The sequence below is a fragment of the Pezoporus flaviventris genome, unplaced genomic scaffold, assembly GCF_033815535.1.
Source record: "Pezoporus flaviventris isolate CSIRO_AGI_PZ_B2104156 unplaced genomic scaffold, CSIRO_AGI_Pfla_v1 ptg000025l, whole genome shotgun sequence".
NCBI lineage: Eukaryota > Metazoa > Chordata > Aves > Psittaciformes > Psittacidae > Pezoporus > Pezoporus flaviventris.
In genome coordinates, this window is record NW_026892573.1 from 20,951,791 (window position 1) to 21,240,148 (window position 288,358).

At 39.6% G+C, this 288,358-nt stretch overlaps 1 protein-coding gene across 5 annotated transcripts; it reads left to right on the top strand.

The window, feature by feature from the left end:
- Positions 1–104,712: 104,712 nt before the first annotated feature.
- Positions 104,713–242,944, top strand: PDGFD (platelet derived growth factor D). 5 transcript variants are annotated; one of them, XM_061457803.1, is made up of 8 exons: positions 104,713–104,928; positions 184,849–185,035; positions 188,913–189,093; positions 189,765–189,806; positions 211,528–211,587; positions 216,305–216,506; positions 228,521–228,735; positions 239,433–242,944. In XM_061457803.1, the coding sequence occupies exons 1-8, from the start codon at positions 104,799–104,801 to the stop codon at positions 239,565–239,567; spliced, it is 1,152 nt and encodes a 383-aa protein (XP_061313787.1). In that variant the 5' UTR covers positions 104,713–104,798; the 3' UTR covers positions 239,568–242,944. The 5 variants fall into 5 exon arrangements, with proteins under 5 accessions (XP_061313787.1, XP_061313786.1, XP_061313789.1 ...); XM_061457802.1 differs by having other exon boundaries at positions 104,721–104,928; positions 184,831–185,035; XM_061457805.1 differs by lacking the exon at positions 189,765–189,806 and having other exon boundaries at positions 104,721–104,928; positions 184,831–185,035.
- The last annotated feature ends 45,414 nt before the right edge of the window (positions 242,945–288,358 follow it).

The following is a 288,358-nucleotide window of genomic DNA, read 5'->3' on the forward strand; positions in this document are numbered from 1 at the left end:
AATCTTGCAATTTAGTCCGAAAAAAAAAATAGCGCTGTGAAAAACTGATGCAAAGTGCCAAATAAAATGTTGCATTTCTGTAGCATTTTTCATCCTTGAAAGGATGCATAGAACTTGGCTATCCTAAACCAGTCAGAAGCAGGACTATCATTTTGCCATAAAGTACATTAACGTAAATTGCACCACATCCTCTGAGTCAGGGTCTTTATTGATCTTGGTTCAGAACATGCTTGTACCTTTGTGTTCAAGAGAGAATAATCCTAGTGCTTTTACAGCTGTTTTAATTTAAACTCCACTGATAAAACACATCTATAATAAGGTCTGTTGGAAGAGTTCCCAGCCCTGACAGTTATCTATAAATTAATGGGAGTCATATACTTGTGCTTGTTTGGAAAACATGTACAATAGCCTAAAGCAGATAGCAGAAGTCACATCTGCTGGAGGATGCTTGTAGAATGTGTAGACAAAGGTAAGCCTTTGTCATGAGTTCCTTATTCTGGTGACACAGTCATGGTGCTACTAACACAGGCAAGAATAAGATATAGAGTTTAGTTAGAAAAATAAAGTTAGTGTGTTTCTGGGAAACAACCTTAATGAGACTAATTGTCTATGGCTCAGTCCCTAAGTTGCTCTTTCTAGAACTGTGAATATTAACTTCTTTTTGGCAAAGGCCCAGCCTTGCATTCCTTGCACCCACAAAACATCCACTAAAGGTCTGCATGATTCACATTCTCTTGGCATTGTTTTAGCATAGAATCATAGAATCATAGAATAGTTAGGGTTGGAAAGGACCTTAAGATCATCAGGTTCCAACCCCCCTGCCATGGGCAGGAACACCTCACACTAGACCATGTCACCCAAGGCTCTGTCCAACCTGGCTTTGAACACCGCCAGGGATGGAGCATCATTCAAAAAGAACATAGATGAGCATCATTCAAATAGAACAGATTGCCCTGGTGAGACTAAACCTTATACATCAAAGGCTTTTTTCTTCCATTTTCAAAGGTGGGGAGGGCATCACAGCAGCTACATTTACCACCTGTGCTCGGAATCTGCTCACTTCTTAGAACTGACAAAGGCAATACAAGCACGAAACGGTTCAGCTGTGCTTGTAAAACAAGATATTGGTCCAGTGCAAAACAAGTGCAAGATGACTCTGCCTGCAAGTGTTTACGTATCTGGACAGAAGACAAAACAAAAGCACCAAGTAAAAATGGAGTACGGAGTAACAGTAGGATAGTCCATGTGCATGGTGGGGCTTAAACCATGACAAGTCATAAAGTGGTTGCAATGTAGTTAGTCAAAGATGTGGGTTTTGAAAGGATCTCTACAGGATTTGAAGGAAGACTGGAAGAAGGACAATCATAAAATCATGATAGAATGTTTTGGGTTGGAAGGGACCTTAAGGATGATCTAATTCTAACCCCTTGGCCATGGGCAGGGAAACCTTCCACTAGACCAGGTTGCTCAATGCCCCGTCCAACCTGGTCTTGAACACTTCCAATGATGGGCCATCCACAGCTTCTCTGAGCAACCTGTGCCAGTGCCTCACCACCCACATAATGAAGAATTTCTTCCTGATATCTAATCTATATCTACCCTCTTCCATTTTAAATCCATTCCCCCTTGTACTATCACTACACTATCAACAGTTAAATTTAATTATTTTTTCTGTAACTCATGGAGGATCTATTTCCAATCCTGGTTTGTCTAATAGTTCACTGGATAATTCGAAGTACAATAATCATGTGCATTTTGCCTCAATTTGCCTTACTCTGTACAAAAAGAATAATAGTACTGACTCCACTTTAAGAACATTCTGAGAATAGATGAAAAGCACTATGCATGATGTAGGCTCATCATTAGCAGCTTTTTCCACATATCACAATTGTATCTGCACATAAGGGGAATGTCAGAGAAGATGAGTTTGTTTCTCATCTATTTAAAAATCTCAAAATGCAGTACAGAGAGGAGAGCTTATCTTACAGTTTTGCCACCAAAAAAAAAGAAGAAAATAAAAACAAACAAACAAACAAACAAACAGCTTATTCTGACTCATGTACTTATTTTCTGAAATATAGCCAGTCCTCACTAAAGTATCTGGTTTACCAAATCCAAGACTCTGTCATTCAGAAAATCTTCAGTGGTCAATTTTCTCATAAAGACTTCACTTAAATTCTGAAATGCTGGCATTTTTTCTTTGTCATTCACCCTAATTTCTCACCACCTGAAGACCAGACTCTGCATTGCATTTGAGGTTGTCTAGGTAGTACGATTGAGGCCTTATGGGATAAACATTTATCCCTCCAAAATCTAAACAAATTAGTTCCTTTGACAAACAGATTACTTGAAATCGTATGCCAAATAATGTATAATAGTGGATGATATATTCATTCTCTTTCAGTCTACCTGCGTGAGCGAGCACTGGCAATGGAACCAGCAGAGTCATGTGTGTAGGTGGTAATGACAGAAGGAAGCCATCTCAAGAAAAAAAAAACAACTAAATAAAATAAAGGCAAGAGAGACTTCAAGTTCTGTGCAGGAGGTAAAGAAAGTAACACCATCAAACCCCTAAAATAGCTCCTCTGGTTACATGAAATAAAAAGTAATTTTCATTACATTTGTACAAAAACTTGTCAATACCAATTATACAACCATCAAATCCTAACTAGTATTCCCACATTACCTGCCACTTGTGCATGCATCAACTCCCTCAACACTAGTACAGTCTCCTTCACAATACATACATCCTCGTTACTCACCAAACCTATTCTTCTGCAGGAACATGACAAAACAAGAACTTTTAGTCCTTAAGAAAGCATTAGTTATAAAAGCCCACTACATCTCTAGTGTATGGAAGTGTACTCACAGCTTTATCATCCTATCACCAAAGTTTACACCTACAAACACTTCCTACTTAAAAGCAACAGCAACAGTGATCCCTAGGACAATTTTGACTGTTCTCTTTGTATACAGATATGTGTTATTGGGAGACCTTCTTTAGAAAGAGAGGCCAGCGATGCCTGCTTTTTGATTGCCAACTGGGATAAGAATTCCTTCATTCCTTATGAAATGCAAAAGGATTAATTTTGGACCCTTCTTCTCTTCCACTGTGGCATACAAAATGCTGGAAGCACAATTCACTGGAGCACAGAATGGAGGCAAGTTTGGGACTCTGTTAAGGAAAACCATCACAGTTTTGGGAGCATGGGCTGTGTAGCAATCTTCCAGTGTTCATCATGTTATTAAATGCTAATCAGGGTTTTTTTCTTTACAGGATTAGAAATTATGAATATAATGTTTTCCATTTTATGTTGTATTTGTAATAATTCCCTGCATCATTCATCAGCCAGCACAGGACTTAAGTTCATCAAAGAAAGATGTAAATAATAACAATTAATCTGTCCAATGTTACTTAATAGTAGCATGAACTACTTCATGGAGCCAGAAGTAATCGCCACTAAGTGTATTATATAGCTGCTGAGAAAAACTGATTTATAAACCCAGCTGTCAGGCTGCAATCTAATGATGGCTGCATCATGTTGTGGGAAGCTGTAGTAATTTTGGAAATTACCCCACTGAATATTCTGGAAAAGAACCTGCTATTTTCAGTAGCTACATCTACACTCCAATCCAGGTCACCCTCAAGAGCTGCCCCCCAGCACTGGCTGAGGCTCTTCATTTCTGCTTCACACATGCACTCCAAATGAAATGTCCTTGGGGATGTCAGCTCTTCTGCAAGGTTCTGCCTGCTACCATTTTGCTGCATAGGAACTATATCTGCCATAGACTTTCTGATAACAATCACTTTCATTCGTCCAGACCTATAAAAAAAGGCACCTTTTGGCATCCCAAACTTAGCATAACAATAATCACACTGGCCTTTGTCCAGGTTGTTCAAACCAGTTTTGGATTCTTAAGTAGAAATGCCACTCTGTCCCTGGTCTGCCACAGGAGGAAACTCTTCTTCTATATCAAGACTGTCATTCAAAGTCCAGCAGAGAGTAAATAGTTTTACTTGGAAATCATCCATGTTACACTATTAGCTGAGATAACATTACCTTTGGAGGTCACTCCTCTGCCTTTTCCTGCCCTCACAGGTTTTACCTCCAGGCCCTCTTCTCCCCACAACTTCCTTTGTGGACAATAGCCTGAAGATGTAGTCACCTCTGTGCTTGGTGACAGTTTGGGTTCTTTAACCAACTGGCTAGCCCCATGTATTCCCTTTTACCTCCTGTTGTCATGGGTAGCAGCACTTCTTTGACATCACATCATCTTTGCTTTTTACTCTCTTCAACTCTCCTTAGACCAGGTGGGTATTCTCCTGTCTGGAGTGTCCCTCTGCCCCACACAGGGCAAGGTGTGCAGTTGCATAAGCATGATCACCTGCATTTTCTTTAACATCTTTTGGCACACTTCCAGATCAAAATGCATTTTCTTTGGAGAGAGCCTATAGATCTGCCAGCAGATGTATGTCTGTGTGTCTACCCAAACAGAGCCTTCCCAGCCAGAACACTCTGAGCACATATATATGTATATTGCTCCTGGAGGCCAGCAGGGGTTAGAGATAGCTCTTGGCATAGCTATACAGAAACATGCTATCCTGTGCACCTTATCTATTGACAAAGACTTATATTGACAAAGACTTATTGACAAAGTCTTATAGCTGAGCCTGGGCTAGAAGAGGTCTTTTGCACAGCAGCAATCTCCCACCAGCTTTGAGGCAGAGGAACCACTTCACTCTCCTCAAACAGCAATCTGCTGGCTGTCCTAGGCCATCTGTGCTTCCATTTGACCCAATTTTCACAGTAAGTAGTGTCCTGACAGTGTGTGGCTTAGCCTTCTCATAAGAAGAGGTCATGCCTAGCTATTGACCCAGTCGTAGTCTCCCTGTAGAGGGTCTTCAGAAGATGGGTGTTCAAATACAATTGGCTGGCCATAAGAGGCATTTGGGCAGTTTTTAAAGTATGATTTTAATTTTGTAAGCTCATCAAGGTGCAAATCTGAATCATTTTTACAGTCATGGATGCACAGGCTACAACCAGTATATCATCCTTGAGAGTGGTCAGGTCTGCAGTGGCACAGCTAGAATCTTTCCTACTTGTTGGGAGTCAGTATATGACAGTATACGAATGGTAGAAAACCTGCAGCTTCTAAAGAGTCACAAAACACAATTTGGCATCATATCCTGGTTAGGTGGAATGCAAGATCCATGAGCATCTGTCTGGGAGCTCCTTGTCAGAAAGTCAGGCCAAGCATACTCAGGGTGAACATGACACCTGAGCTTTGTTTTGGAGTTTGGAGGGTACTCCTGTGGCTAACCAGCATGAGCAGCTGGCAAATTTGAGGTTGCTCCTATGAAATAATGGGAACGCTTTTGTTTTGAAGGTGGTAATGCAAAGAAATAATGAAGGACTAGAGTGCCATTTTTAAACTAAAAATAGGTATGCGTAGATCTCTTAGCTTACGGAGAGAGAATATACAGAAAGAATGCAGTCATTGCAATGTGACTCATCTGTGGCAATAAGGAAAAGAATAACATTCTTTTCAGTCAATCCATCGTAATTGCTGTTATTCCCAAACAAAAGCTTTTATAAGTTTAATTCGGGAAAGAGGAAGTTTCTTGGTTTCTGCTGCATCATCCGGAAAAGATTTTGGGTGTTTTTTGAGATCTTCAGACTGAATGGATAATGTGATATCTTTCACTGTGGCTGTTTTGTAAACCTCTTATTGGCTATTTAACCTAAGTACCTTTTGAGTCTTTCTTTCTGGTTTAATAGTGCCTTTTGATCCAGTTCAAATCCTTTTTTCCTCCACTGGAATATCTGTTTTTGCTGAAGTCCATGTTGTCCAAAACAGCAGCATATGGTATATCAACAGGAAGTCCGGAGACCTCATTTACATTCCTACTTCTGCCAATAACACTTATATGTCCCAAAACACCAGCTTCCAAATTTCCTCCCACATTCAGTCTTTAATGGAACGTTGGCAATGTTAGACAGTGTTTCTTCTCTCTAGTATATGCAGGTATTTTACATATTACTAACATAACACAATTTGGGTTAAAGGTTGCCTGTCCTCAGCATCCTCCTTTTTTCCATGTCAGCCAAGAGACATCACATACATCCAAATCTCCAGTTTTCTACTTCTTTTATCAGCATATTAGTTGTATATACCTACTAAAGTTACCTATCTTTTATCAATTGCTCCCTCATGTGGGGATCTGCTAATATTATGAACAGTTAATATAAACCTTATTTTACATAATGCACACAAAATCACGAGTCTGGTGGCTGAGGATCCATTTTGCATACAAATACGTGAATAATCGGGTCTCACTTACGTAACTATTCATTCCCCTCAAGTGAGTCGCCCTGTTTCACAGCAGAAGAAATGCTTTGCAACACTTGTCTGTCCAGGAAGTCAGCAAACCAAGCAGCAACCGGAGTGTTAATGTCACCACGTACTCTATTTGCTGCTGTGTTTATAAACGGATGTTTCCTGTAGATGTGGCACCAAATTCTGGGTCCTGCAGTGAAAGTTCCTGGCCTTGTCATTCCCATCATGTGCACATATCCGATAATGAACAATAGCTGCTACGACTTTTTTGTATTCCAGGCTTGTTATCTCAGTATGTACGAGAGAGCTTGTCAGATTTCAAAGGAAAAAAAAATGCCACAACTGTAATGCTGCAAGCTATAGCAGCGTGCCTCATGAGCATGTAGGGTGAACTAGACAGCTGGAATGAGAGTCCAGGAGACCAGTATAACTTTGTCATTATTTCTGATCAACATTGCTCTGTGCTTGCCAGATCAATTCCTCCCAGGGTCAACTCCATTTGCTAACACAGGCCAACCCTGAATCATACCCGTTATTCTAAGCAAGCAAAGATGGACTAATCTTGCTAATGCTGATGTCTCAGGAGGTTTATTACTTCCTCTTCTGCAGCCATAAGACTCTAACTTCAAAAGATTCAGCTTTAGTCTCACCTAATTGATCAAAACATCAGGCATATACCTTCTTTGAACCAAAATAGGTGATATGAGTGATTTAAACTGTACTGAGAAAAGTCAATTGACATGCTTATTTTTTTATCCTTTCAAAATATTTATAGATTTAGATGATTTTTTTTTTTTTATTTTTTTTTCCTATCACTAGGTAACCTGTAATTTGTAGATTTAGTCCCTTTGGGATTTTACTTTTGCATAAGTGATATTTATTTACAGAAGATTTGGCAGAAATTAACAAAGAAATTTTCTGTGCAGCTTCATTCCATTGCATGCAATGTCAGCTTTAATAAATAAGAAAAACTTGAGTATTGAGGTGAATTCCCATGAGTATAGAAATCATACAAAATTTTGGCTTATAGTCAAGGTTACTGAGGACAAACTGTCCTATAACAAGAACATATTGGGTAAGGCAGTATTTTTATACATCTCTGTTTCTCATAAACACTGACATACAATCAGTAACATATACTGCTAATTCATATCTATTACTTTATATATGAAGACATAAACTAGAGTTTCTAATTATTTTAAATAACCTTGATTCTGCTTTTTGTGTATCTTCTCAAAAAAAATAGATCTATATTTTTTTTTCCACCTGGTAAGATGCTGACACACTGCATGGGACATTTCAGGTTTATTTATGTGATGGACAGCTTGCATGAAAATTTTTCTGTTGACCCAGTCTGTACAGTATGAAGGAGAAAACTCCAAATGACCTTTGAGTATCATATCTTCTTTTAAAGTCAGATTGATGGCTTTTCTTTTCACTCTCCTGTGCCTTTTTCTCAGGAAAGCATAAAAGCCTTGAATAAAATCTCCAGTGTGTAATGCACAGCTAATTTTATTTTTTTACTCCAAACCCGAGCAATTCAAAGCCAAGTAAACACCAGCAGGCTGCATTCACTTACACTATACATGTTGATGCTAATTGCAGTTCCCTAAGCATTTTACATTGTTTGCACAAAATAGCATTGCTCTTCCTTCAAACAGTCAGTTCAGTGACAGCTGGAATGAGTTTATCTCACACTGCTTAGTGTCAGGTGCATTCTTGTAGTTTTCCTGTCTCCTTTTGAGGGCTAATTAAGGCATTCTTCTCTCTTGTTTAATATTTACATTTAAACAGCTGCATCTCATTTGGATATAATGCAAAGATGACACCTGGATTTCTTTCTCTGAGTTAATTCTGGGAGGTTTTTTCCTCCCCCTCCCTTCACTAAAGATCCAAAGTGGTTATTTTTGTGCTTATGTAGGGAAATGAACTGAAGCAGCTGTAAATGGAAAGAGCTGCTATTCATTCACAAGCATGGTGCATCTTCCCAGGATCCTTCACAGCTAGTCTCCTTAGGATACCTGGATGGGAGCAGAATGCAAAGCAGCGTCCTCCAGGCTTTCATCCAGCTGCTGCCTTTGTCAGGCGCTGGTCTCCTAAGGGGCTTGTTCATTCTTCCAGTCCTTGCATTTTGGGTTGTTTGGTTGTTTTTATCCCACATGAACAGAGTTTACAGGAAGAAAAAAAAAAACAACCAAACCTAAACATTATGGCATTAGGAGCATATGGCAAATGTACACATAGCAATTCTATAAAATCTCTTACATGCTAGCAGGAAGGGGTGCAGGGGTGCAGAGCTACAGCCCCCACTGCCTTCAGAGATCACAGACGCCCAGCTTCTCCAAGAAGAACATCTATGTACAGCTATGTGGTCAGGATTGCAGCCCACCCTTAAGGCACTAAGCATTTTGGCAGGTTCAGCAGCACTGTTCACAATTATCTTGGTGAAAGATCCTGTCAGATGTACCACATTTTGTGGTTCTTTCCACATTTGCATATCTCTATCTTCAACTGAGTGATTTCTTAACATTATGAAAACCAAGGAAATAATTTCTGTAAGAAGCTCTGGATGACTCAAGGGCAAAGATCTAGCTCCGTATACCTCTGTGTTGCAAGCATGATCATCTTCACTTGATTTTTTACAGGTTTTTTGTCAGTAAAGAACTACTAGGGACAATAGATGTTAACTCCATGCTTTAAAGCAATAGTGCACTAAGCTGTGATATGCCAGATAGTAAAAAATAATGGCATAAATACATACGAGAGAATGAATTAAATAGGAAAACTATACTGTGATCAAGTTTAAAGGCCATATTTTTAGTGATACAAGGTAATGATGTCATTTTCTTACCTCTGTGTAATTGATTTTTATTTCTTAAAAGGGAGAAAAAAGGAAAAGCCTTTTCTCCTCAGAAAACACTCTAATGGGAAGCAAATGAATTTAGGAGGCATGCCCCATCTGTCCTGTCAGGGGCCAGCAGGACTGCAGTGCTGCCCCTGCAACCTTCCCCACTTCAGGACCCAGAGTAACTGAGGGCAGCAACAGAACGTAGCTCCATCTGTGAATTGCTGGAGGGTAATGAGGTACTTTGCTAAGGAGCTTCAGATACTTGATGACAGAAGAGGAGGTTTGGGAGCTCAGTGCTATTCCTGGGAATTATTACTTTCCCTGCTAGGAAGGGGTCAGAATGCAGCTCGGTCCCTCTTTCCTTTTTTTTTTTTTTTTTTATCCCAGGCCTATCTTTGCCCTTCATCCTTGCCCTGAAGGAACCAGGATTGAAGCCCCTTTCCATCCTCTTCCCATTCCCACACTTCTCATCCTGATCCCCACTCCTGCCTTGTTGACTCTAATTCGCACCACATATGATGGCTCCTTGGAAAGCCTCTTTTCCCAGCCTATCACCCACCTTCTGCTCAGCGGCCAGTCCAGACCTTCCTCCCTTTCTTCATGCTTTTGCCAGACTCCAGGCAGCTTGCACTGGTATGCACTGGTATGAACTAGGGGAAGCCCTGCTTGAATAACCTTCAGTATAGGACTGTAAACAGGACAGGACTTTTCAGAAGTCTTAATTGTGAAGCTATATCAAGTCTCAGCGTGTGTAAATTGCATTTTTTCCCGAAAGGCCTATATCTGGGCAGGTTTTCAAAAAGGACAAATGGCACATTTGGTTTGGAGGCCAGACCTTTCCAAATTGCAAGTCTATGTATGAAATTATGGGATACTAGAGACTCTGAAGAGGAAAAGCACCAAGGGGGCATTCATCTGACTACCTGTGAATGTCTTTATCTGTGCTTGCAGTCACTGAACATCAAAAGTGCTATAAAGAGAAATAGGCACTTCTAAGACAGGCTACTAAAATAACCCAAATACTCATAAAAAGTTGCTGTAGGAGATCTCTAGAGTATAGGTATCTAAAATTAGTTGAAATTGGTATCAACATTCAACCTGAGCAACCTTTTTTCCAACATCTATTCAAATCCACACAATAGATATTTACTGAACCATCCTATGCAGGACAATGTGAGCGCTGGATATAAATGATCACCAAAGCATTGTATTTAGAAAATGCCAGTCAATCCTAAGAATACAAGCTGTTTCTTACTACACATAATTTTATTATTCTTCCCTTGACCTGAAAAACATCAAACTTTTATGTTACAGAAGAAGTGTAGTGTCTTTGAGGAACAGGACTGTACTCCAAAGAGTATACTTGTTTTCATAACCCATTCTGCAAACTGAAGTTTGCTGTTTCCTCTAATATATTACTGATATACCCAAAGGGGAACTATCTATAATATTCATTATGTAAAAACTGAAGCTTTTTAAACAGCCTATTGTTGCACTAAAGCTTATGACCAATTTGGACAGTACAACAAAGTCTGGAACAAGGAGTTGATGTCATTATCAACTTTTATCATGACAAAAAATTAAGAATAAATGGTTGTTATTTTGTTCTGGTTTTAATGGATTTTTTTCCCAACTGGAAGAGCTGGCTCCTTCAGAATCTAAACTTGCCTCAGGAACATATTGATTTTAACAAACAAGTATCAAAAGGCAGTCTTTAAATCTCTCAGTTTAATTCAAGCGATGTTAAAGTGTTTCATGGAGAGTAACTGAATAATATCATTGAAGCTGAGTAATTGCATTCAATAAATGTTTTTTCTGGGAATGTAAAAGCATTTTACTTGGGTTTGTAAATTTTGTTCCACTTCAACTTCTGAATTACAGTTTTCATACTGTGGCTGTGCTTTACATTTTCCTCTATACAGGTTGGCTGATATCTTTCACTGTATGTCCCTCTTTTTATTAATAATAGATCTTGACCTGTTCTCTCTTTCAGAAACAGTTCTGCCTGCACCAAGGCTAAAACTGGGAGAAATAATACATTATTTGATCTGTGTTAAAAAATCATGGTGACATTTTCTTTGAGCTGCAGTAAAGGTATTTTGTGGAGCAAGAGCTTACATCCCAATGAAAATTTAGCCAAAAAAGAACTTTTGAAAATTGTTTTGCACACACACAAAAAGGCATATTCTTGAGTCTTTTTCAGCTCCTAATGGTTTCTGAGCCCTATATCCTTTCCCCACACAGCAAAGTTCATTTCTGTCTCTCATCAGCCGTAGGGCACAAGGGATGTCAGTTTCATAAGCACAGAGGAGCTGAGCTGAAAGAGTGCCAGAAAGGGATGGGCACTGAGCTTGAGAGGTATCCTCTCCTGTCTGTGGCTGTCTTTCAGGCACCCAGGTTATACAAAGGAAAAAGCAGGTTTTCTGAATACAGAACAGCAAAAGCAAGATGGGGAAAAAGAAACAAGCAGAAAGGTATTCAAGTGTGAAGAGAAGCAGTGACTTTGACTTGGCTAGGAAAGAAGCTACTATTAAGAGTTATACAGGAGGAAATTAGGAGAAAAGGGAGGAATAGTAAGTATTAGATATGAAAACTGGGACTAAAAGTAGTGGAGTGATTCTAACAGTTGATGAAGGTAACAGTATAGACGTGTAGTAATGGGGAGATGGGTAAAATCTGTGGCTCATCATTTTTTTCTGATAAAATATGTCAGGCATAAAATGGTGAAAGAACACCAAGGAGGTTAATTAAAGCCATAGGGGAAACAAGGGAGCAGGTGAAGAGCGTATGGTGGAAGAAGACAGTTATAGGCCTGGATCTGTGTGAAGAGAAGAAGATACTGAAGTCAGTGATAATACTGACAGAACATCCTAACAGGAAGATGAAGGTTGCTTGAGCCAGGAGATCAAAGCTGAGATTAGGAGTTTCTGTGGTGTTATATCACGGTGGCCTGTAAGTATGATAGATTGAATGAAGGCAAGTCCCTCACCTGAAGTCATGTTCTGAATTCTGGTTGTCCTGCAGCAAAAATGACACAACAGAGAAAAGACTGTTCAGAAAATGGCTTTCAGGAACAGAAAAAAATGAAAAAAAAAAAAAAAAGGGAAAATGAATGTGACTATTTCACTGTAAAATAAAGAGAAGATAAATAAGAAGGTGCAAAGCAGAGACATGCAAACTAACAAGGAGCAGTCAGGTGGTAAATTGAACATTCATGTGTACTTTCTCCATTACTTTGTCATAACAGGGGGACATCTGGGGAAACAGAAAGCAGCAGATGTAAAACCAGTAAAAGGAAATGTGTTTTTCCTACTTGGCCTATAGAACAACTCCTCATGAGGCAGCAACACAGCCAGGAGCTCAGCGTGACTCAAAAAGGGATTGAACATTTGTATGGATGTGACCACACAAAGTTACAGGCTTATAAACTGTGAACAAATCTAAAACTTTGGAAAGGATGGAAACCCCCTGCCTCAGGATATTTACCAACTTTTAAACAAAACAATGAGAAATGGACAGCTTGTGAGATTTCCAGCCTCCTATAATTCAAGGCAACTTTATCATGCATTAACATTGAATTACTCTTTTTATGGTGGCTGCCTATATTTATTGTCAGCAATTATACATTCTTTTTGCCGGTTGTCCCACAAATGCATATTTCTGGCTATGTTTAGAGAATTCTCAAGATGTGTCACTGACTGACAACTCTTCTCTAGATGGATGTCTAAGATTTCAATGACCCCTGGTGACTCCTGCTAGAGATGGGCCTTAAACCCACTACTGAAATCTGGCTTGTACACGAAGTTAGAGCTGCTATTGCTAGCACTCCGGAATAGGGGTTAATCATGTTTTAGTGCAAGATCGGCTCTCTTTCTCACTTAAATTAGGACTAGAGACCTCATGCTGGAGGCAAACTCTTAGACAACGGTGGGTGCCTCCGCCTTACTCTGTGGAAAGCTTTACACTGCTGCAGACAGCACACTGGTCTAACAGGCTCCATGTTGGTGTCCATATGGTGACATATTTTGAAATTCACAGTAGGAATCAATATTTGAGGGCTACCACAGGAAAATATTCTTGTAGATACCCCAGTCTTTTCAAACATGAACTTTCAGGGGCTCAGATTCTGCAAAGAACTAAATGATGTGAGGTCTAGGAACTGTACATGTTTAAACACTTTATTAAATCAATGTCTTTCGTTCCAGCTCTCTCACCTCTATTTCTAGCTGCCGCTTACAAACCCTAATGAAAGATGAATATTCCTTTCTACTGGAAACAATCCAAACAGTGCTTCAAAATGATATACAGGTTCCTCAGTGTGTGCCAGTACAGGATCTTCTGTTGAGTTAGAAACAGTACATTCCACTCAAGTTCCAGAGGGGTGCCTATGTTAGCGTTTCAGTTTAGAAGAAGAGTGAGATTTTGAAGCAAATTTTTTGTTATCTCCGGTTGCTGTGCTTTGATCTGTACCACAGAGTGGTCTCAGAGTGCATGGCCTGGATTCTTTCTGGATGAAACTAAACTGGAAGATGTACTCCTGGGAGTGTACCTAACACACTCCAGCTGTAAAGGGCACTTGGGTCATGGGACCAGTTAAGTCCTAATATAAAACCTCTGAAATGTGCATATTACAGATGTTAGGCCCTAAACATCAACTGTTACTTCTATTGATCTTCTTCGTCCACATTACTTAAGATAGAGGTAGCAGAAGTCACCAAACAACCCAGATAAGCAAAAGAGAAATAACTAAATAAAAACTATTGCCCTTTTAATAACTAAATAAAAAATATTGTTACTTTTTCAGATGCAATATTCCTAGGAGCTCACACTAAAATACCGCATACTGATGGTCTATTTTTCTTCAGAAGTACCAAGGCATTTATCAACATGATATCTAATCACTGTAAAAGAAAAAAATAAGAGACCTCTATAACTGTGGGCTCAACTTTAAGCATCTAGTTTTTCCTCTTCTTTCCTTCTTTCCTTTTTTAACTTAGAAACACTTGTTCTTATGATTGCTATCAGCACTCCCTGCTTAGCAGGTCTGAACTACTAAACATGCTGAACTACTAAATATGATACTTAATTTTGGCAGAGTGCTTGGGTGATGCAAAACATTATGTGACTGCTGAGTACTATTAAGCTGAAGAGAAGGCTGATGATTGAGGACAGAAGGGCTGTATTACCTTTTCATGTAAAAATCTTCTAGGGAAATCCTGTTTCTGTGAATGCCATAAGTTTTTTTTTGGTTTGTTTGTTTTTTTTGTGCAATGCCATTGGAACCAAAACACCTTCGCAGTGCATCTCTAAGTGATTACACAGGTTACAATAAGGTGCTGAAGTAGACGGATTGCATAGTACTTCATAAGAGAAACGGAACAGAAACTACTGATTCCCTGGAAAATAGAGAGTCTTGACTTGACCTTAAGTTTTTCTTAAATTCCCCATTCTTTTATGTTGTACTTTTTTAAGAACAAATTCTAATGTTCATGGTTGCAAATACAATTATTCCAAAAGGCTTAAAATGTAAGGAGCAAATAAGAAAAAAAAATCCTTTCAATCTTTGTGATTTTTATGACAAAAAGATGTTCTTCATGTGTCACCCCATGTGCAAACATGCTCATTCAACATGGAATATGTTGCACAGAGATTTTATTCCTAAATAACTTTACGTTGGTAATCTTTTTGTGAAAACAAGATGAAAGTCCCAGTATCCAAATAGCAGAAATTACCAGTGTATAAATTTAACAATGACTCAATTTCAACTCAGTGCTACTGGGGTTGAAAAACATAAACCAAAGAAATCTTTAGAAAGAGCAACAGCAAAACTGTTAATAGAAATGGGCTGAAGTGGGGGGAGGAGGCTATATTCTCATATTGCAAGGCCAGAAAAGGCTTGCAAAGTCTTTGCAAAGACTTTTTGACAGTCTTGGAATAATACAGATCTCAGGATTTTCCAAAGATATCCTTCCATTACCCCATCCAACTTCCAATATTCTCTTATCCTCACTGCTAAGAATGGATTGAGTATTCTCACTCTGAACTGATCTGACTTCCCCTCAATAAGAATTCTTAAAGTCTCTTATGAAGTTGTACTTAAAACTTCTCTTGTATAGGCTAATCTAGGTGAGTTTATTATGGTTCTCACTGAAAATGAATAAAAAAATCCAACCCTCACTGGAATTACACTCCATGTAATTCGTGGAGTCCTTAACAGAGTGCATCCCCTTGGAATTCTTGGCCACAAAATGGACCCTGGCTCCCCGTGCCTCCTTGGTTCCCTACAGGGTAGCAATACCAGACTTTTATTCGCCTTCAGTCAGACTTTCCCTGTACATGTTACCCCCCTCAGCCATAACATCACACTCGCTGCTCTTTAATCAGCTGAGCCTGTTTCCATGCTGCTGCCTTCCACAACACAGTCTCCCATACTGCAAGTATAATCTGTGCTGTTTACAGATGTGTTATAGAAATAAATTGTTACAAGGTTTCTAAACTAGTAAAAGTTTCCTAGCAAGGGCTTTTCTATCTTATTCTAGAAATATAACTCTGAATATTTAATAGATATTAATTTAAAAATTGAATTTCATTTGCTTTTCCTTAAAATAAGTTCTGTATGATCTCTGACCTAAAGCTTTTTATTGTTGCTGTAGAAAGTAGTTTGAAACCAGAGAATTTGTGGTAATGTATCTCTAATGCTGCCAAGAAATATATCCTTAAATAAATACAGGTTTCATTCCAAAATTTGCTTTGGGAACTCAGGCAATCATGACTCAGATTTTCCATATTACTAACACTCAGGCTTTTCCAGGGGTGCAAAGCTTGTATGCTGCTATGCAGCCCAAGGGCTAAGTTGTAAAGTTTACATTTTTCAATTGGACCATTGCTATATCATTTCCTACAATCACTGTCCGTCAGACAAGCTCCCTACCTGCCATAACCCTGATATGGATTTTGTATCACTGCTGATATACTTTTTCAAGAGCCTAGTTACATAGCATAGCTACTGATGTTGCAGGCTTGGTAAAACTTGCTATTGTATCCTACAAAAGTTTTTTTTCTGGCAGCTGCTGCCATCAGTTCTTAATAGACATTCAATTAGACAAAGGGGAAAAAAACCATCTTCCATCACCCATATTAACACGTGAAGGTAATATAGCATTATGAAGTTCTTTTTGGCTGTGCAAGGGATAATATAGAAGAAATATCAGCAGTTTTCTTTGGGCATTAACTGAACTGATCTAGTACTGATTACCAGGATCTGCAAAAAGCTTCTCCAATGTGTGGAGGTTCAAATTATTCCCAGAAGAAACAGTTCTGTAAATTTAAGATACAGTAAGTTTGTGTATAGACTAAATATTTTTGCAGCTTACAACCCTGTAGGTCTCTCTCTTCTAATATTGCAGAAAAGCAAACAGAAACATCAGAGGCATGAGCAGGAAGAACACCAAGAAACAGGGCCATACCTGGCAGACAAATGTACACCGTGTAGCCCCATGTGCTTCTCTTTGTAGCCTAAAGATGTGGGAGGAGTTCAGAGCATTGTAAGGAGAGCCAGAATAGGACACTGGGACACCTCAAATGGCTTCAGCAAAGAACAAATGGTTAAAAAAAAAGAGGTTCTGGATTACCTCCTGCTTGACAAAGACAAGACTGTTTTGTAAAGGCAGCATGTAATGCTGTGTGGCTAAGGATAAAAGAACAGCGTGTATCATTACCAGAGAGTAGCAACTCACTGTCTTTCACATATGCATGCCCAATCTTTTAATCATTATGCAGATACCACATACACATGTCTTAATGGAATTCCAGCAAGGTAAAAGCTGTTAGATTAACAGCTATGAAATCTTAAAAAATTAGAGAAAATGGCCTGTGTAGAAATAGCAATGCACAAACAATATCAATAACATTTGCTTTGTTAGCTGAGCCAGAAAAGCCATGAGCAAGAAAAAAAATCCAGAAGCCCCTTGATCATGGCATTTATTTCCTTAATACACTTACTGTTGCATGGAATATTTTAAGATGCTCCTGCTGTGCTACCTGCTAAAAGGAACCTACACTAAAAGTCCTCAGCACAGTATCAGGACTGAAAAGGAACAGGTTCTTGAACTTGTCAGGATTTGATTAGGCAGCCAAAATTATTTCTGTTTCATGGCTTGATAGCATGTTACTGCTATTGTTTCAATGGTAGAGCTTATATAAACCAACATGTCGTTTCTGATTTGTTAGCACACTCTGTAGTGCAGGATTTACCACAACTGCTGACTCACAAACCTCATATCAAAACCTTAGGTGTGCGAGATAAGCACCTCTCCAAGGCTTGAGAGGAACAGACATCTGGTAGTGCTTTACAAGTGGACGATGACAGTTGCTTCCCAAACTTCTAACTTTCTGTTGCAGATTAAAAACAGGCTGAACATTCATCTGAGATCCCATCAGCATCCATCTCACCACATCTTCTAGCCTGCTGCTTCCTACATTTGGAGGTTCAGATTTGCTCTGATGTCAACAGAGCCCCAACCTCCTCTTTAGCTATCCATGACTCAAGAGCCTAACTTAGTGAGTCTACAAAAAGACAAAGACAAAATCCTCTTTTAGGATCTTTCCTGCTAAGATTAAAACAAATAATAAAAATATCAATACTGCTATTACTAAGAAATAATTACCAAAGGGACCAGGATCTCCCAGCAGCTATAAAATGCTAATAATTGAAGCTGCTGTGAACCCACTTTTGTCTGTGCTCTCGTATACTAGATTATTGTGATAAAGAGCAAAGAGAACATTGGTTTCCTGAAACATGTGTAGGGAGGATCTACCCAGGTCAGGCTAAATCTAGGTATCTGTCATCCCTTTATAATCAGTGAAAGCAAGTAAACATTTCTGTGAGTAATGGGTAGAATTTAGACAACTAATCAGACTTGGTGAATTGTACTCTAGAGCTGACTATTTCTATCTACTGACTTGAGCCTAGAATAGTGCCCCAGAGCAGCACCTTACCTTCCTTCCTTTATGCAACTATAGGCTGTTTTCAAAACATCAAAGTCTCATTCTCACTTCCAGCAGAGTTAGAAGAGGACATTTGACAATGTGCCTACTGGTATATATCTTGGTAAGCTTGAAAAACAGTTAGAGGCCAGTTCAGAGAACCTTTGCTCACAGCTATAACTCCTTACAGCCTGCTGTCTCATATTCCAAAAATAACAGTCAAGTGTTTGTTTAGAGTTTAATAACTAATCTTAAAATAAGCTATAGAAAAGATCATTGGGTGAAGAAGGGGTATTAAATTGTTTCACTCCTGTAATTTTAGGAGATCATTATTCAGTATGAAAGCAAATTTTATAATAAATGTAATTCATAATGAATAGTTTGATATGTTCTATTCATAACAGTGACTGGTGTGCTTTTAGTTCGATTTATATACATCATAGCAGTCTCAATAAACACACAAATTATAAAGAATTTCCTGTGCTGTAGTGAAGCATATAGTTCTGTAAATAAGGTCTCATGGTAGTGATCACAGTGATTTCAACAGGATTTCATGAAACATTGAGATCTTGCAGAATCATCTTTTCAGGGTAAACCCATGACTACCAATGACTCCTTCCTACCCAATATTTCATAACCTGTATGACAGGGAGATTCAAGCAACTTTTTTCCTTGCCTCCCCAGAGGCCAAAGCATGATTATGTAAGCTATTTTTACAGCTTTTTAAATGAATAGTTTGATATATGCACATACTTCTCCTCTGGGCAGTAACACAGTAGTATGGTTGGTGCATATTGTTCTGTTTCTAAAACTTTGTTTTGCTTTTCATTCACCTCTCTGCAATATAGTCCAAGCCCTTCACAGGCTTCCCATAGGTAAACATAAATGTCAACATTACATATCTGATAGATGCAAAACCAACTCAGGATCATTATCTCTCAAAACACTTGTTCCTAGACAAAGGCAATCAACTTCAAAAGAAACCAAATAATCTCTTCCTTTAAAAGCATTTGTCCCATGTATTGCATAGTCAAGGTCCCATCAATTATTTCTTACAACATAACCCTAAACTTGGTAAAGGAAGTTGTCCTACATTATTGCTTGTATTTTTTCCTCAAACAGGAGAGCTGGAATGAAAATCCAAGTCCAAACAGGACAAAATCAGGGTACTAAGGTAGCATAGATTTCATGCTTTCTGCATTGAAAAGGCAAAACCTACTCATCCAGAATACACAGGACAGGAAGAGATCAGAGGGCCAGATACTTGTGATTTGTGCCATTGTGAAAGCTACTGAACTGTCTGATTCACTTTCAGCACTGTGACATTAAACTCAAAGAGGCAAAGAAACTCTTCTGACATTTCCTCTCACCTCTCTGGAAAGTGGGGAGAAAGCCTTTTGCAGCAAAATCTTACACTGGGTCCTGGCCATTAGGAAGCATTCAGGGCTAGATTTGCTCACATCCTTGCTGGAATCAGACTGTTAGACTGGAGGGCCAGAACCGCTGCCACTTTTGTTGACCCAGGGACACCAGTTTGTTCCCCAGGCTTCTCATCCTCTCCTTGGATACATGTCTTTGGTCTACCTCCTATCCTCAGCTACACCTCATGTGTTCAGGCAGAGTATCTTCTTACCACGTCACTTCATTCTTCCCTCCATGTTACTTTATTCTGCCCTGCTTTCCCATCTGCAAGCTTTACCGTGCAGGCTTGGAGGGCAACATGGCCTCTGTCAGCAGCATCAAGGCTGAGCAGTCCTGAAACCTTCCCAATAGGAAGTCAAACATACTATCAAGGCCTTCTTCACACCAGAAGACCCTTTCACCCTAGAAAAGCACACAGATATGATTAGTTATACATACATGCAACTCCTGAATAGGTTTCGTTTGTCTTCCTTTGCATCACTGAAAAGATTTTTTACTTTTTCTGTCATCGGGCGCAGTCAGTACTTACCTTTTGGTGTCCAGACAGATGTAGTCTCTCTAATTTGTAATGTTCTCAGCCTTTTTCTTTCTGCAGTGATGATATGTAAGATCAGAAGATTAGCTCAAATTCTACATAAAGACCAGCTGAATGCCCAAAGGTGCAAGGAGAGGCAGAGGGGAAAAGAAAGAAGGAATACCTGGGTTCACAGCAGCATGCTTTTATTTGCTGAAGAAGTGTTTGTCTTTAAGGTGTTCCAAAGCTTTTAATAGTGGTCTAATGGAATTTCAGTCTTACCTCTGAAGCCCTCAAATATAATCTGAAGCAGAGTCAACTTTCTTTACATTAAAAGTATCAAAATAAATGTTGCATTGTTTGGCTTTGCGGTTTTGTGTTGGGTTATTTTCAAACATGAACACAAATTGTCAATGTACAAAGAATTTTTAGACAAGGCCTCACAACAGTGCTGCTCTCTACCACTGGAAATTTTATTTAGAGCTATGCTTTCCAGATTAATCTTCCAAAATTAAAGTGATGTTCAAAAGACTCTGTTAACTGTGGTGTTTTTTTTCTTTTTTTTTTTTTATTTATTTTGTGTCATCTGACCAAAGAGGCTTTTCCTCTGTCTGGACAAGCAGAAATTCCACAAGTGTTCTTTTCCCATGATAGGTTTTTCAGGTGTCTTTTCTGACTCATTCCACCTTAAATTTTGATTTCTTGCTTTCATAGGCAAAACCTGATGTCTGGATTCTAACTGCTGACACCAGCCTTCACATCCTTCCTGAAATTTATCCAGCTCATTGTGCTTTTTCAGTTAATACACTTACATGGAACTAATAACATAATCAAATTAAAACACTAAGAGGTTCCATGTAATAAAATATGCCCTGCCTCACTGTGTTTTTAGACTGACCTTGACAGTGATTATTTTCCTTAAAGCAATTAGTTAGATGGCTGCTGTTCCCTCCAGAAATTCAGTTCTCTTTTGTGATCTAAGAGGTGTGTGAAATACTGCTTCAGTGTTTTGTCAGTGTTTTTCTTCTTCATTTTCACACTCTGCTTTTTCTTTATGGATATTACTATAAGGACAAATACCTAATACAGATGAGAGCTGCAAGGTGAGATGAGCAGGATCCATGTCAGTGGTCACCAGGAAGCTAAGGTCATAAAAAAACAGAACATCTGAATCCCAGAAATAGTACAGATGCGTCCAAATGAAAACAAGAACCTGAGACATGACTATGAGGGTAAAAATAGAACTTTTCCCATGGAAGCTTTCTTTTAGCCAAATGTCCAAAATTATTATGCTGTCAAAAAAGACCCCAAACAATATATGTTAACCTATGAAGGCTCTTACAGCTGTTGAAAGCCATTACAGGGAAATGAGTCACAGTACCAATTTATTTTACAGTCTGGACCTCCAAACTGGACCATGCTTTCCATGAAGACAGTCCCTCACAGCTATCATACTGTGCCTGAGAGTCACTGATTGTGCTTCAGAGTCACTGAACTGATGCTGTCAGGGAATGCAGGCAGAGATAATCAAACTTCTACCTTCAGGTTCTGATGCCATGAACTATTTCAATTGATCTATGCTTCTCTATCAAGGCTTTTTTTTTTTTTTTTTCCCTAATGGAAAACAATGACATTTTCCATGGCAAAACCTATTATTTTGTGATTTAAACAGCTTCATCATACTTTTGCCTCCCTACCCTACTCCTCCTGTGCCTTCTCAAAATCCTCAGGGAAAAAGGCCTTAAGAAGAGAGATTAACAAGACTCCTGGCAGCCTTATGCATTTATGGTACTCTACTACTACTACTACAGTACTACAGCTGCTACTACTTCCAGCTGAGGGTCTTTTGGACATGTGTTAGGCCTCAAAGAAGCTATGTGTCCACATGTAACTCAAACTCAGTATTTCACACTCTTGAAGAAAAATTTGCAAAACGGTCATTGTCAAAAAAGACATCTTCTAGAAAAACAGATTTATGCAGCATTTAGCTTTAAGCTAAAGCATCAAAACGTGATATTTTAGAAAATTCTAGCAGGCTGTACTTACAAAAGAAGCAGTATCTTTAGTCTTCAAAACCTAGGGCTAGGAAAGTACATCTAATTCTTCCCACTTTATAAACCCTTTTATTTTTAGAATGGCTCCTAATGTGTGACCCCATCATCAAATATTACATAACCTGAAGCTATTGATAATCTCTAGCTAAAGACTTGAGGAGTGCTTTCTGCTGTTGGATCCACAAGGTAAATGACCTTTTTTCTTTTCCTGTGCTGAATTTCTGATACAGCTGGTGCAAATTCAGTGCATACAGGAGAACAGCAATCTGTTCTTACAGAAAAGAGGAAAAAAAGCCTGAGAAATAAAAAATGTTTTCCTTATAATTGTTTTACTTTAAAATGCTATAATATTAACAATAGGATATGCTAACATGCATAAAGACTCAGACCCTCTTAGAATATTCCCTTTACAAAAACATTTTTTGAAAGATGCTTTCCACCAGTGACTCTTTTTGGAAGGAACTTTAGAAAGGAAATCTAAAAGAGAGTTTGATCATGCATTTCAGAAAGTGTAAGGCTGAACAAAATTCCATATGCTGCTATTTTAAAAAGCAATAAAATCCAGTTCATATTCTATTTTTCATTAAAAATATAAAGAAACAAGTGACACTAGAGGGTTTCTATAAAGGTTGTGCTAGTAAAGCTTTCTTTCTGCCTTGTTCTATCACTTGTTCTATATAGGTCATATATTAAAAATAATAATAATAATTTGGAAATGTGTCAGTTCTTAATACATTTATCAAGTCTTTTCATATCCTTCTTCATATCCAGAAATCTCTAGTACCCTAGGTCTGCCTAGATACACTTCTAAGAGAGAGAGAGAACACAAAAGTATAATTAATGTGCTTTAAAAATTGTGAACATCTATCAACGTTACTTGGTTTTCCAAGTAACATATGCATTTAACTTTATTACAGGCTTTCATGAAATAATTGTAGCATCGGGAAGTTTTTGAGATGCTTCAGTACACAGAAAACAATTACAGCTTTAAAATCTCTGATAGAGGCAAATGTTGGCTATTGTTACGGTGCCCACAATATTCAGCAATGCTCATGCTTTACATTGCTGTGGTTAATGCTGGAGCACAGTGACTGAACAAAACAGCCTAAAACTAAAGCTAAGGATAATGACAAAACCCTTTTCATGAGAGCCTGAGATCTCTGGAGCTGCCACCGCGGCAAAATTTTATGAAAGATGGGATACTCCAAACTGTTGCTCTCCAAAAGGATTTCAGCTTGCTTCAGAATTTCCAGAATTTCGTAAATATCTATTATAGAGCTTGTGTGATTGATAGCTTTATTGCAGTTTTATACACAGACTTGCTTTTCAGCCTGCTAATCTACGGTTATCACATAAAATGTTGAACAACTGCTTGGATTTTAGTGTATTTACTAGCTAAGGACTTCTTATTGAAAATAGTCCTGCTGTCTTATTTGGTGTACAAAGAGTAACTTAGTTCCATGGACAACTGACAATTTCACAATAGCATACACAGGGAGTGTATCTCACAGGTCTTATAAATGATTTGAACTCCAAAAAATAAAAAATTTAAAAAAATATAATTGTCCATATGTCTTAGAAGAAACTCTGAAGAGAAGCTGATGCTCACTTTATTTTACAGATGATGTTGTCTCTGCACCAGCTGCAAGTCATCCATTTTCTTGTGTTGTATGTGATGTGTAATTATTTATATTACAGAAATATATAGTCCCAAAATTAATTCCAGATTGGGCTAAGTATTTATCTATTTCAAAAGGTAACCCTGCTTCTCCTCTCTCTCTCCCCTCCCCCTGCCCCCAAATTTTAAATTTTAATAATTAGCACAGACAGATTGGTCAACAAGAAATACTATTCCCATGAGAATTGAAGCAGAATTGACTGAACAAAGCTAGGATTTAATAAAACCAGCTGTCCCCCAACACAGGCTTAATCCTGCATGACAAAATTATCTTCCCTCTCTGACACTGGATGCGGGGTGAAGTGGCCTCTGCTGTGTGTCAAGCTCTGATTAATTATCTTGTGAATTTTGTAATTCCAGGAGCTTGAGCAAGTTTGTATAATTTGTACATAGTGTACCTAGTAAATAGAGTACACTGAGCTCATGAACAGGCTCCTATTATTGTTGCATAAAGCTATCTGAATAGAGGGTTTATTTTTCAGTGCAGTATTATTAATGCTTTCCCTATTACTGCATGACATGAGGAACAGAATGACTTTATCTCCCTTGCTGGCTGCAGGCTTTCAGAAGAGTTCAAACACATACCCTGCTCTGCAAGTACAATCTGGTTCAAAAGTAAATGATAACAAATGCAGGTTGAAAAATGTTTTTAAATAGAAACTTTCTGTATCAACCATCCTGCTCCCAAACAAATCAGTTCCCAGTTAGAACTGACTGGTCTTCACTTTTCTTCAAGGATGTTAAGTCTGATCTTCCTCTGCCTCAGTGTTTTCTGAGGTTTCCTTTTCAGACACATCTTAGTGTTCCTCTCTTCTCACCAAATCTGGTGAAAGGCAACCAGAAACCCCATGTCCCCAGCCCTTCCCACTATCCTAGGCAGCCCCGGCTCCAGTGCCTCTGTCCCTCAGCAGGTTGTCTCCTTCACAAATATCACCCTGCATCATGCTAAGGGGGGGCTTTGCATTGCTCTGATGGGTAAGTAAAAGTAAGTGGTGTGGGCATGAACCTGGAGTGACTACAGATACCAGGAGTATATGTGATAATATGCATTAAGCTAATTTCAGCCTGTGACTGTGCTTTTCTCAATGGAAACTCTCACTCTGCTTAATGAGGTATGTGTATGGAGAAATCTGCAACAAACCACATATGTGCTTAACCAGACAAAAGGTATGGGAATTAAATACCAATACACATTTTTCCTCAGGCCACAAGCATAAATATCCCACTCTTACGCTGAAATATATGCTTTAATTCTGTATTTGGTGAGAACAGACGACAGTCTCTGCTCCAAGTACTGGAAATCATCTTGATAGCATAATGCTACCTAATAGCCAGGAAGCTGCCTTCTGTTCTGGGCTGGTAAGTGAAGGGCTCAGAGGGCTGAGATAGATTTCACAGCTTTGTGCATTATAACTTCAGATTTTATTTATCACTTCAGGTACACATGAGTGAGAACAGAGGGCAGAATTGTAGTGAAAAGCACTTGCAGGCATATCTTGTGCTTCTTAACATGCCTTATTGTGAAAGAAAAATGTAAATGATGTGTACAATATCTTTTAACAAATAAGAAGCTAAAAAGTAGGTGTCCGTTAGCTCCTGGTCCTTTAGCAATAATATACAACAATACAGTAAGGGACTCCCTAACACCGTCAGTCTGATTCAGGTAACTATAAACTTGCACTAGCCCTGTGTCATGAGTAACTACTAGCTTTGACTTTGGTGATCATCAGTATCAGTGGTCAGCATCTTGTGAAAGCCAGGTGGAGTGAATACAGAATCAGTCCCAATCTGAAGCATTACTTCCTTTAAATTTATAATGCTCAGATCCATAGATGCCCTGTAATTATTGATTGAACAGCTTTCCAAACTCCACATTTGAGATCAGGGATATAGGGTTTCAGGGGAACTTTCTCACTCAAAAAGTTTCATGGGTAAGATGCATAACTAGAGGTGTATTACAAAGGGAAAGTCTGAACATATTTTTGAAAATTAGAATTTTGCTTTATTTTTTTTCCCCATGTGATGAGATTAAAAGTATTTGTTTCCATGTGACTTCTGGCATACCATGATACAAGACTTCTGGACTAATACTCTGGTGTTTGTAACAAAAGTTAAATATGACTGTATAAAAATTGATTTCTCTTTTCCCTTTTTTTATACTTCACCCTACAAACAATTTGAACTGAAATCCTTAAATATACAGCTGTTGAGCAATTTGATCTTACAATATAGGCTGCCAGAACAAATAAGCAAATCAAATGAGAGAAAAAAATAGTACAAATCCCTACTGTTCAAAATCGTTGGTATACCCAATTGTTTTTCATCAGTTTGATATGATTTTGTTAGTGTTATACATCTTTATTTCTCACCTGAACAACAGTTACACAACTGGCTCCCCATCGTTTAGAAAGGGCACTGATATCAGCTGTGATTTGCCTGACTCACTCTGGATGTCCACAGTGCTGGCATGCACATCTGAACTAGTCATTAGAGATCTACTGTCAATAGACATCCAGTTAATGCAGTCAGTGGAGTTTAGATGCAATTCATCTGCAGAGGTAGTCAATGAAGTTTCTTTCATTAGAGCAGGATGAGTACTTCAGATACAGATCCCAAGTGTACAACTACAGTTGCCTAAGTATGTCTAGTGTCATTTTAGGTGCTATGGTATATCCCCTGGAGCCTCTAACAGCCATTTCAGAAGGCATGAATCTTTTGTACTTGTCTCAAACATACCAGCATGATGGAGAATTTCATAACAGTGTACAACAGCTCCAAACAGACCCAGGTACTTCTGGTCATGCAACTGCATCTAGACCCTAAAGTCAGGTGAGATGAATCCCACCTGTTAAGACAGGAGAATAAGTGAAAACACACGGGGTTTCAGCTTATCTGCCAACCCCAGGACAGATTCTTCATGTGTCTGAAAATGGTAGTTGGACTGAGCCTCTTTCATACTACTGGCCTTTAGAAATTTTCCTACAAACTGTAGGGAAAAACTTTCTGAACATGTTTCTGTGTTGGGTTCTTTTGCTGTTGTTATCAGCCAAATGCCTACTGACTGCAAGGCAGAGTCATGACAGGGGTTTTGCTATCTTTGGCTGTGTACAAATAAACAGCCCCTGGGGACTGCCACAGGTTTTAATACTGCCTAATCAGACAAGGCAGGGAATAGAGGAGAAACAGAGGCATCAAGACATAATGAATCCAACAGCCAAGTAGTAAATCAACAGAAAGCACAAAAGCATAATTTGTCTTTCTTAATTCTAATCTAAAGCCCAGGTTCTTGGCCTTGTAGCTTCTGTTCCTACCTCTTTTCCACCAATTTTCTGTCCTTGCCTTTTCCTGCCCACCCCACAAGTGAAATGGCAACAGAGATTTAAGCCCATTCTTCCAACTTTCCTAGCTTTTCTTCCTGGCACTAGCTGTGTTTGTACACCTACTTCTTCTTTCCAGGTTCTGACACATCTTCTTGTGAAGTCATCCAGCTCTACTGCTGTGCTGAGCCCTTTCTGCTGCTCTGTTTGCCTGTAAAGCACGCTCTTCCCTGCTGTGAGTCCCAGATTTTCACCCTGTCTGGATAATTAGATGGAAGGAATCCACACAGCTAAAATCATGCATCTGAAAGATCCTGTGTTACCTGGGTTGCTGAAGCTGGACTTCCAGCCATGATCCCAAAGACCAAACACTGGGCTCTTTTCCAGTTCCTGCCCTTCTGCAACCCAGGCTCCTCTGCCTCCATGCTAGGTAGGCTCTTGCTGTTCTAGGTCATGCCCTAGTACACTTGACAAAGGCACCCTCAGCTGAGAATATCATCAGAATTGAGATGATAGAAAATGGAAAAAAATTGAAGGACTGATACTAAGGGACCTCAATTGTTTATAGATTCCTAGACTTACCCATGTCCCCTAATCTGCCCAGCCACTGTGATGCACGGAGATTTGTGGAAAATAAGGGCAAATGAATGTTAGTTATTCTGGAGAATTCCCCATCCTAGGAAGGAAGCTAAAGCACTTAAGATACTAATGACCAGGGTATAGAGAAGAACAAAAATAAATAGAGCAGAGATCTTTTTATGAACTATGCCTCTGCAAAAGTATGGAGCACACACTAGAGCAGTAAAACGACATAATAGCAAATAAAGTTTTTAGAAGAGGTTATCTTATACTACGATTTGGATAAACTGAAGACTTTAAAAAAAGGTTTCACTGTGGAATTTCTTGGTAGCTAAATATGTTTTCCTCAGTCAACTATGACAGTGTCACAAAGTTTCATCCTTAGATTATGAACACTTTTAAGAAAGGAATCTAAGAGTGGCTTTTGGGAGACTTCGAAGTGTTCAAGGCCATGTTGGATGGGGCTTTTGGCAACCTGGTCTAGTAGAAGATGTTCCTGTTCATGGCAGGAACTAGATAACCTTTAAGGTTTGGACTAGATGACTTTTAAAGCCCCTTCAGACCCAAACCATCTATGATTCTAAGAGAGACTATCCTATTTGCCTTTAGTGATAACTTCTGCTTCTGAGTGCACTTTGGTAGTGCAAGGAGCAGCAGAGGACAATAAAAAACTGTACCTGGGAGAACAGGAATAAGAGACTGGAAGATGTTGAAATATTCTGTGACCACTGCCATTTCACATCTCACCCGAAACATGACCTCTGTATGTGCACAACTTCCCCAGTAATGCACTAAATGAATCTGAGCCAAAAACTTTCAGTCCTAGAGACAGAAGGCTATCTACCAAGTCACAGTGACACTAAAGCCCTTTATTAAGACCCAGGATTTTAAAGGCAGAGACTGTTCCCTTCCAAAGTACACTGCATTCAATTTTTAAATGCTTCTCAGTATCTCAGTGTACTGTTTCCTAATCTTTATTGCTATTTCAAAGACCTTTTCTCAGGCACTTCTGTGGATTTCTGAAACAGAGAATTTTGTTTGTTACAACAGAATACATGCACAACGTAAGTTTTTTTCAGTGTTGCATAATTAATGCCAACAGGTCACTTGACCGATATTTTTCTTTATATTTTTTTACATTCTGTTGTTAAATAATCTTCTCTTGTGTTATCCTCAATAGAGCAGATTTAGATTTATATGTGGAAAAGTGATACTAAAAAGGTGACCAGATAAGAAAGTGTCAGGAATAGTCTCATATTTTGTACAACAAACAAACAGACAAAAAAAAATCTATCCCCTTAACCTTCTTTCATGATGCCCCAGGTAGCTACCTTCAATATGTATCAGTTGTGAAAACAAGCCGTGTGACCATGACTGATAATAAGCCAAGCATCTCACGGTTTCCTTCCACCCTTTTTGCCTGCTTTTTGCTGCACTGTTTGGTCCTCCCTGGCTGTTAGATCATGTGGATCTTGTGGTCAGGGGCCTAAGCTAAACCTGCTAAAGAGCGGAGTTCTTGGCTAGGGCTCCTCTACTTCAGCATTTCTTCCTGTACACGTGATATAGGCATAAGACAAAAGGTAATACACAGTATCAGAGTAATAACAACTCCAATATAATCTGACATTAATACGTTCTATATCATGATATGGTGCCTGTTCTCACTGTATTGCTTATTGCCATAGGTAGCTTTTACTCTACAGTTTACAGCAATCCAAATATTTACCAAGAAACATCCCTGTTAGCTCCAAAGGCTCTGCAGACTCCAAATAGGTAATAGGATCCTGATTGGACTTCATGTTGAGATGGGCCTGGCTATGCTAGCCAGTCTGCATCCAACAGCCATTATGCAAACAGATGATGTCACCACCAGCGTCTCAGTCTTGTGAACATTTCATTTCCATATCTGTTTTGTTTGGGTTGTTTTTCTTAGTTGTTGTTTTTTTTTTTCCCCAGGAGGTATCTCAAGTAAGCTTCGTTGATCAACTTGTTTAGCAAAACCTGATTTTTCAGGTTACTTTTTTGTTTGCAGTAAGGGAGGAAACCAGGATTTGTTCAGTCCAAACTGCTTCCCATCCCCCAATTCATTTATGTTACTCTGCTTTTTATGTTCTGCATCAAAACAGAAAAAGGAGGGAGTTTGCAGAAGTCTAGTCGTTAGTTAATGAGCGAAACATATGAATTAATGAACTTAATATGCAGCACAGAAGACTTCAGGTGTGGGTGGGAAATCAGACCAGGAGAACAGAGAGTCAAGCTAAGATGACATTCTATAAAGCACCAGTAGGATACAGATTCATGTTGGTAGGTGAATCTCCTCCAGCTACACTTTTCTTTACCCACCTGGACTTAATTTCTGTACACAGTTTATGTTCATGGCAAAACAAATTTCAATTTCATGCATCTAAATTTTCTTCTGTAGCTGTTTATTTGATAAGTGCTCACATACTTACCCAATCGTAGAACAAATACAGCCTTATAGCATTTCCTTTCGGTCTTTTAAATTAAATGATATGGCCTAAAAAACCAAGATGAACTAGTTTCTGATCGCTGGTCCCGATATATTTGGCTTAGATACATTAAAGTGAAAAACAAACAGAGTGAAATAAGATGTCCAGAAACATGAAAATAAAAATAAGGTTAGCTAACATCGCACAAATTAAGTGCAGATGACTCTGTCCTTTTCAATAAAAACTACAGTTCAGCTATTCTTAGACACCACTGAATCACTGATACCATAAAGGCAAGGCTGAACTACCTAGCAACCCCTTATGGCTGTTTCAGCCAATAGAGATGATAGTACAGATGTCCTGAAAAAAAAACAAAACAAAACAACCACCCCTTTCAATACCAGTTCTTGACTAAAAAAAAAAAAAAGCCAACCAAAAAAAACCACATAAAAAGAGACTTGTGCCAGCATGTGAAAATACTTTAAGGGATTAAAATAATGTCATGGTTTTTTGCTTTACCTTTTTGGTCATGCATTAAAAATGTGGCTAGAGATGGAATAATGAAATCTATATAACGTCTACTTCTGCAATGGAAAACACAATGATCTTCTAATTTAGACTGAAAATACAGTGTACATGGAGAAGATTACAAAGAGATGGAGTAAAGCATATTGAATCTTCATCAGTTTCTTAGACAACAGAAAAGGAGTATTAGCTGGTCACAAGGAAACTATTGTTTTCCAGACTAGTAACGTTAGTAGTAATGACTAACGATTTCCACAGGAGTAAATTGTCTTTTTTTCATAGCTGTTCCAAAATTTTAAAAGGTCAAGCATCCTCCTGACTGCCTTATTATTAAAAGAAGGTTTATTCAATGCTTTAGAATTTATTAAAGTGCATATAAATTCTCCTGCAGTGTTATAGATTTCAGAGTATATGTGGATCCAAATTCACAAGGAACATATAGAACAACAATAGGACAAAAAAAATCAAAGGGAAACACTGGAATTTCATATACAGCACATGAGGAAAACCAGACACCAAAGGGACTGCTAGTGCCAACTTTTGTGCACGAGAAAGAAAGGAGTTATTTTCTTTATTATTTTCAGGGTCTATGAGAGAGAACTACAGCAGGAAAATCCCTCCTGAATTTACACTCCATATTAGCTCACCTTTCTCTAACAGCGTACTACCCACAGAGATAGCAGGAGCAAGCAATTCATGCCACAGCTCAAGCTCGCAGCTCCTGTGCCTTGCATCAGCACTCTTGTAGAAAGGCTATTGGAAAAGACTAAACTGGTCTGTTCCCCATTCAGAAATGAGGATAGAGACCAAAACACAAGGAATCTGCTTCTGTAACTTTGTAAGGCTGACACCACCTTCCTACAAAAAGGAACTGTCTCAAGACCTACGCTACTTCAGGATGCAAAGCTTTAACCCCATCAGCCTAACAAATGCAGCAGCCCCTTGGCTGCCACCAGCAGCTTCAACCTTCCTTCTACCTTCAAGAGACTTGGAAGGACACTCAGTGCAATGTCAGATTCTAGGTGGAAAAAAGGAAAGGTGGTGCACTGAAGTACCTCATCTGTAAACTTTTTCCATAGAGGATGCAAATCTTCTACCCTGAAAAAAATGATGAAACATACAAAGCTGGAAGTCATGCAAGGGAAACATAAAATGGGGAATGTTTTTGCATATTTCCAGGGCTGTAAGCTAATTTTTTAAATTAAGAAAAGTTCAGAATAATTACCAGTGAATTGAGACCAAGTTTGCCATCTATTCCAGCTGTACTCAATAGCAAACTTGTCTTTTCCAAGAGATTTAAATTATTTTTGGGACTACCGGAGGTTCGGCTTTTATTCTTTTCCAGAACAACTTCCTTCAACTGTTCAGATTCTGCAGTGTGAGTAGCTAGGGGTGGATGGCCATGGCATTTCTCAGAGACCTTGAAATCTGTGAAGTTCAGCCTTTCTATCACTGATTTCATAGATGAGTAAAGGCTGTATCCAGCCTTATCTGTTTTGGTCAACATTTGCAGTTTCACTTGATACACTTCTTTCACTTGGCACTTCTAAAACAACACTATTTTCTGCAGCAGTTGTTCCTCAGCTTATTTCAAGCATTTACAATGTACTGGTATGATGAATGACTAATCTGAAATTGTTACATCTTTTGGAACGAGAGTGTTCAACTGGAACCAACTGGAATTAGGTACTTTCAGCAAATCTTGACTAGATTAGCAAGGAAAGTTAGCTCATGATCTGGTGTCATGGTCAGGAAACAGAAGGCAGGCTGTCTTAGGCTTTGATTGATTTTGGTGTATCATCATTCTCTGTCACAGGCTTCTGCCAATAAAACGGATAGTAATCACTGCCTTCAGAGGAAAAACAACATTGTAGAGTGCAAGGTATTCAAGCTCCACCTGAGACGCATGAAAGCACCTAGTGTAGGTTGCTAAGAAAACTTCCCTATAGGGAAAAGGCAGCTGTTACTCGTTCTTTCCTAATTTCCTAGTCAACTTGGAGATTATATAAGCATAAGGGAAAACTGGACAATTAGCAGTGTAAAATATCTGGACACGTCATCTGAAAAACATGCTACAGAAAGAATCTAGACTCTTATTTGTTACTGGAAGCCAAGCAAGATCTGGAGAAGTGATAACTTTCATTAGACTAATTCATATAGTCATAAAAAAGTGAAGATACTTGATTTTGGCCATTGCATTGTTGTTCACAGCTAGGAAAAAAATAAAAAAATAAAAAAATAGCAGCATGGAAATTCATGGGTCTGGAATGGCTGAGAATAACTGCTCTGAACCAAATCAGGTATGTCAATGAATCAGGCAGAGCAACTGAGGGAAAGAGGGACTGATACTTGCTCAACAAGTAACAAGAAGGTGAATGTAATTATGGCCACTTCCATAAAAAGCTGCTGATAAAAGTCCCCTAGACTCTTGAAAGGAGTGTTCAAATATGGGAAAACAAGGTTCTCTTCTGTACAAGTGTATTTTTCAAACACAATAGCAAGGCAAGCTTTTCTACACTGACCAACAATGGGTGCAGCCTTAATGAAAAGGAATTTCAATATCCTTGTCTCTATTTTGTTCCTGAACATGGCTCTCATTGCATGTAACAGCACTAGTCATTGAGTGTGATCTGGAAACTAGGCCATAATTTGTGAATTCAGGATTAGATGTCAAAACCATTTTTCTCCATCTCTTTCTCAGTGCAATCACACTGGAAATGTAAAAAAAGAAAATACCCAAAACATAATTGTCCAGTTACATCCTTATTAACTAATAAGGATAATTAAGCCAAGAGTCTGCTTTACAATTAACATGCTAGTTTCTTTTCTCCTGGAAAAAACACAAAAGCTTAAAATTACATTTTGGATTATAAATACTGAATGCAGATAATACACGATCCCTAGTAGTATTCTACATCATTTACACTGGTTAAAGAGAGGCAAAATGAGAAGTGTTCATACTTGTAGAAAACATTGTTTAGAGTCATCTGGACTTGATTTTCTTGTTCAGAAGCTTCTGTTTTTCCCTTATGCCTCCATGAGCTTAGACAAACAGAATGTAATTAAATGGTGTTATCGGGTCAAAGAGCCTAAATATGATTAATCATGGACCAGACGACTGTTTTGAGAAAATTTCATAGATGGCTGTGCCTAGGTGCATTTACCTTCCACTTTATGTATTTCTCCTCTGCATTGAAGGGAATGAATGCTACATATTGGCAGAAAGAACAATTAAAACACTGGAATAGCACTCTTTCACAGAAATACTATCAGAAAAGACACAAGGTGAGTAATAACCCTACATGCAAGTCAAAGTTGCAGGTCGAAGAAGGTAATCCTGCCCATCTACTCTGCTCTCATGAGACCTCACCTGGAGTATTGTGTGCAGTTCTGGTGTCCTCAACATAAAAAGGACATGGAACTCTTGGAACAAGTCCAGAGGAGGGCCACGAGGATGATCAGGGGACTGGAGCACCTCCTGTATGAAGACAGGCTGAGAAAGTTGGGGCTGTTCAGGCTGGAGAAGAGAAGGCTGCGTGGAGACCTCATAGCAGCCTTCCAGTATCTGAAGGGGACCTTAAAAGGGTGCTGGGGAGGGACTCTTCATTAGGGACCGTAGTGATAGGACAAGGGGTAACGGGTTAAAACTTAAACAGAGGAAGTTTAGATTGGATATAAAGCAGAAGTTCTTTCCTGTTAGGGTGGTGAGGGACTGGAATGGGTTGCCCAGGGAAATTGTGAATGCTCCATCCCTGGCAGTGTTCAAGACCAGGTTGGAGGAGGCCTTGGGTGATATGGTTTAGTGTGAGGTGTCCCTGCCCATGGCAGGGGGGTTGGAACTAGACAATCTTAAGGTTCTTTCCAACCCTACCTATTCTATGATTCTATACCTGAGGCACCACCTCCATGACACCAGCAGGTTACAAGTCAGGATGCAGTACAACCTGGATAGGCAGAAATGAACTAGAACTGTCTTGCCCAACTTTGGCAGTTACCACAGCAGAATGCAGAGCAGAAGGCTGAATAACACACTCCACTGTAAGCTTCACTTATAACAAGCTTCACTGTAAGTCCATGCCTAGTTTAGCATCTGTGAAGAGGGGGAAAGAGCATGACCTCAGGTCTGCATAAGAGAAGGAAGATCCCACACACATTTCCACTCTGCTTTCTTCTGTTCTCAGAATTAGAAGCATTACTTGCTCATGCAAAGCCACAGTTCTTTGTATGCAGACCCCTCCCACAGGCCACTACTGTTCGTAAGGTAGAATGTATTGTGTGGACATCAGAAATTGTGTTATCCTGAAATACAGTTACACTTCTCCTCGTCCTCTTCTCTCCCTTTTTGTGTCTGCCTTCATTGATTCAGTCAAAACTGCTCTTAGGAGGAAGCAGCAGCTTGACATAAGGTACTTTACAAGATTTAGGTCTTTCTGTTCCTTCCCACACAATGTAAGTGGAGGGAATTAGATGGCCTTCTATGAACAGATCATCTGTGTATTACCTGACATTGTATTCTACGTCGTGACCAAAACATTGCTATTTCAGGGTTGGTTTATTTTATTCGCAAGATTTTAAGAAATTATTCTTTTTTCTTTAATTTTACATTGTAAAAGTGAGCTACGATTCCCTTAGGTCAGGAAAAGGAAGCTTTGATAACCAAAGACTGCTGCAACATAGCTGATATAGTACAGTCATTATGAGTTTGTTTTAACCATGCATTAAAATTCTGTAGATTTAAGTATCCGTGTGTGTCTAATTCTGCTGCATGAGCCAGAGAGTTTTCAGGCATCTGTGTGCAATATCAATATAGCTTTCTATTTACTTTCCATGTGAAAATGAGAGAACAGTTTGCCAGTCTTGATGTTGTTTTTTTCCCTCTGTAGTATTCTGGTTTGCCTTTTGCCATGTGCTCGTGCCTACATCCCACTTTTCAATGTCACTTTATTTTGGCAAGAAAATCACCTCGACTGTCATTTACAGAAGCTAAGATGCCCATAGGCACTGAAAGATTTCAATTCACATCACATAGGACTCCTGGAAGTTTTATAATTCCAACTTAATTTGAATCACATTTCCTAGCTAGTGAGTAAAATTACATTCTAATTAAGGGGTGTTCCTAGCTCCTGTTAAGCCTATGCAACTCTGATAAAGTCAAAGAACCTGCCCTAAATTTAAATCAGTTGAAACCTTGGTCCTGACTTTTTCTTTTACAAAGAGCTAAGAAATGGGATAGAAGACACGTAAGAAGAGATTTCTTGCACAAACATGAAATTTTTAACCTTTAATCTGTCCAAGCATTGAGTAAATCCTCCTTAACTCATATGATGTTCCTATTTAAGTAGGAGCAGTGTCTGGAAGTAACAGCACTGGTATTGCAAAGTACATTACAGGATTCACCACATCACTCAGCTGTATCTTGGACCACTGCCACTTGAGAAAAGATTAACTTACCCACATACCTAAGATTTCATGCTAAATTTCTTTATATTCCCCATGAAATCAGTGCAATTATTGGCTTTGATAACTGCACAATGGGCTTTTACAGAAACAATAGTTGTAACTCAGTGCTATGCAGCATAGACACATATAGCAGATACCCTGCTAAATAATACAATAATACAGGCCTGTATTCACATGATGCAAATGTCTGCAGCAGTTTCATGCTATACCATCATTTCCTGAAACTTATGAATACCACAGTCCATGGGTCTATTTTGTACATGAATTTTGAGAGTCTGAAAAAATTTTCTGTGTTAAGGGCTGCATTTTGATTTCTATGCATAAACGATAGCAGGGGTAAAACCCCCCAAATTGTACCAGTACTAGAAATGCACATTAAGCCCTGAAAAAAAAAAAGAGAAGTTTCTTTTAAAATTACCATAGGAAGTATCTTCCCTTATTCAAGAGAAAGTCACATGAGCATAGCTGTGAGTGAAAGGGATTGCACATAGGTCAATTCTGTCAGCACGATAACATAAAAGGGTTGTTTTCCACATGCCATTTGGAAAGGGAATTATAGCCTCTGCCTTCATATTCTCTCAAGAATTGCTGCAACAGAAGATAAAACCTTAGAAGGTCAGTCTGGTCCCAGGAATAGATCTCCATGCCTTGACTGAATAAATGACTTCGATGAATCAAGCTCTTCAGAGGAAATTTCAAAACAACATGAGACTTTCACTCGTTTCTTAAAAACCTTGCTCATTTTCTGGCTGCTTGATTTCCTGCATGAAAAACGGCACAGATATATATGCTATCTGGTAACATGTTACAGTGCATTTACTTTATATATTGTTCTCTAAGAGGTGTTCAAATTATGGCCTACATCCAAATCATAAGGTCAATGTCATAGAATAAATGTATTCTTTTTTAATAATTTTTTTATAAGCTTTAAAGTTAACATATATTTTAGTATGCAGAGCTATTTGGTGTGGCCAGTAGAATTTTGTTCATCCATCCACAAGCGTTAGACTTAAACTCCAGAGGTTGCTCAGTAACTGTAAACTATTACAGAAAGTTAATTTCCATTATATTCCCAAGGATCTCAGTAAAGAAGAAATTTGGGTTTGGCATCTTCTTGCCCTACACTTTTGCTAAGCATTCTGTGACTTTTCTATCATGCTTGTAAGTATGTAAATAATATGCACACTAAATTAGAATTTTTGTGCATACACGTAAGAGCAACTCTGTGTGTGAAGTTAGAAATTACTGTCTCCAAAGATATGTTTACCTATTAAACTTTAATGAGTTACATATGGATCACAGAACTGGGCTTATAATTCTGTGTGAAACCTGGCTCAGTGTTTTGCATTCCCTGCACCTAGGTGACATAGTTAACTTGTACCTTTGTCAATTTTTTTGTCTTATCTATCATGGTCAATTTGTATCTTCCTTTTTCAGTTCTCTTTGCTTAAATGTACTACAGTCAAAACAGCATCAGATGGACTCTATCAGTCTTCCTTACAGCACCTCAGACAAACACACAGACTCCCTTACACTAACAAACAAAACTAATGCAACATAATCAAACTTTTCAGATGAGAAAGCAGCAAAGATTGTAATCGCAAAGGTATTATTAAAGCATTTCAAAGGCACGGGGACAGTGTGGTAAGTGAAGCCAAGCTATTGTCTTTTAAGACATAGGGTGCACAGATACCAAAGCAATCCTGAATGAAGGATTGCAATCCTGAATCCTGTATCCTGTAAACAAACAAATCATTGCAGCACAGTTCCATATGTAATGTTTTTCACCTGCATTAATCAGTCTGATATAGCCTAACACTGCCTCAGCTAGACTGCTTTCAGCTAGCCAGGCTAGTTTAATCTGATGCTCAGGCATCTCTAGCCTGTGCAGCAATGTGTGGTACTGTCTGCCTTTAGAGGAACCAGACAGAATGAAAATTAATGGAGTCATGAGATGAATTTATTTAGGTGATTTTTTAAAATCTCACACAACTAAATTACTGTATATTTTTTCCAACATATATTTGAAACGCAACTGTACAACTGAACATACTACACCTTGTAATGATCATTTTTGTCATTCATATCACTGCAAGGTAAAATCTATAAATTTTCTCTCCCCTTCCCACTTTTACACATAATTATTCTGTCAAGATGGCTTTCCTTAAAGCCTGAAATACATCTTACGTTTTCATTTGCAAAAGTAAAACAAATTTGCCTCCATGCTCAGGAAAATTGCCTTCATAACATAGGTTCTCAGGTAATAAAACTTTCTATATATGATTTGCTTTCATATTAATCAGTATTTCCTATTTGTTTCATCCTCTTGCTTTTAATGTAATTTTGTTATTGCTACAAAATGGTTTAAAATACTGTTCTTCATGCAGGCTTGTCTGTTTAAAGCATCGATTCTGCAGCTGATAGCAAATAATTCACGTAAGTGTGTACTGCCAAAGTCCTGAGCAATTTGTATGCAAAGTAAATCAATACAATCACTTGCAAGAGTCTGTCATGGGAAAAAAAAATAGTGCTATTCAGAAGCCTTTTTATCTATCCATCTACCTATCTATATCTACATAATAATTTTCATTTACAGCAGCACTCGCTAGGATTGTAATAGTTAAGCCTGTATTTTAAATCCCAGTCTTAAAGAGAGGAGAAATCAGATACAAAAATTCCCTCCAGGCTGGTCTGGCGTATAATTTCTGGCAATATTGCAAAGGAAGCATGGAGAAAGAAAGAACACTTAAAATAACTTCCAGGCTGAATCTTGTACACACCTAATCCCATCTAGGACTCCAAGTCCCTACTGCTAATGGCTGAAGCAATGTCTTGCACTGTTTACATTACAGTGGATGGGAGTCTCAGACCTAGGCCACGATTTCACAGTGGTGAAAACAGTGCAAACCCAGGAGGAAGTGATAAAGAAAAGTCTAGAAGTCTTAACACCCCTCAGGATATGCAGCTCAGTCTCTCAGAATCTGCCACTGTAAAGAGTTGAAGACTTCTTCCCAAATATGTAAAAAGACCCTTTTTTTTTGGTAGGAAAAAAAAAAAACGTAAGAGAAAGAGGAGAGGGTAGAAAGAGAACAGCATCACAGAAAATAAAGAAAGAAGTTAATTTTATGCGGTTGTTGTATCTTGGCAGGACTGGTTTTCAAGAGTATATTGGTGCTCACACACAAAACCTGGGCTAGCACGTAGCTAGCCATGGGTAGGCTGCTAGCCATGAACCCTGTGTCATTTCTGGGACAGTCCCTCCCCACCTACAGTTTTTTGCCTAAAACATACGAAGATCTCAATTCTCAGGGCCAGCAGTATATGTTCCTTTGTATAAATCCTGCTTGTTCGTGTTCCTTCATATGGCTGGTCTTTGTAACCTTCTCTCTCTTTCTTGCATCAGACTACTTCTCACTACATTTTCATGCCTTCTCCAGGATTGCCATTCCTTTTAGAAAGAGTTTTTTGTGGTCATAGAACCTATTTCTTTATTCTTCAAAGTTTCAAAATCATGCCTGAAAATACTTGACACTGACAAGATATCTGACAACTCTATCACTGTAAAATTTCACTGCTTCCTTGCAGTCTTGCTCTTTGACTGTGTATTGCAATAGTATGAGACCACAGAATCACAGAAGAGAGAGAGCACTTAGGAGCAGGACTCCTCTGCTGTAACAGCACAGCAGTTGGGATCTGGAGTCATCAGCAGGTGCTTAAGTAACAGCAAAAACATTATCTTCTGTGCTGAAGCATTGTAGTGTAGTTTCTAAGGATTCTAGTAAATAGTGTGAGGTCCTCTAAGCCTTCACAGGCATGGAAATGCCACTAAAATCTTACTAACTGCCAATCCTACTCAGAGGGCACATGCACTGCTCTCCCTGTTGAGTTTAGCTTACCCTGAGCACATGACCTACTCTGTGTACTTAATGAATTAGGAAAAGAAGCCTGGGTCATCCAGAAGAAACCATTGGAGGTTGAAATGCAATAGAAAAATCATCAGTAATTACAGCTTCATATCTCTTTTCCCCTGGAATAATACAAATGACTCCTTAGTCTCATGCAGCCTAACAAGCCTTCAAGTTGACTCCTGATGAGCCAAACCATAGCTTTTGTTTCCAATACAATTATTAAGTGAATCCTTTGTATTGTATCGTACCTGGAACATCAACAGAAATGGTTATTGTTTTAGAAATCATAGTACTGTAGCCATCAGTATTTATTTACTATATCATCTTAAAATCCCACTGAAATACAGAGTTCTCACTGTATTCAAAAAATAATGAGATCACCTCCCTGGCCTAAACAGCTTTCAAGGCAAGGGTCAAAAAGCAGATACCAGCCATAGGAGGACAAAGCAAACAAGTAAACATTAGGAGTAGCACCTTTATCCAGTCTTTTGAACAGGTTTCATGAAGTTGATGAAACTGTACAGAGACCAATGAGGTTGGCAACCAAATAATGTACTGTAGTGGGTATTTTTTTACTTTTTTAAGCTGTCACGCTCAGTACCACAACACTTTCTCTCCTGCATCCCACTGGGGGGGAGTGAGCATCAGAGAAGTAAAAGTGAGAAAGAAAACTCGTGGGTTGAGATAAAGACAGTTTAATGGGTAAAGCAAAAACCACACAAGCAAAACAAGGAATTAATTCACTACTTCCCACCAGCAGGCAGGTATTCAGCCATTTCCAGGAAAACAGGTCTCCGTCATGTGTAATGGTTACTTTGGAAGACAAAATGCCATCTTTACAAACATTCCCCCCTCCTTCTTCTTCCCCCAGCTTTGTATGCTGAGCATGACACCATATGGTCTGGAATGTCCCTTTGGTCAGTTGGGGTCAGCTGTCCTGGCTGTGTAACCTCCCAACTGCTTGTGCACCACTCACTCAGAAAACACAAAAAAGCAAAAAAGGCCTTGACTCTATGGCAGCACTGCTCTGCAATAACTAAATCATCCCTGTGTCATCAACACTGTTTTCAGCACAAATCCAAATCACAGCTCCATACTAGCTACTGTGAAGAAAACTATGTGATTCTGTGATTAACCAAATGAAATAGTTTCCCTTCTTTCCCCAAAACTCTTTCAGTTAAGAACCAGGGAGGAAAACTAGACAAAATTACAATTTACCCCCCCCCCCCCCCATTTTCTTTATTGAGCCATGCAAAAATTAATGAAGTTGTAGTGATGAGAAGCCATTCCATACAGCATAATTCTACTAAGATGTTCTCCACACATCAGAAACCAGTTCAAAACCACATGGGTCTGATTACCATTTGCACAAAAGCCACTAATTGCCACTTTGGCAGTATAAAAGAGCTTTGAAGTGGGTATAAATTCTTATTCTGCATTCTTATTAAGGCTCCTTTCACCTGTCAGAAACATTTAAAAAAAAATAAAAATGACAATGGTTATGTCTCTACCAGCTTTGCATCTTACTCAAAACCACACTCAAACTCATATTAGCTACCTATTGCATTGTAAAATTCAGGGCACTTAGAATCATAGAATCATAGAATAGTATTGTTAGAAAGGACTTTAAGTTCATCTAGTTCCAATCCCCCTGCCATGGGCACAGACACCTCACACTAAACCATGTCAGCCAAGGCTCTGTCCAGCCTGGCCTTGAGCACTGCCAGGGATGGAGCATTCACAGCCTCCCTGGGCAGCTCATTCCAGTGCCTCACCACCCTTACAGTAAAGAATGTCCTCCTTATATCCAATCTAAACTTCCCCTGTTTAAGTTTTAACCCATTAGTCCTTGTCCTGTCACTACAGTCCCTAATGAAGAGTCCCTCCCCAGCATCCCTATAGGCCCCCTTCAGATACTGGAAGGCTGCTATGAGGTCTCTACACAGCCTTCTCCAGTCTGAAGAGCAATCAGTAATCAGTAAACAGAATTCAAGAAACTGCTTCAAAGCAACTGTGCCTTGTTTCCTCCAGCATTTTACACTGAAGTATCCTTCTATAAAAAAAGAAAAAACAAACAAACAAAAAAACCTTATTAACAGTGAAAATCTAGTTTTCACATAAGGATACAATATCTTGGATCTTACTAGCTCAAATTAGATTTGAATAAGGTTCCAGGTTATTGTCCCTGGCAGTAATGGTCACTTCACTATAGAATGGCAGAGGTTATAATAAGAAAGTGTTCTGGTAACTCACCCTCATTTTAGTCCTTCCGACCCATTTCAGAAAAGCAGTTACATGTCTTAAAGAGGAAAGAGCGATTAAACCTTTCTGAAGCAGTACTGAATCAGAAATATTAGTAAAAGAATTCTTGTTCAATAACATACATCATCGGTGAGGTACATGTGTGTGTGTATATATATATATATAGATAAATAGATATGAAACACTCACTATATATGTCAAAACACTTTTAAATGAGGTGGAGCATACAGATGAATAAAAGCAGCCTGTCATTAGTAACAGCCTGAATGCCCAAGGACAAGTGAATGCTCTTGCAAGAATCACAAGGTTGACTGTGCTCCTACTCTTCTCTTTTTACCTTCATGATATCCTCTCCTTGGCCAATCTCCTCCTCTAATCACCCTGGGAAGTCCATTGGACACAAAGCTCAGCGCTGCTTCCAAATGTGTATTACACCAAGAGGAATCTTTCCTACTTGTACTGCAACCCTCCACCTCTACCACCTTTATTCATTCACAGCTGAGACACCACTAAAAAAGAATAAAAAGAGTGAGGGAATTATTTTATTTTTCCTGTACTTCAACAGTAAAATGGTTTGAAAAAAGTAAATCTACAATGCTTTGGCCTAAGACTCTACCAGGAGAGTAGCAATTCCTACCTACTCAAAATGGCTTGCATTCCCTAGTATTGTTTACCAAAAGCATATTGATCCATTCACTAAAAAAAAAAAACAAACAAAAAAAAGAAAACAAAAAAATCCCGCAACAGACAAAAACCCCACAGACAAAAACACCCTAAACCCCAATAACCAACACAAACAAACAAAACAAAACTTAAAGAAACAACAGGTACATTTGAGCAGCACTCATATCTGACTGAATCTTGACAGATGTTTTCAGTGGATATGTTTGTCCATGGTTGCAGTGTTTGACAAAGCACTTTGTACAGTTGCATGATGAATGTTTTTAACAAGCCTGTTTCAGACAGTAGGGTTGGTGTTCATAAGTCTAACTCTAGCCTGGGAGAATATCGCTGGCCAGCAGTCTAGGAAGAAACAAAGCAAGTTATTCAATCGAGAGCAATTCAGAGAATGATAGTTTCTTCCTCCTGGACTAGTCTGTGTTTCTTCCCATTCTTAGTTGGGGAGCTTCTGTAGGAGATTCCTTAGGCTAATATTAGGATTTGCTGATGACCATTCCCTAAGTGCCAGTTGATTACTTCTTTAAAAATCATCTCCTCGTAGCTGGCTGCTTTCTATGTCTGACTAGCCTGTTGCTAACTGCTTCTTTCTCTGTATGGTTTTAAATAATTCTATGATTCTATGAATTCAAAGGTGGTTTTAGGCTGATTTTTAGCTGTTGTCAATACAAGGAGAGTATAGAATCATAGAATAGAATCATAGAATAGTTAGGGTTGGAAAGGACCTTAAGATCATCTAGTTCCAGCCCCCCTGCCATGGGCAGGGACACTTCACACTAAACCATATCACCCAAGGCTTTGTCCAAACTGGTCTTGAACACCGCCAGGGATGGAGCATTCACAACTTCCCTGGACAACCCATTCCAGTGCCTCACCACCCTAACAGGAAAGAATTTCCTTCTTATATCCAATCTAAACTTCCTCTGTTTAAATTTTAACCCGTTACCCCTTGCCCTATCACTACAGTCCCTAATGAAGAGTCCCTCCCCAGCATCCCTATAGGCCCCCTTCAGATACTGGAAGGCTGCTATGAGGTTCTCCACGCATCCTTCTTGTCTCCAGGCTGAACAGCCCCAACTTTCTCAGCCTGTCTTCATACAGGAGATGCTCCAGTCCCCTGATCATCCTCGTGGCCTCCTCTGGACTTGTTCCAAGAGTTCCATGTCCTTTTTATGTTGAGGACACCAGAACTGCACACAATACTCCAGGTGAGGTCTCACAAGAGCAGAGTAAAGGGGCAGGATCACCTCCTTCGACCTGCTGGTCACGCTCCTTCTGATGCAGCCCAGGATACGGTTGGCTTTCTGGGCTGCAAGCGCACACTGCCTGCTCATGTTCATTTTCTCATCAACCAACACCCCCAAGTCCTTCTCCACAGGGCTGCTCTGAATCTCTTCTCTGCCCAACCTGGAGCTGTGCCTGGGATTCCTCCAACCCAGATGTAGGACCTTGCACTTGGCATGGTTAAACTCCGTAAGGTTGGCATCAGCCCGCCTCACAAGCGTGTGGAGGCCCCTCTGGATGGCATTCCTTCCCTCCAGCGTATCAACCTAAACACACAGCTTGGTGTCATCAGCAAACTTGCTGAGGGCGCACTCAATCCCACTGTCCATGTCACCAACAAAGATGTTAAACAAGACCGGTCCCAACACCGATCCCTGAGGGAAACCACTCGTTACTGGTCTCCAGCTGGACATTGAGCCATTGACCACAACTCTTTGTGTGCAGCCATCCAGCCAGTTCTTTATCCACTGAGTGGTCCACCTATCAAATTGATGTCTCTCCAATTTAGAGACAAGGATGTCGTGTGGGACAGTGTCAAACACTTTGCACAAGTCCAGGTAGATGACATCAACTGCTCTACCCCTGTCCATCAGTTCTGTAACCCCATCACAGAAGGCCACCAAATTGGTCAGGCAGGATTTCCCCTTAGTGAAGCCATGCTGGCTGTCACCAAGCACCTTGTTGATTTTCATGTGCCTTAGCATGCCTTCCAGGAGAATCTGCTCCAAGATTTTGCCAGGCACAGAGGTGAGACTGACTGGTCCGTAATTCCCCAGGTCATCCATTTTCCCCTTCTTGAAAATGGGGGTTATATTCCCCTTTTTCCCATCTTGAGAACTTCACCTGACTGCCATGATTTTTCGAATATCACGGACAGTGGCTTAGCAACTTCATTCGCCAGCTATATGTATCTAAGCTCACGAATGGTACGCTCTCTGTATAGGAATACTCTGATGTGAATATTCTATGAACTTGCTCGTCAAAGAAATTGACTTTGCATGAATCTTAAGTGACTAAAGGGATCACAAATACCATCTCAGTGATTGGTTTTGGATCATTCTTGCAGCTGTATTTCTAGTTATATGTCCCCAGATAATAGTGAAGAATTCATCTCCTTCTTAGGAACATATGCTCCTCAAATAATACCTGTAGATAGTTATTAAAGGCAGAGTAATTGTAATTTAACCAAGCAATATGTACAAAGTTATTTTAATCTTTTCTCATAAATCATTTATCCTAGCTATTTAATCAATTAGGTAGAACTTCACTGTAGACCTGCTAATTTGAAAAAACTGCTGGTACAGAGACATTTAGTGCTTCCAACTAGACATCTCAGCAGAGGCAGATTAAAAAAAAAAGGCTCTCCCCCAAGCAAGAATGTTTCTCTGAACTACTTCTAGACAATTTGGTTGAATAGCTCACAGCTATATTACAGCAAAAGAAAGTGAGGGGAACTAGAACAGCACTGGCAAACTAGGAATTGTGTCTTTGAATGCAAGCCATTAACACAGGCATTATATCTCAACAGGATCTACCTAGCCATAAGCACTGTGAATTTCAGTTCCTGATCCCGTATGTGTTAAATGAACTAATACTGTACCTACATGTTCTTCTACTGATTAGCAAGAATATAACCTCATTCTTGGAAAATAGTTTGCCAAGATACATTGAACAAAATTAAGTTATTTAAACTATTCAGCTGTCTTTTCTAAGTTTTGACAGACTATTCTGTATGCATGGATTTATGAACACAACATGACAACTCTCATCATGCTGAAGGTAAGGTGCTTTTAACAGCAGTGTTGAGTTACTCAGGAGAGAAAACTTGAGTCCATAATTAGGGAAATAGAATTCTTTGCTGTCATAGAAGCCCTGGAACCTCTTACATCTTCAGTTTAAACAAAGGCGCGCCACTTATGTCATAGGAAACTTATCTCAGTTTGATCCCTCTGGATGCTTGCCAGCATGGAACTTGAGGGCTTAAAAAGCAGATCTTTCAGTGGTACATAATCCTGGCACCTGGTGTCTTTAAAACCATTGCCTGTCAAAACAGCACAAACAGATGCTCCTGCCTGTTTGGCAGTGCTGTTGTAGCAGGTTAAACTGTCTGCATCTGTCTTTATAGGAAAGAAAATCTTTATCATTTTTCTGATCATTATTTTTCCAAGAATCGTTAATCTGCTTCGCAGTTTATGTAATAGAGAGCAGTACATGATCTCTTCTCCTTGGCCACCCATGTCTTATAATGTAGATAAATGTGCTGCACATCACTTTCATTAATTATCCTGGCTCCTTGTAAGGAAAAGAGACTTCATAGGATATTCCACTCTCTCCCTAATTCTCTCTCTCTCTCTCTTTAAAATGAGGTGAGGATGGACCTTCTACAACTTGGTTCAGCCAGGGTTGTCAGTTGAGGGTCTTCTGAAATTTGGGGTCAATTAAGATGGCAAAATCCATAAGTTTCCACCTCTGGCTAATCAAAAGAAGTTGTCCTAACAGAAGTATTAGCTATAACCATGGTTACCCATGAATGCAAAACTTCTGTACTGTCCTAAAACTGCCTTAATTATTACAGTTATCTATAATATCAACAGTAACCTGTCCTGCTGCTTTTATTTTGCTAGAGAAAAGAAGCTACAGTCGTAAAGTCCTGTTAGGCAGATGTTCCATTCCCCTGACCGGTAACCTTGCATTGCATTGCCCTACAAATAAAGAGAATTGCACAGGAGGCTTTGAGAGCAGCCACAGCTTAAACACTTCCTATCTCTGCAAAAACAACAGAACCAAACCTTGTCTACTGTGTTCCAGATGCATAGTTACATTTTTGCATTGCTTAGAGTACAGACACATGCTGGTAACACCTTCTGAGATCCACTGTCCCCAACAGCTTCTACTAAAATTTTGTATTAAATCCAAATTAATTGGATCTGTTAAAATTAATTCCAGAACACCTGAAGAAGTGGCTGAAGCAAGCTCAGAGCTGTTAATGATTATATGTGAGGACTGACAAAGGGAAAACGCAGTGAAGTACTACCGATGTGGAAGAAAGACTGAATATAATGCTGATTTTAAAGTAAAGAACAAAATAGGAGACAATGAACAATACACTAATCATAATAACTTAAATTCCCAACAAATTATGTGATAAATAGTTATTCTAGATACCAGCAAACAACTAGAAAAAGAGATGAAACATGGCCATCATATATTTGTCAAGAACAGCTTGTGTTAAATCAGTCTAAATGTCTTCTACTAACAAGAATATAGAAACAGTGGATATTCAAGTCTAGACATGAGCTATCTGTTATTTAAGAATTTTGACTCCAGGTAGCTCACAATTAAGTTATGCACATATGATCTATATTAAAATACCATAGTGTGGGGTTATTTTAACTATATCTTGAAAACAGTTATCAGTAATGAAATGGATAAGTTTCACCTGGCTCTGTTTTAGGCTTTTCATTACGACATAAATTATGGAATAGAATTTATGCTTATAAAATTTGCAAGAAATACAAAAGTGGGAGTGATTACAAATGTACTGGAGGACAGGATAAGAATTCAAATCGGTCTGACAAGCTGGACACATGGAGGAATAATAAATTAAATTCAAAGGTGGATAAAGGTCAAGTTCTACACTTGTGCAGGAGTAATCCACTTACATACAGAATAGAGAACAACTGGTTAGAAAACACATCATCAGAGACAGGTCTGAAGTTACAGTAGATGGCAGCTGGACACGAGCCAATAGTGCCACGCTTGTGAAAAAAGTACCATCCTCCCCCAGGACACACAGAAAGGACAGCAATACATATAAAGTGAAGCAATCCTTTTATGCCAAGGCAGCTGCAGTTCTCGGACCATTTTTGAGCAAAAATTTTCAAATTAAGAAAGTCCAAGGGAGAATAGCATGAATGAAGAGGACAGGAAAACTCCATTAAAACAGGAAGACTGGAAAAAAATATTTTTTCATCTAGATAGGAAAAAATTGAGGAGGTATCTGATAACAAAGGATTACTTTTAAAAGGAGAAGGGAATAATACATCTTTCATGCTAATGACAGCTAGTACAACAGATATCGGGTTGAAATTGTATCAATAAAAATTCAAGAAGGACTTGAAAGACAGTTTTTCTTTGGCAAAAATGATGAAGTGCTGAAATAAACTGCAACAAGGAAAGGGAAAAGTTGTTTAAGAAGGAGACAAATGAGTGTGTGTCAAAGTCCATCTTTCCTGAAGAAAGCACCAGATTATATCTCCTGCCTCGCCACCAAAAAAGCTTTCTAGTCCTGTATTTTCCTCTTGTCCTATTACATTTCTTCCCATTTTCATTACTCCATTCTTCCAAGAAATCCATTCATAAATATATTGTATTCACTATGATTGTCACCTTTATGCAATCAGCAGAAACTTTCTCCATTTTTCTGTATCAATTTTGTTAACAGCAAAATTATTTAGAAAGATTAATCAAGATCAGTTGCAAGACCAAACACCCTCTGTCATCCACAGACATGAACTATAGGAAGAATTGAATGACACCTTGCTGATATACAAACTGTTTCTGGAAGGATATATTTATTTTCCATGTATTACCTAGGCCAGTGCCTGCCAACAAAGTCTGTTTGTGTGAGTCAGCACCAGATAAAGGTATAGTAACAGAGGCAGCATGAGCTAAACATCTCAGCTCCCACTATACCCAGCTGAGATCTATGGTATAAATCAGTGACCCACAGGAGGCAGCTACAGTCATCTAAGACACCCTAAGGTAACAGAGCCATTTGCATAGGGCTTGCAGATAAGCCAGCAAAGCTACAGGAGACCTGCACCCTCAGCTGGCATCCAAGGCTGCTTGATGTACTAAGACACCCTAAAAACCACAGTGTATATGAACTGAGAGGCTTCTAGTAGAATCTGTAGTGAATGAACAGGATAAGAGAGCAGAAAGCACATTCTGAGGGTCATTTGGTATTGGAAACATTGACTGTGGAGTAAATTGTATTCTGGAGACATCTGCCCTCTGCCCAGAGAGGGGGCCTACAGAACTAGGTTACCCTGAAACAAATAGTTTTCAGATACCTAAAGACAGAAGAAATGATGCAAGGTAAGAAGCTTTGATTTAGTAGAGCTGGCCAGGGTTTTAAAAATAAGAATGGCAAACTTGAACTTTATATGAAAAATCAAGTCATAGCAGATTTTAAATCTCTGTTCTTTGGGCTCAAGGTCTTTGAACAAAACAAGTTTTATGACCCTTGAATTGATACTGTCAACAATTGTCTCAGTCAGAATGGAATAACTATGAAATAAAAGGAAACCAGACACTTCTATTCCTAGATATTAAAGAGAAAGAAGCTATCAAAAAAGAAGGCTGATACAAGAAATACAAAATGTGTCTTGGTTTTACTGTTTTCCTTCTCACTGGCTTTTCTTTGGTCTGGATATGGATTAGACTGTTTTTTCATGTGCTATAGAAATGCTTTATGATATTAGCTAAATCCCATTAAATCATCCTTCAGGATGGGTTATCAATAATAGCACCAGTTCCTGCGAAGTTAATAAAATTCCGATTTTCTCTCTGAGACGTCATTCCAGCTTTGCAGTTAACTATCCTACTTTTGAGCACTGGTAAGCTATTTACTGTGGCATCTTTAGGATCTAATAGGCTTTATTTGATAGATGGTAATTTATTCTTCCAGCATCTCAATGTTATTCATTTAACTGGAATAATACTATCAATGTGCATTAAAATATCAGTGCCTTACACTGCTGCTTGGATGAACTAACATTTTCTAGCAAACCACATTCTTGATGGAGATAGAGTAAATTATTAGTATCAGTTCTAAGTTTCCTAATAATTTACAGGATGCGTTCTGTGTCATGATTTATAGAATGTAGCTCTAACAAGTTTTCAGTATCTTACAATCATTTATAAGCAAACAATAAACCACTAAATGTAGTTCATATTGTGTGATAGAAATACCAAGCTGCAAAAATACCCAGTCAGTTACCTGACTGGGTTTAAACCACGACACCATCTTAAACAAGAATTTTAAGACCAGGTCTCCCATTTGTGCAAGAGTTTGTGATTTAGACTCATTGCAGATGCAGTTTTCCTTCATGTGCATATCATGCATTTCAATATCAGTTATCTATTTTATTGGTATAATCACACATAAATGCAGAAAGGCAATGCTGCCATGAGTTGCTTATGTCTATAAACACATCACTGCAATGTCTTTATAAAGGCTTAAATGTTGGTCTCTAGGGAAAGCAGCAAAATATGTAGCTCAGCATGTAGAACGCAGGCACGAGTGGATTGTAGGTGTCTTACCTCAAGAAAAGGTGTCCAAAAAGCCTACCTGTTGGCAGTTGCATCATTTATCACATACACCATTAAACTCCCTTCTAAAGGCTCTTTGCAGATGGAATGATTGTGCATTTGCAATATTACTCCCCAGAAGGGGGTGGCCACAGCCAATCTGCTTATTGCAGGTGATCCCTGTCCCTTGTTTACTCAAAGACCATGCCTGGCCTCTGTCTGGAAGAGTTCTAGTACACAAGTCCATACTGTAGTAGGGCCCATGCAAAATTGCACAGATTGACAGCCTTGGTATAGTGCTTAAATCAAGACCTTGCTACTGGCAGCAGCACAGCTTGCCTGTTGAAGTTTAGTTTAAAGTAGGCATGCACTGAAACACGGAAAATGGACAGAGATGCCTTATGTATAGCCATATGTGGCCAACATACACTCCAGAACAGTAAAGTCCAGACACTCTATTACTCACTACTCTACTACCATCATTTCCTTCTACTTATCTGAAGAAAGCCCCCAGACACACAGGGGCTCCTCTGAAACCCTCAAGTGCTCATCACTGTCTGCAAAGGATGTTAAGATTGCATTATTGATCTATACCATCTTGCTATACAGCAGCTGAATTTGAGGCACTTATGAAAACAATTTAGGTCTCACTTTAGACAAATTGTAGAAGAACAGTTATTTAACAGGTCTGAAGCAGCAGGGGAGAATTTCAGGATTACTCTCTGGAGTCAGGAAGCCATGGCAGTGTTGTTTACCGCAGCTGAAAATTATAGTGAAACACTGCTTGCAGGCCAAATCACATAGTCCTTCCTCACTTCAATAATCACAGGCGTAACCATTTGGCAGATAAAAGCTTAAAAAGGTGCTTAATACTTTCTAAACACGGATACTTTCTCAAATACGGATCATACATCACAGTTTTGATATCACACATCCAGTCTTGTGATGCCTACATGCACCTACATAATAATTTTTAGATGGTTAAAGTGAAGCAAGATTAATGTTTCCCATCTGCATAAAGTCAAGCACTTCAGCGAACTACTCATGAACACGCTGTTGACCATCACTACTGGGGAAGTAGGTTTCACTTGTACTAAACTGTTGTTGAGTGACCTAGTAGCTCACTGCCTTGTCCTGGTATTCTAGTGTGATAAACTACATCAAGACATGAGGTGAGCTGCAGTTCCTGGATCATTCATCATGGACCTGGAACACAGAGCAAAGCCTGCATATATTTCTCATCTCATACAGTGCTAGTGGACAGCCAGAGCAAGCATGAGGCCTGAGAAACTGGGAACACTTCAAGTATGCAATACAGTCCCAGAAACTCGTTGGAGTTGGCTTATGCCATTTGAGCAGAAAGTATCTGAGGAAATGAAACACTTGTCTCCTGGATATCCTTCCCTGTTTATAATAACCACAGAAGAGCACAAAACTTCAGATCACACAGCTTTTAAATCACTATGTCAGGTTAATTCTGTCCAGTTTCAAGGAAAAAAATAAATAATAAGTTTAATCACTACTATAAGGCCTTGGTCCCCCTACTGTCTCTGTCCAAACCTCATCTGACATCCCTGACAGATCTCTTAGGAACTCAAAGGAATATGAATAACAGATATAACCTGTTCTGAATTAGCGTGAAGCCCCTACATTAGTGCCGTAGTTCCAATTTTCCCCTAAAATACTCTGACTTTGCTCAGGTTATTTTAGTGAAGTCATATCTGATTTACTTCAGCCCTTGAGAGATGAAGTGCTGTTTCTGAGCACTTTGTAATACAGTTTCAGTACTGCAAATCTCACTTTTCAATCTAGTGTTATTTTACATAGTGCTGAATATCATACTTCATCACACAACTACTAATAACCACAAAGAATTGTCTGCTATCACTTTGTTTTCAAAATGGAAAAGAAATCATTTTACATCTGGCTTTTCTTTTTATGTCTCTCCTTTTACCAAAGCTCATATATGGATGATATTAAAGCTCACCACACTGTCCTTCTGGACTGCATTACCCGAGAGTAAGCACAAAAGGAAAGTACTTCAGTATGAAAAATGAGTATAATATACAGTAGAGAGCACTTGAGAATTTCAATTAACTTGGCTTCTGAAGGATTACAGAGCAAAAAACAAATTTTCTTTTATTTACTTATTTATTGCCTACAGTTAGCATGTGCTGTTCTGAGATGCCCTGGAACTGCTGTCCGTAAGAAATGGAAAAATTATCTGTACAAGGCTCTATTAGGCTGCAGCATGCATGCTGGGCAGACTTTTTTACCAAAAAGATTGTCACACTGGCAAATTCATCTTTTAGTTTTATGAATGATCAGTCACCCTATAAAAGTATTTAAGAGAAACTGATAACCTGATTATATCCAGTCATACCCATCCATGACACTATGATAAGCCTGGTTCCCACTTGTCCAAACAGACCGTGTATCAGAGTGACTCATGATCATATTTGCAGAAATCACACAATTACTTAGGTGCAGATTTATTCAATGAATGAACCCTTATTAAAAATGCATAAGGCTGTAAAAATACAACAGATAACATCACCAACAATTTTATATACGATGTCAATTTGATATGGCACAAAATATCCTTGTAGAGTAAATTTACTGCTGATTAGTTTTAGACTACACTTTACCACCAGGTTTGCAAATAGGCCTGGATGCAATACCAGCACACATGACAATGCCAGCAGCTTTTTGTTTTCATTCTTTACTTCATGAAGTTTAAAGATGACAGCAGTAACTCTAAAAATACAAAGTGATAACAGCCACATGGAAACAATCTAAATTGAATCCATTATGTGTTAAAGAGAACTGAACTCACTTGAATACTCTACCAAACTTCTGAAAGAAGACTGGGAGTGGGAAGACCACATGATAAACAATGTGTGTTCAGTTGTGATCGTGTTGATCTGCCTTCATCCTCGCTATTAAGTCTCAGTTCTTCAGTTGTCTCTGCTAAATCCCTGTATGCCTTTTATAAAGTTGAAAGTAGGAATTTTTCAGGCTAAATTTATCACACAGTAGAGTGAGGCATCATATCTTTCCTAGGAATTTATAGCTGAGTGACTAACAAATATTTGGTTTTGAATGACCAGTTCAGCCAAGATAGGAATATCAGTAAGTTATAAACACTTGAAAGCTGGATAAAAAGCTTCAAAAATGAGTTAATGGTTTCAGTCCAATTTTTAGTAGATCACTGTTCTCAGTAAACCCCATCACAATAGACACTAATAACTGAAAGATTAGACTGGTCTAGCAAAAATATTTCCCTTTAAATAGTCTTCTTAAGCTCCCACATCAAAGACATACTACTCTAGTTCTCTAGTTTTGACAGAATAAATGGTTTTGGTTCCATTGAAGTCCCATGAAGATGCTATCTTTCATCATCTTATAAACACTGGATTTTTACAGGAGCAATACTTTCCAAAGCTAAGAAACTAAAGTAAATGTTGTCTTCATGTTTCTAATACTGATGTTATTTTTTTGTCTGAAGGCAGAATTATGAAAAGATTACCATGGCCATACTATTAGTCAGGTATTATTTCCTCGACTAGTTAGGTATGTGTATACTGTCTGTGCCTAACATTCACAATATTGAATGTATTCTTAGGGGTGGTTAAACATATGTTGTGCAATATTCAATGTTTGTACAGTCCTTTACAGAGTTCTGCCAAAAATATTTCATGTTAACTCCCCTATGTTTAACCACAACTACCAACTATGTTAACTAAACCTGATATATAATATTGAATTTTAGCTCACATTACAGTTAGTGAATGGTACTTAGATCTAGGAGACAAAGTTAGTATTCCTGACTCTGCTTTTGATTCTATGACTTTGGACAATATTTCCCAATACTTAGTCTTCAAGAGTGACAAAACTACAGGTATCTAGCTGTATGTAGGCCTTAACCTGAAGGGGCAGTGTGCTCGTCTGACTGCAAGTTCTTGTGATTATAGATGCTCTTTGCAGTAGAAACATGTAGCCCCAGAAATTCTATCACTGAATCCCATTAGAACTAAAGTAGTCAGTAAGAATAATAAAATGGCCTGAAGCATCAAAGAGAAATAGTATAAGCAAAGGGGTGTAGTAAACACACAAGCAAGACACGTTAAAAGTTTAGATTTTTATCAGCAATTGCATCCTTTAAAGATGCACAATTTCAGCTAATTTAATAACTTCAGTGCATTTTCTAATATCTTTAGCTTTTTGAAATCTGAATTTGTGCAGTTTTACAGATGAAGAACTAGAGTTTCTTTTTTTTTCTTCTTACACATGAAGCTTACCTGGTATATTTTTTGTTCTTCAAAGAGGCTAATAATAGTCATTTTTCTTCCTTCAGTCTCATTCACCAGATAAAATGTTTTGCAGAAAACTAGCATGAAATCTAAAGTAGCACTAAGTTGTCCAGAGTATAGGCATTAAGGGTTTATGCAGGAAAGAGCTTGACAACTTTTCCCATGTCTCCTACATATACTGCTTATTTCTATATGTCTTATCAGGAAACTAAGCTTTCTGAAGGTGAAGTTCTGCTATTGAAGACAGGCAAGAGCTGACAGCAATCAAGCTGACAGATGCTTTTCTTACAGTGGGAACAACAGCTTCCCAGCTGAATGATGTAGGTATCTGTTTCCAAAGTTAACTTAGGACTCTCTCCACCTCAGCACAATGTTTTGCTTGACCCCCTACTGTAAAGTAAGAGATTTGGTTCAATCCAAGAACTGCATCCTGTGTATCAATCATACATATTTATTGTCAGAGAATGTTCTAACTACAAAGCTCTTCTGCAAAAAGAAGGCAGTAACTTGTTTTCTCCTACTGTGCGCCAAGGATTTCACGCTCATGCTCCTGGCACAGAAATCCAGGAGAAAGGTGGTTTATTGGATAAAGTCTTCTCTTTGGCACTACTTATTTGCTGGGTTAGCCATTCCCTGCTTAGTCTATCCACTCTTGCAAGCCTCATTCCTCTCATCCACCTGTCCTCATTCTCTGTCCTTCAGCTTTGTGTGAATTGTACTCATGAAGCTGGGCCACTAAATCCTCAGTGCTGTAACACTGACTGCCACAGCAGGTAAGACCCTCTAGGGCAGTTACATTGTTTGTATTTGTGTGCTTCTGCCTTTTCACTCCAATAGTTTTTCAGATGACCAATTTCAACCATGTTCATAACCTGAAAGATTCTGTGCATACAACACTTGTAGCATTGATCAAGCAGAGAATATCAAGCAGATGATGAAGCCAAGGAGAAAGCACCTCTGCCTTCTTTCTAAACATACTAAGTAAACACTATGGTGCCACATGAGCTAATGGTGTCATAGATGCTGAAGAACATAAAGGCAACGAATTTCCTCCTCTCTCCCTTTTCTCCCAACATATTAACTGTGGGAAAATCTTGGGTCTCAGATTTTCTTGGACGCTAAATGCAATGGGATACAAATCTACACGAAGCCAAGTTTCCTTATTCTCTCTTACTCAGAATATTATTTGTAACATCCTATTACTGATAATATTTCACAGCAGGACATCAGAAGTAGCTATCATGTAGGTAGGAGAAATAATAATCAACGTGGGAAGTATTTTGATTCTCTCTGTTTCAGACACTGTTAATCCACAGCCAGATTCCTACTAATGAAGTTATTAACCAGGTATTTCTCACTCTAAGAGTGTACAGGACACTCACACATCCCGCTTTAAAAGATTAAAGGGTTGTACCTGTTATCCCACAGTTAACTGTAGTGGCTTCTTTGGATAGAATAGAATTGATTCTGATGCAACATGTTTTCACAGTGGGTAATAAAGGTTTCCAGACTTGTAGTGAATGGCTTGAAAATGCCTCACTGAGGCAAATCTTCTCTTTTTTCTATCTTAGGGCAAGTAAAGCAGGATGTTGTGGCATACAGCTGGAAGGATGATGACCAACACTTGTACCTTTGTGTTCTAGACCCTTAAAAACAGGTGTTGTAAAAAGAAATGTTTAGTTTATAATCCCAGAGATTATCAGAGTGATCAGAAAGCAACAAACGTTGAGCAAAGATGTAGCATATATAACAACAGCTTCTGTTTCATCTGTAGAAAGATTGACCTGTTTCTGAATTCAAGAATAAGATCAGAATGGGATTTTTGACAGCAAAGAGTGAAAAAAGTTACCTAGTTCCCACAGGGGAAAAAAAAAAAAAAAAATTAAAAAATAATAAAATGAAGAAAATGAAGCCCTAAGAAACCAGGGTAAGAAATAGTGGAGAAAAAAAAAAAAAAAAAAAAAAGCAACATTTAGTTTTGTTGCAAGCATCTTTTGATTTATTGGTTTTTGAGGCTAATGTATGGTACAGGACAAACAGAGAGGACACTGAAGAACCAATAAGTTACCCAGAAGTCATACAACTATCCTTCAAAGTCCAGGGGCTTGACTAGAGCTCTTCTTTTTAGGTTGGCCAGATGGATAAAACTAATGAAAGGGAAAAATGAAGCCACAGATGTACTTAATCTAAACCTTAACAAACTGGTTTACAAATAAACTGAAAATTTACTTTCAGCTTTGAGTGATGGAAAGCACAAATTTAGTAAAAAATAGTGCTTCACCATTGTATTTTTTTTCTTAGGAATTACATACTCTTCCTCAGATTCATATGAAATATCTTTGCTTGATTTTCTCAGTCATGAAAACAAGTACATATTGAAAAGAAATATAAGGTTCATTTTCACTACTTGGGATATTTTTATCTTTATGCAATAGTTGTTAACCAAGTGGGAACTCATAACTGTAACTGTGTAAAGATAGGAAACCAGGCCTTAAAATGCCTCATTTCAACCACTGTCCTTGCCACTATACCAAATTTTCTACAAAACCACTGGTAGCACAAGCTGATTTTTCATTAAAGTAGTATAAAATAACCTAAGGAACTACTCAACAAACTAAGGTACTGTCCATGCAGAGTACCAGTTGCCTGTAATATTTTCTGTAAAGATGCATCTTTGCAAAGGCTTCCAAACATTGAAAACATAACCTTTTTTTATTATTAAATTGCAGTAGGAGGTGCAATGCCATGTTTTCTTCCGAAGTCAGAGGAAAGCATGATTCAACAAGATAATGTTCATCTGACACTGAATTACATTGCACTGCTGTTATTACTGCTGTTCCTATGAATGGCTAAACAGACCCACAACAATGCACAATGTGATGAACATGCATGATGCTCATGCAGAGGGTAGAGGAAAAACAGTAGGCTGCTAGTTGGTGTGCTTCTCTCAGAGATCAGAAGCCAGCATTCAGCTCTGCTCTGGCATAGATTCACATAAGGTAAATAACTTATTCTTTCTGTCTGTATCTAGTGCCCAGCTGAAAAAGTCCAGACACTGGTTCAGACCCTGAGGCAATGGCTCTACCTAGTTCATCTGAACATTTTCAAGGGCCAGTCTTCTCTATTTATCTAGGAGCAAAGTCATTGAAATACTACAAAACTGACCAATGGAAAGAACAGAAAATTAAGCAATACAGCTGATCAGGGTCTCAGAAAATGCTTTCTCCAAATTCTTAGGGAAACAAAAAGGAAATGGAGACAGACTTCCCAATACCACAACTACACAAGCTTAAACTTGGTTAAAATGTCAGCCTATGTAAAAATCAATTGTGTCTTTTCTCTATTAACAGTTTCATAGTGAAGCAAATCATGTGAGCAATGACCTCACAGAGAAACATATTTTTTTTGACAGTTGAATATGTAGCCTTTGAGATTTCAGGTTTAAACAGCTTGTGACTACTGTGCCATGTTTTTCATCTTTTGTGGGGAAACAGGCACATATTTCCAGAAAAAGTATGGCTGCAGATGACAGAAGTACAAGAGGCAAGAGTCAGCTCAGCTAAACTTGTGGAGAAACCATCCCTTTGTGGGTGTCACAGCATGACTGAAAACTACCACTGGTCTTTTATATATATATATATATATACACACACACACACACACATACAAACACACACACATATAACTTTACTGAATTCTAATGAAACCAGATGTTTAGCCCATTTCTACAGTTCTTGTGATTCTCTTAGGAAACTCTTCAATGTTTTCAGAAGGTTTGATACCCCGGTTTCTTTTGTTATTCAATACAGATTGACCTTGGTTATCAGATAACAGGGGACCTTATCTACTTAAAAGAGCTGACAAATGAACATAAAGAAACTGGAATATATTTAACACTAACTATGAGTAAATCACACATGACACAACTATGAAAGACTACTTGTGTTCTGTAATCTTTCATATGACTGGGATTTTACTTCTATGGGATCAGCAAAATGTGCATAAAAAGATCTCTCTCTATGAGCTGTGTAAATCTAAATGAAATTTCCCTGAAGCACTAAGATCACAGGCCAGGCAACTAATGTAATGGGAAAGTAAAACCTAGACCTACAAAGAAAATGGAGAGTGTCTCCATTAGTGGTATTTGTCTCTTAGCGGTATTTGAGAGAAGTCACCTAGAAAAATGGTGTAGAACTTAGACTAGCAAAAGACACCTGGCTGAACCACCAGTTCTGGCCTTGCAAATGCACATAATACTCAGTTCCATTATAATGGGTGCAACAGTACACAACTGAATAAATATGACCTATACATATGAGAAGAAAATTCAACAAAAGAGTAAACAATCCACTTTGTGAAGTGAAGGGTTAAAACATTTCTCTTCCATTACTCTTCTCCACATTATGTATCCTCTCAGACTGCTACCTGAATAAGCACACTCGAGTATCCCATTTCAGATGTCATCCCAAATACAGGGGAAAACGGGTACAGAAAGCAGTATGTGACCCTGATTCTGAATGTAGAATGGGAGATAATAAAATGGAGACACCACAGTCTTCACAACCCACACTGATATAGCTAAATAAATGATTTCTGATCATTCAACATTTGATACAGCTTCTCTGGGCCCAGCGAGATTCAAAGGAGTCCCAGTATGACCTTGTATGAGCCAAAAGCCTAAGTACATGTCCCAGAGGTGCTGACTATATTATCTGACAGAGCTACAGAAGCTTAATTTCAGATAACTGGGCATAGTGTAACTGTTTTCCTGATCTTTATTTTCTAGATGGAAAGATTTTGCAAGCTTCAAACTAAAAAGAAAAGAAGGTGTTAATTACTTCTGAGAGAGAAAAATCCCTTTTCTATTAGATGTTCTTTATACTTGTTTGAACATATTGCTCAAAATTTAAAACAATTATGTTGAGAAAATAAAAATTCTTTAAGACACAATATAGCCAATATAATTTGTTTCTCTTCCCTAAGATTTATTGCTAATACTGGAGAAACTTGAAGCAGGTACAAAATTCAAATTAATTTTAATAATGCTGTATTTAACATGAAGCTGCTCTAGCCACTGGTAACATAACAGTATCCCCACACACAAGCTGAATTTGTGGGGTATAACTCCACTGATTCTAGTGAATGAGTTACCACATTCTTTAGGCCAAAACTCTTCTCTTTATAATGTGAATATTTTCCAAATGCTAGTTCAAATCCTATGAAGGCTGATGCATACATAAAGACTATGCATATGCAAACCTGAAGCTTTTTTTTTCAGCTTGCTCTTCAGGAGTGATGTAGCTACGTTTAACTTCCACTCTTAGATCAACACAAACTGCTTTATCATTACCATTTTGTTTTTATAACCATTCCAACCTAAAATTTCCTTTCAGCAGTGTGGCTTTTTATTAGCCTTTTGAAAACAACAGGCCAGAAAAGCTATAAAGCAGCCATCATTTGGTTATTGATGCTAACCTTTTGATAGGTCTGGGGAAGTCAGGTGCATTACGTCTGGACCTTAAAACATTTTTTCCTTTTCATTTCAGCAAGCAATAACATTAGAGACATCAAGCTAACCCTTTCAGTTTCTAATCAGTATTGCAGACACATTTATTTCAGTGACTGAGCCTCTCTGCAGCTATTAAGAATTTCAAGTTGAAACGTTAATGATTATAAAAATGTCACCGAGATGACACAGTGCCCCTTTCTGCTGCCTGCAGTTTTGCAGGAAAACAAAGTTACTGGAAGTAGCTTTGTTACTTGGTCATCCTGGTGAAGTACAACATTACTGCAATCACTTTATATGAATAAATTGATGTTTTATTTAAGAAACTATCCTCAAGTACTATTTATTAGTCATAGCCATAATCTGCTGTTCCGGTCAGTGCCCTCTTTCCTCAGCCTACAGAAAGTGGGAGACAGCATTTCTGGTGTTGGAGGATCTCACGTTACCCATTTCCTTCCAGGCTGAGCTTCCCTGATGCAAGTGACAACCTCAGGCTTCCAGGCCATACTTTTTCTGTGGTGTTATATTTACCTCCTTTGGAAGATATCTGCTATTCACCAGACAGATCTCGCAGAGAAGGGGCAGAGAGTAGAAAGAACAGTTATTTTCTGACTGAACATGTTGAAAGTCAGAATTTATTCTTAAGTGTTCAAGCTTGACTCTGCTTCCTGTTCCTCCTCTCTTGTGACAGAACATCATGAAATAACAGTGAAGATGCTTTAAATTGTTTTTTGAACTCCATGGAGCTGCTAAGGATCACACTTTCACACACCCTTCCCCTCCCCCCCAACACCTCCTTGGTACAAGCTATGATTTTCATACAAGGCCCTGACTCCCAGAGCTCAGACTCCAAAGAGAATATTAAAACTTGTGGTAATAATACTGAAAAATATATATATAGACTTCATAAGACTTCACAATACTGGAAATTTTAAAATTGCTGTCCACTACAGTGAAGTGCTTAAAAGCTTTTCTTCTTTTAGCAGAGAACAAAACCCCTCTCTTCTATATCCAAGACAACCTTGATGCAGAGTGAGGGGAAAAACAGCTACTGATGCTTGAGATATTTAAATGGGGCAGAGCAATTATTCAATGTCCCTTCTCCTAAAGGCACAATCACTACTAGAAAGGAAATCAAAATAATAATTGGTCAAGATTTCCAAAACCTGTGACCAACTTCAATGTACTGCTATATTCAAACACTGGTCAAATATGTTTTGCTTAGTAGCTCCTTTCTCATATTAACTCTAGACTACGTCAGTATCAGTGGAATTTTTGACCAACTTGTCTGACAGAATATACCTAAACCAAAAGGATTTTCAAAGTTAATGCAGAATTATAGAAATGTAGATCCCAAAACTGCTATAAAATTGTTTTCATCTGTAATCTGTGCTGCTAAAAATACTTTTTAAAGTTTTATTCATCACCTCTGTAGTCAAAATCAGCAGCAAAACTTCTCTTTACAATTCTAACATAAATTGAGCTAACATCTGCAGAGACTTGTTGATTTATGCCCATTCTGAGTACTGATAAGCAAAACCAATATCCCTCCATCACACTTGTACAAAAAAAAATTGCCATGAACCAGTATACAAAGAGTATAAAAGTATCAAAGAATGTCCAGCAAAAGCTGAAATAATAGTGAGGGTTATCTCTTAAACTAGACCTCATGCTTCATAGTTTAGAAACTTTTGAAGTTTCTGACAGCTTTAATTGATATACTTCTAAATATCCAAGTCCTCTCTATATCACTCATTTTATTGTATTTGTAAAAAAATGGGGTTGAAACTTATTTCTGGAAGTGCAAGTCAGATACAATTATATTAAAATGAATGGGCATTGGTGTTTCATTCCCTCCCACTCTATAATAGATATGCTGTACAGCAGCGTATATAGTTTGTTTCTCTTACTATATGGGTGGTGTGATTTTTTTAGTCACCAAATTTGGACTTTATCACCATCTCTGTAAAGATGATTTCAGACATCTCAACAGAAAACTCATTTTTTTATTTCCCAGCTTTTCTTGCAGTAATTCCAAAGGAATATGGGTGCATAAATCTGACAATTGTATTGAGTTTGCCTGGTGACATTTGTCATTGGCACGAGCCTGCTGTGGATCTAATCACAAATTCTCCTTCTCTAAACACAAGTAGGGCTGGTTTCCCAAATCTCTTTAGCAAAGCACAAGACATACCAACTGGATCTTTACAGATTCATATTTGGTTCTGTTACTTTTCTGACTTAAAGACAAACCTTGTATTTTTCCCAAAATGGTTACAGTTTGATAGCTTTTTATACCAGCATCTTGTCCTTGTGTTCTTTAAACAGGATAATTCAGTTAGGTAAATATATGCATACAGTGACCAACTTTGTCCCCAAACCATTTTGAGGATATTGTTTACAGACTTTCATTGTTCCAGCTTATGAATTCCAGCCTTTTAAAGCATTAGCCTTTTTTTGAGGACTATTCCAGTGTTAACACTTGGTTTATTTTCTTCTAAATAAGGAAAATCTTCCTCAACAATCTCTACTGACTAAAGTTTCCAAAATAATATTTACTTTCTCATCTTTGCAGTGAAATTTAAAGTCAGTACTAACACAAGCGTAACTTGCCAGTAAATGCAAACTACTTTGGCCTTTCCTGGTCCTTCTAAGACAGCTGTCTCCTAGAATAAATGGCAGTAGCATTTTCAAAGCTTCTAAATTATTCTGATCCTACTGAAGCAGATACTGTCTGGCATGAAGTATCCTAGAACCGGTGAATCTGAACAGGCAGAAATAACTGAGAGCAGAATTCACTGTTAAAACTGTGATAAAGAGCTTAAGATAAAAGGAGATATTGATATTGAAAAAGAAGCTTACAGTAGCAGATCAGTTTAATTTACTTGGCCATATAGTAAGCAAAAAGGCATGCAATATGTGGGTAGACATATTTGACTTATAGATCAATATTTTGTTAATCTCTGGCCACAAAACAATTTATCTCTGCAGTGCAGGGCAAAAGTAAAGGGGAATTTAATGTCAAATCAGTTAACCACAATCTGAAATTGAAAAATCATGCAGTATTGATAAAGATGGTTAACAAAAGTTCCTCCTATTAAGTAATATCATCCAGTGCATTCATTGCAATGTATTAATTACATAGTACAGTCAGCTCTATCTCCTAAGCTAACACTATAACAATCAATTACAACAGTATTTCCATCATTCTGTTTACAACTACATTTTCTTAGCTGAGTTTGAACTTCTTAGAGAAAATTTAATTTCAGCTATCTACTATAAGCTCTCTTTATCTACACAACTCACATTTTAGAGGGAACACAACTGCTGGGGAAATAAATGTAGGCACAATACTATCATTATGTTAATGCACTTGGTAACTTCATTTGGAAACCATCTTTATTTGTCATGTCTCCAGACAACAATCAGAAGACTTTAAAACACATATGCATTCAGTGGTTTTAAACAAACAAATGAAAAAGTGTGCAAAAGTGATAGCAAAGGTGAGAATAGTAGGAAGGAAAGGAAACAATAAGCAAGCTCTTTGAGAAACAAGGTATTTTTTCAGGAACAGATACAGACACAGCATGAGTATTAAATTGATAATGGCAACTTATTAAAAACCCACTATACAATGGCACTAGAGGAATTACTCGGAAATCATAGGACTATTCCAATAGACTAACATTATTCTTACTTCCAGGTATCCCCTCAAGTAGTTGAAAACAGTTTCTGGCTGAACCACTGCACTAGAAACCATGAAAGAGCTATTTAAGCAAGGTCACTGGCCCAAATAAAGGTAAACCTCCAAATTAGTAATTTCTAAACCTAAGCATAGCAATTAGCAAAAAAATGAAGGTAATTTGTTCTGAACGAACTACTACTGAAATTAAATTAATGCTACTGAGTACCTGCAAGACAGAAATATTCTTAAGTACATCTTGCTAGCATAGTGATAACACAGACCTCTTCCTATTTCAGAGGCACTTAGTGCTCAGCCCTGGAGGGCAGCTTTTTTTTCCCAGTTGCCTCAACATCAAAGGAGGTGCTGAATATATGAAAACCTCCTCCAAAGTACCAGAGCAAACATTAGTAGGCAGGTTTTGGAGTCAAACAATGACAGAATTAATAAAAGAGATAGACAAATGCATTAGGCAAGTAATCAGGTTACTCAGCCACCTCTCAGCAGACAGCAATGCAAACAAACTGTTTTACACCAACTCTGGATGGATAGTCAGTGATTAGCTCATCAGTGGTTAGAGGCAATGTTGTCTTCAAAGCAGCTACACGATACTTCTGCCAAAGGGACTTTTGAGTCAGATATACTCAGGGATGACATGGTCACAGAAGAAACAAACAGAGCAAACAAACAGGTCAAATTAAAACCCATCTCCAATATCTCATTTTTAAAACTTGATCTAATTGGTTTTGGTACTTCCACATTTTTTCCTTTGGAGTTGCAGTGTGAGCTGGACACATCAGGAAACACATGGCTGGTTCAAATGTTCAAAGAAACTAAATGATGGACAGTAGTTTTCTGTTTTCCCAACTGTATACCAAACTACCAAAACATTTGGGGTTAGATTCTTGGCAGCTGTAAATCAGAGTAGCTCTACATAATCCCATAGAAATGCATCCACTTACACCTGTAAAACAATCTGATCTCCTTCAGTGATTACAGTTTGCCTGCGTATCACTCAGGTCAGAAGCCCTTGCCCATGTTTTCTTGGTTTCTGCCTTTTAATGGCTGCACTTTGCCTTTTTAGCCAGAGGGAGTTAACAACTAGACTCAGAGGAATATATTATTTTTGAATATGAATCATGTTTATGTCCCATCAGTCTAGCAACACTTCCTTTTACACTAATGAGACATTAAAATTTGTGCTAGAGGATCACTAATCTTTCAAGAGGTTAACACGGATATCATTCAATTCTAACACTTCCATAACAGAAGTGGGAATTTGGGAACAAAGCACATTTCATTAAAAAGAAAAGGAAATGCACATGCAAACAGAAAAGCTTTGTCAAGACTTGGTAGTGCCTATGTTATTTCAGATATTTATACTGGAATAAAAGCTTTCACCCTGACCCAAATCTTTCCACTGTTTTGTCAGTCTTTTGACATGATTACAGTCTTAAAAAATGCACACTATCATAAGGTCAAAGATGGGGCAGAGAAGCATATGTTAAGAGCAATGACCCATCACAAGAGCACCTCGTAAGAGGCATCTGCTGTGTATCTGCCAGACAATAGGCACAGACAGAGGGAAGCCCCACTTCGCAGAATCAGAAAAAGCCCATGTCATCAAGTGGTACCTGGTAGACTTCGGTGGTCAACCTGGTGCTCAAACTCGGTAACCAGAGGGTTAACCACTGTCCTGGGTTCAGCAGTAGCAGTCATTTTTCTCCTCCTTAGTAGCTGGTGCAGTGCTGTGTTTTTGACTTTCGGCCTGGGAACAGCCAGTTCACCAATGGTTTTAGTTGCTGCTCAGTAATGTTTACTCTGACCAAGGACTTTCTGAGTCTCATGCTCTGCCAGGGAGGAGGGGATGCTGGGAAGAAGCAGAGACAGGACTCCTGACCCAAACTGACCAAAGAGGTATTCCATACCACAGCACGTCATGCCCAGTATATAAACTGGGGGCAGACGTGCCCCAGAAGGGTTAGATCATTGCTAGGGTCGGGCTGGGTATCAGTCAGTGGGTGGTGAATGGCTGTACTCTCTCCCCTTGTTATTTCCCTTATCATTATTATTATTGGTGGTAGCAGCAGTGGTTTGTGTTATACCTTAGTTACTGGACTGTTCTTATCTCAGCCTGTGGGAGTTACATTCTTTCAATTCTCCTCCCCATCCCTCCAGGAGCAGGGGGAGGAAGAAAGGGGGTAGTGAGCGAGCAGTGTGTGCTTCTGGGTTACCAGCTGGGCTTAAACTATGACAGCCACCAGGAAGAAAAATGTCTCTAGTGTAGACAAAGCTCAGAGAAGTTACACAGTTCAAGCGTGCAGCAACGGGAATGCCTGTGCCCCTAGCAATTGCATCAATGTGCAGTGAGGAAATGGAATCCTCTGCAGAGGTAACAGTGGAATGCACCCTTGCTTTCAGCAGAGGAAAGGGAGTTCTGGTCTCCTGCCCTCTCTTTCTGTTAATACTCATTTGTGCCCTCAGTGACCTCAGCAGGCATATTTATCAACAGCCAGTAAAACCCAGCCTCCAGGTCACAACATCCCGATCAAGTCATATACATTGAAACCTCCTTTTTCAATTGCAATCATTCCTGCTTCAACTACATCTTGTCCTTTGAGATGGACCTTTACATTCTAGCCCATCTGGGAGACTGGCTGGAATTATTCACAATGTACAAAAGGGCTCAGAACACTCAGCCATGCTGCACCTAGTATAAGCAAATCAAACAGGCTTACCAACAACTCTGCTCTCTGTAGTAGCCTGTCAACACTGCCACACTGCTGCAAGTGACAGCAACAGGAAATAATAGGATTCTGTCGGCTCTGTGCACTGCTGGGATCCAATAACACAGTAACTTCCTTTGTGGCACCAGAGGAGCTACGTAGACCACGCAGATGAATTCTCCAAAAGGCTGCTAATGTTTTATTGGCCCTTTTCTGAGACATTTGGAAAAACACTGGAAAATTAATTTGGTGATCTCCTGCTGCCACAGAATTTGGTGAGCTCTTCAGACATAAACAGAAGCATCTGAACATTTCCAGCAACTGCCATTCTAACCTTGCTGTATCACCGTAGCAAGGTATCAAAACATACTGAACAGGACAACTGACTGCAGCTGTTAAAGATTAATATATTCTATGTGTTATTCCTCCATAGACTTTCAGCTCAGACATTATCGCTTAGTAGATCATGGGTTTAACAGCGGTCCCACCATTATTCTCTGTAAAGTGCTTGGTAAAATCATATCCAATAATCTAGTCTGAATGGCAAGTTAAATGCACTTAAAAAAAGAATGAGTTTTGACTGGATAGTGAGCACATAATATCAGTTCGCAGACTACCTTAGTGCAAGTCATTGCAGGCACTCTTCAGAAGTAACTGGATGTCTAACTTATCAAACCTCTGTAATTTTATGGCACAGCAGAAGCCAAATAAATCTCTTCATGTTGTAGAATAAAGGCAAAAGAACATCAGTTCAAAAGCACCTGCCTGCCGTTTTCAAAGCATCTACATCATATTGTAAGCTTCAGTGAAAAAAGTATTAAAAAAAATCAGTTATATGTGGATGACTAAGATATGAAGCTAAGGAAAACAACAGGATGTGATTTAATACTTCAGCTAATTTTGCCAAACCAATTGGCCACTTTGACACACATTCTACTAGATACTGAGGCACAACCTTTCCAGTATTTAGAAGCCGAACATAGCTTTGGTAAGTATCAAAGGATTATTTAAGTGTATTTCACTTTAGTTGGCATTACTGTTGGAAGACTTTACCTTCAGTGTGATTGCAACAGTAATAAATCATTTGACTATTGGCTCCTCATTAAGCAATGGTTCAGATGCTATACTTGCTCCTAGACTTTGAACATTACCAGCAATTTTAGGAAGAGAAATGCCAAAGAAACTTGAAAATGGGATGCAAGGGATTGAAAGGGGGAAGCAACCTAAGTATAATCTGAGTAGAATAAAGACAAATGTGGTGAGCTAGTAACAGTTCAAATTGCAGCTCCATTAACTGATGGCATAAAGAAGCATACCACCAATTGTTTGTCAAGTGTAAATCTATACACACTATGTTCAGACTGCTGTTAAGAAAATTTAACTGTTTGGAAAACATTTGTAACTGCAGGGGTAGCTTTTACTGAAATGTAAGCATTCAGATACACACTCCCCCAAGAAAGAAATTCTGACCCTTATATTATATTTGAGATAGTTTGGAATTCCCAAAGCAGTTTTTAGTGTGTTTCCAGCAAAAGGAGCTGTACAGGTGAGATACAGCTGCTTCAATTCCAGATGCCTCAATTTACTCACCCACCTCATCTACAGGGAATTTTTCAAGAGAAAGTGGGTCTGCATTTGATGCATTGGTAAAATGTAGAAAATATTCCAATTTACAAAAAGTTATTGGATATTTATCAGAAGCATTGACAAGCAGACTTCAGAGACATTCAGTAAATAAGCACGCATTACATGAATGGAGTTAAAACCAAAACAAACCATAACTACCTAATCCAACCTCCTCTATAATGCTTCCCATTATTCTTCTAACTACTTATCCTCAAGAAACACATCCAGCAAGACAGAACCTGAATTGGGGAGAAAAAAAAAAAAAAAGTAGAAGAACACATCACCTCTCACAGAAATTCATCCCAGACACTCACCACTTTTGTGACCAAAACCACAAATCTGTCACTCATTGCCTTATTTTTGCTTCTTTCCTCTACCACTGGTACACACTGAAAGTATTGCCTTATCAATGTTTGTTTTGAAATCATGAGTAACATCCTGTCATCACCTGCTTAAAACTCCTGCAACCTCCTTGAAATTGGAATTTAACAGTAAGCACAGGTGTCCAGGTTTACTCAAGAGCAAGCGCCAGGAAGGCAGACAATCAGAGCTCCGGCCACACTTATAATCAGGGCTCACTGAAGGAAGGAGCTCTTAAACCCTCAAGCTATGATCACCAGTGTTAAAGGCTGTGCCCTCAGGAACTAATAGGCAGTTTTCACCCTGGGATTTACTCCCTGCAGACACCCTTGGATTTTGCTGAAAAACAACCTGCCAAGTTTCAAAGCATCACTCTGCTTGCTCACTATCACAGCCAGGATGTGTGAGACAAATGCAGCTTTGGGCAAGAATGCTAATTGAAAATATAAAATTTTGCCAAATTTTCCTGCTTTTCTCAGAAAAGATACCGACAAAGAACCTAAAGAGGTAATAGCGATTGGACTGCAGAGGAGTATCGAAAGTGATAAATAGAGTGTGAAAACATCTACCTTCAAATTCATGTTTATATGTTCTGCAACAATAATTATTCTCATAGTTCTCCAATACTCCTGCCAAAGCACTGTTGAGTTACACTGGTATTCTGTCTTAATGTAATTCTTACTTCTTATGGTTTTTTTTTTGATAATTCAGATAGAGCAGATGTTCCTACTTTATGAAGCTCAGCAGTATAACTCCAAATAACTGCATTTGGAGGAGGGGGTGAGGGGAGAAATGCAGAAAGGGCTACATAACTGGGAGTTATGGGGAAGAGAGGGATAAAGAATGAGAGAATAAATGTTCATTTGAGTAGCAATCTCAAAAAAAAGAAAAAGTTTTTGAAAAGCACTTACATGTTTGCAAACTCCTGATCTTAGGGTCTCAGTGTAACAGATGTTGATAGGTTCAACAGCAGTCAAGTTTGTAAAATCCTTTTTGTGCTTTTTAAGAGGTCTACATCAGACAGAGTCAGGTGTACTCTAAAATATGTCTTGGAAAAATATCATCATTACTTCAGTCTGACATGCATTTAAATAAATAAAATAAAGGTTTTCAATGGTTTTATGTATAGTTAACAGTCTTTTGATAACAGAGCTTGTCTTTTCATAAGCTGTATGATGATCTCTTAACAGGCATAAATAATCAGTCTCTTGCAGACAGATCTCACTCCATAGATATATCACAGATTTTCTAAGCACAGCCCATGTGCTGAACATGGTGTCAGATAGAAGCACCTGACTGTGGAATTGGAAAACACTTCCTTTGACCAAGGTAAAAGTAGTATTTGTCATGCTGTGTGTATATTCCTAGTAAGCACATAGGAGTCACTCTATGAACAGCACATAAAAAGCCTGGCATAAAGCCTATTAAGAATAGAAAAATTTCTACTGTCATCAACAAGTTTCAGATCACACATGAAGTGCTTTTGAAGTGCTTGATGATCCTCATCACTGAAATCCTTACAGATAGAGAGAGAATGAATACAGCTTTTATAAATATATACAAAAGAGCATAAGCTCTTCAGATGTTTTTTGGCCAAAATGTTCTGATAAGTTTCTTTTGCAAATTGTAGCTCTTCATTTCCAAAGTGTTTATGAAATACCAGAAATTCTGTCAGACACTTTGGTAGAGATCTTCTAAAGGCACCATTAATACAAACTGCAACTACACTGACAAAGACTGTCACTAGGAACAATCATTCTCTACACTCACACAATGTCTGGCCCTCAATAAAGAGACATATAACGGCATAAATTCCAAAAGAAAGTAATATAGACCATCCTCCTGTTCCTGGATACAACCACGTCTGCCTGTATCACTCCTGACCAATATTTATTTACTTTTTAAAAAAAAAAAACAAATAGTGCTGGAGATTTTATGGCTTCCCCAAGCAATCTATTTCAGTGTTCATCTTCCCTCACCATTACAAACATTTCTGTTTCCTAAACCAAATCTCTCATTGCTGTTTCTGCCCATTCATTTTCTTCTGCCCAAGTTCACTGTGATCAACTTATTTACAGCCTCTTTGCTGCAATATTTTTGATATTTAAAACTATCATATTTACCCTCTATTTTAACTTCCCTAGACTAAAAGAACACAACTGATGGCTATTTCTTGGGATTTTTACTTTTTTTTTTTAATTTCAATGTCCATATCTAGATAATATACTAGTTTTAGCTGCTGGATAGTAATTACCATACTTGGTTGTATGGGATTGATTAGTATAATATTCATATCATGTGTTTCTTATCAATAAATTTTGGAGGCACCCAGCATCCAAAAATATTTGGAGAGATTAATTTGTATTTTTGTACTGATAAATAATAATTTATAAACCCCAGCTGCCAGCAACAAACAGAAACATACTTTGCTGTTGTTAATGCTCTCAAACAGCTGTTTTAAAATTCTTTACAAGTTTTTTCCTGATGAGGAATTATGAGTCATTGTTTTAGAGCAAGAGAGAAACAAGGATGCCATGTCACCACAATATATAATCAATCTACCACTACATCAGCTCTGCATCAAATTAAGTCATAACAAACTAGGCAGCGGCACCCCAAAACCCACACATATTTGGGGTGTTAAAGCAAAAAGTAGATTACAGACAAAGTCTGAGCCCATAATGAAATTCAGTTGTACAATGAAGCTCAAGCAATAAGATATCAAAAAAATATTCTATGATTCCAATGCAGAACCATAGAATACTTAGGGTTGGAAAGGACCTTATGATCATCTAGTTCCAAACTCCCCTGCCATGGGCACAGACACCTCACACTAAACCATGCCACCCAAGGCTCTGTCCAACCTGGTCTTGAACACTGCCAGGGATGGAGCATTCACAGTTTCCCTGGGCAACCCATTCCAGTGCCTCACCACCCTTACAGTAAAGAACTTTTTCCTCATATCAAATCTAAACTTCCCCTGTTTAAGTTTTAACCTGTTACCCTTTGTCCTTTCACTACAGTCTCTAATGAATAGTCCATCCCCAGCATCCGTACAGGCCCTCTTCAAATACTGGATGGCTGCTATGAGGTCTCCACAGCAGCCTTCTTTTCTCCAAGCTGAACAGCCCCAACTTTCTCAGCCTATCTTCATATGGGAGGTAGGGTAGGACTTTGTTCCCTTAGTCTTCTAAGAGGGATATCTACTATAGAAATGTCGGTGGCAAGACCTGGGGGTCTCTAAACCAACCTTCCACCAACATGGGACAAGCTCATCGCTAAGCCAGGTCAGCCAGGGCTCTGTCTAACCAAGTCTTGAACACCTCAAGAATAGAATTTTTCTTATTCAAAGCTTATTCTGTGATCAACTTACATATAGTAGTCAATCTCCTCATTTGCTTGTGAAGAATACATCAAAAGGATATGATATTCTACAGTTCCAAAACAACAAAAAAATAATACACCCTACCCTTAAGCACCATGAAATGTCATCTGGAGAGATAATAAAAACAAATGGAACCTATGTTCTCCACAAAACAAGAGGCTCATTTTAAAATTAATGTGTGATTAATTTCATTCATGTCAACTGAAGCACACCCACACTTCCTGTTTTGACCTCACCAGCTAGCTTTCCTACTGATTCTCTACATGCTGGGTCACTGTTAAGACTAAAGTCATCTTGTCTTCATAGATGCACACACAGATGGAGCATGTAGGGGCACGTTGACCATGGTGAGGGATGTTAATAATAGTATGTATTCATAATGAGAACACAAATCATTGTGGTTGTCTAGCCTAAACTATCAAAAGTGACAACTAATAACAAAAACATCCAGAGCTAAAAATTTCTTGTAGATCTCCTAAGAACTGGCATCCTTCTCTATCTTTCCTCTACCTTGAATGACAGGAATAAGGTAATTGCATGACAGTAAATTGTGAAGAAACAAAAAGCTGCATAAGCGAGTTTCCAAAAGAAGCCAAGGTGCCTAAATTTTACATAATTTCAATTGAAACTATCTTCTTAGAATCACAGGATCATAGAATAGTTAGGGTTGGAAAAGACATTAAGATCATCTAGTTCCAACTTCACCTGCCATGGGCAAGGATGGCTCTCACTAAACCATGTCACCCAAGGCTCTGTCCAACCTGGCCTTGAACAGCGCCAGAGATGGAGCATTCATAACTTCCTTGGGCCACCCATTCCAGTGCCTCACCACCCTTACAGTAAAGAACTTCTTCCTTATATCCAATCTAAACTTCCCCTGTTTAAGTTTTAACCCATTACCCCTTGTCCTATCACTACAGTCCCTAATGAAGAGTCCCTCCCCAGTATCCTTGTAGGCCCCCTTATTATATTTTGAAACCTCTTACCCAGTATCAGTTCTCCAAAGCTGTACAGCACAGAAATCTGTGAACTATTCATAGAATCATAGAACCACAAAATGGTTTGGGTTGGAAGGGACCCTAAAGATCATCCAGTTCCAATCCTTCTGCCATGGGCAGAGACACCTTTCACTAGACTTAGTTGCTCCAAGCCCAGTCCAACCTGGCCTTGAACACTGCCAGTAATGGGGCAGCTTCTCTCTGTGCCACTGTCTCATCACCCTCATTGTAAAGAATTTCTTCCTAATGTCTAATCTAAATCTGCTTTTTTCAGTTTAAAACCATTCCCACTTGTCCTGTCACTACATGTCTTTGCAAAGAAGTCCCTCTACAGGTTTCTTGTATTACCCTTTAGGTATTGGAAGACTGTTATAAGGTCTTCCCAGGTCCTTCTCTTCTCCAAGCTGAACAACCCAGATCTCTCAGTCTGTCTCCATAGGAGAGGTGCTCCACCTCTCTGAGCATCTTTCTGGCCCTCCTATGGGCTCACTCAAGCAGGTACATGTCTGTTTTGTGTCATGTGCCCCAGAGCTGAACACAGGAGTGCAGCTGCAGTCTCACCAGAGTGGAGTAAAGGGGGAGAACCACCTCCCTCAACCTGCTGGTCACGCTCTTTTTGAGGCATTTTCACTTTTTAAAGAAAAATGCATGGCTCTTTAGATCAGCCAGGAGCAATACACGAGGGCATCTCACATCACACTAAATGCTGTAACACGTAGAAATCTGCTGTCTCCATGCATCGGCAGTTCGCTCACACCTGGCTGCACAGAGAAGATTTCAGGGGTCTGAAAACAAACTCCACTGTGTAACTTCAGGAACTGTGAGGAGCCTCATGTGGGCTGTAGCCACTACACCAGGACAGGGCAGGGCTGGTGGGAATGTGGCACTGCGCTAGTCTGCTCTGCCTTGGGGTCTCAGGCACTGCAAAGACCTCCCAAATGGCACTCAGGATTTATCTGTTAGGAACTGAACACACTCTGTATGTATTAATTCACAAGCATGAAGTGAGGTCTGCAGCACACGTCAGATATCCCTAGGTATCTGTCATGATCCCCAGAAGCCATTTCAGATGCCTCCTGTAGATCCTGTGTCATACACAGCAGCTCTATGTCACTGCCTCTGGAAGTCCAAGATATGATTCTACATGGATGTTTAGACTTCTGAAATGCTTTCCTACATTTAGACTTCTAAATTTAGTTGGAAATTGCTGACAGTTACCATGAGAGACTTGACTCTGTGCTCTGGTGGTTGTGATCATCTAAATTGTTTTGGAACTGTGTCATAATGGGATGAACTCACCCCTAGACATGTTGATTTTCTTTTGTACTTTAGCACTAATGACAATCCACTATTCTGCTAAGCAGAGAATTTGATCTCAAAATTTGTAATTATATTGAACATTATATATGTATTTTGAATTATATTAATCTTCTTTCAGTAAATCCTGAAAACAGAATGACTACCATATTAGCTGTCACTGAACAATGTGGATTGTATTACATTAAAGAACAATAACAGAATGTTGCTCAGTGCACAGCCTTACTAATAGTTGGGTTTTTTTCGTGGTACTTTTCTGATCCAAAGCTAGTGCACATATTTTCCTCCCTGGTCATTCTGTGATGATTGCCAAAATTATACAACTTCATAGACTTTATAGCCACTTTGCAGCCTTTATAGCCATTTTTCAAAGTAAGCCAGTACCACAGGTATAGATGGGATCTCTAGGCACAGGAAGTTAAAACTGCAAATTCTTGGTGCCCCGTCTTAGAATCTTAAGGCCTGGTTTTGCAGGTCTCCTAATATGATATTCATCACTCATACTGACTTTGTAACATTTGTATACCAACAAAACCATCAGGCACTGGTATTTGTCTCCTTTTACCACAATACAGATACATTTATAGGCAAATCATAGGCAGACAATTGAGTCAGTGGTGAGTGATCAGTACTTCTGTGGCAGATGACCCCTTTGATTAAGATGAATAAGAACATTAGATATTCCTGTTCCTCTCCACTAACTGTAGCAGGAGTAATGTAACCAGTTCTAAGGAGAAGCAATGCCTCTTTAGCATCACAGCCTGGTGGCTGAGGAGCAAGTTTTGTTCCCACTCTGCATGAAGTTTTCAACTTTCCAAAACTTGAACCTGAACACTGATGTTTCACATGCTCACGTAAGAGGAGGAACTTCTGGGTGTCACCAGGTTATTTGTGGAGTCTGTGAGATATATTTATTGCATAATAAATATAAACAGTAGCCTCCAAAGCATTTCTGTCTTTTTTTCTGTGTTCTGCCCTAACATGACTCTGAGTCCTAAAGAGCAAAAATACATCAGTTTCATCTTTATAGCTCCCCTGGGTTCTCGTGCCAAGATGCAACACCCTTTGTTAGGATAAAAGTCTGAGCAGGAAGGGAACATGTTAGGACTTTAATATGAACAGATTTCCTCTCTGCTTTATTCTGAAAAAATGTGCTTTCACACAGCAGTGAGGTGAATGCAAAGGTCAACAAAAATAAGCAATAGATTGCTTGTCAGACTTGCCAAATCTACTGTTCTCCCCTTATCATGCCCTTGCCTTAAGAGAACTTTCCAGGAATCTATTCCAGGTTTTTGAAGCCAGATTCCACATACAGAGATCTACAGAAAATGTAAGAAATACGTGTCAATGGTTTTCAGCTAGTACCTTCAGTCCCAGAAAATGTGCCTTTTTTTTCTCTGATCTCTTTTCAAACATTTCCATTTAGATTGCCCAGATCAAAGTTTCTTCGATTATCTTGCGTATGTCAAACAAACATTTCCCCCAGCTTGTATAATATGTTACTCCTAAGGCGCCAAGCAAGTCCAAAATCATTCTTCCCTTTACATGGCACAAAGTAGACTATTGTGCATGGTGAAGGTCTTATCTGTTCCCACCTTTCCCATGTATCTTGGCAGAGAGGACCCTGCACAGCCTGCTGCCTGGCATCTGTTCCCTTGCACAGGAGCATCAGGCTAGTAGTCATGGTCTATAGCCTCTAGCAAAACAAAGTCTTATCCCAAACAGCTTTTGAGATAAATACAAAAGATGTGAAGAGGTGGCGCACTGGAAATAATATCACTCTCATTTTACAGAAGTCCACCCTTTTACTACACCTTTCTTGGATGCAACTTAACATGGGTCACAAAAACTTCTTGTCCTTTCCCCATAGTTTTTCCTTCCCTTCTGTGGTAGGAAGTAGAAAATGTACTGAAACCCACAAGGTGATAAAGCCACCTATCCCTGGAGAAGCCATTTCCCAACATTTCCAGTTAAGAGCTTACAATTCAATTAATATACAAAGTCAATAGCACAAAATAATCCTCTTCACCATCATCTCAGTTTGTGACCCATTGCTTGCAATTCGTTACATGCAGGCTTATGAGAGAATGTTGGCAGATATATTTGGTGGTAGACCTTGATATGGAGGCTGAATGAGAACCAAAAATGATGGGAAGGAACAGAGGAAAGGAGAAAAGATTGATAAGCAGAAAATGAAAAAGAAAGGTGTGAAGACAGGTAACATGTAAACTAAGGAAGAAATTAGATTGCCTTTCTCATACCCTTGCCCTCAGATGCATTTCCTTCTTTGCAGGATGATGTAAGACAGTCCATTAGAAGCTTCTAGCCATAGAAATAATCTATAGTTTCCACTTTCCTAATATCTATTTACCTATTATTAATTATTTTTCCCTTTTCCCTAGTGAGCTGGTACATCACCGCAGGCCATATGTATATAGGCAATCAGAAAGACTGTTCTTTCTCTATTCATTAAACTCTTTGGGGGTATTTAAATTATCTTTCATTCAGTTCCTCACTCTATCCTGCCAGAAATTTCTGACTTACTAAGGGAATAAACAAGACAGCACAATGCTATTTCATTGCATTAGTGTCATTCTCTTTTCTTCTTCTCTAGCAATTAATCTGTGCCACTCTTCTGGAAGCTTTTGACATTTTTAATATAAATAGTGTCCTGAAAAGACACCACTCTGTACCAAAAGAAATATCTGATTAACACCCAGTCGTGTATTCCAGGGTTCCAGTTAGGAATTAATCCTGTTGCTACTGCTTCTGTGTTATCTGGCAGCATGATTAACTATGCTTCTGTAAAGTGACTGCAACGTTCTGACTAGTAAGAATTCTGCAGTCAATAATTTTGGTTAAGTAACTAAATTTATAGATATTGTGACCTCTTCTTTATATGTTCACTAATTTTAACGGTATTTGCAGATTCATGTGTTATGTAGAAATCAGCTTCCTGGTTATAAATACTAGAAAAGGAAGGCAGACTTCCCTGTGATGTTCATTTCCATTCCTCAAGAGCAACCATTTACTACAAAGGTGTATTAAATTTTGTTTTCTGTTTTGTTCTCAAATAATTTCATAATAAGTCCCAGGATTTGATCTGTTGGGTCTTTTTGTTTGGCTAGATGTTGGTTTTGCCATCTGGCAGGTACTGACCACATTGTCTCATAACGTCAAGTATCACTTATGTAGCATTATTGGTCACCTCAGAGCCTGTCATTTTATACAGGAAGCTAAGTATCTTTCTTTTCACATGCATCACTTCACATTTCTCTACACTGAATTTCATTTTTCATTTTATTGCACAGCTACTCAGTCTCATAAGTTCCCTATGTAGTTCTTCATAGTGTCTTTTATTTTGAATAACTTCATACCATCAGCAGACTTCATCACCTACCTCAGAGATTACTCTCTTTTCCAGCTCATTTATGAATATGCTGTCTGGAGAACAAATGTGTGCTGTATAACGAAGAACTTTTAATGGAAGCACAGTGAACCCTTCAACATTTTAACTTTAGTACAAAAGCATCCACCAGAGAATTTTGTAGTAGAAGGGCCTGTCAAATGCTAATAGATGGAGGACTTTGCAAGCCTTCATTCATACGTTCCCTATGGAGGCATGTGCAATGGGCTGCAATGATCCAGGCAAGAGAAACGTTTTCCACCTAGACACATCAGAGGAGATACAGAAATAATAATCCTCAAATAACGTGGGAAGGATTGCTCAATACTATGGCTGCATACAGCTTTCTTTGGATGCTTTGCCTGTAATTTGTCAGGGTAAAGAAAATGGTCTGGCCACTACTCCAAGGTCATATGCATTGCCATCTCATTCCAGATGTCTGTTTGAAAGTAGATTTCTTTACCTTTAAACTGTTTTCATTGGGGATTTATTTGGATTTGGTGTTATTATCCTGCTATTGGTTTCTTTAAATCAAATAGTTCAAATCTGGAAGCAAAGAGCATATATCATACTGAAACAGAGTTGTTATTGCAAGGAATTATTATAAATTATTGTTATATGATTACCTTCCTTATCATCAGGGAGATGAAATAACTGTTAAAAATATAAGTCATCAACTAAATTTGTATTCCCAAAACAGAGCTGCAGCAAACTGGGCAAATCCAAACTTTGCCTCTTTAAGCAAGATAGAAGCAAATAGGAAGATCATTTTCCATCTCTGCCTAGAGATGACAGGACTGTTTATGAAAGGCCACTAATGACTTCATTTAAAAACATGCCAGAAAATTGAAAGGCATAAGAGGCCACAAGAATGTTAAGAAAACCTGCAATACAGGAAGAGAGTCTATTTATGTAAAAAAAAAATACGCATATACATATATAATATATATATTATATATATATAAAGAGTAAGTACTTTGAAAATTACAATATGTAGGATCTGGAAAAAAAATTGTAAAGAATCCCAGTGACCGGAAGCTCAAGCAAGACAAAGTTAAATCAAAACTAGAACTAATGCTTGAAGTGAAGTAATTGTTGGGTCAAATGGATGTGAGGATATGATTACTTCATATCAGTTGTGCTTAATGCTTCAGGACAACCAAGGCCTTTCACTGTTACACATATTACAGTATTACATTTCAATGATTCCATTTAGTAGCAGGATTAGATGTTGCCAAATCACAGACTTTTTTTCCTATATGCAGTACTGGCTTCCTAGAGTCAGAACAGTTGATGTAAACTAGCATAGCTCCACTTATTTCAGTGCAAAACTTATCTTTTACATGTAACTGATTTTTATTACCTGAGCCACTCTTTCTTACTGTTAAGGCTTAGAAAGGTCGTACAGTTAAAAAAAAAAAATAAATCCATTTTCCAGTACAGTTACCAAAAACTAGGGAAAAAATCCCAACCATGTCAAAGAACACTGGTAGACTCCAGCTGTTCAGAAAACTATTTGTTATTTGATTATGTGTCATTCCCAGGCTTCATTTAAGAGCATAACGTTCCTCTTTAATGTCTGTAAGAGTCAAAAAAAAGTGCACTCTACCAAATTCCTTACCACATTTAGGATGATGCTGCTTTCCTGAAAAAATTGTACTGCTCCATGTTTTTCCTCATAGCTTGAGAATATTTTTGTGACGTCTGACTTTTCCATTTTCTAACTCTAAGCTGATATCTGAGAACTTTGTGTCTTTTTCCACCCTGTACATCTTTTATTTACCTCTTTGGTGCACTGGATCACAAAACCAATGGTACAAAGACAACAGTTGCATCTTTAATTATGCTCTGGGAAAGGCTGCTAGCTCTCAGAGGCAACGATCAAACGATTACTTTTCAAATATCATTTTTCCACCCACTCTTTGGAATCCAGTTTAGCCAGGGTATGATTCAGTATTGGGTGGTGTTACAGTCAAAGAAAGTTTTTTTTCCCCCTTCTTCTTTGGATGTGAATTTAAATCTCCTGTAATATGCCTGTTTTCCAGTGAATCCAAGAGTTTAAACAGACTTCCTTAAGGGCAGATAAAACCATGCCTTGCTCCTCTAAAGACAATGCAGTTTTGTAGTAAAAGAGAAGAAAGGGAATGTTTGCTAAGAAACATGTATTACACTAATCAAAAGAACCAATCAGTTCAGTGGATATAAGAGGATTTATTTATTTATCCTTTTTTTTTCAGGATTGTGTACCCAAAATACCCTAAATGAGTGCCTTTTAAATACTGAGATCCTCTGTCAATTATTCCCAACAAGCTATGCAGCTAGTAATGAGAAAAATAAGATAAAAAAAATCCATATAGCAATATGATTCCATGGGAAAATATAGGTGTTTATAAAGCTCTCTCAAGCTCAGTGTGCATCAATAAAAAGAATAAAATTCCCATGTGATTTGCTAGGAAATAATTTAAGTGGATATTGTGGCAACTAAGAAATGTCAGGGATTTCTATTTTTATTATGATGGTAAACCAGATATGAGAGAATAAGTTGGTGTTTTAAAACTGCTTAAAAATGACTGATTGGATGATTCTCTGCTGTGGAGTGCTGCCTTAGTGAAGCACTAGGCATGGATACTGTTTTCTAGAGGTAGGTATCTGGTGCCATTTGAAATGCCTTTGGTATCTGCCAGCCTTCAGATGCTACTGCAGAAGGGCACAATGCTATTACAAGTCCTAAGTGGTACAAGTCAGCACCAATGAATTCTCTAGAACATCTCTAATCTTACACACATTTCTATATCTGAATCATACCACACAAACTCCAACTAAAAAAAAAAAAGGTATGACATCCAGAGCAGCTTCTGCACCACTGCCATTTCTGTGCTGCTGAGCTGTTAAGAGTATGTGATCAGCTGAGTGTTAAGAGGAGCCTCATACCTCTTCAGCAAACTCCTCTAGACTCCATAGCCCTGTCTACCCCCAAGCGTATAGAAGAGATGCTCCAATGATTACTCTGTCAGCGGGGTAGATTGTAGATTTGGGAACTAAAGAATAGCACAGAATAATCCATCCTATAGAATCATAGAATGGGTTGGAAGGGACATTCATAGATCATCTAGTCCAACTCTGCTGCCATAGGCAGGGACAGTTTTCACTAGTTCACGTTGCTCAAAACCCCATCCAACCTGATTTTCAACATTTCTACTGATGGGGCATCTGCAATTTTTCTTACTTTTTTCTTTTGTAATAGATATCAGTTAAGTATAAGGATTTTGTATCTGTAAATACCATGCATCACCTGATTACCTGTTCATGAACCTGGAAAAGGTTTTGGGTTGTTTTTTTAGCTCCACACAGGAAGTTTTTTTGATTTGAAGAAAATATAGTTAAAACTCTGTACATGTTCTGTCTTCTCTTTCTGCAGCAGTGGCAATAAAAAAATTGTTCTGTAAAACACTTTCCACTATCTAAAAAAAACCATTATCTTTTACACTTTAACTTTTCCTTTCCTATGAAATCCTTGGTTTTTTGCTTGTTGTTGTGGTTTAACCTCAGCTGGGAACTAAGTACCACACAGCCACTTGCCCACTTTCCCTCTCATTCCCCTTTCATTTCCCACTTCCCCTCTCATCCCCTGAGTGAGATGTGGAAGACAATCAGAAGAACGTAAACCCCGCAGGTTGAGATAAGAACAGTTTAATAATTGAAATTAAGTAAAATATAGAGACAATAGAAATAACACAAACAATAGCAATACTGATAATAATAGGGAACAACAAAAAAAGGAGAAATGAAAACTCATAAAATACAAAGTGATGCATAATACAGTTGCTTACCGCCTGCTGACCAATGCCCAGCCTATCCCCAGATAGTGATCGGTCCATTCCAGCCAACTCTCCCCAGTATATATATTGGGCATGGCATGCTGTAGTATGGAATATCCCTTTGGCTAGTTCAGATCAGTTGTCCTCCCTGTGCTCTCTCCCAGCCTCTCACAGGCAGATCATGAGAGACTGAAAAGTCCTTGATCAGGGTAAGCACTTCTGAGCAACAGCTAAAACATCATCGTGTTATCAGCATTATTCTCAAACTGATGCCAAAACACAACTACTAGGAAGAAAATAACTCTATCCCAGCTGAAACCAGGCCACTTCTAAAATATGATAATGCAAAATTATTCAAGTAATTACAAAAAATCTTTACTTATGTTGTGTCTTATTTGTGTATTTTACAGGGAATGGAGTACATTTGTAAATATAGCTAATTCAGCGGATAAAATCTGCTATCACCTACGTTATGACTTGCATTCGATATGTTTCTGGGAAATGCTTTAACCACCATTCTGCTATACAAAATGAAAGCTAGTACATCCTCTTCTCATGTTCTGTTGTATGAATACAGTGATCACTGGGTTTCACGCTGTGCATGATTCTGTAGATCCTCTCAAGATAAGCTAAAGGCACCCTTACTGGGCTGGGCCACTGGGCCAGTTATGAGTACAGACTGTAGGAATGCCTGCCCTCTGGGAAAGGTTTCTTAACAAGTCAGAAGCCAAACTTTTCAGCCCCCATAAAAGACTGACATGTACCTGATCTTGCCCAGGACAAGAACATGAGGCATCTGCCAAACCATACTGTTAAGAGGCATGGGATTAGGGTCTGCATTTCTGCACTTGAAATCTAAATTCCACCCAGCCCTGGGGAAGTGTCTGAATATTTCATAGATTTGAGAATTAATATTCCCATATATCAGTTCCACCTGAAATATAATCAGGTTCTTCCCTCAGAACTTCCGTATTCCATTAGAACCCCTTGAAACCAGTGGCTAAAAACTGTGCATGAGGTACAATACTGACCTGATACAATTCATAAAAAATGACAACAGAGATGGATTTCTAATGGTGAGACAGCCCAAAAGCTTGGATCTTGACAGGGGCATCAATCAAGCATAAAAAAAAACTCTGAAGTTAATGTTTTATAATATATAGCAAATTTTGTAAAAAATCTATAGAAAGAGTAAATGGAAAAAGAGCAGAGATGTGCTTGGCACATCTAAAAGAGCACCTGGTAGATTTTCAGAGGAATCTGGAGCTGGCTTAGCTTTTTGCAACTAATCCATTTTTAGTCACAACAACTGGTTTTGGTTTTTGTTTGTTTTTGTTTTTTTTTATGTAGTACTTTAAAAGCATTTTTATCAGTAAAGATTGCTCAAAGTGATTTTTTTTCTCCATTTAATTTTGCCCTCAGTTGTTCTCTGGGATTTGGTTGTTTTTCTTTTTTTGATTTTTTTATGTTGGTTTACACTATTGGTGTTGCAGTATCCTGAGAATTTGGGACACAGAGAAAGCACCATTAAAACTTTTCAGCAAAATTTCCTTCTCTTATTTCACTGTGGCTCATCAGCATTCCCATACAACAAAATAATTAAGTGGGTGCCTAAACTTGGACTTGTAAGGGGGTTCAATTGGAAGGTAGATGCTGCAGGGTTTAAAAATAAGGCTCAATAGATTATTCAGATTTAGGGCCTAATTATTTTCTCCCTACTCGCAGTGTGCTGTATCGTGTCACAGAAAAGCATGCAAGAGTAATGTAATCACAGCCTGAGAATATGGGCATGCAAAAGTCTGTGAATAATTGCAATGCTTTAAGTAAAAAACTAATAAACTAATAAATAAATAGACTAATAAAGTCCAAACAGTAGAGCTGGAAAAGTAGAAAAGATGAAGGACCTTTACATACAATGTACAATTGTGTAGCTTGCCAGGGTTACAGAATTTGTTCCTCCCTTGAGCGGATATGTAGCGAGAAAACTAAGGTTACATCTTATCAAGTGAAGCAAGCTACTACAGACCTGGAGCTAATCATACAGTCATGGAATCATAGAATCATAGAATAGTTAGGGTTGGAAAGGACCTTAAGATCATCTAGTTCCAACCCCCCTGCCATGGGCAGGGACACCTCACACAAAACCAGGTCACCAAAGGCTTTGTCCATCCTGGCCTTGAACACTGCCAGGGATGGAGCATTCACAACTTCCTTGGGCAACCCATTCCAGTGCCTCACCACCCTCACAGTAACGTATTTCTTCCTTATATCCAATCTAAACTTCCCCTGTTTAAGTTTTAACCCGTTACCCCTCATCATCACTACAGTCCCTAATGTTAGCTGAGAAATCTGTATGAATTGCTTTTACAAACTACATTTGGCTTTTCTTTGAACATGCAGAAAGTTTCAAAATTTGTACAATAAAAGTGTTTCATGCATCCTGTAGAATTATACTACTATGAATGCCATTTGCAACTGAAGTAATTTTTACAAAACAACAAGTAGGAATAGATTTTAATATTCAGTAAGTTTCAACCTCTACGTTTGTCATCCTGTTTCAGGGTAGGAGTTCAGTCTAGCTAATCTTCTACAGTCCTTTTGCCCTATCTTCAAAGAATTTTTACTTCAGCTTTGCACACTTATATCAGATGAATAGATTCATTAATTAAATCAGCTGGTTTGACTCAAAAGACAACCAAATTCATCACTGTTTAAAATCCTGAATAGAAAACTAAATGCACAGCAAATTTCTTTAGAAGCTATGTTGTGAGAAAGAAATAACATTTATGCTCAGTGGGTCTCACAGAGCTAGCAGCGACAGGCTCTTTCTGTGCTAGGTTGATATCATACCATACATTAAACTTTGAAGACTTCCTGGTGGATCATGCTAGAGCTTTGTGACTTAGCACTCAAGAATCATAGAATCACAGAAACATTTAGGTTAGAAAAGAGCTCTGAGATCATCATATTCAACCATTAAGCTAATAGTGTCAAGTCCACCACTAAACCATGTCCCTAAGCATTACATGGACACCTACTTTAAATCTCTTCAGGGATGGTGACTCCATTTCTTCCCTGGGCAGCCTGTTCCAAGGTTTGACAGCCCTTTTGGGGAAGAAATTTTCCGGAATATCCAATCTAAGCCTCCCCTGGCACAACATGAGCACACCAACTCATGCTATCACTTGTTACCTGGGAGAAGAGACCGACCCTCACCTCACTACAACCTCCTTTCAGCTAGTTGTAGACAGCAATAAGGCCCTCCCTGAGCCTCCTTTACTCCAGGCCAAACAACTCCAGTTCCGTCAGCCATTCCTCATCAACTTGTTCTCCAGACCCTTCACCAGCTCTGATGCCCTTCTTTGGACCTGCTCCAGCACCTCAATGTCTTTCTTGTAGTGAAGGGGCCTAGGATTGATCACAGCCTTGCCAATGGTGAGTACAAGAGGGCCAATCACTGCCCTGTTGGCCTGCTGGCCACACTATGGGTCATATTTTTAAAGAAATTGTCATGATGGGAGAAGTTCCCACTTTTTGATATTTATTAATGCCTTCTGTGCCTCATGTGGAAACATGCCAATACATTTAATATTCTTTGCTTCAGTACAAACTGTTTCACTATTTGACCAATTCAGACACAAATAAGGGCAGAAGTAAATATAATCCCAAAGTCCCAAAACCTGGTATTAGTTCACTGTAATTAAAAATAGAACATACTACAGATCTCATAACTTCCAGTCTGATTACTAGACTGTTAGGCACTATTTCCCATTGTATAATTAATTTAAGCTTGCTTCATATTTCTCAACTAGTAAAAAGACAATAAGAATTTTTTTGAAAAAGAGTATTTCACACATACACATACTAGAATTTACCACAGGAAGGAATAACACTATTAGGATTAAGTTTTGTTTGAATCTCCAGGCAGAGCAGATAAAAGGCTGTAGTTGTAACACTTGCTGCTATGCAAGTATAAAATTTATTTCACGCCACAATAGTCCTTACCTCTCACTTACAGTATAAGCATCATCTCCTTATCATACTGGCTAACCCTTCTCCTATAGCCATCAAATAATTTAGCAAGAGATATTCACATGTTCCCATCATTCAGTGGGAATATACCCTGAGTAATTCCAATTATTATTTTGGTTTGGGTCTGGTTTAAATTATTTTTAAACATTACTCATGAATCATCCAGTGCTTTCCATTTGCTTCTGAATTCCTAGATTCAATACACTTCGTGGCAATCAGTTATACTGGTAGTTCACTCTCCTATCTACTTTCCTTAACATCAGCTTTATTGTTCACATGTCTGCAGCTATATTTGCTCTGGCATCTCCAAAAGTCCTGCAAATTTGCAGTCAATCTCTGAAAACTCTCCTTAGAGCATCCTAATTTCTCCTAGAGATTAGGAAGCTACAGGTTGGGAACAGGATAAATTATACACAAGAACATTATATTCATATTCTGTACATGATAATGCTACAAGCATGAGCGAGAAAGTAGCCTATTAAAGTCATCTGAAGTCTAAGAGTTTTAAGAGGTAGTCCAACCTGGTATCATATTCTATTCCTCTTTTATGCTGAACAGACTGCCTTCTCTGGTGTAGTGCTGCCAATCTGCCCTTTTCCATTTTCTCTTACAGCCAGACTAATTTTTATGTATTTCATGCCCTTTGGGTCTAAATCTGCTTAGTAGTACTTAGAAGCCAAGTTTCTAGGTGCCTTTGAAATGCTGCAGAAGAGAAAGCCAGACAGATTGTCCAGGGTTCCATTTACCTTGTATCTATTTTAAAAGAACATTAAATTAAGGATTTAAAGCACCCTTGTTAATTACTACTTGCTATAGTTAATTATGGGACAAGATGGCAAAATAGCCTACCGGGTCATTTGGATAAGCCTTGCAAAGATTTGATCTTCTGCAGTGCTGTGTCTTAAATTTCAAGTTGAACAGAAAATTCACATTTATGATCTGCATTAAACACTGCAGCCTTTGGGTTCAGGACTAATACCTGTGTACATAGGACAATCTTCTCTTGCCTTCTAAGAATTTTGTGAACACCAGCTAGGTGTTCTATAGGATAGAAGGCCCAATAGCTGTAGAATTACTTTGGGAGTGGAAAAAGATAATTTAATACCCTACTTTATCACCTACTCCCTGTGTGATACAAGGCAAGTTACTCAATTCAATGATGGAGTCTTTATTAAACTGGAGCAGCCTGGTCACAGCAATGCCACATGCTCATATGCTCTGAAGACCTAGTTTCAGGTATCTATCCTGTCCTGTAAGCAATCAGAATGAGGACTGACTAAAAATCCCACTTTCCCTTGTAAATGGTAAATCAGTCCCTTCTAAGAAGAATTTTGGTGTCTCTTGCTTGCATATTAGTCCTGTGATGTCACTGCAAAGGCAGGCAAGAAATATGAAAATGTCCAGGCACATGATGCAGGGGTGGATCTGCTGTCATTGCAGATAACTGTACCTTTGGATGCACTTTACAATGCAGAAGGCATTAGAGATTTTCCTACTGTGTGCAGCAGTTGGCTCTCTCTAAACCTGGCCCTTGTGTTACTCCTTATGAATAAAGTGGTCAGTTGGTGAATCTGCTTTCAAAAAGTGTACACAGAGCCAGCTTTGCAAAAGCTGTTTGTTCTTCTGTACAACAGTGGCAGGCTACAATTAATAATGCTTAACAGAGGTATTATGGAGATAAACATATTTTGAAAATGGCACAGATACTATTTTAGATGGGGAGTATAAGCAGACATTACTGATTGTAAGTGCATCAGCCCACATAGTATATTACACAAAATATATGAAAGGCATAATAATTCATTATTACTTTTATTATTAATAAAAGAAAAACTATGACAGTTATAATGTGTAATATGTAAATATAAATATTTTCATAATGATCCAGGAAGAAATCTAATACTCCTGAAATGTATCCAGATGTTGTAATCTCTAAAGCATTCAGATAACAATCCTTACAGTTAGTATAATCAGATCTCCAACTTCCATATGAATGTGCTCCAGTGTTTACAACCCTAAGAACATAGACACAAAAATCATAATACTGATTACAGCAATAATATAATAAACTGTCTTTTTTTATTCACTTGAATAGCTGGGGTCCTACTGGGTTCATTCAGGAAAGCTTTTCCAAATGCAAAAAAGACTAGGTCTTAGAGTAATAGAAGATGAATCAATGATGATTTCATGAACTGAGGACAAGAGCGGATGGCTACAAGGTCTTCATTAAGTTAGTGATAGGCATTTGGCTGATCAGATAATACATCCTGAAAAACAATTTTGCAAGGCCCGGTTCTTTAGCAAATACTTAATTTATCAATGTTAACCTGACATAGGGGCCTATTACTAATGACATTAGTTCAACTGACTGTGAATTAGCCACATATTTTTGGATAAGGTAATGGTAATACACTGTGCTGAATACAGTTGTTCTATTATCCAAGGATAAATGGCCTGACTGACAGACCACTGAAACGAGAAAAAAAAAAAAATCCCTTTGTTTCAATTGAGATTTGGATTAAATGTATTGAGGAAATTGGTTATATGTGATTTTTGTCTTGGTCCATAATTAAATTGGGCTATATATTTCTTCCTCTGTAGATCACTTGATAATCTGTGACATGGTTTCGTGTGAGGTGTCCCTGCCCATGGCAGGGGGAGTAGAACTAGGTGATCTTAAGCTCCTTTCCAACCCTAACTATTCTATGATTCTATGATTCTATAATTTCTAGGAAGATACCAAAGAACTACTTTTGTTTTACGTTTTTCAGAGCAGGGCTGGTTTGCATCAGATGATACATGAAGAAAAAGGTGGGCCATGTAAAGCAATCAAATATAAACACAACAAAGGAATTTTCACTTGTCTAGAGATAGCTTTCTCCCTTTAATCTAAAAAGAAGTTATGTATTTATATATATATTATGAATCTTATAATGAAGATGAAAACATAACAATCCCCAGTATAAACCTATGATTTAAATTACATTAAAAATCATAAATTTACAACGTGTTTTATAGAAATCATCAAATCAGAAAATCATTTAGGTTGGGAAAGACCTTTAAGATCAACAAATCCAACTATTAACCCAGCACTGCCAAGTCCACCACTAAACCATGTCCCTAAGGGCCACATCTGCACGTCTTATAAATATCTCCAGGGATGGTGACTCCACCACTTCCCTGGGCAGCCTGTTCCAATGCTTCACAACCCTTCTGGTAAAGAAAGTTTTCCTAATATCTAATCCAAACCTCCCCTCGAGCAACTTCAGGGCATTTTCTCTTGTCCTGCGATTTTTTTTCTTGGGAGAAGAGGCTGACACACACCTTGCTAGAATCTCCTTTCAGGTATTTTTAGAGAGCACTAAGGTCTCCTCTTTTCTCCAGACTAAACAACCCCAGTTCCCTCAACCATTCTTCATCAGACTTCTTCTCCAGACCCTTCACCAGCTTTGTTGCCCTTCTTTGGATATGCTCAAGCACTGATTTCTTGTAGTGAGGGGTCCTAAAGGCATTTAGCCTTGTTGACCAGCATGCAATTGGACTCAGCCCATCGATCTAGCCTGTCCAGATCCCTCTTTAGAGCTTTCCTACCTTCAAGCAGATCAATTCTCCCACCCAACTTGGTATCGTATGTGAACCTATTGAGGATGTACTCAATCCCCTCATCAAGATCATTGATAAATATATTAAACAGACGTGACCCTATACTGAGTCCTGGGGAACAGCACTTGTGACCAGCTGCCAACTCTGCTTAACTCCATTTAACACCACTCTTTGGGTTCGGCCAATTGATATGTGCCATGATCAGAAAACCCCAAATTTTGCCAGTGATGCCAAAGAGAGCAGGTATTGATCTGCTGGATCTTTCTTCCTTTTTCCATTCCTTGCAACTGGGATGAGGACACTACTTGTACTCCTGATCCCTTAACCAGTTGCTCCAAGGCTCTGAAGTTTCTCTTGATTGCCCCCAGAATTCTTGTTGCAATTTCAATGCTGCCTACCTGAAAAATCAATAATGGGTAATAATCTGAGGATGTATGAGGGTAGGAAGCATTATATTCACATCTTTAACCCAGGCCCCAGTGAGGCAGCAGACTTCCCTGCAAGTGAGTCTGGTCTACATATCGGGCCTTCTGTTTCCTTCAGAAGGGAGTCTCCTACAAAAATGACTTGTCTTTTTTAGTTTATGAAAGAGTTTTTGACACAGGGCACAGGCTGACTTAACCTCAGTGACATCTCTAAGCTAGGTGGACCATTGCCCTTGTTGTTGTTCAGTTCCACCTGCAGAGACTTGTACCTATTATGTGAGGGGACCTGGGAAGGTGAGGTAGTCACTGAAGAGACACTTCATGAGAAAGCTTTAAAGGAACATGATGATGGCACAGTGTTCTGATTCTGAATCCTATTCTTTAATGAATTAGCATTAGAGTGGAAAATACAAAGTAAAACACTGAGAAAAAAATAGGCATGAAAAATAAATTCACCAAAGTGCTACATGGGAATAAAATTAATCAAAATCTTTAAATGTCTTATTCATTTGTGGGTGAATGCCATGCAACAACTGACTTAACAAAAAAATCAGAAAAAATATCAGAAATGCCAAGCATGGAGATTTCAATATTTGGAATGTTTGCCCTTTGTACCTTTTACACTGAAAATGTGAAGGACGAAGGGACAACACTCAAGTGCTAAGAATACAGCCTCTCAGCACAAAAAGAGCAAAGAGATAAAGAGAATGCAAAAGATGACAGCATTTGGTTAAAAGCCAGTCATATAAAGATATCAGCACAGAATAGCGGAAGAAAGTGGCAGACATCCCAAATCAATTAAGGAAGATTACTACAGCACAGGCCAATATACTTGCCTCAGAAAGCCTAAGAAGTGGATAGCAAAGTTTGAGAGTAGCTACAAAGAAAGAAAAAAGGAAGAAAGTGGGAATCTGGGAAGGTAGAAGGAAAACGATGCCAATGTTAATTATAAATCAAAGGAAAGCACAAACGTATTGTGATTTCACTAATTCTGTTTGACACCTTTGTGTGACCTACACAGAGTCTCACATTAGTGATTGTAGACTGTACTTAAGACAATAAATCAACAGGTATAGAACATAGAGACACCTCATCCTGCATCCAGGTAGACTGTCATTTTCAATACTCCTGAAAAGATACAAATTGGTGTAAGTTCCCAGGAGCTTGATCTACTCAAACTGTGAGATATTCTTACCAAACCAGGCATGTCTAACATGATGGATTTCCTTTTTTAAATTAATAATGTTCAGTGGAGTCTAACAATAAACTACAAATAAACTCCTGCTCACAAATCAATTCTGGTTGTAAACAAACCCAAGGCCATTTCCACCACTCCCTCTGAAATGATCACCTTGAGTATCTTAAAACTCAAGATGGAAGTAAAAAAAAACTATAAATGCTGCGTGTGGTAGTTCAACATATGTTAATAATTGGTTACCTTGGCCACAGCTAATGTGGACTACAGCTGATGGCTGGTAATCAGAGTAAGACTCTACCTGGAAATACACATCAGCTGTCAGGAAGTAAAGCTATTAAAATCATATACTGTTCAAATTTTATGAATAACAAACTTACATTGTCAATTCATTTTTTTAAACCATAGCTCCTTCCACTGCAATTATGGATTAAATTCCAAGCTAAGAAGGCACATCTTCCTTGAGTTCCATTTATTTGTGCTCGTCAATTATCTATGAGCAATGCTTCTCATTTTTCACCTAAATCTCTATTTACATAATTTAAAGTGTAACAGAGTTAGAGGGGAATTGTCAGGCAAACAGAAATTGTCCCTTACGTTTCATCTGCTATTTCCTCTGTGTCTTCTGCAACAGAATTTGGAATAATTTACTCCTTCTTTAGAGGGTTATTATCCTTATTTTGTTTGTGAAAACACGAAAAAAAATGCTACAAAAGTAGTTAGACTTTAACTCATAGACTGGCTACCTGCCCCACAGTCATGGAGCAAGGTTACTGGAACTGAGTTCCTTTTCATCACTGACTGGATCTGATGATGAATATAAAAGAGGGTCCCACTCTTCTGCAAATACATTAGAAAACAGTGTGTGTGTCTATGTGTGTGTGTGTGCAGGTATGCACAGCAAATTACTCAACAGTCAGTAAATAACCTGTACTGTGTGGGTAGGTGAAAGTGTCAGCTGTAAGAACACAGTCAAGATAAGCGCATAACTTCCAATACAGAATCCTACAAAAACCACTGTTTTCCATTACTTAAATAAATTCCTTCTCTGTTAAAACTGTGAGATTTCATCAGAAAACATTGTCCAAATGCTGTTGTAAAAACTGCAGTAAACCTCTTTTATCTCTTTTCATCCAAGAAAGAGCCTGACCATTTTGCCCTCCACAAATTGTTCTTTTCAGATCTCAATGACTTGACTGATTTTGTTCCAGATTAGTTTACTTTGACAACTGACTGAAAACCGGAGCAGCAGATTCTGTAGTTCTGAAGTTTTAAGCAAGGATATTTCTCTCACACTTAAATATTTGTAGGTTTCTTTATTAGAGTTTTTGCTTGGTGCCTTAGATTTACATCAGCACCTTAATGTTGCTAAATACAATTCATTTCCACCTCTACTGACTTTCGAGATAGGGCAGCTGCCAGTGTAGCCATATGACTAGCAGATCTCTCTAAAACATCTTTCTAATAGTGAATAGGTCCCACAGTCTTTATTCAAACTGAGGGTGGGGAATGATGATAATGAGGATATGAGGATATGCATAATCATGTGCTGAATTGGTCAGTGTTAATGGAATGACTAAAAAGTTCATGGTCCATTTCTCCTCTCCCTTACCAAGTAAATTTGCAACTGCAGTAGGCATACAATTGTAATGCCTGGATATATACTGTGTCTGTAGATGATGCACTCTTCTGAAAATCAGGTTTCCAAAATTAGTAGGCAATTTTGGAAATATGGGTCTAAATCAGTTTTCCAGTGTCCTGCAGTAACCTAAATCAAGTCAGGTTTAGAACTCATGCCTTCAAAGCCCATTTCTAACATGTTAGATGTTAATGCTTTGCCTAGGAAGGTCACCAAATTCTCATACACTCTTCAGTGGGTTTATAATTGCTAATAAGAAGTTCACATGATCTACCCTTGCATTGTGATACATCCAGAGCAAGCCTACAGCAGAGCCTCTGATGCCTGATCCTGCTGACTTCCACCATCTGGGGCAGCTTCAGAGCAAGCAAAGTGAAGATGAAAGGAAGTTAGGAAGGAAAGGCAATGGTAATTAATGCTGTTTGGTGAGACTGAAAGAATTCTTGTTGCTCATACAATATCCCTAAGACTTACACCAGGAGGATACATGAAAGATGCTTTGCAAGTTTAATGTAAACTGTGTCTCAGGAACTGCAAATCAAGTAGTACAATCACCTCCTGCCAGACACTGCAGTCCCTGAGATGTTTAAAGTGGCAATATCACATGGGTTTAAGAACTTAGTCAAGGTCCTTTTCCTTTTACAAAAGTCTATAACATCAGCATGCCAAAGTCATTGCACTGCACCATATATGCAGTGGTGTAGCAAAGCTTTGCCAGGAAGAATCAGAGAGAATTTCTTCTTAGACCTTTTAATAAGCTAAACAGTGAGTTGAACTGCCCTTCGCTACCTGGTAATTTTGTGCGATGTGACATTGGCTAAATAATTTTAACCAATGTTTTCCCTCTCTTTAGAGTCTGAATGTTGAAAAACGCCTAAATAGGTTCCAGAGAAAGACTCTGATGGCCATTTTTATAAAAAGCTTCTGAAAATGTAAACTTCTTCCTAACTCTGAAGGAATGCTGAACAAAGGACTAAAGCTGAGAGGTGCACAGGCTTCAGGGCTGCCACAGACCTGAGAAAGGCTGAAAGTTCTCAGGGAGAGCTGGTAAAACCACCTATTATTAATTTGCCCTCCTTTTCTTTATTTCAAACAAGTGTTTGAACTAAAATGCAACATTCCAAGTGTTTGCCTCAGGCTGATGCCTTTTGATTCTTAGAGAATACCTATTATACTGCTATTAAGATTGCCATGCCAAGCTTTCAAAAGGCATTCCTTGCAACCTTGATTTGGTCCCTTGTGCATATCTATTACAAAACCAGCTAACTTTAGAGTCTCTGTCTCATTCAGTGCCCGAAATGGAGGTCACCACAGAAGGCAGGATTCACCTGCCCTGTCTTCAGATATCTGCAGCTCTAATATCTACATCTGAATTAGTTCCTCTGGGATTCCCTTAGTGCTACTGAATAAAGAAAGAGGTACTTCAGGGTGCAACTCAGTTTATTCTTAGACAGACTTCTAAAACGCATGAACCCAGTTCAAGAATTGCCAATTTTTGTCTATGTTACACACATATATATGTTTAGATGAAGGATTTTATTTGGCAGTGTACCAAATTTGGGTGCTACAGTGTATACTGAAGTACATCATCATCCCTTATCTCAAATGGAATTGAGGTGCAGAAAAAAAATAGGCAAATAATTTCCACTAGTTTTAGATAACAAGATTTACAGTGCTTGGCATTATATAGCACTACATATATTCAAGAAACAAGTTCTGCTAACTTCAAATACAGTTATTCATGCTCTGCACTTCTTCAGGTCAGACCCTACTGTCTCCAGCTGGGCATCCAGTAATTCAGAAGCATAGCACTAGAGACCAGCTGTGAGAAATCTGATTTACATCATCTGTGTAGGCAACACAAACAGGCGGCTGTAGAAAACCTTGCACAGCACTCAACTGCCTTAGGGATTCAGTTTTCTTTTAAATCCACCTCCCCTCCACACTCCATAACTTTCAACACTGCAACAAATGAAGTAAAGGTTCAACCGATTATCTCCCTTTGTACTGTAAAATCATAATTAATCTCCTCCATTATGTGTACTGAATCCTCTGGAAAAAAAAAGTAGTTTTCATGCCTAACAATTAATGCCTATGTCCTACATACATAAAAGGAGGCTGAATTGAGATTCACAAAGCATTTTATTTCTGAAATATTCTAACTCTTGATTGCTGTGATTGTTTGGGCTGAAATTCACCTGCCCTAACTTATGTTTCTGTAAGTTAGACATCTAACTCTCTGCTAATCACCCATAGTTGTTTTACTGTCACTGGGGAAAAAGAAAGGGGTGTGTGTGGGTGTGTGGGTGTGTGAATGTGTGTGTGTGTGTGCAAGGGGAATGCAACACCTCCAAAGATAATTATCAAATGGCATGATAGATTAAGCACCCTCTGGTGACACCTATTTCTCTCACAGATTCTAAAGGGAGCCAATGGTGTCTACATCAGATTTAGCCTTCTAAGTTTTGATTACCCTTCTAAGTTTTGTTTTCTAAGTTTGTGTTTAGAGCAGATTATTCCTCCACTTGTTAATACAGTACACCAGTACTTTAAAATGCCCACAGTGACTGTAGGTGTGCATAAATCTTCTGTCTTGTTTCATTCCGCTGTTCCAGAGGCCTCTGCAGAGGCCTTGGTATTTAATTTAGAAAGTATTTCTGAATGAAAATGGAGCTCAATAAATGACAAAATATATTTTATTGTATATGCTACCTCGCAGGAATGCATTGAATTAGTATGCTTTGTTGGGTTCTCCCCCAGGAGGCTGATTTAGTCTAATGACAGTGCAAGGTCATTAGCACAGTATCAGCATAAATTCTGCTTAACCAATGCCAGGTAGTTAACTAGTTTATGTTAATGTGTTGTGTGCATAAAACTGCGAACTCGACTCCTGTATGGCAACGTGATCTGAAGAAAGATTTGGGCAACCTGAATGTATTCCCACTAATTTGGAACCACAGATAAATGATTCTCACTGCTGCCCCTAAGACAAGCTGAAGACTGTCTTGTGTTGCCATCTAAAGCAGATTGAAAAACTTTTTTCATAACAAGGTGATTTACAAACTGCATATATTTAAAAGAAACAAATTTAAATATATTTCAGGTGCTTTCTCTTATTTGACTTATAAGTCAACTCCATTTAAAAATCTGGTTGCTTATGTATTGTACTCTGTTGTATATGGGTTTTATTTTCAGTATGATGTAAAATTACCTTCCCTAAAAAAACTGAACTGTAAGCACAGAGTGCATTTTAAGATATACAAGGCTGAGTGCAAGGTCCTGAACCTGGGTCAGGACAATTGGCAGTATCAATACAGAATGGAGGGATGAATGGGCTGAGAACAGCCCTGCAGACAAGGACCTGGGGATGCCAGTGCACGAAAAATTGGACATCAGCCAGCAGTGTGTTGCAGCCCAGAAGGCAAACCATACCCTGGCCTGCATCAAAAGAAGCATGACCTTCAGGTTGAAGGAGGTGATTCTCTTCCTCTAGTCCACTCTCATGAGATCCCACAGGCAGTACTGCACTCAGCTGTGGCCCCCAGCATAAGAAGGACATGGACATTTGAAGCAAGTCCAGAGGAGGCCACAAAGATGCTCAGAGAGCTGAAGCACCTCTCCTATGAAGACAGGCTGAGAGAACTAGGCTTGCTCAGCCTGGAGAAGAGAAAGCACTGCGGAGACCTTATTGTGGTCCTTCAACATATACCGGGGGCTTATAAGAAAGACGGAGAGAGACATTTTACCAGGACCTGTAGTTATGGGAAAAGGTTTTAAACTGAAAGAAGATAGGTTTAGATTGAACATAAGGAAGACATTTTCTATGATGAGAGTAGTAAGACACTGGAACAGGTTTCCCAGAAAAAATGTAAATGCTCCATCATTGGAAATGTTCAGGGCCAGGTTTGATGGTACTTTGAGCAACCTGATCTAGTGAAAGATGTCATTCCCAGGGGGGATTGGACCAGGTGATCTTCAAAGGTCCCTTCCAATCCAAATCACTGTATGATTCTATAATAGAAGTTCCAGGAGCAGAGTTCTGAGCCTCAAAGTTTTGCATTTCTGACCCTTATGTTCTGGATTAGTCCATTTAATGGTGTACACTTATTGATTTTGAAATGACTGAAAGTGAAAAGGCTTCATTTTGCTGTACCTGTGAAATAGAAGCATGTCAAGAGGAAGTATAACAAGTTTCCATTCCAGTCACAAAACCAAACATGCTAAGATGGTCAGCAATCAAAAAAGGATTCTCCATTGTTTGTTGTACATTTCTTACTGCAAGCCAGGAATACCCCTATTCATAAAAGAGTGTTTAAAACAATTTGGGGGAGCAAGAAGTACAGAAAAAAAGAACAAGGCTGAGGTTTTTGGACAATCTGATTTAGTAAATATCTCCACTGCACATGTGCACCCAGATGTCAAAGAGGAATGAAATTACCCATGAAGAAAATAAGAAAAAACAGCCCAGAGTCATGGTTTATCACTTTGGAAACAGCGATGACAAGATGAATTCTGTTAAACTGAATACAAAGGATTAAAGGCAAGCTGTAACTCAGGAGGATATAACTCAGGAGGACAAGGAAAGAATTCACATAACTAGAAGGTTCATTCCTCATAAAATGCAGAAAATATTACAATAAACTTATGATGATTTAGATGGCTGTAAAGAGAACTTTGTGTAGGACACACATGTATGATGGCTGCTCAGAACTTCAGCTCTTGGGAAACTGAGGGGGAACCTTTAACTGACAAAGGGAAACATTTGATCTCTTACATATTTTCTCAACTGAGCACAAACTGCAAAACAGTAGATGACAAGGAGTTCATGTGCCATCTTCGTGGTGCCAAGAGACAAGTTACTGATCTGAGGGTTCAGCATCAAGGTGTATTTCAGTCTTTACAACTGTGTTCAGATGTCATCTTCTAAGTTGTTCACAAGATAATAATTTACAGAATTGAGAGCATTTCCATGCTGAATATGTGCTGGGGAAGGAAAATGATGGAGTCAAGAGAAGGAAAATGCTTCCTGTCCCGGAGGAGAGAACACAAAGTAGTCCAGAGAGAATGTCTGGGAAGGATTACACATGGAGAAACCTACACCATATTGCTCTGTTTCACTAAAACTGGATGCTTTATTTCTGAAGTAATAGCTACAATGTGCAGACGTAAAGCATAAATTATGATGAGAAATTTCAGTCTCAAACTTCTGATCCTAGAGATCTCAGGCTACCAGTAATAAAACATTCTAGAAATTCTCTAAAATTCTAGGTGACAGTTTTCTAACTCAAATATATTATATCCAAGACAAACAAAATCTGACTTGATCACTGAAATAAGAGTGGTTGGGTAGAAGTTACTGTGGTCTGAGGACATCTGCTTTGCAAAGTCCAAAGTAGGTTCAAATTACATGCATCCAAATATTTTGAAAGATCTGTAGAGATCCTGATAAAGCATTACTGTTCACATACAATATGAGATCCAGACGGGGGGAAAAAAAAACAAACCTTTAAAAGTAGTCATTAATTACCTGAATAACTCAATACTGATGGACAGGGATTCTTTATCTCAAGTGACTGTGAAACTGAGTTTCCTCCTATTTTAAAATCAAGTTTTGATCTTTTTTTCTAAAAGATACCATGCTAACTCTTCAGAAATCAAAGCAGGAGCTCAGATGGCAAAACACGTTGGCTTATTTATGAAAGAAGTCAAACTATATCATGACAGAAAGGTCTCGTCTCTCTTTTAAATCTATGAACCTGGGAACTGGGATGCAGAAGAAATGCAGCCTTTTTGAAGGCATTATTTTCTGAATAAGAAAACCTTCTGAGAAAGCATAGTCCATTATATTTAAACCCAACTTTTATATTTAAATGCTAATTCTACTGATATCTGTGGGGGGAGAAGGGAGAGGAGTCCCACTTAACCTCAGGAGGGCAACATCTCTTTTTTTTTCATTATTTTCTATGCTAACATTTTAAAAGCATGACTCTGAATATTGCATGAACACTATATGTCAATTTCCCTGTCATTTGCACCAGTGGGACAGTCTGAATGATACAGCAATTTCTCAAAATGCAATAAATGAACATGTTGACCTTGGAACACCCTTTTTCTCTCCCTTCCTGTGTGCATGTCAGTGGTGCAGTATTTGTCTCTAACACTTGTAGTAGAGAATTAGCAAAAAGTTACATATAGCCAGCAAAAGTAATTTAAGAATTGGGAAGGGAAGCAGCAGCACACTGCAAGGGAGAATGGCACAGCATCCTATAGCAGTGCAGACACAAGGGGCAAAACAGCAGGGCTGGAGAAATCAAAGCATCTGTTCTCAAGAATGGGCCAGATAAATGAACATGCACTGATGGCTGCTGGAAGAAGACAAACAGCACCACCAGTCACAGGTTTGTGGCCCAGATCTGATGTTCAGAGTGTTTTGAAGTGAGTTCCCATGAGTCAATGCCAAGTTCATCATGATACCAAACAGCAGTCCTTGGGCTTGTGTTTGATCATCTCAACACCTGAAGTTCCACTGGGGATTTTCTTTCATGTCATTGAACTGCTGTCTGGAGCTCAGATAGTTAATCTGGACCAGGGATCACTGTGCTGCATTTCTCGGTGTCTTGATGTCACTGGGGTATTGTGATTTTCTTAGCAACACGTGATTTCTAATTCCAGACATATAAGGGCTTTGGTCTATCTTCTCCTTGAATTCTTTTGGTCTGCCATCATGGTTACACTTATTCACTTAAGACACACATTTTAGCAATTGTGAGATGTTTCTCCATCTTACTCTAAGCATTCTTGTCCTGGGTTCAGCAGTAGCGGTCATTTTTCTCCTCCTTAGTAGCTGGTGCACTGCTGTGTTTTTGACTTTTGGCCTGGGAACAGAGCTGATAACACCGATGTTTTTAATTGCTGCTCAGTAATGTTTACTCTGACCAAGGCCTTTCTGAGTCTCATGCTCTGTCAAGGAGGAGGGGAAGCTGGGAGGAAGCAGAGACAGGACACCTGACCCAAGCTAGCTAAAGAGGTATTTCATACCACAGCACGTCATGCCCAGGGAGTAACTGAGAGTTACCCGGAAGGGTTAGATTGCTGCTTGGGTCAGGATGGGTACTGATCGGTGGGTGGTGAGCGGTTGTATTCTCTCCCTTGTTATTTCCCTTATTATTATTATTGGTGGTAGCAGCAGCCGTTTGTGGTATACTTTAGTTACTGGACCGTTCTTATCTCAACCTATGGGAGTTACATTCTTTCAATTCTCCTGCCCATCCCTCCAGGAGCCGGGGAGGAAGAAGGGGGGGAATAAACGAGCAGCTGTGTGGTTCTGAGTTACTGCCTGGACTTAAACCACAACAATTCTCAAATCATTCACAGATTCTAAACTGGGGAATAGGTTTGTTTCCATCACTTGCTGCCCTCCTATATAACAGAAATCATAGTGCTGCCCTGAATTAATCCCTGGAGATACTTTTTTTTTTTTTTTAAGTTGTAATTTTACAATAAACCCCAGAACCACTTAGAAATTTCATCTGTGGGTTGTAGTATGGTACATATGATCATACTCTGCCACCTTTATAGACCTTTTAGAAGTGATCAGTAGAATCCCCAAGTTCATAAGTACAGACTGAAAACACTTGACTCATTATAGGAAAACATCAAATCTTGTTTTTCAAATTTTCAGTGATGAAAAATATACAACTTTGACACTTCCGTAGCTTTCCACACTGAAAAGTATGCCTTTTACTTCTAATTTTAATTTGTCTGACTTTCACCTTGATATGTTACTGCTCACTAGATAAAATAGCCTTCTAGAATCAATATCCTACCTCTGCAAAATAGCTGTGACCCTTCTGATTTTCTCCTTGACAAGCTAAATGGTTCATGATTTTTAAGCTTTTCCCTTAATGGCATGTTTCTCAGCCTCTAACCTATCCTGTCGTTTTTATCTCAGTGCTTTTCACTTTATTATAGTCCTTTTTTAGGCTATATTCACAGGAATATGAAGCAGCATTCTAATAATAACAGAAGAAAGCATAATGCCTCTACTCTAATAGATATTTTCCTCTTCAAATAAATATCCAAGGATCACAGCCATAAAGCACGAAATCTTGGGGTTTGCTAGTTAACCACCACATTTTCAGTGTTCGAAGGGGGAGGCACACAGCACATTTGTGCTCTATGGCCCACCTGTGTGACACTGGAGCATCTCCCAACCAGCAAATTATATCAGAGGGGTAGCCCATTGAGTTCCTTGATAATTCACCCCCATCACTTTTCCTTCGTCAGTGCTTTCTCGGGTTAGCTACTTAGCTGGTAACTATAAATGTATTTGTTCCCTATACTCTCTCTATAGACAGTGGAGAGAAACTGGACCTTCCAGAAAACAATTTATCCCATCCCAGGCCAACTGCCTAAAACCGCTGGGCTAGAGTGCCCTCTGATGGGTATCCAATTTTCTCCACGAGCAATGAAAACTTCTGTGTCTAGCTTGCACCAGACACCTTCAGAAGACTAAAATGAGGTGAGATGAATGCTACAGGCACTGGGTAGTGCTGTGCTGCCATTGGCTGTTTTAAAGCATCAACTATGCCAGGGCTCAGCATTACAGTTCTACTCAGTACCCACAGTATTCATAGTACTGGTGTTATATCTCTATATAACACCAATACTATAAATCATCATACTACTCCCCCAAGGTTTTTGTCATCTGCAAAAGTCGTGAGTGATGACTGCATTTTTTCCCAAGTCATTGTTGGAAGTGCAAATCAATGCAGAAGCAAAAATCTGCCTATGTGGCACTATCTTGCAAAGAACCCATTTAATAATGTTTCCCTTTTTTAGTAAACACTTTTAAACCTGTCATTTAATGAGTTTTGAAAGCATTTATTATGCATGACTTTTATTTCATATGATTTAAATTGTGTGGTACCAAGTCAAATGCCTTATGAAAGCTGTTATTTGATGCTATTCTGTTTGTCAACCAGATTTCCAAGTTAGCATGATAAGATTTTCCAGGTTGATTAGCATCAATTTTATTATTTTTTTCTTTTAATTTGTATTAATTGAGTCTCATATCAACTGTTAAAATATGCTATCAGGATCTCAGTCAGGCTGACAGATTTGTAATTACCTAGGTCATCACACTTATACATCAGTATGTCATTTTGTGTAGTAATCATGATTTGCTGTAGGTCTTCATATAGAAATTACCTGATGCTTTAAATTATCCCGAACCCTTAGAAGATCAGCCAATGTCCTAGATTGTTCTCCAGAAGATGAAGATCCAGTAGTTTGCTCACAAAACTGCCTAAGCATAATCCAAACTTCACACCCTTTGACATGGGGTTCTTTGACACCTTATTATGAAGATACCATTTTGCGTTGTAGTAGGCTTAGTACTTTTCAAAGTGAATTGAGAAGCTGTAGCAACAGCCATAGAAATGCAGGCCTTTTCTACAAAGGTATACCAAGGTGTGTCAGTCTTGCTGCTCTATCCCAAAATCTTCTGTACAGCTGTACACCAAATGGAAAAATCTGGGATTTTTTTTTATACCGGGGCTATAATAAATACCTGAGAATTGATAAAGCCAGGCCTGTGTTTGGAACCCTACAGTAATATTCCCTGGTGTTTTCTGACCTGAGAAAAATACTTGTCTCTTGTACTACAAAAATATTACTTGCTTTAGAACAAAGATGCTTTGCACAGGCAGGAACGGAAATGTACCGTGAAAGTATGATAGGAGTTATCCACAGCTTCGCTTGATATGTATCAGACATTGGTGGTGGAATCCACTTGCCTGTTTTCATCATTGTCTAATTTATGAGGTCCCATGCTGTTTTGCTTGAGAGCTCTCTAAGCAACAAGCACCTGTGCTTCAGAAACAGGAACTTCTCTTATGCATCACAGCATAAAAAGAGTATGTAAAATATTTAAAAGAAAAAAAGCAAGGTAAGAAAATATCAGTTCTGTGCCCTGGTCAGCTTGAGGAAGTTTAAACTTAAAGTCTATAGTAAGCCACAGCACACATTAGCCAAAGAGCTGTGGAGATTTTTAGGAGAAAGCCTGTTCCAGTCCTGTGTCAAAGTTAGAGCTGTGCAGCCAGGGAAGTACAGGGCCAGAAAGATGACAAGAGTCTAGCTCCAGATCCAGCTCCTGGGAAGATGTATGAATTTTATATAAGAAAATTGATATGCATGAAGCTGGATATGGAAAGAGAAATAGTCTTGGAAACAGAGCCCTTTCTTGACTGAATGATGCAACTGCTCAGAGACTGACAAAACTCCTTTTGTCTGCTTTCTGAGTAGAAGATAATCTGTCCTTCCTTCTCTTCCACCTCCACTGCCTCAAAGCAGCTGCTGCATGCCCTCAAGAGAAAGCAATTACAAGTTCTAGCTCTCTGAGAGGAGGGCCTGAGTGAAGGAAGAATGACTTCACCAAGTGGTTGTGGTAAAGGTCATGGTATTGACTACCTCCTTTTCTCCTAAAAGGTACCTGCACTCAGAAGAGAGATAGGTAGCTTGCATCCTATCGATGTTTTCTGCCAGTTCCTTGTAACATAATTGGAAAGGGGCAGATACATCGACTGAAGGAACAGAAGACATCTTCAGAGCTCCCCCTGTCTTGACTGGCTGTGTGTCCTCTGTTTGACTTTGCTACTATTAGGATGATGGGATTGGCCACCTTCCCCCTGTTTGCCTTGTTGAAATGGGCACCTAAAATACAGGCACATCTGCTCACAAATGAAGCACTGTTGGAGCCTTTCCATCATCTACCACATGAGAGCAGGATTATGGTTTGCTGTCATTTTTGGGGAACATGAAAGGGATAAAGAACTATGAATTATGCATAACAGAGTTGCACCCTACTGGTTCCTTAAAACATACAAGATGTTTCAGTACCATTGTCATCCTAACATGCTCTTGGAGAAAATGTTTCATACAGCCAGAGGCAGTAACAGGACTCACCCAATATTCCTGATACAGCACTGTATTGACATTCTTCTTCTACCAGTGAGGTGGTGCTTCATGGTGTTAAAGGTCCAGCAGCATGTTTGCAATTCGTTAAACTGGCCAAGACTGTATGAAACGTCTTAAGAAATAAACCGAGTTGGGAAGGATTTATTAGAGAACTGTTAAAACCTCATTGTTTTTTCTATCTTCACTTGATTATTTTCATTGCAGCTAATGGAAGGAAGTATTAAAAGAGCAGTCTTCACATACCTTTGGTTTTGACTTAAAACACTTCCAGGCAGTAATACCATCTAATACGATCTTTAACATCAGACTCAGTTTAATGACAGTCTAAATTACTAGGAATGAACTTTTTTTTTATGAAAAGCTTTGGGCAGTGCTTGGCATGGCAGAAAAGCCCATGCATCTGTCCCAGGAACAACTGTGAGTTTTCTTCAGCCCACGTGTTTCTTCAGCAGTTACTCCACCAAGCCTCCTCACCCGCCCCATAGTACCTCGGTGACTGAGTCACACCAGCCTAACGGGTAACCTTTACGTGGCTGCTGCCGGACCGAGGGGCGACGGGGCACTTGGGTACGGGCCCCTTTGCTGGCGGGGAGCTCCGTCGTCCCGGCGGGTCAGGTTCACTACGCACTGGGACCACCCTCCCGCCCCCCCCGCCGCACCACCGGCCCTTCCCGCCGCTTTCTGCCTGGGTTGCAGACAGCGCGACCGGTGGGTGCCGCCCCCCCCCACCGCTGCCAGCGGGCCGCCCCCTTCCCCGCGGGCCGCCTCTCCCCGCCGGCCCCGCCGCGCACCGCGGGGCGCTCCCGCCGCTCCAGATTGCGGTGGCGGCTCTTGCCGAGCGGAGCGGCACTGTGCGGGACGGCAGCGGAGCGCAGGGAGCGCGGCTGCGGCAGCCCCTGCCAGGTCCCGGCACGGGCGGGGCTCACCTTGGCCGAGCCCGGCCGCCCCCTGCACCGGGGCGGAAAGTTCAGCGCGCAGGAAGTTTGGGGGCAGCTCGGAGAGTAACTCGGCAACTGTGACTGCTGCTTCGGGTTGGGAAGCAACCCGCAACACAACAGCCAAAAAGCCCGCGAAAGGGGAAAGAACCCGGGCGAGGGTAGCACCCGTGGGGGGGGCGGGGGGGAGAGGCGAGTTTCTTTGCAGAGCCACGGTCCAGTTCACAGCGGATCCCAATGCAACTGCTCATCCTCCTACTCTTTTACGCTGTCGTCTGTGCGAACTTTTGCAGCCGTCAGGGCACTACTGCCCCTGCCCAGAGCGGATCTATAAAAGCCCTGCGATCCTCCAATATCAGGCGAGATGGTAAGTGTCCTTTTGACTTTTTTTATTCTCAAGGGCTGGATTTGCAGAGGAAGCCCGGAGCACGACCCGAGGGCTTCCCCACCCCTTTCTCCGTGAGCAGGGGCTCTCGGTGCTCTGTCCGGGCGGGGGGTAGGCCGGGGCGTGTGTGACCAGGTGGCGGGCAGGAGGTGTGGGATGGGCCGAGGGGATCGCTCTGCCTACGGCTGCACCTCCGGGCGGTCCCGAACTTCTCAGGGCACCTTCGAGGAGGTTTCCCGAGAGCCGAGGTGCCGGCGGAGCCCTCAGCGTCCGACCCCCCCCCCGCGCTGTGGGCGGCACCTCGCCCCTGGCAGTGCGGGGTGCCCGGTCCCAGCTGCCGCGGCGGGCCCTCTCCGGCACCCGCTGGTCCCGTTTCCTCTGCGTCCCGCTCCTGTGCCGACGCCAGGGGCACTGCGGGGAGGACGGCGGGATTGCGGCAGGAGCAGCCCGAGCGAGGACATGCCGTGTCCCCCGGGGTGTCCCGTCGGGGGGCCGTGGCGGGGGAAGGAGCGCGCAGGAACGGCGGCCGTTGGGCCTCGCCGGCAGCGCCGCCGTCGCCTCAGGGCGCTGTGCGGGAGCGCGGGTCCTCGCCCGGCCCCGAGCGGGCTGTTCGCCAGGGCTGCTGGGCAGTGCCCTGCCAGGACTCGCCTCATCCCTTGTGCCCGCTGCACCGTGTGCTGAAGTGGGATGCCCGATGATGGTGAGCACCAAGAAGGGCGGCTGCGGGCTTTCGGACACTGCCCGCCTGAAAGCAAGGGAGGTTTCAGTCTTCGCGTTTGAACTGTGGCGCATTTCCCGCGGCAAGCCGCCGGCAGAGGATTTCCTGGACAGCTGAGATGCTGTCGACGGTCTGCCAGTGAGCGGTCAGCGTGGCCATATGCCGTGGCCCTGTGGTGAATGAATGCGGAGGCCGAGTAAGAACAACACCACTGAAATTCACCTTTGTAATCCACTTGTTCGTGATTAAAGAAAACCACGTCCTTTGGTTTAGGAAAGGCAACGAGCCTCTGGCTGTGGAGCAGCCTGTTGTGTTCCACCTTCACATGGGAGGACCTGCTTTAGCATGTTGCAGGGAAACTTCTTGCAGAACAAAATGCAGGATGTTCTCCCTGAAAATGTTCAGTCTTCACATTAACATCTTCTAGTTGCCAGAATTTATATATTTTATAAGCCCTTAAAAAAACAAGACAAAACAAAACAGAAACCACAAAACAACAGTCACTTGAGCCATTTCCAAGACTGTACTCTGTATTTGCCAGTGTTTACTTTTCAGCAAGTATACAATGTGTGTAATGGGTATACAGGTTATTTAGGAAGGTGTTTTTGTTTCAGCTTTGGAGCCATATTGAACATAATAATCTTTTGAATGCCTTTCCTAGTCACTGAAAAAAGGCATAGTGAAGGTGAAGAGGCTTTTCCTTAGAACTGAGACAGTGACCCTGGAAACAAGATAGAATTGCAGTTCCTTCTGTCTCAGAAGCCAAATTTAATCTAATGGAAAAATTATGTGTTTGTTATAAAATCATATATCCCTTATTTCTGTTTTGTCCTTTCAAATTGTTATGTGTTTTGCCAAGCTTCATGTCTTGTTGCCTGCCATCTTAAACTTCATAGAAGACCTGAGACCATCTCTGAACTAAGCTTCCAAGTCAAACTCCAAACAATCCTTTTTGCAGAAAACTGCAGTGATTTCCCTAGAACTTCAAAATGTGTTTTACTCCAATCTTCTGTGCAGTCAGTGAAGAAGCCAGTAACCCCTAATATAAATAAATATTTCATCTTACTGGCAGTGTGATGGATGTTTTACTCCACTGAAGGTGACTTCTTGTGGTGAAATTGCTTCTTGGCATGATTAAAAGAAGAAGCCTCTGTAAAATGATTAGTTAATTGCTCTTTTCCTACCTGTGATTCTTGAACGCTGTGATTAAGCTTTGTACCTTTAAAATGATCTTCTGCAACTTGTAGTGACTGAACTGTCTGGGTATGCGGATGGACTGGTACTGGGGCTGTTGGAAAGTGGCAGATCCGTATGAAATTACATACTACATTTGCCCTGCCCAGGGCTGTATGCAGGTGAGGCCTACAGTGTACAGACATAGTGAAACACATCCACGCTGAAGTCAGGCACCTCTGCAGTCCTGTAGCGGATGTCATCCAGGTGCTAAGGAGGTAACGCACTTTCAGAAGGACCACATGCCCCTAGCAGGCTGCAGGCTTGCTGTCTCATTGTGCTTGGGAAACCTGCTTTTTTCCCTTCAAAGGATGGTGTGTTTTGGTGTGGCCAGTGGAGCTGGGCATTCTGTCACAGCATCTAAAGCAGATCTGCTGCTACTCACCCTGATGTAACTCAAATGAACCAAACTGTTGCTTGAGTTTGTTGACTAAAGGTCTATATTTGTGCAGCCAAAGGTTATGAGCTGTATTCCAAATGTTGCATGCATGTGATAAGCTCACAGTGAAGTGTTTAGACCACAGTTGGCTGTAGGCCACTAAAAGTATTTCTGTCTTTTATAATTTTCTGTGGTGTTTGTGTCTTGTTTTGGTCTGAAGCGCTGATATGGAATAGCATTAAAGACATGTGGGTTGCATTGCTGAGTGAGACAGTATTTTTGTTCTGTAAATATTTTCAGACATGAAAATATGGACTTGGATCTAAGAGCACACAATACATTGGGGGTAATATGTTCCAACAGTTTCTCTCAAAATGCACAGCAGGGATAAAAACTAATTTAATATTATGTCCTGGGTTCATGATCATGAATGTCATATTGTGGAATTAAGAGAGATACTGAGAAGGAAGCAATATCTATTTAGCTCTTTAAAAAAATGTTATATCTTGGCAAGTCCAAGACCACCTGCACATTTTATTATAAAAGAAAACAGTCCTTTGGATTCCAGCTCTTTGTTATCTCCAAGCAAGTTAACTAGTGATGCTGCATACACAGAGCTTTAATATGGAGAGTTGGTCTTGCTTTTGGCCAAAACAAACCTTTGCATTGTGCACAATTCAAGATTGTCTTTCTTCTTTTAGCCTAAAAGAGATTGGTGATTGTTCTTACTTAAGTCTGAGGTTGCTCTTGGAAGCAGTCTATAGATGAAGGGCAGCACATACAAAAAAATGCCATTTCATGGATACCAAACCTAAACAGACTGTACTTCCTGCTGAAGGTATTAAGAATATAAATAACCTGCTTACAAGACATCCTCTTGTCCTAGTGGAAGGACAGGCGTTGATGATTCAGCTGTCCAGTGTGCTACTAATCAATTATTTAAAGTGTCCTGGAGATGCCAGCCTGGTTGATAACACATGTAGTGGTATTTACTTATAGTGTTCGTTAATGTGATTACCTGTTAGGTCCTTCGAAGTTCATCAGAATAGCACACAGGACTTCCAGATGGTTGTGTTGGTCTATCTGCTTCAGTTTCCAGATTTGCAGTATGGAGGTAATACTGCCGAATTATAACAAGTTGGCTATTTTGTTGCTGCTGTTTTTGTTACGATGTGTACTTGGAGATGAAAAGTGGAGATGAAAGCCGCTAAGTAGTATTATTTACTGTATAGTATCTAACTGAAACATCAGTTGCTTGTTCTTATTGAACAAACATCTGTATGAATGCTCAATCTAGGAAAGCATGCCTCGTCTGTATACTCAGACTAAGCATCACTATACATATATTAAACTTTAAAAAACAAAGTTTAAATAAAACGCAGAAGTGACAACATAGTGTCAAAGCATTTCAGTGTGTAAACAAATGAAATCCATGGAATCAGTATCTTCTGATGTGGGTTTGAAGCCATAACATAACAGGCAATGAGATAAGGTTATGGGCTCTTATGGTTTATTAGGATTAAAAAAAAAAAAAAAAGAAGAAAAAGAAAATTATGAGTTTCCAAACTTTGGTTTGTTTGTGCACCACCAAAATACAAATAAAAGTTCTTTACTATTCTGGGGAAATGGGAACAGCTTTTTGATCTTTGGTGGCCTGTCCAAAGGGATGTGTGCCATTAACTCTACCCTCCTCTTCTCTGAGCTGGCCTGTGCCTAAACACAGGGAAAAGTGATGATTTGGGCATTATTGTCTCACCAAATAGGTGTTAACTGCCTGCTAATGGTTAAAGGTGTAACTGAGGTGGTGGTGCTTTTTTTTTCCATGCTACTTTGAAACGGCTCTTGTATGACTAGTGAGGGAACACCAGTTTTGGAATGCACTTTCTGAATTCTTTAATAATAGACTTATTTGTATGCTTTTTTGAAAGGTTTCTGGTAACATAAAATCGTGTCAGCTGGAAAGCAGCTGTAATAAATTTGTCATTTTAAGCTTTATTTTCGTGATTGTTTTTGTAGGCTTTATTAAAATTAAAAAAAAAAAAGTATCTTTCAGGCTTCTCAGATTAAAAAACCCCACCTTAACAATTTACCTGCAGTAATGCACTTTGGTCTACAATTGTTTGACTTTGATGATGTCTCTTATCTGTATAATTACTGTTTGGGCTGAAGTATCAAAGCTTATTGCATGAAAATTCCAACCCTGACTCAGCAGCAAGCAGTATGAGGGAATTCTGCAAAGGAGCTTTGAAACATGTTTTATCCTGCAGGTGTGTATCTTACAGTGGAAGCCACTACAAACTCTCCAGCCTCAACACTACTGTTTCTTCTTTTTTGTTGTTTAAAATGTAATTATAAGAAATTTATTTAGGACAGGTAATTCCTAAAACACTTGCAGAGAAAACTTGATGATTGTATTACTTTGATTCTTAGAAACTGAACACTGCTGAAAATTCTAAAATAATGGATTTTTCACATTGTGATCCCACAGAGAGGCCGTGTTACAAAACACATAGGAATAGGCATAAATAGGAAAATCTCGGGGAAACATTACTGTAATAACATTTTTCATATTCTTAACTTTGAGAATCTTTGTAATTGCATTAAAGTCAAAGGGTTCAGTCCTACAGGATTCTGTGATAACACAGCTCGAATAGCTCGTGTGTGTGTAAGATGATGTCAAGTATAATTGTATCTTACAATGAAGCAAGAGTGCAAGTATTTGCAAAATTTAGAATAATAGAATAATTTAGTTAGGAAAAGACCTTCAAGATCATCAAGTTCAACCACCGCATACATCACTAAATCATGTCCCTAAGGGCCACATGTACATGTCCTTTAAATCTCTCCAGGAATGGTGACTGTACCATGTCCATGGTGATCTCTTTACAAGATATTGTTAGCTGTGCAATTTACGGAATTTAGGTTGAAAGAAACAGTTATGGTTAAAATATTTGTTAGTTTTCCAGGTTGCAAGTGGAAGTTTTGAAACTAATTTACATGTTGGTTCTTTAGTGAAAATGAGCTTACAGGGAAAAGGATTCTGGAAGGCTGAAATTCTTTAACAAAATAATATGCAAATTCAGAATATTAAATATCTGACACTCCTTCTTTAGACTGGGTGTAAATATTAGATAAAGAAACAGATCTGCAAAATCAGTATTATTTATACAGCAAGAAATTCATTTGGGGAGCGTTAAATTAAAAGGACAGGGAATGGCTTTCATTTCATAGCTATAATAATAATATATGTAAGAAGATGTAGAAGTTTATATGTTTTATGCTCCGGTCTTTTCATAGGATGATCTTGCTTATATTAAAATATATCTACAGCAAATTACAGATAGATCTCTTTGACAGCAAATAAAATATCTTACACGACTGGTTCTGAACACCAGAAAAGTAGGCAGCTGCCTGTGGTATCAGAGTCCAAAAGGCTTCAAAATGTCCAGCTCTTTGTTGCCTCCAGAGCAACAATAAGGACCTCTAGAAGTCCCTTCCAACCTCAACCATACTGTAATGGCATCTAGTCCACTGATAAAAGGGTGACAACTGGTTGAACACATCCTGTGTCAGAAGCAGTGGTCATCTTCTCCCTCTCTTCTGTCCTGCTCTACCTCTTTCCCGCTCTCACCCCTTTTCCCATGTAGAGCTGTAGTAGGAACATGAAGTCTGGTTCTCCCACGTGTCTAGACCTAGCTGTGTCCCTTCTTGCCTCTTCTCCATTCCTTGTGTAGCAACATTCAATTTTGCCTACACAACTGAGAAACCTTGAGTTAGCTCTCAATGTTTGTAGCATATTCCTAACCCTAGAGAAGAGATGTCTGCCACTGCTTACTCTGGCTTTTGTGGAACTGCAGGAATTTGACACTAGGTTATTAAATGAGTCCTAAGAAATACCATGAAAGTTCTGTATTGGCATTCTTTATAGTAAGAATTTGCCCCTTAATGCAAATCTGATAATTTGGAAAATTCGTTAGTACTCCTTTTAGTTAGCTGATTCAAGCTGTATTCAAGAATTGCCTCCAAAAATCCTGTTATATTCATAAAGTTGATTACATCATGCCATATTTTGGATAAAAGAGACCACTTATATCCCTGCTTCTGTTGAAGATATCGTGGCTAAAATACTGGATTGTGTTAGGTTACTTGGCAGTTTGTTTCAAATCAGTCTCCTGTTTACAAAGCTAAGGAAGTGTCCTGTTTACAGTGTCAAACTGACTAGATTTTCTCTGGGGAGTTTGCACTTGGCTCCAGTATTTTTGGTAGTGAATAAATCCTACATGATCTCAGGCTTCCTATTGTACTTGAGTAATCTTCAGTTTCGTGCTTCCTTTTTGATCTGTGTCCCATGCTGTGAAAGCCAACATCCCATATTTCTGCTTTGGCAGTCAGAGCTCTGCATGTTTGGAGATGGTGCAGAAGAACACACTTTTACTTCCCCACAGACTTCCTGCCAATGTATTTTAACCCTGCTGTGCATGGGTCTTGATGATGTTAGACTCTGTAAAAATATTTAATAAACACTAGGTCCATGAAAAATTTGAAGAATAGCCGTCTTGACCTTCTTTGCACTGAAATCAATGACAAAACTTCCATCAGCTTTTACTGCAGCAGGGTCTGGCTTACACTTTACACAAATTAATACAGGATAAAATAAAATGGTTAGGAATTCAGTGATGACTTTGTCACAGGGTCATAAAATCATAGACTCATTTAGGTTGGAAAAGACCCTTAAGATTGAGTCTAACCATAAACACTGCCACGTCCACCACCAAACCATGTCCCAGACTTCCACATCTACATGTACTTTAAATCCTGCCAGAGATGGTGGCTTCTTGGGGCAGCCTGTTCCAATGCCTGACAAAACTTTTAGTGAAGAAATTCTTCCTAATACCCAATCTAAACCTCCCCTTGTGCAACTTGAGGCCATTTCTTCTTGTCCTATTGCTTTTTACTTGGAAGAAGAAACCAACATCCACCTTGCTGCAATCTCCTTTCAGGTCGCTATGGAGAGCAGTAAAGTCTCCCCTGACTCTCCTTTTCTCCAGGCTAAACAACCCTAGTTCCCTCAGCCACTCCTCATGAGACTCATGCACTAGACCCTTCACCAGCTTCATTGCTCTTTGGATGTGCTCTGGCACCTCAATGTCTTCCTTGTAGTGACTGGCTTATGTAGGTAAGCTTTACAATACTCACAATTAAGATATTCAGTTACCATCCATGCACTGAAAAAATCTTGTGCACTGATAGACGTCAAGTGGCAACTAATGTAGTTACACTTCATGTAACAAAAGTACAGAGCAAAGCCTCACGGGTTCAGTGTGTCCGGCTGCTTTCTCTCCTATACTGACATTCTTCTGTGTCACCCACAGGATATCCTAAAAAAGACTTTAGCAGCAGTACATTTCTAAACAATAGTTTAAGGAAACCTGTCAGTATTTTTCAGTGTCTTGCATTGTTTTTATTTACTTTTTAGTTTTAAAGAGGGCTCCAACAGTAATATATGTGAGGTTTTGTTATTGTTTCATTTTGGATCAGTTGCAGAAAATTTTTGTCATACTTGAATGTATTTCTAATCTGATGTCACCCACAATAAAAGTGTATTGAAGATAAAGCAGAGGCCCAGACAGTTTAGAGAGTAGGAATAAAAATAGTTACAATGAATGTTGATTACCAGAAGTACCGTAGAATTTGGAAACCCTTTATGTACTGTTGTGCCCTTAATTTGTCAACCAGGAATTTGCTTGAAAGATAAATCCTTTGCTTTAGCAAACCAGTGACTAGTGCTGCATGAAAATAGCAAGTAGGTGGTAATAATGCTTTGGGATTCTTTGTGGAAATGGACCGAACACAGCTTCTTAATCACGATGTCTCAGCAGGGATAAACACTGATAGGAATGATTTCACTAACACATCCAGATGTCAGTAAAAGGGTTGAAGACCTAATCACAGAAGCCTACAGAGATTTTGCTGCTTTGAAATTCATAGAAAGCTCAGAAGTTACAGCACTGTTTCTTTTCCTGGATCAGGTTGTAGGCCTGTTCCCTTGCTGGAAGTCATCTTCACATTGTTGTTGAACGTTTGGAAGTCAGCACAGGGGAATGCTGGTTTGCTTCACTGCTGTCCTTACAGTGTGACCTGGGGCTCCCAAACTCCCGTCACTGTTGTTCTGGTGGGATGGTTATGTAGTTATGAAAAGGATAAAAGATATTCTTTGCTCCTTCCATCTTCATAATTGCAGAGAACAGTTCTTTGCCTGGGTAGACTTGGTTTTATTTTTGTTTGCAATTGAGGTTTGTCACCCAGGTATGCTTCTCACCAGTTCACATTGTTCATTAGATCCTGGAAAGTGGGAGCCAAAGTTAACCTCTTCTTCCAAGAAAGAGATAAAATTCTTGCATCACATTGTAGTAAGATAGCTGCTGCTAATATATATGTGGTCTGCTTTTACATAATTAGCACGTGCAAATGTGAACCTCCAAAGTCAGTTCTCTGACAGTGCACACCATGTTTACTGCCTAGTACACGCAGGGTGTTTTGAGTGGTGCTTCTGAGACAAGCCCACCTTTGCAGCACCTGTAAGGAATGCTGAGATGCCTTGAGTATGTCTGTGGACGTGCATGGCAGAGCTGAGTTTTGCTGATACATCCCCTTCTCCACACGTACAGCCTGCCTCCCAACAGACTTCCAGAAACAAATAATTTCTTTGCAAAATGACAACATGGAAAGAAACATCACTTCAGAAAATAAACTTTGCAGCACAGAGGAACCTCATGCCATACTCTAGTGCATATCTGAGGACAGATCCTGAACCTGCATTGTTGCCACAGCGGCAAGCTGAGGAGGATGAGAAGTAGATTGTGTGGCTGCTCAACTTGCTCTTTGTTCAGTCCCCTGTTCACAGCAATCATAACTTGTGGACAAAGATGAGATCCATACCTGGGTGCAGCCACCATTATAATGCTGTGGCCCTGCTTCGGGTGCTGTTCCACCTCCTGTTGGTTTTCATGTTCAGTGTTGCCAGTGTTTTGAAGGCTCAGAGCTGTGTGACATGCTGAGGTAAAATAACAGGGCACATGGATAGCCATTTGTGGGGAATAGGGAATCATACAAAACAACAGCATGTTATGTCCTGCATAAAAATCAAATATCTTGGCTCTCACATACTTGCCTGGAAATAATTCATGTGGTGTGGAAGTTAAATAACAGTCTCCGCTCTGAAGAAACCTCAGAACAAAACAGGGAAAGCTATTATCCTGGTTTTATTTCATCTAAGGAAATAGGCGAAGGCCACGAAGAAGAAGCAATAATGACTTGATATGTCAGTTCAGTTATTTTATTAAGAATTACTTTAAAAGCTTTTTTTTAATCAATAAGTGCAGGGTATTTTTTAGAGGCTTGTATGTGCTGCCTTTTATTTTTGTACAAGGATCTTGTTTCAGGATTTCTCTTTGCATTGTTACAACAACGGTGCTTTTTCCTGATGCTACTGTTATTTTTTGTGCTATCATCAACTCGTGCAGGACCTGAAGTCAAACCTTGTTAGGCAGATTGCTTTCCAGCTTACCTTAGGCAAGCCATTAGATAAAATAGTGGCTGAGGAAAAAGTGTCACCTGTTTTTCTTATTTAAAGAGAGACAGAATGTATTTCTATATATGCTTTAGCAATGAAGTGATTGCAAATTTAACGACACATTGTTGTAGTTTTGGCAGAGATTTTCTAGCACCTCATTTTCAAAGATGATTGGCCAAATGAGAACAGACATACCCAGAGCTGCCTTGTTTCTTTCTAGGGAAGATAGCTGTCCTGGTCACCTAATGCAGCTTCTACTTCCCTTTTTTTTTCCACAGTCAGGAGACAAGCATTTCTTTGCCTATTATAAATCAGTATTGTAGTTTTTTAATTTTTATTTTACATTTACTGTGGCTAAAACAAAGCCTGTAGTTAAGAAACCAACCAGCATGACCTTCACAGTATTATTGTTATTTTGTTGGCTTGATGTTTTTTCCGGTTTAAAATTTCTTATAATTAGCAGATAAAATAAAGGATCCAATGCCAGCATGTGAATCTAGGCAGTTCTGTAAATTGGTTCTGATTGAGGTTCCTACCCATCAGCAGCAGCTGGCATGGCTTTTCCAAGAGCATGAGTGGGCCTGCTGGAAAAGCTGACTGAAGAAACCCAGGGAGCTCCCACTTGGGACTTGGCTGAACTGTTGTAAGACAGCTACATGCCACACCCAAGAGACACTGTGCTTGCTTACCATGGATACTGATAAAGAGTTCATACCTATAATGGTTGCTGAATTATTTCACATGGAATGATGGAATGTTTTCTGGTTTTGTGGTGGTTTGGTGTTTTGTTCTTTTTTTTTCCCCCTGTACATATGCACCAGATATGCACCATTTCTGTTAAAAAGTTGGTAAATTTTTACTTTTTGATGCTGGCATCTGAGACCCGGTAAAACAAAGTTGAGAATAGACTGACAATACTGGAAAATGAAAATTTCTATTATCTGTCAAATTCCCACATGCACTATGCGGAAAACAAAACACTGCCCTCACAAACCTTTTGTCAAATATTTGCCCTTATAATAAGACAAAGGGAAGCAACCAGAAAGAAAGGAAGAAAAAAAAAATAAATTTAACAACAGACATTTTAATTTCAATTCTGGTCAGGATGAAAAAAAAAAAATTGTCAAATAACTGAACACATGGGATTAACATGAAACATTTTTAAAGTGAAATTCAGAATCCCGTTAGGTGGAATTGACTGCACAGCCTTGTTAAATGTACAAAGTAAAGAAAACAGGAAACTAAAAATGTTATCTTTCTTTTTGTCAGATTCATTGTGGGACCAGACATAACAGGACTAAAGGGTAAAACCATGCAAGCTGAGTATGTGTGTTACCAGCTATGTATGGAGTGCCATAGTCATTATTTACATCATTTACAACAACACCATTTCTATTGCACTGTATTTGGACACCCAAGGGGAAGATTAACTGGGAAACCAAGGCAGGGCTGCAGTTCCTTCCCCATCTTATCTCTGATACCCCATACACGGAAGAAGTTGAGTAGTGTGCTTACTCCCGGCTCCATTCATGTCTGGCTGATACACATGGAAGGGAGTGCCCTTGTTTTGATGTGCACCGGACAGGGTTCCCTCCTGTTCTCCTTTCTGCCCGAAGAGCTGAAGCCACAGTGTAGCCCTGTGCCAGCAAACAATCTGATATATTGCTAGATTTGACTTTTTGCAACTCCTCCACTTGGTACTGCAACTTTTGCTAAGAAAAACAGGTGATGTGTTCAGTCTGTATTCTTCACTGAGCTGTGTGGGAAAGGCAATCCATATGTGCCTCACCTGAGACATGTATATTTTGTGTCAATGGATGCATTTTCACTTCCCACAGAAGATGGATACTGGGTGTAGATATTGTCTTCATCTTGCTCCCAAGACTGGGAAAAATAGAGCTTTAAATATTGTGTGACTGTGCTCAATTTGTACAAAATTAATTTATTGTAATTATGACCTTATTAAAGAAGTTTGGTTTCAGCTGCTGTTCACCTCTTACTAATGACTGGTAAATAAAATGCTAATTTATTATACAGCTCTTGTATTGCAAAAGTTCAGGTATTCAGATAATTAGCAACTAATTTCCACACTACACTGAACATTTGCTCTAATCTGAGAATTTTTAGACATCTTTGCTGGAAGAAATCAAACTGTAATGAAACTGTTAGTGCCACTGCAGTTTAAGTGAGGTCTATGTTTCCAGTAGTAACTGGTATTCTTACATTCACACTCTACGGATCTATATTTGACCTTTAGTAGAGAAGAGAAGGAATAGAACTGGTTAAACTATGTATGAAATAATAGCATTTTTTCTTCCTTGTGGTTCATAGGGGAGAAAGGAGTATTACAGAAAGCATGAGAGGAAGCATCTTCATGTGTGGTTCCCTCTAGATCTGGTGGTCAGAGCCATCCTGTATGCAAAAAGCCATATGCTTGGGGAATCTTGAGAGAAAATAGTTTCTAGCATTGTGTCTGATAAATCCATCAGGATCACTAAGTCAACACTGGGACAGCAGCTGATACCATCTAATTTTGAGCACATAAATTATTCTTTTATAAGCTGTATTGTTCTCTAGTGGTTACTGTCTCTCCCTGTGATTATTCTGGCAACTTCTAAACTAAAATGTAATCAATACAGCTCAGCCAGCTTTGGTTGCCCTTCCCATGGAGAAGTCCTCTGCCACAAAGGTGATTCAGGCTTGCATTCATGCTGCCATTGATGGGGGTGGTAGGTGGAGGTCTAAGGGCTTCTTTGGAGAGATTTCTGGTTTCCACTACTCTCAAGGATCTAGTTTTGAGCCCTTAACCATACTCGGTAACCTTCTTCTGCATCCTATTTTTCTAAGAGAAAAACAGTGGTTCCTGGTCTGTGTGATTCTGTATGTGCATATACCTGTGTGTGTAGTTGCTAGTCTGTCTGTGGAATGGTAATCAATGCCATGCAGTATTACTTAATTCTAGTGTAAATATCTGTGTTTTCATAGAGCATTTTAAAGATAATATGCAGCCTCTATGCTGTAACGTTTGCATTTCATTCCTTTGGCTCTTCCTGACAGACTATATGCCTCTTTTGAAAAGAATCCCTGCCATGGATCAAATGACATGATCAACAGTGAAAAGGTTCCTGTGTCACTTAAAGTTAGGGTTTCTCTCCAATGAGTGTAAAGTGTTAGAAATTTCTTGAGTTTTGCTATCTCTGGTAGTATGTGTGGGATCTAAGCTGATGCACATCTCTGAGTATTTGGGACCTAACTCCAAATTCAGGTGTTCAAATGATACAATTTTGTTAACAGGACCTACAACCTTCTATATAAACTCTTTACAGGACTTTTTATTCTTCTAATAGACATAGAAAAGCAGGTAATGGGTTTTTTTTTGCTTCTACAGTTTTGGAACTACAGCTGGACATAAAACTTTTATACTACAGTAATAAATGTGTTGTTCTCGGCTATAATCTTATTTTATATTTCAGTGAAAATCCTTCTAAGCCTATGTTGTTTTGAAGAAATGATGTGGTATGACCTTGATGAAATTAATAACATTGCAAAGGTCTGTTTACTTTTTGCATTGTTTACATCTGTTGCACTGCAAAATGAATGCTGGTGGGGCTGCTGTGCTCTGGAGAGTATTCTGTACAAATCTTCATAAAATCTGCATTTTTTTCCTGTATGTTTAAATATAAATTTATTTTTTTTAAATATAGAGATTGTGTAATAAAAACACTGTTCATCAAAAATGCATGCTTTCTACTTTGAAAAAGAAAACATTTGAAATCATGACAGCTTATTTGAAGATGTGAACAAAATGTAATACTTTGCAAGATGTAGCACATGGTATTGGATAACTGCAAAATGCTGTTTCATTGAGTTCTTTCAGATTCTACTCCTTGAAATATTGCTGTTTTCTTAATCATGTATGGAACTGAAGAACTATTTATATCTCTTGATGTCAGCTTAAGTTTTACAACCATATCACATTGGATCTAGTTCATTAAACACCTGTATTTTCTATATTTACACTAGTTCGAATGCTGGAGTTGACATTTTTTTCAAAATCTGAGACTTCGTTTGCTGCCATACAGAAATTTTGTGTTCATTATTCCTGGTTTCAATTTGCCTGGCAAATGCAGAATCAATACCCTTTTTTTTTCATTTTGTTTAGCTCACTCTAAATTGAGAAATCAGTGTGGGCTTACACCCCCCCCCCCCCCCAAACAACACAATGATTTGTTTTTCTTGTTCAGTCCATAAGTAAAAAATAACTACAAGTGTATAAATTCAGCATTGCAGAGAAAAACATCCAAAATACAAATAGGCCATACCTGTACAGATGCTTTCAAAAAGATTAAAATTTTCATTTTATTTTAGTTCAGGGTCCAAAAATCATTTCAGAAACATGTTGCCATGGTGCGAACAGAAGCAATAGGAGTTCATTGATAGGTTGTATTTCCTTGATTTACTAAGTCAAACTTGAATGCAAACCATGTTATGGTAGTTTTTCTGATGTTCTCAACACTATCAAGGTAATTTAATTTAACTGCGAGCTTTTAAAATGCTGGGTTGTGCACATTTTAATTAAATCCTGATTTCTATCCAAATGCAGCTCGATGCAAATCGCAGTCAAAACAATAATTTTCATTATTATGAACATGTTCTCTGATATCTGAAAAAAATATAAAATTCAGGATGTACAAAACATGTATAGTGAGACAAAGTAGCTTTAAATATTACTATACATAGCACATATTCCTAGTGAGCAGAAAGAATTACTTGATCTTGTGCTGTTATATTTAATTGCAGACAAATATGTTCTTAATGGTTGTGTCTTTAAATATTCTTTTAAAGCAAGCAAGTCTGAAAAGTAAAAATGAAAAATCAGATTAAAATTAAAGATGAAAAGTTACTGTGAGTAACTTTAAGTTGAAATCTCAGATGTGAATCAGTCTATTTTCCCAAGTCCACAGTAGATCAGAAAATATGTAGTGAAGTCAGTAATTTTATCTCAGGTCTTGGCTGCAGGCCTTTAAAAAGTGTGAATTTGTATATACACGTGTACATACATCTGTATGTACATGTGTACATGTTTAAGTGCTTAAGGAGTTGTTATACATTTACATTTAAATTCAGTCTCCCTTACCGTGTGTTTAAATGAGGCAGAAATGTAACTGGTAGAGAAAAAAAGTTAATTTTACTAAACTTTTTTGTGGTTTGAAAAATGGTGCATCTTGCTAAAGCTTTCCTATGTATAATTATACACTGTTCATCCCCTTTTCTTTAGATGTCTGTCTTCAGGTGGGATGAATTACTTCTGCATGTGCCTTCTTTTTGCACTTGATACAGAGCAAATCTACGGCAAATAGGTCACTAACACAGCAAGCTCAGACAAGTACCTAAAAATATTCCAGTTTTTAATCATTCTGGGAAATGTGAATTTGGTCTTCTTGATCTCTTCAAAATGCTGAATGTTTAGGATAAGATCAGAGATTCCTTTATAGTGATGAACAGTGGCATTATACTAGTTATTTCTGACTAGCAAGTGATATCAGTGTGTCTGGGACTGTGAGCTTCAAGAGTAACATTTGCTACCACTGCTTTTGGGATAAAATATGGAGGGTTGACACTACTGTTGGAATAAGTGCAGGTTTTGGATTAGATTTGGCTTCCTTTCTTTTTTCAGGATCACAGGCAGTTATTAAATAGACTTAGACCAGCATATATTTGTGCAAGATCTTGTGTTAGCAGTTTTTTATATGTACAGAGGTCAACTGAGATTAATACATATCACCCCTGCCAGCTGTTTTAGACCTCATAATGGCACTAGGCTCTGACTCATGGAGAATGAATTTGTCAGAGGTTTCTAGCAGGGTCTGAAATCACTGCTTGTAAGGAAGCAGCTCTCAGCAACGCCTGGTTGAAGTTACACAGTCACGAAAGTTGAGCCAGAGGTTGCTGCAGAGATGTAAGTACTGGAGAGAAGAAGGTTGGTTGAATGCTGACTCCCAAAAGCCAAAGATGATTAATCTTGTTGTGGTAGCGTTCCTAGGAAGCTAACTTTGGGTGTGAGCTGGTTGTATGAACATGTAAGTGCAAACATGAACATACACTTTTTGAGCCCATTGCGTCTCTACCCTCTAAATCTTTGCAGACTGTCTTGCTGCTCAACTGAAGCTTTTTTCCCCTTTCCCTTTCTTCCCTCATCCTGACCGAACCCATTCAGACATGATGCTAACAATGCCTGCAGATCACTTCCCTGGACCTGCAGCTGTATTGCATGTAGTCATTGACTTCAGCATCTGTTCTGGCACCTCAGACAGTTTAACGGGAGATATTTGGTGTCTACCACTCACATGTTTTCTCTTGTTTATCAATAGGTATAAAAGCAAAGATAATAATAAACAATATCCCACATGTATTTAAGATTTGGTTTAAAATGTATTTTCTTGCTTAATGTAAACCTATCTAAATAAAGATATAAAATGTCTAGATCTTACTGTGTTAAGGCCTTAAGCTTTAACTAATATATTCAGTGCAAATAAAATACAATTCTTTGGACAGCAGAAGTAATGCAGTCTTAAAGCTTTGTACCTCTTTGGCAGGCTGTGCTGTGAAATGTGAGCTGCATCTGAAACTTTTCCCAGTGTTAAGATATACAGTAATGTTCTCCCTCTGGATTGCCTGCTGGTCACTGAGGAGGAGGCTTGTGCTGCCTCCCTGCTTCCAGGGATGCATTAGTATGGTCTCTCTTCTCTCTGTTTTCCTGCCTGTCTTCAGAAAACTAACAGAACTGAAATACCTTTGGGGCTTTTATCCTCAATTTAGCCAACAGATTCAGTAGTTACTAGGGAAGCTCACAGATGGGAATATAGGCATAGAGCAAATAAACACTGGTGATGTTATTGAGTGCTTAAGTATTAAAAAATAGATTTTGTGTATACCTACAAGTCTGTTTATGGAAGTAGTACTACATGAAATTCGGCCCTCAGCATTGCCTGAGCTCTCATCCCACTGGAGCATAGAATAAAGCTAGTGGTGACTTAAATGGGAATAGAGTATTGAGAGCTTTCAGAAATCCCCATCCAGTCATATTTTTATTTCTCAAAGAATTATGAGTATTTTGGATAGTAGAATTTAAACACATAAAGGAAGCAAGAGTCATAGGAGGTATGGTATTTATCTTCTTGACAAAAAAAAGAAAAGGAATGTCTCTTCTTCAAAATGATAATGGTCAAAAAAAGGTAGTGAAAGTAAAGTCTGGAGAGATTCTGTGCCATTAAGAATGAACATAAAGTATGTGTATCTCAGTTTACCAGTAAAGGTAGTTAATGTGTAATTCCCATCTGAAAGTGGAATATATGTGTTACATGTATCATAGATGACAGACTTCATGGGTGAAGTAGAGAGGTAAATCACATTTTGGATATTAGGCTAAGCAGGAATACTGTCTCAGTAGGAACACTGTGAGGTTTGTTTAGCATTGTGCAATGGCTCTGAATCCAAAACAGTTTTCTGGACATCCCAATACTGTTTCTAGTTCACAAGTACTGCATTTACAACACAAATAAAACATAGCTGAGCATGCCCCATTTCATCCTTTTCAAGAAAAGATCCCAGCCTATTCTTATTCAGACCTTCACATTATGTCCTTCCAACTACTGGTGTTTAAGAAAGTATTTGCAAACTTAGACTTCTGTCCTCACAAATAACCTGTAGTTTAAATGGTGTAATTAATAATCAGTTAGCTTTTCATAGTTAAGCTTTGAAAGCTTTAGATTGTAATGCACCAAAAATCTGAACCTGAGGAAATACAGACATGTCCAGTGGGGTCTTTTAGTCTTCTTTGTCTTATAGCTGTGAGGCATCTTTTATTTGGGTAAATAAACTCCACTAAAAAAAAAAATATATATATATAGAAGAGTGAATAGGAATGCAAAAGTAAGAGGATGTATAAATTATGCAGTACAGAATAGCTGGGATGGGATTCTTTCACCCTCTTTGGGAATACATGATAGAACCCAGTTTAACTAAAAAACAGTGTTTCTGTAGATTCTGTAGTGTTTCTAATATTACCAAATTACTTATGCCTATTGTGGTTTTAAGATGCCTTCTGAGAAACTTGACACAAATACTATCGGAAGACAGGTACCAGACTGAATGACTGATTTGGCCTGTTTCAGCAGTTCCTACTATGGTGTACAAACCAACAACCACAAGAGCTGCTTCTTAGCTCTTATTACTGAGCTCAGGTTAAACAGAAAAGCAAAGGCAGATGTGTAGAGTATATTGGAGATAATAATTTGGACAAAATGTATTTGTTTGTCCTCTCTGATTATTATCTGTTGACACACTGATAAAAAATTCACTTGGATGTGATCTGAACCAAAGGACCTTTCCATCAGTCCTCTCTTGGTTTTAGTAGCAGTCTACTGGGGTAAAGGCTGGTTCAGAATGAAGGAACTGAAGATAGTAATAGCATTTCATATGTTAATTTTACTCTGCATCTAGAAGGCTTTGATAGGCATTAAAAATAAAGCTAAGGTCCTCATTTGTCTTCCTGCATCTCTCCATCTTTTCACTTGTCTTCATGAGTTTCACAACTGTTAGATGTCTTTCTTCTTCCTCCTGGTGTGTCTTAAAAAAATTCTTAGGATTGTGGCTTAGATATAGCAAGAAATTAAATGTGTTTAGTCCGGGAGTAGATTACTCAGTGTCCTTTAAATTTTGCAAGTCTGTGATGTGTCTAAGCTATAGTCTATTTTCAAGTGCTTTTTTTGACGTATGACTGGAGTCTTCTCAGCTTAACTGTCTTTTCCCATTCTTTGACTAAACCATTTTTCTCCTTTATTTCTCTGTGCAGCTCGTTCCCCTTTCTAGCTTTCACTAGAGGTAAGTAGTGCCTCGTACTACCCATGGTTTGTCTTTCACGTCTCGTGCCATTTTGTATGCTATACTCTGCTAAATCAGCATTTTTTTCTAAGGCCTGAATCTTTGCTCATTAACAGAGTTGTATTTGTCTGCCTGCTAGGCAATATTCCTAACATAATTTACGGTTCTTCACATTTCCTATGAAATCCTTTGCTAAAATTCACATACTTTATTCAATGTAAAGTATGTGCTGGTGCTTCACTTCTATCCTTTTTTACCCTACACTGCAGTTGGAAGGGCTGCTTCAGTTCAAGTCCCTGTATACAGGTCAAGTGAGCTCTATCTTAAAAATAGGATATTCTGTGCTATTGCTGATACTACTTAGGGGCTGTACCAATGCTGCTTAGCAACCTTCCTATAATTCTGGCCATGATTTGGGTGTTCCAAGTTTATATCTGTTTGCTCCCAGATGAACTCTGTCCTCTAGCCTGGGAGTTTCATTTTCTTTGGAATTAACTCCTTGGTGTATTTATAGAAAATGATCACGTTACATATTGATAAACTGACCCTTGCTAATAGGAAGATGTTGCAAGTTGTTTTGTTTCCTGATCCCTTTTGGAATGCAGAACTATCATGCTGGTCTCATGTTTTAGTACATGAACACTATACTGCCGTACAAGGAGTGGCAGCATATTAAGAGTGGTTGAAAACTAATAGAGAGGACAGCTAAATTCAGGTTTGGGTGCCAAGTTATTAAAATGCTTTTCTGAGTGACAATAAATTCTTTTGTGAGCAGTGAACCAACAAAGAGTGGCTTCTTAAGGTTTTTTAGTCTTTATGATTAGAGCCAGTATGGATTTTCTGATACCTGATGAAGGCACTCCCATTTTGCAGCCTTTTTCTGAGTGGTGTCATTAACAGAGTCCCTTTTCCTAGATAGCATCCTATATTCTCTTAACATGCAGAAACGTTGCAGCCTCATGTACAAGCAGACATGTAGACTTAGTTTGTTCTTATGGGAAACCAGCTGTAAAACTCTATTATCCTGTAGATGCACTGCCTAAATATAAGACGCCTTTGTGTATTGAATGTTATTGTTCATGCTTCAAGCATAGTATAATTCTTAATTTACAGCTCACCAGGTGCAAGTTGCACATGCTTAAAAAATACTGAGATAGTTTGGAAAAAAGACTAAAGACTTCTGTCTAAAAGATTTTATGTGGAAACAGTTCAAAGGACAATAGGACTAGCTCTGTCTGTTTATCATGGTCCTTTGCAGAAAGTGGAAATAATGTTGATATTCTTGAAATATCAGCATACACAATCCATTGAGGCAGTCAAATGTCAGAGCTCTAAAGCTTTGCACCTCTTGGATTTTATGTTAGTTTAAGTGGGAGAAAGGGGGAAAGAGTATTTGCTTTCATGATTTACTGAGTATTAAATACCAGAATTCTCCATCAGAGTGTATTCCACCTTCCAACACCCATTTTTGAACTCTTGTTTTCAAGAGCTTTACATTTTGGCCCTGAATCAAGACAACAGTCAAGCATGTACTTCCATCCCAAAGAAACTTTAAGCTTCTTTGTGTCCATACATGTACATTGTAAATGAAGGTCTAACTGCAGAAGTTATGTGAATTAGTTGCCTAAAGGTGAAAATCTGCTTCTCAGATGCACTGTCAAATCTTCATACTAAGGAGATCGCAGGGTGTACTGTTGCGTGCCAGCAACTATAGCTAAGGGGGCTCTCACCGCAAGTTTCATGTCACTTGAGGATGAAACATGACTGATATCTACATTTGCTCAGAATAACCTAATAAATTTGGTATTGTTAATCTTTGGGGAGCTGGGTTTTTTGTTTTGTTTTTGTTTTTTTTTGTATTAAGAGGGTCATTTAAGAATGAGTAAGTCTGACATAAACAATACAATAGAAGAAGCACAAATACTTTTTTAGGGTGGAAAGGCTGAGTAATCTATCTCTTACACTGAAGGCTATTTACACTCCATCTGCATATTGTCATTATTCCCATTGTGGTTGCTGCTCATGATGTAGATGTTGAGTTGAAAGACTGATCTCACCATCTCTCAGCTCTGAAAAAAGACTCAATGTTTTGAGTCTTCAAGAGCTCTCTCTCGTTTCAAGCTACAACTGTAGCTTGTATGATTGCAGAAGAAGTAGGATGTTACAGAGGAATGGCCTGATGTGTAAGAGCTGTAATGCTGACAGTGGCTTTTCAAGTAATTCCATTGTGTGGACTTACAATATTGTTATAAATGCAGGTTTATTTATCCCAGGGTAGTTATTCTGCAAGAGTAGTTCCTACAGAACTTGCAAGCAAGTTTTAGACCATAAGAAACCACTATATTTAGTCTGGCATACTTCTTTAAGTAGACTATAATATTTCACCAAATGATTACTTCATTGCAGTGACACATTTCTGATTAAGTTTAGAGCAAATTTTTGTTTCATTACTTAAAGGTCCTATTTTAAAACACTTAACCTTGCTAGAATCCATTGTTAAGTTATTCCACTGGTTCAGAGTTTAATTTGATCTCATTTTCAGTCTGAAATTGTCTAGACTTGTCTGAACTGTAGCAGCTTGCTGTGCCTCAAATATAAATACTTACAATAATGGCAATGGGAACAGAAGAAGTTTACTGGCTAAGAAAATTCTCAATATGTGAATTTACTTTAGTGTGAAAGACCACTCACAGCTTTTTAAGACAAAAAGACAAACTTCTTTATGTCAGTTTTATACACTTTTGTCACCTATGAGACTGACTAGAATTCGGATTTTTCAAGATGGCTTTTCACTTTCATAATAAACTTTAAAACAAGATGTGACATGAAGTCAAATAGCCCTGCTGTACCTATGTGAGGTATATCCCAGGATGATTTCGAGACTCAGAGCAGCTTATGATCTACTGGTGAAAAGCATGGTCACAGCACAGCGCCTTTGCCAAAAGTACATACTTTCCTTTATATCTTGGACTATCCAGTGAAAGTTATTAGTACAAGCGAAATATTTCCCCTGCTGGTTGATGTGTCTGGTCCTTTCCATTTGGGAGAGCTGTGGAATTAGCTATTTTCCAGCTGGTATAAGGGGACATGTATCTCCTGCCTTCCACCTGCTAAGGTGTGTTGTGTTTCCTTTGACACCTGGTCCCCTCTGTCCTCCTTGCAGTAGAACTTTGGAAGTGTGGACTGTTATGATTCATGCTTACCAGTCCCCAGAAGCCTGGACTGTGGTGAGACAGCAGCAGATATAGAGTTTTTTAAGCCATGAACTCTGGATGACATGATTTTATGTGTAAAGTTTCTTTTTCCTCCTATCATGATCAGAGCTCTCTAAGTTTAGTTTAGGAAGTATCCACATAGGATCTCTCTCTCCAGTATGGTCATCCGTCAGATTTGGTGTGGCTTCATGAGTCATGGTTAGCCCCATGTGTAACCACTCTGTGAGAAGTTGGCTCTTGCTTAACAGAAGCTTGGGGTTGTGGGGGAGTACAGGATGTCATTCCAGAAAAAGGACATTCTGAACTTAATTGGAAGTTGTATTAATCTATTAATTGCTTTAATGAAGCTTTCAAGGATCAAGATAATACTCCAGAAAACTTAAGACTTCTGCAAATTCTGGAGGAAAGAATATCAAATCGTTTATAAAAAAAGAAAACAAAACCCCAAATCAAACCCAAGAGTGGATTGTGGAGGTGTCAAGCTTTCTGGTGGGAGGGTATTTCCAGCATTGCCTAACATGCCAGTGACACAGTGAAACTTTGGCAGTGATCTGTCTGTGCGCAGTGTTAAATATTATGCTGGAAAATGCTAGCATGGGTTTCCAGTTAGTGATTACAGAAGAAATACGGATGAACTAGTGTGCCAGAAAGGATGGAAAATAGAAACTGATATCATCTTGTTTACAGGGAAATTCAGTACAACGCAGATTTGCAGGGGTTCAAAGGCACACACAGGCACAGATGTTCCCTGAAGCTGCTTTACAGCCATTTAATGTTTTGTTGGTTTGTTTTGGTTTTTTTTTTTGTCCTTGTTGAAGAATGTCCCACTGAAAAGGAGCAGAGTTGGTGACAGGTTTGGGTTCATCTCACTCAATGATTTAAGCAGTGTGTATGTGAATCTGCGTTCTGTCTGTAGGTAATGAACAATGACAGGCTCATCCTGAGAAGGCTTTACACCACCTCAGACTGATGTTAAGGCAAAGTGATATTAATCCCCTCTGCTTTCCTGTTTTTTTTTTTCAGCTAACTTTCTGATTGTGGGACTGGTTTTGCACAACAGAAGTCTGCATCCCTCTAACTATTAGCATTTCAGAGCACGCTTAGCTGTTCCTTAATTTCCATTCAATGAAAAACTTTGGTTAGGGCATTTTCTTCATCTATGACCTGTCTTCCTCCATTTCCTTTTTTTTTTTTTTTCTGAGCTCTAAGGAAAATATATTAATTTACATTACTTTTTTTACTTCATTTCTTTCTCTTTGTAAATTAATATTCTAGGTCATGTGTTGCTCCAAAGAGCTTGTAGCACATGCTAAATGTTGCACAACGGGGACCAAAAATGGCTGAGATGGAAGACAGCATGGAAAAGCTGAAAACCTCCACAAGCTGGCAATTTCTGTGTTTGTGTCCTGTTACTAGAGAGAAGTTAATATATTTAATATACGATAGAAAAGTCTGTGAAAGGAGACTAAAGGATTCATGAGAAATTGAAAAGAAATGGGAATCCAAAATATTTGCTCCCTCTCCCCCCCCCCCCAATAATTTTAATAGCCTAGATTAAATGTGTCTTCCCTTGTAATTTACCAGAAGCCCCTCCAGTGCCTCAGATTTTGCACAACACAGGCCAGAGTAAACCATGCAGCAGAAGTGGGTCAATGTGGGTGGTAGCAGAGGATGCACACTGGAATGAAAGGACTCGAGCAGGTATGATCATGAGTGACCTCACTGCCTGTATTGCTCTTTCCTCTGCTTCCTCACAAGAGCCACACAGCAACATCAGTAGATGCAACGCAGTTGCATAAAAGTCATTTTTACTATATTTTTTCCCCAAGGAGAGCAAGCTGACCTTTCATTTAGAGGTATCTGTCTGAGTTGTTGGTCTGCTACCATTCTGCACTGCAGATAGATACATTTCTTTCCAAGTACTAATGATAGTAGTGGCAACATTGAGCTGAAGGTCCTGGATATGTAGATAGCAAGTGGCAACATTGAGCTGAAGGTCCTGGAGGTCAGGGGGCAATGAACTGGGGAGGGAGGGACTGCCTGCGCTGCAGCTGGACTTGGCAAAAGGAAAGCATAATCGGGTACAGAGCAGGAGCAGAGGGGAGCTCCTTCACGTGCAGTTGCATGAGGGATACACATTAGACCTACCTGTTGAAGCTTCAGATGCCACCTCCAGTCAGCATCAGGGTGATGGTGTGGGGGATTTCTTCTGGCAGAGGATTCACTTCTATACCCCATTTGTGTGCTAGGAAATACACTGAAGGCAGCTTTGATTTAAAATACTTGATTAAAAAACTCGAAGTTCACTAAATAGCTGCTGCAGCAACAGTTGTTCTGTGACTAATGGATGTGCCTTTTGACATCGTCAGTGACACTGCAGATGTTCAGTCTTCTTTCCTTTTGCATAAAGGAGGGAAGATTTCAGTGCCTCATGGAGGAGCATGAACATTTCTTTGTCTTATCCTTATTGATTTTCTGTTATAACTTGTAGCATAATAGTGATAATAGCTTGAGAGCACTGTTTTTCTAAGCAAGAAACCATGTGATAAACTACTGGTCCTTTTGTCTCTCTTAATTTGCCCTGTTGGCAGCCATATTAAGGCTTTTTAATGTAGAACAGTGATAGTTTTATTACTTTATGCAATTAAAACAGCAGACAACCTGAGTGAAGGATGGAGGTATAAATGTAGTTCACATCTGATGCCCAGAAAATCTGGTGTCTGGAACTGGATGCTGATTCTTACACGCAGTGTCAGCTTTGGTTCTGTGCTTGGTCATTCCAGCTCTTGTGACTACAGAGGAAATCCTGACTTAATTTAGACTGGGCAGGTAATTTCAGATGGCTTATTCCAGCTAATAAGCACATTTCTCTTTGACTGCAGGGACTGTGTTTGTATATACCAAATGTAATCTTGTATTACCTTGATTACACATTGCCACCAGCATAAGTATAGAGCTTAGGATAGGTGGGTAAGCTTGCCTAAGGAGCTGGACAGATTTGATAGTTCATCCTGAGCTTTATGCTGCTGCACCTGTACCTTTACAACTGTCCAGATTTAGGTATTTTAAAGATAATGCAGTGTTTTCCACAAGCTGCTGTTGCTGCAGACCATGGTATAATCATGTTCACATTTTTCAGTCTCTAAGATAAGATCCACCTGGGAGATACTGCATATATAATATCTCTGGAAGTCTGTAACACCTGGTTTATATCCATGTAAATTTAATATCATGACTTTGAAGCTAGTACTGTGTAAAAGCTGATTAGAATTCACTGTGTCATCAGTTATTCCATCATGCCCACAAGGCTGTTTTAATATGGTATTTTAGTACAGAGATTTCTTTTTTTTTTTTCAGATGTCAGGTTGCTGTGCTAGAAGCTGTAACAGCTTCTTTGCAAAAGTTCCTAAAGAAATAGAGTGGGTTAATATATATTTTTTCTTTGGGATTTGTTAAATGAAACTAATTGATTCTGTGTAACATATGCCGTGCAGGATCTTTGCACAGAAGTTAGCAGGGCTCATTGAAAGATCTTTAAACTAGATCTGAGGATTTGAAGGGGAAAAGAGATAAAACCAGTCTTGCTAGAGACAAGCCTGGGGGCAGCACACCAGTGTTTGAGGGAGACTATGCTAGTGAGGTCCTTTTGTCTGCCATCTCAGTGGAGACAGGGGGTGGAGATCCATGTGACAGCAAAAATGCAAGGTTTGTTGAGATATTAGAAGTCACAGAAGCACCTGAGAATGGTCACATACGAATTTCTTACCCCAAAAAGTGGTGGAATCAGTAGCCCAACTGAAGTGCATCTCCACCAGTGCAAGCAGCATTGTCTGTTTCATTTTTAAGACATGCATTTTCAGCTAATTAATTACCCTCAAACTTCTTATAAGTTAGTGACTGCAGAAAGAAGATAGAAGCCAAATGCCTTGTCCAGGGCCTTAAAAGGAGTCAGTGCCTAATACAAAGCAGTTCCTGGCTTGCTTGCTTTAGCCTCTTACATGCAGAGAGGTTATTTTCAGTTGTGCAAAGACTGCAATTACCCAAGGGGTGGACCAAAGAATATAAAAATCAGAGGAGATATAGTGACATTTTCTCTGCCACACTCTTCTCACTTTCAATAATCAATAGTACTCTAGAGACTTGTAGAACCATAATTTGCATCCAAGCCATCATATTTTACAGCTTGTCATAAGTCCATCCTTTATAAATGTCTGATCCTCTCTTGAACTCATTTAAACCATTTGCTTCTTCCATATCTGTGTAACAGTGAGGTCTCTGAGGTAGTTGTATGCTGTATGGAAACCGTTCAATTTCTTGTCTGTAAACATTCTGCCTGTGTTCTGCAGTATCCATTTCTTTCACTATAGTGTGGCTTCCATGCTGTCCCTGTGCAGAGGGCATGAGGTGTCAAAGGGTGGGTCTTGAGGTGCCTGGCTGTGCTTGTGGACGTAGTGACTGTCCTGCCTCTCATCAGCCAAATAGCACACAGCTGGAGTGACTAGCCTCTGTGCTTGAGATTCCCTGGCTATAGGAAAGTAAAGGAATATTCTTTTCATTTTAACCTTAACCCAACCATTTCTTGGCCTGCTTTCTTTTGTCAGAAAGCTGACTTTCTGGAAAGAGACTATATTCAGTGAAGTGTCTGACCTTCCCCACAACCTCTGTGTTACAAGCATGCTGTACCCTTTTCAGACTAGGAATTGAAAAGCATTTAATTATTAAAACAATCAGACCGCTATTTTAGTTAGTTTGAATTAAACCCCCTAAACCTACTTATTTGTGGTAATTAGAAAAGAGAAAATTAAAGTCACATATAAACTATCTTTAATACACAACTAATTGTACTTATTATGGTGGACAGCAATAATACACAAGGTCAGGATTAATATCCATAGAAATCTGAATGGTTTCTTTGGTTTCTTTTGCTTCTTTTTAATACCAGATTGGGGTGTGTGTGTCTGGTATTGTGTTTTAATGCTTTAATCCCTTGAGCAGGAGAGGGATCCTGCAAGTGCAACAACATTGTCTCTCTGCAAGACAGTGCCTGCCCAGGTCTGCCAACATTGCTCCAAATTGCTAAAGACCACTAAAAGCAAATTTTCAAGGTCTTTCCTTGTGCGTTTTTTAGGTGGGGTTCCCTTTTGTCTGAAGATGACAGTTTTCCTGATTCCTGTTGATTGTTCATTAGTGACCTTCCCATATTTCTTCCCACAGCATGTATACGAAATTCTTTGTCTAAGCAGCTTAGCTCATGCTTTTCAGTACAGATTTTCCTTTTCTCTCCTTCTCACAGAAATAGGAGGGGATGTGGCAGGTGCTTCATCTCTTTACTATGCTGGGCAGCTTGCCAGCTATTCGTGGAGAACGTTTCACCTTTTCAAAGAATCTTTAACAGTGGAGGGAAAAATGTCATTGTGAGACCTTTCAAGTGTTTTTGGACCACCGCTGGCCTAACAGACAAGAATCTCAAATAAATTCTATAGGCATAAATGCCTGCTGAAAACTCATGTAACTTTTAATAGAAAGTAAGAAAAGCTATGTTGTATTTGGAACATGCTCTACACTAAAAAGCTGTATTCCTGTTGTATTTTATATGTGATAGGTCAAAAGACTAATAGAATGTTTAGCACTGTGTAATAAATCCTATGGCTTTTTAGAGTAATTCTTCTTGAACTCCTAGCACTTCTATAAATCCTAGATGTGAAATACCTGTTCGATAGGACTGCTTTGCGATGGTCTGGATTGCTTTGTAGTGTTTTTTTTAATGATGCACTGATTACCCATGGTGCTATCTCATGGCATTTCCCATAGTGATTTTTTTTCCCTACCCCAAAGATTAATTTCTGCCTTAAGATTATGATTCTTAATGACATAATCAATGGTCTTGTCATGGGATAGAGTTTGGCCTTGGGAGACACTGCTTTGTCAAGCTCCCAGCCAGGAGGAGCATCTCAGGCATTGGCTACGGATGGCTCCACCCCCACCAGAAACAGCAGCAAAGGCCCAGGAATGCTGTTTGTGTCTGCAAAACTCTTTGTGCCCAAGACATACAGGACCACCTTGGAAGAAGCAAGCAAGATAAACAAAGGCTAACTCCTGCTTTGTCTTGGGAAGCCAAGATGCTTCAGCAGCTTCTGTTTCCTCATAAAGGATCTGAGAATTAATTGAGGTTCCTTGAGTTCAGACCTCCTGTGACACGTGACTAGTGCTGCAGCCATCATGATGCTCAGACTCAGAGCAGTGAGTGGATCTGTACTGAGCATCCAGCACTGTGGGATACAGATCCCTTGTGGAGGCAATGTCAGGCAGCAGAGAGGTGTTGGGACTGTCCAAGGTGCCCAGTCTTGGGGTTGTCATCACCTCTTTGCACTGGGAGGTGGAGAGGGGTGCAATGGACCATTCGTCCTCCTCCTGACCACCAAAACTGAGATGGGTATCTGAGTGCACAGGGAGTGATGGGGATGTGTGGGCACCACTCCAGCATCTCAGGAATAGCAAAGGCTCACTGTAGTCATATGCAGGAAAGTAAATCCTCTTGTTTTACTTTCTTGGCAGGGATCACTGAAGTACAGAAGGTTGTTTATACAGGTAAAGCCCTGAGTAATTTCCATTTTATGCTAGTGGAAGTAAAGCATGCCAGTATTGTGTGAACATTTGTGTCCCACCACTGACAGCAGTAACTCTCACTGCTGTTTCTGTCCCTGCAGTACAGGAAAGGGTTGAGATTTTCCAGTGCCAAACCATAGAATTCAGGTAGACTTTCTGTCACAACAGTAGTCTTTTTCTTGTGCCTGAACAATGTTTGATGTGACCAAATCTACATTTATATACTGAAGTTTTTATGAAGTAACATCTTTGAAGGAAACTGTTTAGAGTATCTCCAGACGTTGAATTGCTGCAGAGAGCAGACAGGCACCCCAGTGAGGTAGTCTGCCACCCTTTCATTTGCAGCACAGCTTTCAGAGAAAGCTGGTGCAGTGAGTGAAATGGGTCTCTGTTTGAGAACATGCACTGGTAGCTACCTTGCAGCAGTGAAAGGTCCCCCCGTGGTGGTACTTTTTCTCCTGTGTGCAGTAATACAGCAGAGCTAAAAAATGACTGCATAACTGAGTGTCAGGTGAATATTCTTTCTTCTACATAAATTTGTCCTCTCAGAGTAATAAAGGACCTGTGATATTTTAAATTTACAGCTAGAAAAATTTTAACAGAAATCAAATATTGCAGTAACTTTATCTCTGAAAGAGGAATTCTTCACACCGACTTTCCTCATTTCTTTTTTACTTAGGTGGAGTTATTTTGTCTTTGTTGTACTGATTATTGACAAATTCAAACCTGCTTCTAAGAAATCAATGAGGCAGTCTTGAATGCCTCCTCCTACCTTCTTTTCCTGTTCATTTTAGTACAAAATTTTCAGTCAATTTGATTTAAATATATGGCATTTCCTTTAGTCTGACGTACCACCCAAACCTCTGCCCAATCACTTTTCTTGCATAGCTGGAAGGAAATTCAGGAAACATTGCTTCTATAACTTCATAAAGCAAAATCAAAGCAAAAAGTCTCTTGGCCAATATGCAGGTCAAAGAAAGCCTGTGACTTTGCTAGAGTTCAGGTTGGTGGCAGAGCAGGGCTTTGATGTTGGGAGTACTAAACTCATGTGTTGACTCTTGGCTTATACTTGGCGATAGTTAAACCTGCTCCTTATGTATCTGCAGTGCAAAGCTGTGGCCTCTGTCCTATGCCAGGACTCTGTTGATCAAATGCAGCTTGATCTGTAGTCTCTGCACCTAGCACTCCCTGCTCAAGGCTAAGGAGAGAGGCTGTAGGGTTGTGCTGCAGTTAGTTACCCTCTGTTCATGTAGGGCACCTTCCCCAGCAGCAGTTTTGCTCCATGAGCAAAGCCCTCCTCTTCTACAAGCTGTCGAGTTGCAATTTGCAGTTAGCATCTGTTTTGCAACCTAGAAACTCCAGGTTCATTTAAATCCTTGACCTGTACTTTTAATACAACAAACAAGTAAGAAAGAATAATGCATATCTCCCCAGATAATAATAATTTTCTTCTACTTGTTGAAGTCCCAACTTGCATAATGACAAAACATCAGATTTATAGAAAAGTGCTCAAAACCAGCATTCTTAAAATGTTGTTAAAAACTCAGAACTACATTACATATATATATTTTGCCTCTCAATATTTTTTCTGCAAGTTTTGTCATTTAAAACAAAGTGATTAATTAAACAGAAGAACTTTGTAATTAATGACTCGATCTGTCTATTTCTGATAACCGCCTTCTGGGTTTTAGAGCTGCAGTGCTCATCGTCTCAATCCATGCTTTTATTCACATGATGAAATTGGAAAGCAAGCTGTCTCTGAAGCTTTTTAGTTTAGGTTTATTTTTCCTTTTTTCCCTCAACCCTTAGTTGGTTTCAACTTGGAACTAATTATTCAGTGAACCAAAATATTTAAATAAACTATCAAGAATGATACATTATCTGTATTTGCAGAAGAGACTAGTGCTGTCACTATCTGTTTTAGCACTTCTTATTCCACGTGCTTAACCACTGTCTTCCATTTAACTTGTTACTAATAAGCCAGTTTAGCTATTTGACTTAAAACTTTGACAACAAATGTGTACCTTTTCAATTATTCAGAGTAAGTAAAACAGCATTAGTATTTTATGTTTTAATAGATATAATTGTTTTCAATTTGACTTTAAATAGGTTTATTAAAGACAGATATATTCAAATACAGTAGCATAATTTATAATTTAAACAAATAGTGGTTAGGTTCTACTTGGTCTTTCTTAATTGGTCCTTACTCACCTGTAGTCAGCCAAGAAGATTCCTGGAAGCCCAAGGCCCATCAGTTTTTAGTTGTTAGGCCTCAGACGCTGAAGCTTTTGCGGAGAGACGTGAGACCCCCTAGGCACTCGTATATAGAATCCAAGAATTGTTTACGTCTTGTACTGAGGGGCCAAGAACTGAACACAGGATTCAAGGTGCAGCTTTGCTAGTCCTGAGTACAGGGGCACAACCCCTTTTCTAGCCCTGCTGGCCACACTCTTTCTGGTATAAGCAAGGATACTGTTGGCCTTCTTGGTCACCTGGACACACTGCTGCCTTATAGTCAGATGGCTATCAACCAACATCCTTTTTCGTGAGGCATCTTTCCAGCCACTCTTCTCTGTTAAGTTGCCAGTGACTTTCAGGTTTTTTGTTGTTTCTTTTTTTCTTTTTTTGTGTGTGTGGTTTTTTTTCTTTGTTTGTGGTTTTTTGGTTTTTGTTTTTAATCTGTTAGGATTTTTTATTTAGAACTGGTTTTCATTGGAGACTTCTAGGATGAGATTTGGAGTGCAATAGATAGAAATCATGTTTGTGGCTGTTTGCCCCATACATGCCCACATTACAAAGTCCTGCATTATTTATAATATCCAAAAATAACTTCAGACAACCTTTATGACACTTTAAAGTTTTTCTGCAAATCTAGCTTACCTTTTTTTATAGCACTGAAACTTTATGTATTCTACAAAGCAGTCTGCAGGGTAGTGCTCATTCAGGGTAGGTTTTTAGTCTTTCTACTTTGTTCATGGACATGGAAAAGAGAGTTTCACTGTCTTGTGGTCTGCAGTCTGGATGTCTCCATGTCTTCTGCCATTTCTTATGCTTTTGTTTTGTACTCTGTGGCATTCTTTCTTCTGCAATCCCAGATGTTTGTCAGGAATGGTTGTGTTGTCAGAGTCCCTGAAAAACAGCTGAGCTGGGAAAACAATAGTTGAATAAATTTGATGGATTGAGCAAACATTTAATGAGAATCAAGGGAGCAGAGGAGTGAGGCTATAAGGAGCTCCTAAAGTACTGCATTTTCCCTCTGGCTCTCATCTCCATCACTTTGCTGGGTACAAAATAGCTGAAGCCAGCTGTCTTCCGGCATTTGAATGCAGCAAGTTGTAGCAGCTGATTCTCATCCCTGACACAGCCTGTGTATGCACTCCTGTCAGCATTGAAGTGCCATTAACATGCTGCAGTGGGGCAAGGAGAGCAATCCCTGATACAGGAATGATACAGGCCAATAATTCAGTGGCTTTGTCACATCCTCACCACAGACTCCACCATGAAATTCAGAGTGCAAGCTCCCATTCAGTGCTACAGGAATTCCTGACCACAGTTGAAGCCAGGGATTGGCTTGAACTGATGCAGACCATTTTATTTTAGCTTTATTTTGGCAGCTGTTTTGCTCCTTGCAATTGTCCTGAATGTGTGTAGAAAAGAAAGTACATGGAAGATGCCACACTCTGGTGGGAATTTCTGTCATCCAACTTTTGTTCATTTAAAAGAAAATGCATCTCATTCTAAGATGCATGGAGGGTGAACTCCTTTCTAGGGTAGCCTGTCTTCGCTAGCTACAGGAAAAGCCTTGATGTGGTATAGATACCTTTGCTTTAAATTGCTATAGTTGGATGCATGTTTTTATTATAGAATTCTTTGGAGAAGAGGACAGGATATTTCCTGTGTGGGTTCAAACCGATACCTATCTAGGACTCAAAGTGGGAAGAGAGGGCAGGAGTGGTCCATTCACCTCTGGGAGAGTTTGGGGTTAGGAGTAGTTAGTTGCATGACGCAAACACAGCAGTTCAGTCTTTCTGGTCAGAAAAGTGTCAGCTTTGCCTTCTTTTTATGGAATTTGTTACATGGAACTCCTGGCTCTGTGCAAGAACCTGCATTCCTTTCTATCACTATGTTGATTTCATTGTGGCTTTTCTTGTTGAGAAACTTTATTGATGATCTGTTTCCAAACCTATGAGCAAACAGTGGCTGAAATATCTGGGTCAAGTCTGGCTTAGCTGCAGAACTGCCAGCTTTGTCGTCCTGGTTGCTCTGAAAGCTCCACCTCTGTCATACGTCCCAGACATCATGCCTGCAGCTGAGGTCTCTGCTGGGGTCTGTGCCAGACCTGAGCCTTGCTGTGGGCTGGCAGCTTCTCCTCTGACACATCTCTGCCTCCAGACTCAAGCCCAGGGAGATTGAGAATGAGGTGAGCTCAGCTCAAGGGTGAATTTCCTTTGGTATAAAGGAGGTTTTTGGGGATTTGTTTTACATGCAGCATACCACTTGCACATTTCAATCCCTGAATGATACTGGATAGTTGAAGCAAGTGAAGCTACGGAAGTGGCCAGAGTTACGAGGAGCCTTTCTAAAGCAAAGCAGTATCAAGTTGTGGTACTTTGCCAAAATGTGTTAGGCACAGATTTTATAAAGCTGTCTACTAAGCCAGTATAAAAGATGAAAGTGGGGGTGACTACAAGGTCAGATACCAAGCTGTAGGCTCACTCCAGCTGAGAGGCAGCAATTACAGCCTGTCTGTAAGCACAAAGCGCTGCCAAGCCATTCGAAAGCTTTAAGGACACTCACGGCTTGTTCTCCAAATAATATATGTTACAACTCCTGTTTATTTTTCATTGTATTCATGAAGTGAGAGATTCTGCACATCTTGGTGACTTGTTGGAGCAAATAGAGTGCCTTTGATTTTTCTTCTTGTATAAATACATAGACCTAAATATGTATATAGAATCACAGAATCATAAAATTGTAGAATAATTAGGGTTGGAAAGGACCTTAAGTTCATCTCTTTCCAACCACCCTGCCATGGGCCGGGACACCTCACACTAAACCATGTCACCCAAGGCTCTGTCCAGCCTGGCCTTGAACACTGCCAGGGATGGAGCATTCACAACTTCCTTGGGCAATCCATTCCAGTGCCTCACCATCCTTACAGTAAAAAAAACTTCCTCCTTATATCCAATCTAAACTTCCCCTGTTTAAGTTTTAACCCATTGCCCCTTGTCCTATCACTACAGTCCCTAATGAAGAGTTCCTCCCCAGCATCCCTATAGCCCCTTCAGATACTGGAAAGCTGCTATGAGGCCTCCACGCAGCCTTCTCTTCTCCAGGCTAAATATATTCAGATATAAGAAGTTTGGTTCTGATGCAAGGCGCTTTCCAGTCTTCTAATAACCTGATCATAGGACTCTTACAGCCTGAGTCAACTGGAATAGCTGTGCTAGTCTTATAGGCCTCTTCTTTTATATTTGGGGTCAAGTAAGTAACCTTTCTCCATATGCACTCCAGCTGTAAGGGTAAGGGTGTGATCTCACTGACATCATATGAATTCAGGGTATTTGCACGAAACAATAGAGGAAGTTGCAGGGCTGTATTGGTGCCATTGATGTCCATTACCTACAGTGCAAAAATAGTGTTGTTGGTATCAGAGTGAATCAGGTGGGTCACAGTCCATTGTTCAGACATCTTTCACATTAGCTATTGGGAGAGGAAAGAGATTACAGAGGGGAATCACAGTAAAGTGATTTTGGATAAGCAGGGAAGGAGGAAACTCACTTGAGGTGGAGGGTCACTTGTGAGGACCACACACACCCTTTTTATTTGATGTCTGTTGTATTCCGTGGCTTCCTTTTAAGTAGCTATGGGATGGTTGTGGAAACACCTGTGTTTCTAAGAAGTCAGAGCTGTAAAGGCTGGTCCATTTCTCTTGGAAACGTGGCCCAGTGACTGCCCCTGAACTCCCATGAGCCAGCCCTAGGTGTGTGTTGGCCTTTGGGGCTCCTTTGTCATGGGTAGCAGAACTCTCCTGGTCAGACTGGAATCCATCTGGCTCTGGGTATTTTAAAATTAAGCATATTAGATAGGGAAAGATTCTGTAGTCTTTCATCCACAGCCGATGGAAAGAGCTACCCACTTCTGCAAGGTGAGTCATCCAGGTCTAGAGGCAGTACTCTGGTTGATGGTGTGAACCACCCACTGGGTATTACTGATGCTCTGGTGATAGCAAGGGAAGCTTCAGTTTGATTTCATAGGACTAAGGTTGAGCCTCGATTCACTGTGAAATGGCAAGTATAAAGCTGGGTTCTGGCAAGGGCATGAGAGTGTGGCTGTGTGGGTGCTGTAGAGCAATGATTTAGACACCTCCCTGCACAGAGAGAAAACAAAGCACAGTCATATCTAAACGCCTCTGATTCCAGAAGTAGATAGACAGTTTTCCTTTCCAGTTCATCAAATGCTAAGTGAAGCAATGTCAAATATATTCTGCTTTCTTTCCTTCTTTGAATCCTGGTAAGATTTTAATTGTTTAAGGAATTAAATGCTTAAATGTTTTTATTTCTAATTTAGTCTGTTAATAGGGATAGGGAGAGATGTTGCCATTAAGTTTCATCTGTTTCAATATTTTATTCCTATTTTTACATAGGATATGTTCATAAGCCCCTTGCTATTTTTGTCGTAAAAGTTAATGTCACTTTAATGGTTAGCTGTGCTGAAGAAGAAATTGTACCAACAGTGCAAAATTGTTATTCTGAAGCAAAAGCCAGGGTAGTTAGTACCTAATTTGTGGAATTTGCACATTTTGTAGAAATTTATTTAAATGATATTTCATTAAAAAAATAATAATTCCACTTATTAGAAAAAAAATCCCAAACCAAAACAAAAGAAAACAAAACTAGCTTGATTTTATCATGAGGAAAAGAGGACTTAAAGGTTACAAATATGCATTGATCTTCTTAAGGCAAAGCTATATTAGACATAGTGTAGTAAAAATTGACTCTTATTTGAGTCTGAAGTTCTGTAGCTGCATGTAAATATGTGTGCTAGAACTGTGTCACTGCCCCAAGTAGAGGCATCCCTCTGCCCATGACGGATGAACCTCTTTTCTGCCTGCCCCATCCTGTCCCTCAGCCACATAAATTCAGTACGCTAATGCAGTGGGATTTCAAAAGCTTTGTGATTGTATAAAAATTCTAAATGTTTTTAATATTTGAAATATCTGCATTGTCTTACAGTGGAAATAACTTGTGTGTTAGAACTGAGACTCTGCCAATGTCTCCCCTGCAAGTCTGTTGTTTTACCTTCCCAAACACATGCCAGACTTCAACCACAATGCTTTTTTTTGTTATCCTTAACATATAACCATCCTATTCCAATATGTACTTAAAAAAAAAAAAAGGTAGCTAACTTTTGCCATAGCTTTTGAGACTTCAGACAAAGTCCCCATCTCAGTAAGCATTTAGGCACCTATCTCAGTAAGCATTTAGGCAGTACACTGTAGCTAAGATGAGACCTTTTTGTTCTAAGTGTGGATTCAGTCATTATAAGGCAAAAGATTCCAGACGTAGACTGGAAATCAAAATACAGTTCCATATTAATTTCCTGTGAGTTCTTTCTCCTTCCTCATCAAAATCTTCAGGAGGCTTGAATTCCTGATGTGAGTTCCTCTTTCTTCTCTTGAATTAGTCACAGAGGGACAGAGACTTCATAGAGAGTGTTACAGAGAAACATTGACTTCTCAGGCCAGCACTAGTTCTGTAATAATAGTTTGCTTTTAAGTCCTGTGCAGATGACAAATAAAGCCTAGAGGATGTTTGAAGGTGGTAAGTATTAGGTCCCTTAACAGGGGCATGTAGTGATAGAACAAGGGGGAATGGCTTTAAATTGAAAGAGGGTAGATTAAGAGTAGATATTAGGAATAAGTTCTTTACTATGAAGGCAGTGAGACACTGGAACAGGTTGCTCTGAGTAACTGTGGCTGCGCCATCTCTGGAAGTGTTCGTGGCCAGGTTGGCTGGGGCTTGGAGCAACCAGGTCTAGCGGAAGGTATCCCTGTCTGTGGTAGTGAGGTTGGAACTAGATGATCTTTAAAGTCCTTTCCAACCCAAACCATTCTGTCATCCTATGATTCTAAAAAAACCACCATTTTAAACCCCGTGTCTGCTACAACTTCCGTTGCAATACCTATTCACCAATTTTCTGTACAATGTTAATGAGAATTATTTTGGGAACTGTTGGACAATTTTCTTCTCTCATTAGTATAAAACAATCCCATCTGATGTGCTAACATCCTTTTTACAGCACAGACCTAAATTATCTGTTGCAGTAATACTCCCTTGCCTTACAGGAGTTTTGTAAGGATACATGTGTTGAAGATTTTACAATCATAGAAGCATAGAATAGTTTGGGTTAGAAAGCACCTTAAGATCATCTAGTCCCAACCGCCCTGCCATGGGCAGGGTCGCCTCACACTAAACCATGTTGCCCAAGACTCCATCCAGACTGGCCTTGAACACTGCTGGGGTGGAGCATTTACAACTTCTTTGGGCAACCCATTCCAGTGCCTCACCACCCTCACAGTAAAGAACTTCTTCCTTATGTCTAACCTGGACTTCCCCTGTTTAAGCTTGAGCCCATTACCTCTTGTGCTGGCCATAGGAATGCCATGGATATGTCCTTACAAAAAAATAACTGGGACTGAAATTTCAGGTGAGGTTGTTCATGTTCAGTTGTTGTTCTTATATGGAATATGTTCCTGCAAAGGTAGCATTATAATACATAATTTGATATTTAGGTTTTGGTAGGTTTGGAGATGGTGGGATTTTGTCCTTTGAAGAAGCTGAGTCCATCTGGATTTTAAAGCAAGTATCTTGGAGATAGTCATATCTCTGGGTTAGGATTCTCTTATTTTTCCCCATTCTTAAATTATTAAAAGGGATTTTGTACAGATCAGCTTATGCTGAAGTCGGGTTTTTTTCCCTGAATATCCATAGCCAGTTTTTAAAAGGACACTTCTGTGCACCCGCTAACGTGTTTGCTTTCTTGTGGAGCAGGATGGATTTTGTCTTCTCCACTGAGAATATGGGGCACTGCTGGTATAAAGGCAGAGTGAGCCAAAATTTCCAGACCATGCTCCTATCCGTTACCCAATCATTTAGGAAACATCAGGGCTAAGTTTCTTAGAATTGAATTAATAGCAAGTATCATCCACTTTGGCTTTTATGAAGCCTGGGATGAAGCAGATATTTTCTGGCATGTTCCTACTTTTTCATGCCAAATTATCTGCTGAAGCCCCCAAAAGTAGGTTCTTTGCCAGGCCTCCATGCTTTGTTTGATGTCAGATCTTCTAAAAAGAAAGTTAAGGTTTATTCCCCTGTAGTTTTTTATAATAACCTTTCTACAAAAAAATCCTTTAAAAACAAATAATGTGTTTGGTATCAAGAATAAATGTATATTTTAGGTTGAAATAATCTCGGTGTGTGAACTGTGGTGTATTGTTACTGTGTAAAAGAATGTATTGCAACAGGTGCAGACTGGTTTTATGCCATCACAGTAACTTGTCTCAAACATTTATCTCATTTGGTGTGAACTAAGCAAATTATAGTCGAAGGTCATGAAATTCAAAAGCTCTAAGTTAGGTATCTGTTTGAAGCTTGAGAGCAGACGCAGCAGTTCAAGTAAGCAAAAACATTCCTGTATTGTAGTTTGTCATGTCATTGATCTTAGTTTAGTTGGTAAACGCTTTTAATACACTGAAGATTCCCTCATTTTTATCTTCAGTCTCATATAATGTTCAATATTATAGTGTTCATCACCCAAAATTTCACTGATGTTCTTGTGGGTGATTGTAGCTGAGCATCATATTGAACTAGTATATCATTTTTTCTTTGATGATATTTTTAGAAGGTGAAGCTGTTGTGTGATAAAAGGTAATTCAGTTTTCTCCAATAACAATAACAAAACATTCAGCAATTTAAAAAATGTCTTAAAACCAATAGAAATTATGGCTTTTATTTCAGAAGAAACTTTAGCAACGTTAAAGGGACAATGCCAGCTTAAAGTTTGTGTTTCAGTATGGTGGTTCACCTTTTAGTGCTTGTAGCAGTATATGTTGTAATCACATAAGAATGTGGTTTGTAAGTTGGTTACATTCTGCAAATGTACTGAGACTGAAAGGATCAAAGAGAAAGATCACTCCCCAGTCAACAGGTCCAGTCTCTGGTTCCTGCACAGGGGAATAATATTGCTGTGCTCATGTTCCTGTTACAATAGGGAGAAGGTTAATAGGGTTCAGAATTTCTCAACAACAAAAAGTAAAAGCTGTTTTGCTGAAGTATGTGAAACAAACTGACATGAAAATGTACCCAGGTTTTATTAGACCTCTTCAAATACAAACAGACCTTCTAGTTTTACTATGGCAAGTGAGGGCTTCTGGGCTTGATTTGTATACTACATGACATGTCTGGAGGAGTTACAAGCTCTTGAAATGTGAATGGTTTGGTCTTTGTTATGTGTGCATGTATTGAGAGGTGGAGGTAATGAAATCGTGAGTTGACCTTTTGATATAGCAGCCCTAGCAATTGCTGCTATAATAATCATCCTCCTTTCAATTCCATGGGAAAATGGAAATTACACTTCTACAGATTGCTTCTAATTTTATGCATGAGCTTTTTTAGAGCAGTCTATCACTGAAGAGCATGTTGTCTCCTCACTGCAGCTTTTAAATACCTTGCATCATGCCCACTGTATTTGATGGCATATGATGCTTGCGTGCAGGCTGACCAGATAAAGCCATTGTCCCATATGTGTCCTTGCATCAGTCAAGCTGAGTTGCTTTACTCCCCTACCTGTGATGACAGGTGGTGGTGAACGCTCCTGGTTTTCCCAGTGGGGGTGAATGAAGACCCTATCCCAAACACTGGCCAGGGAGGAGTGGGACTGCCTTCTGTAAGGATTGTACTCTACTACCCTCTTAAAAAGCACTGTGGTCACCTAAACTTAATTAGCTGGTGATGGCTCTGTGTTGTTCAAAGGCACAACAGTACCTTTGGAGTACCATTTAAGAACAGTTTCTGAGCTGTCATGGTTTGGGTTGAATTGGTTTAGCTGGGTTGGGTTGCGTTTAGCTGGGTTTGGTTGGGTTGAGTGTTTTTGTTTGTTTGGGTTTTGTGTTGGAGTAAGGAGAGAGCATGTGCTGGTTGGTTAAGGTGACAATAGAAGTCAGTGTCCCTCTGTGACACTATTCAAGCAATACCTTTTATCCGTAGTTCAGGTTACTGTACTGTCTTGTTTGTGCATTCAGGTGCCTTGCTGAATCCACAAACTGGTTTCCTCCTGAGGTGTATAACCTCAGTGAGCCAAATCTGGAGCTTTTTGCAAAGTCCTTATTTGAGGAGTAGTCCCATGGCCTTTCTGTGAATGTTTCACTTGAGTGAAGTTGTGTTAAACCAGCATAATGCCTTCAGGAAGGATCAAAGTGCCAGGCATGGGGGTCCATGGAGCTGAAGAAAGGCTCAGCGGTGTGCTGTGACTGGGACTGCCCTGTAGGGAAATGTGAAGGCAGAATTTCTAATACAATGGGGTCAGGAAACAGAAAGCTGGGAGTAGGTTTTGAGAGGGTGCAAAGTCGAAGTCAGAGAATCAGCCATGGGAGAAGACTTCCAGCAGAAGCTATTGGTAAGATAGAAAAGTATAAGACTGGAGATAACAGGAGTGGTGCTGCATCATGCTCAAGGCATAGTGATGTTGACAACACCATGTACCTCACCTCAGATGTCTCAACCTGAATGATTATGGACATTGAATTATATTTGTGCGTCTAGAATTGATCCCAGTGGATCCAGGATATAGTGTGTTTGGAGGATATCATGGAGAAAATTTGCATTGCTACCCATGCATGTTGACAATTTTAATACAAGCAAAAGCAGTTAAACAATTTTTTCAGGTTATTGTTTTAAATTTTAGGTTGTTTTTCTTCTCTCAGCTTCTCAGTGTTCATCTTTCTCTATAGCCACCATAGGACTACTGAATTCAAAAGCACAGAATGGGTCTTTGTTTCCCTGGTGTGCAGTGAACATGTTTGTAACAAAGAGATGGGCATTGTTAAGAGGAATCCTAGGGAATAGCTCTTCCCACACCCTAAAGATAAAAAAAAACAAACCCAAACCAGAAACAAAATCATGCCAAACAAGAGGCTGAAAGGAATGTACAGGAGTCAGAAGATCTGGGTGAAATTTGTCTTCAGTGACATTAGTGGTAAAAATTCTTGGATTACCATGGAGCCAGGGTTGCAGTTTTGGATTTCATTTCCATCACTACCATGATGGAAATGTGCTGCCAGTTCTCCCATGTAACATGAACACCGTGACACTTTCCCATCGTTGCAGAGTGTTGCAGGGGTCACTGTAAGGAAAGTCCACGCTGAATCCGGGTACTTACTTGGTTTACAAATTACTGTTTCATTGATGGTTTATCACGGGGTAGAAAGTGTGGGGAGGTTTCACAGCTGTTTCTAGACACCTCCTGCATGGAGTCTTCCCTTCCTGACAGCTGAGGCCACATTACCCTGTCTGCAATACTGATTGTTCCGCCAAATGAGACCGATAGCCACAAAAAGCTCAATGTCTTCAGCATGTGGCCTTAATACCCCATCTGTCTAGCATCTTGCAGCTTTTAGAGATACATAATTTTCCTGTGGGGTAGAAGATATTCCCTGGAGTTGTGGGATTATGGGTGCTAATGTGGGGCCACCAGTTTAAGAGGGTATTTACAACTCGGGCAGGCCTTTTGGTTTGTTATCAGACATGCTTGGTTTTGAAGTGACTTTTCTTATACAGCTTTTCTTCATTTATATTGTTCTAAGTTACTGTCTCTCAAAGTTTTTCAAACAGCTGTTTATCATTGTGGAAATATCTTCAGTTGAGAAGAACAGATGGGCACCTCTCTTCAGACTCAGTGGGGAATTAGCTTTGTGAGTCTGTCTGATAAGCAAGCTGGATTTAGGACCTACAGTTTGCCTTCATTTTGGAAACAATATTATGCATTCAGCCAGAGTACTAGCCTGTCTAGTAGTGGTAAGGCTAGCACAGCAGTTTCTATACATGTGTGCAGTTAGGGTGCAGTGAGTGCATCAAATACATTTTCCTCTGATTATCAGTGTCCAACATGCTTTCTTTTGGGTCAGTCAAGTTACTAACTGCATTTTAATATAAATTCTGATGCCACGTGTCTTGTCTAATATTGCATATATCTGTGCATATAGGTATATTTTGTATGTATCTGTGAAAAATGACATTGTAATTTTGCATAGATAAAGAACACAGTAAAGTAAAAGTAATGTGAAAAATTGTCTTGAGAGGACAGGAAACTGCCAATAAGTTATTAAAAGTCTACTGGTAGACAAAAAGTTAATGCCTCTTCTTCCTATTTATAGGATTCTTCCTATTTACAGGATTAAGAGAAAGCACTGTTGGTGCTTAGTATCATATGTAGAAGAAGTGATCACATAAGGCAGGAACATGCAAGTCTGGAAGATGGGTAGTTCCATCCACACAGTCTTGCTGCAGTGCGGGGTGGCTGCAGCTGTGCACACCTCCTGAAGCCAGGCATCGCACCCAAGCATGGAGGAAGCACGCTCAATCACGCTGGAGGAGGAAGGTGGGAATTAAATAGCATGGGACTGCGATATTAAAAATAAGGTATTTCAGCACTAATACTGTTGGGGGGGATTTGTGGATATGCACTTGTGCAGAGCGATCTTGGCAGCTGGATCCATTCTGTGTTATCCCAGAGAGAGCTACCCCTCTGTCCCTCCACCCTAAACACCACCTGCTCTTCTAAAAGCATCTGCTTTTCTTCATCTCCCTACCCAAGCACCTGCCTTTCACACCACGCCAGGGAAGCAGCAACCCACTTCCACCTTTTCCCTCCTTAAGCAGGCTTCTCATCCCATTGGCAATCAATGATTATTCACTCCCTCTCTTCTGCAGAAATAGCAACCTCTTCCCAGCTACTCCCTCAGATCCAGCCAGCAGAGCCCAGAGGCCTGTGAGCTGTCATGGAAGAAGGCATTTGGCTGCTCAGCCAGCCATTCTTTGTGCTGCTCAGGGAAAAGGCAGCAGGCTCAGTGGAGGCACTGGGTTTGACTCACTGGCTGCCAACTCGGCCATGCTGCTTTAGCACATTCCAGCCATGAACAGTGTGAAATGATATACCAGCGGTACAGATGTGGTTTCCTTGCTGGCACTTTGCTTCCCAACATTCCTGATCCATGCAGCATGCACATCACTTATATTCTTTTCCTTTGATTGAAAAACTATGAGTAAGGAATAATTGCTTTTCTGCTATACAGGGACTTGGATCAATTCTCTCTCTTGGCCACGGAACAGAGATTGTGGTATAACTTCCAGGCAGTCAGAAATGCACTGTATTGCCTGTAATGGCCTCTGCTACTACACTGTGGTGGACTGCTTGTGTATATATGCCAGCATGTATGCATTTTTTTGCTGTCATGCTCCTAAAATGCTATGTACTCCCACACTGGAGGGAGCCAATTATCAGGATTCTAGGAAAAATAGAATCAGAGAGTCACAGAATCACAGAATAGTTGAGGTCAGAAGGAACCTCTGGAGTTCATCTAGTACAAACCTCCTGCTCAAACCAGGATCAACTAGCCCAGGGCTGTGTTCAGCTGCATTTTGAGTATCTCTAAGGAGAAAACTCCACAATCCTCATGTGCAACCGTTTCCAGCATTTGACTGTCCTTAAGAGTAAAGAAATGTTTTTTATGGTATTTAGATGAAATTCTGTGCATTTCAGTTCATGCCCATTTCCTCTTTTTCTTTGTGCACCACCAAGAAGACTCTGGCTCCATCTTGTTTACACCCTCATCAGGTGATTATATACATTGGTAAGATCCCCCTGAGCCTTCCCTTCTCCAAGCTGAACAGTACCAGCTCTCTTAGCCTCTCCTTATACAACAGACACTTCAAGACCTCAATCACCTCTATGGCGTTTTGCTAGACTGTCCTCAATAGTATGTCATGTCTCCTTTGTACTGGGGAGCGCAGCACCCGACCCAGCGCTCCAGTTGTGGCCTCGCCAGTGCTGAGCAGAGGGTAAGGATTATCTCCCTCGATCTGCTGGCAATGTTCTCCCTGATGCAGCCCAGGAGGCTGTTTCTGTGGCTGCCTTTGCCACAGGGACATATTTCTGGCTAATGTTCAACTTGGTGTTCACCAGGACCTCCAGCTCCTTCTCTGCAAATCTGCTTTACAGTTGTTTGATCCCAGCCTGTCCTGGGTCTTGGGGTTATTCCTTCCCAGGTGCAGGACTTATCATTTCCATTTGTTGAACTTCATGAGGACCTTGTCATCCTGTTTCTTCATCCTCTTGAGATCCCTCTGAATGGCATCACATGCATCTGGTGTATCAGGACTCCTCCCAGTTTTGTATCATGTGCACACTTACTGAGGATTCATTCTGTCCCATTGTTCAGATAATTAATGAGGATGCTAAACAGTATTCAGTAGGTTCCAGTATCAACCTATGGGATACACCACTAGTGACTGGGATTTCATGCCACTGACTACAGCCCTGTGCCTTTCAGTCCAACTCACTTTTTATCTAGTCTATATTTCATCTGAAATGCTTGCATTTCCCTAGTCTTACTTTTGCTTCAGATTTACCTGTGGAAGCTCTTGTTGTTGCCTATCACTTTCCTTACCAGATTAAGCTCCAGGTGGGCTTTGGCTTTCCCAACCCCATCCCTGCATACTCAGACTTTTTCTGCAGTTCTTCTGTCCCTGCTTCCACCTCTTGCATGCTTTCTTCTTTATATTTGAGTTCTGTAAGAAGGTCCTTACTCATCCATGGAGGCTGCCTGTCTCCTGTGCTTGACTTCCTGCTCTTAGAGCTGAACTGATTTTGAGCTTGGAGGAGGTCATCCTTGAAAATCAGCCAGCTCTTGGAGCCCTCTTTGCTCCAGGATGGTATCCCACGGGGTTCTTCCAAGCAGATCCCATCAGGCCAAAGTTTGTTCTGCTGAAGTCCAGGGCTGAGATCCTACCATTTGCCTTGTTCCATCTTCTCAAAAACCTGATTTCCACCATTTCATGGCCCTGCAGCCAGGACTGTCCCCAGCCTTCACATCTCTGATCAGTCCTTTCTTGTTGCTGAATATCAGGTCCAGAAGAGCTGAGCATAACTAAAACACTCTCAAACACAAGAATTTTAAAGCTTACCTGTGAAATACGTTAATTTTTTTTTGAGCCATTGGTAGCTTTTATTTATTACTTTTACTTCTTTTTGTTGAATGAATGAAAGTTCACATCACCATTCCCTACAAGTCTTGGTCTAGGAGGTTTGTACTATGACCACTCTGTTCATTGCATGAACAGTCCTTCTCTGATCCACAAAGTATAATCTTATAATTCTATGTACAGGCACCTACAGTAGCAAAGTCACGCTATAGTTACTCCTGGCCAAAATGTTAACATCATTTGATGAAAATGTGGGTTTGAATGTGGAGCATGCAAGCACCATTCTTTCTGAAAAGACTTTTGAAATACATGCCAAAAATAAGGGCATAATGAAAATAATATTTTTGTTCCCCCGCACTGCAGGGAGGTTTCATTGGTTCTATTGACTTGTGTGTGTTCTTGTCACTTTGATCTCATTTTGGCCTCTTACCTGTAGCAGTATGGACATATGTCTTCCTGAAATTGGCTGTGGGAAGAGGCATCAGTACAGAAATGCCTCAAGTCTTGCATCTGATACTGCTTATAACAGGTTTAATTCCACTTTGTTTCCTAGAGCTGCTTTCTTTCTCAAGGACAAGCCAGTGTTTGGCTCTTGGCTTTTTCAGAAAAAGGTGGTGATATAATCAGTTCCATACTGTCAGTGTGTCAATTCTCGGTTGGCTAGCGCAGCAATAGATTAAATACTTAAGTGGGTGGAAAAACAGCTTTAATTAATTAACATGGCTCATAATTATTTCTAATGTTACTGTTCTCTGAGGACATAGATAGTCACCAATGACTATGCTGCATTAGTCTGAGAAAGACTAATTTCTCCAAAGGGAAAGATAATTTTATTTTAAAAGTTAACCAGTAACAACCTATTTAGATATTTTTGTATATTTCCTGTATTGCAAGTGGAAGCTGTTAACGTGGCTCACTAAATGGGTTTCACTAAACAGCATAAAACTGCCTTTTTCTGCATCTGTCCAAACTCATGGACCTCAGTTGAGGACAATATTTGCCTCAGGATCTGTTCAGGTAAGTAATTTTTTTATTGATAAGAAGCTGTGCGGACCATCATACAACACTAACTATTTGTTTTATTCAATATCATCCCTTTCCCCCAGAGCACTTTTATTCCTATCCAACCTTTTGATCACAGTCTCTTTGCATGATCAAATTCACTTTCTCTCTCTAGAGGCTACAGAGACCAAAAATCTGATATTTTTTAGAAAAATAAGCTTCAGCATTCATCTTTAGTATCTCTTTATAGATCTGTGGCACTCCCTCTGGTGAGTACTTGCCAGGAATGCTTTTTGTGGGTATTTATAGCAGTAATTCTTTTGTAAACTAAATCTTTTCTGATAGACTTTGGCTTTTGGGCTCATTTTTATTCCATATCTCTACTTGGGTTGTACAAGACCTCTGACATGCAGTAATCCACTGGAATGAGAGAAGAGGGTTCGGTTTACTGAAGGTTTGCACAAGTTTGGGGGCTTTATGCAAGTTTTGGGAAATATTCAAAACATTTTTTTCAGTATCGTTGTTCAAGTCTTTCAGATCTTTTGCAATATATTCTGGTAATTTTTTGCTTCATAATATATTGATCATATAAATTATCTGACTAAGCAAACCACCTAGGTGAAAATGAAGTATGTAAAATATTGAAAATGCATCAGTAGGAATGCTTCTTTAAGCTGTGCAGATCATAAGTTTCAAAACAGGAGCAGAAAGATCTGACTGATGACTCATCTATCTACGTATTCTTCCTTGCATGAAGATTTTTGATTGAGAACATTGGGTTGCCCAGATAATGTTTTAAGTCAACCAAGGGTGACCAATAAGAGAGCTCCAGTTTTGTGTTGGAAGTTGTGTTGTCCTTTTGCTGATCATCTTTCTGTTGTGTACATGATGTCTGATGTGACTTTTCACATGTGGGTGATTTTCCAGCACTAACTACTTGGAAATGCCCTTAGCTTGAAGAAATAAATACGAATGTTAGATATTGCTGGCATGTTATTCCTGAGAACTTCCCACTATCCATCTATACTACCTACCAGCGCTATATCCCTCTCTCACTCAAAACTAAGTATATGCTTTCTTGCTTTCCTATGAGAAAATTTAAGCAAATGTGTAAGAGTCCATTACACAAGTACAAACTTAGCTTCTTTCAGAGTCCTAAGTTTTAGTCAATGTAATGACTTTCCAAAATTCCTGGTGTTTGTCATCACATTTCCATGTATTTTTAAGTCCTTTTAAGTCTCTCCAGCTGATAGCCTCCTCCCATTAATTTTATTTTATTTTTTACCCCTTGGCTTTTGAACAGATCTGGGCAAAAAATATTGTTTTACACCATAATTTGGTAAAAAAATGCTACTTAATAACCTGAATAACTTAAGCGTTGAAGGAGGTGATCCTGTTTTTTTTTAGTTACTCCAGCTGATTCATCTAATTTTTCATCCTTCTTTTTCTCAATTTCATTATCCCCCCTCCTTCATTTCTGAACTTGTGATAGTTACAATAAACATGTAGAAAAAGAGCCTCTCACTGCAAATGCTGCTGAGAATGCAGCTGTCTTAGAAATACCTGTGGTGACTTCAAAACAGATGCTGTACTGTGCTCTGCGTTATGATAGCTACCCTGCTATGAATACTAAGAGAGCTAATTTAAAGATAGCCCAAATATGTTCCCTTGAGCTCAAGTGACTGGAGTGTTGACTGTGAATAACTACTCTGATTACATGGTGAATAAGTATTCTATATAATATATGTGGTATGCCCAACAAGATAATGGAAAACGGAAAAGGAAGACTGCTTTTTTTCATTTGCGGGTATTCGGATTGCCTGCAGGAAATAAAAAAGGTGAGGAAAATTATGGGAAGGAGGATCAGGACACCGTCATGATAAGGATCACTGTGTTTGTTTCTACATGTGATAGGGCAGCATTAAAATTCTGATCATCACAGCAGCACGTGCGGCATCAGTGCCTTCCAGGAGCAAGCAAATACAATTCAACAGTGCCTACATATGTCAGTAGATAGTGCTGTTGGGAGGGAAGGGAGAGCCCACATGCAAGCTGTTAGCATTTCTGCACTGACTTAGGATTCCAGAATAGTGTATTGTCTCGCAATTATTTCCTTTAGAGTCAATCCAATGAACTTTGCTCCACTTCTGCTGTCCCACATCTGTTTTGTTAGACAGCTGTAACTGGTTTAGAGTCATCATAATAAAAAAGAAACCTTTTGTCTTTCAAAGCAATCTGTAGTTTGGCAGGGAATAAAATGGCCACTTCAGCACTGGTGACAGAAAAATCTGCCTTTAATTGACAGAAACAGCTTTCTCCAGACTCTTGTTTAGGCACACTAACTGAGAATATGTATGCCCTGAAATAGCCTGGGGTTTAGCATGTAGCATAAAAATGCAGTTTACTCTTTTGTATTTGGAGGTTTTCTTTGCTGTGTGTCTCTGTGAATTCTCCTCCCTCTTCTGCTGTAACACTTCGTTCAAGTTCATGCATTGCTATGCTGCAATGCTGTACTGCAATTTCTCTCCTTTATCTTTTGCGATAAAGCACTGACTCTTTTTTCATGAACCATTTGAGTTTCTCTGCTAGTATTTTTTGCAGGATTCTTGTCTTCTATTATGAACATAAACTCTGTGGAATAGGTTGCTTTTACAATCCAAGAAATTCAAGAGGCTCAGATCTGACTTGCAGCAACTTCAGGTCTCCTGAAATAACTTTAGAGAGCAAAATGTTATTTGATTAACTAAACACGCTCAGCATGGCCTCTGAGTGCTCTCCCCCTACTCTCAAACCAATGTAGAAAACAAAGGTGAAACACGTTTCACCATTTTTATCATGCATCGTGAAATATTTTTCAAATCTGTGTGGCTTCTGAAGCTGCAGGCTCATCCTTTGGTAAGAGGGAGTGTGGGGTTTCCTCTGGGCGGTGGGAAAGGCAGATTTCTGCAGAAATCTTACTCTGCAGCCATTCTGCCTCCCTCTGTTTTCCACGAGTTCGCCATTCAGCGGGGAATTTACAAGCCATAAAACTACATTATTCAGTTATGAAGTAACAACCTCATCACCATGACTTCAGCAAGGGCTCATAAAAGCCAGTGTCAGATTTATAAGCAGAGGAATTGCCAGCTATGTCTAACATATGGTTCACAGTGACAGACTTGCAGTTTCTGTCACCCAAGAATGTAAAATTCTTGTTATGTAATTCATAGATAGTCTTTCTTTGTAAATGATAAAATGGTTTAAAACCAAACTCAAGTATTTCATATGGAGCACTTTGTTTGAGAGATAGTATTGTCCCCTTGGATAGGTTTTCTACATTGCAAATGAACTTTCAGGTTCTTCTTTGTTTTTCCTGAAAGCAGCTGTGATGCAGAAAGCAGCTGTTCTTCCATGTCACAATGTGGTCATTGTCCCATAGGTAGCTTAGCAATTTGTTCCTCTTTTGCTGCTACTTCAATGCAAGACCCAAGTGGTATGTTTACCCTGTTGGTAAAGTAGAGGACTAGGGACTCTGAAAGAGACAGAGGCTTGTTGCTTTGCTCTGGGGGTTGTTGTTACCTCTATTTTTTGAAAGAGGTCACATTTTCATTTTCTGGGGTTTTTTGTTTGGTTGGTTGATTTTGGTTGGTTTGTTTTTTTTTTTTTTTTGGGGGGGGGTGGGAGGGGCACTCATTAGATCTACACAGTCTTTCAAAATTAATTGACAGTGGCTCAGAAAGTAAATTTATTCCTCTCCCGCTTGAGGCTGCATTTCATAGTGGGTATTAGTGACCTGCAAAATATTAATGAAGACATCAAGCCTTTTTTCCTTGCAGGGGTATGAAAAAGGGTGAAAGACACAGAGATCCCATATATCACCCACACATATATATAGCTGGAGAGTAATCACACTGTTTACTTTGAATATTTGAGGAACTGCTCTAAGGCAAAAAAAATTGTTAGTGTAGCCTGGAGCCCATTATTATGAACGAGCTGTTACAGAGATGTTGAGAGGTTATTCGCTTTACTTCAGAATAGCTGTTGCCCATTAACCATGCCAGACCCTCTAATATTGCAGAAGATTCTAAAAGGCATTTAAAGATCATTAAAAGATTAGGCCTTTGAAGATCATTTAGAAGGTGGCGAAAGCCACCTGCATGATCCTAAAGATCTTACTAGGTCCATGCATATTGCCGTGGACACCTCTGTTTTACAAATTACCCCTGTACTATTTCAGTAAAAACATTTTAAAACACTGAGACTTCATGTTAATGTTGGCATAATTCCTATCATTTCATGTAGTTACATGAAATCCTGTAGCTCATGGAAGAGTGGGATGTTGTCTCATTTTTCACTCAATCAGTGATCTGGTGACACGAGTCAGCAACATTATAAAGAGAGACCATATTTGCTTCGGTTTGCTGTCATTACCCATTTGCTGCTTCTCTATTATTTTCAATTATTTGTCTGAAAATTAAGGAAACATAAAAACATCTGTTCTGGTTTTGTAATAATGTTGTTCAGAGTCTTATTCCACACAGTCATACAATCGTGAGCATAACATTATACAACACAGACCACAAACAATAATATTTCCAAGAAAAATACTCACTACATGATGAACTTAGCAAAATTAATAGTTCCTGACATTCATGTTTGCCTGAAGGTCAAAGTGATATGAGCCTGGTTTGAGTGAGGGATGTTTTGTGTTTCCTCAGACACCTGGTGTGGTGCAAGACAGTGCTGCCAGCATGTTTGTGTACTGCAAATAATTTAGTTTTGGGGCTGTGCAGAGCATTGCAGTGTGGGAGTGATGCTGAATTATGTTTCAAAATGAAACAAGATGTGGAACATAAAAGGGGGAGTGGAAACAACTCTTCAGAGATGGGAGCTGCGAGACAAGGACCAGGGAGTTATCTGTACTTTTCAGGATCATGGTGAGTAGTATTGCCCATGGTCCCTTGGAAGTGGTCTGAGTGTTTGGTTTGTTCTCCTGATGGATGTCAGGAAAAAATCGCACAACGGTCTCTTCTTATAACTGCTTCTAACCTTCCTTCCAAGGATGCCTTTTGAATAGCAATCTATCTCACAAAGGTCCTTTTGCACATAAAAAATGATGGTATTAAAAAAGAAAAAGTACAGCACTATGAGAACATATTAAGGCATTGACATACATAAAAATACCGTGTTAAGTCAAAACATCTCTTACCAATGTAACATGAAAATGTGGTGATATTTGAAGCAGCTAAAACATTACTTTGCTTATGAGTACACCAGAAGTGCTATGATAACCCTGGCAGCAGGGGAGGATACATCTGAAGATAAATGTTGAGCTGTACACCTTTCATTGCACATCATAACTTACCAGGTTTTATTTAAGAAAGGATGACAAAGTCTTTTGCAACCCTATGAAGTAATATTATTTAGTGGTTGCAAATTACTCTAATAGTCTGCATGCACTTTGTGATTATTAGACACTGATTAGGATTAATTTGGACTATACAGTTATATAGATATCGTAGCACTCTAGTGAAGGATAGAATAAATACATTAGAAAGTTGGTGATGCAAAGTGGGTCTGTGGCAAGTTCATGGTGTGTATTTGTAAGGGTTGAAGCTAAAGCTTGTAGCCTTTTGTAAAAACTAGTGAATGTGGTGTGGGTATGGGCCCTGCTAGTTTTGAGTACAATAAATAATAATGATTCATGCTGTTAAGAACTGGAATTAGTTAAGCACAGACAGACTTTTATGTCTGCTGCAGCAGACTGCTGTGGGCTTTGGTGTGCCCTCGCCTGTGGGATGCGTATGATCTTCCTGAGCCACACCAACACTGGTGGGACTGTGCAGGAGGCTGCAAGCACTGCCAGAGACCTCTTCAGCTCTCTTTCCAAGAAAATTGGGAGGGTTTTGGGAGCTGGGAGATCAAATCCTGCTGTCCCCCCATCTGAAATTCCAGGCAGATGTTGAACACGTACCTCACTGAAATCAAGTATATGACTCTGTCACTAAGTTTTTAATGTTTACTAAATTTGTTTATTTTTTTTTAGCCTTTCAAAGCATTTATATAAAAGATGGTGTAAGTTTTCTATTGATTTTATTGTGCCTTTGATTTCAAATAAGACAATTCCTACTTATTTCATTCTGTAAAAATTGCTCAGAAGTCAGTTTTATGCTGGCACATCAGAAAATGAGACCAGTTGTACTTCAGAACAACACTTCAAAGATTTTATTGATTTTGGGGTTTTCAGAGGAATGTTTCATCAAGGGCTTTCAGTGAAGTTCTTTCTTCAACACTTCCTGTAATATATGGTGCTCTGAAAAGACAAAATGTTGTCATCTTAAATGACTGACCTTCAAGGGCAAAGGCATCAGTGACTGAAGAGTTTTAAAAGCACAGAATAAGTTGAGATTAAGTATATTATTTAGTAATGAAGATTTCTCTTTTAATAGCATTTAGAAGTATATCCTTGAAAAAAAAGAAATGTGAAAGCGGTTTTCAGCTAAAGACGTCTTCTCTGAGAGTACCTGTATTCACCTTCTCTCTTCTGTGTGTGTGTTTTTCTATGTGTGCACATTTTAATCAGTTTTAATCAGAGAAATCTAAATGTCATAATGTGATGAGCACTTCATGTTTTTTTTTAAAAACAAAACTGGGGTAATGTATTTTGTGAGATTATTTTTTCAGGTGTAATTAATATAATTTGTATATTTTATACAAGATTATACACTTGAGTATGTGGAAATGCTCTCAAAGTCTTATGAGAGGGAGTAAGGAAGGTTGAGGGGAAAAAACACTGTTCTGTGAGATATGAGATAAGGATTTTATTGTGAGTCTTTCAGGGTCTGGCTGTATTACTGGAGATGTGGCATGACAGAGTCATATACTTCTCCCAGAGGAGTGTTGATAAACCCTTGTGTTACACCAAAGCAGAGGAGGTCCATGGTGGAGATGGATCAGGGAAGCTCCTTGACATTTATAGTGCTCTTAAAAGAAAAATCTGTAGGATTATTAATGATATCCATCTGCCTTTAATGCTAAACTTGATTCACTACCCTGGCCTGGAGTTTATCCTTTTAGTGCTGTGTGTGGAGTGAGGGCTCACATGCTGATCACCATGGCCCCAGGGAGGAGTGGTGGCAGCTGCTGCTCAGCACACTCAGGGGCTGGCCTGGCACACCAGTGACCCTGTAATGGGGTGTGTTTTTGGAGCAAGGATCGTCTCAGCTCAGCTCTGCTTGCAGTCCCATTGATCACCCATAGCAATAACATCTCTTGCGAAGCTTTCATTCATTTCCTTTTTTTTTTTTTTTTTTTTGAGATTAATGACTGTGCTACACTCTGACTTGGGATGAGTTTTTCCAAGATGGATATCTGCCCTGAGCCATATTATTTTAATTACTTTCTTTGGGAAAATGGTGACCAGAAAATTTCAGGCATTTCTGGGAATAAAACGGGAAGAAAATGTTTGTTTTCTGATCTTGATAAATGTGGTGGCTTTCCTTGAGTAGCTGTAACTCTTCTGTGTGTTGATGGAGACCTGAAATTTGTCAGGAGATTGTTGGTGGTGGGAATGGTGGGCTGAATTTCTGATAAGAAATGGCTTTTTGATGTGCTCCTCCTATGTTTATCTGAGAGAAAAGCTGTGTGTTTTTGTCCGGGCTCAGTGGGTACTCCCTGGAGCATCTGTGGGTGCAGCCATGTGGAACATCTCCCAGTCAAGGCTGAAGAAGACTTTCCCTGTGGTGGCAGCAGGGCTTCCATGGGGAACACAACACTGCTTGTGCTTTCCATGAAATGCTTGCTGACTGAGGGTCGCTGATTTGTGAGAGGGAGGCACCATGTTTACCAGTGTGCACCAGGAGGAAGGGACTACTCAGGAGAGACCACTACACTCTGCTTCTCTGTGTGAAAGCAGTGGGTGATGCGCAGCCTCACATCAGGTATGTTGTCTCCAGCAGGTGAACTGGAGCATGCTCCCATGCATCATTGGCTGCTGCAGCATTTGAGGTCTGGTTCAGTCCTCACAGATTCCTGACTCATAACTCACAGTACTCCAAATACCCAAACCAGCAGCATGAGGTTGGAAATCACACTCTTGCCATTAAACCCAGCCAGCAGTGATCACTAATGGTGAGGGTTCTCCTTCCGCGTGTGCCCTATGTAGGTCTGGTTTTGACCTGTGTAAAAATGCTTATTGACTTTATATAAAGCTGGACTTTTGAGGGTGAGGTAACTCTGATACACACCCTGGAGAGATTTTAGATGAACGAGGTACTTTGTCTCATGAAATTGAAATGTATGCAGATCGCTTTTTTCTTACATAAAGGGTGATCCTGTGACTTGGGGACTGGCAGTTGCATTTATCCTTATTAGAAAAAGGCCAAAAAGCCAGAATTTGTTGTGATCCCACAGCAGCACAAATGGTGGAAGAGGAAGAAAAAAAATAATCAAGCCTACTCTTTTAACCTCTTTGTTCCTTTTAAGCTGTGCTAGTTTGGGGAGGGTTTGGGTAAGGAATAAGGAGAAAGAAATACCTGCAAAATCCAAGCTTGTTCTAGTAGGTGAGAACAAGAAGTCAAGTCTTCTGGTTTCCGAAAAGGAGGCAGAAATAACTTAATTCCTACAAAACCAGGTAAAGTTGTCAGTGTTGTCAAGCCTTGCAACCTTAAACAGCTGATGTCAAGTCTTGGAGGCACAAGTGCTGTGTCTCTGATTTTGAGTCAGCAGAGGGGAAGATAAAAAGGTGAAATGTGGTCTTGTCCAAGAATAGTGAACCTTGTTTTTAACACAGCTGGGAGGGACCAAAGTCCTCCTGATCCAGTTTAGCTGTCTGCCTCTCACTAAAACTTAATACAAACCATTTATTTCAAGTCATGTATGTGAAGCCCCCGTTACTCCAGTGCAGGCAGAGTATTGATAGAAGGGCAGGCAGACAAGGAGGCTGATCCATTTTTCCTTAAATCCAATTTGCTGTTATTATAGAGGTAATCTTAAAGTCCAGTAACTGATTAAAACATGTGGCAGCAGTCCCCGAGATTCTTAGCCCTCTCAGTGAGACCAGATGCTATCATGAACTCAGTTGTACCTGGTACCTGGTTGTGTCAAGGGGGGCTGAAGTTAGAAAGTTACTGCAGGTCACAGGACCTTGCCCAGGTGTGAGCAGGTCCTCAGTGGACCAATGTGGGTGGTTTCCAGGGTCCCCAGGGAGGAGGTGGAGAAACCAGCAGCCCTATGCCCTTGCCTGCTGCCTCCTACTCCAAGGTAGGCATTACTGTACCAAATGATGGGCATCCTAAAGTGAGAAAATGCAGCTGTTCCTGCCAGCAGTAAACATCTTAATTTGAATCTGCTGCATGCAAGTGGAGCTATGTGACAGGTTTAGTAAGATACCTTCTTTTAGGTCAGCTAAATATCAAAGACATGATCTTTTTCAGCTTATTCACATCCCATTACTGAATATTTTTAGGTTACAAATTAAAATCAGTCTCGCCCTCTGCCATCAATACAGTTGGGCATCTTCTTTGTTCTGAGTACTGCATGAATGAAAAAGAAGAGGAGGTTACTCTGACCAGATCAAGTCCAATACAAGCAATGGCAGGGTAAATTTGCAGACTATTGAGAACAGCCCTGCAGAGAGCACTTCAGGGCATTGGTAGATGAAAAACTGGACACCCAGCAATGTGTGCTTGCAGCCCAGAAAGCCAACCATTATGCTGGGCTGCATCAAAATGAGCATGGCCAGCAGATCGAAGGAGATGATTTTCTCCCTCTACTCTGCTCTTACGAGTCCGCACCTGCAGTACTGTGTCCAGCTCGGGGGACACCACCACAAAATGGATGTGGACTTGTTAGAGCAGAGCCAGAGGACAGCCCAGAAAATGATCAGAGGGCTCAAACACCTCTCTTATGAACACAGGCTGAGAGAAGAGAAAGTTCTGGGGAGACCATATTGTAACCTTTCAATAGATAAAAGTGGTTTATAAGAAAGATGGAGAGAGACTTTTTACGAGGCCTTGTAGTGACAGGTCAAGAGGTAATGGTTTTAAACTGAGCTTCAGTTTAAAAGAAAGAGGGGAGGTTCAGATTGCATGTAAGGGAGAAATTTCCTATGGTAAGAGTGGTGAAGTGCTGGAACAGGTTGCTCAGAAAAGCTGCGGATATCCCATCATTGGAATTGTGCAAGGTGAGGTTGGATGGGGCTTTGAGCAACCTGATGTAATGAGAGCTGTCCCTGCCCATGGCAGGGAGCGTGAGCTAAATAAAGGTCCCTTCCAAGTCAAACCATTCTGTGATTTTAAAACAACATAATGACCAGCAGCTGGACTGACCTGGCCATTGCAAAGTTTTCATATGCATAAGGGCTTTTATTCAGGAGAGTGTGAGGAAGTATAAATAAGTTCCTCAGGAGCTGATGGGAAGACGTATCTTATAAAGTTAGATAGCAGACTAACTATACTGCATAGACTGCAGGCCATAGTTTACCACTATGTCATCAACAGTTAGATAGCACATAACAAGTTACGGGTGAGCCAATAATAAATTATACAGGCTTTGGAAGTCAGGACAAATACCTTTCATTTGATATGACATATCAAAGCAGATCAGTAAGTGACATAGATGAGATGATATAGTGAAAGGCCTGGGAAATGATGTCTACAGGAGGTCTCAGTTTGCATGTGAATGGTGCACAAGTTCACGCAATACAGGAAGAAATGACAGCTTAGGCTGCATTTTAGCTGTACAGATGGCTGTGAAAGTCTGTATCCTGTTATCCAGAGAGAATCGATACAGCTTATGCGTGGCATAACAAATACAGGATCTGGAGTGAGAAAATGCTGCCAATGCTAAGGGCCAAAAATATAGTGCCAGTGCCTCAATAAGTGAGATAGAAGGCACTACCCATTTTTTTATCCCCATGTCAGTACAACTTTTGTCAGATATCTGACTGGATACAGCAAAGATCAGCATTTATCAGCTATTAATTGAAATACATTATCTCAGGGTTGGAGTATCAGCAAAGCTTTGATGTCTCACTGCCTGGCAGTGACAGATTTTTAATGGCTGCTGTTGGGTTACATGAAAAAATAACAGAGAAACGTGGGCACTGGGACAAGGTCAGGTTTGGCAATTTACTTATTTTTCTTCCAGTTTAGAATTGCAGAATATCAGTGCTTTCAGTCTTCAGAAATTTGACACTTGTACAAGGTTTGTGGATGTTGCATCAGTAACGAGCTTGGCATAGTTAGCTCGGCACAGGGTTGAACCACAGAACTTACTCTTGAACAAGGGAAAGCAAGCAAACAAGGCATTTCAGACTCTCCCCCCTGAAAACCATAAGAATGGCTTTTTAAAATAAATGGTTGCCATATGTTTAGTTTTAAGGCATCTCTAAAGTACTTAGTCCAATAATAAAACTTGAAGTCAGTTTTACTAGAGTTCTACCTTTGAAACAAATATTTTTGAGAGGGAAGGGAGTGAATTTTGTGTGTATTATTCATGCTTGTTAGAAAACAAAGAGAATATAGTGACCCTCATCTTCAGGGCATTTAGAACCATATGTAACTTCAGAGTTGTGAGCAGTTGTACCAAGTGCTGTTGAGGGACTTAAATCCATTTTGCAAATGGCCTCAGTCCATCCAGCCTGAGGATAGATGAAGCCCAATGAATAACTGCCTTTCAAGATGAAAAATGCTGCCTATTGAATATGAACTTAGGAAAATATCTATTTAAAATAAAAATATTTTCCATGTTGTATTCCTGACTAAGCATGATCTGAATATCTCCAGAATCTCAAGGAGTAGCTGCTGGGCCCCATAGCAGTTTTCTCTGACTTACTTTATAAAGACAAGGTGCTGTTGTGAATGAAAAATCCGGGAAGGTCCCTGGAATTCTTCGTTTGTAGTGTAATAGAAAACAGTCTCCCTAGAATTGAACTGTACATATTTGTCTTCTAAATTGACAATTCTTGCTTTATTTACACAAACAAAACCTTCCCCCCTTTGTAATGAACACCTTTATTACATGTCTGCTGCTACTGTTGATGTTTTAAGACATTTTCTAGATTGCACAAACCCTTACAATGTTGCTGCCAAAATAATTAGATTATTGGTTCTAACCCTCCATTCTTTACCTAATTCTGCAATTGCCTTGTTACATTAAGTTGACCCTTTCATTTTTCTTTAATGTACCCATGTAAAGGGTATGTTAAAACTACGTATGACAGAAAGATTAGATAATATTTTGTTAGTAACTGTTTCTTCTATACACGTTGACCTTTTCCATCAACTGAATGAGCACTGACAAACATGCTGCTTACCATTCTTAGGATTCAAAGTGGAATAAATTGATATAATTACTCATCTATTTTTCTGCTTTTTCAATATGTGTGTACTTTCAAAACAAGGTGTGGGAAATGTGGTTGGGGTCCATAATGAATTGTAACACGTAATGATCATCGTGTCCGTCAAACACATGAATATGCTGTCACCCTGGATAAAACAGAAGGAACGGTGCTGACCACTTGCTATATAATAATTTCTGTGAAAAGACAGGGTTAGAAATTAATGCAGCTGGGAACTTCTTTCTCTGCATTCCTTTTCTATTCGGTGTTTTTTGCTTATTTGAAAGATTGCTAGCTTAAATACAATATGCAGTCCCTGAGATCTGCTTACATCCTATTCAGCCAACATGTGCTACTAGTCCTTGTCAGAGTGCAGCTTTGACACGGCATTTGGAGAATTAAATTTGTGCCTGAATTTAGTGAAGAAAAGCTGCTATTACTTTTCTGATGGCGTTTTAATTAGTTTTGCTCATTATCCCTAAAGGCATCTAGAAGAAATCTGAGTCATGAATATATACTCCATATTGCTGCTGGAGTCAAGCTGGGAGGCACCTCTGTGTTTTGTTACTAATAATTCTCTATAAGTAGCCAAAGTGCCATACCTCTTTTCCATGCATAGGTATTGGTTACTACCAATATATATGTATCCATACATATATATACATCTAATAATTTTATCAGTTGTCTCCTGATCTCTGAAGTTCACAATTAAGGTTCAGAAAAGGTAATTTTGGTATCAGCTAGTCCCAGCAGATCTGCCTGATCTGTCTTATGAAGATGCTCAGTCTGAAACCAAGCATGGGTCTGGCCTCAGAAAACGCTCACCATGAGCTCTTGCCCTGGCTGAAGGTCAGGTGCTTGCTGTTCATGTTAGGTTATTCTATCAATCCTGCCACAATCTTACTGCATGGTATTGAACAGGCCAGTTAAATGCTGCAGCCAAAATATCTTTGGGAGCTGTTTGCTGGAGTGGTCTGCGAATGTTGCCAAGTACTGTGGGGTAAGGTTTGTAAGGAGAAAGGCAGAAATAACAGAATATATCAGAATAATTCAGCTCAGAAGTTGAGCAAGCAAGAGAGAGACAGTAGGAAGCGAATCTTCATTTGTTCTGCTGTTCACAGAACCGTTGTTTCAAACCTAATATATTTTGGCTTTGGGCTATAGCCTGTGTCCTGCCGCAAGTTACAACGGATGTTCACAATGCTCCCTTCTGGTTTTATCATCTGTGAACTGTTTGTCTGACAATAATGTATTTGTTGATTCTTGGATACATATCAAGATCTATCCCTTGTCCCAGTTTTTCTCTTTATTTGCCTTTTTTTTTTAAAAAAAAAAAAAAGACATTTTATGACCTGTTGATCACAGATTTAGATAATTATTTGGGTTTGGTGTGATTAGGTTCTTGATTAATCTATTTATTAGCTTGTTAACTGCTCCCTCTTGTCTCAAAACTTCTCTGAAAATACCTCTTGACTGAGGTTTGAGAAGAGGGGATCCCAAACTTTAATTATTTTCTTCAAGCTATTTTATTCCACCTTCATCCATGGATGTTTAATGAGGATAGCCCTTCATTTCTCCGTCTTACCTTCTAGGTATTACTGTAGGTGCATTAGCACCTTTAAGAATAACTAAGTGACTTGAACAGTAAGTCTAATTTGCTATCCATCTCTTATCCAATTTCCTTTTCACAGGAGGTTTCACTAGCTTTAGCATCCATGAGATAAACAACTTAATAGTGGTCTGTTTGATACTAGATTGTTCTCTACAGAAATCCTTACTCATTGGGAAATCATTTATCTCGGTACTCCATAAAGCTAGTTGATTATCACAAGAATAATTTTTAATCACAATTGTTAAACTTTCTTTCTGGAAATTCAGTATTATGCAAAGGCTTTGCTGAAGCAAACCATGTGGGAGAGAGTGCATTCAGGTTTGCATGTTAGGTTCCTACTCAGTTCGGAGTCTCTTTCGCTGATATAATTTCATTATCCAGACATGGAAAAGATCATCAAAAAAGAACATGATTGTAATCAGAAAAAATGCTCTGAATCATTTGAATCTAGTTGCAGAATGCAAATACACATAAAGCAGTGCTCTGCATATGATTTTGCCATTTGGTCATGGAGTTAAGGAAAACCAAAGTAGTATTGCCTATGGTTTCTCCCTGGCAAGAATGAGTGAGTGTTGCTGTTGTGTGGTTTAGACCCAGCGAGTAACTCAACACTATGCAGCTGTTTGCTCATCTCCTGCTCCTTTCCCCTCCTCTCCAGGGTGGGATGGGGAGGAGGATCGAAAGAATGTAAACTGCATGGGTTGAGATAAGAACAGTTTGTTTGTTTGTTTTTTTTGTTTAATAAATAAAATAAAATATAGTGATAATAAAAGGAGTACCAGCAATAACAGCAGTAATAATAATCAAAAACAACAAAAGAAGAAATGAAGGAAAACACAAGTGAATCACAATACAATTGCACACCATCTGCTGACTGATACTCAGCTTGAGTAGGGATTGGTCCCTCCTGGGTAATTTCCCCAGTTTATACACTGGGCATGACTACCGGTTTGGCTAGTTTGGGTCAGGTGTCTTCTGGCTTCTTGTGCCCCGCTTCACTGGCAGAGCATGAGAGACTGAGAAGTCCTTGATCAGGGTAAGCCCTACTTAGCAACAACTAAAAGTTGGTGTGTTACTAGCATTGTTCTCAGACTAAAGCCAAAACACAGCACTGCACCAGCTGCTAGGATGGAAAATAATTGTTACAGCTGAAACCAGGATAACTGCATAAAACATTGCATCCTGAAGTGTAGCGACTCCTTGCTCTTAGGTTGTGCATAATGCTTCCATAACATCCGTAATTTTTTATATTAGTTCTGTCCACTGCTTCCCTTTTCTTTCATTTCTTTGCTTGCATTTTAAGGTTTTTGTTGTGTGTTTTTTGTGGATTTGTGTTTTTAGAAAACTTTGAGAGTTTTTTAAAGAAATGCAGTTTCAGAGATTAATATGGGGTGTTAGCAACCGCTTTCTAGTGATAAATCCTCACAAAAATGGAAAAAATGGTGAAATACAAACGATTGGTGATTAATGCTGGTGTCGTTTGTTCCTTTATGTGTTTGATAAAAAGGTCTATTGAAAACGGAACTTCATAAATAATAATTGAATCTTTATGTTCAAGTTCAGATGTCATTTTATAAGAAAAGCTTTAGCATTTTTTTCTCCCTCGCTTTCCTCAACTATTTTTGCACTGATTTTGTCATAAATACCTCCCCATTCTTCAGCCTTTTTCCTTCAAAGGAATCAAAGTAAAAAGTCGTTTGCATCCATACTTTTGCCACTGCTGGAATATGATGTTTGTGGGGTTTTTTTTTCCAACATTTTAAGCATGTGCTGCTACCTCTGAATGGACACAGATTATTGAACAATGCAAAGAAATCCTAGTCTTTCAGTATGTCAAAAATACTAGCTTTCTTCTGCCTTTAAAGATTAATAGTTTTGTTGGGATGTGTTTAACTCCTTTGATATTTAAATATTAGATGCTACAGCTCTTTCAGTCAACAGTAAACAGTGATGTTTCAGTTGAGGTCCTGATGGTTGGCAAAATTATCTCACTAATGTGGACACCAGCTGACAGGTCCCTGTGCACCTCTGCCTGATTCTCGCACTAAAATACTGGGTTCAGAGAATATGAGGTGAATATTGCTTGCATTTTAAATGTGATTCATGGTCAAGGTTTGGGGTTTATATTTGATTTTTTTATTCATCGTTTCTTGATGCTATCAAAACCCTAAGGGAGTTTTTGCATTGACTTGTGTAGCATTTGAACAGGGCACATAGGAGTCTGAAAAATACAGTTACTTTGACAAGGAGTTGTTTTCCTTGATCTGTTTGACCAAACACTGATTTTGCTTCCACATGTGCTCTGCATGCAATTTGGAATTAAAGTCTGCTTTTCTTAGACATCTTTTAAGGCTGAGAAGAGTGTCATGTCTTTCCTAAGCATCTTTACTGGATAGTATCACAGATGCTAGAAGAACTTCACAATCTATGTGTGTTAGTTGCTCCTAGAAAGTGCTTGGAATAAATAAGGTATGATTCAATATATGAGTTTCCAGCCCTAACATTTAATTTGCAAGCAAGAAGGAAGTCCTCTGTTTAAATCAGAAATGCTTTGGCCTTTCTCCATTTTCTTCAAGGTGTTCATTTCCAGGAGGCCAGCTCTGGTCCCAGTAGTCTGGAGAATATATTTAACCTGTCCTTCCTGCACTCCTGAGTCCTGCATAAGAAGTGAGGCCTCAAAAAATCAACATCTAAACTTCACCAATGGGGCTCAGCCACAAAGAAAAAAGAACTGATGAAAATGCTTAGTGCCCAAAGGTGTTTGGTTTTTTCTAAAGCCAATTCAGCTAGTCTAATTAAAAAAAGAAAACAACCAACAAACCTTTTCTTGCAAAATTTTCTATCTTCACACCACATAGCGTTTTTCTACTGGCAAACATTTGAAATATAGTTTGTAATGAATGTGAATGTGCAGTGACTATTGCTTTTCATATATTCTCTTATCACTTACCATTGTTGCAGTGATCTTGTTTTTGTGCTCCTTCTCCACTTCTTTTCCTGTCCTGCCTGTTGTCATCATGGCAGCTTTTGCAGCAGGCTTTTGCATAACCATATGGTGCCTAGCTCAGGAAATGCCTTGAATCCTGAGGACTACAACTCACTGCCATAACACATTTTAGAAGCAACAGCCATGTTACAAAGAGACATCTCTTCACTGAAGGTGTCCTCAGGCAGTTGTGACATGATCCTTTGCCAACCCCAGGGGAAGACTTCCAAGAAGCTGTGGGCACATATGTCCTAGATCTTAAACATTGCACAGCAGAAACCAGAGACAGGTTTGGGTTTTTTCCTAAGAATTTTGTCTATGGTTAAGTTAGGTGCAAAAACCCTGTGTAGACCTTTATATCTTTGAAGGGGGGAACAAACTGAGAAATGTGTTGCCTATCATCATGACCAATGATACACAAACAGTCTGGTGGTTTTCTTTGTGCGTTTGTGGAAGGAGGGGGGGAAGGATGGCTCACACAGCAGATGATGTGATTGATCAACGTGTTAACTAGTGTAGCAAAATCCCATCTGTTTATATGGTTTAAATCTTTCCCAACCGTGAAAAAGGATGGGCAGAAAAAAAGCACAGAAGCAAAATCCAGCATGAATGAAAAACTTGAGCCCAATCCTGTTAAAGATGAAACTAATACAGCTTCAAGGAGAATAAGATCACTCCCTAAAAGACAGGCTACATGAACATCCACAGATGCCATCCTCCCCTAATTCTGCTTGGCAAGAACAGTGGGGGCTTTTCTCTCCAGATTTCTATTTTTCATTCAGAATGAGCTTAAGCCCCTGGGTGTCTTCTGTAATAATCAATTCCCTTTTTAATGACAAGCAGGATCTAGAATAAAGGATATTATAACACGGGAGCCTTTCATAATAACTAATTGCAACTTGATTATGGTTTAATATTTTTTCAGTGTCTGTCTGCTTGGTTACTTTTATTCATGCTAGCAATGCCAGCGAGGAAGATAATAAAACATATTGAGATCCAGGCCTATTCTGATAATTGTATTAATTCCTGTGAAAAAGAAAACTACTTGTGCTGTGAGCAGGTTCTGTGCAATAACAGTGCCCTTTCTGCCTTGCTTCTTTCTATAGTTTTTACAAAAGAATTAGCTGAAGTAGCTTTGATTCTGAATGAAGCAATGTTTACGGTTTCTTAAATAAGTATTTACTTTCAGTAAGAGAGATTTTTCAAGTAATGGGAGTAAATCATATTCTTCTACTAATCAGTCTCACTATTAAGAAAGCTATGTAGAAAACTTTTATAATTTAATCATGGATGTAGTCAATTAGGGAGAAAAAATCACCAGAGGCATTCATGCAGAAATGTCTTAGCTGTGTATGCAGATACTCAAAAAATGTCTGTGAATATATAATTCTGCATGCACAGAAATTCAAACTGTCAATATTTTGGCTTCTGTCACAGTACACAGTGCTCCGTGGCATGCCTGATGAAAAGCTGTTGTAATCTGCTAGAAGATACCTACTAAATCTTACAAATGTGGGATCAGGGGTAAGTCAGTCTGCGTGTGGGACCTCCTGGATGTCGGCTGTGGCAGAACATGAAGAATACAGCCCTGCAGAAGGTACGGTGCTTCCAGGATCTTGGGCATATGAGAAGAGAGGCGGAAGTTTTAAGGAGTGTGCTGGTGAAGTTCAGGACTGCTATTCTGCCAGAACTGTAGTACAGACACAATGTCCAACTGGTATTTTTGGATGTAGGCACAATTTGGGGTACAGCAGATATGAGTAATGACAAATGTATTGGCTCTCCTGATAAAGCAATCCAGTGTCCAGGCCCTCTTAAATGTGAACTTTGTCTGAATCCCAAGATAATTTAGATTCCCTTGGTAATACTTGTTCAATACATAGCCTCCTATGACTACAGTTTGTATCCCATCATATTTGTCAACACCTGCCGTAACAGAGCTTTGATCTTTGTCTGCTGGAAGTTACTGTATACTAACAATATTGCTGCTACTATGATAATGCCAATAATTTATAGCTCTAACAATGTCTCTTGTCTTTCCCAGCAGCCAAGAAAGCTCCCTTTTCTTATTTGCCACTATTGAAGCTCGAGAGTAATACTACATTTAATTCCTTCCACTAACCTTAGATATTTATGGTAACGTCAGATGGTTTGACAGTCTTTGCCTCTTGCTTTAGTTTCTGAGAGAAAACACAGACTGCAGACTTCCTTGTAATCAGCCATGCATTATGTTCTGGTAGAAAGTCATTCTCTGCAAACATTTTCCTCTCTAACAGTTAGCCCGGCTTGTGAGTACTTGTCTTCCTGGGGGACAAAAAAAAATGAATCCCTAGATCCATGCTGTACATTCTCCACTAAGAAAATAAATACCCATTTTTTTAATTTCTCTTCATTATTTATCTTGATTCAAGCCTGCAATTGGCTTGACTTTTTGTCCTTCAGTATTCCTTTTAAAAAAGTGCTCTTGCCAATGGGCTTTTATAGAACAAGCTCATCCAGACTCTTTTTTATGCTGACTCCTTCTGCTCTTGGATTTCCTGACTAATTTTTATAGTACACAAAGACTGATAATTCTGCATCTTGACATAAACAGCAACCTGTATTTGGAGAATGTGAAGAACTCAGCACATATCTAATTGATTCATAGGCTTTTAATGACTACTTGGCATTCCTTTCAGGACTTGCTTCTTAAATGCAGTCTTTTTATGGCCACATGGAAATATTTCAGATGATTCAAGGGGGGGAGACAAAAAAAATGAAACCAACACAAAATCAAACACCATGCCCAGGAATCTGCTATCAACAAGATTTTAGGTGAATTTTAAATTAAGAACCTGAAACTATGTGTTTGTGTCAGGAGCACAATGACACAATGCTAATATTATATTAGTTTAAAAAAAAAATCACAAATGGGATAGCATCTGAGTAATTTTATAAATGGTAAACTATGCATTTTAATGTCATACTCTTACTTCAACATCTGCATTCTACCTCTGTGTGCAGTAACAACAATTTTGTTCAAAAGGTGTGACTAGGAAAGGAGAAAACATAACAGGAATTATGTTGCCTGGGTGAAGTCACTGATGACTGTGTTCTGGTTAAGGGCTTAGTGTTTTCCTTTGTTCTCTAGTAGTGGCAAGGAGCTCAGGGGTCTTGCTCCTGCTGGCTGAAGGGCAGCTGCCTTCACTGTGTGCTTGCTGCTCAGCCCCAGCTCCAGGACCATAAATCAGACCAGCTCAGTTTTAGTCATCCGAACAATACCGATTAGCACTGGTTTCCTGAATCATACTAGAGTCTCCACTACAAGTGGGTGAGACTTTCAAGGGTACCTCACTGGCCCCAGCAAATCATAACCACACTGAACTTGATAAAAGTAGGTGAATGAAATTCACAAATTTGGCTGAATTCAACTACTGCTTTTGTGTCCAGCAGATAATTCAGAAATGACAAAAATGATTGCCATGTTATCTTTTAATATTTGTTTAGTAATACATGGAAATAAAATGTTTTCCTTTGGATCAAACATTTAATCCCATGTTGATATAAATAGGAATCTTCCCCTCACCAATTCAACCTGTGAATGAAAAACATCCATTATTTCTTCAACTATAAATAATAGGTCAGATAGACACACTGTGGATTTCCCCTGATCACAGAATCATAGAATCAACTAGGTTGGAAAAGACCTTTAAGATCATCAAGTCCAGTCCCAGAACTGCCAAGTCCACAGCTAAACTATGCCACTAAGGGCCTCACCTACACATTTTTTGAAGACTTCCAGGGATGGTGATTCCACCACTTCCCTGGGTAGCCTGTTCCAATATTTGACAACCCCTGTGGTGTAGGAATTTTTCCTGATATCCAGTCTAAACCTCCTCTAATGCAGCTTGAGGATGTTTCCTCTTGTCCTATCTCTTGTTACTTGGGAGAAGAGACCAGCCACGTCCTCATATCACTATAAGCTGATTTAATTGAATTTCTCAGGAGTTCAGTGTTTCACTGCACTGGGTGTTTACTGCTCCTGCTCCTTCTCAGATTCTGCAACTTGCTTTAGAGTTTTCTCCTTTTCATCTGCAGCTCTGGTCAGATCCTCAGCTGGTGTAAATAGCTGTGAACACTCTAAGGATGTTGCTGATTTACACAAGCAAGTGATCTGGGTCCAGGTTGTCTTACTCCTTTATGAAAATGGATTTGGTGAACAAGCTTTGTCTGTAAATGTCTCATCTGACTTTATTAGCATCCTAATATGCCTGAGACATGTTTTTAAAGGTGTTTTCATTTTATTTCTTAGGAGAATTTTATGTTTATTCTTTCTTTATTACTTAAATGCTGCATTGAAAAAAACAAAATTGTCCATTGAGATGGGTTTAGTGGAGCATTTGTTTCTTTCTTGACAGAAGGGTTCTCTGCATCCATTAAAAAGTAGGAGAAAAGAAAAAGAAAGGCATTTTGTTTAAAGCTTTATGTATGAAATAACAAAGTAAATGTGTATATGGGTAGACTTGAATTGGCAGGTGGGGGATTAGCAGTCCCTTAATTAAAGTGAATGAATCAGGAAGACTCAAGGCTTTTATCTTGCAGCTGTGTATCAGACAAACCCTTAGCAGGCTGCAACCTGTGGGTCTCCTGGCATTTTAGGTTTTCCTGTTGCTTTTGGGGAATGTGCCTTCTGCCAGCGCGTGCCAGCACTAACCCTGCTGCACCAGGGCAGGGATGGAGGGAAGAAGGGAGGACCACCTTCTCCTTGCCAAATATTTGCTGCACAAATCTTGGTAGTGTTTGCTCATGTCAGTGTGGATTTAAAAAGTATGTATGGACCTGTAATTCAGAGAGTGGATGCAGGCAGCACATGCCATAGCATGCTCCATTCTATCCGTAACCTATGATGCTTTTGGGGAGAGCAGCTAGAATGGTGGCTCTGAAAGCTCATGAGGCTTGCAATGTAGGAAGTTTGTTTTAGTAACAAATTAAAAGTGAATGTATGAGAAAGATGAGATACTGAGATGAGGAGCACCCTGAGAATGCAAAAAGAGTAACTGCTTTAAATCAGGTAATTCAATACAGAGCCAAGCAACTGGTAGGACAGCAGTGCTTCTTAACACTGCTCACAACTGATTTTAGTAACACACAGTGCAGCTGTTATTTACCAAAGATGTCAATTATTTAATTATAATTTATACTAGAAGACATTCAAGGTCATTGTTGTGGTATTTTCTTAGTTACAGTCTAAGCTATAAAGAAAACCAGAACATTTCACCCTAGGGAATCCAAAAATGGTCATTGCCATTCCATCTTACTGAGTACTCTTGGATGTTTGCTGTAAAGTAGGATTTCTGAAGTCTCTAAATCAAGAAAGGTTTAAAATTTTATCCTGTGATGGACTATTATTCCATGGTTTCCATGGAAAAGACTGAGATAAACTCAGTAGGAATGACTGAAGCAGGTTGGAAGTGCAAACAAACAACAATGAAAACAAGTCTCTGGCATTCTTTCCAACAAATACAAATCAGAAAAATACAATTTTGACACCAAATTTGTCATTAATCCTATTTTCATTTTTGTTCTGCCAAGCTGAATTTTTTGCGTTCCTTTTTCATGTCAAACACATGGACTTTTTAACATTTTTTCTCTTTTGGGCAAGATTTCAACCTGGCAAGCGTGAAGTGGCATGTAACTTTCTGAGCTTTAAGTGCAATAAAGGAACATTGAATATTTCTCTTCTTTTTTTTTTTAATGGAAACTGATCAAAGCATAGTTTTAGGCAGTACTATGGTGAATTTATTTTTCTTTTCTTGGTGCCATATTTGGTAATATCTGGCTCAAGGTTGCTAAAGCTAACAAAAAAACCCATGCTGACATCATATATTCTATTCCTGTTATGAGTAGAGATGCTTATTTCTTTTTTATTACTGGACTTTAACCCTAGATGTCATGAAATTAGGAAAAAAAAAAAAAAAAGGTGACTGAATAAGTAATTTGTTTGGGTAGTCCAAAGAGTGCCAAGGTAGCCTTCTTCATTTCAAGCATTAGTGTCAAAAAACGTTTTCCTCGGAAATGGCGCTGTGGGTCCCCATCTCCATTCGATAGCTCTTGTACAGAGTGTTCATGAAATGATGTGAGAGTACTGTGCTTATTGGACTTTCTCACCCTTTCTATCTCAGTCACATAAACTTCTTATCAGGTTCCTCTTCCACCAAAACAGCTGGTCAGAGCTTTGTTAAATAGTCAACATGCAGCTGTGCCTTTCTAGGGAACAGGACCTCAGCATGTGACGTTCATCTAGATGTACAACATCAATACCAGCACAGAGCTGGGGTGAGACAGCAGTGAAATAGTCCCCTTTGACTTCGCGGCAACACAGATATAGAGTAGACCTTCTCACCACAGGGCTACTCGCAGCCTATAAGGCTTGGTGGCTTGGGATTGGTCTTCACATGCTCCCACAGACCTACTCTGGTTATGCCTGAGCCAGGCATCAAAGTCACATCTGGTGTCCAACCACATGCATACCACCGTTGTGTGCTTCAGGAGCAGTAAGGCACAGCCTATGATTTCTCCCTTAAATCCTCTGCCCTGACACCTGCCGGTATTTCTCCACAGCACTAGGCTTTAGCAAGGTAGGGGCAAACCTAGTTTGGCTGGTTCACTACCTTTGCTCTGGAAGCTTTAAGGTGAGGGGGTGCTGAAGGCTCCTGTTGGTTAATGTTACATTGTACCCTGTGTCTTCTGAAAGCTAGAGGAGTGAAATGTGCTGCTGGCGAGATCGAGAGAGGAAGGTGGCTGAATTTGTCATTGTAACTGCGCCATTCTTCTTGTGTCAGACCTTTCAGTGAACCCACGGTCAGAGGACAACTCTCAAGTCTGGTTTTGCCTCCAGTGAGATTACACAGGGGACTCCAGTTTTTCGTTTAAAAGTGAGAGTTCATCGAAGGCCCATGAAAGTGAAGGATTATTTAATTACTTCTTGATTTGCCAACAGTGTACTCAGCTCTGTTCAGAACATAAAGATACATAATGTCTGCTCCCCGTGGAGTCTTTGCAGAGTTCTGAATATCATTTCCTCCACACAGGTTTCAGTGTGTTTTCATCTGCTCATGCAGTATTTGTTGTGGTTCTAACTTACAAGCCTAAAAGTAGTGAAACGTATTACAAAAGATTTGGGAACATGTGCAGCCGAGTCCCAGTCCTGCTTTGATCACACGTTTTGTAGCTACAAGTGTGTGAGGTGGAATTTATTTAATAGGTAAAAAGGACAGAAAACCTTTCTGTCAAGAAGAGGACCTCCATGCACATCTTCATTTTATTGGCACCTAATTTGCTAGAAAAGGAGAAAGTAACCTACTGCTTGCCTATTATTATTATTATCATTATTGTTATTATTATTTGCAGTTTCCCCATTCCATTTAAGGAGCTTCTGGGTAAAAAGCAAAACCTGTTTGTTTTCTAAGGGCATTGCCCAATAAGGGCTTTGGAATAGAAATCTAGAAATATATATTTAATTCTTTGTCCTGCCACTGGTTTGCTGAACAATATAAATAGCATTTCTCTGTTCTTCCATCCTTTATCTTGTAAAGTGTAAACTTTTCAGTGGAGAGGTTATCTCTCTTGTGTTCTATAGTGCACCACACAACATTGATCAGAATCTCCAACCACCACAAAATTGATGATGAACATGTTAGGTTCACACAGGGAGTAAAACCAATGAGGCATCCAGGTGGGATGGTTGCAGCAGGGACTGAATGGGGCAGCAGTACAAGGTGGGCTTGAGTTGTGGCTTAGCTCCACTACATCTTAGGCTCTTGGTTTTTTTCGTGAACACCCCCCACACACACACAGCCTAGAAAGGATGTTTCCAATCACTTCCTCTTGGTAAACAGCCGAACAGCTGTTTTTCCAGAAAGGACTTAGGAAGCTGGGGTGTGTAAATCGAGCCTTTGGAGCCAACACTATTTCCAATTTTGGTTTCAACTTACAGTGATCAGGATGTGGCTGTACTGGTGTGAGAGATTGCTGCTGCATGTGACATGGCAGCATCTGAGCTGGTGGGCTGTGCTGATGTATATCAATATCATCCCAGCCACCAGTCATATACTGACAGTGAATGAGCTCTCCCGCTCTTTCACCCCATGTAGTTTTGTTCTTTTCTGCAGGACTAAGGAAATCTCTAGATGATTCTTTGGTGCAAGATCATAACAGTAAAAGAAGGCCACAGCCAAGAATTTTATGAATGTGCTTGGAAACTTTGTTAAATTGCAGTGTCTGTCCACATGACAGCTCTGCAGTGTTCTGATGCCAAACCTCCGGAGAAAATCCTAAGCACTTACAGGAAGGAACCTCTGCACTTAAAGTACTGAGTACTTTCAGTATGTACAACTTAAATCACTTTCCAGACTGGGAAAATGTTTATTAACACAGGGGTTTTATCTAAATGACAGAAAGCTGTCCCTTTGGCCCTGCTTGTCTTCTACCTCCATGCTGGGAAAAGACCTCAGTGTGTGCTACCCTCTTGGCCCCAGTGCTGTAGTTTCCAGCAGAAAAAAAAAAACAACAACCCTGAGGCATAGGGGCGAAAAGGGAGCCATGGTGTTCTCTGGTCTAAACTGTCAGAGCCCCAGGACCGTGTGCCTTGGAACAGAAAAGAGAAATGCTGCTGGATATTTACTTTGTGACTAAGTCATGGGTTCTGGTCCCTGCTCCAAGAACTGCTTCTGCATTTTACCTCTAACCTTTTATTGGAAAATGGACAACCCATCTTTGAAACAGCATCCAAAACTCATCCTTGAGAGGAGGCAGAACTGGTCTGAATTGTCTCAAGCAAATAGAAGAATCACAACACAGGCTGTTATTTCCTTGGAAGAGATTTAGCCTGTTAGACTAGTACAGATAAAGGAAATGAGTACAGACAATCATATTTTAATACAGTGAGATCTGCCTTTTTTCTTTTTTAAAGATCTGGGTAACTTCTAGTTACTTAGGTCTTTAATGCACCTGGTTTAAAGGGACAAATATACCCACAAGCTTTTATCTTTGTACAATCAGTTGATATATGGACCTTAAGAGAATAAAAGCATGCCCATGGCAAACTCAGTCCAAGGAAACAAATACTATTGCCAGAATTTCCATTATAAGAAGTGACCTTTCAGTCCCTTCCAGAGATTTTGCATCTTCAACACTGACATAGAGGGTAAGGAAACTCACATTACAAGAGAAAATTGCCTTGATTTGTCTTTTGAAACAGCTTCTCCTTTTACTGCCTAATGTTCTAATGTATGACCTTCCACTCAGCAGTTGCTTGTTTGCCTGCTACAATATGTTTAACATGAGAAGCCTTTCCCCCTTTGACTACATTTTCTTTTTCCTTTTATTGACATTTTTCTCTCTTTAAGGAAATTTCACATCTTGTTGAGTCTTAGGACTGCTTGACTGAAACAGTTTCTGAAACAGTATCTTGAACCAAATTTTCTTTTGAGCCATGCTTCTGAGGCAAAAAAGTCCTTCCTTTGGAAAAAAAAAAATGAAGGGAAAATAAGAACAGAGTATATTTTCATTACGCCCTGAGGATTTGAAGGAAGCTTCCACAGTTTACCTGAAGCCACTGCCTTAAACAGGAAAATTTGGAGTGCCTAAGTCCACAGTGCATTAGTTCTTTGCAAAACAATGTGAGCCAAAATCCAGTGTTGATATTAATGCTTAATAGCAATTGTGTCTGTAGTTTGCATCATCTTGCTACACAAGTTCATTATGGACCAGCCTTCTCCGAATCAACACTCACTGCAAACTTCTGCTCCAGTTACAAGGTTTTCCTTAAGCTCCTCGTAACACCAGGAGAGTCATTTCCCTCTTTGCTTTTTCACATGGTTTCTCAATGTTTTATGTATTTTTATTTGCATGATTATGGGGTTATTTGCATTAGTCTTACTCCACATCATTAGAGCTGCACATTCTTGATATACACATTTTCCTTTTTCATATTTAATTATGGAATTCCAAGAGAAAAATACATTCAGTTTGTTGTTGGTTTAAGAGTCCAAGAGAGATGCATTGCAACACTACCAGCCATGAAGGAACTATCAGTTAACAAAGTTTTTACATGTTGGGCTAGCATATGTTACTTTTCTATAGACACTTTTGCTTTAAAGTAAGACATGCAGCATATTCTTTCATGTAGGAAGAAAAAGAAGTCAAATAAAAGCAAAATAATACAAGTCATTGCAAAAAGTAAACATCACAGAGTTTAATATCCCCATAAAAATATGTAAGAAATTGTTTTCTCAATATTCATCTATGGTAGTTGGAGCAGGGCACCCTCCATAGGGGACAAAGGAGAGTCACAACCTTCATCCCACCAAAATGCAGTCCATCCTGTTGTTCATTTCAGGACTGTTTCTATAGTACTGCATTTCAAATGAAGATAAAACTGAACATTCCAGAGTACATATAATATTATTAAATGCAAATAAAGTAATTCTTATTATGGCAAGAAGCACTGTAGCAGGCTCTATGAATTATATTCCTGGACTTCCTTATCAATTACCCACTTGATGTTCTCATGAGTGGTCTTGGATGCTGTCCTGTGCAACTACAGATTGACTGTGTAATGCCAAGGCTCGTGGGGTTGCTCTGCACAGAAGCACAGGCAGGCAGACTATTAACCATTCTGGTATGAAATGGATGATGGCTCTGAATAGAATTTTAGATGGCTGTTTTGTTTTTTTTTTTCATTCTTTGATACCTTCTGTGCTGGTATTCTGCTTCTTTCAACTACAACTCAATTTTTCATTGCTTTGATACATCCTACATAGATATAAAACATTTTCTTCTAGCAAAAATCTCCACACACCTCAGGGGCTCGGGGACGAGTGCGTGCTTGCAAGGTCTGAATTTGGCTGAACAGGCACACAGCATCGTTTGATATGGCCTCAGTGACAAGTCATGTTTTGGATTTAAACTCATGTTTCATGCTTCTGATAAAAGGAAAGGGCCTTTTTATAAGAGGAGCAGGTACCTGGAACTGCTTCTTTTAAATTCAGTGGCAAGCCAACCAAACTGAGTCTTTCATCAACTCCAGTGGGGTTTGGGTCACTTCTGAATTACTCGGTTGCTGAGTGATAAGTGACACATAGGGTGATGTTAAAATGCTATTCTTATTTGCGTCTTGATCCAGCAAACTCCTTAAGTATGAGTTTAACTATAAGTTCATTTGCCTTTGAAATAAACAGGGCTATTCAAGTTGTATAAAGCTGAAATAAACCTGAAGTAATGCCTTGGACTGGATCCACTGGCCCAATAATACTCTTACATATGCATTCTTATACCAGGATGACTGTTTTCTCAGCTTATTGCCCCTGTAACAGGCAGTTTACAGTTTTTAGTCTGGCCAGGGTTGTTCAATTCCCATCTCATTGTTGGCAATCCCAACTCTTTGCCTCCCTTGGTCTGCCTTCTTGGAAACCTGGTGAATCATGGTGGGAGCAGAGCTGACTTAGGTGTGTTAGGCTTCTGTCTTTAAAAGGGAAGAGATGTCTAAGACTGGTACTAGCATATAGTATTATTTTCTTAATTAGAGAGCAGAATTGTGATGTTGTGTTCACTGACTAGGGTTCACTTGATTGTTTATATTCACTTAAAAAAAACCAACAAAACAAGGTTTTTTTATAACAGTTTTATATCTTTCCAACAAGCTGTGACTAGCTATGGGATGCGCTATTTTGACCATGAACTCTGTCATTTTTCCTCTGATTTATATGAAACCTTATGGATAACAAATAAAGTTTCTCCTTATTGCTGAAGGGTGGGGGAATAAAAAAAAAAAAAAGCCAGTGAATATCTGAACATGCTGCCATAAATACAGCTTGTTTGGCATGCCTGTCCCTGAGATGAACTGATTTGTGGCTTTGATTCAAAAACGTTTTACTGTTCTTTGTGTCTCACTCTGTGGATTCAGCTATTTAGATGAGGCTAATTTTCAACTGAAGGCACTGAAACCTATTATTCGCCCTGAAGGTTGTCTTATTTGTTTAAAAACTGGTGGCAAACCATTAACTGCTGTATTTGTTTCAAAGAGAGAGGCCTTGGGGGTGGACGGTTGTATCTAGAAAACTCCCACATGCAAACTCCCAAGGTCCTTTCCTGAAAGAACAAATAGTTTCACAAGTGGTAAAATGAACTTCACATGGTTTTTAGCAACTCTCTCCTCAGCTGTAACAGAGGATGAGCTCATCAGGTTACATTCCATGGGGTTTAAGAGGGCATATTTCTTGTCATAAAACATGTCAGAATATGGTATCTTTTCAGCCTCTGCCACTGTATCAAAGTTGTTTACATTGGCCAAACCACTTCCACAAGTGGAATAAAGACAGAAGCAAACTTGTACACAGGATACCTTAGGAAATGTGGCTGAAATTCCAGAAAACTTAGAAAAGTTGAACTAAATATGCCATATCATTGGTTAGGTCCTTAGTCAAGGTCATTCTCTGAATTCTTCTTCTTTCTGAAGGAATTGAAACTTATAAACTCTTCTTCTTCAATAGATATCCAAGAAGAGATGTCAGATTAGCTATTAGCAAGCAGTAATTGCCTTTTTTTTTTTTTTTTTTTAATTTTAGTGAAGGAATTCATTTTCTACTGGATGGTGACAGTAAAAGTGAACTTCTTTCTGCAGTAAGCATGTCATGACTGGGATTATCTTTAACAAGAATGTGTCAATAGGTTGCTGAAGCTTGCAAGGAAATGCGAACAGGATGAAATTTGTGTTTCTGAATCTTGCTGTTCATGCAACATGGCATTAGGAGAACATGCCCTAGCTGGAAAGGAGAAATAATGGATCTGCTGGGCATCCACACTGGGGAGACTTGAGACAATCAGTATTTGCTGACTATTGAGCTGGACTTCCCAGCTCCAGTGCTGACACCCAGCTGCCTTCTGTGAAGGGGGAAGAAGGCAAACGCTTCTGAAAATGCAGCTGCTTTGAGCACTTAAATGGAAGCTCCTCTAACATGGACAGCTGGACTATCATGTATACCACTATGTTTAAAATTAGTGGTTGGGAAAGAATTAAGAGGAAAAGAGAGATTAGTACAGATAAATAAAATATAGAGCAAGCTGCTTCCCAGGCAGTTCAGACTCTCTGCAGGGAATTGCCTCACTGTGAAGGATGTCTCCCAGGTTCCTTCCACTCATCTTCCTTATGAGGTGGTTTCCCTCCCCCAGTGCAGGGATGTCTTTGTAACACCTGCCATGTAGAATATCCTCCTTCTGTGTATTGCTTAAATGGCCTTTTTGCCTTATGACTTAACATCTACTTTTATTCCTTGTGAAATGATATTATGTGCTTTTTAGTAAATGTGACAGGCAGTGTATTACCCACTGTCATCTTTTATTTACTCCCATAAAGCAGTATGGAAAACAGTTAACGAGTGACATTCAGGATACTGTAATGCTGCGTTGTACTGCTTGGCAGCATTGCCTTGAAAGGGGCACTGCCTTTTCCTTTGCCTACATCTTTTCCCAAGTGTTTTGTTTTTTTTTTCCTGACTTTCCCCATGGCCAGTATCTGGTTTCCACAAGTTCCCCAAGTGTATCTGATGAGGACAATGCTTTTCTGCTTGGAAAGGTCTTGTAATTTTAGTCTTACATCTTAGCTGCTACGAGAAGTACAGGAGCTGCTCACATCCCCTCGAACTGTTTCCCAGATGCTTGATGATTCATGAGGGCCAACCTCCAGAGACCAAGCTGGGGTTGACTGTGTTTCCACGTTTATCCAAACCAGTTAACTCTTCAAAATCCCACTGAAAACCTCCATAGAAGAGTAGTGCTTTTGGTTCCTGTCCTGGCTACCTGGCTCTAGGTTGTAATTTAGTGCATGGGGAAAGGGTAAGAGGGAATCAAGCTGTACCAGAGCTCCTGAAGAGTCTACTCCACTGTCAGGTGAAGGCTCTGAGTGGCTTTGCATTTCATCCTATGTGAGTTATAGAAACAGTATTTATGTGCGTTCTTGACAAATATACTTCTTCTTTTGTGGAGAAGGCATATCTTCATACTGTAATACTGCTTTACTATACTAAGCTTTGTCTCCCCATGCTTCCCTTCAGCCTTTCCTCTATAATGACTTTTTACTGTATTTACCATAATAGAAATAGCAAGTCGCTGTGCTTTGATTTTTAAGCTTTTTAACATGTACAGCTTTGTTTCTCCATTTACCTGTTCAACTTGGATACTGCAGAGCTGCACCAGCCATTACATTTCAGAACTGAGCTTGGTCAGCTGTGATTGACTTGCTGACAGAGCACCCCGGTCTGTGGAATTCAGAATTTAACTTAAAAGAAATGCTTTGACAGAGCCTATCTTCTTGGGATACAAGAATTCTGCTAGCATATTTTCTCAGCTTGTGAAAAGTGCACAGTTTCTTTTGTTTGGGGGTATATATATATGAGCATATTTAAAAGATACTGTCCCTAGCAGTCTAATCTCAGCAGCTAACAACTCCGGAGTAAAACCTGTGCTAGGACTGTCTGGGGAAAGAGAGCCTTTCCCAAAGAGAGCCTTTCCCTCAGAAGCATGAAGCACATTGAACCACATAGTCAAATGCATGCTCATAGTGGGAAAATGGCAAGAGTTTCCTGTCCAAGAAAGAAAAGCAAAGTACTCTCAAATATAGGCCAAATTCTGCCATGGTTTACTTTTGTTCAGACTTGGGGAATGGCTGTTTCATTTAAAAGTGCAAAATTTGCTATCATTGAATGGTTTTATTTTTATCCCTTTTCTTGGATATTTTAGACATAGTCTGGTAAATGCCTTGTCCTCTTGGGCTCATTGGGTGTTTTCAGAGTCCAAAGGTCCTCAGCATTTCAGTAGGAAATCATTAGTGCTGGCTGGACATTCCGTTTCATTCCAGATGGGGGGGGGGGGGGGGGGGGGGGGGAATAGAGGCGTTTTTGGGGGTTTTAGTGCTGTTTTTTTTCTTAGTGGGAAAAAATGGAATAAAAGAAAATAGAAACCAGACTTGCATGTAGGTGTTCCTGATGAAAACTGCAGCAAAACTGGTAGGTGGGTGGTCTTTGTTTTCATTGAATTGTCATATTTCCAATGCTTGGAATTTCCAGTTGTTTGGTCAAAACAGAATAAACCAAAACTGGGTAGTTTTGCTCTTTTGTGAGATATGGAGTTAGGGCTGTATTCACTTATAAAGGGTGTCTCAGGGTATAAGAACATTTAATCTTGAATGAAAACGTCTTAGAAAGATGTCACAATTAGATATTTGGATATAGTTTTTACAGGAAGCCCAGACTTTTATCTTCTAAGTTTCAGGTTGCTTGTGAGCTAGAATTATTACCCTGTCAGAAGAGTAACAATGAACTGTTGACACACAGCCACACTTTGCTTACAGCTACGTGCAGGGAGGTATTTACAGCCTGGAAACAGTGAACCGCAAGCTGAAAAATAGATGTACTTAGCATGAAGTTTGTCCTATTTCTCTGGGTTCCTGTTTACCATAAGCATTATGAAACAAATCTATTTCTTTTGGATAAAGAGCTTAGAAACCTTCAGTCAAACATAAGATTTTATTTTAAGAAAGCAAGCTTTGATTACAAGACAGATGGCTGTGGCTGTTTGCTTACTTTAGATTTCTATTTCCAATGTTCATAGAGTGGCTTAGTGGGAGAAGTTTTCTTCCCATTTGTTCTTCCTCAGTAGCCAAATTCAGCAGAAAGCATCCGTTTTATATATCTATTGCATGTAGCGGAACTGAAGGATGACCTGACATTCAGCGGAGTACTGGGGGCAATTCTCAGTTTAAGATTAGGAGTTCAGGTGTTTACATGAAAGCAGGTGGCAAAGTTCCCATATTAAGTAGAAATTTGGTCGATGCAGTGCTGTGACTGACTCAGAACTTGTGCGGGGGTAGCTCCCACAGGCTGCTGACAAGGGGCTCAGCTTGCCCACAGGACAGCACAGCTTTCATGGGGGCTACTGGATGTGCTGCCAGGCCTCCCTGTCCTCATGAAGGACTGTGTCTTAAATGGTGTGAGAAATCTTTCTGTTGGTAACCAAGCTGAGCCCTAGATCCCTGCACGCTGCATGGGGAACACAGCTGCCTCACAGGTAGAGGCTCATGTCTGAGTTTCTTAACTAGGAACTGGACCCGGCCGTGATCTGCGTGTTGCCTTGGAGTCTTCTGGTTCGCAAAATTTTACCGTGCTAAAGTTGTCAATGCACAAAAAATAGTTATTTGTAGTTCTTTGATGCTGAGAGCCAAATTCCAGTATCAGTAACAGCTGGACAATGCAAATCCGAGGTTGGAACTGAGAAGACATTTTGACTTTCAGAGAGCTGGGTCTTGCCACAGTTCCTGTAATCTTTGGAGCCAGAGATTTACTGCTTTACCTCAGTATAAGTAAAATTCAGGAACAATTGAGTATTTGCTTAGGTAGAAGTTGTGGAATTTTAATTAAAGACTTGACTATTTGTCTTGAAGTTAGGAAGATGGTGGGGCAGTTTCTGACTTCATTGGTTACATCGCTTGTAAGAATGGAATAGCTTATGTGACCCATTGACAGCAAATTATTCACACCATATAATTAAAATAAAACTATTACCTGTGAAGAAATACTGAAGCACAACAAACAAACTTAGACTCACTCAAACTCACTTTCCTTTAGCCTTTTATTTCTGCTTTTGATGAGAGGGCATCTCTTCCCAGAGCACCAAATCTGGGAAGAAGAGCCCTTTATCGTGTCACTTCACTCTGTCTCACACTGCTCTCAAGCTTGCACTTCTATTGAAGTTAAAATTAGGCTTTAAAACCAAAATGGTGAGAATGAAATTATATATATATATATATACATAATATCAATGGAAAAATAATGATATATTTATCATGAAATAAAAAATATATATAGTTGAGTACTGGTTTTCTTGTTGTTTTTATGGGGGTGAATTAATAGAAAATACTTTATTTCCTGTTTAATAACAGCTCCTAGACCCAACTTTTAATAGACTTTAAATGCAAGTAATTTGTTCTGTGTTATAAACTGTTGTGTTTTTTGCCTTCCTGTAACTGGAACAACATACTAATTTCTACAAGTTGTGACTACTAACAGAGAGCAATCACCTCACAGACTTGTACCGAAAAGAAGAGACCATCAGCGTGGCAGGGAACGGCTGCATCCACAGTCCTCGCTTCCCCAGCAGTTACCCCAGGAATCTCCTGCTGACATGGCGGCTCCACTCACCTGAGAGCACCAGGATCCAGCTGGCTTTTGATAATCAGTTTGGACTGGAGGAGCCTGAAAATGATATCTGCAGGTGAGTTGTGGAAGTTTGCAAAGGGCTCCTTAACACCGCATTCAAGCTTAAGGATGTGGCCACTGGCATGAAACTGCAAAACAAAACCTGCGTATTTCTGCCTGGGTCTAGGATGGCCCTGCTTGGAGGACAGACCTCCGAGGGCCACTTCCAACCCAAACCAGTCTTTGAGTTTATAAATAAACTGAGCTGTCCTGGAGTTGAAGCCATTTTGGCAGGTTTTGGTCCTTCTATAATATTTTAAGCACAAGGTACTTGTGCACTTAAATCCAGCTACTTAACAACTCAGGTACTACTTTAACAGGATTTTGTCCTCTGTCCACTTCTGTTATGTTTTAGCCAGGCAAAAACCATCTTTTCCAGTAGGTGGAAGGCTCTGGGAGGTGTGAGCAAGTAGGTGTTTATATTGGGGTGTAAGAGGCAGATAAAAATACACTGAAAAACATAACTATGTTCTTCAAATTACCTGTCTTTATTGTTAAACTTCACTGGTATAGTTTCTTTTAAAACCATTAAATGTAAGTCCACAAACATCAGTGTACTCTGCATACTGATATATCTAAGTATAATCTACTATATCCCAGTTGCTTTGTTTTACCATTTTAAGCAGAAATGACTGTAAACTCAGTTGATCTGGCTCATTAACCCAGGTGGATAAATTGTTCTGCATTAGCAGAGCGCAGATATGAACCTTGCCAACACTCACTGGAGCAGTATAAAACCATGGAGCTTTCTGTTTATATTTCATTTCTTTTATTCAGCTGTTATGCAGGAGAGAGCAGGCTCAGGCTTTCCGTGTACTCTGAAAGGCAGAATGCTGTGATGCTACTTATATAAAAGGCTCGAGTCTCAGCTTCCAGCTCCCTGCCTGATCATGTTGTTACTTACACCTTATCTATGAAGAGAACTGGGCTGTTAGGATATCTGCACACAGAGCCTCTGCTTATCTTATCTTCTTTGTCAATTAGTTTGCATGTATAAGATTTGGTATCTCTGCAGGGTTTTACAGGATGGATTTTTTTTCTTGTTTTACTTTGTTAATTTTCTGTGTTACTGGGAGAGAGAACCAATTCTGCAGGTTTGCTTTCCATTTAGTAATAAAAGGATGCAGCCTGAAACTGGCTGTCCTTCCCTCTGCCTTGATGGTCTTGGCAGCAGCTGCTCTGCTGTGGTACTGTTGGTCCAAGATCAGCAGCAGAATCAGTGATGACAGTTACCTCTTAACACCGTGAACGCTCTCTCGGATTGGGAGCCTAATGCATACAGAAGCGGCTTGTTAATATTTACATAGCAGCTAAACTGTGGCTGACCTTAAAGCATTGCAACTTTGAAACTGAGGACTAATTTACTGTGGAAAAAAAAGATTAAGTCTTCTCTGTCAAGAGCCATTGAAGGTGGTGGCATGGTGAGGGGAAGTCAAGCTGTTACTGGCATTACAGATTTAGGGACTGTCTTTTTTCTAGAACAGCAAATTTAGGATGCGGAGAGAAGCAGAGACCTTCCATAGTGTCTGTAGAAGCTGGAGAAATATCACATTCTTTTCTGCAATAAAGCTTTCCCAGGCATTCCTGGAAGACCTTTATTTGCATAGTATTATTTCCAGAGTGAGGACTTTCTTGGACAGACAGCTCATGATGGCTTTAAGCCTGTTAAGTACTCTGTGCATAGTAAGATTTTTCACTAATGCTCAGTATGTTTCTCAAAACTAGGTCCTTTCTGCAGCTACAGTCCCTGACAATCCCTGCAGTGCTGCTTTAGAGAGACAGCCAGGCGTGTTTAATTGAAATGAACGCTGAGGGCTGAGCGTGTGCTTGAATACTGTGCACAGTGGACAAGTAATTCAGGATCTCTGCACCTTACCTTCCTTTTGTACTTGCTTTTGACCTTACACTTTTTTCTTCCAGAAACTTCTTAGTGTTTTCTTTCATTTTTTTCATTAATGCTAATTATTTTAATTTGCATACTATTAAGACTGAACTGATTGAAATTCATTCAGACTGAGGAGTAAAAAGGTATACATTAGCGCAGCTGTTTCAGAAGGAGAAGAAATAGTCAAGGTTTTACAGAATTTTCTAGAAGTGCTGCTAGCATTTCCACAGGCACTTGATAAGAGATGATTCTGAAAAGCAATTAAATCACCCAGCCTCTGAGGCTCCTTGGATGCACAGAAACAGCCGAGATTGTACCTACTTCCACGATCATTGCAGCAAAGCTGCTGCCGTTGAAAGCAGAAATAATCCCTGGAAGCCCCATTTTTCCTAGCAGTTAGTCTGCCTTATGGCCTCAAAGAGTGGGGAGGACAATTTTCCCCGAAGCCTACAAGGTTATCATCTTATTCTGAAGCCTCTGCAACCCCTTGTGCTAAAGTCAGCATTCACTGGCTGCTGTGCTGCCTGAGGGCAATGGTGGATGCCCCTGGGCAGGCAGTGCAGAGCTCTGCTCTGGTACCATATCCATACCATGAGGGAAGGAGTAGAAGACTCTGGAGAGAGCTTGAGATGAGTTTACCTCTGTCTGGAACTAAACTTTGCTGTGTTACAAAAAATGTATACTTCAGCAGAGTTCTGGCATATTTAAGTGATTTGGTTAAGGCAAATCTGTTATTTTCTGTTCTATGCAATTTGGGGTTGGTGAATATAAGAGCAGCAGTACTGATATTCTCAAGCCACATAGTACTTTTGTGTTTTTCACGTGGGCTCTCAGAAGAAAAAGAAAAGCAGGTCTGTTATTTACAGAGCTCTTCAGCTCCCACAACTGGGCAGAGAGGCAGGCGCTTGGCCCGCAGACCCAGGGGTGGGGAGCAGCGTATTGCTAGTGAGAACTGGTTAACAGTCTTAAACTCTTTGGAGGGAGCACATGTTTTGGTAGTAAAATCCTTTCCTGGTAAAGATCTTAACTGTACTGTGAGGATGGCAGGTCTCCTTATCTCTCATTGCCTCCATCAACTGTCCACTCTTATCATCACCTCTCTCTCGCCAGCTGCAATGTGTGTGGCCTAATTCTATCTCCACAGATATTGAGGGACTGCTTTTCTCATAGGGTGAGTGAGATCAAGACTTTATTCTTTGCCTTCCTTATTCTCCAGCTCCATAAATGAACTCAATAAACAACCCAGGCAAGCAAATGTGCACACTGTGGCAGTGAGCGTGATCTATGTGTCCCATCATCCCTGGGGTTTAGTGTCTGCTGCTCTTGACAGAGCCCTCTTTGGACTCAGGACACCAAGACTGTGGCATGGCTGCCTGGCCAAGGTGTGACCTTTCATAGGGCAAGACATGCTGTTGCTTTTACCCTGTGACAGCACCCATGCAAACAGCAGAGGAGTCCCCACCACGGCACACAGTGTGCCAGCCTGCCCTTTTCCACTGTCTTTCCAAACCATCTAACAGGAGCACCATGTCACCTACAAAGAAACTCCTAAAAAGCACCTTTCAGTGGCATGAACTGCCCTGTGTCCTTCCAGCATCTACCTTTGCTCCTGGGCACAGTGGCAGCTCAGCTCCAGCCCTCTGAGACAATATCAGAAACTTCACAAGTGCTTGCAGCTGCTCAGCTTGGGCAGCCTGCCTTAAATAATATTATCAGGTCTCTGTATTATTTACCCACCACATGAAATGCAATGTATATGCTTACAGTGCACCAAGCACATGCAAGTGCCTCTCATTGCTACTTTAATGTGGTAGAAAATACTGTCATATTCCAGGAGCCCAAAAATCATCCATTTGAGCATGTCCACCATTAGTAGTATTTATTCTGATGTTTTGCAATGGAGAATGGGGGGCAGTTGTCTTTGTGTCTCTAGCTGTGCTCCTGTCTAATTGCAATCATCTTCTGTAACCAGAGTTGGCAAAAGCTAATTCTTTAAACTGGTTCCCAGGTATGACTTTGTGGAAGTGGAAGATGTATCGGAGACCAGCACAGTTATACGAGGACGGTGGTGTGGGCACAAGGACGTACCTCCAAGAATAACATCAAGAACAAATCATATAAAGATAACCTTCAAATCTGATGACTACTTTGTGGCTAAACCTGGATTCAAGATTTGTTACTCCCTTGTGGTAAGTCACTTAACTGTGTCATGGGTGAGAAAAATAGTAGTGTAAAAGAGCATCGGTACTTGGAGACTGTTAGTGTCGCTAACTATATTGGATGAAAACACTAATTGACTGAAAGTATTTTCAATCCAGCAGCAATGTGGTTCAGATACAGATCAAAGGGTTTTTTTTATATCCTGTCATTAAATATAAAATAAAGTCAAGTCCAGGCCAAGATTTACAGTAGTAGCATGTTTCAGAAGCACCAACACTTTCTATACTGAGATTGCACTGCCAGTTCTTTAAGAGATACTACAGAAATAGCAAAGAAATGGCTGCTCTGTGAACTCCTTTTTTGTGTTCATTTGAGGGCAAATAAAAATACCTTGAGGGGTTATGTCTGTGATTCTGAGTTAGATGCAGAGTAGTTTATTCTACATGCAATGAAATTCTACATGCAAAACACTGTGATAAGACTCAGGCTGTATTTTTAACCACATATAAGCATTCCTCCTTTTATATGCAGTGGCATTAGCAGTGTATTGTGTACTGTTTCAATGAGATTAAAACCTCCTCTGTTTTCATTTTGGTTTTGTCTTCAGGAAGCAGGAATGCTTATTGCTTTAAGTAGGTTTTGATAGAAATACATATTTGTTTGTATTCTCCTGATTGATATTATAATGCTTCTGGTGCAGTGTAGCTCGAAAAAGGCAGATTTTGCAAACACCCAGGAAATGGTAAGCATTAATTTATTGTACTGTCATCATTATATTTTCATATCCATCACACTTCGTATTCCCTTTTTATTCAATCCACTGTTACTTAACAAGACTAAGAAAGCCTGGAATAGCAATAATGTTAGTGCTGTAATAGGAGAGATTCATTGTTTGAGTCATTTCATTTCAGGCTCTTGGCTTTGCATGCATGCGTGGCTATGTATGCTAAAAAGAGTCCATAAACAGCACATTGTCAAGACAGCTATAAAGCTATAAAGGTTGTGCTCCCTTGCATTTAAATTGTTAGGCTTCTAGCAGAGTAAGGCATTGCACTGCGAGTAAATCCTGAGCTCTAATTTACTGTGATTTCAAGGTAATCTACTAAAACTAAAATTTAGGTTGAACAGTCTATGAAAGACCACTGGGCTGAAAAATGAGACAGTAAAGCAGCCTCTTTTCACACTGCTCATATTTCAGTGCAACCACAAAAACTCGGCTGCATTTAGAAAGCTTTATTCCAGACCGTGTACAGCTAGTCTGATAGTATTAGGCTTTCCAGAAATGAATGTTGTCACTCATAACACACAGTACTTTCTGCACTAGAAAGCTCAGAAAAGGCTACTGTATATATCTAATTTCAAAACTATGAGTAAACAGAGAATTTTACAGTCTAGCAAATCTATTCAGAAGCATAATCTCCAAGAGCACAGTTTGAATGAAATACTGTTATATTTCTGAGAAAAAAAACTGCAGTGGCATTTGCGAGATGGGAGATGATATGTGCTTAGCTAGTCTTGAGATTCCAAACAGTTCTACTAAAACTGCAGAATTAATATTCATCAGAGTCAGCCCTTATTCGATAGTCCCCACAGCCACTTAGAGTTCAGTTCATAGATATGCTGAGCACTGCTGACCCCTGAAGGTTGAACTCAATGTGCATTTTCTAGGCAGCAAACCAGGTAGCATTAATGAAGCAGGCAAAAACATACGGTATTTTGTATAAGATGAAATGAAGGACCTTTATATTGCCTTTTTTTTTTTTTTCCTTTGTAAATTCCTCCAAAACAAGGCTGCTTCTAGGGCCTTTCTTGGAAAACGGTGCACAAGGTATGTGCAAATCTTTAACTTCCATGATTCCTCTTATATATGGAGTTTGCCTCTCCATAGCTGTTGTTTACATGTATACCAGAACCTGACTAATAAATTTTCCAAGCAAAATGGAAGCAAGAGATTTGGAGAGTTCACTTGAGTTTATTGATCAGATGCATCTTCTGAGCGTGGTGCCAGAATGGCTGGGTGAATTTCTTCTGATGGCATATGCAGCCAAACAGACTTGCAGCCTTGCTCTCTGGCCTTCCCATTTATAAGTTCAAGGAAGTCAGTTAAGTTCATTTGATGCAGATCAAGTTTTTACTTACTTCAGCACTCTGCGTGAGGCACAAATGAGGCACCACAGAGCTTAGCAGAAGCATACTTCATTATCTACTGGTGTTTTTGTACTAACTTCATATTTCAGTTCAATTTAGAGAAACAAAAAGGGATTATTTTTCTAAAGAAGACATAAATTAGACTTGTGTCCATGGAAATCACGTTTGCCCTTATGAAACAAGGCATGCAAAACTAACTGACCCATGTAAGATGAAAGGGCTCAGTCACTCAGGATGGTGGGATTAGAATTCAAAGTGACTCTGAAAAATTAGACTGAGAAAAACACAAGCATGATCTTTAACAGGATAAGGTTGAAAGTCACACAGATGCATGGGAGTAATTAACTGCTCCAGTATAAGATAAGAGGCAATAGGCAAGGGAGAAGATCTGTGAAATAAAGTCTGACCACTTAAATGCAGTGCTTAACGTTTGCTTGCCACAGCTGGCTCCCTCCACCTTCTCCTCCTCTCCCTGCATACTCTGTGTATGAGCACCTCTGGCTATGCCCTCTCCTCTGTGGGGCTGAAGGACTAGGAAGGCTAGAGGGGGAGCAGTGAGCGTGATTTTGGAGGGAAGGGGCCTATCCAACATGCTGCTGACTGTTGCTGTCCCTGATCCGTTCTTCGCCCTTGAAGCTATAAGACTCATGTGTAGGATGAGGGCTCCAAAATGTACCTGACTCCAGGAGCTTATTAGTGAGTTGACTGTGCCCCACTTCTTATCCCAAGTTGAATAAGAATCAAAAGTATCCTAACATGGCTGGAAAATATCACACCTATTCTGGTCTATTTGTGGCAGTGCAGTTAGTAAGCATGTGCAGCTGGTGGCTAGTGTCTGCAGGTACTTCACATTCAAATGCTCACTTGTAACTGTGCAGTTTGTTAGCTTAGCCTGGGTATCCACACAGAGAAATGTCTCCCTTGAACCTATTTAAAAATTGTCTTTTCCTTCAAGCTTCACAGACCTAGAGCAAAAGTGGTCTTGAGCAAGCCCTGGACAGCAATTAGGAATGAGCCTCCCTTAGGTGCAGATTTGTTTGAAATCCTTCCCTGCCATTATCACTCAAACTGCTTATTTCTCAAATATTTTCTTTGGTTTGTTTTTGTTTTTGTTTTTTTTGTGTGTGTGTGTGTGTGGTGTTTTTTTTTGTGTGTGTGTGTTTTTTTTAGTTGGCTTAGAAACATTAATTTTCAGTATAGAAAGCACTGAGGTATTCCAGACTTTTTTCTCACACATTATATAATTTCTTGCTCTAAGAAATTATAGCAGCCTTCCAGTATCTGAAGGGGGGCTATAGGGATGCTGGGGAGGGACTCTTCATTAGGGACTGTAGTGACAGGACAAGGGGTAACGGGTTAAAACTTAAACAGGGGAAGTTTAGATTGGATATAAGGAAGAAATTCTTTACTGTAAGGGTGGTGAGGCACTGGAATGGGTTGCCTAGGGAGGCTGTGAATGCTCCATCCCTGGCAGTGTTCAAGGCCAGGTTGGACGAAGCCTTGGGTGGCATGGTTTAGTGTGGGGTGTCCCTGCCCATGGCAGGGGGGTTGGAACTAGATGATCTTAAGGTCCTTTCCAACCCTAATTATTCTATGATTCTATGATTCTAAGGACATTCTGTGTCGTATAAAACACTATAGAAATATGCAATTCAGAAGAAGGTAAGTAATCTTAAGTTACTTACACAGTTGCTAGATGGGAGGTAACACTGTCGTGAGAAAGGCCCCACCTTGAAGGAGGTGATGCAAAAACTTCGCATTACCACAAGTGTAAAATTCCATTCCACTGCTGCTTGCAGAGCAATTACCTCAATGGAGGTATCTTGTGTGTAGCAAGTAAGTATTCAGTAATTACTAAAAATATAGCATCAATTATTTTGAGATGTAGGAATGTAAATTAAGTTACACTGTTACACATGGAAAAGATATTTGATTGACTGAAGGCATTTTACACAATCCCCTCTTTCCTTCTGAAATGAAAATCTTCCTATGTCTTAATTCTGGAAGGGAATGTTAACAAGACTGTACCCCGTGTTTTACAAGTGCATTAGCAAGTTCTTATAACCTAAGAACTCACCCAGGAATATGTTCCAACAATAAAGGTGAATGTTTTGAATTAAAATTCCCAACCCTGCATCTAGTTTCATTTTAATGAGACAACTAAAAAATGTTGGATTCCATTTGCTAATTAAAAACATTGTTTATTGTAAAAGGCACATATTTGTTATACATTTATAACAGTAAATTGTTGCTGCCTTACTAATTGTTTCATTAATCCTAAATGGAACCCATATTTTGGAACTTCAACTAAAATCATTATTGGAAACAAGGGCTACAAAAAAGCTAGGAACATATGTATATGTGCAAACATGCATATATACAAAGATGTAAAGTTTAAATATATATTTATATCTTTTTACATATATACACATATATCTGTGTGCTTTTAACTTTCTTTTCTTTATAATTCATAACTAGAAAACATCACATGGCATTAAAAGCAATCTTTACTTATTTGGAATCGCAAACCAACAGTGGTGGACATCTTGCGCTAAACAGGAGAACATAAGTACATTTGTTCCAGGATAAACTTATGTGTCAAAATATGTATCAGTGTGTTAGATAATGAGTAATTTTTACTTGTTTGAAATGACAGTTTTTGAATGAAGGACCCATAAAGAAATTGTTGGAATGGAGGAGAGGACAACTTTGGGTTTTGACCCATCATGTGGAATTTTACATAAAAGTAGTGTTCTGCTACTTTCCAAGGCTATAGGTCATCAGTTATATGATTAAAAAAAATGAGCATTGGTCAAAAAGTGGTGTAAGACACCACAGTCAGTCGAATAAAATTTTATTACTTTCCCATATAAAAAATAGTGACTAAGCAAAGTTAGTTCAAATACCGAACTTAAGCTCTTTGATGCTTTCCTACTAAGCTCAAGAAAATACCAAAAATTCAAAGCATAATCAGAAAATAAAAATGGGCAAAATACGATCCTCATCCTGATACTTGTGCTACCATGCAGTCACTGAATTAAACTGGCTCCCTGTATTTTACCAGATTTGTTTGTACAAGTAGTGCAGCACCAGGCTGCAAGGATTTTGAATAAATCAATAAACTCTCTTGTAAGAGTCAACATGATCACAAAAAGATTCAGCCACCAGTGTGAATACAGATTCATAAAGACCATAAAGAATGATTAATTCTTTATCGCCGGCTACAAAACTGGATCCAGCCTGAAAGCTGCATGAGTCGTTGCTGCTGTGCTTCTGTTGTAGCTTGTCACTTCTTTCACAAATAGACATTTCATTTCTGTCTCCAAGACAAAATATTCTGCCTGAAAACCCATATAATATATCTCATGTGACAACAGTCATGATAATGATGCATGAATACCTTCCCTGCTTTTAAATAATCCACACAAGTAATCCCAGTAAATTGCTGGGTGTACAAAAGGAGAGGAATGGCGCGGGGGAAGGGAGGGGGACAAGACAGGCAAAGTCTTGGTTGATAAAATGGTTGAACATGAAAGAGATCTCACTATGAAGAAGCAAGAACTTACATGGGGATGCTTTATCAGTTGTTTGTCTGCTGTTCTTTCTCTGATTTTGGTTTTGATTTCCTGCCTATGATAGACAGAAAAGATTTTTTATAAAAACAACCCATGTGCAAAATTCAGGGCTGCTCTGAATCTCTTCTCTGCCCAGTGAAGGAAATGAGGTAAATGAATTGAAGATTTTAAACAGGCAGTGGACCTGAAATAGGAAAGACTGGGTCTAGGAGAGGAGAGAGGGCAGGTGTGCATCGGGTAGGTGTAAAAGGCAGGACAAAAGTAGGACCATTTCACTATATCAGCCACTCTGGGCAAAAGCTCTGACTGAACTTGAAGAGCAGTAGAGCTGGATTTGGGATATGTCAGAGGTGGAAAAAGGCCTGCTGGGAACATGGTGAAAAATTGAATTATGGCTGGGAAATACAGATACGAGAAACAGAAACAGCAGGACCCAGTAAGCATACAGAAGCTCCTGAAAGCTGCCAGACCTCAACCGATAAAACAGTTATTTTAATCAGAAAGGAAAATAGACCTTAGTGTTTGTGTTTTCCCAGCTGCAAGCATGTGTGCTTGGCAATTTTGTTATATGAACAGCATGGTGAAGAAGTGGACATTTACTCTCCTCCATCCCTGACTTGTTGACAGCTCACTTAAAGCATGGCTCCTTTGCAGGACATTGTCATCAATCTGTCTTAGCATAACAGCAATCCTGTTGATGTCCAATTCCTGTTAAACATTCTGCATCTTTAATCCAGTGGTGTGTTATGCACTATTTGCAAATTCACCTAACTCCTGGTAGTGGCCAAGGACAAGAAAATGTTGCACTTCACATCTTCAAAGGATTATACGAACACAAGTGTTGTTCTCAAATGCAGTATCCTGTCACAAATACTTGATTGTAACAAGACTTAGAGGCATTGTTCATTTAGGACAGCTTTAGATTTTGAAGGACTGCAGCTCCTGCTGGCAGTACTTACCTGTCTTAAAAATTCCTGGGGAACTCAGTGACCCAGAGGAAGTTCCTACTTTTCCAAGGTAAGTTAAAGATACAAAGACAAAACCAGAAAAAGACCATCATGCGCAGTACCCATGTTAGCAAAAAAGAAATCATAGTTTCTTTGTAGAAGCTCAAAAGCATTATTCAACCACAACATGTTTTCTTGCAAATACAGCAGAAGCAAACTGGAAAATGAAATATCAGTTAGTTAGGGTCAAGCAATCTGTTAAAGAAAAATACAGGGTACACTACAAGGTTGTATTGCAGTGCTGCAAAGAGGTATGTATTAACTCCTAGTGCTTTATTGTGGCAAGGCTTATCCCCTCTACCACTGTGGCCACAAAGGAAGAGGAGATAGCCTGTTCCTCGCAGGGCCTTTTCCTGTCTCTGCTCTACATTTTACACAAAAGCTGAAGGTGCAGCTTAACTTTAATGTATGCCAACTGTGCTGGAGAAGAGCAGAAAGTCAGTCTGATTCAGGATTTTATTCTGACAGACTCCCAGAGGAAGTGACTGGTGAATTGAAACATGCTAGATCTCCAACCTGCACTGAAGAGCTTGTGAAAACCCATCACTGCAGGTTTTGGTTGCAAGTTGTTTTTTAAATCAAAACCAGAACTGCATGTCTTCACAGTCTGGTGGAGAGGTGGGCTTCTAGGCTCAACTTCATGTTTTGTGTTCCACCAAACTATGTCTTCGATCATGTGTCAGTGTTATCTTAGGAAGCCTGACAGCCAAATCCTGCTCTTGTACTGTTCTAGCCCAAGTTTGGGTTTCAGGGTCTGTTTCAACCTTAACACTGTTCAATGTGTTTTTGTCATTCTTGGCAAGCCAGGGAAAACAATGCATTGTGTATAATGTGTGTTTAATTGTTTACAGACAAAAATCTTTGCCTTGTTTGTTGCAACAGCTGTAACTGCTGGAAAATACAGTCCTGGATCAAATTATAGTGCTTGTTTTAAGATTTCTGAGTCTAAATTTAGGAGGATTGTAGGCTTTTTTTTTTTTTTATTTGTTTAGTAATGCATAATGCAGCCAAAGCTAGAATGTGATGATTTAAAGATGTGAGGTCATTCAGCCCATTTTTCATTAAGGACAAGAATTTTCCGTTTTTAAATTCATTGGTCGTTCATCTAGCATAATTTTTAAATATAACAAGCATAGGAGCATACTTCACAGGAGATTAAGCCATAGACTAATAAGTCACTGTTGGAAAGACATTTTTTGTTTGTTAATCAGTTTTAGTTTTCCTTTTTTTTTAGTGCAATACCATTGCCTGCTATTATAGTCCTTCCTAATTTTTGATAAAAGAAGCCTGTTCTCTTTGTTGTGTGTGTCCATCTCCTTCATATATTTTCAGAGTGCTCTCACACTTCTTTGCATATTGCTTAGTCAAGAAATTATGTCTGTTTCTAGCTTTTAATCTTTCTTAAAAATTCAGGCTATCCAATCCCCTCAGAGCTTTTTTTCCGATGTTCTTTTCAAAACTCCCACAGATTTTCCCAGCTTTTTACAATGTCATTGTGGTAGTGAAGAGAGCTGAATCTGGTGATTCGAACATCACCAGGGCTGTATTATGGGTGGAGTGTCAGCTGCCGCAGTACCCTGCTTAAGCAGGTCTATCCAACAGTAGCCAGCTTGGCTGCTCTAACACTGGGAATGTATCTTTTAATGTGTTTTCTGCTGTCAGCTAAGTCCATCTTTAAGCTCCCAAGTTTCTTAGGTTCCTCCTCGTGCTCAGCTTGTAATTTAGGAACACATTAGGTTGCACTTTTCCAGGGTGAGCTTTCCGTTTCCTGGGTTGTGATAGTGTTTGTGGTTTTTCCATGTCCTCAGTGGAGATGGATGGCTGTGTTTCCTGTTGCATTGCCTGCCGGTTTGGATGCAGCATCATGTCCTGAGGGTGCTGGCCTTACAGCTGCAGCTCCAGGCCAGGCTCCACAACTGCTTGCCCTGACACCTTCTCACATTCTCAGGTCTTTCAACCTCAAACACAAGCACAATGAGCCTTTGTAAAATGCCACAGGATTAACTTCTAAAAGACGCTATAAAGGCACACTGTGTTGCTCCTGCTTGTAGTCTAGTGTGTCACACTGTGACAGCAAGGGTGGGCTTCATTGCCAAACTGAGGCTGATGAGCAAAACCATTTGTCTGCTTTGCTCTTTTATTTGCATGCTTGCTTTTTTGTGCCTGCCAGAATTACCTGAGGTCCTTTCTAGTTTGAGAAATTGTATGATTAAAAAATGGAGAACAGGAATCCCAGATTCCAAACCAGGAAGATAAACCAGCAAAAATTAGCTTCAGACTATACCAAGCCACTTGCAACTGTTTTTGTGGGTGGGAGAAGACTTGCAGCTATTCTCATCCCTCCCCATCTTCACAGGTTGCATAATAACTAGAGCTCTTGGGATGTCTACACTTCCTTTTAGCAGTTCTTAGTCTTATTCTGACTCTGCGGTTCCAGGCACAGATCATCACAGAAGGTCCTTCCTCCATGCTGGAGAAGCTGGTGTGCTTGCAGGCTGGCACTGTTCTTTGCTCAGCACATTGTGTCTAGCTTAAATAACCTTAGTGCTATATATTAGCTTTCCAAAGGCACCCATGACGCTGTATAAATCCAATTTTTATTTTCTATGCATACATCTTTATTAAATTTAGAACCTTCTGGTTTGCTCTAAGCACTCGATAAAGTCCATGCATGTCTTCATAATAACACAGATGACAGATATGTCACAGGGTATTTCTGGTTTTCCATTACACATGCATATTCACACACACATCTGTTACTAGTTGCAGAGTTCCTGTCACTTTAGACTTGATAGGATAAATCTTACTAGAAAATTCTTTGCTAAATGACACTGTTACATAAAATAAGCCCCTGCCTGGTGCTGAGCTTTGTGCTACTGAACTGAACACCTCCTCAGATCCAGTGCCTGGGTTGTTAGCATAATCCTTTGCCTACAACCCTCTCTGTTTTTCATGCCACAGATGTCTCTCCGTGCTGAGCTGATCTTGAATGTACATGCCATGCAAAAAAAAAAAAAAACAAAAAACCCAAAACAAACAAACAAACAGAAAAACAAAACCCCCCAAAATTAACACATTTTCTATCTCTTGAAATACCAAGAAAAATGTAGTTCTGTTTTCCTGGGTTGTCAGTTTGATGACTAGTCCATGCTTAACTAGAAAAGGTCTGAGCCTGTAACTACACAAGCTCAGATTTTGTAACTCATCTGCAGCACTGGAAGCTAAATATAATGGTTAGATCTGGGGAATTTGTGTATCTTGTTGTCAGACCATTTTAAGCAGAATCAAATAATATCCAATTTTTCTGTGACAACAGGGTTGGTTTTCTGTTTTTTTGGTTTTGTTTTTTTTTTTCATTCTAATCCTTTTTGTTTGGGAAAATATTTTAAAGGTACAAATTGATATTTTATGTCAGACAAAACTTATTTTCTAGGTCCCCTTCTTTTCATAAGCTGCAGAAGCCTTTTTTAATGTGTGTTAATAATAATTCTGAAGGTGGTGGCTATAAACATGCTTCCTTTAAATCAACATTTAGGTCCCGATGTATTTCTTAGTTGATATGTAAAAAAAGTATTCTGTAGTGAAAGTTTTCCTTGGACTGTAGGAGTCAGGCACTGTGTTGTCTCATTGTGTGTTCTTGATTCTAGTATTGTTGCTGTCCAACCATCAGTCATATAAAGAAGCATAAATACAAGCTCTTGCAGCACCCTCTAATAAAGAAGTCTGTGCATCCCAAATTGTTAACAAAGACTCTTAAACAGGCTGGATGTGAGCCAAAGCACAGGCACAAGGTTGTCTGCACTGTCACATTTTCGGCATGTCTGGTTTGAGGCCAACACAAGCCTCAGGCTGCTTTCAATATGTAGTTTATTGTGGCCACTCTGTTTTGCAGAGTAATAGTTATGTCCTAGGACAGTCATACAGTCATACTATATCTGACCAATCTCTACCTCATTTTACTTACTAATATACATGTAGCCCAAAAGTTCTTACACATTGAGGTCGATCTTTCATTTTCTCATCAGTGCTTGACATCACAGTGAGTGACAGAATTAATGGCATCTGTTAGCCTTGGCTTTCAATGTTTGCAGGCTTACAGGCAATTTGAAAAGAGAATATTATCCTGGGTCAAAAAAAAAAAAAAAAAAAAAAGAAAAGGACAACCACCTTTGGGCCATGAAAATTTATCTCACACCAAGATCCATCTAATAAGCTTGAAACAAAAAAAATCCTTGGAAGAGGACAGATAGTCTGACTGCTCCATGTGGGTTTTGTTGCATGCTGAAGAAGCTGCTTGTGATGGAAATAGGCTGCTGAAAATTTTGTTTTCTCTAGAAGTGAATAGAAATTGGAAATCCTGTGTAGGTATGAATACCTAAATCAAACAGAAAACAATTGTTGTTTTTACAGAGGAGGTGAAACTTTTGCATGTGACTGGAAATGATATCCTTATTTCAAGATGAACAGTATGCTGCATGTCCATATTACCTCTGAGCTGCCTATCCTCTAGGCAGGCATGATGAACACGAGGTCTAATGTGTTTATCTTATGCTCATGGTTAGCAAAGAGCCCGGATATATAAGTCACATTCATATTCAGGCCCTCCACCCCTTTTCTGCATATGAATGAGTTTATGCAGAAAAAAAATGGTACTATTGAGCTTTGAAGGGAAAAAAATAAAGAGCAGACAGGGCAGATAATACAAAGCAGCAGAAAATAGGACACTGCTCTCTATATATGTAATTTATCTCCATCACAAATATGTGAAAGTAAACACTCTGCCTTCCTGCCTTAGCAGCAACTTTGAGTGCTGGTATTGCTACTTCAGTGCTGGTTCAGTTACATTTTCGAGGTGCATTAAGAAGTAGATTAAAAACAGAGAAAGCACTTGTAGTACCAGTAGCAGAAATCTGGAGAATTGCATGGCTGCTGGTCTTCCTCTGGTTTAGTGGCTATCCAGGAGGGTTTGCCATTCTGAGCAAAGATTATCAGTATGGCCAGGAGGGCTCTATTAGAACCAGCAGTAAAAACAGACTGTATGTTTGATACATTAAATATGCTCTCTGGTGTTCAAGAAAGACTCAGTTTTGAATCACAAAGTCTTTCTGCCAGAAGGTACAGGAGTACTCTCCCCCTGTTTTCTTCCCATAGACCTGCATTGCTGATGGAGGTGAGCAACCTAAAAACCTGGCTTTCTCAGACCAGCACTGCAAGGCCAGGATGTCATGTGTTTGGTGCTACCTTGGCATCTTTGTAGGTGGGGAATGAAGCTACCTCCTGCAATTTTTATAGATCTGATACCGCACCCAAGTAGGTTAAAACTGTCTGTGCCTGTTATCTGGAGAATACCCATTACTGGTTTCCAGAAAAGCTGCTTACACCCACAGACCTCACTCTTTTCTGAGCACAACCCAGATCTGCACCCATGGGAAGGTGGTGAAGACATATAGATGTTCACACACACCCACCTCTGCCTGTTGTCCCCTGGGAGGTAGTGATTTCTGATGGTGTGGCACTGCCTTGGTATAGAGAAGATCATCTGCATCCTGGGGGAAATCTACTGTGTGCAGGCATAAGTCATCATGTATCCCATGTCACCATGTCACATTACAGGTTAGTTTCTTGTTTTTCTTCTTTGCTCAGCCCAGGCTGTTGGCACTAGTTCCTTTCTGAGTCCGTGCGTGCCATCAAATAGAGTTTATGGCTTGTATCTTTTTCTCCATTTGCATTCTTCTAAATAAGAGCTTGTTCTTATTTCCTGCCTCTGCTTCTGACCTCCAGTAGTCCCAGAATATTTATTTGTATTGAATGTGTTTACAACTTCTTTTTTAAAAAAAAAAAAAATTTTTTTTTGGCTTCAACTGTGTGAGAATTTCCAGGTCATTAGTATAAAAATGAAATGACCTATTCCTCTTGATTTTCATTGTTTGGAAAACCTTTATTATAATTCTACAGCAATCCTTAGTCTATTTGGTTATGCTTGTATTTAGTTAGAATTTAAATAAAATGTGTCACAGACTAATTCTGATCCAGTGCATACCTTCCTGATTCTGAGATCGTGACCTCAGTTTAATGTTTAGAAGGATTTCCCACGCTGGCTTTTAGTAAGCTGATCCCAAACCTGATAACATGGTTTAGTCAGATTGTTTAAAAAATATGACAAATGTAAGGTGCTTTCTTTTTACCTAGTGTTCATTCACTGTGTTACTTATAACTGATATTTGTAAGAATATGCATAAGAGAAATGAGAAGTGTTCTTAAGATACTTAGCTTTAACAGTGTCAATGGCATTTTTAGGAATAGGCTGAAAGTCTAGTCTGGATAGTTTTCCTTACTCTAGCTGCTTGGTGAAACCCAAGTTGAACCCATGCTGTTTGCAATAAATCTTGATAGAAATGAGCCATGGGGTAGCATACCACTGTTGAAGTAGAGATCCACAAGGCAACTTAAAGGCATTTATGCCAAAGCCCACAGCATGGGCAACAAACAAGAGGAGCTGGAAGCCACTGTGCAGCAGGGAAATCATGACATAATTGCCATCACAGAAACACGGTGGAATGATTTGCATGATTGGAGTGCTGCAATGGATGGCTACAGGCTCTTTAGGAGGGATAGGCAAGGAAAAAGAGGTGGTTGTGTTGTATGTCAGGGAGTACACCAACTGCCTTGAACTCAATGTTGTGAATGAGAAGGCTGAAAGTTTGTGGGTGAAGATCAGAGGGAAGGCCATCCAAGCTGATATCCTGGTAAGATTCTGTTACAGATCACCTTGCCAGGGTGAAGCTACAGATCTGCTGAAGGATAGGGAGGCTCTGCAGAGGGATCTGGACAGGCGGGATTGATGGGTTGTGGCCAGTGGTGTGAGGTTCAATAAGGCAAAGTGCTGGGTCCTGCACTGGGGCCACAACAACCACATGCAATGCTACAGGCCTCGGGAAGAGTGGCTGGAAAGCTGCTCTGCAGAAAAAGACCTGGGGGTGCTGTTTGGCGGCCGGCTGAACATGAGCCAGCTTGTGCCCAGGTAGCCAAGAAGTCAAACAGCATCCTGCTTATATGAGAAATAACGTATCCAACAGGGCCAGGGAGGTGATCATCCCCCTGTACTGGGCACTGGTGAGACCGCACCTCGAATACTGTGTTCAGTTCTGGGCCCCTAACTAAAAGAAAGACATTGAGGTGCTGCAGCTGGTATAGAAAAGGGCAACAGAGCTGGTGAAGGGTCTGGGCAACAAGTCTTACAAGGAGCTGCTGAGGGAACTGCGGTTGTTTATTCTGGAGAAGAGAAACTCAGGGGGGACTTTATAGATCTCTAGGAGGTTGTAGTGAGATGGGGGTTGGTCTCTTCTACCAAGTAACAAGCAGTAAGACAAGAGTGAACAGCCTGAAGCTGCTCCAGGAGAGGTTTAAACTGGATATTAGGAAAAATTCCTTTACAGAGGGGGTAGCCAGGTAGGCCCTCAGTGGTATGGTTTAGTGGTGGTCTTGGCAGTCCTGGGGTAATCGTTGGACATGGTGATCTTAAAGGTGTTTTCCAACCTATCTGATTCTATTATTATGATTCTGTGATTCTGAATCAACTGGTTTTGATCTTATTGAAAACCTGAAAAAGCTAAGAGAAAACAGTTCTTTTATTCTTCAGAGATTATGTATTCTTGCTGGTTTTGTGATTATTGCTGTCATCTTGAAAGTTTGTATATCAGTCCCTTCTTGTCGTCCTAGAAAAAGCAATGCCTTCCAGTCAAAGCAGGAGAGTGAACAAATTGTTTTTCTTTGCATTATCTGTGAAACATAATACATGCTCCTGCTGCATGCTTACTGCAGAATGAAGCAGCATCCTCTGGGAGAGAGCTCAAAAACAAATGGATCTTTCACAAATAAATCAATAGGCTGGGATTGCTGCTAGGACAAGTAATGTCCCTTACCAGTACCTTTTTACATTGTGTCCTCAGCTTTGCAATTAAATTTGCTTAGCTCCATTAGAGTTTTTCATTACTGTTATTATTCCTCCCATGTTTCTCCCAAATCACAACTGAAAATATGAGTGTGCATGTCAGAGCACTTAGCAGATCCTCCTAGTAGAACCATGGAAAAGTTGGAATATTAAATGAAATTAGGCTCTATTTGCAAATGATTATTTCCACTGATTATAGAGCATGCTTAAATCTATAAAAAATAGGCAGAAACCCAAGTGGGAAGTAGACTGAAAATTAATAGGTAGCTGTAGCTCCTAGGAGGTTTTCTTTCATTAATATTTTTCCTTATACCCATAGTACTGGGGCCTCTCAGTGCATTCCCATTTGGTGTGAGTCACACCAAGAAGGAGGACCTGAAATAACCAGCTGCCACTGCCTTCTGTTAACTCTGAAGGACTTTTTTTCCACCTGGAGGCTGCCAGGCAAGTGAAGTGTCAGCTTTTTCAGCTTTGCTCAGGGCAGATTTGCCTTTTACTAGAGAGGCTGCTTCTGTCAGTCAGCGTGGCATAAGTCCACCAAAGCTCTCCCAAGGGCACTGGACTCTGACCTGGGAGAGAGTTTTTGGCTCATAGGGTCAGTCCTCCCAAGCTTTTTTCCACTTGGCAGCAGTCCAACTCCACCATCTTGATGTGCAGCATCACACTGACCAGGACTCCTCTTGACGTCCACTTCCCACTGCCCTAGCAGAGCTGGGACATCACAGGGACACCAGCAAGCCATGTGAAATGGACCAGTACTGTGGCCCAAGTATGCTTAGACACAAGGTGAGAAAGTACCCTAGTTGCCTTCAGCATCTTCCGCTGTCACTGCCAAGAAATGGGCACCACAGACCATAAGGCACAGAGTTACTGCTGAAAGCGTCTCCTATTCTATACAATAGTAATATAAAGGGAGCAAGCAGGGAGCAGCCAGATTCTTAGCACACCTGGCTTGCATCTCTGGATAGCGATAAGGTGAGTTATAGGTCATGTAGAAACTATGAATGCATTGGCATTCTGTAGCATCAATGGCATGAGAATGGCCAGGGCAGCAGTACCCTCATTAGTCTGACCTAGAAAGCTTATAGGGCACTTGTCAACTAGAAAAAACTCCAGGTCTCTTTATCAGAGGAGCTCATGCCAAACTGGAGAATAGTCTAGAGGGGAAGGAAATGCTGTATAGCAAATCTAATTGGACTTCAGGGGAGCATCTCACCCAGTGCCACACAGGAAACAATCACTTACGCTGGAGGAGATAGCAATTAATAAAAAAGCTGTGAGGCAGTCAAAGGGGAGATAATATGCTCTAATGCAAAAGGGAGTATCCAGCCAGGGAGAGCTCACTAATGGGAGTTTCTAAAGGGTTGGTCTTATGATTGGTTTTATTTTCAGGGGAGTTTAGGGACCAGAGCACAACCTTTCATAGGAGCATTTTAGTGGCTTTTGCAGCACACATAGAGCTGAATTGCATTACTCATGAATGGGAATTCATGAGTGTCAGATAGGATGACTGAATGACCTTGAGCACTGGAGAATTGATTTGCAGTGAAATGCAACAGCCCAGAAAGATCAAAGAGGTCACTCATGTAGGGATTAACAACAAAAACATTTTCTGTTAAATGGCATCTCATTGGTTTACAAAAAGGGGAGAAGAAAATTTCTATATGTACTAGGCATAGGACCAGTGAGAAAGTATTTGCATCTTTTCTTGAATGATTTGTACACTTTCAGTTCCTGCAGCATGGAACAACCACATCTTTATTGGACTGTGTTCAGGGAACAGCTAGAGGACAGAGAGGGGAAAAGAGGACATTTCTTACTGAGGGCCAAGACAACTTGGCTTCTTAGTGTAATACAGCGGATGCTGAGAGGAGATGTAGCATCTCTTCAGAAGTACTGCAGGAAGCAAACTTGGGAGAGAAAGAAAAGGGCAAAGCTGGCACTTACATAAGTGCAATAAGGATAAATTTAGTTTGGAAACAGCCAACCAGTGTGAGGGGTTTGGAAATGACAACCTGGAAGGGCCTTTCAAGTTTTGTGTCCCAGTGTTTAACTGCAGAAGTAAAATTTGCCAATCAGGTAAAAATGCAAAAAGAGGATTCATTTATAAGTTGTTTACAATTGCTTAACTTTAGTATGACCCAGAGTAGCTGTTAGCAAAGAAAATCCCGTGTAGATGTAAGGAGAGGTTTCTGTGATGAACAGAAAAATTAAAGGTAATGCACAATTTGCACTGCATGGCAGTGAATGCCTGTGCACTCTCCTGTGGGTATGTGCATCAACAGGGTGTTCATTGTCACTGTAGTGTTAGATGACATCTGAGTTTTCAAAGGCATAGCTATCATCTCTTTTGAGCAAGTAATATCTGACCTTTTAGAGAGATCATTTAAATGTCAGTGTACTGGGGACTCTTAACATGCACCCAGTATTGCCTAATTCTATAACTAGGTGAAGGATGAAGAGAAATATTGGCCAAATGTAACTGTTAACTAAGTATATTTTTCTGCTTCAGTTTTACTTCAAATTTTCATAAATAAATGTATCAAACTGCAGTTAACCTAAATCATGATTACAGCCTTAAACTTTTGAAATTTTAAGTATCTTGTTCTTCCCACTAAGTTATAGCTAGTAAATGTGTCAGAACAAATCAAAGAGTTATTTTATACATCATTTTGCACTAGCATTAACTTAGTCATAACCGATAAGGTTGTAGCTATTGATATGTTGTGGCAGCTGGGCTTTAGACACTCAATTTATGTCTTTTTTTAAAGGGCAACAATCATACTATCACGTTAGGGATCAGACACTTTGGTGGCTGTCTGACCTCTTGGTACTGGCTTTAAAACTGTGATGTCATGGATGGCCTGCCTTTATGGGACTACACCGAAAAATAGAAAAGTCAGTATGGTTAAAGTTATTTCTTAATTTCTTATCTGATCCAGTAGCAGCTGCCATCAGTAGTAAAATGTGCTTGCACTTTCAGTTTGAAAATTAACTGCCTTCAGAGTACAAACACCTGATTTTGTTAAATACTTTGCACTGCCAGATAAAAGAGCTTGTTGACATTGGTAATGGCCTTTTGTAGCTAACTACAGATTATTATCAGGAGAAATAAGGTTAAGTTACCTCTAACCTTCCTGAAAGACCCTGGCCTCCATTTAGTGTTGCAATCATTACAAGGCATGATTTCCAGATAATGAACAATCATTGTTGCATCCTTTCCAAATTCAATATCTTATATTTTAAAGCCTGGTCACTAGAACTGAACAGAGCAGTTACTTACCCATTAATGCAAGTGAGGAAAATGCAGCCTCTGACTTCCTAGTCAGTAGCCAGATGTAGGAAAATAGTCATCTTTCAGCATCATTCGAAGTGGTGATAAATATCATTCTGATGTGATTATGAAAACTAGCAATGTGATGAACTGAAAATATCATCAAAGAAAAAGGCATTTTAAGGTGTATATCTGTGCTTTCAGTTATCTTTAAGAATAAAAATTGGAGTGTACTAAAATGCTATATAGGAAATTATAATTAATCAGTGGAAGTGTACAAACTTGAGTATCATAACAATTTTTTTAATGGAACTATAACTTTTCTTTTGTCTGTTACTTACCGAACGCTGTTGCTTTTACTGTTTCCAGAGTTCGGGGTTTATTTGCTTGAAATGCCTGTTGCTTTATATATAAAATGTAATCCCTATAAATTCAGTGATCAGAGAAAATATTGGTAATTTTTCCTTAATTTGTTTCTGTTCTCCTCTTTCTCATCTTTACTTGCCCCAAGAACATGCCTGCATTTTCACCATTCCACCCTTACTTCTCTTCCGCTTCCATGACCAGGTCACCCTAGAGAAGGTTTTTCCTTCTGGAGAGGACCTTATTAAACCAGTAGGCCTTAAACATCAGTCTAGGATGCTGTCTGGACTCTTCTTTCCACAGCGCTTTTGTGAACCTTTCCCATTCCCTGAAGCAGAGGGCATCACCTCAGCGTTTATTATGCGTAGTTTATGGTCCTTTTGGCAGATAAGCAATCTTTTACCAAACCTAATCTAACCACCCAGAGACTTGCAGATTAAGGGAAAGAATTTATATAGGATCTTATAGAGATATGGGTCTGCTTCTTTTCACTGGAGAGAACTGCTCATGTGTTTTGCCCATGCTGTGGTGGTCATTGCATTTCCCAGGCATCATGCCTCATAGGTGTCATGTACCAACATGGCTAAAGGCTGGCCTACAGTGATAAAGTATGTAAAAAGTGAAGAATCACAGGAATGCTAGAAAGTGCTTCTTGCTTTTAATTTGAGGACCAGGTAGTAATTCACCATAGCTTGGAGGACTCACGTGTTTTGCCATAGTTGTGATGCAGAAAAATGAGTCATGGACAACGCGCTTCTCAAATTGATGAGCTTTCCAACCTCATCCCTGGTGTCTCCCTGATACCTCCCTGTTCATACCCCTGCCAAACCCAATGGCTTGACCCTGGCAGAGCCTGTGCTGATACAGGTCATGAACTCCCAGGCTGCAAACCATTTTCTGCAGCAACTAGTGCTATCTGTGTTTACAGTCTCATATATCCTTGATAGCAGTGATTTTGCGTCATGATCTCCACTTGTAAAAGCCCTAGGTGAAGCAAAGAGTATCCCCCTTGAGTCCTTGTCACTTATTAGAGATCAATGGAGGGAGACAGGCTATAGACAGAGTCTTCAAAGGAAAGAGTAGCTTATCTTTGTCTCAAACAGAGCCAAGAACAATATATCAATGTCCATACATATTTATGTATTTATACATCTTTAAGAACTGACTTAGGATTTCTCTTTCTGAGGTGTAATTTTGGAAGTTGAGGTATGGAAGTCATTTTTCTACAGTAAAAGTAGTGTTATTAGAAGGTAATTGGTAGCCCTGTTGTTTTGCCTGTATTTTTTCCTGTTTCTAGGACAGTTAATGCAATGTGTTGCTGAAGTCTCATTAATGTTGTTATGTTACCATGACACATATGCAAATATAGAAGCACTGTTGTCAGGCTGATGTAGCTAAATTATTACTACCCTATTTTTCCAGTATTCATTTAAAAAGATCTAATTTTTGTTAATTGGGTATTATAATATTTAATATAATATACCATTTTAAATAATGAAGAATAGTCAAGTGATCTGTAAGTGGTCATAATGAAATAGTCAAGTGATCACATGCAAATTTGCGTAAACAGAGTAGCATGAATTGAATACATAGCACTGAAAATAGATTTGTCCTTCAGGTTCTGCTAGGGACAATGCTGATAAAGGAAGAGAGGGTTTTGTAATGATGAGAACCACTTTGGTATTATTACTTGAAATAGCTACAAGAAGAAGCCATAGATAACAATAATCTTCAAACTGGAGAGTTTGAAAGCTTTGAGAAGCCAAAAATGACTACAGCTGCCTTGAGTGATGGTGGAACAAAGCCATATAGTTGTGAATAGTTTATGCAGATGAAATAAAATCATAGTCAAAATGTGCAGTCATCAGGTTTTAGATCCAAGAAGCAGGTGCTACATGTCTATCTCAGAGTTTTGGAGGGGTTCCCTGGCATCAACCATCTCAAAGAATCATAGACTAAAGCAACAGTTTTGACATCTACAATTAGATAACACAAGGGCACCATCACTTCAAACACAAAATTATTCCTTGTCTGTGGTCTTCTCCAGACATTCAATGAGGCAGATTGTTCCTGTTTTAAAATAATGCCTCAGAGCAAAATGCCACTTTTTTCTGGAAGTGCTAAATGGAAGCTAATGACAGAAAGGAAACGATTTCCAAGTTTTACAAGTGGCAACCGTTACAAAAGGATGCATGAGCTTTTCAAATTCATTTTTATTTACTCTAAGTCATGTCTTGTCAAGAACTGAGCAACAAAATGTGTAAAGAATGTGGCCACAGTTCCTGAATTGTTTATAACCTGGTCATAGCATTTGCAGATCTCTTTACTGTTTGTTTTTTAATTTTTTTAATCTGCATTTAAAATTTCACCAATAATATTTTGCTTTTATATTCTTAGAATAAAATTGCCACTTTAATTATTAATGCTTAAATAGCTCTGCATTTTCAGTGGTCACTTAGTGACTTGTAATGTGATGGCAATTTGGGCCTCAGTAACTCCCTTAGCCCTGTTCTGCAGGGCTTCTATTTCTACTACTTCTAACGCCTCAAATTTGCGAGAAAGGAACATTTTAAGAAGAAGAATCATCAACAATACTGAATAAACAATCTTGTGGTTTTAAGATATTTGAATATTTTTCTGTAGGAAATTTAAAAAATAAAATACCATGTATATTGAGTCTGGATCTGAAAGTGATTCTTCTTGACTAGGGGAGATTTTTACTGATGAAATAACAGATTATGTGATCAATTTTCTCTTTTCACTCCTAAGAAAGAATTGAAATATAAACATATATTTGTGGTGCAATGCAGCACCGAGTCTCAAGAACATCAGCAGAGCAGCTGCCTTTCCATTTTCCCCTTCAGTTGCCATCTTAAAAAATGCGTAGTCAGTGTAGAATGGTGAGCCCAGGCACTGATCCATTTTAAGTGCTTTCATTATAAATTCTGTTATTAAAAATAAAAATTTTGGTAAGCTGTCATTTCAGTCCCCGTTCATTACCTGCATGCCAATCATTAGCTATTCACTGCATGTGTCTGTTAAATAACCATTCTGTAATATTGCTTTTTTTTCCATTTTTAGTTGTTTAATTATTCCAGTTGGAAATGAGTAGAAGTGCCAAAAGATTAAAGAAATGGCTACTTCGTTATTTAAGCAATGATTGCTTATCACTGGTCAGATAAGTGGATTCAGATTCAGGTGACCACATGTAAATATCTACATTTTTAATATCTGTGTCTAAGCTAGTCCTCTCAGACTCCCTCTGTAGACAATGGAGAGAAAAAAAACATTTTTAGAATGCAATGTCATCCCAAATTAAGCTTCTAAATGGCAGGGGGGTTGGAACTAGTTGATCTTGAGGTCCTTTCCCACCCTAACTATTCTATGATTCTGTGATTCTATGACTTGCACCCTGGAAATGCTAGTTTCAGTTGACCATAAATGGAAACAAGGGTGACTAGCTTAGATTTTTGCTGTGTAGATTTCCAAAGGCAGATGAGATGAATCCCATCCCTGTGCTCCAATTAATCATGAATGCCCACAGGTTTTGTGTGATGACACTTCCAATGTAAACGTACTGTGGCTGTGTTTTTTTATGCAAAGGACATTGTGCTATTCAGTGCTCTGCACAGATAAGCAAGTTCTGTTCAGTAAGGCCACCAACGGCAGTACACTGATGTTAGGACTACATTTCAAATGGCTTAGATTGTCCTGCTTTTCATGTTGTCTAAGTAATACCAGAGTATTATCACATCCACATTCTTTCCAGAATGGATCAGTTTGAGGAACAGCATTAATACCTGTATGTAGACATACAGAGGTGGTATTTAATATTTCTGATGGAAGATGAATGTAATGGTCTTGACCAAATTAGGTCTTGCTATGCAAAGGAACATATATTATAAATAATAATAATACCTATTTTTGCCTCAGCAAGCTCAGAAAGAGCTAGTTTACAAACAATGAAAAGGGAGGAGCCTGAATGGAAGTAGTATTATTTAGAAATGGCACATAGCAAGGGCCTCTTGCATTAAACAAGGTTGAAAAAGATGACAGATAATGAATGCTGAAAGACTTTTTAGGTTCTGCAGTTAATTTAGGACATTACCTTAATGGTGATTTTTCCTGTGGGTTTTTCCCCTTAGGATGATTTCCAGCATGCAGCCTCAGAAACCAACTGGGAGTCAGTCACAAGCTCTGTCTCAGTAAGTAATTTGTTACTATTTTGCCCATGGATGGGGTGATAGGAATCCCACTCACTAAATGGCACCTGTACAGAGGAACCATGTATTCACCTTTGGCAGAGGACGGATGAAATAAGTATTTATCCAACTCAACCAGTGTGTTTTTAAGGAGAAAATACTGAGGATATTCCTTCAGCTGTTGTAACCGCATGAGATAGCTACTGGGAAACATTTCTTGCTTTCAAACTCATGCTGCCAAGATGAAAATACAAGATATAAACTTACATTTTTCAACTGTAAAATGTCTTAACCTAAATAGAAGACTATATTAAAACAGGCTGGCAGGAAGATGATTCTAGCTTTTCATTGTCAATAATGAGCAACCTGATATAGTTGAAGATGCCCCTGCTCATTTCAAGGGGGTTGGACAAGATGACATTTGAAAGTCCCTTTCAACCCAAACTATTCTATGATTCTATGGGGGTTTTTAAGTGTTTGTAGTGAAGTATTATATCTGAAGTATCTTATTCATCAGTGAAATGCAACTTAGGAAAAAAAAAGTTTGAAAGAAATCAGGAAAACAAGTAATCTGGTATAAAATTTTACTTTACTCTTTATTACATTTGATTTGTGTCACTGGGCAGAAATTTTCCCCTCTTTCATTTCCAAAGTAAAGATAAATGCTGGGGAATGTCAGTGTAGCATCAGAATTCATAACTCATATGTGCTCTGCTTGCTGGTCAGAACCATGTCACAGCTCTTGTAAGTGCCTCTTAAAACACATGAGACAAGGGTCAGTGCTCAAAGCAGACTTGAGACCAATGTTTTGAGCATTCATAGAAGAGGATTTAGTGGTAGCACCTTTGTTACAGTAACTGCCAGGACTTGCCAGTGGAGGAGCAGTAAATGAAATAATGGCAAATTCTACCAACTAATGTGCAAGCCAGGCAGCAAGTAGAGAGAAGATTCTGTATTGCCAAAATTAGAAGAGGTTAATCCAATCTCACTTGTGTTTACCCTTGAGCTTGCAAATAACAGTTGCACTTCATGATACAATTCATTTATAGCCTTAAACTAATTGTGTTGAAAGTCCTGAGTAGTAATGTTAGCAGGGCTGAGATCTACTGGATATGCCAAATACAAGATGGTAAAACAACATGTTATTGAGAGACATAAACTCAATTTTCATTCTAATACTGGGCTGGAAAAGAAAATCTAGAACATTTTGTTTAAAAATATGGTAGGCTGGTATTTGAAAATGTAAGCCTAGGGCTCCCTCATCAGGTAACTATGAAAATGAGATGAAGTATATGGTAAACGCCATGTTAGTTATCATCCTTTACACCGTAAGATGCACAATACACCAAACAATAACCATTATTTTTTTCATATATATATATATATATACACACACATATATATAAAAGCTCATTTATCTTTCACATCTGTTTGTTACTGAAAAATTGTTAATATGTTACAGGTAGGGTAGTTCAGTACAAATATTACAGGTAACCAGCCAATGCCCAAGGTCACTTGGAAACCTGCAGCTAAACCAGAAGTAAACTCCAATTTCATTGGTTTTCCTATGCTGTCCCCTATCTAATAAAACGTATCTTCTTCTACTGCACATCCATTGCACCCATGAGCCTTTTCTTATCCTCAGGTACAATAAGGTAGAGAGGTTGAGTGATTTTTCCCAAAGGCACAATGAAAAAAGTATGAGAACATCCAAATTCTTCAGGACAGAAAAATTTAGGAATTCTGCCGTGGTCCTGAGGAGCAGAAGGACAAACACAGACCTGCCAACACACTGACATACTCTTCTGCTGATAGCTCAGTTTGCATGGCAGTTTTGCTGCTCAAACCTACAGGGAGCCCAAAGACTTATTTTAGTATCTGAGTACAACTCTCAGAATGAAAACTTTAGAGGGAGCAAATTATTTCTTGTCTGTGGTCATATCACAGAGTCATATTTTGTACTTGTTTTTTGTTGTTTTTTTTCCCTCAGAAAGCTAAAACTAATACTTTTGCCCATAACCCAGCATGGCAAACACAGGAAAAAAAAAAAAGGAAATAAAATTTACTCCTTGTTAGGTTAATTTCCATTACCTGTGAAGTAATGTTATGACCAACAAACAGCTGTGATATACGTTGAACTGTCTGTCAACCTCACAGTACAGACAGGAAATGGAAAAGAATGGGGGAAGAGAAATCAAGGGTAAGAGCACTGGCAAACCCCCCCCACAAAAATAACCCCTTTGTTTCCCATGAAACTGAAAATACTTTCAGTGCTTTTAAGAAATGTACAAGAGGTACATAATGTGGAAAATGTTTGCTCTTCAATGCTTCTTGCATTTCACTACTCCTCTTGCCCTTTTTCTGGATTCAGTCTTGGAAGCCAGATTATGATGAGCACAAGCTCTTCTAAAGCTAGTGCCTCATTCTTGGCAGGGCAGAAGAGAGCCAGTTGGTTTGGCAGCTTTGAAGTTGCTTTTGGGCCTGTCACATGGTGTCACTGCCAGTAGGTTATGTGAGCTGTTGAAATAATTCCTCTTGACTAGGCTGTCACTGAGAAAAAGTTAAGCCTTCTTCTGTGTGTGAATGAGGTAGCCCAAAACTCTTGAGTAGAAGTTTTTGTATGAAAAGAAAATGGGGAATCCCTGCTGCCTGTTTTAGTTTGAAATGCCCTGCAAATTCATAGCCTGACCTGCAGTTCTGTAATTAAATGCATAGTTGAACATGTGAAAAAAAACCTCTTGCATCATCCCAGCCGCACACCTATGGCCTGATTTTTCTGCTGCTTCCTCTTGAGCATCCTTGCACCATCTCACTTATTTTTGAAAGGCAGTCAGGGCCTGACATTTCCCTGTTGGGTTGCCATCACAGATGAGCCATGAGCTCCACGGAGCTCTCCTCAGTAAGCAATAACATTTGGGTTCATTTTTCTTTTGTAACCTCAAAGAGTGCATTAGCACAGCACAGTGTCTCCTGCAGCATTTTTTTTAGGCAACAACGCTGTGTTCTCTTGGCTGGTGTGAGCTTTTCAACTCTTTGAGCTCCTGTCTCTCTGACAGTCTCTACTCCAAGACACTTAGAGAGTCTGGAGAGATGCTTTGAGGTATGCTTTCCCTTTTAGTGGGTCATGAATTTTTACAGCCATCTGCACTGTGTCTTATTTAGCTCTGTATCGTAGAGGCATTGCAGTCGCAAGTGGGCCCTCTAAAACTTCTTGTGCTGTTGGTGAGAAGCAGTAAAGAACAGCTATGCTTTATTGACCAATGTATTGTTTTCTATTTCTTCTCTTTGTTTTTTTTTTATAATTTGAACAGTCCATACTTTCAGTAAGCATATGCAGTAAAATATCAAGGGCTGTTACTTCTGTGATATAACTTACCATTACAGACAGCTGGATTGTTTTAGAAGACATATATACTTTAAAACTATTTAGTAAGCTTTGAAGGACACAATCCTGCAAAAAAGGAAGTAACTTTACTTGGATGAGTTGACATCTCCATTACTACCCAGCTGAGTAAAGTTGATCACAAAGATCAATAGCTTAACATATGCATTTTTTGGGGAAAAAATATTTAATTTTAAATGGCATGTTTCTGCCACTTTACTTCAAAGATGGGTTTTAATAAGATAAGAGGATTTCTAGGTTTTTTTTCCCCCACTGCTTTTACTCACAAGACCAAAATTCAAACAAGTCCTGCTCTTTTTTATGCTTCTGCTTGGACAAAATCAGGTATTTTGATTGTGGTCCTTCAGAGAGAAACAGATCTGCATTAATAGTTTTCTTGCATGTATTTTACACATACTATTAGGCCTTATGCTTGGACAAAGGAAAAAGTGATATCAGGGTAGCAAATATTGTGATTCTAACTGATGATTATTAAAAATGTTTGAAGTCCTCTCCAGTAAAATGAAAGTGCTGCAATCTTTCTGACAAATTCCAGTTGTGCCACTAGTTCAGTGGGAGCCAAACACACTCAGAAAATGGTACTTGGCCCTCCTTGGTGGAAAATAATATTTCATTTGGTATTGTGATATAACTGTAAGGATACAACTGTGGTGGCAATCACAGCATTCGTTGTTACACCGAGATCCAAATATCACACTTTTTCTCATTTGCTTAGTAACTTATATTTTTTGTAATAAGGTGGGAGAATTGACATTCATCAGTGTTTCATAATACATTTAATTCTTGGGAATAAAAGGCCATCTTTTCAAGTCTTTAACCAAGCCAAATTTGTCATCCAAACTGACCAAGGAAAGGAGGGAGATCTAGTGGACTTGTTGCCTTTGTCTTTCTCTGCTGTGGTTTCTCCTCTGCCTGTTATGGATTTGCTAACAGAGCTGGCAGAGCTGTGAAGGCACCACCTCAGCACTGCAAGGCACTTCTGGTCTTTGATCATGGCTATCATAGTGGTTTCAAAAGATATTTCCATTACATCTTTGTGTATGTGCAAACCATTATCTCCTTTGAGGATTGGGTGTGTATGTTGACAGACTTCCACTCCCTGCATCTCCTCTAGGACTTGTTTGGAAGTTCCTTGGTGAATTTCCTCCTTACAAAAAGAAAACACAGATATAACACAGCCTGGCTCACCTAAGGACTTCAAAAGATGGCCCAAAATAGCTGTTTCAGTCAATAATGAGTTTCTCAGTAACTGCTTTGAATTGTTTTAAGTGGTGCTATAATTTATTCCAAGTACACTGAGATGTATGTCACTCTTAGGGGGTATCCTATCCCTCTCCATCAGTGACTGATCCTACCCTCACGGCAGAAGCACTGGATCAGACCATTGCTGCATTTGACACAGTGGAGGATCTGCTCAAACACTTTAACCCGGACTCCTGGCAAGAAGATCTTGAGAATTTGTACACAGAGAGTGGCCACCATTATCGAGGCAGGAGCTACCATGACAGGAAGTCAAAAGGTAGGAAAAGACACTGTATACATGATTTGGGGCAAGACCAGGATATTCTTTCACTCTTCATAGAAATGTCCTTTGGGCAGGTATTAGATTCTTGTGCCCATGTTCCTGTTGGAGTCACAGGGCAAGTGTGACAATAAAACATCAAGGGTATTAAAATCAGGGATAAGCTATTTAATCCTTAATCATTTTCTGACTAAGAACTCGCCTGAGAAATCAGGCTGAAAACTGCCCATCGTTATGATGAATTCACAAATAAAAACATAAGCCCATGTGTAAAGGACAGATGGTTCTCAGCTTCACCCTCTTAAACATTGCTTTGTGTGTAAGACATGGGGCTCCTAATTACCTGCACTATCATCTTTCTTTAAATACCCTGCTTAGGGATCATTCTCTGTTGAGTGAGGAATAATAATTTTTATCACATTGTGCTTAGGGAAGCATCTGGTGCAGACACCTGTATGTGCAGCTGGTTTTTCAGGATGTGAGCATCTCACTGGTTTTCATTATGTTGGCAGGGAACATTATTATGGTTTAACATCTTTGTAATTGAGCAAAGCACACATTCTGGGTTATGTTTCTTGTTTCCTTCTGTTAGGTCAAGTCATTCACCAAATGGTAAAGCTAAGGGATGTTAAGGTATAAGTACAAACCCATAATGATAAAGAAACGCTATTTAGAAGTATGTCATGCTCTGGGGTAACCATGGGCTGAAGGGCCTGATGAAATTTCCCTCTAAGTGCAAGAACAGATCTAGGAGGTCTGTTAGGGTTCTCTGAGATGACAATTATTGTAGTCTCCACAGGAGCTCTGGAGTGAAATATTTGATTTGAGTGAGTTCTCCTGTTAGTATTGTCTTCCAAGTTATATATTCATATGCATTCTTCTTTACAACTTTAGAATTATAATGCCCAAATCACAGTTCTGATTCTGTGAAATTTAACGTTTATTTACATCTTAATTCCCATCCTCCCTATGTTAAGCATGTGCTGGGCAGGGAGAGAGGATTTTAATTCTATGAAATTTACTTGCTATTAAATGATAAGCTTTTGATCTTAGATATGTAAATTTCATCTGTATTAGGGAAAACGGCGTTGAGGAGTGTTCTCAGGACTTGAAATCCAATCACCATATTGCTAAATTATCTGGCCTGGTCTCTGCTTAGTTCTAGGCCAAATGTCATTACCTCAGGTCATTGCTAGACATGAAACAGGAGCTGGCACAAGCCAGCTGCCATTCTTGGTGATAGTTTGCATTGGCCACCTTGTATTAGAGAGTAAGAGATAAATGGTAGGGATATGGGCTGTCCCATGGATGTTGACCTCTGTGCAGTAGAAGGATCTCAGGCACATACAATATATTGTTAGATGTGCAGTCAGCTTGTTGTACGGTTTCCAAGGCACTTTGGCCATCTTTGGTTTTAGGCTCAGCACTTCAAAGGAATCTGCAATATAGCCCTGAGTACCCCTCCAGTGAAAACTGAACCCTTTTATTCTGTACCTTTGTGGCACATCCGTGACACAGCACATTTTGTGAAAAATGTCATGTAACTGCCACTGCATCACTTCTGACATCAATCTCATTTAGGGGTCTGTGAAACATGTTCTGTGTGTCCCTTATTCCCAGGCTGGATTTGACATCGACAGACACATATACAAACAAAATAAAGGGTATGATTTGATTTTAATAGAAGCTGATTAGAAACCTCAATACTGTACTGGTTCTGCTCTTCGGATTTCATTTGACTCTCAGATCACATTTGGCCTAGTACTCCATATATTTAAATGATGAAATATATGTGAAATAGCATTTGCTGTTTTATTAGTTCAGACTATGTAGGCTAGAGTTACTAATCTGATCTAGTAGTGCTCAGAAATTCAGATGCATAACGTTTTCTCCATTTAGTGTAAATGTAATTCAGCTCCTTGCATAACAAAGCAGTGTAAAAAACATAAAGAGTTTTCCAGTTATTATTGTAACACTTGATTTATTTTAATAGGGTTTTTTTGATTATTGTTTTGATTACAGAAATAAGAAAAAAAGTTGTAAAATAGTTTTTCTCTTGTCTTCAAACTACAGGCAAAATTCCCCGACTGTTAGCAGCTCTCTGGACAAAAGCACCTCACCACAATCAGATACTTAAAAAAATTCAGTTAAGAATTTTTACTTAGTCATAAACTTCTGGCAAGATTAAACGCTTATTCTTGAATGATGTCAGGAGTGGGGAAGAGCTTTAACAAGTCCTTAAATTAGAAATGCTTGGTGGATTTTTAACACAGACACTGGATCTCTGAGGGATGTTTATAGGCAATAGGACAACCTTGCAGCAAAGAGAGCAACAGATTATATCATCATTTATTTCAGATATCTATCTGTTTCTGCTTCTAGCTTGGGTTTCATTTTTTATCCCTAGTTGGAACAGCACTGAGGCAGATAACAACAATTTGATGTAATCTCTGCCTGTCTTTCACAGAGTTCTCAGAACATGTCATATATGTAGTGTAAATGGATCTCTAATGATTTCGCTCCTATATAACTCTCTTCATGTACCAAATTATGCCACAAAATTGAGCTTAAGAGGTAGTGTTGCTGAATCCCAATTCCAATAAAAGGTATAAGCTACAGGTTGGGCAGAGAAGAGATTCAGAGCAGCCCTGCAGAGAAGGACTTGGGGGTGTTGGTTGATGAGAAAATGAACATGAGCCGGCTGCAGTGTGTGCTTGCAGCCCAGAAAGCCAACCGTATCCTGGGCTGCATCAAAAGGCGCATGACCAGCAGGTCGAAGGAGGTGATCCTGCCCCTCTACTCTGCTCTCGTGAGACCTCACCTGGAGTATTGTGTGCAGTTCTGGTGTCCTCAACATAAAAAGGACATGGAACTCTTGGAACAAGTCCAGAGAAGGGCTACGAGGATGATCAGGGGCTGGAGCACCTCTTGTATGAAGACAGGCTGACAAAGTTGGGGCTGTTCAGCCTGGAGAAGAGAAGGCTGCATGGAGACCTCATATCAGCCTTCCAGTACCTGAAGGGGGCCTATAGGGATGCTGGGGAGGGACTCTTCATTAGGGACTGTAGTGATAGGGCAAGGGGTAACGGGTTAAAACTTAAACAGGGGAAGTTTAGGTTGTATATAAGAAGGAAATTGTTTCCTGTTAGGGTGGTGAGGGACTGGAATAGGTTGCCCAGGGAGGTTGTGAATGCTCCATCCCTGGCAGTGTTCAAGACCAGGTTGGACGAGGCCTTGGGTGATATGATTTAGCGTAAGGTGTCCCTGCCCACAGCAGGGGGGTTGGAACTAGATGATCTTAAGGTCCTTTCCAACCCTAATGATTCTATGATTCTATGATAAATGATATTTAAATGTTAAGTTTTCCTAATTTGGCAATCAATAATCTATAAAGGTAAGGATCAGGGTAAGGAAATAAGAAGTAGGGTGTTTTAGCACAACTGAAATTCAGAATCACATTATAGACAAAGTGAGACGGCATCTCAGAAGTTTACGTAGTCCACCACCCAGCTCAAGGAAGGGTCACCATTAACAGGTTGCTCTGGACCATATCTAGTCAGGTTTTACATATATCCAAGAATGGAGGATACACAACCTCTCTGGACAGCCTGTGTCTGACCACCCTCCAAACAAAGGAGGGGTCTTTGTTTTCGTTTAAACATTTGAATAGGTTTTCCTATGTTACAAGTTGAGTCCATCACTTCTTGTCCTTTGAAAGAAGATTCGGGCTCCATCTTCTTTACTCCCTTCCATCACAGATAGATCAATCCCTGAATACCTCCTGCAAGAACCTTAAAGATGAAAAGTGTGTTGATTAAATCTGTGTATATGTGATAACTCCATTCCATCTACAGAATCTGATCTCACACCTCTACAATACTGATGCAGCTCTATTGAGTTAAATGGATTTCTTTCTATTTACACTACTGAAGTGAGATATTGGTATCAGGTGTGTCTTGCTAATAACCACATGAAGTCTGAAATTTAATTCTACATATGTTCAATGGGGTTTGCTGTTAACCGCTTCAGACAGGCAGAAAAGGACAGAAAAGGAAGGGGAAGACACACATGCACATTTTCAAAATCCTCAAATGAGATGCCTTGTGTAAACTACGAACTACAGTGTACACCTCCTCCATGAAAACATGACAAGTAAATGTTTTACCCTTTGCAGCAGTGGTAAATATACTCAAAAAGTTTTGCTATCCATTGCTGCATTTTAGAAACTCTGAAAGTGAATATTCAGCCTTAAGCTCATCCTAGGCTCTTAGGAAAAAAGCAGGTCATACCAAATAAAGTATATACTTTAAAATAATTCCTTTTGCATTGCTGTAATATGTTGTTGCTCATCTCAGTGTCATAGTAATTTGGTTGTTACAAATATAAAACATCTCTATATCACTGGCTATTAGGTTATTTAATACTGTTCTTAGCAAGAACATAGGTAGATATAAAAAAAAGCCAACGTCTGTAATTTTATTGAACTTCTAGATTTATATTCTTTTAGAGAGTCATAAGGTACATTCAGAAGTGTTCAAAGGAAAACTCTTGATCTTATAATTTAAATTTTTGAAAGCACCAATGTATCTGCTTGACAATATTAGAACTCCTCAGAGATACTGTTCTAAACAGTTTCAACCATCAATTAAACATCTAACTTTTCCCACATGCTTGCTTGTATTTATCTTCTGTTGGTCATTCTGAAGTTTTACCTTGAACTGAAAAATACAGGTTTTGAAAGTTCTCTGCCTGTGAAATGAGTTGTCTACAAATGAAGAAAGCAAAGAGAAATTTCACTGTTTCTCTTCACAGAAATGTCGAGGGGATGGTACCTAGAGAAAGGGATCATCTTTATAAAAAGAATGTTGTTATTGTTTTGTGGCTTTTGAGGGGGGTTTTATTTGTTGGTTTGGGTGTTTTTTGGAAGGTTGTTTATTTTTCAGGGTTTTTGTTTTGTTTTGTTTTTTCTTGATTTTGTATTTGTGTGGTTTTTTTGGGCTTTTTTTATGAATAAATCTGGGGAGCAGGAGCACCTGCAGATAGATACATTCTTGTCATTAACAAGATTACACATGCCTCTGTGCTCATTTTCTTTTCTGGAAATAGTATGCATGAAGCCTTTGGCTATCAGAGGAAATTAATCAGGTGGGGCATTCTCGCAGTAACATCTGTCTGCAATGACAGCTTTACAGGTTAAATAAATAGACACTTGCTGGCATAGCCACACTGTTCTCTAGAAGGGGAGTAGCAAGATGAGACCAGAAATCTGCATGGAATGTTTCTGCTGTCCAAACAGGTTCCCAAGATCAGGCAAGTTTCACCATATCCTTAACAATAGTTTTTAATTGTCACTACTTACAGTGGTCTAGCAAGAAGTTAAAAGTTTAACTCAGGAATGTAATTTCTCAGGGGGGCTGCAAACAGTGGCCAATAAATTACTGCAAACATTCATGTACTCTTCCTTGAAAGGTTCTGGGATGGCTGCCAGCAAGTTTCAGTGCACCAGACAGAATGTGCAGGCATCACAAATGCTGAATGCCTGCTTATTCACAGGAAATGTCAATATTATAGGTACCTTCCCAAATACCTGCAAAGTATTTCCCATGCTTAAAAAAGTAGGGTATTTCTTCCACTTATCTTCAGCTGGGAGCCAATTTGTCTGTTGCATGCAAACTACACACATCCATTCATTTTACAATCATCTAACTCATATCTATACCTGTACTCTTCCCCTTCTGCAACAAATGTGATTTTCCCTCATGGTTTATGTGACATTCCTGTTGGTCACTGCAGTGAAAGCTTTTCTTATTAGACTCTTTTTTTAAAATGCTAGTGAAACTTGCAGCAAATTATTTATTGCTGGAATAAGCTGTTCAATCCCATTGATTTCAATGAAGCTGTGTCCATTTGTGACACTCATAGTTTGGCCTGCTTTTGCTACTTGACCCATACCACAACTAATAATTGGTTTGCCAGTCTATAATAGGCCTATATATTGTGAACCATGTTTTACGTGGACAGTTATTATCCCACTGCAATTCTGATCTCTCATCCTCTAAAATAATAGTTGCTGTATTGACGAGGTTTGTTTTGGCATTGTGATTCTGTAGTAAATCCAAACTATAGCATCTTTTCCCCAGCTCCCAAGAGAAAGACTTGGATATCTACCAAAGTTTTCAGGTAGATTTAACAAAGTACTTATTGTGGTATCATTAAGTATGTGCAGTGGAACAGTGAAAACCTTTAACTGTATGTGTTGAAGACTAAAGGCCACAGTGTTTGGTCAACATTTACTATGGAGAATAATTTCATCAGTGCCAGTGCATTTAGGTGATTTACCCAGTGGAAGATGTAACTGTTTATTGTATGTACGAGATTGCATTTTCCAATTCAAGTTCAACCACACCATAGCTTCAATCAGCTACAGCGCTGCTCTGAATGAATGACACACAAGTTCATGCTAGTGGAAAATGAATGCTGGGGAGAAAGAGTTCAACGTATTCATAATTCTCTGTGAAATGCCATGCTTTATAGGAGGAATTTTTTAAACCCAAAAGTCAAAATTAAAACAGCAGCACAACCTTTGTTATAAACTAAACCACACATGAAAACAGATGATGAGCTCTGGATCCCCACTTGACACACAATACTCCAACCACACTACAGTTCCATCCCTTGCTGATGCACAAAATATGAACAGGGGTAAGTGATTCCACAAGCTGTTGGATAAATTTGTCCCAGTGTTAGACTACCTCATAGTGATTAGTTTTTCTTAGAGATCACTGAAATGTTCCTTGCTGCAACTTCTGTTTTTTTCCCTTGTATTTTTGCTGTGCACATTCAAGAAGAGACTCCATGCTCCCAGTAGCACCTTCTAGACAGCCAAAGACAATTATTAGAACCCCCTCTAGTCTTCTTTCCAGACTAAACAAATACGGTTCTCTAGGCCTCACTGTGGCTGTTTTGGACCAGCATTTTAACCATCATGGTCACCTGTTATTGAATGTCTAGTTTGCTCATCCTCTTCTGCTGGAGGGGACTCAAAACTGCACAAAGTACTGCAGATGCAGGTTCACAAGAGCTGAATGAACATGAGTACTCATCTCCCTCAACCTGCTGCCAAATTCTTCCTGATGCAGCTCAGCATGCAGCCTGTGTCACTGCAAGGCAGACAGCTGACTCATGTTCAACCTGCTGTTTACCAGGATGCTAAAGCTTTTTTTTTTTGCAAAGCTTCTGCTTAACCAGTGTGTCCCCAGTCTGGACTGATGCATGGGGTTATTCCATGTCAGGCACAGGAATTTCCATTTGCCATCACTGAACCTGATGAGGTTCTTGGAGCACATTTATACAGACTGCTGAGATCCTTCTGAATGGCAGCCCTACAGCACATGGACGAATTCCCTCAATGTGATGTCACTGACAAACTTGCTGAGGGTTCATATAATTCCATTGTTCTGATCATTACTGAAGATCTTCAGCAGTGTATACCCCAGCATTACTGACTGGGGAGCATGCTAGTAACCAGCCACCAGCTGTATTTGGAATTGCTGGGCATTTTGCTCAAGCTTCTAAGGCCTTCAGGTTATCTACCAAATTTGTAGTCCACCTATCCCATTATATTTCAGCAGTTTGGCTGCAAGGATGCTATGGATCACTGCCAAAAATCAGCAGATGACCCAGCAGATGACCGCTGATTTCACCTCATCCACCAAAAGAGTTATCTCATTATAGCAGAATCTCAGGCAGGTCCATCATGATTTGCCCTTGGTAAATATATTCTGGCTGTTTCCAGTCACCCTCTTATTGTTCATGTGCCTGAATGTTGCTTTCAGGAGAATTTGCCCCTTTATCTTATGCTGGGATGAGGCTAGGCTGCCTGAATCCTTCTTGCCTGCCTTGTAGATGACCTTGACATGTGGTATAGGAATACTGTGGCAAGGTGGCTACCGTGTCTTACACCTCAGCTCTGGTCTGTGGCTGATGCGTGAAAAAAAAAGTGAAATATTCAGATACAACAATGTTAGGGCCATGTATGAACTTGGAATAATGAAGTGTTAAAAGAAACCCTAACAGACTGCCTGTCTTTTTAAAATTAATCAGTGACCAGCAGCACAGGGTTTCTCTGGAATCTTTAAGGCTGTCCCTTCTTAAATAAAACTTGGTATTAGCTGCAATCCCTGATATCAGTCCTTTCCTCTGATTAAGATCAATGTTTCAAGGCAAGCACATGCCATAGTACTATGTGAAATGGGTATGCATGTAGACATAGGACTTAAGAGGGAGGAGGGGATAAACAGTGCACTCCAACTTTCCAACTTACTGCTCCAGTGTATTTTTTTATGTCTGCCTTGCCTTTAAATTGAAATCTGATGCAGACATTCTGTAATAACACTTCGAAATTATTTGCATCTAGTCTAGAGAATCTTTTAGTTCTAGTTTTAAATTAAGGGCTCCAGTAGTTTCAGTCCTTATAAGAAAAGCCGTAGGATTTCACACCAATCACACAGGCTCGATTACATTTTAGTTACAGCAGTGAAGTGATGCATAAAACTGACTGTACTGTAAAATCTCATTGTTATATGAGGAAATGGACTGGCTCCAGACAGTAAAACAATCCCAAGAGAGGGAAAAACGCATATTGAAGCTTTCAGCAGAGAGTTGTTCAGAGCAAACTGTGTTCTTTTGTAAGGGCACTGCAAACCATGGTCTAAAGCTAATTTGCATTCGAAAGTGTTCTTGTGTATCAGTCTGATGCTATCAAAGTATAGTATGCCCTGTTCACAGAAGACATTGTGTGCTCACCTTGTCCCACCAAGCAGTGGATTTCTGTAGACCAGAGTCAAAAAGAGTGTAGTTGTTTATGTCCGTATGATTTTTTATGGAGAATGACTTGTGTATCTCTTAAACCCCTTATTTAGCCTTTCTTCCACTGCTTGAAGTTATTTTTATTATTTCAAAATCACTAAAATAAGACCTTTCTGCTATTGTATTTGTCCATTCCAGCCTAGACTCTGATACCTAAGATGTGACAAAGTGCAGAGAATTCATACCTCAACTGATAACTTTGAGATATGGGATCCCAAAAAATGCTAATAAGTCAGGATCAGAATGTCTTGAGAAGACACCAAGGAGAATTCATGCAATTTTCCACTGGAAAATTTCCCATAGATTTTTCAAATATAGTTCAACATATTAAAATACACTAAATAAAATGTATTTTGCTACCAGTTGATTACAGAATTCCTTAAGAATGCATCCAGAGAAAATTTTGAGCCCTCACTGAAAACAACTGATTCCTTCATACTGCATAGGAAAAAAAAATTACCCTAATTATCTGGTTATTCCCTCCTATGCTTCAAGCAAGTCAGCAGCTCTCCACAGTACTGACTCAGCTACAGTCTAAGAGACCTTGCAAAGACTTCTGAAAGTCAACAAAATGAGGCTTTTGAAGGCTAGTGAACAAAGCCTTCCCTCCAGTGAAAGCCCTTTGCCAGGTCACCCCTTGCCATTTAAATGAAGTAGCTCAAGTACTGAAGCTAATATTTGTAACGCTGTGATGAATATAATATGGTGTCTGCAGGAAAGCCCCCCCCACCCTGGCTCTCTGAATGCTGGTGCTTTCCCTCTCTGCCAGTCTTATTACAGACTCATTTCTGTGTTGATAATGCATCAGTGATAATAGGTATCAGCTCAATGCAGGAAGGGGGACTATTGAGGCAGAGGGGAAATTTCATCTGTGATAAATCAAATTTTATTCAGTCCCTTGGACATCTCCTGGACATAGATGTCAGTCAGTTCATGTGACCTGTGTTTGGGCCTTCTTTAATGACCAGCTTGTTACTGGAAGCCTTGTTTCCTACATTACTTCAGCTGAATTAAGGCTGATTTAAGCCTTTAAGAATTTTATTCTAACTGTATAGAGAGGCAGCAGCAGCAGATGCCATCCTAGTCCTTGTTCAGCCTGTCCTGATAGGAGCTTGCTCATATCAGTATCCATTCCTATGGACTGCTGCATGAGTGTGGATGATTCAGGCTTTCCTCTCAAGAATTTTAATTAATCATGAAGACACAAAATTATCTGCTCTCTTTTTACATTGGTTAATTTTCCTTTCACATCAACTGGATAAAATGAATAGTAGCCAGATACCTCTTTGGTATATTGGCAAGCAAAGATGATGGCAAAAGTCCCGATGAGAACGTTTAGAATAGAGGGAAACACTTCCCTGTGAGAAGAATTAGCCTGAGACCCTGCAGTGAGAAGGGTTGGCTTTGGAGAATGGTAGTAGACAAGAAAATATAATCTGTTAAAACGAAGAAATCAATATTCCCTGGACTTGTAAGTCTTGGCTGTAGACATTTGGAGTGTATTTTTCTCCCAGTGCATGAGTATACCAGCAGCCCCATTGATTTTGTGCTTCTATCAGGAGGATGATATATACCTCTTTTGAAGAGATGCTAGCTCTCTGCAGAGAGCCACTGAGATTTCATGGTAAGATGTATCACAATTGCTATAAAATCACAATTTATCTGCTAAATTTCCATTGACTAACACCTTGCGAGAAAAGTGAAGCTGCTGTGATTTTCTGTAATAGCACTTGTGACATTTACGAGTTGCATCTTGCATATCTGCCTTGTGAATATCTCCAGGCCAGAATGTAAAGGTGCATGATATTTACAAATCACAGCTTTTTCCACAGTTTACTTTGTGATGTTGACAAAGACTGAGTCACAGAGGTATCTTTGTGGAAGTTTTTCACATGCTTATCATAAAACAAATGCATATGTACCATCAGGACCAGAAAAGGTTTTGACCTATTAAACATGCCCATGAAAATATATGTTCACCTACATTACATCATTATCTCATTTCTCATTTAAACAGTTCCTATTTTCCTGATGATATTTCTATTAGCAAATGGGGGTGGGAATGCAACACCAGTTGACATGTCCTCCAGTCCTGATTGAATTCCTGAGCTTTTGAACGCTTAGTTGGTGGACAGAATCATAAGGAAAAGAAGTAAGCAGAAAAGGAGAGAAAAAGAACTCTGAAAACTTCTAGAGAAATGAAAGCCATTAAATTTGTTACTTTTATCTGTGTTACAATTATGGAAAATATATTTATGGATGGGGGTTTTTGTTTTGTTTTAGGTTTACAAGCTAAAGCTAGAAACAGCACTTAAACTCACAGTTGTTAGTCTACAAGTTATTTTTATGGTTGTCTTTACTACTTGTTTACATGACATATCTCACAGAGAATACCAGGCGTTTAAACATCAACCAACTTCTGGCATTCAATGAAGCTCATTAGTTTTAATTGTATTTATTTGTATGCCTATTATAGTAACATTTACCAGCTGGAATTAATATTGCTTAGATTGATTTGACCATCTAAAAGAGAGTTATCTAGACTCTATTCATAAACAATACAGACAGGCAACTTTAGAAAGCAAGTCATGCCACCTGTCCTAAATGCCCTTGTGAGGAAGAGATGAATCACTCTCCAAAGACCTTTCTCTAATAAGTTCAGCAATAGCCTTGTTTAAAGTGTTCCCTTTTGAATGCCAGCAGTTAGGCAAAAGGAGTTATGCCTATAATAACAAAAAAAAAAAAAGCTCATCATCCAAGTAAGCCAGGTATAAGCAGAGGAGGGAAAAGAGTAACAGGGAGAAAATGTCTTACCCAAGGATCCAACAGATCAGTGACAAAGCAAATAAAATAACCAGCCTTCAGCTTTCAGGCCAATATTTCAGGCAAGCCTTCCCTTCACCTTTATAGTCAGTGTGATCTCTGCTATGGGAGTCAGTGGGCACAGGATGAGAGCCTGGATGGCCACCTTTAATGATTTAAAATTGGTGGGTTTATGTCTGTCTGTTTGGAAATCACTGCTATATTTCACAAATTTTCCGACTAGTGTCACACCACTTGTTTTACTGACTGCCTGGGGAGTGGTTCAAACCAGAAGAATGTCCCACTCAGACCTTACTAATGAAACTTCTTTTGCATTGCAGTTGACCTGGATAGGTTGAATGATGATGTGAAACGTTACAGCTGCACTCCGAGAAACTACTCTGTCAATTTAAGGGAGGAACTGAAGCTGACAAATGTCGTTTTCTTCCCCCGATGCCTCCTTGTCCAGCGCTGCGGAGGAAACTGTGGCTGCGGGACTTCAAACTGGAAATCCTGCATGTGCATGTCAGGGAAAACGGTGAAAAAATATCATGAGGTATTTTCACTCTTTTTATTTTCTTTGGTACTTCTTTTGGGTATTTATTGCTTGCATGTATGCTGGAGGCTTTTCTCAGACCCATGCATGGCAGGAAACCCTGATTCTAAGTAAGTTTAATATTAACATCTTTGATGCCTCAACATCACTGAGCAAATTGTACTTGGAAGTAGTGAATGAGCAGAGTGGAAAGAGATCATATATATGTCGGACAGGAATGTTAACAGGTATTTATGGATAAGTTGATTTAGAAGAATTTTGAGAGAACTTTTGCCACCTTTCCGTGTGGATGCTACATCATCTTAAACCGTGCTTGGAAATGACAGTTAAGTCACTTGTAAACTCTTTTCCCTCCAGATTTATTACCTGTAGGAAGCAGCTGAATCTTTCATCCTTAGATTCTTTCCCAGTCAGCATTTTTTTAAAAGACTTTATGTTTGCATAAGAGCAAAGTCCATTATAGTATTTACAACAGCATGTAGTGACAGGACAAGGGGGAATGGCTTTAAACTGAAAGAGGGCAGATTTAGATTAGATATGAGGAAGAAACTCTACTGTGAAGGCAGTGAGACACTGGAACAGGTTGCCAGAGAAGTTGTGGATGTCTCATCTCTGAAGTGTTCAAGGCCATGTTGGACATGTATTTGAGCAACCTGGCCTGGTGGAAGGTGTTGCTGCCTATGGCAGGGGGTTGGAAATAGATGGCCTTTGAGGTCCCTTCCAACCCAAACCATTGATTCTATGATTCTGCGATATATTTTTCACCCATTCAGAATACATTTAGAGAGGAAAGAAACAAGGAAACAGCTTTTTATCTTCTTGCCTCTAAATCAGTATTTTCAGAACCAGTGTGAGCAATGTTTACCAAAGTGAACATATCTAGGAAAGTTACTTGATATTATCTTTTCAATTGTCTGAAAGTAGGAGGCTGCATGCCACTCTGACTTAATTTCTAACATATATCTCTTACAAGAACCTGATTTACCACTTGGCTTAAGTGAAAATTAACTTTAAAGGCATTAACTTGGGAGACACTAGGGCTGCAATAGCAGACAGCCATTGAAGGTCAAACCTTTGCCTTGCTGTGAGCATGTGGTTACTCTTTTCCAAGGGAAGAGATTTTTTTTATCACAATTAACTGCAGAATACAGCATCAGCTACAACTACAGAATAGTTAATAGTTTATCTAATTTTAAACAAGATGAAGCAGATGACCCTGGTAATTACAGAGCAGAAAGTCTTATCTCAGTGGTGGGAAAGTTAATTAGAAAAAAATTAATAGTATAAACCACTTAGATGATTATGAACTGATAAAATGAACTCAGAATGCCTTATGTATGAATAAATATTTGTACAGAACAACACTGTACAAGAATGCTAAAAGACCTGGCATTTCCTTCAGAGAGCAATCAGGCAAGATCAGACATGGATTAGAAGATGGTTAAGAGATAATGAGCAAAGAGGTTGAAGAAATGCACAATTTTCTACATAGGAAGTGGCTATCTGTGGGTGCCTCCAGCACACAGATTAAGTGCCATTTCATGTATGAACAATCTGGAGAGAGGTGAACAGAGAGGTGGCAAAAATGACAGCTAGCACAGGAGATAATACACTTGTAACAGCAGAGAAGGCTATGAGGGACTTCAGAAGGCCTATGTAACTGCTTCTAAATGCAGTTTAGAAAAGCAGCAGGCGTTAGGATGAGTAGTCTGAACTATTCATGTAACACTGCATGTGTGAGGAGAGGAGGGAGAAATAAAGGGTGAAAGTTGAAGTAAAAGCTGAATAATGAATCACTGTGAAGATCTTCAGGAAAATAGTTGTTTAGTGCAGTGATGATAGGAAAAAAGGAAGTGACAGTCTTCTGCAGAAATAAAGGTGAACAGGAAGTAACACAAATATGATGGCATGCTTAAATTGGTGGGGTACTTATACTGGGTTTTGACCACCGATGCTTAGAAGGATACAGGCAGGAGCAGAAAATATGTATAGAAACAGAAAAAACTCATCAAGGAAAATATGGGAAAAGATATACATCAAAAACATATGTAAGGAAAGTGGCTCAAAAGTTTTGGATAACTTAATTTAGAAAAAAAATGGGAATTAGGACACAGTGAATGATAGAAAAGAGCAAGAGAGATTGAAAGGGAACTCATTTATATATTTCAACCCTTAAATATGAGTGGCACATAATTCAGAAGGATTCTGAGAGAACTGGAAGTAAAATATAAACTAAAGAATTATTGGTCACATCTGTATCAAGCCAACTATTGACAGTAGCCAGAAAAAAAAAAAATATTATAAACATTATCAAGAATTATAAACATTATCAAGTTATCAAGCACTTATTTTTCTATTCTGTGTTTGGGAGCATGTGGTGCTGGGGCACCAGGATATCACACTGACCAGGTATTGGTCAGATCCAGGATGTCATGACTTTTGACCACCACAAATTAAACACTAAATTCAGAAAATCCAATATTCAACTAATACATCACTGCTAATTTATTTCATTACTCCTTTGTTCTCTGAAAACCATATGAATTCAAGACAGTGTTTCAGCTTTAACATTAAATAGCTTTTGTAAGTTTAAATTTAAGCTTAATCCCTTAGGGATGAATTAATAGCTCACTGAGCAGAAATTTAGCCAAGTGGCTCCCATTAACATGAGTGGAAGTCATGCAGTTAAATTCACATATGACATACTAAAGATGTGTCCATTAATTTTAGTCCAAAATATTTTCTACGTTATTATTATTATTATTATTAGCCACACACAGCTAATCAGTTTTATTCTTTATCACCCTTAGGCACTTAACACTAATTTTATTTAAATGCCTTCCTGTAAAGGCACTGAGGAGGGGCATTTCAACATGCCAGGTTTAAAACCATGGAGTTGGTTTACACTTTTTGAAGCCAATTTGAAATACACTAACAGTAACCAAAAAATCCTTAGTTGCATAATGAAGGATAGAGCTTCATACTTTATGAAGGCCTCACTGTTGTTAATTTGGTTAAAAATCTCTGCCTTCTGCTGCAGGAGCATGTAGGAAGGTTCAAACACAAGTCTCAATTTCATTGATTTACTTGCAAAAGACACCAGAAGGAAATGTAAGGTAGTGGAGCAAAGAAAGTGTTTGTAGCAGCTGAAACTGAATTTTGTAGACCCCAGACCACTTCTCTTGCCAGGCTGATTTTGCCTAACTGCTATCCTGGAGCTTTATCTACTGAGCTCCCGGACCCAACAGAGTAGTTTGTCCTGCACATTAATGTGCTTGTCCTAAACAGTAAAAATGCAACTGGGAATCACTTAGAAGTTGTCTGGCATTTCTGAGTGACCGAATATTTCTGGATGAGAAAGACAGGCAGGCAAATTTTCCAGAAGTAGTAAGCTCCTTTTTGAAGCCTTTCGACCACTTTGTGGTCAGTGCCTTGCAGTGCTAGAGTAGCTGCATGCCAGCAGCTATTGGGACACTAATGCTTAGAGTGTTTGTTGAGAGAGAGGCTTCTAGCCCCGAAATTTCAAGGTTATCTTCTCCTTATGCTCTTAATATTTTTTAGTTCCTCCCTAGTTCCTGTTCAAAGCCTCACACTGTACTCACCACCAAGCACTCCCTCCTAGTATCTCAGGACTAATAGCTGTCACGTGTAGCCTTTAATTTCCCCAAGCTGTGAGTGCTGCTCCAGTTCCCTGAACAGACCGCACAGCTCTTTCCTCCCATGTCCAATTGTAAGAAGTAATGCAACAGCAGGGAAAATGGGAAAATGAGAATGCCATGGTAAGAGGTATCTTCTTCTTTATTTCGCTGGGAAGTCTAGTAATGAGATCTCAGGTCTTTTCTGTGACCTCGAAGTTTGCCATAACTTTGCCAAAACACTCAGCAGATTCCAGAAGTAAATGGGTTCATAACTTGAGTAAACAGATAGTTTTATGGGAGGGGGAGCTTTTGTGATGCTGTGTGATTTTTCCACGGCATCTGGGTTTGCTTGAGATCACAGCTCATGCACAGATACTCATGACTTACCACATAGTGTCACGAACCCCACAAGCCAAACAAGCCAAGTGCTGGCAGTGTCTCAAAACCCATCTCAGCACAGTCCACCATAAGTGATACTGAGTTATGTAGCAGGGCTCATGAAAGAGAATGACTGACAAAGCAATACATCAAAATGGCTGCAGCACACCTTAATCAAATGTTCACATCTACTGTTGTCCAACTTGCTAAAGGGGAGATGAAATGAAAGTGTGTTTTCCATTGCAATGCTTTTCTTTGGAAATGCCTGAAGTCTGTTTTTAAAGAGAATGAAACTCTAAACCTGGGTAACACCCAGCCCAAAGGAGGTATGGGGGAGCTGAAGCCAGGACTCGGTTCAGCTCAGGCTGTGGCTGTGCCATCAACCTAACATGCACATACCTCCAAGAAACAAGAAATCAGTTTCCCCATCTCATTGCTGTAACTGATGAGATGTGAAATGAGTTTCATGAGGAATAAATGCTCTTAAGGTAGCAACCAGAATTTGTCAGAGTGTATAAACCTCCACAAACACAGTGCTGAGCAGCACAGCTAACAGGCACATAAAGAAAAAAGCAAGTGGTGAAAGTGATTGCATCTTTTACCTACTTGTTCTTCCTGTAAAGACTGATGCATTTTTCACTTTCTTTATGGTGAATAGAAGCATTCAATAGAATTTCAACTGTTTTTAAAATGTTACGTGTCTCCCATTTTGACTGGAACTTGTCTGGTGCCTTCACAAGGACATACATGCAATTAATTGTCAATGACAAGGTCTAGCTTACTGTTAGGATGGCTACATCATATAGCCTCTTGCTGCCCTGAAAGAGATAGCAGTGCTGTGGAGACTTTTTTTGTTGTTGCTGTTGTTGTTGGGTTTGGTCTTTTTTCCTCTTTTCCGAGAAATGGGAAGCAAACCTTAAGGAGGCACCTGAGAGAACAGACAATAATTCTCACCCTGTCACAGGGAAATATAAGATAACTGGATGAAAATCATATAAATGCTGCTGATACAAAAAGGGAAATTTGCTAAGGGTTTAAATAAAGCAAGCATTATCAAACCAGTCTGCAAGGAATATGGTCTGATTTTGTATGTCTTGGAGCTGATAGCACATGTATAAAGGAAATAAAACGTTATGGTAATAAAGGCACAGAATTACACTGACAAAAAAATTAATGGATAGAAGTACTATATAAGAAACAGCAATGGGATTTATTTGGAATGCAAATACAAGGAAACTGAGTCCTAAACAACTGCTAGGTCACAGGATGAGCACAGAGAGCACAGAAGTGCAGTGAAAGAAAAAAGGTTCATTTTTTACTAAAATTAAAGCTCTTTGGATGACATCTGCAGTTAAGCAAGCGAGACATCCTGCAATATGTGTCTGGGCAGAGTGGCAATTTGGGAAGGGGGAGCCCTTGCGTCTGGTCAAAAAAGCAATAGCTGGAGCCATAATGTATGACAAGATCATCAAAAGTGAGAGTCTCGATGCCACATATATCAAAAGCATCATAGCTTTAGTGACTGTTTCAGATGCCTGAATTTTAAGCCAATTAATTTTTTTCTTAACTTTCCTCTGTTAAAATGAAGTGTTTCTTATTCATACAAATAAAAGAAAATTTAATCAATAATCCCATTTACATTTAATAATCCTTTACTTTGAATTCTACCACTGATCAGCAAACTTTTTTTTGTCCTGATAGCCTATAATTGTACCTGGTAAGAAAGAATACAGTTTAGGGTCTATGTCATTATTTTAGGCCATGTTACTACTGGAATAAAGGTCCTTATGCTAAATTATGAACCACGTTCCCATAATGCTTGGTTTCTTATGCTCAGAGCACAGCTAAACTGTGTGTGACCTTTGGATTAAATAACTTCCAAAAACTGCAGAGTAAGGTTTTTCATCTCTATCAGAATTTGGATCTGTGTTGAACATTTTGCACTTTTGATGCTTCCTCTTTCATGAATCTCAGACAAATATAATTTGTTTTGCATGCTAGAACGATGGTATTTTTAGATGAGCAGAAGGAGATTAGATAATGCTGCATAGCAGGATTTTAAAATAACTTCTGCAAAGTACAAGTTTCACTATCTAAAATAGCATCCAGAGTTTCTCTCCATCCTCTGTCACTGGAATATGAAGCTAACCAGAAATTTGCTAAGCCATAGTCATGTTATTGACTATCTATTGTCTTCTTAAGTTAATAATTATTTAAAAAAAACTAAAAGCTAATTTTTAAATGAGACTTGAGATTTCTATTGGTGTTTAAACTGCTGGTCAGGAATTTAACAAATAATGTTATTACTGCTCCTAATAAGTAAACGATAATAAGGAAGAAATGGATATGAGCAACTGGATACCTCCTTGTTATTATGATTTTTGAAAGTGTTAATGGGTTTACTCCTTGCTTCTTATTAAAGCAGAAATCATCAATCATGGACTGTCATGGCTAAATATTTTCTGAGTTCAAAGGTAAATGACACATGGCAAGGGACATCAGTGAGTACTCGAGGGAGTGGTTCACCTCATCCGACTCTACCCATCTAAAGCTGCAAGTCCAGCCTTTAGGCTCCTTTCCTAATTATCAGAGCTAGCACCACCAGAGATGGGTGTTTGAGGTGAATTGTTCTCTGGAGTCACCTCTTTATTGCTGCTTCTACTGGAGAAATACCAGCTTTGGTTCAGGGTGAACAGGTTATCTCCGTCTGGGTCCTTTCCCTGCAGTCATTGCTGCTCTGCTCTCCAGACCCCCGATCATGAAGTGCTCTTGCAGATTTGCTGATATTAGAGGGGCTGCCTATGTTCCAGAGGCCCCTGAAGAGTACCCTTCTGCCCCAAAGCAAGACCCAGACTTGTGCTGTATACCTTCTGGAAAGGCAGCCACGGTTCCTTGAAGGGCTGTCCAAGCAATGAGTGAGCCTGAAACAAGTGTGCCCTAACTCCGTTTTGAGTTTTTCTGGCTTCAGCTTCTAGATGCTGTTATTTGTGATGGCTTTTCTCTCTCATTTAAAGAGTGTTTCAGAAGCTGGCATGCACATTCAATGCACGACCAATGTGCAAGATTCGTGGCAGGGAAGCCCATGTAAGCATTTATTTATGTTTTCTTCACCACCATCCCCAAGGAAAATTATGCAGTAGTCACAGTCACTTCACCTCAAAACCTCTCAGATGCTCAGGCACATCTACAGAGTAAAATGCCATCCAGAATATTGGTGCACTTCTATGGACCTCTTTGCACAGTAAATGCTACAAGGCCCTGATACCTTTTTTTGCACTGCCTGTAACTATTTTGCACTACCAAATCCAGCTCAAAAGCTAAGTATTTAGTCTTTTTCTTTTTTAATTACTTTAATGCTTTTATGACTATAATTAATTCAGTGTTTGATGGGGGGGATATGGCTGTAGTTGGGTACTCTTTGTGAGGCAATGATTTGAACAACCAAGGCACCACATTCTGGGTGTTAGTGACAGATGTTGCTCCTTTAATTTGAAAACTGCAAAGTTACTCTTTTTTGCTCACATAAAAAAAACCTTCTGAGCATTCCAGATCTTCTTCACATCCATATTTTCGATCTGCTACTGATCCCATCAAAAAAGAAGCAATAAAATTTCTGAACAAAATTTCTTTGAACTGTTTTCATTAATTCAGTAGTTCCTCACCTTCCAAGGACCTGACCATGTGATGAATAAACATAAGCTATTTTCAGAATAAAGAGTTTTCTTTCAGCTACTCTAGTCACAAGAAATGGCCTTACTTTCTGATTCTTTTCAATTCCCTTGTATTTAGCTGGAACTAAAACTATTAGATGGAAACTAGGTGGAGAGCTTTGAACATCAGTTCTGTGATCATCTATTAAAGCTCTACAGAGGGATCTGGACAGGCTGGATTGATGGAATGTGGCCAAACGCATAAGGTTCAACAAACCTCAGTGCTCGGTCCTGCATTTGAGTCACAACAACCGCATGCAACACTACAGGATTGAGGCAGAGTGGCTGAGAAGATCCCAGAGAAAAAGAACCCTGGGGGTGTTGGTTGACAGCCAAATGAACATAAGACAGCTTGTGCCCAGGCAGCCAAGAAGGCCAACAGCATTCTGACCTGTATCAGAACTATTTCTGATATTTCTGTGGCCAGCAGGACCAAGAAAGTGATCATCCCCCTGTTCTCAGCACCGGTGAGGCTGCACCTCAAATCCTGTGTTTAGTTCTGGGCCCCTCACTACAAGAAAGACATGGAGGTACTGGAGCACGTCCAGAGAAAGGCAAGGAAGCTGATGAAGGGTCTGGAGCACAAGTCTGATGAAGAACGGCTGAGGGAACTGGGGTTGTTTAGTCTGAAGAAGAGAAACTCAAGGGAGACCTTATCACTGTCTACAATTACCTGAAAGGAAGTTGTAGCGAGGCGGGTGTTGGTCTCTTCTGCCAAGTGACAGGCGACAGAAGAAATTTGCACCAGGGAAGGTTTAGGCAAGATATTAGGTAAAATTTCTTTCCTGAAAGGGTTGTCAGGCACTTGAACAGGCTGCCCAGAGAAGTGGTGGAATCACCTGTGTGTATTTAAAAGCCATTTAAACATGGTACTTAGGGACATGGTTTAGTGGTGGACTTGGCACTGCTAAATTAACAGTTGGCCTTGTTGATCTTAAAGGTCATTCCCAATCTCAGTGATCTTATGGTTCTATAATTTCAGCTGTGTTCAGACACTGTTTTTCCATCTTGTCTGGGGAAGTGCCTGCAAATTCATTTTTCTACTCTTATCAGCAAAGCCCATATACTGTGCTCATGTTTCTAAACATAAAACACAGGGAAAATCCGCAAGCTGTCAGGAGGTCTGTTAGCTTAAATACAGCCCACATCTTTGCTCTCATCCCATTGCATACTTTCATTTGCTCTCAATTGAAAAAAAGCAGACCTACGTACCCAAAGTGACAATCACCTGAATTTGCCAGGTTTTGATGAAAGACTTCTTTAAATAAAGAATTTTATCATGGGCTCAGCAGCAGCAGCTGTACCTGATTTTAAAAGTATATTTTCTTTAAAAAAGTATCTTTGAAGATCCAGTCTATTTTCAGCTCTGTAATAATTGCAGCAACCTGATTGGCTTCAGTTCCTCTGTTTTTTTTTGATGACATTGTACAGTGAATTGTCCTGGTGTCCATCAGGATTTCTTGCATATATTGACTCAGTCAATGTTTGAAATTGTCTTGTTCTGCGCCCCATCAGTAAATAAGTAATTTCAGAAGGGAAAGGCCCATATAATGTGACTGGTAGTTTTTTCTACTGGTATGTTGCCTTGAGCAAACCAGTTTCAGATTCCCCTTCTATATAAGTTTGACAATGATGCATATCGTTCTGTGCAATGTGCTGTGAGATTTGGGAAGAAAAATGCTGTGTGAGAGTTACTGTTCTTAGTCTTAACTCATTTGTTTTACCTAATCCAAACTAGTATTTGAGCTTCAGGGCAGAAAGTAGACATTAATATCTCTTTTCTTAAATTACTGTAGGCCCATCAACAGCAAACTAATGAAACAGCAAATTACCCCCCTCAATATGCACCACCATGCTAGTGGGGGTATGCACTCTTTCACAGCAACTCAGCCTCCAATGGTGGGCTTGCAAAACTTACCCCTGCAAACTGCCATCTTCCTCAGCTTTTTCCAGTCCGTGTTGTTTCAGCCAGCTGTGTCTAGTTCCATACTTACACTGTCACAGAAGATTAGATAGGATGTTTCTGTTTTTCCTATAACCAAAAAGCCATTTTAGAATCATCGAATCATTTTCAGGGAATCAGATTCATAAAGTGATATGGTTTGGAAGGTAGCCCTCGGGTTCATCTAGCTCAGTCTCCCATTCAGAGGAGGGAGTAATTTGAACTTAGAGGAAGTTGCTGGGGCCTTGTCTTTTTAATTTTGACTGTCCTCAGGGTTTCTGCATTTTCTTAGGGCAATCTGCTCCAGTGTTTAACCACTTTTAGTATTTTCTTCTATATACCCAAATAGGATTCTTTTTGTTGCAATAGAAACCTTTTATATGATGTATATTTCCCTAGGAAACAATGTTTTGATTAGTTGAGGTTTTGTCTTTTTTTTCACAGTAAATTCTTAAGAAATAATTTAAATTGAGTCAGAGATTTGTAGGATAAGCCAACAAAAGTCAGATTTCAGAGAAACACAATAAGATCTGGCACATATTTTGAACAAGCTCCATTCATCTCCTTCTGCCTCACACAGTCATTTCAGTTTTGGTCCAATTCTAATGATATGTGCTTCAGAAATTTCAAATTGCATTTAAAAGTGTTCCTTGTTCTTCAGAGCAGAAACATTATACAAGTGAGACAGGGAGCAAAGCAATTCAAATATGTATGAGACTACAAGTACGAGCCAAAGGAAACATGCTTGATAATTTGCATGCAAAGGAGCAACTCTGGACATGGTTAGGGAACTGCAGGATCTGAAGACACCTGATGTAGGAAATAACCCAATCTGTCAAAGCTCCAGGACAAACAGTGCAGCAGGATGTCACAGAGTAGAAAGAAAAAGCTGGAAGTAAAACAAAAAATGTGTCCAAATTAATGCTGGTTAGGGTTATTAAGGGCTGTTGGTGCCCTGAGGGCCCCAACACTCTCATCCTCAAATCTAACAGTGTTTTCTAACCAGTGCATTTCTGTTGATCCTCCCAGGTGCTGAAATTCGTCCCTGAGGCTGGCCATCCCAGAAGAAAAGGCAGAACCAGGAACAACATGGCCTTAGTAGATATACAGCTGGATCACCATGAGCGTTGTGATTGTATCTGCAGCTCAAGACCACCTCGATAAAAAAATAAAGAAAAAAAAAAAAGAAGACACACTAATTGCAGCTTACCAGATGTTTACTTTTAAGCAGGATTGCTCTGAGGACCTTTACTCACTAATCATTTGAACTTTGCTACTAGCCTGCCTTTTGCAATTAGCAAAAATGATCGCTATGTTTCAGCATAGCTTTGCTGATTAGTGCCATGGCAGCCAAACAGGTATATCATAGATTTTTATGTATCAGCATCCAAGACAATAGGATTATGGTTATCTGTATCTAGATTCTGAAGGTTGAGATTTTCAAATCTCATTTCCAGTCCTTAGGCATGCAATGCCCACTTAAATTAAACACCAGTTAGGTATTTGTGGTAGCTGGCAATGAAATAGCGTTGTGTTTCTGTTTCTCACTCACCAGTTCCTACTCTCAAATTCTGCTGCCATTTCTACCTGCCTAGCTCTCCTGGTGGTCAGTAGGCTTTTGTGGGTATAAATGAAGACAGAATTTGGGCCTGTATGAGTGTAAAATGGCTTCTTCTACCCTGAGAGGGAACTTCCCCGCATTCTGGCCCAACAGAGTGAGATGTAGCATAGGAAGTCCATCACTACATAAAATAACACACCAATAAAATCAAATCTTACTTTTTGTACTTGAGCAAATCATGTCTTGAAATTAGTAGATGCTTTGCATAAGCCAGGACATTGGTGCTGGTAAGGGCGTGTGGAGGCTGGTACTTTTGCCATAGTGGCTCCGTGGGAGCCATCACCCATCACTTCTGCAAGATGGGGCTCCCACCAAGTCCCCAGGTAAATCCCTGTGGACTGGGGCTGATTCTTGTCTCTACCTACCTGGACTGGACTCCTGCCCATTGCCCAGAGCTGCCCAGAGCTGCCCAGGAGAAGCCCCTTCTACATAAAAAAAAGGGAGAGACAACCCTCCCCTTGCATACTCCTCAATGCAGTTCAAGGAGTATCGTGTTTCCCCACACAGGCAATGAAGATAGGGCACATGTTTGTTGAAAATATTGATTTGTTTTGCAGTTGTAATACTGGGAAACAAAACTGTGCTTGAGATTTAATTATCGTTATTTGGTTTGGGATTGGTTTGTTTGTTTTAAATATGGATTATTATAACTTTGTCATATATGCATTAATCTTAGTTATCTGAGGTTAGTTGTCTTATTTCAAATCTGTGTATTGCCATGGTTAAACTGTTGACAGTGAATTTCTTTTTTGATTGCATTTTGCTGAGGCACATTAAGCAATGTCTGTCTGTCATGGAAAATGTGCATCATTTAATAACTTCTACAAGAATATTATTAAACACCACCTCATAATAAAATAAGCACTTTAAAAGCTACAGCATAGCTTCCTATGCCTTTTAAAATATTATGAAAGTGCTCTAGCTGAAAAAGGGAAAAAAATATCCTTCTAAACTAGCTTTAAAAGTTTTTACATGCTGCTCCAAAAGTGTACAGACAGATTTAAGCCTGGCGAAGAATTGGAGTTTTGATCATGAATGTAGCAGGGGCAGCATATTTAATGGCTGAGGTCTTATATTTAATAGCAGACACAGACTGCATCAATTCATCTTGTTTCTGTTGCCTCCTGTGTTTCTGTCTCCGAAACAGTGAAGTAGGTTGACAGTAGTGTGTTATAATTCGTGGAAACTGGCATGTGCTATAATATAATATTGAAAACCTTCAAGCCAGTAAGTGTTAGCAATCTACGATTTTTTTTACAAAAGTGCCCTAATATTCTGCCTTTCCCTCTTTAACAGCTCAAGTATAAGTGCTCTTTAACAATTTTAACAAAACTTTACTGAAACATCCCTTAGAAATGTTGTGTTTCTTTCTTTCCTGTACTTTAACCTTTGAGATTCAAAAAGTGTGGGGGTTTTATTATTTATATTAATTTTTCCCCTATGGCTCCCAGATGTCTATTTAAAGATGCTCCTGAATGCTGACTTGGGAAGTGATTCATCATTTTTCAAAGCAATTCACATTAAAAGAACAGCACTGTAACCAAAGATTGCCAGCTTCATTTCATAGTTCAAGACTGTTTAACGGAGACTTCATTCTTTTTCTGTCACTAGCTTAATAACCAGATTGACCCAGCCCTTCCATAATTTTTAGATAATTTTGGAAGAAATTTGCATGTGAAACCTTGGCAGTACTGATTGGTTTTGAGACAGTGCACTCCAATGTATATTCTTGACTGAATTATGCCCAGATTATGCCTAAGCACTCTGCCCTTGTAGTTAGCAATGGTTGTGGGAAAAATCAGTTTCATGTGGTTTTGTGCTTTGAGTGGTCCTTTAATTCCCACCTGCCAGGGGAAAAACGTGCACCAGGCATCAGCTGTGCCTGGCATCTCCCATGAGCCTCTGCCTGCTTACCCATTCTTCACCCCAATAGCCATGTGTTGAGAGGGGTATTTACACCTCCTAATTTGGGAGATCCGGCCTTTTCTGTAAGCCTGAATTACTGCTGCAGGCCACTGGGAGAAAGAGGCTCTTCCAAAGTGTGCCTTAGCCCACACCTAGTGTGGCAAGTTTTCTTTCTCTCTTTTGACTATGTAGCAAGATCAGAACACTGATTGGGCATCTAAGTGAGATACACAAAGGTAGATGGTATGAATACTCATTTTAAAGACTGAACAACTAATAGTTTAGCTAACTGCATTGGATACAGGCAGCAGTAGATACCAGGGTCCAGCAGAAAATGCAGCTGTAAAGAGATTGATATAATAGGGTTTATCCTCTTGCTTGAGTTCATTTTCTTAACTATAGACTAAATTTGTCACAAAATTTTACTGGGACACTTCATAATGAAGGGAACCATTCACTGCTTCATGCTGCTGCCTGCCATACAGACTGCATGTGCAGGAGAGTCAAGGATGGGCTTTATGTTGCAGTGGGGGATGATAACACACATGTGAACGAACTAAAACTCCCCAAAATCCAAGCCCTGAGCTGCAGGTGAAACCAAATATCAGCAAATTGTTTCCTTTTTATTTATTAGCAGAAATTGCAGAGATTTCTTTTGCATAACTTTGTTCTCTTTTTTGTCTATGTAATTATGTTGTTTGCATACTATTTTAACATAAAAAGCAAAGTTATTAAAGAAACTAATCTGACTCATTTTATTGGTGGAATTGGAACCTGTTCCCCCCAAAAATAAATACCTTTCCAATGGAAGTTCAGAAATATTCCTAGTTTCAAACCACTCACTAGCTTCTTATTTACTGTATTCTTCTGGGATGGAGCCTACTTTCTTAAGTGCAATCTATATACATTTTTTGTTATCTCAGTTAAATGCAGCTTTCCTAGCAGTATTTTTTACTTTATGCAGTATGTAATGTGTCTTACCTTGATGAAAAAATAAATACTGCTTTTGAAAGAAGATACTCTGAGTGATTATTCAGAATTCAGATGAACTAAAACCTGCAATTTACTGGAAGACATTTCCACAACATGACACGTTCCATGCTAGATCTCTGTGAATTTCAGTAGTCATTCCCAGGAGCAAGAGGGAAGTACTGAAGGGAAATTTTGGGGTAATCCAGTTTGAAGCCTGAGGTAGAAGAGCAGACAGCTTCCTTGTGAAACAGCATGACAGCAGTACGGCATTTCACATGGCCAGATCAGGGTGCTTCCCCAGACCTAGTGCTGGTCTCAGCCCCCACGGGCTTGGCTCCAGCAGAGGTGTCCTCGCTTGCTCTACTGAAGCAGCTTCTTACTGACTGAAGGTCTGAAACTCAAGGCAGACTTAAGCATCCAATTTTTGTGTGCAGGGCAGCTGGAGGAATCCAAAGCCTCTCAAGGTGGGGAAATTCAATCCACTCTTGTGAGTTCAGGCACTTCCCCCAGCTTTGGCAGACACAAATTTTGTTGTGTTGCATCTGGAACATATCTTTCTTAGCTTTGATAACTAACTTCCAATTTAAGTCTCTTGTGCTAAACTAAAGCTGCCTTAGGCTTTCACTTGATCTTGAACTGAATAAGAACATGAAATTTTTGTCAAATTAATTCTTCATTAACTAGATGACAGTCTGATACAGGAAATACAGATAGCATACAGTCCAGGGACCCAGCTTTGCAGCCTGTCCTCATGCATGTGCACATTGTTGTGTACAGTAATGGCACTGATATGGAACAGTCAGCCATTCAGATAAGCGTATTTATCTTTTGCTTTGTCATTGTTCCTTAAAGTATTCCTATATCTTGATTTGGCGGGTTTGGGGGAGGGGAGAGGAAGGCAGTCTGAAGAGCCATTCACTAAAAAAAAAAGCAGTTCTGTTCTGCACAGTGCACAAGGATGAATTTAATAGGCAAAGAATACATTTTTTTTTCCCCTTCAGAAAGGCACTGTGTAGAGAGCAGCTCAGAAAATGTTCAAGCAAGTGTCCAAGGATGGCATAAAGCTCCTCCCATCCAGCATTGCTATGTACCTGCGTAACTAATGGCAAGCTAACGTTACTAGTTTGTCCTTGTGAAAGCTTTTAGAAATCTGCAACATAAAAAGTAGCTTTGTGTCTCTAGCTGAGAAAATATATGGTTCCTGAGGTCATTCAGGAACTCACCATTACCTTTTCTTTTTAAAAATAAGTATACTTAAAAAAGTATTCTTCCCATTTTTGAAGAATGCAGAATCTTTTAGCTGATTTTAAGATCGACAGCTATAAAAATACTTCTCTGCAAATTCATATAAGATTTCCCTTTTCTCTTGCTCTTTCTGGAGAGCATTGCCCAGGCACGCTGCTGTAACATAAATTCAGCAGATGCCCAGTTCGTACTTATTCTCCCAGGGACTCCAGTGCAGTATGTAATGAAAATACAAAAATTAGCATTCTGGTCTCTCATTCGAGGAACTTTAAATTTAACTTTGTTTATTGATAGTCTTGGTCAAATATGCTGAAATACAGAACATTCATAAAGTGTTTGGTTATTCATTGACCAGCCTTGAAAACCTGTCTTAAGTGTTCAAAATGCAGATTTTATTTTGCATTTATTTTCACAGACTTCTTCAAGAAAGGGGATTCCCAAAGCCACAAATTTTCTGCCACGAATAGTAGAAAAGAAGTATTCTAGGGTTTAGACTATCTTCTGAAATTGATTTGACTTGACTTAGTCTGAAATTCCTTTATAGTTAGTGAAAGTGGTATTTCAAAACTAAATTTATAAAACCTGATTTTTGAAACTGAGTTTCAAAACCTCTTTTATGTACTGCTTATACAAAGTTGTTGTGGCACAGACATGGTCTAATAAAAATGGAACTAGTTATGTAATACCAGTTACTGTGTTAGATGCTCCAATTTCAAACTGACAAAGGATTTCTGCTTCAGTTGATAGAATTTCAGTTTCAGAACCAGCACAAAGAGAAAGGGGTAAAAAGAACTGGGTACTTCTCAAATATTTTGATATAAAGGGTGATGACATAAGAAAGAACCCTTGCTTTTTATTCATTACATTTTATTAGGTAAGTAAGAAGAGTAGACAACAAAACCTTTTTGTTCTTTGTTTTAGATTGGAGGATATCATCTCAAGTACTGGGTACACCAAGATGAGCTCTCTCAGCCCAGTCTGAAATCAGTTAACCTTCTCCATAATGAGGGTGGTCATATCAATACAATTGTATGGAATCTTTCTATCCGCTGTCGCAATTTCTTTGCCTTTTACCAAACAAAGAATAAACAAATAAATTTGCTTTGGTAATATGGTATTTCTACTTGTACCCAATACATGAAGAAAGGGTATTCTCTCCCCAGAAATGAAAAGCTATTATGCACTGAAGAATCACATACTGAGATAGGAAGGGACCTTTGGAGATTGTCTTTTCCAACCCTCTGCCCAGAACAGGGTCACCTACAACAGGTTGCTCAGTATTGTCCAGTTGGGTTTTGAATTTCTGAAGGATGGAGACACCACTATATTTATTAGACTTCATGTAGAGCAAGGGAGACATTAGTTTGTTTTGACAAACTGGATGGAAACAAGAGACAGAGAAGTCTGACAAAGTCTCGGACCTCTACTGAGGGCTCTGGCTCAGGGAAGACTGTCCAGTCGTTGGTTATCAGACCCTTCTCATGCCAGGGTAGGCAGGACTTTGAGCTTCTGGCCCCATACTTACCCAACAGTATCAGCAGTATGGTAACTGAAGGACGAGACAGAGTCATGTATCTTAGGTGGCGTGGGTAGATGGGCCAGCCATACCTGCAGGAGGATTCTTCCCTCACTAATAGTGTAGTAAATGTCTGGCTCATTAATAAAAAAGACATAACTTGTTAGCTTACATGACTGAAGTCTTGTCCCTACAGACTAGAAGGAACAGAGGGGCACACCAGCACAGGAAAGAGCCCCTGTCACCTCATCAGACCAATGGAGCCCACAACCCCCACAGCCCCAGGCTGCCCTGTGGAGCCTCAGTACATGGACAGGGGAACACTTATCATCATGAGCCACAGGAGAATCACAGAATTATTAATACCACATTGGAAGAGACCTCAAGGATTATCTGGCCCAATCTCTCTTGGCAAGCCATGACCTAGAGTAAATGTCCCAGCACCCTATCCAGCCAAATCTGAATACTGTTCAGTGCTGGGGAATCCATCACTTCCCCAGGGAGATTATTCCAGTGGTTGATTGTTCTCATTGTGAATAAATTTCCTCTTATGTCTAGTTTTAATCTCCACAGGAGTCACTTGTACACATCACTACTCATCTTTTTCACGTGACTCCTGGTAAAAGGGGAGTCTCCCTCTTCTTTGTAGACACCCTTCAAATACTGGAACATGGAGATAAGGTCCTTCTTTTCTCTGGGCTGACCAAACCCAGATCTCTCAGCCTTTCCTTATACAGTTTTCTATCACTTCGATCATCTTTGTGGCCTCTCTCTGGATCGTTTCCAGCCTGTCCACATCTTTTTTGTACAGCAGAGACCAAAACTGAACACAATATTCCAGGTGTGGCCTGACTAGCACTGAGTAGAGTAGGATGATGGCATTTTTATCTCTGCTGGTGTTGCCCTTGTTGGCATAACTCAGCATCCTGTTGGCTTTCTTACAAGAGGGTCCCCATCACCTGACAGGCTGAGGGGTGGTCAGAGCCAGGGGCATGGGGACCACCATGGGATGGCAAGGGAAGTGTATTTCAGTATTGTACAGGATTTCTTATAGGATGTTCTGGGAAGGATGGAGAAAGGAAAGATCAAAGTGGTTTGGGGAGGAGCGAGTGGGAAAACAGCAGGATAAGGGGACAAAAAGGGACAGTCATATGCAAGTAGGGGCTCGTACATGTACTTGCCTGGCTGTGCCCTGTGTGTGACCAGCACAGTCTGTCCTAGCCTCTCACTAAACCATGTTTCTAGCCATTTTGCCAGGCAAGAGGCTCTGTCCTGGGGGTGGTGGTGGTGGTGGTAGTATCTAGTGATAGTCCCTGGGGTGTGACAAGAGTCTGGAGGCCTATGTATCCGTGATGCCAGTGACTGGAGAGACCAAGTCAGCTGCTGGACAGACCAGAGCGTCAGTCAACTGTCTGAGAGACTGTGGGGCCTTGGGATCAACTGAGACCCATGCGCATGCACGCGAGAGAGTGCGTCTATGGGAACACTTGTTTGTCCCTGCTGATGGCTGAACACAGATGCACAGAGCTGTGGCAGCCTTGCCTCCATCAGGCCACCAGACTCAGCAGCTGCTACCACTGTTCAGCAAGCCATCACAGGGAGATCTTTCATAATTGTGACAAAATTGAAGGCTGCAGTATTTTGCAGCTTCCAGATAGAGTTTCTCATTAAGTCAGAGGAAGGCAAATTGTCCAGCTTTACTGCAGCATAAAGGCTCTGCTGCAGCACAGCCCTCAGAGCATCCTCCTGAACTCAGAGAGCACCTGATGTGAAAGAGGCCTTCATTAAACTGTTCTGATACCCGACAGATGGCATTCATTTCAACCTTTGCATCAAAATACCAACCCTTGGATTCTGTTGCTAATTTGTTTCAAAAGGTCAGGCAAGGATTTGTGTACCCTCAAGGAACTGATTGCTTTATAGGAAGCTGCAGTTTTAGTATTCAAATAATTCCACTTAGGCAAAATGCTGCAATTTTCCCAGTTAAACTGTATCTGAACACCAATTGCATAACTGATTATTAAATGAAAATAAACCATGTAAGCTTCCATGAAGAAGACTTTTTTTTTTTCCAATTAAAATGAGGACAATTGGGTTCAAATTAAGACCCTGACAAGAAAAGCAAATTAGTTTCACTGAGAAATGCAGGTACTGCATACCTGAAATCTTTAGGATTGAAAAATGTAGGCTAAGTCAGCAATTTTGATAATCAAAAGACAAGTATCCCTTAAAAAGTCCTTCTACATAAAGCGAATTCAAGGAACAAATGAAAACTAGTCCTTGCATTTTAATATCACTAGCTGATGGAACTGAGCTCTGGCCAGCAACAAGTACTTTTTATTTCTTCTGAGTATGTAAGTTCTTTTGTCTGACAAGCATTTTAACAAGCCATGCTAGTTTCATCAAATACTAAACTGCTGTTCTTTGCCCTTCACAGCAGTTCTTATTGAATAACACAGACAAAAGAGTACTCCTTGCATGCAGCAGAGCTTGCATGGACATGCAAATGTCTACATAAAAAAAAACCAAACCAAAACCATGTTTGGAATGATTTATATATGTGCTGAGGGAGTTTACTTGTTGCTGGCATGTTTTTAAAGGTAACAATTTGCTTTTAGAGTCCAAAATTGAGTGTTTAGTTATGTAGGACCCTACTGAATAATCAGGAGTTGGCAAAGTGATAACTAACCTCTAAATCATGTGAGGCATCTTCTAAGTTAACTGTTGCACCCGTTGATCCTCCTGCCTTTTCCACTTGCATTATGACACTCTACAGTGACTGACATCCAGTGACACCGGCCTTCAGGGGCATACAGGTAGACACTTCTACAACTGATTTGACCAAAGAAGCAACCTGACATTTATTTAGCTTATCAGAGTGAAGGCTGGCATGCAGTGTTGCTATTTGCCCTCTAAAAAAACTTGTGTAAACTGTATGATTATGAAGATGCAGCATAACTTAGGCAAAAAGTGGCCTGCAGATAAATGCTGGCAATTTAAAAGGCTGTGTTAAAGCCTTTAACTTGGAGAAACTCATGGAGACTGCATGCTCCAGGAAAACCGAATTATCTGAGTGGTCCTTGAAAACTAGCATCCTTGAGTGTACAGCACCTTATATGGTACTGAATAACTGAGAAAACTGCCATTACAATAGTATACCATGTATTAGACTGACATTGGGGAGCTTTTTCCTAGTCTCTGAAAGTTTTTTGGGTAATTCCTTTAACTGCATTTGGTTCCAAGCAGTTGCTCCTCTTCCATTTAATCCAAAATGGAAAAATCCTTGAGCAAATTAATCTTGCCAATATATCTGTGTATATAAATATAGTCATGTATGCATAAATATACATAAAATATATATTACACATACATATTTTTTCATATACATATATATACTTTTTTCCATAAATCCAAGTTAAAAAACAGCAAAAAAAAAGTTTAAATCCTACTCTATCAAGATAAAAATAATCAGCAGGCAAAGAGAAATATTATTCATACACTAGAGCTATATTTTCTGAATTCCTTCGAAAATCACTGAATGCTTTCAGTACAAGCACTATGCAAGACCCTCTCATTTTTCTCCTCTTCTAGGCTTCCATTTGCTCAGACAGGAAATTCTGGGAAGTCTGTTCAGTGCCAACACAGTTACTGAAGGCTGCTAGTCATAGTTCTTTGAAACACTTTAGCTGAATTTCTTGCTATGAATTTTGCAGTTTTGTTTCTTCAAAAGTCTACAGAAGTCTTGAAAGACTAATAACAGCCCTGCTTCCTCTTTTGGGTGTTTACATCTTCAAGAAATCACAGAAATGTGCCTTTGATGGAGAAATTCAGTGGATAAGAAAAGAGGAAATGTTGCATACAACTCTGCCATGGTCTTTGAATTAGGATTTGCTGTTGACCTCAGACATCTGTTAGAAGAACCCAGAGGTCTTACTGTCTCAAGATATTAGTAAAGCCTGAAGATCTTAGGGAAATGGTGAACTGCATGAAAGCCTGAACATCCTCGTTACCTCACTTCACTCTCAAGAGACAACACCTTGAGCTGTAAAACCTTAAAAATGTTCTAGCATTATCATTTTTATCTAAGTGGAAAACGAGTCTTGGGTTCATAGGGCCATAACCTACACAGAGAGGAAGACTTAAAACAGTTATCTGATATATGCTATACCAGCTTTCTCAGAAAGGGAAGAGACACACAGAGAACGAATGATGAATATAAGCCTTCTTTCCTCTAAAAGCAGCAAGAAGGTTAGTCTGGCCTCAAGAATCTTAGTTTCAGTAACATTATGTTAAGTAACATTAGGTTAAGTAACATTATTTTAGGTAACGTTATTTTAAGTAACATTATGTTACTGTGACATTATGATTGTGCATTACTTATTAGCACTGGAAAATTAATTGTGTCTTTAACTGTGTCTTTGGCCTGGAAACCCAGCAAGGTTGAGATGTCTGACAAGACAGGGGATTCCTTTGACTAAATGCACAGCTCTGGCAGAGCCTACATCCCTAAGATCCCAGGAGAGAGACAGGTCCATAAGAGGCACTTTCGCTGACTGTAACACAAGCATTTAAACCAGGTCAGGGAAGGAGAACAGAGAGGAACAAGCACTCCCTTGACAAAATCACCCAAAAGCCCAGTTCAGGGCAAGTGCTATGGGTGAGCCATCCTGGGTTCATTTTCTAGTACATACAGCTGACCAGCAGGTGGTACTGCAAGGAGTAGGGACTGATGATGCACAAGGAGAGCAGCGCATACAAGGTAATACAGAAGGGTGAGTTTAAGTCTTGCTTTTGTTGAACGTTGAAGGCTGGTCCCAGGAGACACAATCGTAGATGGAAAGCTGAATAATTTGGCAGAGGAGTAACTGGTAACTAAACACATCACTCCTTGGGCTTTGAATTAAGGTCACCTAGATTTACTGTTACTACTTGATTATGTAAAGATTCCTCAACCCTTTCCAACACAGTGTTTTAACATGCCATAGTTATACAGGTTTGAAATGAAATATGATGCTAAATACAGTTATACATGTCAAATGTGGTGTTGGTATAGCATTTATAAGAAAAATGCACAGACATTGACATGCTTTGTAGAAGTAAGGTAAATTTAAGCACAAGCAAACTATTGCATTGCAAATAAATAATTTTCCTCAATGAAAAAAAGTGGGTGTTACAATGCTATTGATTAGCACTGCCTATTCCAAGGAAGTGTTTGCCCACTATACTATGAGGATTACATCATCCATTACTTCATGCTAAAATCTGGTGAAACTAAAAAGAAACACAAAGTTCTCTTCCCTGTCTATGGGCAAACAATGATCTCCATTCACTTCTCAGTGATGACTGAATGGCAGGAAACAATATAACAAAAAGGTCATAAAACCTGCAGAAGATATAAACTTCCTGCCTATTAATTCTGAACTGTTAGGACAGGCTAGAGCAATGGGTGGTTACAAAGTACATTCCAACTAATAACAGAAAGACTAAGTTCCCATAAAATAATTACGAGAGAATGTACAAGTGGCTGGGAAACCTACCATGCCCGAATGCTCTTTGGAATTCAACTGAAATGGATGGAGTGATACAGAGGAAACTATACAAGCACCTCTTTCCTTCGGGATGGACAGCAGATGGATTTATCATGCTTGTAGAGTACTAATTCTTTTCATGCATACAATGCCATATATCATGTCATTTGTGGCACAGATCATTACAGCTGTTTCTAGAGATCCTTCTATACCAAAACCCCAGCTCCCAAGCTTAGCTTGGCGCTTACAACTTTCAGCTTTATATTTCTGTTATTCCAATCCAACACAACTGGTTTTTTTGGGTCCCTCCATACCAGGCAGTGTTTAGAAGCAAGATATTTCATTTCACCTCCATCCCCCCCCCCCTTTTTTTCTTTTTAATCACAGTTACTAGTTAATTGATTCTGGTCTCCAAAGAAACAATTAAATATTTCAAAGTTCGGTGCCAGGAGGGTGGAGCCAGACTCTTTTCAGTGGTGCTCAGTGACAAGACGAGGAGCAATAGCCATAAACTAAAACACAGGAAGTTTCACTTCAACAGGAGGAAGAACTTCTTTACACAGAGGGTGGCAGACTGCTTGGACAGGCTGACCAGGAAGGTTGTAGAGTCTCCCTCTCCAGAGACATTCAAAACCTGCCTGGAAGCATTCCTGTGTAACCTGCTCTAGGTGGCCCTGCCTTTACAGAGGCTCAGACTGGATGATCTCCAGAGGTCCCTTCCAACCCTAATGGTTCTGTGGTTTTGTGATTCTGTGAATTATTCTTTCTGTTGTAGTCACGCTGTTTATTTTGCATTAGATCTTGAATGTAAGAAAGATATTATGTTGAAATGACAGGGCAAACACCTCTGTGCAATTCAGAACAACCATGCTCCACCTAAGCCAAAGTTTTCAGTCTGTGATGAGTATTTATTTACATGCATCAATATGATATCACCACAAGCCAGAAAAACATTCTAACTGCCACATCAGAAAGTGAATACAAATCAGGGGTTCAGTTTCCCCAGCTTTCCTGATGTGTGATATTATTTGGAAAAATAGTGACATTTAGAAACTCTTGTTATGTCTTCCCTCCAAATATTTATATTCTGTAGAGGTTTTCCTTAGAGGATGAAGATAAAATCTCACCCAAATTCATTTGTTGGATAGAAAAAAAAAAAGGTACCAATAAAAACTGCTGATTAAAATTTCTAGTCACATTAACAAGCATAATCAATATTTAAAATCAGCTTTGAAAATCTGAATATTTGTAGACTACTAATATGGTAATTTACTCAGTATTGGGCCCACTGGAGTTTGTGATGCACCTCTAAAAAGGACAGAGAAATAATTCAGCAGGATAACATGGAAAGGATGAGCAATATGAATTTGAGAAGAAACATTAAGTTAAAGGAACCCATCGTGCAGTAAGCCTGGTGGGAACTGTGTAAAGACCGAAAGTAGTGAAGATTAATGCCCCATGACATTCAGGTATCAGAGAGGGTAGAATTGATCTTATTAGTGAGGAACGGGTCAAGTGGCATGTTATAAATTATACTCTTGCCCTCTCAAAAGTCTTCTTTGTGCTTCTTACAGTGCTAGAGAAACAAATGCTAGAAGCCTTGCAGGAATTAAAGTGCAAGAGAGTTACTGTGGCATCTTATTTCTAATGCTGTATTTCTTAGCAGCACTGGCAGCATGATAGAGAAGATAGCGTTTAATTTAGTGCTGCTTTCAAACTGTACAGAAACTCCAGATTAATTTTGTTTTGACCTAGTAAACAGACATGGCTTCTAAACCCTAAAACCAGTTTCTGCTATAGTTTATTTCTCAAAACTTTTTTTTTAGTTATACACATTAAGTATCATTAGTGAGCTTAAAAATATTACCTGTGGAATTTCTGAGACAGAAAACAACATTAGCCAGAAAGACAACTTGCAATAACTATTCCACAATGAGCTAGAAATAGCAGTACACTATATGCAGAATATATAAAGCATCAAGATTCTTCAGCTAAAAAGATTTTTGATTTAAGATATAGCTGGAGGGGTAGAAGGGTCCGAAAGCTAGAACCTGAGAAGGAAATTCACCATAAACTAGAAAACAGGTTAATTTGGGTGCTGTTAATCTGGGTACTGCTGGTTTGGTTTTATGAAACTGAGCATGTCTAAAGGCTAGAGCTTCAATCTCTGAACCTCAAAAAGACTTGTTTAGGACTGAAATTCAGCAAAGTTTGTGTGTGCATGCTTAAATTAATGGCATTTTGATTAGAACAGTCTGTGTTTCATTCAAAATACTAAGTTCCAGTATCTTTGATATCACTCTAGTAGATAATAGTCTCTTCTTCTTCATCTCCACTGTTGTTAACATTTACATAACCATGCAGGGAGCTAGACCATGGAAGTATCTGGATGAAGATTAACCAAAAAGAAAAATAAAATCAGAATCAGCTTTCTAAGCTGGTAGAAAAAGCTGCTGAGGAAAGGCAGTACCACCCTGTTCCCTGACAGCATTGTGCTGAGCTTCTTCAACTATATTCTTGCATTCAGAAGTAAATTTTTATTACAAATTTGTTAATTTTAATAATTAATTGTTTCAGTTAACTAAGTTCTAAGTTATTGTTCACTGTTTATAGAAGGAAGGAAGAGAGGGATGGGAGGAGGGAGGGAGGAAGGAAAGAAAGTTGGTTAGAAGGAATGGAATACATGCATAAAGAAAAAAATCCACTGCCTAAGAAAAGAGCTGCAGCTGTATGAAATTATGCAGTGAGATGATTTTGAACAACGGTAAAAATACAGCAAATTTTAAAAAGTAAGTGTTCATAAAATGATCAATCTGACTTTAATACCCTTTTGATTACAGCTTTGTGATCCAAGCAATACCACCTGCTATGAGGAACAATAATCAGACTGGGCATTAGTGTTATTAATAAAATGTGATATTTTTTTCTTATTTGAGTGTTCATAGCAAAACATGTAGGCTTTTAAATGTGTAATTAAATGTTACCTGCCACCCCTGCTGGCTTCACTGTAAACAGTGCCAATTCCTCAACAAATTGTCTTTGAGTAATGCTGTGCTGTAGTCAGCAAATGATTCTTAAAGCTCTGCAATCAGAAGAAATATGTGTTGAGTTTCACACAGTCTTTAAAGCAGTAGAAACATTAACCACCTTCTTAGTTGCAAAATGCATACATTACCCCTTCGGATTTTGAGGCAGGAGTCTGAACAGCTTGTCAGTGAAGAAATACTATCCAAGCAACCCATGCCAGAACCCTCCGTAGAATGTACAGTACTTTACTACACACAGGAGGGGTATGTTTTATTGCCAATAAAAATATGATTTCATTAAGGACCTTTATCATATGCAACATTACATAAACTATCTTTTTTACACTGCACAAATTCTCATTGAGATCAATTGGGCAAGTGTCCAACCCCCAGACTAGGGATGCTCTGTAATAAACAGAATATGAAACAGCAAAAATAGTTGTATTTCAAATAAATTATGACTTCTAGCTAATGTCTAGCATTGCCTTGTGAAGGATCGCATTTCCCCACTGAAGTCTGAAGTCATGGTTCCATAGCCCAGAAGGCCTCTGAGTACTCTCAGGTGTGTCTCACAGGGCTCTTCCATCCCAGAATGATGCTGAGGATTGCAAAAGAAGTTCCACATCAGCAAAAGGCAGGTTTAAGGGCAGCAGTTCCCAAGTAACAGAAAATATCTTTTCTGTACACATTCCCTGAGAAAAATGTAAGAGACAATAGTTAGTTGACACTACTAATGGTATTGCACTGTATTATATTTTAATATGCTCCCCATTATTCTTCAAGTATGGTGCATTTGATGCAATACCAGTGCTTACCTACCTAAATCCTGTCATATCAGTGATTCAGGCTCTCTATTCAGTTCTGTAGAGTTACAAGAAATTAAAATACTGCGCATATGTTCTAATACAAAAATGACAGCTATGTAAGTGACTTATTTACTCTGATGAAGACTGTCTTGCCCAGCTGAGCAGAAGCTAAGTTCATTTAATTTTCCATATGGATGCTGTGTTTTATTGAGTTCTGTCATCTTTTTAAGGGCTCCTCCTGACTCCTTTCCTCCTGATTCTATCAAGGACTTTTTTTTGTCACCCCTAGTTTCAACTACTATTAGCTCTTTCTTTACTTTATAGTTGGGATAACAGCATTGCTTGTCTTTCTAGACCATATTCATATAACCTCCTAAGGTCTCCTCTCACTACGGCTGTACAGAAAGAGGGATAGCTCTGATGTTTGCAGACACTTATTCTTACAATGACCAAAATGAAGAACAGATGAGTACAGCAAAGATGGGTCTTCTAGATTACAGCATGAAGCATGAAGATGAGAAGTTTCACAGCAACAGATGAAGTTGACTTGATCTAAGGTTAAGGAAATCAGTAAAAGACAGTTTCAATTTCTGCATTCAGTTGCAGAGCACAAAGAAAAAACATATTTATTCAAATTGCATTTAGGCATGGAGGTGTAGAATTTGTGTAAACCACAGGGTCCCTCTATAGTCAACAAGGGTGAGATTCACTTGACCAAGTGTAAATGTCCTTAATGTAAGCATCTACAGTTAAATCAATGATAAGAACATCCCGTATATAACCAAGAAAGAGAAAAAGGCAACTGAAAATGAATTTCTACATTTAGTCAGAAGAATTATGCCCAAAAATGCTTATTTCCCCACATTAATTTAACAGGAAACCTTAGTATCTGCATTGTAGACCTCTAACAACAGGTGAGATGAATCACAGTAAGAGTCAAAGGTGCCTCTGGGGTGGAATGAAGTACCCACTGGAGAATAGTGTGTGTGGCTGGAGATGTCTTTCTCTGTCCCTATTTTTCATTACTGAATTTAATTGTAAAATATACTACTATTTAGTAGTAGAATATGGATACTACTCTTTAGTAGTAAAATATGGATAAACCTATGTCAAGTATCTGACTTTAAAACTCAATTTGTTGTCTGGGAAGTGTACAAGCCATAAATTTCATACATAATACGACAGTCACAAAAATTTAGTACCTAAGACCATGTTTAGATTATAGTTTTTCAATTATTTCAATGTTACTGAGTTCACCCAGCTGTCTTTGTTCTCTGAGGAAAACATATGTTCCCAGAACTTATACCTAAACTGTGTTTCTAAGAGGTCCGTTAAAGGTTAATAATATACAATGCCAATGTAATCTAATACATGTAAACAAATGACAAACTATTGAAATTAAAATAATGTAAACCAGATACAGCAATGAATTCTCTGAAATATTCTAAACGTGGTACCTTACCCAGAGGTTAGTACTAGTGCAGTCTTTTGTCTTCATCATTGACCTGTATGTAAAGAATACAGATTGAAGGAGGTGATCCTGCCCCTCTACTCTGCTCTCATGAGACCTCACTTGGAGTATTGTGTGCAGTTCTGGTGTCCTCAACATAAAAAGGACATGGAACTGTTGGAACAAGTCCAGAGAATGGCCACGAGGATGATCAGGGGACTGGAGCACCTCCTGTATGAAGACAGGCTGAGGAAGTTGGGTCTGTTCAGCCTGGAGAAGAGAAGGCTGCGTGGAGATCTCATAGCAGCCTTCCAGTATCTGAAGGGGGCCTATAGGGATGCTGGGGAGGGACTCTTCATTAGAGACTGTGGTGATAGGACAAGGAGGAACAGGTTCAAACTTAAACAGGGGAAGTTTAGATTGGATATAAGGAAGAAATTCTTTACTGTTAGGGTGGTGAGGCACTGGAATTGGTTGCCCAGCAAAGTTATGAATGCTCCATCCCTGGTGGTGTTCAAGGCCACGCTGAACAGAGCCTTGAGTGACATGGTTTAGTGTGAGGTGTCCCTGCCCATTCAAGGAGGGTTGGAACTTGATGATCTTAAGGTCCTTTCCAACCCTAACTATTCTACGATTCTATGAAAAAGCAAGACCTTGGCAAATCTGTGGATGACACTAAATCGGAGATAGATAAAAGGAAGGTATCATATAAGACAGTGCATGTTAAAGTGTCAGTCCAGAAAGACCCTGACAGTTTTGAGAACTGGGCCAGCAGAAATCTCATAGAATTCAGTAATGGGAAGTGCAAATCGCTGTGCCCAGGGGGACTAGCCTTATCCAGAAGTACAAGCTGGGTAATGACAGGTCAAGTAGTAGCCATGCCTGTAGAGAGTTACTGTCAGCACCAGCCTGAGCATCAGACAGCTATGTCTGATGTTTGCTCTCAGTCCAAATAGTACAAACTTCATCCTGGGATAGCTTAGAGTGAGTGTCATCAGCAGAAGAGAAGGTGGTGGGCCACCATTACCATTTACCACTGATGAGGCAAGACCAGCAACACCAGTTTTTACCCCGCCTAGTTCAAGAAAAATATTGAGACACTGGAGAGAGTCCAGTGAAGGACTGCCAAAATGATGAGGGACTTTGAGCTCATGGCCCATAACAAAAGGCTGAGGGAAATGGGGTTTTTAGTCTGGTGAAGGTAAGACTGAGGGAAATTCTAACAGCTATCAGCAGCTGCTTGAAGGAGAGTTACAGAAGCAGCAGAGTGAAACTCCGCTTGGTAACAACAGATGGTGTAACAAGGAGCAACAGTCACAGTTCCTGGCTTGAGACATTCTGCCTGGACATGAGGAAAATCTGTTTCAGTGTTACAGCAGTGCAGCCTTGCCACAGGCTGCCGAGAGAGGCTGTCAAATCTCCATCCTTGTAGGCTTTCAAGGCTTAGCTCAGTAAAGCCATGCAGCCATCATCTATTGTCAGCAACAGCCCTGCTTCAGGCAAGAAGTTGAACAAGAGACTCCAGAACTTCCTTCTAACCACTTATGTGACTCTCAAAATTCCACATAGTCCTGATGTAGGAAAAATAGGAATGAACAAGGATTTGATTTTCAGAAGTTCATTAAGTAATTTCAAAACCTTTTAAAATTACACAAGTTATGAAAATGGTAACAGATTTGTATCCTCTTCCTCTTTTTCTACCTTTCTTCTACCAGGACAGATCAACTGATAGATAAGACACACAAGGAGTGAAGTCCAGCTGCCTGAACTTTGGTATTCAGGACCACATTGCTCGTATGTTTTGTGATATCAGAAACAACCCACTGGGACTAGCAGATGTGAAACAAGGTTTATGGAGTCCCAAGCCCTTCTAGGGAGGCAGCTTGAAACCTGCATTTAGAAGAGTGCATCCCACCCTGTTTGTCAAATAATTAACTGTACACCTGAGAAGACACAGTGCCAGAATAGCTAGAATAACATTTTGGTAGAGCTTGTTTGTTAAAATGTGTCAGTTGTGATGAACATTTAATGCTAGCAATAATTTGCTACTGCTGATTAAAACATAAAATTGCAATATCTCATTTAAAGACTTTTTTGAGGTCTTAGGATACTTCCTCAAGTATTTGTCATCAAATACACAGTGAAAAGGATTTATGAATACGTTGGGGAGCGCTACTGTGTTTTAACAACTATTTTCATTTAACCCTGTAATCTGTCTATTCAAGAGTGACACCAATGATTACAAATAGCAGACATTCAAATTAATAATTGTAATACCAAAAATTTGGAAAGAATGGAAAGACAAAAGATTATCTGGGCAGGTTATAATTTGCTGGTTTGCAATCATAATTTGAAGGAGAAATTAAACAGCCAAAGAAAAACAGAAGATAATCATAGCTTTTTATTTTCAAGATATTGTGTTCACAGTATTTTTCAGCAGTTTTGAGTGTTGAAAAGACTGGAGTTGCAATAGTTAAGACATAAAGAAAATATTTATTATGTAAACCTCAACATGAATCAGACAAATAGCTGTTATTATGCCCACACTGCAGAGAGGAAAGGGATTCAAGTGTTGCCAAAAACACTGAGAAAATAAAGGGTTGAGCTAAGACATAGGGACTGCTGGAATTTACATAATTAATTCCATATTTAAACACCTGTATTGTTTTTTTCTTCTTTTGGTTGCTTGGGGTTTTTTATTATTTTATTTTTTCTATAATATAAATGGTCCAGACACCAACAGAGACATAAATTCTTTCCTGTTAGGGTGGTGAGGCACTGGAATGGGTTGCCAGGGAGGTTGTGAATGCTCCATCCCTGGCGGTGTTCAAGACCAGGTTGGATGAGGCCTTGGGGGATATGGTTTAGTGTGAGGTGTCCCTGCCCATGGCAGGGGGGTTGGAACGAGATGATCTTAAGGTCCTTTCCAACCCTAACTATTCTATGATTCTATGATTCTATGACTCAATCAATGCTTACTATACTCAGCAGAAAGCGCAAACTCAGATATGATGGTACACATAGGCACCACCTACCTTTCAGTTGTACTTATTTATCCATGGATTTTTGGGGAGTTTGTTTGTTTGTTTTCTAGCTTGTTCCAATTCTGAGTCTGATTTGGTTCGATTAAATAAAATATTCTCGTGAAAACATGATTTTTGTTTGACCAGGTCTTCACAGAGTTATTTATTGCACCAAAATTGTGTGAACATCACTCCTGCTCACTTTCATTTCCTCGATTCTGGAACGAACCACACAAACACACAACTCTGTGAATTGCTCTCAAAAGACATTAAAAAGCTTAGAAAACTGTAAATGACTGTTTACAAAGAGAGGAGATCATCTCAGATGGGGATACCAAAGATTAAACATCACAGCTGAAACAGCAACACTAACACTTGGACCAGCATACAATCAGTGTTTGCATTTTAAAACTTCCCTTCAAAACTCCAGCAGTAAAAAGCAGGCAGTAACTTTTAGTGACCTTCAGCAGCAGCACTCCCATCTTTAGGGAATTGAGATTGATTTTCCACAGCCAGCAGTGCGAAGACCTTTTACCTGGGAGCGTACAATGGTATGGAGGTCAGAGGATTTGAAGGCAGCAACTTTTACAGGGTTAGACTTCAGCTATGTGGTGTTTACAGCTACCAATTAATGACTGCCATTTTAAACCCTGGAGTCACCTGCAATTTCAAAACAGATTAAGCAAAGTTCTCAGGGGAGCAATTCTCTAAAGTGAAGTATCAGACTCAAAAGAGTCTGGAAGGAGGCAATATATATATATATCAAAGCTAATAATGAATTACCAGTGCACTTAGTACTGGATCTGAAGTCTTTGCACGGTACAGCCAAAGTATGTGCTGTTCTCTGTTCAAATAGTGATACTTCTTGAGGATAGTGGGCTAATGCAAAGGAAGAAACAAAGTTGAACTGTCTGATCGATGGATTTTCAGATTAGGGACAGCTGTATGTCTTTTTTTAAGAATAATTTAGGGTCCCAATTCTCTTTTTTTTCTCAGAGTCCCACACTGTCTGAAGCAATCTTGCTCTTAGGTAGACAGTTTAATAATGCCATGTACTTCCACTCCATCACCATTTTCCCTACATATCTTTGAAATTCTGAGCCTGTTCTAATGTAAAACTAGATTATCATTCCATCAGAAAAGAACAAGAGCAGAAGGAAAGTCTTACATTGCTGTATAAACCCATGAAGAGGAAATGCTGCTCATACAGAATATAATGAAACATCGAAGAAGACACAGAAGCAGTTTAGTACAGTAATGCCCCTGTCTTGAAGCATAAACCTTTGGCTTTGATATAATGCACTTAGGAAATTCAGTCTTTCCTTCACCTGCTTTCATCCTGTGCTGCATAGCAGGCTACCTGGAGGGGTGCATTGCCTTTGATTGGAAAGTAATTTATTGTATTCATGCTACCATATGATCTAAACTACTGTAGATGCAGTGGTTATGTGACTGAATATAAATGAATGAATTAATTTACATGTGACACTTGTCTTCTGTGATTTTGTGAAGGGGGTCTAACTTAATGTGTTTAACAATCTCCTGAAGATGTTGCACTAAGGTATTCAGCCCAAGTGATTGACTGCACAGTAAATCCTTTGAATTCAAAAATGTTAAAATGGCACACAAATCCATGCAGATATATTTTTTAAAACTAGTTTGCCAGCAGGAAAACCCATGCAAATGGAGAGGCTGAGAGCTGCTAATTATTTGAACCACTTAAATAGGGGGAAGTGTTGGGCTGTGTATTTAACAGTTTTGCATTGTGTTAATCTCTGCTGGCAGCAGAGTCAATAAAAGCTCTACAGGGAGTCTGAGCACAACGTGATTTTTCTAGCCAGATAAATCTTCCCCATCCCCACTATCCTTATTTTCCTCCTGACAATGCATTTAACAATCAGAATAAATGTGTAATTGAGATCTATGCTGCAGAGTGAATTTGATCTGAAAACATTATGCAGGAAACAGCCACAAGAGAAGGTTCAAGTTCTGTATGAGTTGTATGCAGTTCTCATTGCTCTGGGAGAAGGCATTCTCATCTAGAAAGCAGGAATGTGCATCAGTCAGGAAACTGTTTGACTTCCAAATGCATTTCTGATTCCAGTCCAGTAGCTGCAAGGCTTTCCTGAAGAAAAAAAGAAATCCAATTGCTAACAGCTGTGGTATTATCTCAGGTGTTTATTGCCTGTGTTCATCCTAATTGGAAACAAGAACAACAAACCCTGATCACAGATACCACTTTGGATGAAAAGTGGAAATGAAATGGCAGAAACAAGAAGGAAAATAGACTGGATGAAAAATAGCAATTTCCTAATAATCTTTCCATGTAGGCTGCCAAATCTTGCCCCAGAGGCACTTGCTAAGATGATGACTATAAGACTATAAACCAAAACAGGCCTTCCTGAATCACTCAGTCTCTTGATGTTACATTCAGCCATATTTAGAATCTTGTTACAAGTTTCTTCTCATTATCTTTAACAAAATCTACCTTAAACAGAGTTGGGTTTCTCTCCCCAGTCTGAGGAGCTTTGGAAAGCAAAATGTGAGCATGAACTTTCAGCACGTATGAAATTCTACCTCGTAGAAATCCAGGTAGTGTGTCTTAGCCATGCATGGTGACACAGTTACATCTGTCTGGCCTGTAGTCTGTGCTCTGGTTTCCCACTAAATTTGAAATCACTTTTGAGGTCTCTGCATATTTCCAAGACAATGGCCTGAGCTCATAATGTGTACATAACAAACAAACAAAACAAAACAAAACAACCAACCAGAAAAAGGCCATGTATAAGCCTCACAATAGAAGTCAGAATAAAGCATTTGTTAGTAATTGTGCTCATCTGGTACTATTAGGACTCTATAATCAGGTTAAAGTTCAGACATGCCAGAGACTGTTTTGGCATCTGTCCTAAGACTTAAATTCTTTTGATTTTGTTCTAATATACATAAGTAAATGAGAACCTGCACATTAAAAGTGCAGACAAAAACCAAACGTTAAGAATTACTCAGAAAGCAACACAAAGCAAGCTGACTTTGAATAAAACTGTATTTCAACCATATCTAGACTGCTGGGTGCAGTTCTGGTTCCTACAGCCCAAAAGGGTGCTGCAGAAATATTAGAGATTCAGACAACAACCTGGATGATGAGCACTGTGTTACTCTAGGGGACAAACCAAAGTTCTGCCTGTTGGCTGAAGAGCTGTCTGTCCAGAAAACCTATGTCTAAGTGGGCGACTGATCCTGGACAGCACAGCAGCACTTTTAATCATCCAAAATGCCCTCAGAAGATGGATTCTTCTGCTTTGGAAGACTCCTTATCAATCAGGTTACTGCCCAGAAAAAAAAATGTTGGTTTTTTTTTTTTTTTTGCTTTTCTGCAGGCTGTGGGGGTTTGAATTCCTAGTTCTTGGTTGTTCGCTTCCATTCCTTTCCCTTCCTTTCCCTTCCCTGGGAAGACAGAGAGTTATTTCATCAGTATTACAGAGGGAATGTCTATATTTTTTGGTAAAATGGGAAGGTCTGTTCTTCTGTGTCTGCTTTTTGGAAATACTGCAAGTAGTAGGAAAAAGGTGCAAGTAGAGAGAAGTGAGTACGAAGGAATAAGTCGTGCTGCTCAGCAGAGGCAGAGGTCCTTTTCCTTGTGGGAAATAGGAATTCTTGTTATAAACTAGGTCTCTCACAAGTATTGTCCAGTCATACTCTACTCACCTGCTTTTGATTTCTTTAGTTGGATTAATTACCATGTACAAGAGTCAAGAATCAGATTTGGTTTGTACATCCCCCCCTTTCAGCTGCCTGGCCCCCATTCTATTTCCAAGGTTTCTTGTAAGAAAGTCCTGTCAAAAGCACAGGTCTGCATCAAAGGTCACAATGTTTTGGTGCACTAGCTGCAATGCTGCACTGCAAGCTATCTCATTTGGTGAAATTACAGTACAATTAATTGCTACATTAAAATTGAATTTGCATAAGGGTACTTATGACATTCCCATTAAAATCACATTAGTTCATCATGATTAACACTCTTTTACTGAGCACAGAGCAAATTAAACTATGGATGTTTTGTTATACCTGTGCCCAGAAAAGCAACTTGCAGAAGTAAATAGGGGACATGCATTGTTTCTGTCATAAGATGACTATTCAGCATGTGTTTCAAACCAGAGCAGGTGAAAAGTGGATAGGCTCTCTGTAAATAAAACCAGAAGAAATTTATAATTCACAAGAATGGCAAAGTGACTCAAAACCACACTTTCTTTTTCTATGATCAAAAGAGTAAAAGCCAGGACCATTTCCAAAAATAATTTAATGAGGGTTTTTTTGTTGTTTTTTTTTTTTAAACAGTGGGGCTAATTATATTGAATTTGCTAAAAGTCTTACTTTCAGGCCAATGACAGCAGAGATCAATGGATGCTGAACACACAAATCCTTCACTTCTTCAGCCAATGTTTAGCTGTGATTCACTGGTGTGGTAGTTTTGACTAAGCTTTGCAGAATGCAACTCCTGAAATCAAGAGGAAATGCAAAAATACATAAATCCTTTGCTAGTATCAATTCCCACAGAGCACAAGTGGCCCCAGCCTTTAGGGAGGAAATGGGATGAAATGATGGGATGGGATGGGATGGGATGGGATGGGATGGGATGGGATGGGATGGGATGGGATGGGATGGGATGGAAGGGGAGGGGAGGAGAAGAGGAGGAAATGAAGGGAGAGGAAGGCAAGGCAAGGAAATATTGCTGTGATATTAAGAATTACTTGTACAGGAAGGATTCTTCCCAGTACAAGAGAGACATGGAAATCCTGGGTGAGTCCAATAAAGGGCCATAAAGCTGATTTATGGCTTGGAGTATCTGTCTTAAAAGGAGAGGCTAAGGGAGCTTAGACTGTTTCACCAGAGGAAGAGAATAGAGAGCAGGAGAACTTATTGCTGTCTCTGTAGCCGCACAGCTGCTGTGAGGCTACCGAGAGGATGGAGAAAGGCTATTCTCAGATAAGCATGGCATTTCATGCTTCAGATAGACATTAACAGGTTAAGCCTCAGCCAAAACTGACCCCGAAAGAGCACAGAAAGCCTCTACTAGCAACTAGCCATCCCAGAAGCCCATCATCCTCTATAGAAAATGTTTCTTTGATGCCATTCCTTTGCTGAAATAACTTTGAAGAAAGATAATGTTGACTCAGTACCTACTTGGTGAAAAAACGCTCAAGGCTACTGGTGAGAAAATGATGTTTCCTATCTGAGCTATAGTGTTTTCTGTCCAAACCAAAACCTTAAAGATTAGTTAAAAGAAAAAAAAAACAACAAAAAACAAAACCCTCACTATGAGGATCTCTACAGCTCAATACTCTATGAAATCAATAACTCTTGATAAAGGTCAGTTTGTTCAGCTCCAGATTTTTTTAGTTACCTTAATATTTCCTTACACATGTACTCTACAGTAGATTTTTGAGCTGCTCAGCAATTGCAATTCTGAAGAACAACTTCCGAAACCTGGAACAGAATATATTTTGATTAACATGTTGACATGCTGACAAGACCAAAGAAGTAGACAAGATATTCATAGATGCTACACAAACCCATTGCAAAAATGCAAATGGCAACAGTAGAATAAAAAGCAAGTTTAAACTTCTTCCTGGTCATATTTTGAGCTATAATGCTGGGGGAATCAATCTCAATTTATTCATAGCAGGTATGAATAATTTGCACTGGTTCTTTGTATGGAATCAATTTTACCTTCTGTCTTCTTCAGTACTGAAACTCATCATGTTGGCTTATAACTGTCACACAGTTGAAGAAATAATAAAGAGAACCACTTGCAAATGACCCATAACCTAAAATATGTTTGGAAAATGATCATCAACTTAGGGAAACACCTTAATAAAAATATATTTATTTTTGTAGAATTTATGAACACAAAGTCAAACCTGTATTCCTGAAATGAAAAAATCCATTTTTTTTTTTAAATAACCACTATTTTTAAGGTTATGAACTTGGGCAAATGATTACCATATACTTCTTAATTTTCTCAAAAGCCTTCTTTGAACCTGGAGTTTCCTGTCTGTATCTCTGACAAGACAAGAATAAATCTTTTCAAGGTCATTAAATAGTAAAATAAAGCCTTTGTGATTTGCTATTGCTCTTTGCTTAATTAAATAGTAACGTTTTCTATGCATATAGACCACTTTTAAAGAGATTAGACTTTCTATGCATGATGCATTTGTTTCATAATAAAATGTAAAAGCTTTAGATCAGTTAAATTCCCCTCTATGTTAATACCCTTTTGAGTCATCAGTAAATTCAAAAGTCCTCCAGGCTGATATTGTCTCTTTTCTACATTTTCACTAAAACTTGGTATACATAATTTATATATAATGTAACAATATATTGGATATACATAATACAGAAGATGTTTTCCTTTATGCTTTTCTTGGGGAGTTATTCTTGTGTACAGTAAATGAGAGTGGTTTTGTTAACTATGTCCTTGTGAATTCGCTCATTCTCTTCCTTTGGATCACTGTGTAGTTTGAAAGCAGTTTCAGAATTTCAGTGCAAATTGTAAAAGCTGTTTTGTTTATTCATCATGATAAAATTACATCTGAAAAAAATCTACAAACTGATTCATTTCCCATTTAAAAGACGACAACTTCTATTAATATTTCTGAAGGTATTTTGAACATTTTTCTCCATGTATTCATGGAAAACTAGCAGATATTTTTCCCTAGTAATACCAAGTGTTTGTTACTGTACAGCTATATTGTCAAGCAATATTCAGCCTTTATTTAACCTTACGTAGCAATGCATTCCTAAATGATTTGGATGGACTCCATGTGCTTCTTTGGGAAGCTTGTGTGTAGATAGTGGAAGCACAGTTGTTCAGGACAGATTTTTAAGGACAAGCTAAGGACTTTTTTAGGTGAAAGTTTATTAGCCAGTCCTTTTGTACTGGTAGCTACTAATAGGAAACAGTGACATGCACTAGGGAGGGAAAACTTCCATTTCTTGGGATTAGCACTTATTGCTGGGTAAGGAAATGGTGCAAAGCAAAAGGTGCAGGTGAAGATCAACTCAAAGTCTGGAGAGTGCTGCAAACTGTGATTAGTGTGCCTAAGTCCGCATGGGTGCATAAGCATCCATGAGATGACTTAACTTTCTTCCCACCACCCCCTGTATTATACATTGGCCAGTAGAGCTAACATGAAGACAGATTAACAGGGAGTTTCCAAATCACCTGCAATGAGATGGCAAAGTGTGGTGTGGTCTTCAGTTTTCTGCTCACAGGAGCAGGTCTATCTCTGATACTTTCTACGCTGCTTGCATCTTCAATTATGAGGCAAAACTGTGACGACCATTACAATATGACAACTATCCAGTGAAATTACCATTTATTCCAAAGGCACAGCTGATATTTAAGTGTCAGACTTTGAAATTCACTGGGAAAACAAATGTATAACTGGTTTGTGTAACTGAAAATATCCCCAGAGAAAAGGTATTATCATCCTAAAATATTGTGGCTCTATAACCCTTGCTGCTGGATTTTGTTATAAACTGGGGTATAGTTACTGCAACAGGGTTGTCACATTATTCTTTCTTCCTTACCAAACGTGCCATCAGAAAAACAGTCTAACAGATAGAGAATTGTCTCACCAACATCTACAAGGATCAGAGTGATAATATGCTACAAACAACCAGAGTGAAAGAAATGTATTTGACTGCTCTTTATATTAGCTTCCCTGTTAGAAATATACCTCAGCTCTTAAAGAATCCCCCAATGTATTCATGATTACAAAATATGACATGGTATCAGTCTATTCTCCATAGCACAGTATATTTCCTGACAGCTAATGTGCTTTGCTGCACTGTTATGAGCTGTCTTGCTGCAATGCAGTGTTACACAGAATGCGACTCTGCCCGGTTCAGCCTCTGAATTTGCAGAGTAAATGCTGATTATCATTAACATGATTTTCTAGTACAAGCCACAGCAGCAGTCATATAGTTAATGAAAGCTGTGATTGTCAGCCAAGCTGCATACTGAGCACAATTATTTGAGCCATTAATTGGAGTATAGCATTTCCTCTTGAGATAAAGATTCAAATTTATGCTGATAGATAACTTTAGAGTAGGATTGAAAACAGAGATTTTTAAATGCATATGCTAGTCACACCTTTGAGGAGAAGTTGCTGATAATCCTGACAGTTTATCACTGCTGTAATAAGGAGAAATAAAAGCAGAGTTGATGTAAAACAGCAGCATCCAATGGACTGAAAACCAACGCCGTGTTTTCTAGGCAGCTTCTGCAAAATTTCTGCTGCTGTCCACCTGCAGATGGTCTGAGCACCTTTTATGTAAAATCAGCAGGCATAATGAGGTGTTATTAGACACTCAGCAGGAGCCTCTGTCCTTATTTTTCAAAGGAAAAGCTCCACTTGCTGGGCTGATGAAGCATTAGAGTACATTGGCCCAGAGTTTCAGAGGTGCTCAGATAACTAACAAGTATTGATTTCTATGAGCACTATGCATTTAGATACCAAGATACTAGATCACTGTCACTACACAGTCTCTCTGTCTGTAAGGTTTGTATACTGCCATCTAATGATGAATCTGATCATGCCTATCATGGTAACTTTAGTACCATGAGCTAACATTTTATGCCTACATAAGCTTCATCCCCATCAGCCATAGGTGCGAAGCAGCCCCTGCCTCTCTATGAAAGATTGGCAAAACCCAAGAATGTCACAATTTGCGTTTGCCAGCTTGCCCTGCTCTTGACCAGCTGTGAGTTTGGCTGTGTTGGTGCAAGTTCAGGCAGTGGAAGCCTTATCTGTGCCAGCAGCTCTCACTGCCCGGCTACTGGCTGCCAATGGCCAAACTGTGAGGCTGAAGGCAGTGCAGGGGTGGCTGGTAAAGGATGTCCAGGGGCCACCAAGGGGAGCCCTCCAAACCCAAAATATTGGGGTCACCCTGGAATCTTCTGAGATTAACAAAGATGCAGGATTAACAAATCACCATGCCACTGCCAAACTGCATGCACATGCATAAATAATGCAGACATACACACAGACCCATACAAGTTGCAGCAGTCATTAGTAATCAGCACAGTTAGCCCGTTACTCTACTGCAGGATGAGGATTGGAAGATTAACTTTGTGCCACTTTAGCTAACCCATTTTAACTTTCTAAACTCTCAAAAATCTGGCAGACATGAGCAGTCATCATGAGGAAAGAAACTGCTGAAATTCAGCTTACGTTGCCCTTCAAAAAAATTAAAAAAAACCAAGCACCCAAAGACTCAGAGACTGGTGTACCCTGTCATATTTTTTGTCAGCAACAGTTTGGACCCAAACCCTTATCTTGTAACACAATTTTCTGTGAATGCAAATACCCAAGGCCTTTACTTTACGTGCTGTAATCTGTATATTGCTCTTAGGCTTCAATAGCTGATGCCAGAAGAGAAGACAGACACCACACTGCCAGAGCAGAGAAAGCTTCAGTAACCCACTCTAGGGAGATGTGTAGGTCCTGGGAAGTCAGTGCAGGTACTAAGTGCAGGGCTGTGCCCTGCAGCAAAATGTTTGTTCATTAAGACATTGCGTCAAAAGCCTGCAGGATGGTAATAAATTACTCTAACTTGTAAATGTTGGAGCCCATCTTATAAAGTGTGGTAACCACATGGGCATAATTGGCTCCTGAGCATCCCCTTGCCTATGCACATAACTGTCTGAGTACTGCAGTATTGTACCAAAATATGAGAAAGTCACTAAGTGCATAAAAGACCTGCACCTCAACACCATCTTGTCTATTTCTTTCCTTGTAGCATGTGGCATCTCTCTGAGGCAGGACAGACAGTCCCATTTTTCCTGTGCTGCACAGGAAGCCAGAATGCCTCTCCCAGGTGCAATACTCTACTTACCCATAAGCTGAATATATTACTTACCTGGCCTTTGCTGCATTTGTCTTCAGGAGGATCTATCAATCAGCCCCTTCAGCTTGCTTTAGTTCATAGTTTAGATTGAAGAACAAGTTTCCAGACATGGGTCTAGATTTCTCCAGGCTCTGTAACTAAACAGGTAAACCACAGAAAAATAATCAAACAGCATGTCTAAGGGTATTGTTACAAGTTTGAAAAATAGTGCCCAGGAGAGATACAGAACAATAATTGTGATTACAGAATGTCAAAGAGATGCTTGTAAGGTCAGGATTTTTTTTGCTGTGGAGGATAGAATTTATAACTGCGTTCTACAGGAAACCTGAGGGATGCAGAGATAGGACAGTATACCCACAGCACTGTGAGACCCAGAGAAACAGGAAACCACTTGATCTTCATTTTTAACATTTATTGTCACATCACTGAATGTCCACTGCTCATTAGACATCAGTTACTAAATTAATTCAGAACCCATGGACCAAATCTCACATGTAACTGCTTGCTAGCTTTTTCTGCAACCTGTCCTCTCTGGACAGCAGATGTGGTGAGTCTTTGAACAAGCACCAGACAATGCATAAAATATGGGTATAAAATTACCGTCTTGAGCTCCTGTTTGGTGCTTGCCAAAGGTTTCTTATTGAGGTGCATCCCAGTGTCTGCTGGTTCCTGCTTTATTTGTTTTCTCTTTCTCTGTAGGTTGTTTGTATTCCCCACACATTGACTCTGTTTCTGAAGTAACCCATCACAGCTATCCATCTTGCATGTCATTAATGTTGTTGCCATTCAGGCAGCAAGACATGGGTATGGAATATAAAATAATCCTTGTCTCACGAGGAAACAGAAAATGAAAATTGGTCATTGTGTAAGTCTGGTGTTTTCAGTTCCAGGAATCATTCCCTATTGTCTGTTCAGAGGAAGTTGTCACATCTGTGCAGCTAGGGTACAGGATAGAAAAAATCTTTTATAAATGTCAAAGCTGCATAAAGGGTGACCCAAGAGTCACCCTTTAGGATTTCAGCTTTGTTTTCTAGCAATTACTGCCATTCTCAATACAATCATTTGCACTGACTCATGAAACAAAAGCACAACACAGATAAGGAAGTTGCCATGACTTGGGTTTTCAATTTGTATACAAAAGTCTACAGTCAAATATCTATAGTTTTCTCATGATTCAGTGTGAGCACTCCTAGCACAGCCTCCTGCAGATGCACCTCCTCTTTGTGGGGTTCCCAGTGACTTAACTGAGAATGGCTCATTGCTCCTGCTCCTGGAAACCAGGCAATTTGCTTTTCACCTAAGCTTCCTAGCCTCACGTCTCAGCTCAGATCATAGATCAGTTTGAGTCCCCCGAATACCAGATTTCTGCTCTCAGTATAAAATTGTTAAGGACAAATTCTTTAATTTAAACTTGGACTTTATTTGAGAGAAGCAGGGTACTGCCTTGTTATTAGTGTTTATAGGCATGTGAAGCCACACATGATATTAGGGTGCTGTTAAATCCTGTGGCTCAGTAAAAACATCTCATACCGTCAGATCCAGCCAGCAGTAAGGCTGAACTGGTGTTCCCAAAAGGTACACACGCACAGAGCACACAAACCTGCAACATACGTACATATATACATACAAAAACTCAGCTGGCCACACAGACCTACACAAACAGAAAACACAGCACTCCAAAAGACACAGTATTATATTCTCCTCACATTGACTCTGTCGCTGAAGTAATCCATCTTGCATGTCATTAATGTTGCCATTCAGGCAGCAAACATGGGCAGAAATATGAAATACAAAAATCCTCATCTCTCTAGGAAACAGCACCAACAGTGTCATCCTGCCTTTCCATCTGGTAGTTCAGGCTGAAGGTCCCTTACTGGGGAATACAGCCATGTAAAGTGGATCCCTCCAGCAGCTGGGCTTAAGACACTCAGTTCGCCCAGTAGCTGCCTCAGGATCTCACAAAAGCAAATGCACAGTCCTGCACCTGGGGAGGAATAACGCCATGCACCAATACACACTAGGGGATGATTGGCTAGAAAGCAGCTCTGCAGAGGAAGAGCTGGAGGTCTTTCAAGTTGTCCATGAGCTAGCAATGTGCACTTGTGGCCAAGCAGGCCAATGTTACCTTGGGCTACATTAAGAAAAGCATTGCTAGCAGGTCAAGGGAGGTAATCCACCACCTCTATTCAGCCCTGGTGAGGCCTCACCTGGAGTTCTGGGCTCCCCAGTACAAGAGAGATATGAGGTTCCTGGAGCAAGTCCAGCAAAGGACTACTAGAATGATTAAAGGTCTGCAGCATCTCTTATATGAGGAAAGGCTGAGCAAGCTGGGTGTGTTCAGCCCAGAGGAGAGAAGGCTCAGGGGGAGATCTGATCAATGTATGTAAGTATCTGAAATGAGGGTGTCAAGATAACAGGGCCAGAGTCTTCTCAGTGGTGCCAGGCAATAAGACAAGAGGCAACTGGCATAAACTAAAGCACAAGAAGTTTCACACGAACATGAGGAAGAAATTCCTTACTGTGAGGGTAAGCATTGGAATAAACTTTGGAAGAGGTTGCTCAGGGAAGTTGTGGAGTCTCCTTCCCAGGATATATTCAGGTGTCATCTGGACACAATCCTGAACAATGTGCTCTATCTAGGTGACCCTGCTTGAACAGGGAGGTTGTTTCCCATTCACTCCTTCCCAAACCACTTTGATTCTCCCTTTCTCCATCCTGCCCAGAACATTCCATAAGTCCCATGCAATCCTAAAACACCCTTCCCCTGCCCTCCATAGTGATCCCCACGCCCCTGGCAGTGATCCCATGGGCTGAGGCTCACCAGGGCAGACCAGGGGATCAAGCTGGGGCTTGTGTCTGTGATGGGGTTATTGGTGTTCTTCCCATCCTTGTGCCTCAAGGGATGAGCCACTTGGGGGACAGGGGATGAGCCTTTGGGATGGCAACTGCTTTCTTTCGATGCCCAGGAGCAGATTGTTGGGGTGTAATTGGGGTCCTCCCTCAGTGACCCTGGGGTATTCTCTGTGCATGGAGATCAGCTTCTTACCTCAAAACCTAACACAAAAACTATTAAATAATTTGTCTGAGGCTATATATTTTCTGTGGACCAATTACTTCATTGAAAGCTTTGATGCTTAGGTGGTTTCAAAAACTTATCCTATTTTGAGTTTCCAAACTCTTGACTGAAAAAAAAATCTACATTTGAAAATGAAGAAATTAATTTAATGTACTCATTTCCTAAAATGTACTTTCATGTTGAAGTGGGTTTCTTTATAAAAATTCTATTCCAGGCGAAGTGTGTTTCCTGTGATATCACGAGTGTTTCTATCTACAGGGCTGATATGAAGTACATGGGTGACTGCAAACTTCACCTATGCATGAGCCCTCTAAAAGGCCAAACTAACTGTCTGGGAACAAGATGGCAAAAAAGAATACATTCTGATGTGTCTAAGCTTCTAAGTAAACCAGATTTTTATATTCTTCTATCCTCCTTTTAATAGGAAGTTATTCTTTTTATAATAATAAAATAGAACAGGGAGCTGCTAGCACAATTGTAATTTAGTTACAGAAAAAGCTTTATTACAATGATCCAGTGAAGAAAGCTTTTTGTTTAAATGGAAATACTGTGCTCCAAAGCTTTTATCATAGTACATAATGCTGTGAGAGAAAAATAAAACACATTTTAGCCTTGCAAAGAAGAACAATTACGATGTGTGAATTCATCTTATAAAAGGTGATAAGCTCCCTATGGTCTGAGGATCTTAAGTGACTTTGCTGAACAGCTAGGTTATTTTTAGAAACCAAGGTACATTATTTGGAATGTAAAGAATAATTCTGAAGAGATCCAAGACACATCTAAGCTACAGGTAAGAAATCACAATTTGAGAAGGCAGTATGACTTTACAAAACAGTTGGTCTTAGGAACTTATTTAGCTAATGAAAAGTCCATAGCACAGATATAAAAACTAACATTGCTTTCTCATAGTTCACTTCTTCCTTTTTTTTGCTTTTTTTTTGGGGGGGGTGGGGGAGGGGAGGGGGGCAGGAAGGGGGTTGTTGGTGTTTGTTTTTCTGGTTTTGGTTTGTTGGTTGGGTTTTTTGCTCTATTGGAAGTCCTTTCACTTTATGTTTTGATGCTGACAGTTTCTATAATTCCACAAGTTTAGTTTGTCAGAATATTTAGGCAGAGAACTGATATAAGCTCCAAGAAGACCCTCAGTTTTTAAGCGCTATTTCCTCTGTTCTGATCTGTTCCTTGAATTTTTCTTGGTATTGTAGTTTTCTTTCACCTTTCTTACTATTTCTGAAATTACTACATGCAGCTTTTGGGAATACCATCTTCTTACCTTCTCTTAGGCTCAGGATTTTACTGTGAGCAGAATGGAGAGAAGAGCTTACACGTGAAGACAAGAATTTTATAGTTAGCATAATCAATATTTTAACAGGCTAAAATTTCAATTTATTAGCTTAGTAAGAACACTGTGGACTTATAACCCAAATTAATACAGATAAACTTCAATATCTGTTAAAGGTTTTATATAGAAAAACCTTCTCGGTATCTTCTCCTTCTCTTTGATGTTATGCTCCCCTTGCAAGTCCTATTTGACATGCTAATACTGACAGTCACTCCCTGGGGATTCCAGCATCCTGGGGTATTTATGTTATGAAAGTTTAAGGATGTTTGACAATTATTTCAACTTACCTTCATATCCTTTTGGTCTTAAAGTCATGCATCCTCATCACAAATTCAATAAAGCCAGACTCAGAGGGAGCCATAAAACCTTCTGTAAATGATATGAAACACCTTTTGCTTCCACAAAATGTCATCTCTTAGTGTCCTCGTACTTAGGCTAGAAATGAAGAATGTGTATATCTCATAGAAAAGTTGGAATCACTCCTACAATTTCATAAAGTTTCAATATTTATATACTGGTTATTACCATAGGGCTAAATTTCATCCATGTTGCATCTGAGACAAGAATATGCTCGAGGAGATAACAATACCATGGAAGGAGCCAACACTGCTGTCTTTCTTGCTACTTATTATTTTACACTGAGATGAAGATTTGTCACTACAGTTATGTAGTGACCACAACCTTTCTATTTGAGGCCTTTTACAAACACAGAATGGAGCAACCATCTCTACTAATTACCTACTCAGTATATCTCACTAGTAAAAGTAAAAGAGGTGAGGGCCTAAGCCCTGCTCTGTAACCAGCCAGGGTTTGGTCACAAACCCTGGAATAGTTTCAGCTCAGACCTGCTAGTCCTCTCCCTTACCATGTTCAGGCACAGTCTGGAGATGGCAAGCGCCAGGAAGTGTTTCCTAGTGAATGGATGGCTGGCTAGATGAATGGATGGAGCCTACCCTCTTCTGACGTAGGAGAGTTTAGCTGTGCAGAGATAAACTATGCCATGTCCTCTGTTCCCTGGCCAAAGAGCAATCCCTGGCCCATTTCATTCAGTAGCATAGAGATAGCCAGAGAGTTTGATCCCTCTTTTATTTAAATAAAAAATTGCCCCTAGTAGTTGAAAAGCCTATTTCATGATTCTGCTCCACAAAAGAATAAACGTATTGCTAGTAGATACAGTCACATCAGACACACATGCCTGCTTTTTCATGATCCCTCTCTGTGTCTCACACATCTCACATATGGCAACATTACTTTCGTTTTCCTTCCACCATCCTTCATGCAAGACATGAAGGCTCCCAGAGCTGGGAGCTGGGCTGTACATGGGTTCCCAGAGCAGGAGCACATCAGGAGCATGCTGCAACTGGTGCTGTGTGAAAGCTGTCCTGGGCAGCAGTCTGCATCTGTCAGCTCTGCCCAGAAATGTGGCCAGAGAGCTGACAAGCTAGGGAAATGCTCAACTTGCTCACTTTTCACCAATGAGTAATGACTGAGATTGTTCAGGGACAATATCCTGAATTGCTTTCCTTTGCTTATCGTGAAGATGTGTACATTCAGAGTTATTCCAATAAAGGATGTACACAACATAGGCATTTGTCTGTTAGGGTGATGTGTGTAATATCAGTTCTATTACAGTGTAATTCAGTAGAAAACCATTCTTTGTATTAGGTTCTCCTCATCTATTTTTTTCAAGACAATTTCCAATCTGAGTCTCCCAACAGGTTACAACTATCCACATATGTGCTTTCAGTCAATATCATGCCTATGGTGTCTCATAATCATTAAAAGCCTTTATCTTGACAGCAGGATACAGGCAACAGTCCAGAATGAAAAATGCTGCTATCAACATTCTAATTTATAGCAGAGAAATAAGCAAAACAGAGATAAAACATTCTCTTTTGGCAAAACCTGTACATGACAAAACATGCACTAGGATTGGAAAACCTTACATTAAATCCGCTTTTAAATTTATATTGATTTTTTCTTATTCTGTTGAATCATTAAAAACTTTCTTTTCCTATTGCTTGCCTGTATTTGAGCTGTCATCAGTCTGTGGCCACACAAGCTTTGAAGCATGGCCTTTGTAAACCCAGAAAGGATTCAGCAAAGCTTTTAAATACTTGCCTAAAGTCTGTGGGATATCTTGAGATGCAAAGCTGGTCAAGGTGAGTACCTTGAGGAGCTATAGGTTTCAGGATCACGCTCCAGTATCCACTGAAATCATCAGGAATCCGTTCAATGACCATAGTGAAATTTGGTTCAAGTTAATTTTCACTTAAACTTGCAAAAGACATGAAATACAAGCAGTAGTGGAAAAGCAAAATAATTCAATGTTTTTGCTCAAGCCAGTCAGCTCAGAAGGTCTATACTTGCAGTGCATGGACATCCATCAGCATGTGAAGCTATTCCTGTGCTAAGAGGGGATTCTGCACTTTCTAAGAAGTGGAGAAAAACCATGAACCAGAATTTAAGCTCAAGGACTGCTGGCATCTGCAGAGGCAGCAAAGGTGCTGCAGCATCTGGAGCACTGCAACAGGGGTTTGCTGAGCTGGGCCACAAGGAGGCTTAACAGGCTTGAAATTCTATAGTGAGCTGTCATTTAAGAAGATGTATCATATCAATTATAGAAGAGCAAAAGGTTTAGCCTAGACCAGAAAAATATAAGACAAAGCAAAAATAGGAAAACACATCCAGGTACAAAGGGATGTGAATGATCAAATTAAGACACCTGCTGTTTTACATCTCCCAGGCTCAGACAACTCCATCAGAAATTACCTCAGGTATTTTAGTTTTGATTGCAATAGAGTTAATTTTCTCCACAGTAGCTACTATGGGGCTATGTTTTAGATTTGTACTGAAAACAGTGCTGATAACATATGGATGTCTTAGGTACTGGTGACCAGTGCTTATACAGAGTCAAGGCATTTTCTGCTCCTTACCCCACCCTACCAGGGAGTGGGCTGGAGTTGCACAAGGAGCTGGGAGGGGACACACCCAGGACAACTGACCCAAACTCACCGAAGGGATATCCCATACCATATGGAGTCATGTTCAGTATATAAAGCTGGAGGAAAAAGAAGGAAGGGGGGACATTTGGAGTGATGGTGTTTTGCCTTTCCAAGTAACGGTTACACATGATGTAGCCCTGTTTTTCCTGGAGACGGCTGAACACCTGCCTGCTAATGGGAAGTGGTGAATGAATTCCTGGTTTGGCTTTTGCTTTACCCATTAAACTGTCTTTATCTCAACCCATGAGTTTTTTCCCTTTTATTCTCAGATTCTTTCCCCTACCTCACCAGAGTGGAATGAGCCAACAGCTGGGTGGCCTAGCTGCTAGTTAGAATTAAACCATGACGTCGGGTAATGCAGTTAATAAGATCTCCACATTAAACATGCATCTTGGTTTGCTCATATACATGTGAGAGGAAAAAAAAGGAAAATTTAGCAAAGTTTTCATTTTCTTAATTGAAAATAAAGGTCTGCTTCCCAGGGAAGTAGTTGTGTCACCAGCTCTGGTGGTATTTAAAATATGCTTTGATGGGGCCCTTAGGGACATTATATAGTGGTGGACTTAGCAGAGCTGGGTTAACAGGTGAACTTGATGATCTTACAAGTCTTTTCCAAGTGATTCCCTAATTCTATGATTCTCTGATGCTATGACTCTATGAAGTGATTGCCTTTCAGTTGTTGTTAGCACTCTTCCTCATGCTGCTCCACACTGAACAGGTCACTCCATCACAGCACACAGAGGAGCAGCATGGCAGTTGCCTGTGTCTGTGGCAGAGCATGAAGGGGAAGCTGTGGAGACAAGGGAAGCAGCACAGACGGTGTTAGTCATGCTGGGAGGCAGGCAGAGGAAATGGAGCAGGAACAGAAACAAACAAGCAAACCCAGCTGAAGGCTGAGCTATGCACAGAACAAAGGCCCAGCTACAGAATAATTTATGGTGTTGTAAACAAGAAAGGAAAACACTCTGTACACGGCATGAGGAAAACAGCTGTGTCCATTGCCTTGTTCTCACACCCTCCCAGCCAGAGATATCACCTCAGTGGTGTTTCAGAAGAATGCACCAAATTCCCCTGTGATGGAGGTGGTCACCTGGACAAAGGCTTCATTACGTCCCAACCTGTGCAAAACCTGGTGCAGGCTAACATGCATTGATGCACTTGACGTGTTTCAGCTACCGTACCAAGCTAGTCTGAGGCTCCACATCCTCTGTACCTCCCATTCCTACTCACATGTTAAAAGCTAAACAGAAAGAAAAAACTTCATAGCACCCTGGATGTCCTGTGGGTTTTGTTGATGAGTTATTGGGGTTTGGAAGGCAAAAGTTGTTTAGCTTAGAAGACATATGACAAAACTGTACTCTGGACCATGAATTTCTCTTCAAAGAAAGCACAAAGTATCACCTGCACCCACGTGAAAAAAGGCTGAAATGTGAAACTGTTTTGTCTCTAAGGTTAAGGACACGGATTTTCTGTGTCTGAAGAATCTATGAAATATCTAAAGAGAGAAACTTCTAAAGAATCTAAAACCGTGGTTAAGGACATAAAGCGATGTCTTAATATCTTGGCTACAAGATACTTCCCTAGAAATTGAATATTTTACACTTATCATATTCTTCCAAAGTACCTATAATTCAGCACTGCTAGAAATTCAGTAGCAGGCAGAACAGCCAGCAAACCTGATACTGTTCACTGATTCCCACCATCAAGGCTGCTCATCCTCCAGGGTCACTGGAGTTTTCCCACTGGCTTCATGGCAGCCAGGTGTCATCACCTGCTGCAGAATCCCCCTCAGATCCAAGAATAAACCTGTAACATGTAAAGCTGTTCAATCTTCGCATCACCCAGAAAGTTCTTTGTAGGACCTACTTGGCTATTGCATTTCAGAGCTTTGTTTAAAAAAAAAAAAAAAAAGTAGTTTCTTGCATTAATCTTGCAATAAATTCCCCTTCTCCTTCAAATTATCCATTTTGTTTTCTTCTCTGTAGAAGTGTGTCTCAGTTCAAGGAAACAGACACCCTGTTACAGCCCTGCTACAGCAGATAAAGTTTCAGGTCTCTCTGCAGATGACTGTTTAAGCACCATTTCAGCCCTCTAGCCTTCTGCCCAGCTACAAACTAACACTACAGTAGCCTAAAGCCTAAACAGACAGCAACACCCACTAGGTGCTTATGTTCATGTCTGTGCAATTGTTCCAAGCCACCAATGATATGTCTCTGCTGAGCTGCTCAGAGCTCACATCACAAGCCCACTGCCTCACTAATAACCCCATTTGAGGCTAAAAATTGTCAATGCCCTTCCTGTCATCACAAAGCACAGCCAAGTAAATTTCATGAAGCAGGTTCAACCCAGGAGCTCAGTGACTTGAAGCAACAATTAGTAGGGATGTACACTCTCCTTCTCTCTGGAAAGAAACATAGGAGCATAGGCAGGGAGTGAGCCATGGATTAAAGTATGCCCCAGTAGAGACAACGGGAAAGAAGGGAGGGCACAGACGACACCTATGGGCCACATTGGTTACAGCCTTTTAAGTCTTTCATGGTAAAGGACTGACCTGGCTCAAGCTTCAGCTGCCAAAGAGGATGCATTGACTGGAAATGCCAAGTGCAGCTCAGTATCCACCACTTTTAAATGGTAGGGATTTGTGAGGGGTCCTCTTCTATTACACATACCATGTTTAACTCACTGTTTTCTCTGAAATTTTTCTTTACATGCTGATATGTCTCCTTGCATTGCACAGAGGAGTCCACATGCTGAAGGTGTTTTCCTGGCTGGCAGTAATAGCTATATTACCTATTTTAATTATAATTATATATAAAAATATTATATATTATATGTTATTATATATCGTATATTATTATTTAACCCAAAAGGCTCAAAAAATCAAGACGTGCAAAATCCTATACCTCAGTGATGAGCGTAAGAATATTTTGCATGAATTTGAAGGACGAAAAACAGAGGAGAAAAAAAAAAAAAAGGAAAAATAGACTGCATCTCAACCTGACATTTTGGTGTGATTTTCTTTGTAGTGAGGTCTACTGGACTTTAAAAATGCCTCCCAAGGGAAGAGATTGCAGCTCCACCAATTGGGTAATATATTTGCTGCATTTTATGCCTTTAGTAAAGCCTGGGAACCCATCTCCGAATTTAGTCAAATCCAGGATATGCATTTTTAGAGAAAGTGGAATTCTTAATAAAGATGCCAGAATATTTACTTAATTTTTGCAGATTTAATGCCTCTAAGTTGAACAAGCATGCCATATGCTTGTAAGCCAAAGCATCCGTTTTATGTTTTGAACTAAAACTATTCCCTGGAGTATGTGCAAACTTGTAAAACACTTAATTTATTTTCCACCTCCATAGCGGTTTTATTTTTCCTCCCTCCAGCCTCTCATTTAATTAGGTCTTGGACTCCCAAGTAAATCTTTGCTATGCTTGTTCTTCCCGTATCTGGGGTCATGGCAGCCAGTGCTCACCACTTGATTTCTGATTTATATATTCAAGGTGGGAGACAAACTAAATAATACAGAATGGTTGCTAACTTTGGTCATACAATTATTGCAGTCAGCATCTGGCACTTGCCTTTTTACATGTGCACACAAGAAAGTTAAGTCGGATACATTCAAAAGTAATATATAGAGTCATTTCAGCAAACTTATTGGGGGATTAAAGAATAACAGTGAAGATAAGCATACCTGGATCGTAGCTACCATATTTTGTCCATAGAGCTTAAAGTATTTTACAAAGTATCAGAATGTATCAGAAGCTCACAAATTTAAAATGGAAAAACAAATGCATAGCATATTCTGTGATATGCAGGGGATGTGAAGAGGGTGGATTGTGCACCCTCGTGGAAAAGTTGCTCATGTGAAAACAGATTTTATATTTAGGACCTGTTTTTTTTAGATCTCCTTTTCCAGAAATTAGTGATTTCCACCAGCTCGGGTAGACTATAAGCATGTCTTGACCATCCCCAAACAAGACAACACTGAATCAGCAATTTTGAACACCAACCAGCATGTAGGAGTCTGGGCCAATTAGCTTCCAGGTGGCTGTGGAAACCTGCTTCTGAACTGGTAGACCTATCTCACTGCAGGCTAAAACTGAGAGCCTGCTTGTCTCTACTGTCACACAGAAATCCTGGAGGTCCTGGTAATAGCTGCAAGCATGGTATGGCCCCAGAGCTCTGTGACCCCAATCGTTTGGTGAGCACAAAGGAATCCACAAGCATCATAACTTCAGTCAACCATCTCATACATAAAGATGACAATTTACATGTAGCTGCAAAATTTGAGGACCCTGAGCTGCTGTCCACACTCCCTTCACTTCATTACAAAACCTGAATTTAAATTCTGCTTCTGATGCAGTTTGCTGCTGCTGATACCGGGATGTGCTGTTGGTTGTGATGGAAACAGGTGGAAAAAAAAAAAAATGTGTCTTCCAGTTGTTTAAGAAAACTCCTGTTTAGGGATTGTGAAAGCTTTGATGATTCCAGGAGGGACTGTTCACTGGAGGGCACACATAAGGGCCCTGTAGCATGCCCCCAGCCCAGAAATCATAGCGACTTGTGCTGTGAGAACAGCTCAAGCATGAAGACGATTGCAAAGAGTCTGAATGGTGTGTGGCTTGAAAGCATGAACAGTTCTGCCTGGGTCAGGCCAATGCATTTCTCAAAGTAATGGTTCTAGATTGAACTTTACACTTCAATGGATGAATAAACCATATTTCATCTTCAGACATGCTGCACACCCTGGCCTAATACTGTGTTCTGTGTTGAACTTCAAGATCTACCTCCATTCAGGGTTGTTTGTCAATTAAATCTCATACCTTATCAGTTTATATTAGTCAAGGTTAAGAACTGAACACTACCATTATACTGCAAACTACCTTTCTGTTTACCTGCCTTGTTCATCCTGGGATATGCCCTAGTGTACATATTGGTAAGTTCATTTCTACAAATAATATAGCAGATCAAAAAAGCCCACTCTGCATATACTTGTATTTTGATGACAAATAATAATACCTCTCTGACTGGCAAGTTTCTGGCATGCTTTGTGTTACTAAAGATAGGACTCCACTAATTTCATGCATCTTGAGTTGGCTGTTTAGTCCAAGCTGATGAGCTCCTTTACTGTCAGTGGAAAAATGTACATGCATCTAGAGAGCAATTTGTGGTCTTTTGAATGGCTTTCCTGGTACCTCTACTGTAACTCAAAAGGAAACTGTGATTACTTGAAACAAGATCTTTGGACACCTGGAGTTAAGAGGGGTGTCTTCTATTCGCCTAGCTGACTGACAACACAGTTTGTTCATATCTGCCCAATTCTTTGCTTGCTACCAGATCTAGGCTAAGAAAGCTCCATACATTTCCCAGCTTATTTTTCTGTTTCAGAACAAACCCTCAAAACTTTTCTGAACAACAGGAGGGTGCTTGATTCCTGTACCATGTCTGGTTCATTAACCCACAACCATCCATGCTGAAGCCAACTTCCTGCACTTGAGTCAGGCAAGGATCCTCCCACTCGTCAGGTTTTTGAAGGTGTTCCAATTCATTTCTGATGGACAAAAGAGAAAATTAATGTATTTCACTGTCCGCATTTTGAATCCTGTTCTCTGTCCCCTGACTTTTACTTAGATTAATCCACAGACAAAAGCATCTCACCACACTATGTCAAGAGCACAGCTCTTCATAGATGAAGTCTAGTTCCAGCTGAGGAAAATCACAAAGCCTTGCTTTGTGATTTATCAGTCCATCTCAGACAGTTTCTTCCTTGCTGCTATCAAAGGTCCAGATTCTGCTTACATAAATGGAGGTAAGGCAGGACTGTCTATGTCCTAAGCAGATTATCTTGACTTTATGCTTGTTAATATGTAAAGATGAATGTGGTCAAAAATGAACAGGGAAAACAAACACAGGAAACAGGTACTGCTTCTTTTGGTATCTTTCAATACTTGGGAGAGTTTAGCATCCTTTTTTTCTAATTAATTCTATAGGACCAGGCTACAGTTTTGCTGTGTCAAAGCTTCTTCACTTACTACTCCAATGCATTTCTTTGGTTTTACTCAGAGACCCACACAAAAGTAATAAATTATTTTCTTTCTGTGAACTGCAGCAGCTTGGGACAACTGATACAACCACAGCTCCTGCTTCTTACAGCATTACTCTGGCTCTACACTGGCACTCCTGTGCTGATGACTTAGACACAAGCCTTTTACGTCCCACACTTGCTTTGGTTTTTGAGTTGATTTAGTATTTAATGCAAAATTATGACAAAGACAAATATGTGGCTGTGCTTATTGTCAGCTGTGTGTGCACTATGCTATTAATTGGAAGCAATTTATTTTGTGTGCACAAACTATTCTGTTTACCTGCTTTTGTTTACTGTTGCATCACAACCAAACTCAGACTGTTTTTCCCCATGTTGTACACCAATGCCGTTTCATATCCTTCTACACAATGATTCTTTTCCGAGGTAAATAAAATTCTGCCCATTTTGGTGAAAGCAGAATCACTGCTAATGCACTTGTTTCAGGTATGCAATCTTAAACTTAAACCATAGCCAGTTAATCACCCAGTATAAATTCCCTCAATGCTGATTATCTTCAAAAAAGGCCTTCAGAGTTGGCAATCCCTTATAACGTAAGAGGTAACTACATGACATTTTTAAAAGCTCTCCTTTTTTCCAGTTTCCAGATGCCAGAAATATCCAGATGCTGGAGAAACTGTTGAGAGAGAATGAAAAGAATAAAACTCATCTTGGGAGGAATGAGGAGTGATCGGTGGATACGTTAAAAAGAAAAACAGACAAAATGGAAGTTCAAATGACTTAGAATGGATAGGTCCAGCAGCCATGCAGAAAATGCAGAAATGCAGCATGCAGAAGTGGCCTTGCAGCTCACTGACAGACACATGAGCTGGAACAGCAGTGAACAAAGGCAAATTAAACTTTAAGATCCACCTAGTATTCACATTGCTGAAGAGAATGGCTTGTCTCACATGCACTCACATATTTCAATTCAGATCAGCATGGACCAAGTGTTAGCCCAAAGAATATTTTGTTGTGCTTTTGAATGGTAAAACTCTGCTGGAAGGATCATCTTTTGACCTGTGTTAGTACAAAGCAGAGCCTGACACCGTGATTTGTGGATGTAAGGCAGGTATTCTTTGATGTTACTGCAATAACAGCAATTACAGTAACAATGGTGTGTCGTACTGCCATGGTTTAAGCCCAGCCGGTAACTCAGAACCTTGCAGCTGCTCGCCCACTCCCTTCTTTCTTTCCTCCTCACTGAAGACAGGACATGGACTTTATGGACTTTCCCAGTGCTCATCATGGCAGTGGTGGTAGACTACAAGTCAGTCCTTTCTGCAGGGATTATATAAATAAACCCTTTTACCACACATTTTCTCCTCTTGTGGCAGGACAGAAGGGAGTAATTGCTGTCTGCTTTTCTTCCTGCTTACAGCAAAAACAGCAAGAAATTTTTTTTAGTCACATCACTTGCTTTTAGATAACTGAATTTAGAATCTAATTACCTAGGACAGCTGTAACAGATAGAAAGAACTCAATCTTTTAAATGAACTCTAATCAGGCTTGATCTTACTTATTTATAGTACTACACGGTTTCCAGATCATCCCTAAATCAGGGATCTATAAGAGTCCAAATGCACTAATTGCAATAGAAATTTATGCTTGTTAGATACAGATAAATTATAATTAACATTATTTATCATGTATATCTTATTGTGTGCTAGATTTGATTTTGCAGCACTCTACTATGAAGTTTATTTGCCAATCAGATGAACAAGAAGAATGGAAACTAAAACAAACATGAAAATAAATTGTTGGACTTGGTACTTATTTATGATGCTTTATCGAGTTAACACGTCTCAGAGTTTGCTATTTTATCAGTCTTAGGTTTTGCTATTTGGTCATTCAAGAAAAAATCTGAGCATAAAAATACCACCTTGCTTTTCTGAATGGTGGCACGTTTCCCTGGCATTGAGATCCTCCCACTGATCGCTGTAAGAATACTTCACCTCTAGACATCATCACCTTTGAGCTTTTACAAATCTTGAAAGTGGAGATCCCTAGAGGCCTGTCCATGCACTGAGGTCCTGGTGAAACCATGAACTGAATTGATCTGGTCCTCCCATGGTGGGCTGCCTCTGCTAACCACACTCTGGCTCCACTGGAGGGGACAGCAGTAGCTGTAGTGTTGATGAAGATGTTGAACAAGACCAGTCCCAACACCAATCCCTGAGGGACACCACTCATTACTGGTCTCCAGCCGGATATTGACCCATTGACCACAACTCTTTTTGTGCGGCCATCCAGCCAGTTCTTTATCCACCAAGTGGTCCACCCATCAAATTGATGTCTCCCCAATTTAGAGACAAGGATGTCGTGTGGGACAGTGTCGAATGCTTTGCACAAGTCCAGGTAGATGACATCAACTGCTCTACCCCTGTCCATCAGTTCTGTAGCCCCATCATAGAAGGCCACCAAATTGGTCAGGCAGGATTTCCCCTTAGTGAAGCCATGCTGGCTGTCACCAAGCACCTTGTTGTTTTTCATGTGCCTTAGCATGCCTTCCAGGAGAATCTGCTCCAAGATTTTGCCAGGCACAGAGGTGAGACTGACTGGTCTGTAATTCCCCGGGTCATCCATTTTCCCCTTCTTGAAAATGGGGTTATATTTCCCTTTTTCCAGTCATCGGGAACTTCACCTGACTGCCATGATTTCTCAAATATAATGGCCAGCGGCTTCGCAACTTCATTTGCCAGCTCCTTCAGGACCCATGGATGGATCTCATCAGGACCCATGGACTTGTGCACGTTCAGATTTTTAAGACGGTCTCGAACCAGATCCTCTCCTACAGTGGGCCCAAGGTCTTCATTCTCACAGTCCCTGCATCTGCCTTTCAAGACTTGGGTGGTTTGGTCAGAGCCTTTGCCAGTGAAGACTGAGGCAAAGAAGTCATTCAGAACCTCAGCCTTCTCCAAATCCTGTGTAGCCAGTTCTCCTGAGAGCTTCCTGAGGGGGCCTACATTCTCCCTAGTCTGTTTTTTATTTGCTATGTACTTGTAGAATCCCTTCCTGTTATCCTTAATACCTCTAGCTAAGTTTAATTCTAATTTAAATTCTAATTTAATCAGACCAGCTCCACCAGCCCCCACTAGACCTGGCCTACAAGCTTGGGTCCCATGTTCAAGACACCCAAACCCCTGACTATGACACCACCCTTTTAACCAGTTATTAACCTGGCTGATCATCCTAGCTTTTTTTAGGTCCTCCCCTGTACCCTGGAGAATTGATGAAAAAACCACCTGAGCTCCAGAGCCCCTAACCACCTCCCCCAGGGCTCTGTAGTCCTTCTTTATGTTCCCCAGGCTACTACTATCTATATCCCTAGCACCCACATGTATCACCAGGAGTGGATAATAGTCTGTGGGACTTACTAGAGCAGGCAGCCTCTCTGCCACATCCCTGATCCGTGCCCCCAGTAGGCAACACACCTCTCTTGAGACTTGGTCTGGACGGCAGACAAGTGCTTCTGTCCCTTTCAGTGTAGAGTCCCCTACTACTACGATCCGCTGCTTTTTCCTAGCAGCACCAGTAGAGATCTTCTTTAGCAGTGCATCAGCCGGCTGTTTCTGGCTCGAGTGCGCTTCCTCATTAGCCCCCTGCAGGACAGCAAAGCGGTTCTGCGTGGGGACAGGGGATTTAGGGGGAAGCCCCTTGCTTTTGGTTGTCCTTTGCCTTCTTTTTTTTTTTTGTTGTTTTTTTTTGTCACTAATTCCCAGCTTCCCAGGTTAACGGTCCCCTTCTTTCCTTCATGAGGTAGAGGTGAAGCTCGAGGCCCCTGCACAGTTCGGGCCTGGAGCAAGCATTCCTGCTTCCTCTCAGCTTCCCTGACATCTTGAGGCCTATGGACAGCGTCCCGCAGCTCAGCCCCTGCTGCAGCAGGACCTCCACCAGGGAGCACCGAGTGCAGCCCTGCCCATTGCGCACCCTCCCCTCACCAGACCAGTGCAGGCACTCTCTACACCCCGAGCTCTGCGCTGCAGCCTCCCCTCTCACCGGCTCTGTCTGCTGCCGACGCTGCCACCGCCGGGGCAGCCAGAGCAGAGCTCCCAGACTGGGCCCTGCTCATACGACGAGTGCTCACCATCCCGCCCGCCTGCCCGCGCCAGCTGCCGCGCAAACTGCCTCCACCCGCTCTGTTTGCCCGCTCTGTTCACCACGCTCCTGTTGTCCACCTTCATCCTCCCAGTGTGGTGCAACACTGTGCTGCTGTGCAGTGCTTTCCAAAAACTTGTACCTTATCACCCATTTAACAAAATTAATGCACTCAATATCAACTTTCACAACGTATTGGTTCACCAGCTTTTCATTGACTGTGTTAGTTTCACGATAGTCAGAGACCTTTTTCTTTCCTTTGCTTTCATTGCTTTTACACAGTTGTGTCTTAACAGTGGGACTGACAAGAATAGCAGCCACTAATGAGAGTGTGAAGAGGCATATGAGGATCCCCAGAAGGCAGCTGTGCATAGCACTCTTCATTGCCAAATCCACCTGGAGCTGGGAGAACTGGGGTGATAGTCTGCTCCATCCTGCTCACTTTAAGGGGTTATGGAGGAGCTGGACTCATTAATGTACCAGGTAAGCACAGAGTGCACATGTATCAGTGAATTACATGTGCCCAAGGTCTTTCTTTGGCCCTGTAACTCACACCTGGGCTAGCTTGCATCTATAGAGCAACCGCTTGAAGCTTCCAACACTGGGTGGCTGTATCCAGGCAGCCTCTTGGAAATAGCCCTTGTGCCATATCCAGGAATAGTGTGGGCAAGGATAAACTGGCACAAACAAAAAGCATATTGGGGAACCTACTAACAGGTCCTGTGCCCCCTAAATAATCTCCTGTGCCCACAAATAGTTTTTCATTGCTGTTTAGTCCACAAACATCTGTGGTGGAGGAAGGGATGAGGAAAGGCATCTGCTGTGTTTTTGTACTTCATATTTTACTGGAGCTTCCTTTAACTCTACCCGGGAAGCAGCAAGACTTGCAGTGTCTTTGCAACAGATATATCCCAGTGGAAGCTGTTAGGGAGAGGTGGACTACTACACGTAGCTTAGCTACATAGAAAAATTATGAAAATCACCTTCTCCTCCATCAGCCTTCTGAGTTAAACCATGCCCTGTGTCTTAACCAGTGCTGCATTAGTCCTCCCTTTGTCTGCAGAGGACTCTGCAAGCTCATGCATGATACTTGTGACATTCTCAGCAGCAGTAAACTGGTGGTGTAATTCTGTCAGAGCCTAGGACCAGGTTGAGCAATATGCACTTGCTGAGGCAACTGCCTGACTTTGACTCACACAGATCATGTGTGTGTCCCTAAAAATCATATAGAACAGTTGTATATAGTCCTTAATAAGTAGCATTATCCCTTTCTATTTACTTCCAGTGTGCAGGGAATGAGACTTTCTTTTTAAATCCCTGTCAGTCTCACCTTTTTGACTTCTCTTTCAG

What these genes read in the sequence shown, in the direction of transcription:
- PDGFD (XM_061457802.1), top strand. Translation starts at nt 104,799, where the DNA reads ATGCAACTGCTCATCCTCCTACTCTTTTACGCTGTCGTCTGTGCGAAC. An exon ending in CCTGAAAATGATATCTGCAG is followed by an intron (nt 185,036 to 188,912) that starts GTGAGTTGTGGA and finishes ACTGGTTCCCAG; the next exon opens with GTATGACTTTGTGGAAGTGG. An exon ending in TTGCAAACACCCAGGAAATG is followed by an intron (nt 189,807 to 211,527) that starts GTAAGCATTAAT and finishes TTTTCCCCTTAG; the next exon opens with GATGATTTCCAGCATGCAGC.